Source organism: Heliconius melpomene, chromosome 11 (assembly GCF_056956725.1).
Source record: "Heliconius melpomene rosina isolate 202511_hmr_F chromosome 11, ASM5695672v1, whole genome shotgun sequence".
In the NCBI taxonomy this organism is placed as follows: domain Eukaryota; kingdom Metazoa; phylum Arthropoda; class Insecta; order Lepidoptera; family Nymphalidae; genus Heliconius; species Heliconius melpomene.
The window spans coordinates 9,047,061-9,284,958 of NC_140399.1; the positions used below are offsets into that span (position 1 = coordinate 9,047,061).

General features: G+C 31.6%; 13 protein-coding genes across 17 annotated transcripts; 7 read left to right on the forward strand and 6 right to left on the reverse strand.

Moving 5' to 3' along the window:
• Nucleotides 1-301: 301 nt before the first annotated feature.
• Nucleotides 302-15,106, reverse strand: Hen1 (Hen1 methyltransferase). Its single transcript, XM_085193349.1, has 24 exons — nucleotides 14,699-15,106; nucleotides 14,435-14,605; nucleotides 14,075-14,334; nucleotides 13,603-13,775; nucleotides 13,219-13,309; nucleotides 12,625-12,861; nucleotides 11,995-12,259; nucleotides 11,486-11,652; nucleotides 11,229-11,349; nucleotides 9,963-10,026; nucleotides 9,448-9,708; nucleotides 8,568-8,631; nucleotides 8,438-8,481; nucleotides 7,920-8,006; nucleotides 7,346-7,830; nucleotides 6,987-7,266; nucleotides 5,778-6,664; nucleotides 5,683-5,705; nucleotides 4,077-5,574; nucleotides 3,619-3,744; nucleotides 3,426-3,545; nucleotides 2,828-3,019; nucleotides 2,475-2,574; nucleotides 302-2,023 (listed from the first exon to the last, which is right to left on the reverse strand). Exons 1-24 carry the CDS (start codon nucleotides 14,957-14,959, stop codon nucleotides 1,899-1,901), a joined length of 6,102 nt encoding a protein of 2,033 aa, XP_085049475.1. The 5' UTR covers nucleotides 14,960-15,106; the 3' UTR covers nucleotides 302-1,898.
• A 7,650-nt stretch (nucleotides 15,107-22,756) lies between these two features.
• On the forward strand, nucleotides 22,757-29,492 carry LOC146534766 (protein obstructor-E-like). Its single transcript, XM_085192989.1, has 5 exons — nucleotides 22,757-22,916; nucleotides 26,234-26,428; nucleotides 27,942-28,145; nucleotides 28,885-29,098; nucleotides 29,365-29,492. The coding sequence occupies exons 1-5, from the start codon at nucleotides 22,874-22,876 to the stop codon at nucleotides 29,420-29,422; spliced, it is 714 nt and encodes a 237-aa protein (XP_085049115.1). The 5' UTR covers nucleotides 22,757-22,873; the 3' UTR covers nucleotides 29,423-29,492.
• Nucleotides 29,493-36,256: 6,764 nt separating this feature from the next.
• Nucleotides 36,257-41,684, forward strand: LOC146534767 (protein obstructor-E-like). The gene is made up of 7 exons (XM_085193538.1): nucleotides 36,257-36,416; nucleotides 38,605-38,691; nucleotides 40,335-40,448; nucleotides 40,693-40,757; nucleotides 40,853-40,991; nucleotides 41,241-41,454; nucleotides 41,564-41,684. The coding sequence occupies exons 1-7, from the start codon at nucleotides 36,377-36,379 to the stop codon at nucleotides 41,619-41,621; spliced, it is 717 nt and encodes a 238-aa protein (XP_085049664.1). The 5' UTR covers nucleotides 36,257-36,376; the 3' UTR covers nucleotides 41,622-41,684.
• A 3,650-nt stretch (nucleotides 41,685-45,334) lies between these two features.
• Nucleotides 45,335-55,983, forward strand: Peritrophin-A (Peritrophin A). The gene is made up of 5 exons (XM_085193162.1): nucleotides 45,335-45,485; nucleotides 53,567-53,625; nucleotides 53,974-54,136; nucleotides 54,649-54,843; nucleotides 55,129-55,983. Exons 1-5 carry the CDS (start codon nucleotides 45,437-45,439, stop codon nucleotides 55,347-55,349), a joined length of 687 nt encoding a protein of 228 aa, XP_085049288.1. The 5' UTR covers nucleotides 45,335-45,436; the 3' UTR covers nucleotides 55,350-55,983.
• A 1,355-nt stretch (nucleotides 55,984-57,338) lies between these two features.
• Nucleotides 57,339-64,013, reverse strand: LOC146534769 (protein obstructor-E-like). The gene is made up of 6 exons (XM_085193139.1): nucleotides 63,854-64,013; nucleotides 61,224-61,386; nucleotides 60,110-60,228; nucleotides 59,084-59,284; nucleotides 57,801-57,996; nucleotides 57,339-57,534 (listed from the first exon to the last, which is right to left on the reverse strand). The coding sequence occupies exons 1-6, from the start codon at nucleotides 63,897-63,899 to the stop codon at nucleotides 57,387-57,389; spliced, it is 873 nt and encodes a 290-aa protein (XP_085049265.1). The 5' UTR covers nucleotides 63,900-64,013; the 3' UTR covers nucleotides 57,339-57,386.
• Nucleotides 64,014-67,728: 3,715 nt separating this feature from the next.
• On the forward strand, nucleotides 67,729-74,041 carry LOC146534770 (uncharacterized). The gene is made up of 6 exons (XM_085192980.1): nucleotides 67,729-67,879; nucleotides 68,986-69,107; nucleotides 69,396-69,708; nucleotides 71,920-72,047; nucleotides 73,333-73,528; nucleotides 73,878-74,041. Exons 1-6 carry the CDS (start codon nucleotides 67,771-67,773, stop codon nucleotides 73,964-73,966), a joined length of 957 nt encoding a protein of 318 aa, XP_085049106.1. The 5' UTR covers nucleotides 67,729-67,770; the 3' UTR covers nucleotides 73,967-74,041.
• A 206-nt stretch (nucleotides 74,042-74,247) lies between these two features.
• Nucleotides 74,248-83,056, reverse strand: Gasp (Chitin binding Peritrophin-A domain-containing protein Gasp). 2 transcript variants are annotated; one of them, XM_085192806.1, is made up of 5 exons: nucleotides 82,896-83,056; nucleotides 77,889-78,098; nucleotides 77,223-77,411; nucleotides 76,908-77,118; nucleotides 74,248-74,768 (listed from the first exon to the last, which is right to left on the reverse strand). In XM_085192806.1, exons 1-5 carry the CDS (start codon nucleotides 82,939-82,941, stop codon nucleotides 74,714-74,716), a joined length of 711 nt encoding a protein of 236 aa, XP_085048932.1. In that variant the 5' UTR covers nucleotides 82,942-83,056; the 3' UTR covers nucleotides 74,248-74,713. The 2 variants fall into 2 exon arrangements, with proteins under 2 accessions (XP_085048932.1, XP_085048931.1); XM_085192805.1 differs by lacking the exon at nucleotides 74,248-74,768 and adding an exon at nucleotides 75,391-76,065.
• A 9,307-nt stretch (nucleotides 83,057-92,363) lies between these two features.
• LOC146534772 (lipase 3-like) lies at nucleotides 92,364-93,698 on the forward strand. Its single transcript, XM_085193539.1, has one exon. It carries the CDS (start codon nucleotides 92,433-92,435, stop codon nucleotides 93,678-93,680), a length of 1,248 nt encoding a protein of 415 aa, XP_085049665.1. The 5' UTR covers nucleotides 92,364-92,432; the 3' UTR covers nucleotides 93,681-93,698.
• A 24,933-nt stretch (nucleotides 93,699-118,631) lies between these two features.
• On the reverse strand, nucleotides 118,632-122,028 carry LOC146534773 (uncharacterized). The gene is made up of 6 exons (XM_085193045.1): nucleotides 121,746-122,028; nucleotides 121,263-121,418; nucleotides 120,894-121,067; nucleotides 120,344-120,542; nucleotides 119,790-119,950; nucleotides 118,632-118,919 (listed from the first exon to the last, which is right to left on the reverse strand). Exons 1-6 carry the CDS (start codon nucleotides 121,966-121,968, stop codon nucleotides 118,693-118,695), a joined length of 1,140 nt encoding a protein of 379 aa, XP_085049171.1. The 5' UTR covers nucleotides 121,969-122,028; the 3' UTR covers nucleotides 118,632-118,692.
• Nucleotides 122,029-123,904: 1,876 nt separating this feature from the next.
• Txl (Thioredoxin-like) lies at nucleotides 123,905-126,986 on the forward strand. The gene is made up of 6 exons (XM_085192526.1): nucleotides 123,905-124,089; nucleotides 124,173-124,329; nucleotides 124,732-124,842; nucleotides 124,954-125,103; nucleotides 125,818-125,951; nucleotides 126,400-126,986. Exons 1-6 carry the CDS (start codon nucleotides 123,992-123,994, stop codon nucleotides 126,608-126,610), a joined length of 861 nt encoding a protein of 286 aa, XP_085048652.1. The 5' UTR covers nucleotides 123,905-123,991; the 3' UTR covers nucleotides 126,611-126,986.
• On the reverse strand, nucleotides 126,975-131,236 carry Usp39 (ubiquitin specific protease 39). The gene is made up of 10 exons (XM_085192525.1): nucleotides 130,984-131,236; nucleotides 130,759-130,904; nucleotides 130,551-130,665; nucleotides 130,301-130,476; nucleotides 130,000-130,225; nucleotides 129,791-129,914; nucleotides 129,548-129,707; nucleotides 128,750-128,940; nucleotides 127,314-127,466; nucleotides 126,975-127,104 (listed from the first exon to the last, which is right to left on the reverse strand). The coding sequence occupies exons 1-10, from the start codon at nucleotides 131,042-131,044 to the stop codon at nucleotides 127,008-127,010; spliced, it is 1,449 nt and encodes a 482-aa protein (XP_085048651.1). The 5' UTR covers nucleotides 131,045-131,236; the 3' UTR covers nucleotides 126,975-127,007.
• A 718-nt stretch (nucleotides 131,237-131,954) lies between these two features.
• Nucleotides 131,955-179,543, forward strand: poe (E3 ubiquitin-protein ligase-like protein poe). 3 transcript variants are annotated; one of them, XM_085192412.1, is made up of 97 exons: nucleotides 131,955-132,099; nucleotides 132,195-132,292; nucleotides 132,546-132,682; nucleotides 132,899-133,019; nucleotides 133,693-133,955; nucleotides 134,375-134,538; nucleotides 135,432-135,570; nucleotides 135,795-135,917; nucleotides 136,413-136,549; nucleotides 137,045-137,252; nucleotides 137,711-137,870; nucleotides 138,492-138,658; nucleotides 138,890-139,055; nucleotides 139,673-139,824; nucleotides 140,191-140,347; nucleotides 141,062-141,165; nucleotides 141,408-141,551; nucleotides 141,692-141,916; nucleotides 142,161-142,348; nucleotides 142,723-142,903; nucleotides 143,257-143,362; nucleotides 143,740-143,893; nucleotides 144,266-144,512; nucleotides 144,890-145,123; nucleotides 145,306-145,476; nucleotides 145,888-146,033; nucleotides 146,130-146,269; nucleotides 146,424-146,628; nucleotides 147,434-147,486; nucleotides 147,832-147,967; nucleotides 148,337-148,498; nucleotides 148,876-149,024; nucleotides 149,529-149,635; nucleotides 149,907-150,121; nucleotides 150,673-150,842; nucleotides 151,240-151,452; nucleotides 151,759-151,923; nucleotides 152,077-152,271; nucleotides 152,628-152,812; nucleotides 153,004-153,165; nucleotides 153,502-153,634; nucleotides 153,785-153,981; nucleotides 154,333-154,563; nucleotides 155,135-155,285; nucleotides 155,448-155,581; nucleotides 155,789-155,944; nucleotides 156,033-156,119; nucleotides 156,238-156,477; nucleotides 156,652-156,832; nucleotides 157,094-157,317; nucleotides 158,145-158,292; nucleotides 158,581-158,742; nucleotides 159,266-159,443; nucleotides 159,789-159,934; nucleotides 160,223-160,282; nucleotides 160,488-160,654; nucleotides 161,047-161,323; nucleotides 161,646-161,843; nucleotides 162,146-162,244; nucleotides 162,620-162,779; nucleotides 163,152-163,314; nucleotides 163,535-163,762; nucleotides 164,553-164,669; nucleotides 164,756-164,859; nucleotides 165,245-165,389; nucleotides 165,748-165,939; nucleotides 166,874-167,048; nucleotides 167,277-167,411; nucleotides 167,502-167,601; nucleotides 167,899-168,118; nucleotides 168,469-168,659; nucleotides 168,795-168,901; nucleotides 169,389-169,549; nucleotides 169,744-169,884; nucleotides 170,199-170,299; nucleotides 170,424-170,533; nucleotides 170,831-170,958; nucleotides 171,280-171,486; nucleotides 171,681-171,830; nucleotides 172,155-172,236; nucleotides 172,315-172,452; nucleotides 172,731-172,928; nucleotides 173,139-173,329; nucleotides 173,434-173,622; nucleotides 173,872-174,040; nucleotides 174,178-174,413; nucleotides 174,597-174,717; nucleotides 174,815-175,089; nucleotides 175,358-175,492; nucleotides 175,935-176,093; nucleotides 176,291-176,473; nucleotides 176,862-177,010; nucleotides 177,370-177,499; nucleotides 177,888-178,063; nucleotides 178,341-178,481; nucleotides 178,618-178,807; nucleotides 179,117-179,543. In XM_085192412.1, exons 1-97 carry the CDS (start codon nucleotides 131,978-131,980, stop codon nucleotides 179,339-179,341), a joined length of 15,762 nt encoding a protein of 5,253 aa, XP_085048538.1. In that variant the 5' UTR covers nucleotides 131,955-131,977; the 3' UTR covers nucleotides 179,342-179,543. The 3 variants fall into 3 exon arrangements, with proteins under 3 accessions (XP_085048538.1, XP_085048539.1, XP_085048540.1); XM_085192413.1 differs by having other exon boundaries at nucleotides 166,886-167,048; XM_085192414.1 differs by having other exon boundaries at nucleotides 147,871-147,967.
• Nucleotides 179,544-182,171: 2,628 nt separating this feature from the next.
• Drip (aquaporin homolog protein drip) lies at nucleotides 182,172-232,227 on the reverse strand. 2 transcript variants are annotated; one of them, XM_085192689.1, is made up of 8 exons: nucleotides 232,015-232,227; nucleotides 227,772-227,846; nucleotides 211,494-211,690; nucleotides 189,370-189,513; nucleotides 187,156-187,227; nucleotides 186,481-186,618; nucleotides 186,178-186,258; nucleotides 182,172-183,084 (listed from the first exon to the last, which is right to left on the reverse strand). In XM_085192689.1, exons 1-8 carry the CDS (start codon nucleotides 232,082-232,084, stop codon nucleotides 182,980-182,982), a joined length of 882 nt encoding a protein of 293 aa, XP_085048815.1. In that variant the 5' UTR covers nucleotides 232,085-232,227; the 3' UTR covers nucleotides 182,172-182,979. The 2 variants fall into 2 exon arrangements, with proteins under 2 accessions (XP_085048815.1, XP_085048816.1); XM_085192690.1 differs by lacking the exons at nucleotides 227,772-227,846; nucleotides 232,015-232,227 and adding an exon at nucleotides 214,428-214,651.
• Between the last annotated feature and the right edge of the window lie 5,671 nt (nucleotides 232,228-237,898).

Genomic DNA, 237,898 nt, shown 5'->3' on the forward strand with positions numbered 1-237,898 from the left:
TTATTCCACTTAAGAAATTGCAAATTTGATTAACACACACGATATTATTATAATAGGAAAGTTATTTAGTAAATAATGATAATGTTATTGTTTATTTGGATCGTTAGCGCCGACGAGCGCGCCTCATGTATAAACTCTTGTTACCCCCGATCTCAGAGTCTTAGATTTCTTCTATGTAGTTTTCTCATTTAAAGTGATGACATTATATGAATATTTATATTGTTATTGTATAGATGTATGGATATTTTCGTTCTGTCATTTGTAATTGGGGTGTTAGGTTACAATACGCCGATGGACTTTCGATGACTGAATGGTATTAGAGTTGCAGAGTGCGTCCTGCTTTAGTGTTCGTGATGCCCTCTTAAATACATACGCATACGTTAAGACGTGTAAATATTGTAATATATAACGCGGCCGATGTGTAGAGGTCGTATGTGAAAATGTCTAGTGATATGAACTAGTTGATATTAATGTTAGCTAGGTAATCTCGTCCCCAACTGTCCTTGAATTTAAGTTGGGTGTTTCACTGCCTTAAAATAATAAAAAAAGTTTGGTGTAATAGGAAGGTACCCTAACTAATATAGATAAGGGCATTTCAATATTCTTATACGTTTTTTATCATTCGATAATACGTCGCTGTTGTCGAATAATCGATTTGTCTTTCGATTTTCTATAGGTATGTATGTTCATATACGTCTAAGGTTTGTTTCATTCATGTTATTCGCATATTACAGTTTACTTATAACAATCACTTTTTCTTACTGCATTATAATAATTACACTTTAATATGAATTTGTTAAATCGTTTTATTGTAAAAAAAATTGTTATCAATTGCTGTTTTAACTCATTTCGTTTTTGAGATAAAGCTAAATGAGCTAGGTCACTGCGACAAACACGTAGACCTATCTAAGTGAAAATAACTGAAAAACTTTATTCTTTTAATGCCAAATAGGCCAAAGTAAACAAATTAGAATAAGATAAAAAATAATATTTAATAGTTTGTTCGGTTCGATTGCTTATGGTATTCGCAATATATTGGAAATTTTAGCGAGACGGTTCCATTCAATTTGTACTGGCCTGTATAATGTGATATAATATAATGTAACAGATAGACCGACTAAGTTAATGCATACGTTCGTTCGCAAGTTGTCATAAGAGCTCGCGGCGTTAAACCGCAGTGGGGTTCCCCATGATACTTGTAGGTAACCAGTAAGAGAAGCCTTCAGCTTACGCGAACCGTTAGTCCGTTAGTCCGTTCTGAAAGCGAAGTGAGTTAAGCCTGGTGTCGGGACATTACGCCTGCCTTGTATCTGTGTAAACGCTTTACCAAGGTTTAACTTTTGTATTAAATCGGTAATAATAACTGTAAATCTAGCATAGAAAGTTCATCGGCAACGAGAGTGCACCATAGAAATGTTTTTTTGGTAAGAGCCAACTTTCCAGAATAGTGCATACTATTGATATTGTATTAATAAAGAACCAAAATTTAAAAATTAGTCGATAAGTAATTTATTATCCTAAAAACTAAATACTATACGCATGTTTTCACTATACCTACTGGTAAAATGGTTATGTACAATACGAAAGAGCTACTGTTTTATATATGAATTCTTGCTCGCGTGTAAAATTTTGCAGAACGGATCATATTATAAGATTGTACAATATGAATAAATGCAAAAAAGACATTTCCTCGATAATCTATGATATTTTATTTCACTTAAAAACAAATTATTTTTCAGATACATCCCATATCCTTTCTGAGAGTCTCGTTCTGGCTGTTTATAAAAAAATAAAAATAAAAAAAAAGCAAAATTCACCAATAATTTAATACAATTTGCATACAGTCACTATACAATTTAAACGAAACAAAAACTTTATATAAAATAATTAATTATCAATCAATCCGAGTCGATGTCGATAGCATCCGTGCACATAGAACTGACGTCGCCGTCAACACTACTTGTTCCTCGGGGCGGGTTATTTTGGTTCTCTACACGATTAGCCATATCACGTCCATTTGGCACTATAACATTTAAAAAAAACAAAATATTAGGACAAAAATTATATAAAATTACTAAATTTAATTTTCAGATTTAAAATATTCAGGCAATTTTAAATTGCTGAAAAACATATTAAAAAAACAATAAAATTAAATCCTTATTTGAAGCTATCGAAATTGCTTTTAAACTATTGAGCTCACGTGGCTCTGTTCAAATATAGATAAAAAAAGAAAAGTTCTGAAAAAATTAAATTGCTATATTAAATGTTGTTACCAATAGATTTAGTTTATTTTTATATTACCCATTTATCTATACATATTCAAAACAGTAAAATAATTTCACTTTCACATATTCCCGTGGGGAACGGAGTGTTAAGGTTATACTAGGTTTCCTCTACCTACCCTGCTGTGTGCGGGAAACAGCGTGAAGCTGATATAATTTAAATTTAAATTTTTAAAATAATTTCCCACATACTGTTATTTTGATCTGTACCATCAGTATCATCAGATGTGCTTATTGCCAAAGCGTTCAGGGGTGCGTATGCAGCTACAGCTGATAGGTCGATTAGTATAGCCTAAAAATATAGTTAGGTTATTAATGTTTAGGTAGGTAATCAGGTAAAACGTAAGTAATTATGGCAGACTTTCAATACAGGAAAATAAAGCATAAAAATATATAAATTTCACAATTTAACAGAAAATGATTCATGAAATTGAAAAATCTATACTAAATTTAGTATCAGTTATATCTTTACTTTTCTCACATTTTGATTATAATTATAAAAAATCGATTAGGTACTAAAATTTCAGTTTTACTCAATCTAATACCTCGTTTTCTGGTCCAGACGACGCAGTGGAACTTAAGGAAGTTCCTCTACCAGAGCTATCTTGAGAGTTATCGCTGTGGATACCCTTACCATCGCCCGCACCAGATGTTGCCCCTACGCCTGGCTCGAGCAAATTACCATTAGCGTCCAGTACTTCTCCTAATTGCTCATCTAGTGCATCTGATTCTTCATTCTGTTTTTAAATATTATCATTTGTTATCGTAAAACTGTATTATAGTGGCTAAGATCAAATTCGAGATCTATTTAAAGATAGTAAGTCATAGTTTAGAACTCTGTCTAATACACGTTAATATCTCAAAAAAAACCTAAAAAGACTAAAATTCAAATCCACCCAAAGAAACTAAATAATGTAAATAAGTTTTATTTATCATTTCCCATAATTGATAAAATATAACAGAGCCAAAGTGTATCGCTAGCTCAATGGTTCACGATGAAGTTGATTGAGAATATTGAGATGATTCATAAAAAAATTATAGTGGATACAAGGTTTTCTGCGCCAACCTATACCTACCGATGTGTAAAGATATGCAAAGAAAAAATATACGAGTATTTTAATAATATAACAAAAATGTTCTTACCGATTGTTGTTGACTCATCGCATCAAATAGCCAATTAGGTACATAGGTGTCATCGTCAAAGAAACATGACTCGTAAGTATCAGACGAACGACCGGACGCAAATAATAATTCTTCTGACGCCTATACAAATATATATATACAATATTGATTTAAAAAAAACGAATTGGTTTTAGTAATAATAAAAAAAAAATACCGTAAGTCTCGCTGAGGTAAGTGCAAGGCTGCCAATTTCGGAATCGGTCAAGTTTACATTATCGCTAAGTAATGTCTCTGCATTTATTGAGAATCCGCTAAGTGTCGCTAAAAATCCACTCGCAAGCTATAATGAAAATAAAATATTAATTTGTACTTTCTGTAAAATATTTTTTTTCTTTATCGTGTTTACTATCGTTAACTGTTAAACAGTTTATATTTCTGTAGTGGCGCAAAAGCGTGTGATTCGGTTCCTACTCAAGGAAATGAAATATACAGTGTTTTAATTTTTTTCTCTCCGCAAGCTTTTCCGTGTCAAGGAAAAGGGTAGCATTGAGTTTCGTCACTCAAAACGCAACGCCTCCAGATTTCAGCGGAAAGTGGAGAGCGGAGTCTCTTATCACCAGGCTTCTTCTGCCTACTTCGTGCGGGGTACGGCGTGAAGTTAAAAAAACTTACTGAGTTTTTATTTTCTTCTTTTGACTCAATAACCTCTTGTACTGAGTTTGCGGTTAACAAAGGATCTGCTTGTGACAATAAAGTATCAAGTTCGTTATCTGCTAAATAATAATCTGAAATTTTTGAATTAGACGTGGAAGCGACAGACATATAGGAAACCGAGTCCAACTCCAGGATAGGTGTTTTTATCCCGGTGTAGCTCCAAGGAGATTGATTTTGATTGATGTCATCAGAAGTATCCACAGCCTCCAATTCGCTTTCTAATATACTATCTTCGTTAGTTACAACCGTTTTTATGCTTGCAGGTGATAAACTGTTATTAAAACTTCTATCTGGTTCATCTTTATTTAAAATAACTGTATCAGAATTAGAAATAAGACTATCTTTCGAATTATTTTCCGTTAACTGTATTTTTTCTTGAAGTAACTTTCTAATGACTGACATTATGCTACTCGTATTATCATGAATTGATTGTTTGGGTGTTTCAGTATAATCGTTTTGAGAAGAATTTTCTTTATTTTTCTCATTATTTATCTCATTATTAAGGGGTAAATTGTCAAGCGATATTAATTCATCTACACTGTCATTTGCGTCCGATGTAGAGTTGCTGAGGTTTTCACTTTCAACATTAATATTATCTTTTAATAATATGTCTTTAGAATTGCAGCAATCAATTGTGTTCGAATCCTTTTCATTACTGTTCCGAGTATTCAAGGGCGTGAAAGATTTTTTTAATGGTCTTTTAGAAAATTTCGTAGACGAAGATTTAATTGAAACGTGTTCATTATTTTGCATAACTACATTCTTAGTTTTGCCTTTAAATATACTTTTACTTATTTTTGTGATTTTGTTCGCCTTAGTCATTATATTTTTTGACGATTGTGGAATATTTTCTTTGTTACTATGAGCCTTTGGTGTTAAGTCCAACTGTGGTTTTTTATTAAATTTGTAATGTGTTTGATATTTGTATTTTGAAGAAGTGAATTCTGATTTTAAGCCAGAATTACTTTGTTCTAATTTATTATTTTTATGATTAATTACGATTCTATTTTGCACTATAGGACGCACTGTTGCTATACTATTCGGTGATGAACAAGTAGAACTGTTCTGTGATTGTGGACTGCATTCGTATTGTAATACAGTATCTGTTTCAGATGACAAAATCAATTCTTTATCAACACTGGGCTCTACATCAACACCATTCTGAAACACTACATAGTCAACATGATGTTGCACATCATCTTGAACTTTTAATAAATTATTAGCGATATCTTGGCGCTCAGTTTTATCATTCATATTTTTCATTTTGTTATCTATGTCAGTTTTTACTTTTGCATTGTTTATCTCTATATTCATATTTTGTATTTTTCTTCTCAAATATCGTGGTAAGTAATTTTTTAATTTTTCTTTGTAAACTTCAACATCATTTTTGGCGATAATATTGTACTTTGTTGTTTTTTTATTTGCAAAAGATTTGGTACTTTTTGTTTTACGTGTCCTGTAAAATATAGTATTTTAAAATACACATTTATAAATACTAAATTTATTTATTATTTTATGATAATTCAGAGTATTTCAATGAATCAATAACTGTATAATATCTTACCTTACAGTTATTTTCGAAACAACCTAGAAAATGTTTAAGTATTAATATTTAATTTAAGTATAAAATATTTTAAATCAAATATAACCATAGCGTACCCTTGTTACGGTTTTATCAACTCGCACCGTGGTTGATATTTTGTGAATAGATTTTTTTTTCTGGTTACCAGTATTTAAAATCTTATGTACATTATTATTTATTACGTTATTCTTAAATTTCGGGAGTGATTTTTGAGGAAAACGGCTATTTTTATTTGCTATCGAGTTATTGACTGTCGTTTTATCTTTCGTGTGAATTATTTTATTTTTCGAAATCATTCTCTTTTTTGTCTTAGCAATTTCATTAGATTGTTTTTTAGCGATACCTTTTTTCCATTCACCTTGATAAATGACATCTTCAGAAACCATTTTGTCTTTGAAACTGTGGACGTGAACACCGCCATTTACTAATTCCCGCGTTATTATTTTCGTCTTCCTTAATTTCGATAGGGTATTATCTATGTAATTTCGACCTTGAGATACACTGGTATTTATTGATGAACAACCAAGCAAAGATTTTTGTAGACTACCTACACTGTCACAAAATTCGGAGACAGAATCATCATTTTTTGGTAAAATTTGCTTTAATACTTTTGTTTCAATTGTTGCGTTTTTGTCATCTATAAGATTTTCTGGCGGTTTTTCTGATTGAAGTCCCATTTTATCATGAAAATTGACATCTGAATCCTTAATTTTTATCCCTATATCTCTTGATGTATGAAAATAATTGTCAACGTTTTCCGTACACATGCCAAACTCGCAAGTTTTTTTACGGGTAAATACATTATCATATGAATCATCAATTCTAATTCCATTATTAAATAATTTTGGTGTTTTCATTAAAGAAGCTACAGGTGATAAAGCACAAGTTAAATTAAGATCAGGGCCACATTGAACATCAGCACTTAAATTACGAACACCTTTTGATGTGCTCGGTTGATTTATGTCTAAAAAATTATTATAGATTTTATATACAATCTATTGAAATAAAATTAGAGATTAATAATAAGTATCAAATGCTTATTAACTATTTGGGGTATAATTTGATGAATAAATATGATCTGTAACGAGTCTAGTTGCAGAACTACAAAAGAAGATTCAACAAATTTGAACGATAAACAGATGAGCTTCCTGGCCGTTTAATGTTTTCGCCCATTATTGTATTACATAATAATTACGCACCCGATAAATAAAACTAAGTGTATATCCAAGGCGTATTGTAATAATATTTTACATATTGAGAATCAACTAATATGTTTAATTTTTTACCCAAAATAAATATAGTTTCGACGCTGTCGTGTTTTGTTATATTAATCACTGTTTCTGAAGCCGTTTCATTATTTACATCATAGCTAACTTCCGGATCAGTACCCATATTGCGGCGTAAAGTTATAGTTTCTTCGTCGCTTTCTGTAACTATAGATATAAACAAACAGTCTTCATTATTAGATACATTATTAATAGCAGTGTTATTTAAAACATTTCGATTATTTTCCTTGAGGTCTTCCTTTACTTCCATATTACATAAATTGACTAAGCTGTCAGGAATCTGCAATTTAAAGACAAAAAAAAAATTATCTCAACGTATAAAACTTTATAACGAAAAAATCTGTTTATATAAATCGTACCGGCTTCGATAATTTTGATTGTAACTTTATATATTTTTTTGTATTTATTCTTTTATTTCCATCTTCGACATTTACACCTTTTTTAAACTTAGCAATATTTCTTAACGAGGTTTTGCTGGTAATTCTCTTATTGTGCTTATATTTGTTTGTCTTAATTGAAAAATTGCTGTTCTCATTTCTATTGATTCCTTTACCTTGAAGAATTGTTTCTTCAATAGCCATACTATTAATATTGCTTTCAATTACTTTTATTTCATCAGAATAATCTATATATACTTGTGGTATTATGCTTATAGGACTATCTGTTTCAGGTAATATATTATAATTTGCAATAATTTTCATATCGTTATTTTGTAAAGTTTTTTCTGATTGTGGATTCTCTGAATTTCTAATATTCAACGTTTCATCCGTTTGATAAATTATATCAATAGCATTTGATTTTTCTAGTAAATCATGATCATTGTTATTAATGTCAAGTTCTTGTTCTAAAATAATATTAATAAAATAAAATAATTATGGATACGTTAGATAAATACAAGAATTTCCTTAAAAAAATACATATATAAAAATATACCATTAATTTCGACACTGGTAAGGCTATCATTGTCAAATTCCATGTTCCACGTATCAATGTCTTGATAGTCTTGTAGCTCCACTTGATCTAGAGATATTTTATTATAATAAAAGTATAATATCACATATTTAAAACAAAATGAGTTCTATTTATGCTACGTTCACAAAACAGTTGATTAAATTTATATCAATTCTCAAAAATCTTTATTTACCATTAACATAAACACACTCGGGGCCAATCATGGCGCAAGGGCACAAAGTGTGACTGTAAAACCGACTGGTTGTGGGTTCGATCCCTTCTCGACACGTGAAATATTTATTTAAATGTATATTTCCATTTCTTCGCTCTGGTGTCGAGGCAAAGCACGGCGTTGAGTTGTGCCACTCAACACGCAATGTCTCCAGATTGCGGCAGAAAATAGGGAACGGAGTGTCTTAACACTAGGTTCCCTCTGCCTACCCTGCTGTGTACGAAATACTGCATGAAGCTGATTTATTTTTATTTTTATAAACACATACCTAACGGTGAGATGACATGTTGATACTTATCCATTATATCATTCCTGTTAAAATAACAAGGTGTATTATATTCGAAGTTCGAAGTGTAGGTATTTAGAACAAATACGTGGAACTGAAGCGAAATACTTACAGCGGAGTATCGGTGATTTGTTCTTGATCATCAATATCGTTTTCATATTTTTCTTCTTCTTTATCTAAAAAATATATTTTCCTATAGAAAAAGGTCTTATTTTTATTTGTATACAGTTCCATGCAGTATCAGTAAGCAGAGACAAGAGAGAGAGCACCTAGGATTCCGACACTTCGTTCTCCGCTTTCAGCTTGAATTGGAAACATTGTGAGCGACACCGAAATTTGCCTCATCAGAGCCAGAAAATAGAAATCATTATTTTTCTCAAGTAGGAATCAAACTCACGTCCTCATCGCCCCTTTTATTGTTAGTCAAAGCTAATATGATAATCTATTTTAATTATTTGAAACACAAAAGAACAAATTCAAACATTCTTACAAGTCATAGTTGAAAGTGATCTATTCCAAGATATGTAGTTTTACTTTCCTGTAACTGGACTTTTAGTTAGCAGAGATTACCTTAGTTATAGAAATAAGTAGACATTTTATGACAAATTTTCTATTAAAAAATAATTGGATGTACATATTTCAAATAGGTATCAAGCAATTCATAAGCTCTTCCCTGAAGGATAATGAAACCTATAGCGTGCAGACGAAACAGGGACAAGACAGATAGAGGAAGCTTAGAAACCTATTGTTGGGATATTCTGTTTCTATTGACACTTCTGTTCCCCACTTTCCGCCGAATTCTCCAGGCATTGATAGTTTAGTAGCGGAGCTCAACGCTGCGCTTTGCCTCCTTAGAAGAGCGAGAAAATGAAAATATTAAGCATTTAATTTCGCTTGTGCCCTCTGCGCCGCGACTTCTTCTTCTTCTCTCCTACTCGTATACTTTACTAAAATATTATAGAAAAACTTGAAATTTCAATAAATACACTCACTATATTCAATAGCTTTTAAAGCAAAGTTCTCAAAATACAGTCGTCTCCTTCTCTCTATAGCTTTCTCTGTAAGAGAGAGCAGATCGAACAACTTGTGCTGTAACCAGCTCATCGGCGGCGGCCTGAGTTGCCCTTTGGTCGCGTAAAGCGCGAGCTTCATTAAGCGACATACAATACGATCAAGCTCCGTTGTAATACTATCATCGGTTATGGATCTAAGTCTATGTATTTTCTGATCGAGGACACGATGAAGACACCGTCCTGAAAATTCTATTAGTAAATTGAAAACTCTGAAATTGGCTTAGTTAAATTACCTTCCAAGGGGAAAATTAAATTTTTAAGCTTAATAAGTAAGTCTAATTCGGTTATTTTTACGACAAACTGTTAGCAGAGATAATTTGTATTAACGTGAGCCAGTGAAATGTTATGTTTCAAATATTTTCAGTTATCATCATCAGTTATTTAAAAACAGTACGTATAGATGTTTGAGGCAGAAATATCATGTTAAAACTAACCGTAAGAATCCAGCTCAACCGTGCTACAATTTGAAACTGAGGAACGTACCACTGTTGATCCCCACTGTAATGGAAATACTGTATGTTACAACAGTAGAAAATAAAATGTCTTAAGTAAAGTAGTATCCTGTTTGCTTTTAATAATAAGCTTTTATTATATACATTTTGTTAATCTAATAATGTTGTAAAATATTACTTATACTAATGAATAGAAGCCAGTTTATAAAAAGTTATATAACCTGTACTTAAATTAAATAAATATTTTCCAATTTTACCCCAATTTTGAAAGGTTATATTAGAAAAAAAACTCCTAAATATGATGACTCATTCATTTATTACATGTTGGTTTTTACACAAATGTTTTTTAAACATATTTTTATTCAAAAACTGTCAATCTCGAACAAAGACAACACAGATAATGTAAATAAAATATTAGGGCCATTCTGGTCACTTTTTTAAATAAACAAATGACTGTTTTAAAACTTTTTTACTTATATAATAAAACTCAACTCAATTAAAACTTACAATTATTTGAATTAATAACTAAATTATAAAAAAATAATATAAACATAAGTAACAGATATATGTAGTACAAACTAGGAATTACGTAGAAAATAAAAAGCAACTACCAATGTTGCATATACAAATAACAATGTATGTTTGACATCACTAAATAAAATCGAATTATGAACCTAGTTTTTCTACTGAGAAAATTACTTATTATACAACTTTGGGTATATCAGTCTTTATACACAATTATATATACTTAAAAATCTAAATATAGTATCAGTTTTAATATGAAATCTATAAGTGAAAGTGTAAATTGAATTTAACGTCGTAAGAATTATGGTAATAATACTAAAAGTACCAAGTAAAAAAAAAATATGTTCATTGTAAGCTACATTTCTTTTTATTTTACTAAAACATTTCATCACGACAAACATAGATAATAGAATTTTGTTATTTTTAAATTAGTACGAAAAAATCTACACTATTCACTTAAGTGAACATCTCTATTTCATCAACATTTCAATAAAACATTGCATATAAATACTACTTTTACAATTTTTTTTTTTGACAATCCAATTTATTTTGACATTATAATTAGTATAACTGGATACAAAGAAGCAATCAATCTGGATCAATTTAAATTTATATATGGAAATATATAAGTGTGTATGTCTATGTTTTCGTGAAAAAAATTTGCTCTATGTGAACCAAAAATAATAAAATAAACTAAAAAGCAAATTCAAAATGACTGTTTACATCAGACAAGTTGTCTATCTCCTGCCACTCCTCGTGCACTTCTGATACATTATCTATGGCGAGACGAGAATAAATCAATACATCGTCGACTATCTCATAACCATTCCATTCTAATATGTCCCTGGAAAGAAATTTATTCTTAGGTTCACGCTGTATAACTATATAATATAGAAGAGTAGACTGAGATAGATATATGTAGAATTAATAAATATATAATTCCATGTAAGTAATATTTGATTGTATATTTCAATACTTACTTTACTTTTTCAGTGTCAGTTGTAATATGTTCAACTACTTCCATTAGATGTTCTATAGGTATTTCCAGCTTATGTGAGTCAATGTAAAATTCATTATTTTCGCTGTCTACTAGTCTGCTTATTTCTTCGGATATTGTATCTAAAATACGGCACTCCTCTGATTTAACCTGAAAGAAAATGAAAAGCACATTTCAAAATTATATAACTACTGAAAATAAAAAAATCTATATATGGACACTAAAAGGACACGCTTTGATTCGTAACAAGAGCGAAAAGCGTGAAAATAATATATACTACATGCCCTCGAGTGCGAACGTGCCCCGTTCCGTCAACACATTTATGCTCCTAAGTCACGACAGCCTCATCAAGCATAATTGCTTATGTAAAATGATCATTTTAATTCCATTTTTTGAACAATTGTAATGTTGCCGGGGGTCAGCAAGCGGGGCGCATCGGGGATGGAATACCTCACTAAAATTTATTATATAGATATCTAGTATAAAAAATACCTCAAATGGATAATTATATTCTCTTATAATTTTATAATATTGGTTCCAATATGGCGCATTCTCTCCCCAATTTATATTATACCATACATGTTCATTTTGTAATTCTTTATTTCTGTAATCTCTATTAAAATTTAGCATTTTTGTCAAATGCCTAATTTCATCTACAACTTCTCGCGTATGTGCAAAGGCATCCATTTTGTTTTTAGCTAATAAATTTTGAGTAGCCTTAGAAAATTTCTTGACTTGTAGTGTTGTACAATTTAATCTAGAAAAAATATATATCAATAAACATCATATTTATATAATTTTAATATAATAATATAACATTATTGCTATTCAGTTAAAAACAAGTAACAATAATTACTTTATATCCTAGTGTATTTACACTAAATGAACCTAATTACTTTTACAATACAAAGCAACAACAATGGTATAATGTAGAAATTACACAAAAAAAATGAAAATACTATGAAACAAAAAAACAAAAGAAAGTGGGGAACGGAAGTGTCTTAACGGGAAGGAGTGTCTTTCTCTAGGTTCCCAGGTTCTACCAGGTACCACCCTGCATTGAAATTTAAAAATATATATATATATACAAATACATATTGTTTTTATTATATTTCATCACACCTGCTTGCAACATCTTCTATCATATATACTCTATTTAATCTTTTTCTTCTTGGTATCAAAACACTATGTAAAGTTTCTTCATCAAACATTAGGAAATTCTTTCCAAATTCAAAATCCATATTACATTGTAACATTTTATCTTTATATTCCATAGTTTCCAAAGAAAAAGAGGGAGATGTGAGTATTACAGTCATATAAGACTGTTGCTTCAATATGAGTTGTGTATAAGATTCCACACTAGTAATGAGATATGTTTTTATGTATATGTATATAATTATACTTATATCAATTTTATTAACAAGTTTTACATTTCGTAGGCAAAATTGTGTCAAAGTAACCACCAAGTGTAGGGAATAATACTAAATTGAATCATAAATAGAAATATTTGAATAAATTGAAATATCACCATAAAAATACAAATTATGACTTACAGCTAAAACTAATGCTTATGCTATTCCAAAAAATGCAAATTACAATTTTTAAAAATCCCTTATGTATACTAAAAGCAATATATTATAGTTCCCTTAAATTCTATTGATAAATAAACGAATTTGTTTAGTTAATATTATTAATAATAGCAAAAAGTAAGCTTACCTATTTTCAATGCAAAGCATATTATTATCACCAATAGTATGTGGACTTTCCCAACCTTCAAAATTCATTAAATTAACTCCACTTGGCTGTTCTGAAAAATGATATACCAGACTTATAGAATACAGGTTCAGTGAATTTTGACCTGTTTTAGTGTAAACACGCATGCACAATGTGGTGAACTTAATACTAGGTTCCCTCTGCCTACCCTGCTGTGTGAGGGGTACAGCATGAAGCTAAAAAAAAAATAACTAAAGAATGGATTGGATGGATAGATTGGTGTGTTGAATGGCAGAACTCAATTCCACAATTTGTCTAACAGAAAGGTGAATTGAAAACAATTGATTTACTGCATACATTTTACAAACAATAACAAAATAAACTTACTTGCAACTAAAGCCAAACTATTTAAATTGAGGTCTGGTTGTTTTTGGTATTCCTTAGCAACAAATAGAGCAAGTTGGCTACAACAACCCAAGTGGATAGTACCAGCAGGTCCAGGGCCAATACCTTTATATGTGACAGTGTATTGTGGGTACCGAGTAACTATGTTACTAGCCCTGAAAAAAAAAAATGTGGCCCATAGTATATCTCACATTTAGCCGGGCAGACACTTTTTGAATAATTTTTGACCAATTTTTAAGACTTTACATGCTAAATGGCAAAACTCAATGCCACACTGTGTTGTCAGAGCCAGAAAATTTAAGGAATTCATATCCCTGTGTGAATTGATCCCATAACTGATGCATATACAGTCTATATGCTGTGTCAGATGATGCACAACACCTTCGACATATATAGCCTCTCATTATTTAGATTAAAAACTAAATGTGTGTAATGTACTAATAGTATTTTTTACCAATCATTAAATTGTTCTCTACTCCATTCAAAGAAATGATCCAATTTCCTAAGACCATTATTTTCTAATGATTTAAATAAAACATTGAAATCTCCATTTGGTGTTGTAATAACAGCTATTCTAGGTTTTATAAAACCAAATATAGTGTGAACAATTCTTTCTAAGTCATGTGGAAGCATATGTTCTATCATTTCAATGGCTACTACTGCATCACATCCTATTAGTCTATAGTCTGGATCAGCCGCATTCCCCTGAAATAGCTGAAATAAATGTAAATAAGTACTACAATAATAATAGTTTTTAAATGATATGACAAAATGGATACTCAAATATTAAAAGTAACTTCAGAATTGTGCTTACTGTAACTTGTAAAGGATTTTCCCGCTTTATTACATACTGGTCACATCCAAGTAGATCTGATGAGCAACGCAGTGGTATTGTTTCAAGATCAACACCAAGAATATGTTTAACACCTGGTATATCTTTTAGGTATTTTATAAAACTCATGTCATTGTATCCAAAATCTACAACCTAAAACGAGAAGTACAAGTTAATACGATAAAATTAATTTTAAGCATAAAAAAATACAGTAATTATAAATATTATTTCCAGTTGGATACAGACCTTTTCAAATTCGCCACACCATCGTTCGTCCATAAGACAGTCTGTAACCGCTGCATATCTTTGTGCGTACACTGGTGGATAAAACACAACGCCTTTCTCATCATCATAGTCTGCATAAACATGGTCTTCGGAATCAACATCGCTGATATCTTCATCTTTAAATTTAAAAGTTAATCTTTTGAAGTATGGTCTAAGAAAACGCTCTATCACAGTTAAAAGGGATTCTCGAAAGAATATCAACGTCTGTAATGCAATTATCATTATTCTGGATAGAGCAGGACATTTAAATGTAAAGATTATCTTCCAAGAAAAGCCGACGACGATATCATGATGCTCGCATGTTTATTGTAGCAGAATATTTTTGTTTTCTTTCTGTCAATTGTCAATTGCCAGACTGGTAGGAAAAAAAAACTGTCATTGTGACAGTAGTATTAGTACAGATTACAAATATTTAATCGACAATATAAATAAAGGTATGAATGTGGCAACTGACAATTTTTTCTATTAAACTCAGCATGAAAGGAATCATTTAGCTAAAGTTATAAATACAAAACTTATCTTTCTGGCAATTGAAATCTAAAGTTATATTTTAGTCGGCAGAATCTGACTTTCAGATCATTGTCTCTATTGATTCTCATCTAATTAGATAGATACCTATACATAAGTTAACAGACAAAGCTAAGTATGTCATGTTATAAAATTCACTACAAGTTACTAGTCTCTTTAAAATTTACGCTTAAAAGACAAAGATAATTCATAAACACAAAACAATTAATTATTTAATTAAATCAGCTTCACGTTTCATCCCATCCCGCTCACAGCAGGGTAGATAGAGTTAACCTAGTGTTAAAACACTTTGTTCCTCACTTTCTGCCGAATATGCCACTGCGCCACGAAGGCCTCAGAAAAATATATTTTTTTTATATTTAAGAATTAAAACAGGGTACATAATATAAATGGCTGCTACTGACATTGAGGCGGCGAGGCGGTGCTGAGTCACCTAATATGACTAACTTCACTTCGCTAGCAGCTATACATATTGAAAACCGCCGGTGGTCCATATTGTACGACTAATCCATATTTAGGGAACCTACTCTACATGTGTACTCAGTAACGACGAACACGTTAACAAACACATAGAAATAGACCTAAATCTAAAAAGTCTCAAATAAAAAGGTTTACATACATATTGTACCAATCTGCTAATAAAAGCTGTAGTATGCTAGTAAAATAAATTAGCATATTATATTTAATAATCAGTTTCACGGAGGGAACATAGTGCTAAGACACTCCGTTTCCCATTTTTTATACATATTTGCAATATTTTATAGCCCTTACGTAAGAATACGACACCCCTAATTATGGATATATATCCATCTTAATTCCAATATGTCGACATTTGCATATTTCAAATTAAGATTCATAAATTCATATTTAAAATTATAAATTCAAATTATGTAATATAGAACTGAAATTTTATTAATTATTATTATCTAATACTTTTTTTAAATTAAACGTACATGATAATGTACGTTTATAGCAACAGAGAAGTGAATGTAAGCATTCCAGACGGAATAAAAAAAAATAACTTCATATCCGCATTCGTCTACTGGAAAAAGCATTACTGACATTGAATGCGTATATTTTTTTTTACTTGAAGACTTCACTTATAATGTGATTTATTTATTTCGCTTTAACAGTTATTACTAATAATAAAATTTAATGTATATTTTTAGCTTTACGCAGTTAGCAATAGTAGAGTACGCAGACTTAACCTGGGAACCTAGCGAGGAGATAATCTGTCCCTGATTCAATCAGTTCCATTCTCCACTTTCCGCCGAATTATTGAGTCATTGTGTGTAAAGTGGCGGACTTTAACGCCGGCATGTAATTTAACATGTAATTTGCAATATATTTATGAAAACATAAATTACGACACCTAATATTATTACAACCTACGCCATTAGTAATATTAACATCTAAATTATAATGAATCTAATAACAAAGTAATTTTAGAACTCTATTATTATATATTTTTTTCAGACCATACGAAACTCTTGTTAATTTATTTCCTTTGATAAGTCAAACAGTGAAAGCGAGTATTGTTGGATTGACAGCATTGTCTAAGATATATCATTCAACTCTCTAAATAACCAGTTTTAATGCTAATCATGTAATATGTATAAGCTTTTTGTAGCGTACACGTAACGCATAATTATTACCTATGTATTTAAATATAAAAAAAAATAAGCTTAATTTTTATAACATTGGTAATTATGTCTTCAAATCAAACAAAACTATAACGAGATGGTTGTGGATTCGATTCCCGCTTTAGGGAATGAATTATTATTTATAAATATTTTCATTTCTCTGGCACCAAGGCAAAAGCTCGCTGTTGAGTTCCGCCACTCAACACACAATGCCTTATTAATCAAATTTGGGCGGAAAATGTGGAACGGAGTTTATTAACACTAGGTTCCCTGTGCCTACCCCATTTGTGTGCGGAATAGAAAGCTGAAGCTGAAAAAAGATCAAAACTTAAATAATAGATGTTATTTATTAACTATCTATATATATAAAATCGAAAGGTCACTCACTCATCACGAAATCTCAGAAACTACATGTGCTCAAATTTTGCATAGGAGTTACTTATAGGACGTAGGTGCTCGCTAAGACGGGAATTTGCAATATTCGACTTCTAAGGGGTTGTTTTTGGGGTCGAAAGTTTGTATGAAACTTCGTTACTACAACTGCTAGGAGTCTCAAATTTTGCATAGACGTCACTAAGACGTAGTCACGGAGACAGAAATTAATAATAACATAGTTCACGCGGGTGTAACCGCGAGCGGGCCGCTAGTATTGTATAAAAGATTTTTTCACAGAACATTATTCTATTCTATATTTAAGTCCTAGACCATTCTGTAACCTACATTAATTGGTTAGTCAACACTTCAGCTGCGAGTCAATGGAACAATGTCACGAGAACGGGTTTGTTTTCTGTGACTAGTAACTAGTCTGCCGCTATCGTGATATCGGCTTTTGTAGGTTGAGTGCGTGTCTTGTCTAGAACATACATACATACATACATAGGATACTTATATATAAACACTATTAAAATATGTTTTTCCAGCTCCATGCTGTATCCCCCATGAAGTATACTAATAGGCTAGAGGAAGCCTAGTGTTAAGACACTCCGCTAAACACTACACTAAATTCTGGAGGCGTTGCGTGTGGAGTGGAGAAAATCAATGCCGCGCTTTATCTTAACTTCAGAGTGAAGAAACGGAAAATATCAAATAATTCATTTCCTCGAATGGGAATCGAATCCACAACCTGTCGCGTTTACAGTTTCACACTTGTGCCCCTGCGCCACTGGCCATCATTAAAATGATGGTATCTATTAATTAATATTTTTTCAAATACCCTTAGGTATTCTTCTATAACTATATTTAAATATTAACAATGTTAAACTCGTTGTAAAAGCTCTCTCATCTCTCAAGCTCATTTTCAAATTATGAAGTATATAAATTGTTTCATGCCATTTACTGCCTAAATTACACCTGTTCGGTGCGTAAATATTATTCCCTTCATATTTTTATTTACTTTTTGTTAGTTAAATAGCGGAACCCAACGCCGCATCGAATATTACAAGTAAAACGAAATCCACAATCGAGGCTTAAGTATAGTCTGGCAAATATGTTATTGATAATGGGAAGCACGCGCGGCAAATTGCGCAGAAAGCGTATTTTGATGTCTGCACATAGACACCCCGCTCACGCCGGCCGATTCCCCGTAAGGGCTCGCGGGGAATCGTTGCGGGGTGTGACCGGGCTACGGTACAGTCGAGTGCAACGCTATCAGTTCATTACTATGAAATATGAATATAATATCATATGATAGCATCATATATACGGAATGGCGTAGTAGAGCATATTTATCTAGTAATATTATAAAAATTAGTAAAAAACACCAAAGCAACATGCAAAATGAAGATATGGTAAATTGAAAAATTAAATAAAAAACTGAATTAAATTATTATAATGAGGCCACATACAAATCTTCTCAATCCAAATTCAATAAAAAAAGTAAAATTTAAAAAGTAAATTTAATATATAAAACATGCAAACAAATACAAGATTTTAGCGTTAGGCAACATGCAAAATCAACTTATGGGTAAGTAAAAAATTTTTTAAATAATGGAAATAGAGGTCTTAACAAATAAATTATATTAATAAATTATATCTCCAAATTAAATCAAAATTTTATTAACGTTTTATTTAAAACGTTAATTAATGCATGCAAGAAAGTAAAAAATTAAAATTGATAAATAATAAAACAAATAATCAAAGCAATAATTACAATTAATTATATTCTTGTTTGAACAATATAGTGTGAGCTCGATTGTACCTATAAAGATGTGTGGGTGCGAATTTCCTGTAAGGACGTAGCGCTCACACTGACGCAAATGGCAAACTATGGCAAAGGGATACCGCACTCTCTTTTTTTGTACCTCAAAATTTATTGAAATAATTTACCCAATAATATTTTCTTTTATATAATCTTTAAGAAGTTTAAATATTGCCAGATATTTCTTTATTCATATTGCATAGTTTATAAGCTTGTATTATGCACACTGAATGTTTATGTTGTACATAAGTGTGTATATAGTATATACACATATACGTAAATATCATGTGCCATTAGTTATATAAGCAGAAGCTTAGAATTGATTAATTATTTATTGACTCAAAAATGTTATTATACTTTTCGGGCTAGTCTTGATTTTATTCTCGACAACAATGTATGGAACAGCTGATTATTTTGCGATATTTAGATATCCTCATAAAATTTTCGTTTTGTATAATTTACTACAACATAAACATGATCAGATATTTTAATTATCGTATAGGTAAATGTAATTTGCTAAGCGTGAAGTAAAACAACATAACAGGGTAACACTGATCGAACGTTCTCTGCGCATAGTATACTGCGCAGTTTACCGCGCGTGCTTCCCATTATCAATAACATATTTGCCAGACTATACGTTGTGTAGATATTTTAATATGGCTAAACACTTCTTAACTGTCTTACAATGAAGTCGTTAGTACCGTCCATTACGCCACGATAGGATTAATTAGATTTGAAAATTCAAAAGTTTCATAAATTATATTTATGTATATATTTTGTAATTTGAACTAGGTACTAGAGTGCTTTGAAATTTGAATTATATTTTAATTGATTTCTTAATTTCGTTTTCTACTGTGAATCATTATTCCATTGTCTATCAATAAGTATTTTACTAAAATCCTTTCTATACAAATTGCTTCATAGCAGTCGTCTGATAAAGACTTTGAATATTGGTTTGATATATTTTTGATTTACAACTTTAAAAAAAAAGTATTAAAGTTAATGAAAAAAATATAAATATTTTGAGGCCGTCGTGAAGCAGGGTGTGACTGTAACGCGGCGGTTGGGGGTTCGATGTTCATTCGGGGGAATCGATTATTATTTATTGATATTTTCAATTCTTCTCTCTGACGCCAAGGCAAAATTACCTGCGTTGTAGGCTGAATTGTAGGCTGTATTGTATATTCTCTCAATACATTTATATGTGCAATTTTAAGACGTATAAATTTTCGGCAAAAGATACAAATATATACAAATATTGCCGCCTCCAACTTTATTTTCGTAGACTTTGAAGTTCAAACAAGTTTTATACATACTGAGCTTATAATTACTCGTAAATAGTTAACAATTTAGAGAATAGATCTGAATAAATAGACAGATTGAAGCGAAGGTGGTGCATTGAGACAGCATAAGGTTCAATCCCTTTCGAGGGTATGAATAATTATTTCCTTGCATTGGTAGGTAGGTAAAAAATATATGTCCCACATGAGAAGTAAATAACGTTGAATTTGATTAAATACGTTTTAAAAAGTAGATTTCCTTCGACATATAAGTAACAACAAGTTATTAAGAAATTATTTCATCATTATTTTCTTTAAAATTTATTCAAGGATAAGTTTAAATTTGAAATATGTTATTGAATCATTTATCCCAGAATTTCATTTTTTTTATTTCTCATTTTGTCTAGTGCAATAGTTGCTACAATTATTGTACATAAGCTAGTAGAATCCCTCAATATGCTTACTTATTTCGTGTTCGAGCTACTACCTACCTGAACTTAGCCTTAAGGAATTTCGTTCCCATTCAGACACTTCCGTTCCCAACTTTCCACTGAATTCTCAACATATTGTGTGTTGAATTGTGGAGCTCAACGCGGCATTTTTAACTGGTTACCAGACCCATCGAATAAACAAAATATTAAAAATAATTAATAGAAATAGATACTTACTATACATGAAATATAATACATTATTAAAATTTGGAACATTAATTATAATGTAAAATAAAATGGGTCTAGCTCTTTGCTTAAATCAATTTGTTAAAAAAATATAAACGTGACATATGTAGCTCGCGCAAACACCGGCCGGTTTATTTAAAACTAAAACATGTTAAATAAGTTATGTCGGGTAGAAAAATTTGTATTATAATACGATAATATATCAGATCTCTTAGATATGCTGAAAAAAAAAACAAATATAATAAAGAGGTGTTCCTTAAAAAGCTGGATAATCAATAGGTCTGAATTTATACATAACAAATATCTAAAACATACAGTCGAATTGATAACCTTCTTCTTACAGAAGTCGGTTAAAAACAAAACTTTAAATATTTTTTTTTCCAGTCCTACCTACCTTTGCGAATTCTAGACACCGCACACCGTGTTCAGTGTCACTCAATGTCAGGCTTTGCCATGACACTGGAGCCAAAAATTTTATTTCCCCAACTGGGAATCGAATCCACAACCTGTCGTGTTTATAATAACATGACTGCGCCATGACTGGCCTCAAAGAACAAAACTTTCATTAACGTCATTAATATATGAACAATTAATTAATTATTCTAACACCTACACTCCACCTACGATACGTGGGCATCCTCCAGGGCGTCTTCGTTTCATTAATATTATGCCAATTTCTTTATCTTCGGTTCCGGCTGCGAGCATCGCAAAGGTCAGTTTGTTTGGCAATCATTATATGAATACTCGTTGAACTTTAGAAAATGTTTGTGTGAAATTTCTATGAGACATGATTTTAATTTATAACCTATAATATAATAATTTGATGAATCCAATTAAATATTTTATTTATTATCCTCTTGTATGGGGTATGAAAATATAAATCTTGTGAGTAAAAGAATTAAGTAAATGTATTATAATAACTACCCTCCCTTTTTTCCCTTTTTTACTTTTTCCCCTTTTTTACTCATAATAAAGAAAAAATATATTTTAAATACATATGCTTATACTCTAGTTGATGAGAATAGTGAGCTTTCGAATTAGATATTTAACTATTAAACTTGAGTTAGCTTATACGTACTTATTTATATACCTTCATAAAATATCTAGTGGTTCTTATGTATGTAATTATAGGTATATATATAATAGTACTAGATATAACATTATAAATCTATAAAAGAGAAAAAAATGTCCGCAAGGCACCAAACACGAATGTTGAATTTCATGAAACTTAATTTAAGAAACCTGTCAAAGTGAATGGTAGACACTGGCCGAGCACTCGGTCGACGCGCCTCTATGGAAAAAAATATTTTTCAATTGAACAAAAAGATATTATTATTCTGAACATATCGTGGACACTAAGTTTTTAGAATACGGTACAGTTATCCACATATACGTCTAAGTAGCGATATGAATACAATTTATGTCTTGCATACGGAATATTCATATAATGTTTGTATTTGTGATACTAGAGTTGCCTTTTGTATTGGTTAAACATTGTGGCTAAAACAAAAGTTGCACAAACTTTCATTACTTTCCTTGGAATGGCATTTCAACTCAAAATCATCATCTATCATCAGCTAATTATATTCCTTTGCAACCACGAAAATTTGTATTGTTTCACTAATAATTTAATTTGTTAAATCACGCCTAAGTCTTCGTACCGGTTTTAGGCGCATACGCAGGTCAGGTGAAGAAAAAGCGCGCGCGACGCTTGCATTCGTCAGTCGCACCAGGGTCGCCAGAGGGGTCGGACCGCTATCTAGTCATTGTATTTTTAAATATATTTTTAATATCTTAATCAAAAGGTCATCATGAAAGTGTTCATCGTGTTGGCAGCAGCCGCCGCCCTTGCGAGTGAGTTGATTTTTTTTTATTTTTATCGGGTAAAGGATATTTTGGATATATTTTCCTAATACAATATTTTTTGATTCTTATTAAAAACAGTAAATAAAATAATATTCATTCTTATATATTACGTTAACGAGTCGGTTTTTTGGTGCATATATCAAAATCAATTAATAAAACGTTGCATCAAAATGTAGCACATTGTGGACTTTATACAACTACCCTCATATACATTTCATATAGATATACTATTTATTTGTTTAAATGAAACTTAAATAGAATTTCAAATATTTTTTATATACTAGTATCCTTACTAGTATATAAAAATATTTTATTTGTATATAGTATTATTTGATTATTTGAATTCCTATTCAATGTAAAAATTATGAAGGTAGGTAGGTATAAAAAAAAATGTACTCGTCATACATAAAATATTTATTTCCATTTAAATTTTTATTAAATTTAAATAAAACAATATTAGACACGTACTAAAATTTTAACATTCACCTATTGCATTTGCTTCCGTTTATTTATATTCTATACGCAAAGTAATCCATTTGCCGATCCCATGTGGCTGGTATATCCGTTAAGTTACTGTGCATGCATAATAACATAATTGAGTGGTACTTTCCTATCAATTCTTAAAAGATATATCATTTTTTATTGGAAAATTTCAATTAATTTTATAAAAACATTTCAATTTGTTTTAATACAATGAAATTTTATTTAGTTTTTAATTAATTTTTATTTATCGTAAATATTTTATTTTTATTAAATGAATGTAGTCGGTCACCTTAGGTACCCGGCAACATACAAAATTAATTTCGATGTATAGAAAAAACTCGTGCGTAGGAAAAGCTACATACATAGATAGTAAGGCGCGTTCGTAGCGTAGTGGCTACGTGTCAACATTACTTTGTCAAACGAACGCGATGCATGTGGAATCTTACCCAATTTAAAAATATATAAATACTGTATTCAAATATATCTCTTTCGGTGTGAATAGGTTATAATAAAATATTATATATATTTCTAAAATATCTATATCTATATTTTAGATTTCGTTTCTAAAACTAATTAAAACTAATTTTACAAGAAAATGAATGGTGTGTAAAAATATAAGAATATAAAAAGGAAACAATAAATAATTCACTCTTGAGTGAGTTTGCAGTAATTCGACATTGACATTCGTCCAAACAGTTTTTACTGCGGGTACCTAAGTATGATAACATAAAATTTCTGCAGGTTGCGTTGGTTGCGTGTTGACACAGCTATATTAAATTTACGCAAATGTTAGATAGGCTTTTGCAACGACCAATTTACATAATCAACCGGAAATTGTGGCTCTTATATTGTGCGAGCAAAGTAGGTGGAATGTTAATATGTATATTTTTCTTTTACTTATCTAATGGGTCTATAGCTCATTTCTTTATGGTTTTCGGTTGTTCTTAGAAATGCGTAATTTTGTTAGTTAATTAAAATCCTGTAAATTCTAACTCATTAATTAATGCTTTTTATTACTTAGTTAGTGATTGCGTGATGCGTTAATTAATTAATACTTTATTTAATATCTCATTACTTAATTCAATCCAACGTGCAAAATGTTTCACGATATTTCTATAAGAAATAATACAACCTAAAATGTATATATAATTTCGTTACTTTTTTTTAGTTAACATAAGATTATATAAGAGAAATAACCTTAATTTTAGAAAACAGGATTGAAATTGTTATCACGTTAAAAACGTGTTTGAGGAAATAAATCAATGTTGACATTTATTTCTGTACGCCGGTCACCAATGAGCGAAACGTGACTCGGAAAAACTAGTTTCGATCACGATTAAAATAGATCGAAAGGACCTCTTTGAATATGTTACTATGTCGAAAACACAAAACAAAATCAAATTTCAGAAAACTTTTCACACGTTCAAGGAAAAAAATAAAAAAAAATTTTTTTTTTTTCGTCAACCATGATCGTCCTTGGTTGCCTAACTAACAATCACACACGCTGGATATAAAGTTGATAGTTCACCAGCAATACGGGTCACAGAGCGACCCGTGATGCATCCGACCGATGCACCGTGTCGCAACACCTCGCTTTCACTTCTCGATGGGTTGCGTCACCGTGCCAAGTTGCGATAGCTTGCGCGGGCGCAGAGCCTGGCATATTTATCCCACGTGTGCTCTTTGATGTATAATTAAACTAACGTTTGTGATTATAAAAATATTAATTTATGTTCATATGTGACATTTGACATTGTATATTAAAATTGAATGGTAATTAGATGAATTTTAATTAACGTTTTAGAAAAGGTTACTGAAAAAAAATATTGTTATCTATAAAGTTATTTGCATGAGTAAGTTTGCTTTGAATAACAAGTTGAACACTTAAATATTTATGAATACCTAAAGTAAAGCTAAAAACAAATAATATTTTATTTATTCCATTAATTTGCATGGAAAAATCATTTAATAATAAATTAAATCTTCGCTCACTCAACCTTGACCGACCGTGGTCTAGCATGCATAAATTAACACTAGATCGGCTATTACTTTTAAATGTCGAATGCTTACGTAGCTTAAGATGGTTACCTACTTGCTGCTAATATAATATCCGTCTCACAGATTTAAAAAAACTTTTGTACCGGTTCAGGTATTTTGATTTCAAAATGATATTTACAACTCAACGCGATATAAAATTTTAATTGCAATTAAATTTGGACTGACAAAATTCATAGTCGGTTTACCAACTCTTTTACGAAACACATTAGGTTTTAATAGTTTGCGTGGTATTACAGGCATGCAATTTCTTGCAACCGGGGTTTACTATTGTAAAGTCACCTTCGTGTTGTCCACATGGGCGCGTATCTAAAAGATATTTTCGTGGAAAAATTGTTTTCTTTTTTAATTTTTTTATTAGTAAAATTCCTGAAGTGTCCACCAGACTATTCTGGGGTGGGCACGGACCACCCATCTCCCCATATTCCTACGCTCAAGATTGTCCGTCTGTTACGTATTATCCAACTACGCATAAGAGCATGTAACTCAATATCGATTGTTGACGTTCGCTGACGATTATATAACGTTGCGTTATTTTCTTATGTAAGAAAAAAACTGACCCGTTTGGTCTTTAGAATATCGGAGCACGGCCGCTCTGATTCTTGATTTGATTGATTCCACTTTCACTATATTGTATCGTAGATGAATGACTTCTAACGCCTAGTAATGAGCCGTTTAAATTAACTCTTATATAAACATGTATAGGCTTATAGAAATAGAATTACTTTGATTTCTAGAAAATATAATGAATAACTTTTTTGTTACAGGCGCCCAATTCAAATGTCCCAACAAGGACGGCCAATACGAGGATGATAGGCAGTGCGACAAGTTCTACGAATGTTCTGATGGTGCTGCAGTCACCAAGTTGTGTCCCGATGGTCTTGTGTTTGACCCCACCATTAGAAAGATCAACAAATGCGACCAACCCTTCAATGTAGACTGCGGCAACAGAGTCGAGCTCCGTAAGTATTTTAATATATAAAATATATCCGTTTATGTACTATTAGTAGAAGATTCATAAGTACAAATAAACAACTTGAACGAGATTATAAAAAAAGAAAATGGGAAACGAAAGTGTCTTGATAGGAACGGGGAGTATTTTAATGCTATATTCTTAAGTTCCCTCTGCCAACTCTGCTATGAGCGGGATATAGCGTGCTTAAAAAAATATAACTACATTTGATTTAGTTTGATTCTTTTATAGTTGGGTATAAATAAAATCTTATAATTTTTATTTCTAATTGTTATTATCCTCAACATGACATGACACATACATTTTACGTCGAACATTTCTGCTGAAGGTCATTTAGCGCAACCATGTCAGAAATGAAAGTGTCCACCTTTGACCATCTAGGTCACACCCTGGCTTTTCTAGGCCGATTAGATACGAAAATATATTATTATAGAACTATTATAATACCATGATTAAATCTAAAAAGTCTAAAAGAATTCCTATAGTTTTTTCACTTACATTGCTCATAATTCTATTTAAAGACTAACAACATTCCTTAGTCTTTTACAGACATTTACATATATTTATTGTCAAGTACGCGTGACTAGAGACTTAAGTATGCAATTACCTTACCTTACCTTATATTTTAGTAGATACTTCGTCCTGTTCTTATTGAAATTGTATGTCTGGTAAGTATTTAATGGGTCGTGAAAGGAATTTAATACGAGACAAATTAACTTGGACCAAGGCGAATTGGTTGAGCGGAACAGAATAAAAAAAATAGCCATAATTGTACCATATATTATACCTCGTCTACATATATTATTATCTTATTTCCTATATATAATTGGTTACCTCAACTCGACCTCAACATGGCAACCAGTGCAATATCAAGGTTTACAACATACATTTTAAATATTTACTACCATTTCTAGTTCGAAAGTTATGCCGACTCCAAGATGATGCAACTTTTAAGTTTTTATTAATAATACGATTTCAAAAGTTGTTTCGATAGTTCGCCTTGGTGATTTCTTGTTATATTTTTGAATGTATAATATTTTTCGTAAATACGTGCCTTTGTGAAATCTGTAATATTATAAAAGTGGAATTTGTCGACCGTAATTTCTTAATAGCTATATTTATTATTTTATGTAAGGATTATTTTGAAATTTACGTCTATATACTAATTTTCCGATAAATTTAGAAGAATTTTTTTGCCAATTAAGATTTTACTATTTTTTTGCTTTTTGTTATCATTATAGACACAGTCATATTTACAACGCACCTGGAAAGTGAAACTAGTGTTAAATAATAACGTTGACATTTTGTTTTTTGACGAATTGATACTAAATTATTTTTAACTTTTATCTCTTATCATTTTTTTATTTGTGTTTTCTCTACTATTGTTTTCCGTTTGTCATCGCCAAATTAATAGCCATTAATTTATTTCCCTCTCCTAACCTGCTATATGAAAAGAATACATCGTGAAGTGGATTATTAAAAATATATTTCTCGTTCAACAGAACCCCCCAAGCCGAGCGCCCAATGCCCTCGTCGTAACGGTTTCTTCGCTCACCCTGACGCTTCCGTCTGCAACATCTTCTTGAACTGCATCGAAGGTGAAGCTATCGAAGTTAAGTGTACCGCTGGTCTGCACTTCGACGAGTACTCTGGTACCTGCGTGTGGCCCGATACCGCTGGAAGACAAGGATGCGCCGCTCAAGATAGTAAGATTATCCTAATTTTCTATTTACAGTGACTATTAGAATGTTAAAATTATAAGAATTATGTTCTTTACTTTAACTTCTATTTTTATATCAATTACGTTTCACTTATCTATTTCTATAAAGGCCAGTCGCGGTGCGACGTTTTGTGGGTTCAATTCCCATTCGACAAAATGAAATATTTAATACTTTAACTTTTTTTGCTCTGGAGTTGGATCGAAGTGCGGCGTTGAGTTCCGCCACTCAACACGCAATACCTCCAGAATTCAGCAGAAAGTGGGGAGCGCAGTGTCTTAACACTAGGTTCCCTCTGCCTTCCCTGCTGTGTGTGGTATACAGCGTGAAGTTATTTCTATAAGTGTGTACACTGTACATACATAAATTCACGATTCAAATAAATTAAAATCGTGTTTATTCTTGCATTGATGTATTTGAGACTCGATTACGTGACTAAGCTTGTATAGAATGTAGATGATCCTCCATTTACATTTAACCTTTAAGTTAACGTTTCATTTATTACTGTTTGAAATGTTAATACAATATTTGCCTTCGTTACATAGAAGAATTGTTAAGTAAACTCACTAAAACAGTACCTCTAGCATTATAATTATATCTTTTAAGTAATTTTATTGTCAAATTATTATTACTCGCAGATTTAAGGGGTGTTGAATTAGTAATGATCAAAATTCTCTTTTTTGTTGAAGTCTAAAATCGTATATTAATAAAAAAATAATATCATCAGAGAAAACGAAGGATGGCTTCGAGTGCCCCAAGGAGCAACAAGTCGATGCCCAAGGCCAGATCGTCGCTCACCCCAAGTTCCCCCACCCCAATGACTGCCAACGTTTCTACGTTTGCTTAAACGGTATAGAGCCCCGTGACCTTGGCTGCCAAGTTGGTGAAGTATACAATGAGGAAAGCCAGAAATGCGACGCCCCCGAGAATGTTCGTGGATGGTAAGTTTAATATTAGTATATTTTTGCTTATTACAACTATACCTAATACTGTTTCAACACAGTTAAGATTTTTATATTATTATAAATTCCTTACTAAAGCTCAAAAAGAACCATTACCGTAAAATTAAATGAAATTAAATGAAATTAATTAAAGTCATATTTAATTTAATAACTTTATTTAAATATTTATCTATATTATAAAAAAGCTTTTAGGTATTTTTGTATTTTTTATAAGTATGAAATGCTAATAATTTATTTGTTTACAGCGAGGACTGGTACAAGGACTCCGAAGACGCCGCGCCAGCCCCTAAGGCGAGGTCCTAAACTAGTGATTAAATAATATTATAGTTACTTCTAAGACTTGATAAGTTAATATATGATAAGATAAACAATATTCTTGTATTTTATTTATATTTTTCCTTATATAATTTACTAAAATATTTCAATCGGAATGAGAAAATTCCCGTTAGAATATTAGAAATATAATTCTTTGAGAAAATACCTAATCCCAATTTTATTTTACGCCAAAAAGCTCCTCAAGTCAGCAGTAGATTCAAATAGTAATTTTCCTATTGATACAAAATGTATAAATAAAATTTTCGTAAAATATCTACGAAATGTTATAAGAAATCGAGAATAAAATAAATTATTGATAGTAATGCAAGTAATTATCTGAGTTACTGTTGAAATTAGAATGAATACAAACTTAAAATATTTTAAATAAAATATTAGCGTAAATGGCGACAAGAATATTTTGCCACTAAATCTATGGAGATTTAAAGGCAAAATATAACTGACGTCCTTGAAGCTATTCGTGGCGCAGTGGCACAAGCGTGTAAACGTGACAGGTTATGGATTCGATTCCCACTCGAGTAAATAAAATATTAAATATTTTAATTTATTCGACGGAAAGCGGGGAGCGGTGTGACTTAACACTAGGTTCCCTCTGTTTACCCTGCTACATGCGGGATATAGCGTGAAGCTGAAAGAAAATTAAATATATAAAACAAAAAAAAATCATTTTTAAGCACATAAATTTATATTTATATACATTTATATACACTTTATTCACGAATGCTGTTCGTTTCCGAAAAAAAATCTTCCACAGTCTGAATATGTCAATAAAACAAGTAATAATGATAATTCATTGCCATTTTTTCTTACTTTTTAAATAACCTTTATAAATAACATACGAGTATAATTTTGCTACCATAATTATGCTAGTATCAATATAGAGATACCCGAACCAATTGAAGGTAAAATGGGTAAAGTAAAAACTAGATGCAATAAAACTTAATGTTTAAGAATACATGTTCAGTTTAAGGCTAGAAAGCACTTCTATAGTTTTATCCAAGAATACCTGTTATAAAAATATAAGAAAAAAAGATCATTTGAATTTTTGTCTCTTGACGACTATTTTATGTAGTTTTGAGAAAAACTGTTAGTATTTAGCCGTTCTTTTATAGTTTAATAGAATTTATTTAATATTTCTCGAAGCAAAACATTTCTTTCGTAATGATACGATAGTCATTATATAAAATATTATAACAATAGGTTGTACTCGCGGCTTTACGCACGTTGAAGAAGAAGAAGTGGTTGCCAATCACTATTAAAAAGTAAATGTAATAGTGAAATTCAATGTGACGTTAAAATAGTGACGTTCACATATATATGAGAAAGATGACGTTGAATTTTATAGCAGATATCAGCTACAGATAATTTCTTTATAAAAACTAGAATCACCAAAAATACCAAGTGGCCATTTCCTTTGATAATACTGAAGTATCTAAACAAATACTAGGATTCAATAGTTAATATTATTTTAAAATTAAAACTTAAAATGAGAAAAATATCAAGGTATGTATATTTTTCAATGGTTTACAACTAAACACTGGCAAGATTTAGTGCCAAAAAAGACCAAAAAGTTCAAAAATGCACACCCTGGCCCCGTTATTGTTAAATTTTAAACGGTCATTATCACAATGTTAGTTTTAACTATTTCTTTTAACTAAAACTTGCAATATGTGTATTGCAATTTCAAAATAAGTCAGTCATAGTATAAACGAGGCGTAACTATATAACGCCTATTATGCAGTAATTTTTATGTATGTATGTCAAAGACAATAAACTTTCAAAACTATCGTATAATGGCTTTTGTTTTTTTTGAAATGTATATACTGTGTTAGTTATATGGGTAACGCATTGTTACTTCTGGTAAGTATTCAAGTTTAAACGCTATAATTATAATATTTTTTGTTTTCAATTTCATTTTTACGCATTGTACGTTTGTATGTAATTGTAGGAATAAACAAAAATAGATAAAATAAAACTTTCGAATACCTTTCATTCAATCTAATACGTAAGTAGATTGAAATATTCCCGACTAAACACATAAGTCGTGCCTTCAAATCCTTTGAGGAGAAATATTTATCAATAAGTATGAAGAGGACTCAGTGATTTTTCACTACTTCCTACCTGCCTTCTGCACCAAATGTGAAACAAACTAGTATATTAAAAAAAATCATTGACACTATTTATAACAACATTATGGATAACAATTTAAAAGTTTTAAAATCCTTTATATTTGATAAACATATACATATAGGCATCTACTGATATAAAATAATATTCAACATAAAGTAATAAGTACTGACCCCATAAAGACATCAAACCTACGACCTTTGATTCACTGCCCTTATAAATGTCACGGTTAACGTTTTCATTTTGATTATTCAGAATAAAAATAAAAAATTGATTTTTTTTTTATTAATTTGTATTTTTTTATTCGTATACTTAAAGTGTAAACAATCAAAGGGAAATCATAAACACTTTTTCAACTCTTAATATATTTTACGTTTCCCGTAATATCGTGATTATACCACGCAAGGCCAGCTCCTGTATCTATACACGATTAGTTAAGCTGTTTGTATATCACGCTGACAACAATCGTACCTACTAAACAATTAAAAATTTTTAAAAAATATTAAAAAAGAGGCCAGTAGGGGCGCAGGAGCACAAAGTGTGACTATCAACGCGACTGGTTGCGAGTTCGATTTCCTCTCGAGGAAATGAAATGTTTATTTAAATGCATATTTTCATTTTTTCGCTCTAGTGTCGAAGCAAAGCGCGGCGTTGAGTTTCGCCATTCAACACGCAATTGGGGAACGGAGTCTTTTAAAATTAGGTTCCCTCTGCCTATATTGCTGTGTACGAGATACCGCGTGAAGCTGTTTTCTTTAATTTTTATTTAATCAGTATTGTAAGATCTGCATTTCGTTCATTTGGTGCAACTGATATATTTGCTCTTTTTTAACTATTGCAGGAGACGAAATCAAAGTTTGTAAGTTCTCTTTATTTCAAATGATGGCAACCTCTGCTTGCGGCAGCTATTTTCCAGGCAACCATGTCTTCTAGTCTTGAGAAAAAAAAAATATTAGATATATAATTCATTAAAAAAGCATGAGTGCAAATTATTAACATTAAGTGACCTCTTTAAACCAGGTAACCCAGGAGTTACGGCAGACTGAGTGGTGGCAACCATTGTTTTTCCACTTCCTTATGCAATTTTCTTTCAAATAGTGTTGGATTCACATAAAAAACATATGTGTGCAATTTTTCAACAAAAACACATTACCATTAAGGGACGATTCTTCTAGGCAACCCTGGTGTAATCTATTCTACTTCCATGTATCATTCTTAAAAAGAACATTTAAAAAAACAGATACCTGTAGATTTATGCACTGGGATCTTAGGTCATTACGCATATTACGCATTACGCATATATTTATCTTTTTTTTAAAACCAATACATTTCCGTAATTGTTCTACCAAATGAGTGATAAATAGTTTCGTGGAAATAGAAGGTCCATTTATTTCGTATTTTAAAATCCTTGGGTTGGCTATTTTGAATTTGATATTCCTATTTGATATGTTAGAACCTATTCTATTTCCAATTCTTTGTCCGATTTGGGTAGCTCATTCTAGCATTTTGTCTTGCCAAACCAGAGAAATAAAAATAATTAATTCCATCGAGTGGGGATTGAACCCATCACCATCATCCTGTATCCAGTATCTATATATTTTAAAACATCATATCTTTATGTTTATTCAAAATATCTTATAATATAATTTTAACGTTTCTTTATATCTTAATAATATACTTATCAATATCCACACCCCACATATCGTAACCCAGTTTATATAAGAGTATCGAGTCAACAAGTTCTCAAGGATACTCAATATACACTAAGCCTAACACTAGTTTTCGAATGGCATTCGATTACTCAAACCTAATTGTTGCAACTCGCTTAATTTCATATCAGACATTATTATCAATACATTAGTCAGCGCACATTCCTTTAAAAAATGGGCTGACATAATTTTTATAATTATCGCTCGAGTGTCAGTATAAATTGATGAAATGGGGAAAAAATAAAGAAACAAAATTTGAACCTGGAACCATCATAGAACACTTTTCATCCACTTCACTGTAGTGTCTCAAAAAGATTTATGTATAAGTTTTCCTAATGTGAAAAGTAATAATAATGAAGAGATAAATATTAAAATGAGAAGCTATTATATTTAGCTCTATATTTATAGAAATTATTTTTTAGGTTCCCGAGGGTTCCTTTCCACTTGCGGGTTAATGTGAAGTGAAAAAAATATTAAAGTTTTAAAGCACAAATTGCCCCTTACTTATTACAATCATTGTTCATATAATAAGAATACTGCGGAAGGCGTTTTTTATTTTTATGGTATGAGTGTTTACTTTTATTTTGTAGGACTTACAAGTATAAATGGTTTATATAATGCATTTTAAAATTCGCTGATGCAATAAAATCGATCGAAATTACTAATTATAATGTAACAAAATTGCAATAACCTAACCTAATTTCTGTTAGTACATAATAATTTTATTTTTTATTTCATGTCAAGTGACCTACAATTACAGTAATTAAATTTGTTATTATAATATTATATATGTTTAATTTATGCAGTATTCTCGTTACCCAATATATAAATCTAAGGTAAGAGTACACATATTTGAAATTTTTTGTTAGCTACTACAAATATTTTCTTTAATATCTTTCCACCTTGGTTTAATTTTTTTTTAATTTATTAGATCATTAATTATTTTAATTTCTATCAATTTTAAAGTAACGTAGCTTATATAATATCATCAATTATACAATATCAGATTATGAAATTATAATTAGTTAAAGACATTTTAATTAAATTATACGAAAAAAAAAATTGAGATATAACGATAGACATATTTTATTACGACATTTTTGAAAAGTTAATTTCTTTTTAAATAGAAATCATAATAGTTCTTAAGCAGTGAGACCTTTATAAAATTTTCATACTGGTACTTATAAAAATATTTTTTCGTGTAGGTACATGTAGTACACAAAAAGATGATTGTACGAAGGTTACTAGAAACGTATCGAACACATTGGAAGGTTCTTCCTCGAATGAAAAAAAAAGCAATATAAAATTGCAATAATTTAAAATAAATAAATAATAAAAATGTATTTTCATGAATTTATTTAAGATTTATTCTAGTCTAATGAATAGGAACAGTAGTTCATGATATTTAAATAGTATAATTAAGTCCATAATCATTTTTTTTGGCTTTTTTCATTCGCTGTTAATCTTTAGTTGCGCTGGCATTTGTTTGCAACATTTGAAGAAGGTATTACTGCATATTAAAAACCCCTAAGATAAATATATATGAGTGTTGGTGTCATATCATTGAATAATATCTTAAAACGGCCTTAAAAATATTTTATTTAACAGGAATTTCCTGAATAGCTAAAAATGATTAATTACAATAATTTATTCAAAATATTAATATGTTATCGGTTCATTAACGTTTTTTCTATGATTTTATAACATTTTATTTTAAAAAAAGTATGCAAAATTTAACATTTTATTCAATCTTTTAAAATAATTTTAATTTTTTTTAGCTTCACGCTGTATCCCGCATGTCAGGGTAGGCCTAGTGGTAAGACACTTTATTCCTCATTTTCCACCCAATTCTGGAGCCATTGTGTGTTGAATGGCGGAATTCAAACGGACACTCCGTTTCTAAACACTAAGTTCCCTCTACCTATCCTGCTGTGTGCGGGATACAGCGTTAAAGACTTAAATTAAAACTTTTAAATAAAAAAGAAGAAAGCATTTACTAGCAAAGAAGCATTATGACAATATCGTCTTATAAGCGCTAGTAATTGTATGTTTTAATTTTTTTTATACGAATAATATAATTTTATTAAGCATTTATATAATTTTATTGAGCATATGCTCGTGAAGCGGAATATTGAAATTATACAACGATTCCTTTCGCCATGGGATTGACCTTCAATTGTATAATTTGTGTCTACCTTTTAAACTATTGGAATATATCCGTGATCTTTCGTATAGGTATATGAGACTTATTCCTTCTATACATATAACTTGATTCTATACAATAATCCAGCAAAATTCATTCTACAAAATGTAGTGCGATACATATATAATTGTATAAGCTTTTTAGTTTTATATAAAAACATTAATTAATATTTTATATTAATTAATGACGCGATTGCAATGTAAGTAGCTTAGTATGTTATTGTGTAAATTACTGTGAGGACATTTGTAGGTTCAAATCCCACTAAGGAAAATATTTTTATATAGTTTTTACTCTGTCACGTCAAAAATTGAAAACTGAGTGTCTTAACACTAGATTATTTCTTTCCTACATACAAAAAAATTCTTCTTTCTTCTACAACAGCGTTAAAAGGGCGTTTTCCCCTAACTCTTACATCGCTGAAATAATTGATCAATTAGCTGACTCCACAAAACAAAAAAATTGCTTAAAAATAAAAAGTTAAATATTATAACATATCAAGGCTGTTGATATATATAGATAGTGCTAGTATATTCTAAATCATTTTTAAATTTTTTATTAAATATATATATCTAAAATATTTATTTATAATTATTTTTACCTGACCTCTTACTTACATGTAATAAAGATATAACATGAAAGTGACACGTGGAACAAACTTCTATTCAAATGCTCCACTTACGTTATCAATTGTCATAATCACAAAAAATTTAAACCAGTATTCGAGGAAAGCAGCCTCTTTCGTCGTACGTACTATACTAGGTGTGCGCCGGCGCCGGTCACAATGCAGTCGACGTCAATACAGATCAACCTTCGAGGGGGACCGCACGTGCCCTCGTTCCTATAATAAATATATCATTTAATTTTTAAAATCAGTTCTTTTCCAACATGAGAAGTTTAATCATCGCGTTCGCTTTTTGTGCATTAGGTAAGTCAACATTTTTATATTAATATTTAAAAAAATATTATAAATAAATTATTTTTATACAAAAGAAAAATATTATGTAAAGAATAGTTTTACTAGAGTGAAGCACATTCGTATACCTTAATATTATAATATTTAAATATAAATTAGGTAATTCAATATAGGATGATAAAAAAGTACCCGCAAAATTTAATATCTAAATACCCTTACATTATATATTCAAATTTTATAATTTTTTAACACGTTGCAAAAACACCGTTCACTACCTCCAGCTTTTAAGTTGAACGTAAAGTAAAAGCTCTGGCATGAATTGCTTAATTGTGATCACAAATGTATAAGAACATAAAGTTAGTTTTGCTGTACCTACCCTATAAATATTATATTATATTAAGAATTCCTTTTCTAGGGTTATGAAAGTAACAGTATTGTACCAAGGACGCGATGCCAATTCCACAATAATGTGGTTACTTATTTGCTTATTTCACACAAAATTAAACAGATTGCACTGAAATATAATAAAAATTGGTAAATTGTAGGTAGATTGTAAAATTGGGGGTTATATTGCAAATTGATTGCTTTCTTCCTTTCAAATTCCTATAATGACGGTTATCAATCAATGTCACCGAAGTTAGTCAAAAACTCGTTTATACAATCTATGTATATAACTGCCTCAAGCAGTTTAAGACCTATGATGAAATATCATTAGACTCAAAGCTTACTCTTAGAAAATGATAATGAGCTTTTATATCAAGATTGTTCTTTTTAAATTGTATAATTAGTTTCATGTAAATATTTAGAAAGCCGTAGATTTCTTCCTGGTTACAAACCAAATGATATTATAGGCTTCGAAATAAGATCGCGTCGACACCTTTCTCTATTATTGTGTAAAAGTTTATAAACAATAATAACAATATTAGTTATTTTAACACGTTTGCTTGGATCGTATGTATGTATGTTTATAGCGACCATTTTGAACGTAATTTTAACCGACTTTGAAATGTCGAATTTCCGATGAAAACAAAACATACAAAAAAAAAATATATAAACCGCCCACCGAGGATATAGAACATAATAAAAAAATGTAATAAAAAACTAAATAACATACTTTTGTAAAGAAAATAAATAAAATTTTATTTTTATTTTTTTAATGGAAAAAGGACAAGGCAAACGAGCGTTCGCGTCACCTAATAAAAAAAGTTTACGGTTCATAGTATCAATAGCCTTGCTTCCTTATATTATTAATTATTTTTATATAATTATTTATTAAATTAAAATAATTTTGCTATAATCAACGATCAAATTCAATAGTCATTAAACGTTAAGACAATACCAATCACCTTTCACTCGCGTCCTTAAATACTCGATACAAAGTAATTTCTTAATACATGTTTTGCAAGGGCAATTTTACTATGAACGCTGTCACGGCATATCGGATTTTCGAAACTTATAAGTTAGCTGTAATATTGTTGAATTAACTGTGTGTAACTAGCGTAAATTGGAGCGAATTCGGCAATCGTGGCTTGTTTTTTTTTTATTCTTGTACAATAAGATAATATTTTCTATAAAAAAATATATAATATTTGTAAAATTAGTTTTGATAATTACGTAAGTAATTTTTTTATTTGAGAAATTAATAAAAAAAAAATTTAAAATGGTACAGATAATTTAAAATTAAATTTAGCGCGTGCAAAAACTATTATCACGACTTTCAATATTCACATATTAAGCAATAATAAGTTATGGTAGTAATTGTAATATTTGTTTAATATACATTTGCAGCTTATAATGAGATAATAATCGCCCGACATGTTTCTCAAATTATTATATTATTATTACAACAGTACTACTAAGTACTAAGTGATGTCGTACTTTCTCTAAAGAGTCAAAGAGAAAAAACTATTTGTTACAAAAACAAGCAATAATTTAAATAGAATCTAAGCCTTAAAATATCAAGCTTCATTGAAATTTTGAAGAACTGCATTTTATATTTACTTTATTTTAATTAATTAATTAAAATTAATAATAAACAATTAATTAAAATAAAGTAAATAATAGATTTATTAATTTTTAGTTATTTAAATCAATCACTACCTCGTTTTAATATAGTACCTATATTTAGTCTTATTAAAATAGTATATTTATTAAAAAAATGGTTATTTTAATTATTAATAATAAATAACGTCTCTTTCAGCTTCAGCACAGGACTTCGATTGTCCAGAGAAGAGCGGTTTCTACGCAGACCCGTACCAATGTGACCTCTATTACAAATGCAGCAGAGGTCAGTATCGTGTGTTCAGAGGTCGTCGTGTAATATGTCGTTTAAATGTCACTTACCTTCATGCACATGGTTGCACAGGCGCGATGTCATACCTTCTCCTGTTACTTAAATACAGTACGGTTAACGAGTTTTGGCCGCCCTGAAGTCAGATGTAAATGACTGCGCAGATTTGATTTAGCGATTTTTCTTCCTTCTGATCATTTTGTTACCAAAGAACCTAACTTCAGGCGGCCACAACTCGTTGACCGTGCTGTACGTGTAAAAGATTGACAAAAAAGTTAGAGATTTAACGCTCATTGTTAAAATAACTTTTTATATTGATACAAAAACTATGGTTTCACTTGAGTGTATTTGATTCTTAATAATTTATAAAGATTATAAAATAAATTATATTTTATGTTCGTAAGTAAATTAAAAATGTATAATAATTAAAGAAAAACTCAGACTAGGCTTAGAAGTAGTAAATGTGGTGGTTTTGGCGTAAAAGCGTAACAAACAAACTTACATTTACATTTATAATATGAATATTATATGTTTTTTTTATACTGAGAGGTCAAATACCAGTCATTTCAGTAATTTAATTCACTCTTACTTGGCGAGGTTATAGATACATAAATGTTATATACATATGTACCACATACATCCTAAAAACATAATTATATTGATGACGCCTACAATCATTTCTATTTACCCTGTAACCCGCACAAAGCAGGTTATGCAGCGGGAACCTAGTGTTGGGACACTCCATTCCCCACATTCCGCCTAACTCTGGAGACATCACAGGCATTGTGTTGAGTGGCGGAACTTAACGCCGCGCTTTGCTTCGACACCAGAGCAAAGAAATGGAAAAATAAATTTAAATAAATATTTAATTTCCTCGTGTGCCCATGCGCCACGGACTGGCCTCATACTGGCAACGCCAACATGTATAATATGCAAGTTGCTTAAAATATTAGTACGTCCGGATCTTTAATTAATAGTTCTTGTAATACTACTACAATTGAATTTACTGAATACTAATGCTAGTATAATTGTTTTAATAAACAAACTGGGATTGTAGCATTTCGAAACTTAGTTCTAGGTTAGATTAAAATCCTTCATTTTAAATTCATTTCTTACTAAGAAATTTTTAGATTGTTATCCTTTCTTTTAAATAATAAAAACGTACTTGGTGTTACAACGTTCTCGCTCAAGGTCCTGTAGTGCATACTAATATGGTTATTCTCATGTACTAGAATAGTTATTTTAACCGCTTATTTGTAGTGAAAGCTCAAAATGTATAAGAATGGAATACAAATTATTTCTTTGTTACATTTAAACATAACACGTCTATATGTCAATGTAGTTGGAATTTACAAGCTTAATTTGTATATTTTAAAAGCTTGTGGGAATATATAGTACTTCTTTTACCATGATTCTCTTGCGTACTTTAAAAATATATAGCTATATTTTAGTTTAAATTAATTAGGTTGTGGACTCAAATATATTTCGTTCGTATATAGAATACATGATTGATTATGTCAATAAAATAACTATTAATCTATCAATCAATATTAATATAAAATCCTCTATAAAATGTTAAGGTTGCATATTTTTTTTTATTTTATATTCTTTTTTTAATTTTTTTTTTTTTATGTTTATAGGTAAATCAGAAGCCAAACTTTGCCCAGATGGTCTTGTATTCGCAGACGAAAACCCCCACAAGGAGCTCTGTGATATTCCCTCAAATGTAGACTGCGGTGATAGAAAGGAGCTACGTAAGTATTTTTGTATTAAATATGTATAATGAAAAACATTAATTAATTTTACTGATAACTATACTATTTAAGTTCTATATCATAAAAAAACTATGAAATATTTTAGATAAGTAGTTTAGCATGAAGCTCATTATTGCAAATACCATAAACAAGTACCTATCGACTCCTAATTATATTAACAGGTATTTTCCTATATATATTAACAGGCAATTTTCCTTTATTTTATTTTTACTTTAATTTTCAGAGGAACCCAAACCTACTAAAGGCTGCCCAAGACTGAATGGATATTTCAAGCATCCCGATCCTCAGGTAAATAAAAATAACGTAATGTAGAATATAATTAAAAATAATAATAAATACAATACTGAACTTGTAAGTAACAAATTACTTTTTTTCTGTCCTAGGCATGTGACAAATTCTACTACTGCTCAGATGGCGTTCCTAATGAATTACCTTGCCCTCCTGGTTTATACTTTAACGAAGAAAGCTCAAACTGCGACTGGAAAGAGTCAGTACAAAGACAATGTGACCAAATTACTAAAGGTAAATTTGCTTAAAAAAATACCATTATTATTACAATATTTGTTTTTATTTTTCCAATTTTCAGCATGTTATATATAAAAAACGCACTGTTACAAGTAAATTTAGACAAATAAAATAAGAATTAACTATAATAATAGTAATACTTCGTAAGTCTTCATATTTCTTATTTTAATTAATGTTAAATTTTTCTTCATCTTTTATGAAATCTCCATAATATTTTATTATATTTATCCTAATTCTACTTTACAGACACACTAGACGATGGTTTCTCGTGCCCCGATGGTGAAGTCATGGGACCTAATGGACGTGCTCTTCCTCACCCAACCTTCCCACACCCTGAGGACTGCCAGAAGTTCTACATTTGCCGTAATGGCTTCCAACCTCAAAAAGGCAGCTGTCCATCCGGCAAGGTTTATAATGAAGACACTTTTATGTGCGACGCACCAGAAAAAGTACCCGGGTGGTAAGTTCCCATTTAAATTTTACTCCAATATTCTTATATTAATTTTGTAAGGTTTTTTTAAGTATTGGGCAAATATACAAAAATACAATTAAAATATTTTTTTTTACAGTGAAAACTACTATGAAGGCCAGCCACTAGAGAAAAACAAGTTACCGAAGAAGGCGTAATAATTAGAATATATAAGAATTATTATTAGTTTTAAAATTTAAATAAATAGTGACATAGCCTTATGTTTTGTTTTATTTATACAAGAATGTAAGAAAAATATTGTAGATAAATGTAATAATAATGACATATGCTTACAAAAAAATCACCATTAAATAAAAATTAAGAAAGATGAAAGTAAATAATTTTGATTTATAGAAAATTATCTATTATCTATGTCAATTTTTTGTCAAGTTGTCAAGTCAATTTTTCCAATCTTTGGTGGAATATCGACAAATCGATGCAATATCCACAATTCTTTCATTGATTCTTTAGATTATTGACGTAGTTATATTATTAACTAGCGGACGCGCGCAGCTTCGCTTGCTTATTTAGGGGTGAATTCTAGAAAACAATGAAACACATATAAATTAAATATTTTTAAGAGTCTAAATTTCAAATTTTATAAAAATCGGTGGCGATTTAAAGATTTTTTATACAAATTTTCAACCCCTTATTTGCAGGGTGCAAGGGGAGAATTCTAGAAGACGATGAAACACGTGTTCAATTAAATACTTTTAAAAATTATAATGCGTGCCGATTTAAATGTTTTTCCATACCAACTTTCGACCCCTATTTCACCCCTTTAGGCTTAAAATTTTTCAAAATCCCTTCTTAGTGGATGTCCTGATTACGAAAGTAAACATCTGTCCAAATTTCACGTTTCTACGCACAGCGGTTTTGGCTGTGCGTGCGTCTTACCTCAGTCAGTGAGGACAAGTCCTTTTATATATATAGATAAACAATAACGCCACCATCATATCGTACAATTTTAATAAAAAACAGTAAAACGATGTTTTTTTGAAAAAAGAACCCACGACATGCAAAGTCGTATGTCAAGTGACACCTCTCCCCAATTTCCTAATTTTCAATGACAATTTACACATTAATTCCCGTTTCAAAGTTATATTTTATCAAAATATTATGTGAAAAAAGTACGAGGTTAGTTAGTGAAAAACTATAGTCTAAAAATGAATCTGAAAAGAGACAAAAATTTTTGAAACAAAACATATTTTCTAACTTAATAATAATATTTAAGATTTGCCCGCTAAATGTAGAAAATGGAAAATTAATGATAATATTTTAAACTTATTTTAAAATTCTCGACTACGAATTGTAAAGTATCCAGAACTTTTTAATTTTGCAATTTATGCAATTTTAGTGATTTTAAATACGAACTTTTATATAAATTTAATAATTACATATAGTACGTATCTAATAATAGAGGACGCTAGCATTGGGTTTCATATATGAAGATTTGTCAATCACGATAAAGCCATAAAAATGTTGTATAATCTTACTAGATGGCGCTACTAAATGTTATTAATAAATATTTTCATTCTATACTCCTGTTTATTTATATATTTAAAATAAAAAATTAATCATTGAAGCAGTGCAAAGGAATCTGAATAAATACTTAATGGTTAAAGGTTCGATTAAAATAAACAAATTGAAATTGAATTAAAATTCGACGATATTGGATTACTTACACTTGTTAAGATAAACTAGAATACACAATATATATTTTTTTTTCATACAATATGTACTGGTTATTGTCCAATTATGAATGACGAAAATGGTGCTTACATTACTATATGTGGAAAAAAGTTAAATCTAAATAGAACACGCAATGCTAGAAAAAAATCGGCGGAATGTGGAGAACGGAGTTTCTTAGCACTATGCTCCCTCTGCCTACACTGTCGTGTTGCATGAAAGCATGAAACTGATATATTTATATTTTATTTATTATCAATTTAGCTCAAGTTGGATTCGAATCTACTACTCACAAAAACCATATTCAGTAACGAATTTGCCAAATACACGACAGGATTTTGATTAATTATATTTTCATATATACGAGTAAAGACCCACCAGACAGCATGTTATGTCGCCGTACAAGTAAAGCTGGTCGACATTTCTTCAGTAACACGATTCGGCTTATTCTTACATCAATGTTTGCGTAACTGATACAATTTTAATAATATCTTTATCGACCATTAATAAATAACAAATCTTTAATTATGTATAATTTAAATATTACGTTATATAAAATCTTAAGTTAGCTTAAATAAATACTTTTTACTTTTAGACAGACAATTTTCAGATATAAAATAGCATTATATATTTTTTAAAAAGCTATAATACAAAATTTATCCATAAACTCCAATATAAATTATTTTCCTGGTGTTTATATAAACGAATGACTTAATTGACTTTTGAGTGACTAGAATACTATATGCACACTAGAATTTTAATGGCACACAAATAAGGTACATGATTATGTAGGTATGTGCATCCATTATTAAATTATATGTTTATGTTAGAGGACCTTAAGGAAGAAAATATGTATAATACAGTGCACAAATGTGCAACTATTAACTCGATAGGTCATAGATTCGATTCCCACTCGAGGTAAATGAAATATTAGATATTTTAATGTTTTTCAGACTTTGACTGAATTGAATTCGATGGAAAGTGGAAAACAGAAATGTTTTAATGGAAGTTTCTTAATACCAGCTTCCCTATGCATGCTAAGTAAGGAGTATAGGTGAAACTAAACAAAAAAAAATACAATTGGGAAAAATATATTCTTTATTTTTAATATAAAAAATCGTTGATACTTTTAATTAGTTCTTAAAATTTAGCAATAAATGAACTTTGAAAGAGCAATTTACTTTTACTTTCATTCAAGTTTTATTGCTCGAAATATTTCCGTTTTAATAAATAATTACTAGGTAAAGGTCAATGTGAACTTATTTTAATTTTAATTTTAATGTCTTAAAATTGTAACTCTTAATGTTACAATTAAAACACTTATTGTCAAAATTACTTAAAACTGATAGAAAATGTATATTAAAATCTTAGCTTAAAATCTTTGATGTGGACATATTATTAAATTATTTTTGAAATTTAATATCAAGATTTGAATTCAAATAAATTACTTTTTCAATACATAAAACTACAAGTCAATATACAAATATAAGTTACTTACTTATAAAATACTAGTTTTCCTCTCGCGGCTTTACTTCCGTGGTTTTCGATTTATCCATAAAATATATTTTCCACGCTAAAGATGCCGACGACGTCACTGTCCTTACCTAAAATTCATATTAAAGTGTTGTTTTTTTTGCTCGAATTTGACATAAACTTTTTGACAAGAAGGCTTATTATTTAAAACTGAGATTAAGTAATTAAAATCACTCCTCCAATGCAGGAAGAATCTTCAAATACCAATAAGCAATGAAAACCACAGTCTTTTAGAGTCAATCATTCCCCAGTTAAAAAAAATCTAGCAATATAAACAAAAAGCTTATCCAGTTCTTTATATCCATGTAATATTGTCACACAAAGCACGCCGCGCGAGGTATATGGCCGTTTTCGTAATAGGTAACTCGAACTCAACGACGCCTACCAAATTCATAGTATGGCTATCAATATTGTCTATGGATATTTTATATATGAAAAAACGCATGTAATTAAAAGCCAAGTTGGCAATTTATAAACATTATAAAATCACTTTATTATATTTGTTTTAATTTTAAAAAAATAATTACAAATTACTGCATAATACAATTTTTTCTTTTATTTTAAGGTTTATTTAACATACATTTTTTTATATAAAATTTCATATTACAAACATTTAAACTAAAGTTTGGAAAGAAAATAATACCCATACTATAGATAGTACGTCGACGGTGGTAGCAGCGGCCTGCGCTTGCGCACGCGCCAGTGCTGCCGGGCCGAGTTCAACGCGCGGACGTCACTATACATCGACAACATGAGGATTAGTGCACATTTTGCTATTTTGACCGTTTGCCTTGCCTATGGTAAGATATTTTATTTATTACTACAATTAATTTTAAGAATTAAAAATAATATTATTTAGAAAATATTATTTTTTCGTTATCATACATACATATATGCTTAAAAAACCAAATTTTGTAACATGTATAACATTTAACGGACATGTTTTGACCCTGAACGGAATTTATTTTACATTCTAGAAAGGCTTAACTATAATTAAATTTCGTTTACGAATGCACCATATTTAACTAAAGTACTTTTATATGTATGTATGTATAAACCTATTTATATAATAACAATTTAATTCAAAATTAAAACTTAATTTCGTATAACTTCATAGATAATTGCAGTTTATATCCGCTTATTTACTAATCTTCATAGAATATGATTGCTTCACCGGACATACTTGAGTTTTATAATATAATTGTAAATCATTTATTAACTATTTTCAAAAATATTGATAAAAATAATAACAGCTATCAATAACCTTTAAGTGTTATCAATAGATTATATCATCATTTGCAATTTAGAACCACATTAATTATATAATGTGACTATAAACACGATAAGTTGTGGGTTCGATTCCCACTCGAGGTTGATGAATGAAATATTTAATATTTTCCTTCCTTCGCTCTGGTGTCGAGGCAAAACGCGACGTTAAATTCCGCCACTCAAGACGCAATGCCTCCAGAATCGGTAAAGTGTGAAGCGGAGTGTCTTAACACTACGCTCCATCTGCCTACCCTGCTACATATAGGATGCAATGTGTAGGTGATTTTTTTTAAAAAAATAATGTTTCTAAATCTCTAGCATAGTTTCGCAGTTGTTAATTATATGATTAATATAAAACTTGTACAACAGCTTTAAAACTTGATATGTGCACTTAAAATGTTTAATTAACACAGTTCTATATATGTAAATAAAATGTTATTATATTATTATCGACATATTACAAGAAATCATGTAATATTACTTTTTAAGAAACGTTTCATTTCAATAAGATATATTTTTTAAAATTCAACAAATTTAAATATTAGAATAGATGTAACTTACGAGTAATTCTTGATTTATATAAATAATCACTGTCACGTCAGTCAATACTCAATGTCTCTAATTCGAACCGAAAATGGAGAACGGAATTTCTTGACACTATCTACCATGCTCAGGGTAAAACGTAAAGCTGAAGGTAGTGGCTTTAGGTTAAAATATCAATATATTTTGGCTCATTCCATCTCTTTTTATGGTCTCTTCTATTTCCTAAATTATCTAAAACTATATAATACTAAAAATATTTTTTTATATAGAATAACTTTCAATAATAGCGAAAACGGAAGTTAAATATTATTATAATATCTAAATATACCATCTTAACGTCGACCTATTCATTACATAAACGTTTGTGAGTTAATCGAGATGCTTTGTTTAGTAATTTTATGCATTGTAAAGAAATATTGTTTTACTTGATATTAAAAATATGGAATAATAGACTTATTCCTAAAAAATTAATACTATAAATATATAATCTAGATTATTATCTTTAATATGAATAATTCTTCATATAAGCCTCTTTTGTTATTGACTGACTGATAAGTAATACAACATATATGAAACAAGAAAGACAAGACAAGATTAGACTTAGAAAATTAAAATTTGGCATACATATAGGTTAGGAAGTGTAGGGCAGCACTAAGTAATAACGGAATAAGAAAAAAAAATTCCATTATATCTTGAACCCCATACAAGCATTGTTAAAATATCGCTCCAAAGTTAAAAGGTCAATGCGAATAGCAACTTGGCACAAATTTATAATTCTCCTTACAAAAATTTCAAAACTTTAAATATTAATTGTATTTTTCAAAGAAATGTTCAAGTTAGCTATTTCACGACTAACATTTTTCATGCGTAACGTCCTTGCTTGGATTCTTGGCCGTCTTTGCTAATATTTGTTTGGTTCTGTTTCTAATAAATTGGCATCACACAATTGTTTTACGAAAGCTTTCTTTTATTTAATAATTAATAAAATATTTTAGTAAATATTGACTATTCAGGTTTAAAATTTTTCGTATATAATTTTCTTTTTTATAAAAAAACTAAGTAATCTATGTAAATTATACTTAAAATAGAATTCTAACCTAAATTTGGTGTTAACGTGCTAAATACTTAACTAGATCACCATCTGGCCATTACAAATAGATTTAATATTATCCTTCGCCGCCCATTGCTCAACATTGGAAAGGGTTCAGAATATTTAATAACCAGTGGTGTGCTGGGCCGCAACAAACGTTTGATTGCGTGTACAAGTACGCCGCACCCGTCTTTCAAAATTAAATTTTTACAAGTACATAATTAGTGCTACATTAATAATTTCGATTGTTATATTATATATAATAATTTATAAATATATTTTTTTCTATGATTTTCGTTATAGCTGTACTCTTATCTAAACTTTACAAAAAGTTAATTATAAATGACAGTAAGTCTTCTTTTTGTAATAAGCCTATATTAGTTTTTCGCTCGTGTGGTTTTCCATACATGTAGACTAAATGAAACACGTATCTTTATTAAAATATCAAAAATATTTTAAAAAGTTGTAAAATTTTGAAAATGAAATAGTTTTGAATTGTAATATGCAAATATAATTAAATTTGTTAATGATTATTATCATTAGTTATATAAATTAATTTTATTATATTACTTTACAAAAATTCTAAAATATAATTGAGTTATTGTAAATGTAACTGGTGGCTAATGGTTTCCTTCGTTACTCAACGAATTGAAAGGGGCCGGAATTGTTTAACTCAAGGTCCACACCTGCTACATAAAAAATATTCGAACTCTGATTTATATTATTAATCATATAGAATTCCGTTATACAAAAATCTAAAACATCTAAAGATAATGATTCTTTGATAGATGAATGTATAACCCTACGTGTATAATTACGCGTTCTATAATAAAATCATTTCATATTGATTAGTGATAAGACACTAAGACAGTATTTTGAGTGCAAAAATCAATTAATTTGTCTTTTTCATAATTTGTCTTCCGCAAAAGGCATTCTGTTCTTAGTTTCTTATCGATATTGAGATAAGTACTGAAACTCAATACTGAAAAGTCTACATTCGATATGATATTTAAGTATATTTATATATTCTTCCAAATGTTATTAAATATTAAGCTCTTTCAATTATAAAGTTATATAAATATAGGTTTGCGAGTAAGTCTCTACTTCCTGCTGACTTCTTGAGGCACTGCCTGTCCTGCACTAGATAATAAAAATATTTAATGTTCCAATCCCCCGAATGGGAATCGAACCCGCGATTAACGCGTTTGCGGTAGGTGGACCATAAAATATTAAATGTATAATTCTAACTATTGTCAGATACATCCCAAATACGCCGGCCATGGCGTCATTTCATATTGTTGATTATACAAAAACATTAATAGGACGTATTCTAGTTTTTTAAAGGTCACTTGACACTTTAAACATCTAAAATAACGAAATGTCAAGACGAATCGCTCATTTGTTTCTTATTTCAACTTAAATTATATTCGGTTTTTACTTAATGACGATTACTAGTCGATTATCTTTTTTACTAGATTCTTAATAAACGAGGTATAAGTTTTATACTAAGCTATTTCAATTTTGCCTCTGGCTTAATTGCGTTAAGATTAATATCGTATAATACAATATCTTGAGTGAAAAGTAACGACTCCACAAAGTAATTAACAATATCATGCTAAATAATTTGTTGTCAAATCATTTAAATAAAATTAAATTTTTAAAAGAAAATATTATTAATATAATGAATGAAATTATTAAATCTATAAACATTCAAAAACATTAAAGAAAAAAGAAAAGAAAGGAAAATTCATTTTTGAGACATTTTGTTCTTCATTCAGAGAAGATGATATTTTTTTTTTTAGTTTACATCCTACCAAGATATTCTAATAATAATATATTATATACAAGGTGTTTTTAGTGATATAGTATGAAATAAGCTATCTATTACATGTTATATATTTATATTAACAAATTTTAAATAATATCATACTTTCACAGTAAAGTTTAAGGGCTTAGTTTTTGCCATTCACTTTGCAATTGCCTTAAGCCGAATTACGTGAATTATATCGTAACCTAGTTTACTCCGATAAAAGTTTTGCGTATTTCGAAATATTTTTTGTAATAAAATTTATTACAAAAATTGTACTGAAACAGTGAAGACAATTTGCCAGATTTAATGAGATTTTTTTATAGTTTGACTTATTTATTGTATTTTTATTTTTATACAATTCTCTTACATTTTATTATAATTGAGACGCCATATATATACTAATATAAAATATTTAAAAAAAAAATTTGTTTTAGATTTAATTACACAATATCTAATAAGCGCAGTTAAAACGGTCGGTTGTTTTACTGATGTTGGAATTTTATCATTGTCCGTACAAAAGAGTTCAACGCGTGCATTCGTTCCACATTAATCATTTCATTACAGCTGTCTACTACGCTTCAAAATATTACGTTTGTCTTAGACAATTAAATAAGATTTTATTATATATTTTTAGTATAATGATATTTTTATTGTCATTACATGAATGAATATTTACTTTTAAATTTGATTACAATATACATTTTATATATTTTTAGTATTTATCACTATATTTTTTCGATACTTACAAGTACAGTATTCTGAGGAGATATCGACCAAGAAAATATTTATTTATTTAAATGGTTAGAATGCATTATTCTAAAAGTGTCTGAAGAGAAAACTTTTACTCTAAAGATAAAATTAAAATTCACATACATTTAAATAAAACGTATGTACATGTTAAGTTACAACAATGAAATATTCAAATAATGTAACCAATTGTCATTCATACATTGGGTATATGGACAGTTCTGTAGACGTAATATGAAGCTTATCATATAATATATATCTAGTATGATTATATAAGGTTCCACTATGATATTAGTATAACGTTAGTTAAAATATTCATGAAATCAGCTTCACGCCGTATCCCGCATGTAGTAAGATAGGCAGAGGGAGTGTTAAGACACTATGCTTCCTACTTTCCATCGAATTCTGAAGGCACTGCGTGTTAGGAGCGAATCAATCAATCAATTGAAAGTATTTATCAATTATGTATATGTATATACATACACAAAAATCGATGAAATATTAAAAACTATTTTTAAATCGAGTGAAATAATACTTAAAGAGGAAAAATACCAAAAAAAAAAATTAAAATACTTAACTACAATAGGACTGTATATACAAACTCTAGTTACTATAGCTAACTACCCGTAATATAGTAATCACAATAGAAATAGCAGAGCGAGTGAATGAATAAGTAAGGATGTGCGCAGCATCTTCGTTACATAAGCCGCAAGATGTAAACAGGTTTCACCGTCTTCCGTTCTTGTGCAATGTCTTATCGAATCGTGTTAGTTTTGTACGAATTATATCACTCTTCAAATATGTGATGCTAAATTTATATTTTTAAGTATAATTTAATAATAATTTTAAAATTAATAACAATATTATACTCCATTTCATTATATTTTTATGAATCTTAATATGATAAGTGATTATTTACGTAATAATTTACAATTCTTTCCTTAATATTGTAATATTAGTTTATAACAAACATCAATTAACATTGACAAGCGTTAAAAATTAAAATGTACATAACTAAAATTTACGAGAGCAATGACACAACCTGACGGCTATGTGTTCGATTCTCACTCGAGGAAATGAAAAATGTCGTATTTTTCGTTAAAGACACTAGGTCCCCTCCACCTCTGCTGTATGAGAGCGTGATAAAAAGAATACTAACAATTTAAATTATATTAAGAGCAACATCACCAAAAAAACTATTTGAAATTTAATAGAGACAGTATACGCCATTATTTTCAAAAGACAGAAAGACAATTTCATTATATAAACTTTTAATTGATATAAAAGATCTAATAGAGTGCTCTAATCTGACAACACTACAGTTTCTTACAAGCCAAGGCTGACCACCGCGATACTACTTTCGCTCGCTAGTCCGCTCTACATGCGTTGAGCTCTAAAATAACGCTGTAATTTAATATCTAACGTATTCTTAGCCTAAATATTATTTACGTACGTATATTGTATATTAATGAATAAATTGGTTTAAAATAATTAAAAACTATGAAAAATACTTAAGAAATACTAAATAAATGTATAAATTTTGATTATTAAAAGAAAATTTTATTTTATTCAGTGTGGTTTACATAAATAGCTTAATATTAAAAATAACCTATAACAACTGTGTTCACAAAATAAATTTTCATAAGTATTAAATATAATATCTTAATTTATTGAAAAATACAATTAAAATTAATAAGCAAAATAATAAAAATGTAGATAATATATTCATGTTTTATTAAAGCAGCATTTTATATATCAATTGAATGACAAGTGAATATTACTAAGATATACAAGGTCGCGGAAATAAATCGTCACAATACTACTACTTGATACAATTTATTATTAAGACATTATTAGTCCATTCTATAGTAGTATTTATAAAGCAAATAACAACAATAAATATAACAACAACAACAATAAAAGCATTTCCTTACGCTTTTATTTCAACTTGCACAACTATTTTTTTACAATAAATGATTAAGTTATTATTAAGAATTGGTTTATTTGTGAATGCTATTCATTTACTGTGGCGAAGATCGATTAAGACCGTTTAATTTACTATTATATACGCCTATCAGAGAAAAAGCTAAGAACGAAAGTAATTTAAAAAAAACTGCGTGAATTTATTTAATAATAATTAAAATTAAATATACATTACGCACTTCAATTATAATTATGTTACATAATACTCGAAATGTGTTTATCTGAATAAGAATGAAAGTAAAAGTGAATGATGTGTCGGCTGATATACACGATATCGTGACGAAGTTCTTACGCTCACAAGAACAAACACGAACTGGACTGTCTGGTACACAAGTGTTTTTTTTTTTAATAAAATATTTTTATTATATTAATATCAACATCACTCGTTAGAACATTTTTGAAATCTAGTTTAGCCCAAACTGACAAAAAATAATTTTCCAATAATAAAAGAGTCCTATTTTCAAAGTTTTCTCTTTAATATAGAAAAATTAATGAACAACGAAATAACTTATTCTTCTTATACTGTTATTCATCCTAAAGAATTCTGTCAAATGTTTTTTTTTAAATATATATTTATTAATTTAATATTAATAATTTAAACCAAAGAATAAATAATTGTATATTTTTATAATGTCGAAGTTAACTCAATTAGTAATAATAATTAAACTTACTTCTTCATGCAAGTGTACAATGAGTTATGTTTATTTATGCCATAACTTCGTGGTAGGCTATTGAAAACGATACCAAATCTATTTTAGAACTTCAGGTTTTCAGACACATAGGAAAAAGAAAAAAAGAAGTTATTCACATGATTACGCTGTTTCACTTTCCACCGAATACTGGACGCTGTGCTTTGCCACACCAGAGCGAAAAAATTAAAATATAAAAGATTTCACTTCCTAGAGTGGGAATCGAACCTACAACGTATCGCATGCCCTTATGCCCCTGCGCCACAACTGGTCTCATATTTTTTTAAATATTTAAATATAGAAACATTACTTTATTGCTAGTCAATCACACCTGACCTCACGTCGAAGAAATCAAGCGTAGTTAATTGGCAAATATAATTAACAACAATCGACCTCACATCAGGGTTGCGCAATCGTCACGCTCCACGCTTGCTTTGCTAGTAGTTTTAACTTACAATGAAAGTCTAACCTCCAATATAATGATAGCCCTTCATGTTTCTTATCTAATTCTCTAACATATTTTAAAATCTACTTTTGAATATACAGAAGCAAACATGTAAAAAACATCGAAATTAAAGAGATATTATAAATTTAAAAATAACCATTAGCTGTCTTTAGAAAAAACTATTAACTAAAACTCTTTAAAATTGGACAGATGTTCAAGGAAATACTTTGTAAAATGTCTTAACAGTGAAGTTATTATAAAACATTGCTTATTGTCATTAAGATTTTTTTTTCTGTTTTTTCCAGCGCAGGCAGGCCTTCTGCTGCGAAACGCACCAGCTTGCCCAGAACAATATGGAGTTCAGGTATTTTGCATTATGTTTAAAAATTTTCATATTTATTTAAATTAACTTTAATTCAAAAAAGGAAATGAATTATTTTCAGTTTAACGCTTTGTTAGCAAGCGTTGAGTTCTTCTACCATTCAGAATCCAATGTCTCGAAAATTAGGCGGAAAGTACGAAACGGAGTGTCTGAACATTATTTTTTATTCCCTTTGCCTTCCCAGCTATATATAGTATACAATTATAAGACAATAAAAACTATAAAAAATATATAATAAACATTTTACTAATAGATATAATATAACTGTAACCATTACTAACAATTTAAAGTTTAATAAAGTTGTTTAATAAGACATTTTTGCTATTCTAGGCATACGCGCATCCTGAACTCTGTGACCAGTTCTTTCTGTGCACAAACGGCACGCTCACCGTAGAAACATGTGAAAATGGTCTTCTTTTCGACGGCAAGGGCGCCGTGCACAACCACTGCAACTACAACTGGGCTGTCGACTGCGGGGAGAGGAAAGCTGATTGTAAGAATACTGTTTAAATCTCTTATTAATAATTCATGAAAAATTCTATTTACATTATATTTTTTGCAAAGTAATAAGTATTAAAGTTATAAATTTATTTTGTAAGGGCTACACAAATCTTAGATTTTTGATAAGGTGAGAAAAAGAAATGATATGTACTCCAGTTTTTACTTTCTTACCAATTTTGGAGACGTTCTATTATAGCAGAATGCAACTATAATCATCGTCTTATATTTTTATTCTCTTTTATTTTTATTCTCATCTTATATTACTTATAAAAATATGAAACGTCTCAAACTGAAACGTGAGGCTTAGGTTCCAAAATATGGAACTTTCCAACGATATGCTAACTTTCTCCTAAGGTCTTTGGGTAAGGTTTTTCCTAATTCCTATTAAGATGTTAACTAAAAATGGTAGTCGCATTAAAATATGATACCTAAACGGCAGTAATCTCAACTAAACCAAACCAATTATTATATTATTCATATTATTCTTAAATTTTAAACTTACAGTGACACCATACTCTACACCTGGATGTGAATACCAGTTCGGTATCTACCCTGACAGCGCTGAGTGCTCAACCAGCTACATCAAGTGCGCGTTCGGAGTGCCACACCAGGAGCCCTGCACGCCAGGCCTCGTGTACGACGAGCGTATCCACGGATGCAACTGGCCCGATTTATTACAACCTTTCTGTAATCCTGAAGGTGTGTGAAATAATTGTCTTGATTATATTATAGTAGAATAATTATACTTTGCTTTAGTTGTTGTACCAGAGACCATTCGTGGTGCAAAGACAAAAGCGTGTGACTGTAAACGCGCTAGGTTATGGGTTTGATTCCCATTCGTGGAAATTCATTCTAAATAGGAAAGCCTGTCTTTATTTACAAACAGACTATGCCTAATATCGCTACAATGTCGTTTACTAACATAAAGACACAATATACATATCTATATAATTGTAATATTTTAATTATATTTTTTTTAATCAGCCGTCGTCGGTTTCAAATGCCCAACAAAAGTACCAGCTCACACTCAATCAGCCAAATTCTGGCCTTACCCCCGTTTCCCCGTGCCCGGTGACTGCCACCACCTGATCACCTGCGTGGAAGGCAACCCTCGTCTCATCGCCTGCGGTGAAGGCAAAGTCTTCGATGACCAAAACCTAACTTGTGAAGACCCTGAACTGGTGCCACATTGCGGACACGCGTAATTTTTAAGTCTTTTGATATTATAACAAAACGAAAACGAATATTCTAACATTCTAAATACATACATAGAAAAATACATTTTTAATAAATAATTTTCATTAAATCATCAAATTTCAACTAAAATTTACTATATTTACTAAAAATATAGTAAATTTTGATTGAAATTCGACGTAAATTGGGGAATGACGAAGATTCGTTATCATTTAGTGTTCATATTATGGATATTCTTACCCTTACTCTCCTGGTCTTTTCCGCCTGGTGATGCTGTCAGGACCAGTCCAGGTCAACAGCAATAAAGACATTGCGAAAAAAAAAAGGATATTCTTACCCTTCCTGTACCCTATGAAGCAATCTACTCTAGTTTCGTTTTCGTTTTGTCATAATCAATATTTTTTCCCGTCAAACATCTAATTTATTAAAGAAAATCTTATGTATTTAGACAATTGACTTCCTACAAATTATTAAACACATTAAGTACAGAATAGAATTGCGTGATATTAGTTACCATAGAGTTACAGCACAACAAAATCCCATTGTAATATATATATTTAAATAAACATATGTAAATAATGAACTTTAAATGAATGTAAATAGAGAAAGTACTATATATGTTAAATAATAAAATGTTAAAAAATATTAATTATATTTATTTATCCTTTTTTTAACTTTAGTATAGGTTGGAAGGTTTTTTAGTTATCATTTTTTTTTATAAATATACTAGTGGACTCGAACGCTGCTACGCCTGCTTGAACTATACGAATATTTATTAAATATATTTATGAAATTATTTTCAGTTTTCAACAGAGAGATGCGTTAAGCAAGCTCATTTTGGGTGACGTTTTCTAACAACAACATGCTTTGCAAATCGTTGCTTAGCAACGACGGTTGTTATTAATATGACAGAATAAATTGCATGTCAAATTAATAAGTATTTTAATATATTGGTATATATCGATAATATTACAAATATGAGAAAAAAAGTATCCTATGTTCATCCCGAAACCCTCAAGTATCTCTATATGAGTATTTTATGGATACGGCTTAAAGGCCAAACTAGTAGCAGCCTAAAATTTAAGCTATAAAACTTTAATAAGTAATATATTAATAATTTGTCTAAGACTGACAATATTCTAAAATATAAAATTCCGACTGCATAAAATAAAAAAAAAAAAACTTAAAAGTTCATTAGTATTGACAGTCGGAACATATATTCTTTTGAAGGAGCCCCATAAAATTTATTTGTTTAAAGCAGTTTTGGCCATCATTTACCTAACCCGAGAGGTCAAATTGGTCTGTACGAAAATCTTGTAGACCTTTCAGAGAGGCAACTGAAAGTGCAACTCGATGGTCAATTGAAGCTATTAGACTCGACTTAATTATAAAGAACATTGCCCGAAAATTGGGCGGAAAATTTGATATTATGTCGACTAGATTCTCTCTGTTGACTCTGCTAAATGCGAAATACAGAGTAAAGTTATAAAAATGTAGTTAATAATACATACTACCGTTGTACTACGTAATGTATCTTAGCAGAGAACGTGTACCGTGAAAATATTTTACAATTGTAGATGTTAGTCACAAAGTTAGGGATGTTGGTGACTAATTTCTACGAATATAAAATTCAAACTATTAATTCTCTGTTCAGTGATTCCTCAACAATTATAAATATTTCACAAATTATATTAGATAGAACAAAAAAGCTATTTCATTTCCTTTTCACTTTAAATTTTAGATAACAGATTTTAGGTTTTATGTTGTAATGTACTTTAATCGATCTAGGCCTGTTTAAAACATATAGCCACATATGGACACTGGATTAATAAACAAACATTTATTCTAACTTACTACAAATTAAACTATTGTGAAAAATAAATTAATAATATTATAGTATACGTTATTTACTCTTATTTTCTCTCTTCATTCTCTGTTTTTTTTCTCCCTCGCTTTTGTTCAAATAAAATTGATAAATTAATCTTTAAATAAAAATACAATTACTCTATAAAATTAACCTTTATTATATCTATACTAACTACGTAAAACTATTCTTCTATCTCTATTTGTTTGCCTTTGCTGGGACGTTGAGGCTTGCGACGTGATGGCGATCCGGAAGGCTTAGGCTTAGGGGTAGGTGGGTTTTCTAGAGCATCCAACTCTGCATCTGTCAGCTGTCCTTTGTACCAGTCAGCACTATAAAAAAAAGAAAAATATATTTAATCTGTTCTACCAGATATAACAGAAAGGAAAGAAATAATAGGAAAAAAGGGTTTTAAGCTTTCTTAATTAGATTTAAGTATAAATTAAATAATTTTCATTAAGAGAACTTAAAAACTTATGTTTCAATTAAAGCTGATGTTAAATTATAAATTACCAAAAAAAAACCAAAATATTAGTAGTTATTTAGCGACATGAGTAAAAATCTGAAGGAAAAATACAATAAGTACTTAAGAACTTACCATTCAGGCACTTTCCTTGCCCAATCACATCGCTTGGTGACATCGTCGAAGGCCTGTCCAAGCTTGCAGCCAGAGCGGCGAGGAGTGATTCCGTTTATGCATACATAGAAGAATTGGCAGTCATCAGGGTCGGCGTACCGTGGGTGGGTCAGACCGAATGTTTCATTTACAGCGGGGCAGTCGAATTGGAATACCTCTGATGAAATTAAATTATAGATTAATATTTTTTATTACTGTAGTTTCGAGAGAAGCTTGGGAAGCTAGTGTTAATTGTAATAGTGGGAATTGGACCCCTTGAGCCCCTGAATCAAGACTGGCCTCAAGAAAGGTCAATTAGGAGTGACATTGAGGCATATTTGGTTTAGAAAAGAGTAAAAATAGAAGAATCAGACTAGCAACATCGTAAGAAATAATTTATAAAAAATATAATATTCGAGTCTTATTTAATTTTACCTTAAGCTTTTATATCAATTTTTTTAATTTAAAAATTATATTATAACAGTTCAATGTCAACTTAATTACTCAACCGCCATGTCCATTTTACATGTAATTACTGTAATTATTCCTCTTACATATAAACTAGAACAGTAGATGTCCTTAGTAACCTAAGCATCTTGACATTGTTACAAATCATTATACTAGATCGTGTGATATGTAAAGCTGCCCTCATTGTAAACTATATTATATATAAGAACATAATATATCTAATTCACTAGTGCTATATTTAAGAACTCTAAATTGTTACAATCAATATTGTTCAAAGTCCCGACAGTTTGCAATTGGTTCCATCAAAATAATTTAAATCTGCTTCACGCTGTATCCCGCACACAACAGGGTAGGCAGAAGGAACCTAGTGTTCAGGAACGGAGTGTTTTACACTCTGTTCCCGAATCCTGGAGGCTTTACGTGTTAAGTGGAACTCAACGCCGCACTTGCCTCGACACCAGAGCGAAGAAATGATAATATAAATGTAAATAAATATTTCATTACCGACGGCCTCAATATATAAACAAAATAATTGTGTGTCTAAATAATATTGAAAATATTTATTTAAAAAAATAAAAATATATTTCCAGCATGTTTGCAAGAGAAACTTAAGTCTGAACTACATTTTACATCTAATTAGAACTTATATTTTCAAACATAAATTAGTTCTTGCATAGCATCAAGTACAAAAAAGATTGTGCAGTTTATCGCCATGGAAAAAGAATACTGTTCAGTTATCGTTCTAAAATCTCTCAGCTCACTCTACTATACCAGAAATATGTGGAACTGTTACATACCAGCAGCACCACATCCCTTCTTCTTAGCTTCATCAGGCCAAGTACAGATACCGCTCTTGTCGTTGTACACGAGGCCATCAGGGCAGGTGATCATGTTGAATTTACCATCTACACAGTAGTAGAACTTGCCGCACTCTTTTTCATCTTCGTGGGAGAAATAACCGTTTTGACGTGGACAGTGCTGGGCAGGGATAGGTGTCTCTGGAAATTGGAATATGATATAATAACTTAACTTATTTATATTAATATTTTTTTTTGGCTATTTTATACATGGATTCCGTACAAAAATATACGTCATAAGTTACATTATTACAAGTTTTGATCGAAAGTTCGTTCTATTTTTAAGAAAATTAAAGTAAAATATATATAATTTATCATTTTCCAAACGATAAATCTATAAAAACAATATATTTTTCCCTATATTAGTAAGCATGCGACAACAAAAGCAACAATTCTACAAATTCCATCTCCGCCAAGGCCACAGTTCCCTTGAGATTGGAAAGTTGTTCAGCAAAGTTAACCTTTAGCACGTATATACTGATGCCACCAACCAGTCCCGAAATGGCAAACACGTGCCACCTCCACTCACGTGTCCTGACCTTTATAACTTACGATTATTTAACAATGTTTACTCAGTTTAGTGTTATTCTATGAATTTTCTATAGGAAAATTTTAGTTAAGTAACCATTTCGTAAGTATTATAATATTGAATAACTTTAAAACGCGCCGACCATCTCAGCGCAGAACAGATATGCCTCAATGGTAGACCCGCCTATTGCAGCCACCATCACCTTCAGGCTAGTTGGAGATGCATATACGGCCTTCTTCTACCCCCTAGTCTCAAGATAACTACACCCCAAATATAGCACAAAATATTATATATTTTGGATATGATCTTTTTTTTTATAAAATTGTTAGAAGTTAAATAAATATTTTATACTCTCACTGGGATAATATATATCTGTTTACAAAAATTCAAGTTTTTGAATATTACCCCATATTATAATAAACAGTTTGTAAACTTACGTAGTTTGGGCCTTTGTGAGCAGTCGATATTGAATGGCAAGTCACATTTTTCTTCTTGAGGACTGTAATCGTTGAATACCATACCATCTGGGCACAGTTTTTCAATTATTTCACCCGCTCTGAAATTTATGAAGAAAATTCTGAAAATAGCGTTCTCACTATGGCGATTTTCATAATTGTTTATTGTAATGTAATTGACTCATGTGAAATTCATTTTTAATGCTAATATGTTAGACCAACATAAAATTTTAAACTTTAATCTAAATATTTATGATACATTTCTGGAGATTTTTCAAATTTGCTAACAAATTAAAAACTATACTTAATTGCACTATTAATCTTCGGCAAATGCTTATTACCACAAGGTATAAATATAATATGATAAGTTCTTCTCTAAAACTCGTTATAATTTTTACATATTATACTTATTAAACTTCGAAACTCTAACAATTGGCAAGTCATTCTATACAAAATCTCTTAAAATATTTATCATACAAAATTCCATTAAAATCTTTATACAAAAATGTAATAAACAATCCATCAAAATGATTTATGGTCAATAAACACTATTATTTTTTTAGCAAGATTTTACTTACTCATGCTGTTTAAATAACGCAAGACATTGCAAATACAAAGTTTTTTTAGTCAATCAATAAGTGAATAACGCTTAGGTACATCGACCGACATTTTTGCATATCATTTTGTAGTATAATAAAAAGAAAAAAAAATATTAGTTATTTAAAATTACTTGATAAAAACGTTGGTACGTTTTAATTGAATTGAATTGTTGTTGTTAGGACTAAGAAAAGATTTATATCTCGATTCGATGATTTTAACAATTGAATGATTTTTCTAAATAATACTTTTATATAAATATTGCGCGCTCAGAATTCCATAATCAAAGAATCATACTATATCTTGTACTAATATTATAAATGTGAATTTAAGTTTGTCTGTTAAGCTTTCACGCCAAAACTACTCAACCGATTGTCATGAAATTTTGTAAGCATATGCTTGGAGGTATTAGAAAGGATATAAGATATATTTTTTTAATTAAAAACAATATATATAAAAATATATATTCGGAAATTTGAAAAATATATAAGAGTATTACCTGCATTCGTAATATTTGTCGCACTGTTCGGCATCCGCAAAGAAGCCATCATCTGGACAGGAATTTGTGATTTCTGCATCTCGTTCTGCGTCAGCAGCGACGCGGGCTGGTGGGTTAGCTGGTTTCCTTTTACCACCCTTAGGCACCGCTGACGATGCTAATACTGAAAGAATAAACAAAATATTTATGTTGTATTTCTCTAGTTTTAAACTTATAAATAACTTCAAATGTTATGATGGATTTCGTTATTTGGACAAAAAGATAATTAACAAAAAAGTTTTAAGATTTTTTCGGAAGTTCGATATTCTTCTCAGAATTAAGAAACAATAAAAAAGAAGCTATTTTAATATCCTATTTTAAATATAGAGCTTCGTAACTTAATCCAAGGATCAAAAGTTACAAAAAACTCCTCAATTCTTTAATTAATGTAAAAATTATGCAAATTACTTAATAAAAATAATTTAATTGGCATCCATGACCAAAAATTGCAAATAATAGCACTATTAGAATTTTATTTTTCAATGCCAAAGTAACAGTAATTAAATATTACTTTCAAATTCCTTATCAATCACTGTTCAGTATAAATTATATTTAATATTTTAATTAAAATTACAATCACTTACAACGAGTTCGATATTGACATTGAATTAAAATGCAAGAGTGAAGAAAAAATTAACTAAATGCATAGGTAGGTTGTATTTACTATGAAATATGCTTAAGCTCCACTGGTTTACATTGAGACCGAGCCAGACTTCCTATTTGAGATAATGAAGGTCATTCAAGGTTATTTTCTCTCTTTTTAAATATAGATTAAATGATAAGTTTTCTATATTTTTTATTGATCTTGTAAAAAAATTATATTCTCTATAAGTTCTTGTTTAAACTAGTGAAGCCTTCATTTTAGCTAATTGCAAATAACTCAGCTATAAGTACATACCAAAATATTTAAACTAAAAAGTTTATATAAGGGTGAATGAAAAATGGTATTCATAATACTTTTTCGTTACGTCACATTAACTCTTAAGTGCACGTTATCATCATAAACAATCATTTTACATCACTTTAGAAAAGAAAAAGTATATAATTATATGAAATTCTTAATACATACTTTCATGGATTACAAAGTAACAACAACGCTAACATTATAATTTACTTTGGCTTTTAATTGTATTTTTTCATATCTGTAACGCGACGATTGTGGGTTCGATCCCCACTCGAGGAAGTGAAATATTTATTTACGTTTATATTTCCATTTCTTCGCTCTGTTGTCGAGGCAAAGTGCGGCGTTGAGTTCTGCCACCCAACACGCAATGCCTCCAGAATTCGGCAGAAAGTGGGGAAACGGAGTGTCTTAACACTAAGTTCCCTCTGTCTACCCTTCTGTGTGCGGGATACAGCGTGAAGCTGATTTTATGTAAAGAAAAATAATTTTCAAAATCTTCTTGAATTTTAAAGTTCGAGTTTGAGTTTAAATAACGTTAACCCGATGACCTTTCGTTGTTAACGATAAGCCGACGCCGACATCCGGTTTGATAAAATCTAACAGTTGACAAAATACAAACAAAATCGTATGAAGCAACATTACGTGCCGGTTTCTCCATTACCTAACATAACGAAAGTTGAGCCCGTGCCAAAATTCGACCACATCGATGTAAGTAAGGCTTAGTTCTGATAGACATATCTTATTTGTCATCTAAGTTCTTCTAAATAAGAAATGTAAATGTCAGATGCTGATAAGGAATGAAACTTTGCCTATGAACAATATTTTTGATAAAATTGTGAAAAAAAAAACCATTTAATAATATATAAACAAAAAATATACGTATATAATAAGTAGTGTCTGTCATAAGAATACATTATTACTAAGAAATATAAAGTATTTGTGATAGTTTTTCTCAGAAAATAGTTTTATGTATTAATATCTCGCAATACCTCACAAGTTTATTTAAATTATTTTAAATGTCAACATGTAGTCAGTTATTCGATTAAGACAGCATAAATTAAAGAAAACTACGATAGTTTATATTATAATACCGACATATTCCATTTTATTTTGGGTATATATTTGCTATATTAAAATAAACAGTCTTGCTTTTATGGAATGTAAACTTTTTATAGCTTTGCTGGCATTCGTGTGCCTCTACCCTAATATCAATATAGCCTTGATAAGATATTACCACACCTTTATATTACACCTACTTTCATTAGTAAGCAAATTAATGATCAAACTGAAACGAAGGTAATATAATATTCAAATATAACTTTTAAGTTCAATTTTAAAACTAAATTGATAAAAATTGATTCATTAAGCTCATTTACATAAAAAATACTAAATTTATTACTACGTTATTGCATAAAATATGCATATTAAACTATATCATTTAAATATTAAAATTAAGCTCGAACCAGTCTTATCAATAAATATGCCAAGGTCAACTGATAATATATCGACCAAACGTAATTTTAAAAGTAGTTTACCAATATAGAATAGAAAATGCATAAACCTAAGCTTATAAAAGTATAATAAATAAACAAAAGAAAGAAAATAACAGTACAAAAAGTAGCAAAACAATTGAAATGCAAACCATAAGTTAAACATAACGGTGTTTACATACCGACACGGAACTTACCTACAAGGCACGCCAAGAACACCACTCCTATAGACCTGAACGCCATCTCGTGACCCTTGGAACGACTTCAAAGGTCTAATTCTCCTATCCAACACTCAATATGTCAAGTTGTCGATGATGCTCTCACTACGTTCTCTAGCGCACTGACAATAACACTTTTTGTCCTCAGTTCTTACCTGCTGGTCGTTCAGCGAAAGGTTAGGCTATCCACCCGTCTCCCTCCCGCTTATATATATTTATATATATCTGCACTACTCACACATGAGCTCTGAGAATATTTGGATCCTGTTACATTACGTGTTCTGCAAGACAATTATCATTAGAACTATAATTGTATTTAACTAATCGACACTATAATCAACTTTTAATTGATTTTAGTTTTAATATTGTGAAATTTTCAAATGCCTTTCTCATGAAAACATTGATTTATAAAGTGAAGCTAATAATGCACTATAAGATTACATAACTACAGGAATGTAGGTCGCATTAACGAAGTATTAATATAATTACAAGAAATATTGGCTAACTTTATATTAGTTTTGCTTATTTTACATTTCTAAACTAAATTTGTTTTTGTATCAATTATTTTTAGAGTTTTAAACTCAAAAGCTTTGATGTTAATTTTTTACCAATGTAACGCAATATTTAAAAGTAAATATTTTTGTGAATAAGTAAAAACTTGAAATAATTATTTTCTTTGCACTGCTTAGAAGAAGGACAGTTGTGTTAAATTTACTATTATTTAACTTTCTCATTTCGTAATATCAAGAAAATCTTATCTAAAAATAGGACTTAGGAGTACCGAACACTTTTTTCACAGCATAACATTTGTAAAAGATAATCGTATTTTCTTTTGGACGAAATTGACTATATTGACGTAGTTTAGACATCAACGCGCTCAAAGCTTAAAATTAATATTGAAAAACAAGGTAATGTGGTTCACATTATAATATTTTACAGAATTCTGAATATCATCACTCACAATCTTTGTTTGTTTAAATTTCATTAATAAAATGATAAGTTTCAAGTATGTTTTTATTAAAAAAAATAAAAATATTTCATAAATTTTATGAGCATTAATAAATAAGAAACTATTAATATTCGCATAGCATATGATCTATCTGCATATAGTAGTTGAGTATAAATAGACACTACAAAGAAACACATTCTTCGATGTTTTGTATCTTAACGCTGTATCCTTCACAAGGCAGGGTAAGCAGAGGGAACCTAGTTCTAATTCCGTTCTCCATTTTCCATCGAAATTTGCGCTTTGCAATTACAGGCTTTGCGCTGAGTGGCGGAAGTTAACACAGCGTTTTGCCTCGTTACCAGAGCGAGATATGAAAATTTAAAATATTTTATTTCCACAAGTGGGAATCGAACTCACAATCTGTAACGTTCATAGTCTCTGATATTTTTAATTCTTCTGTATATTTTTTATGTAAAAAAATAAATCATTCAAAGAGTTAGTAAGAGTTAGTTAGTTTTTTTTCTCATTTCTATGCTAATTTAATATTTACTATCATTGTGTCGCGAAATCACATGAAATAAATATCACAATTATCTGTTAAACATACAAAAAGTCATGTGAAGTATGCAAATTTCGCTTTCTTAATGCACTCGTGCTAGAAAATAAATCTCGCGTAACATTCATTTCACTATATATTCATATCATGCATGTTGATGTTTGAGATCAGATCTTTTTTTTAGCTTCACGCTGCATCTCGTACATAGCTGGTTAGGCAAAGGGAACCTGGGAACCTCCGAACCAATATATTCTTATCTGTTCTACACATTCAAAATCGAATAAAGATCACATGTTCAGGCTCTTACCTCATATATATTCATAATATTATCAAGTACATATGTTGTACTGGTATTAGTTTTAAATTTAAGCAGGGTAGGCAGAGTGAACCTAGTGTTAAAACACTCCGTTCCCCACTTTCCGCCGAGGTATTGCGTATTGAGTGGCTGAACTCAAAACCAAGCTTTAGCCTTAGAGTCATGGAGCGAAGAAATAAAAATATTAATAAATTCATTTCCTCGAGGGGCGATCGAACCCATAACCGTCGGATTATAGTCACACCCTTGAGCCCTGAGCCATGATGGCATCGACAATCAGTAAACAATATATCTAAACCAAAAACAAAACAAACAATTGAACAAGACATTGTAAATAAATTAAAGGATTAATTAAAACAGTTTCGTAGGCGTCGAAGTAAGTTCAGAATGCTAAGTAATTAAGTAAACATGTCGACCCAGACTTCCACAATACCTATCTGCATATCTATTATAGGCTTGATTTAGAAAGCTTTTATTATAAAGATAAAATTACCCTTACATTACTATAAAATTTCATATTATAAAATTACTAGAAAGGTATGTATTTTTGATTAAACTCAACTATTAAAATTAAAATAGCATCAGGATAAACCCATTATGTAGAAATATGAGCATGCTTCAGGCTATAAGAGATTCTTGTATCTCCTGCAATGGAACCACCATTTACCACTTATTTTAATAGTTTACAATAAATTAAACAATTTTTAATACTCAACGTTGAGTTTGCTGTAAAACAGATATGACATTTCAAATGACAGGTGCAGAACTTTATTAGATGCTATTTAATTATTTTATTGAGGATTTTTGTAACAATTGTATAAGAACTTCGACGAAGCTTAATGAGAATGTTCAAGTTAGTTGGTGACGAGCGTTCGCACGGTTTTCTCATATATTTTCCATATACAGACAGCGATCAGTTACAAATGTATAGATACAGTTGTATAGAATATGCTATAGGGATTCACTCTTGCCGATTTCCTCGCTGTAATGGCGATAAAATAAAAAAAATGACTTAAAAAAAATTAAGAACTATTTCTATATACCATGTTATATTTTAAAATGCTATAAACATTTGTCAGTACAAAATTTAACTAGACGAACAAATACAAAATAAACGACGGTTCACTAGAAATATTTCCTTTCAAAGGATTTGATTGACATTACACGCAGTGTGTAGGGAAGCATCACATCACCGGGATCAAGAGGGGCCATTGAATAATGTACGGAACCCCAGAGATGGTATCTCCGCTGTCTGTCCGTACAGTGATGCATAGGCGCATTTAGATTGCATGATTCAAATATGCCGCTACAGCGTTGTAGGTACATGTTTTAAAGTAATAAAATTTTATTTCACAGCAATTCGTCTTGTTTTTGTTTCATATTATCGGATGGATCTAGGATTATTTTTCTTATCGGATTCTTGTTTTTAGTCGATAGGTTCTTATTGTAAATAACTTATAATGTATATTTTTGAACGTAAGATAAAAATATGTCATTTAAGTAAGTAATATTTAAATTAAATTGTTTATTTTAAATAGTTTCTTATACTGTGATAATAAATAATTGTAAAAAAATGCCACGTCAAAAGGTAACGTTAAATAACTTTATCTTAATAAATTATACAATCATAGTAAATCACTGTATGAATAATCTAGTTCCGTTCATTAAATCATTAAAGTTCCAGGAATTTCATTAATATATCATTAATAAATGACATATATTTTTTTAGTTGCAGTCAACTTATAATTTATTATTTCCCTAAACATACATACATGAAGTTAGTACAAAATTATTTACACAATCCATATAAAAATCAACTATTTGAAAAAAATAAACAATATACAAATAAATTAACCAGAAAGGTAATATCAAATAAAGATTTTAACACAACAATATATTAGGAGGCAAAAGTGAAACAAGCATACCCTTATAAGATATACCCTTTTAGGAGCTACGGCGGCGACGTATCCCACGTACATATACTTAGTAGTTGTTTTGAACAAGCGACGCTATAAAAGCTAGGATGTTCGTGTATCCCTGACATTGCCCTTATAGTCTCACTAGATACTGGAACTATGAAAATCCTATACTTAGTTGCGTTTGCTTCGGCAGTATGTAGTATAGAAGGTGTCAGTCAATTTTCAAATAAATCCAACAAAAATAATAGGCAAAAGCGACTTATTTGTAAGTATATTTCAATATTATATGTAATATATATATATATATGTATAATATATTTTATTTTTTGTGATTCCTTAAAAATTAAGACACTCCGTTCTCCACCTTCCGCTGAATTATAGAGGCATTGCTTCTTTAGAGGCGGTACTCGAAACCAGAGAGGGAAGAAATGAAAATATAAAGTGGGAAATGGGGAACGGAGTGTTTTAACACTAGGTTCCCTCTGCCTACTCTGAACTAGCGTGAAACTTAATGAAGGTTTTATTTCAATTTTAATTCTTAAAAAATATCTTCTTATTAAAAAAGCAAATATATTAATTATACTTTTTTAAAATACTGTCATACTGTCATACTGTCATGTTATCATATTAGGGTTTACAATAACATATTAATAATATTTCCCACCGCAGGCTATACGAAGCTTATAGCTCATGTAATTTGATCATTCGCAAAGTTTTAATATTTATGGTACAGCCTCCTGTGCGCTGACCGCAATGCGCCTTGTGCTAACAAAGATATATAGCACCGTAATGGACAGAGTACTGCTTTACGGTTAGGTAGTTTATTTTCAATGCTTGTGCGGTTTTTTTAAATAATTTTCCTTAATATATTTTTTATGACAGTATTAAAAATTATTTATGCATGTATATACTATAATATAATGTTTTGGTCTAACCACCGAGGACGTAAAAGACCGTGCAAAGTGGAGTAGGTTGAGTAGGAAGGTAGACCTTGGTAATAGCCGGGATTAATGCCAGGAAGAAGAAGATACTATAGTATAATGTTTTATTTATCTCCATATTTTTCCTCGTCGAGCAGAGACATCTTTGACCATATTCCATACAGGAATTTATCACCATATTTGGTTTTACTAAATTACTGGACTGGACTGTAAACACGATAGGTTGAGGGTTTGATCCGCATAGGTGTCGAGGCAAAGCGCGGCATTGAGTAAACCGCCGCGGCGCGCAAAGCCTCCAGAATTCGGCGGAAAGTGGGAAGCGTAATGATTTAACACTAGGCTCCCTCTGCCTACCCTGTCACATGCAGGATAGGGCGTGAAGCTAAAAAATTGATGAAACAGTACAATCAAATATTTAATTTTATTTTAGTATATGACAATCAAGGGCAATTGATGAAAAGCTATGGAAATATACTATACAACATTGGACCAAAAGTACAAGACGATTTGTTTCAATGGAGCTTTTTAAATACGTTTTTAAGTCCCATTTTCGTAAGTACAATTGATATAATTTTTGAACAGGAATATTCTTTTATAAATTCAATTTTTCCTAATTTTATTAATTCCAAGCAACATTTTTCAAAATAATATAAATATTTTTCTCGACGCAGCGGCAGGGGTTGGATTCGCCATTGTGGAAATACGCTCCCCGTCTTATATGCAAAATACAGCTTGAGGCTAATAGAAAAATATTAAATAACTAGAAGTTTTGACCTTAAAATATTTTTTTATTAAAAATATCATTTGACCTTTATAATTGAAAACATTATTTTATTCTAGCCAACAACTTTAGGAAAGACTTCAATCGCCTACATGATACCAGTCTCTGATGCTGTAGTCCAAGAAATAAATAGAGATCCCATATATCAGAATAAGATTCTATATCTAACACACATAGACCCCTTAGTACAGGCAAATCCACTTTGCAATGGGAAACGGACTCAAATCCCCTCTCCTACTTTATGTAACAACTACCTTAACTGCTGGGATGGATGGAGCTTTGAACAAGAGTGCCCTGCTGGACTGCTGTTCTCAAATGAAGGCTTCTGTGATTACCCTAATGCTGTCGACTGCAAGAGTAGAAAATTGAAAAGTAAGTTCTTTTTAAATGCTATCATGTTATCTAAATTAATCTATGCATTTGCTAGAATAATGGTGGTGTATCGAGATATATGCCTGTCTTTATTTTTAAGCAATTAACAAACGTTAAGATATCTAAAATAAATTTTATAAATTATATTAATTTACATCTTTTGGGCAAAATTAGTTATTTTTTTCAGTAAACCGTAACATTTAAATAAGGCCAAAACATTTTTTTCTTTAAATTTAAAGTGCTAAAAAGCACTTTCTATAGATACATTTTTCATAAATAAAAAAGGCATTTCATTTAAAAAAGTAATATTTTAATTACAAAACATAAAAAGTGATAGATGTGTGCAAAAAAAATAACGTAGCTTGATAACATTATTAAACATAATTGATACAATTACCTACATCCAGAGCACCATTTAATTGCATATACAAGGAGCGTACAAATAGGACATGGCAGGAACAGGTTGAAGCTACTTAAATCTAAATACGGAATCATCCGATAGCTTGATTGAGCTTGACTTGTAGGATATAAAACAGGAAAACTAGCTTATTTAATATAAGGGTTCTGTAGCTCAAAATGGAAAAGGAAGCCCTATAGAATCAATTTCTTGATCCCTCTATCCGTCTGTCATTAGGTCGTAATTAATATCAAATATCTAGGGTCCTTAAAAGCACGGGTTAAACTTTTTATTTAATCAAAAGATATGAGCGCTTATGCATCGTTTTTGAGGCATTTTATACGAAAATTGACGCGTAATCAAAATATGTCTACAGGGTACTTCCCCTGGACCTAACCTATAAAACTACTAGGTACTTGCACCCACAAGTATATAAATTTATTATATCATAGTAAAAATCTTAATAAACGTATATTTTTATTTATTTTCATAAAAAATTAATGGATACGCCCGCTAGCATAAGTTTGTCAATTTTTATAGGTTGTGGTTCCAGTTGACCATAAATCTTAAAATTGATCACACATGACCATTTTTTTTCCTCCAAGACCACTTTCAGGGTTCCGTACCTGCAATGGTAAAAACGGCACCTTCATATGATCCGTCCGTCTGTTAAGATCTCGAGATCGCAATAAAACCGAAATTAATATCAAATACAGAGGACCTTTTAATTTAATTTTTAATCTTTCCTTATTCTCCTCTTTTACATCATCATATTTATGGTGTTTAACTTTCTCACTAAATAATATAAAATTATAGTGTCTATAAACACTACTTTAACTCTCCATATACATTTACAAAATAGGAAATGTGTACTTATATCAAGATGATATGACGCTGTTACACTGTAAATGGATTACCAAGACCGTATATGTAATGTTATGGATATTATCATATAGTGCTTTTGTTATAGCCTTTAGCTTGCTATGGAGACGAGGTCTATACTTGAGTTAACGACCGCTTACAGCTATTTATTTAATTTTTTTTAAAAGGAAATTCCGAAAGAATGTTTTTTGGTATAAATATCAACTTCACGCTGTATCTAGCACGAAGCAGAGTACGCAGAGGGAACCTAGTGTTAGGACACTCCTTCTGAAGAAATTTCGTGTTTAATAGCGAACGAATGAAAATATAAATTTAAATAAATGTTCTGTTTCCTAGAGTAGGTATCGAACCTACAACCAGTTGCGTTTACGGTCACACGTTTGTACCTCACTGCCTCTGGTATAAAATCACTAGTACAGTTCGAAGAAAAATGGAAGATGAAGTGTCTTAGCACTAAATTTCGCTCAGCGTAAACTACTATGCAAGTGATGTCTCTGGCTCATATGAGAAAATAGATATACTATTTCTTTCTTTACCCTCCGTTCTCTTTTTTACGTTATTTTAAAATACATAGTGTGTACGCAAAATACGATATACGATACGATTGTTCACAACCACTTTATATTGCATGCAGTGTTTATCTTTAAGTGGCAGTACATTAATTGTTTTTAGTTTTTAAGTTAGATTTACTGAAATGTAACAATGTATGAGCCGTTGATAAACTTAATAAAATAAATAAAATAAATAAAATCCTTAACGACTAACCTCCTGGAACTTATCTTACTAAGAACCCACAAACCAACTCCACAAATTTAAGACAGTTTAAGGTCATCATGACGACGATATCAAATTGTCTTTTATATATTGTTAATTATATGTCTTTGATTTAAAAAAAAAGTTAATATAATAATATTATATGTTTTATAAAACAGATCCAAATCCTTTGTGCAATAAAGATTTTGAAGCTACAATGAACCCGGCAAATTGCAACGAGTTCTTCGTATGCGTCAACAGCATCCCTGTCAGATTCAAGTGCCCCGCGGAGTTGGCTTTTAGCGAGGTAATTATTTTTCTATATATTTCTTTTAAATCACGCTATAGCCCGTACATATCAGGCAAGAAAGCTGGGAACCTAGTGTTAAAACACTCTTTTCCATTAAGACACGTTTTCCACTTGCCACGTGTAACTCAACGCCACATTTTGTTCGTTACCAGAGCGACGAAAATGAAAATATGAAATATTTCAATACTTTGAGGGGGAATGAACCCACAACCTGTCGCGTTTACATTCGCACGTTTGAGCACCTGCGCCACGACTGCCCTCTATTGAACTTTTTTCTTTATGTTTTCTATTTTTAATTGTACACTCTTTTTTATTCTTATTTCCGTGTTTTTATTGAACAGAAGTAAAAATTAAGTAATCTATATATATAAAATCGAAAGGTTACTCACTCATCACGAAATCTCAGAAACTACAAGTGCTAGGAATCTCAAATTTTGCATAGGGCTTACTTATAGGACGTAGGTGCTCGCTAAGACGGGAATTTGCAATATTCGACTTCTAAGGGGTTGTTTTTGGGGTCGCAAGTTTGTATGAAACTTCGTTACTACAAATGCTAGGAGTCTCAAATTTTGCATAGACGTCACTAGGACGAAGTCATGGAGATAGAAATTAATAAAAACATAGTTCATGCGGGTGTAACCGCGAGCGGGCCGCTAGTGGTTAATAAATGAAATAAAATTATTATAAGGGTTCCTTTTTTTTCTTAAACAGTGCGGAACCCTAAAAAAGAAATCACATTCATATGTCTATGTATACAATATAAGCGTTTAAACATCTCAGTGCATAAAAAGTTCTCTTCATAATACATTACAAACAACGTGACAGCCTATACTTTGTTGAGATGTTTCATTGTCCATCACACGACGAGGTCACTCGCCTTTCTAAATCAGTCACGGATTAGTTAACTTATATTCGATTTATTTTTGTAGTTTTATAAATCAGAAATATTTTACGCTTTACGGGAATAAATTTATTTGACAGCCATACTCCTTTGTGCCAGCCATAGATAGATGGTTGCAAAAGTTCCAAGCTAACTGAATTCTGCATAACCAACTAAGAAACAGTAACCAGCTAAATGCTTGGCAAAACTTACTTTTAATTTCTTGTCCAAATACTTGAAATTACTAAAATTAATACTTAATGTATTAGATATTGTAAAGAGAAATGTATGGCACAATCAGAAAAAAATGCAATCCTATTGATATTTATATAAATCTGAATTATTATTTTTTTCACTATGTTCTCTTCATGTTTTTTATATAATTTTTTAACTTTATTTCAGAGATTGGGCGTATGTGACTTCCCGATCAGAGTAGAATGCAACAACACCGCCGACATGCCAGCCCCACTTCCTCCAGTTACACAATTATCAACACCGGCCAGTCCTGTGAACGTTCCTGTTACACCAGATGCTAATCTACAAGCATCGACTTCTAGTGGAGATAAAAAGAATTATAAAATGGAATATAATACTCAAAGTGAGTCCTTTTCTTATTATATCAATTAATAAATAAAAACTCGAGGCCTGTCATGGCACAAGAGAACACAAGCTTGTAATTGTGAATGCGATAGGTCAAGGGTTCAATTCCCACTCGTAGAAATGACATACTTCTTGAGCCGCCGCTCTCGCTCGCCAACAAGCAATGCCTACAGAATTCGGCGAAAAAAGGTGAGAGGAGTGTTTTAACACTAAGAATTTCCTCTGCCTACTTGCTTCATATATTAAAGTTTTAATATTTTTAAGCTAGGGTGCAAATTAAGGCAAACAAAGTTATTTCATAAGCAAGGACAACCAAACTTTTTAAAATTATGTAAAATTTTCCACAGCTTGGTCATCTACACATGTGGCCATTTCCCGTCAGGATGCCATCCGACAACTTAAATTTAAATCTAATGATATTACTTCTAAGAAGTGAAAAATATTTTATATTCTACGCAAGTGTGAGTAAGAAGTATTTATTATGTCCTAATAAAAGCAAATTATTATTTCATATTCGCCTTAGTATATTTTAATAAAATTTAATAAAGCAATATTTTTTTTATTTATTAATATTTAGTTTTTCCTTATTTTCTTTTTAAGTTGATATGAAATCCTACATTTTAAATGCACTAAGTCAATCTATAGTGTTTATGAAAAGGTTAATTATATCTAAAGGTTTTTAAAGTAAAATCACTTTTTTTGTATAAAAATCGAGAATCGATTACGACTTTATTTACATTTATTTATAAAAAAATATTAACTTAAATATATGGATATCCTTAAACTATTTTATGACTAAATTACTGTTTATTTCGACACAGCACCAACACGCAAGTGGTACCATGTCAAAGTAACCGAAGCGACAGCTATCATTTTTTGGCAACAATTAAAATTATCATCGACATGAACTTTAATTTTTTGACAAAAAACTTTATATAGAATTTATAATTTAGATTTTAATATGTCTCGCAAATCGCCAATGACTAAACTCGAGCGCCTCTTCAGACAGACCGAAAATTCTAAAATGTACTAAATCAGTACAAATTTCTTTTAAAAATCTTGCGTGATGTTATATTTTTATTAGAAAATATTAAAGTTAAATTAATATCTGAAGAGGCTTTTATTTTTTAAGCAAATCGAAAGGATTTAATTTTAGTCTGTCCTTGGAGCCGCTCCTTGACATTCAGAATCCCAATTTCTTGAGCGCCTTCAAATCTACATCACCGTAGTAGTCCTCGCTGTGGAACAATTTATATAATGTAACAAATATAATTTATTTTGTCATTAATTTTAAGAATTTTAATTTTTAAATAAAAAAAATAAATAAAATTAAATTTAATCAGCTTCACACTGTATCCCGCACATAGCAGGATAGGCAGAGGGAATCTAGTGTTAAGACACTCCCGTTCCCAAATTTTTGCCAAATTCTGGAGGCATTACGTGTTAAGTGGTAGAACTCAACGCCGCACTTTGCCTCGACGCCAGAGCGAAGAAATGGAAATATAAACGTAAATAAATATTTCACTTCCTCGAGCGGGGATCGAACCCACAACCGTCGCGCTACGAAGGACTCAATATTAATCTTAATAATTTTAGTAAAAAAGTAAAACACAAAACATACCTCGAAATACCAAAACGGTCTCTCTGTTTTGGTGAGACATTTGATAGGCTGGCTTTATTAGTGCTAGACTAGTACTAAACATAGATTAAGAGAATGAGAAATAACTGAAAGATAAGATAGTTATAATGTTATTAGAAAGTGTATGCAATAAAATAGGAAATAGAGTGGACGTGAAAGTAGTTACTGGGAGATATCGTGCAAACTGTGCAAATTCTATAAGAACGAAAATTATAAAACAATTTAATTTTTGTATTTTGTTTATTTTATCACTAAACATTAAAACTTAAGTTTACAGTTTCTATAACAACACTCAGTCGCGGCGATAATTTAGTATATAAAATATTATATATTTATTTACAAGGTCGTTGGCTATTGGAATTGAATTGTTTCATCGTTACGTCAAGAATTATAAACAAATGCATACCGATATTCATTTATCATTAATTTTTATAAAATCGTACATTTATAGGACGCTATCAATTTAAATAGAATATAAAATAAATATTCCTAATTTTCTAATCTGCTTTTTGAAACTGTTTAAGGCTACAACGAGAAAAGTATTTGGCAAATGGAAATGAATACAAATCAATTGGCTTCACTTTCTTAAAATACGAATTTGAACCTGGAATCGTGTTTCTCACACCAAAAGCAACGTTTGTATTGTATTTATGTTTATATGAAAATTTCCTTTTAAATTCTTATAGAATTTTCGTCAAAAATTTGCTTGTGGTGTGTGGAAACTAGATTAAGTAGTGAGTATTTAAAGGTAAGGGTGGGAAGTGAGTATTTAGTTTTCTTTTTGGGGACGTGGTTTGATCTTGGGCTGGACGGATTGGGCCGAGCTGCTGTGGAGGCCGGCGAGCAGCTCGCTCTTGCGGATGGCCTTCAGGTCCAAATCACCGTAGTAGTCCTCGCTGAAAATGTACGCCAACCTTACTACCGATTCTACTAACTAAATTACTAAGTATACCTAACTCTTACACAATATTTTATAAAAAAATGATATTAAAATTCCTAGAAACTTTTACTACTGAGAAGTTGTGACTTCGAAGTAGGTATCATTAATTGTGTAACCAGAACTCGTTCACAACATTAAAGATCGAGAATGAACTGAACTGCCTTGAAATGGCAACAAGAATACTAAAACCTAACCATTCGCTTTACTTAAGAAACTCTTTTTATTATATTAAAGAATTGGCTTGGAAAAATTCCAATATTCGACCTTCGTTTTTACTTATCTGTCCGATTAATTAACATTTGAATGTAGAAATGCAAATTTTAAAATATTGAATTTATATATAACTTACAATATTTTTATTACAAAGTTAAATATGCTAGGAATGGATGCACTAACTAACGGTGATTATCATATTCGTTACACCGAACAGAATTGTCCAAACTGTAGTTTGGACGTAGAATTTGCCTTAGTCATGTAAATTTCATATATGACCTAAATTCCTAGTGACAAGCGTAAAAGGCTTCGAGTTGCATAATTTTAACTTGGTACTTAGGGAGGCGAACTTGGGAGTCCTTACAAGAAATGCTTACTAAATTTTTTTCAAAGGAAAATAAAAACATCGAAAAGTGCAATTTTGTTAGTCACAAGGAAGACATTTAAGTTAGGGACAAAAGATGTTATTAAACAACACCAGTAGTACTAGTGAGTTTAGAAGAAGAGTTCAAGTTACTTAGTCAAGATTTTTTTACTTGAACTAGAAGAAAAGATTACTATAGTTAGTATTTTAAGTACGCTTACCATCCGGGAACATCTTCGGGGTCTTCGCAGTTGCCAGTGCCGTCAGCATCACCAATTTTGAAAACGGTACCAATTGGGCATCCGTATTCACGAGCTACTCCCTCGAGACAGATGTAGTATTTGCGGCAATCCTCAGGGTGGGCGTGACGGCTGAAGGATCCAGCGTTGGAAACCTCACCGGGGGCGGGACAAGAGAAACCGTTGGCTACTTCTGAGAATAAGAGAGAATGATTATTGATATAAATAGATATTATAGATTGTTGATATAAAATTAAGTATTAAAATCTAATTATTGTTATAAATCAATTTATTTACCCTCATTCTTGCACTCAGGAACCTGGTCAGCCCACATGCACACGCGAGCTTCTCTGTCGTAGGCAAGTCCGGGACTGCATTGGTAACGGGAAGCTTCACCGCTCCAGCAGTTCCAGAAGACGTCGCATTTAGCGCTGTCAGGGAAGATACCGTACAATCTTGCGCAGTGAGGAGTGGAGATTGGGGGTTCTATAGAAACAAATAATAGATGTCATATATTTAGAACGGTAAATTAATGGAAAAACGGAAAGAAGAATATTCACAACAAGTTCAAGGCTAGGATATTTTAGTTTACATCGTTTATTGGAATATAACATGAATGTCGACTTGCCATATCGTCATATATTCACAGCGACTGAGTGACCTTCGTCTACATCCTGGTAGGACGTGATATACGTATAATTATCATATTAATCCTTTAACCTTGACCGTTAGTTATCCAATATATTTAACATTTCTGTGGTTTGTCTTTAGCCTGGCTTCTAAGTATGAAGTTTATTTACATAATTAAATACCTCAAGAAAAGCATCAAATCGAGACACTTCCGCATATTTTCTCGGTAATCTTATTATATAATTATTGCAACGCTTATAATAGCATAAGATAGATTTCATTTTAGTATTTTTTTATTTATTAATCATATTCTAAACAATTAATGGTACTCACCAAGCTGGGTCCTCTCGCCGCACTCAACGTTATGGAGGTAATCGCAGTTTTCAGTCAAGTATTTTGAGTCTGATGCATCGAAGGCAAGTCCGTTACCGCAAGTCTTAAGTTCAGCGACTCCGTTGTCACACTTCCAATATTTGTCACAAGAGATGTGGTGAGGGTAGAAACCGAAGTCATCTGGGCATTTGAAGCTTTCTTGGGCGACCGCTAAACAAAAGAAATATAACATAAACGATATGTAAACACAAAATAATATAGTAACAAAAGATTATTAACACTATTGTCGGCTGATGAGTGCTTTTTTTCCTATGTGGTAGAAAAAAGAAAATCAAAACGGATATCCCGTTTTGAGAGGTTCTTGTCTAGATGGAAATGAGAAACAAATGTAAAACCAATACATATAAAACTGCTTTTGATATCCCAAAAAAAATCTAAAGTCGTGCTAATAAGTAAAATATTTTGCGCCATATTAAATTTTACATAAATTTACTACTATTTTGCTTAGCTATTAAAACAGGCTGTAAATTTTGCAATATACCGGTCCCTGACAGAGCTGATCTTTCTCCATGGAATGCAACGCGACAAACCGCGTTGTGCAACGCATGACTGGTTCAGCCTCTTTGTTACTCATGCTTATTGAAATTGGACACGTGGCCCAATATCGAATATTATTTGTTATTTTCGATTAAAAAAAACAAATCTACTTTTTATATTTAACCATATACAATTTAATTAAGAACAAAAATATTTTAATAGGAAAAATTTGCGTTGAAATCTACTTCCAAGAAACGTCAAGAGTTTCTTCGACCTCGTTAGGATTGCGCAGAAATATCTACATTTGTATGTAATGTTATATCATGTGTGTCACAGATTCAATACTTGTTGACATTTGCAGTTGACTATGCGTGAGTACATCCTGGTCGTATTGCAACTCTAGTTATTTAACAACATCTCAACAAGATTTTTAAGCTATTACTTATATTTTACAATTTTTTATTGTTTTGCTTCTCCTGTAATATAAATTCAAGCTTATTTTAATAACTGAATTCCATCGAAGGATTAATTAACTAATAATATCTCTGTAGGTAGCATTATGCTGGTTTTAATGATAAATAATTGGCCAGTTTCTAAAATTATCAAAGTAAGCTATTCTTATCATGAAATATCGAAAACAACTTAATTTTTTATTGTTTATATTGTAGTGAAAGCGTATCACGACCTATATAGCCAAGGCTAAATCTCATATGTGTAAATCAGCATTGAATGCGCCCATTAGAGGTTTGCGCAAGAGGTGCAGAGTGCCGGCAACCTGCGCGAGCCCTGTGGGTCGTACGTTCGCAGTATGACATAATTACATCTATACAAAACGTTGTATAATATGGCAACTTGTATTATTTGCATGTTTCCGTGACATGAATTCTTGTATCGAGGCCTGATTTATCTAATACTTCTCAGTAGATAATATAGATAGATATAATATTTTTTTCTTTTTATTTATATCTTTTTTATCAATATTACTAAATAGTATAAAATATTTCATAGTTATTATAAAAATGAGAAAGAAACTCAAGATGGCATTGTCTAAAGTAAATAAATAATAATATTACGTAAATAGTCACGCAATTATTACACAATTCAAATGACCTTTACATGTTAAGTAATACAAGTGAAAGCCCGAAATTGAATCGCTAAACCAGCTTGATGTGGAACTTTCGATTTCGTTAACATCGATGCGCTTGCGCATCTCGACACCATCACGATTAACCTTTAACCGTGCTTAAAATATCTTCATCTTTTTTTATAAAATGCCGTCTTTATATAAGATTAAAGATTAGATCAAGATTATTTAAAATTTAAATATAATGTAAATTTTTTTGGAAGAAGTTATAATTTAAAAACGTTATCTATCTTTTATTTATTTCCATTTCTTTTTAAATTAATATAAATTGGTAATAAATAAATATTATTTAATCGTATATTCTTAGTAAGGCTTTGTTTCTTACCCTACGTCCAAAGATATAATTTATCTATTAGAGAAACTACGAGCTTGTAAACGCCTTATGCAACATCTAAAATCTCATTAAATAACAAGAACTGTGAGATTATACAGTGAAAGCAAGCTGAGAGCGTTTTATGAACAACGGCCATCTACGAGTTCAGTTATAGTTGATATATATAATTCAATGGTAGAGCTGAATAATTTTAAATGTCAGAACTGACATGGTTTAATGAATGCACAAGATAAACTTTCTTTAATTAAATAATGAAATATTTACCTAATATATGTCAGCACAAATTCTATTCCATTATTGAACATTATTTAAATATAAGCGAATAAATTAGCACTTTATATTCAAATTTATCTTAAAAATTCTCCAAGAATCAAGAGTTGTTTTAAATTAGTAATCACTATTCATAGCAGTCTTTTTAACGTGTCTACGAAAGCTGTCTCGTAACACTTACATCACTTTAAATTTAATTTTTCGCACGACTACATTACAAGAACCACGCCCAAGATTTCGTATTCTTGAACATATTATTAAAAAAACAATTTAGATTTAAAAGTTGTCTTAATCATGTATATTATCAAGAAAATGAAATATTTAGTATTTCCATTTTCTTCGCTCTGGCTCCAGATATCGGCGGAAAATGGGGAATGGAGCACTAGATTCCTTCTGCCTACCCCATTGTACGCGGGATACCGATGCTAAAAAATAATAATAATGTATATTGTCTAAATCAAGTTTGTATAATTTAACATGTATGTAAACCACGTAAGGTGGATCTGAAGAATAAAAACAATACAATAAGGGCAGCGCGAGGCTATTAATAACTATCGAAGGACAGACAATCTCCTAGTCGTACGCAGAGATGTTTCGTGATTGAATATACTATTTATAAAGCGTGACATACGAACGGAATTCACTTGTTAGCTGCTAGTATTTTACATTCATAAATTATAGTCAATATTTAATCTAACATTTTAATTATCACACACACACACACACATATATATATATATATACATACGTATATATCGTTTCTTTATGTTATTATAATTTTAATTAAAATTCAATACAATATTGTATCTATAGGCAAACGCCGGATGCTCAAGCCTTATTTATTAGCACGTCGACTAAACACTAGCACCGATTTTACAGTTAACCTAAATACTGTTATGCATCGACCTAAGAATAACATGCAAGTGGGCTTATGTACGATTTTACGAGTAAAAATTTCACATACCCAACCTTCATATAAGAATAGGCTATACGTTAAGTATTGTTTTCGGCCATGAATGCTGATAAAAAGAATTTTACGTGTAAAATTATCAAACTTCCGTTCCATTGTTTTCACGAAGAGGTGTTTTAATTGTCAATCATTTCTTACAAGGATTAAATTGTTAATTTAATTAAAATAAATTAAAGAATCATTAGTAGTTAATTTTAAGCGAAAGCGTTTTACCCGACTAAATAACTAATCTAAATATATTGTTCGAATAACAGCGTCGTGCGCCTGCGCAGTCAACCAGCAGATGATTTTCACCAAGTTTTCTTTCTTCTTGAGAAATCCACGCACGCACCCCGAGACTAACCGAATACCTTCACGCAATAATAACTATATGAATATTTGATTGCAATAACTATAAAAATTTCACGATCGCGACAAAAAAAAATTGTATTGTGTGCATTTTTGTACCGTCGTAAATTGTAATATACGAAAATTCTGAGTAGGTAGTCCAATTCGACACGATCTAATTATTCCCCATACGCAATTTTTACTAGAATTATAACTTAACAAAAACTGTTACGCAAAATGCACGTAGCAAGTTCGTGAGAACCGTGTACGTGCCAGAAATGACAAGTATAGAAAAATTCTATAAACACTAAAAGGAAAGGAACAACGTCCTGTCAAGACGAGTAATATTCAAATTCTATTACCGTTTCGTAATAACAATTGTCGTATGAGGCAACTTATACCAATTTGTATGACATTTACACGAAGTGCATCTCGTCATGCATATTGCTAAATAAAATATAACCGTATCCAATTTTTTGCGAAATAAAAAACGAAAACGAAAGTATAAGTATATATAGTCGATATTTTCAAAGGTTGAATAAAGATTTTTTTTTTTCGAAATACCCTCAAAATTGTTTTACGTAAAAATTATAAATATTGTAGAAATATTTGTTACATTGTCGATGCATACGATGAATATTTATTATTAAATATATTTAATATTCTTGGAATAAGAGTAGAAGCTTAAGCATGTCTCGAAATAAAAAGAGTCGAGCTGCTCAACTAAGTGCTATAATATATTTATTTTACTAAAACCATAAACTGTCAAGATAAAATTAAAAACTTAATTTCGAGATCAAAGTTCATATTTACATGGAGCATACATAATTGCATAGATCAAAGTGTGCTCACACCCACTGCGTTATGCAATGTGGGTAAGTTAGAAAGCTATTGGGAGCGTTTGTATTAATTGCACCATTCATTAGATAATTTTTATTTTTTTATTTATTTCTATATCAAGAGCAATGTTTTTCTTTTATATTTCAAACGAAAAAGAATTATTATAAATTATTATAAAAGTAATTATTTTTTAAAAATTATATATTTTTTTGTAAATGGTAGTATAGATATAATTTAAATCAATTAAAAATCATATAGTTAAAGCAAAATGTAATTTGTTTCATATAGAAGAAAGATCTAGAAAATTGAAAAAGCCGTTACAAGATATTTTTTTCTACCCTCGAGTTACAAATTAAAATTCATGCCCGATTTGCAAAATTGTTAATTTAGAGTTTTATATCAACTCTTTCTAAAAGAAAATAATTGAAAAAAAACAAAACTAGCAAATTGCAATTTCGTTTCAGCACTTTCTACTGCAAATGCAACGTAAAGAAATTAACATAGACAAACACAGATATCAATTGCATACAACTTAGCACAAAAGCACGAGTGGCCGCACCCTAAAATATTTCAAATAGTACGTACCCACGCCGAGGGCGGCTGCTAGCACTAATAAACACCTTGAATTCATGGTTAAACTATAGTCCTTGCACGGGAGTAGTGGACACTGTAACGATCTAGCACACACTGCGGGCGGGTGAATGGGCGGTGGAGGCTTTTATATCGGGAAGCCGAACGCCGCGTACGCCGGAGAAAAGCGACGTCATCAGCTGCCGCCGGCGCCCGCGGTGCCGCGCCGCCCGCTTCCCGTAGCATCGGCACCATCTACCCTAGACATATAATTATAAATTTGATAATTTAATTCTTTTATAATTTTACAGAAATCTCTCAATAACCAATAATTTCGTCTCGCTATAATAAATTTTTCGATTTTATAATTGCTCAGCTATGTTTTAGGATTTTTACAAATAAATATATTGTAAAATTTATATTACTTCTCAAAAATGTTATTAATAACAAGATGCATCAAAGTATCTACATTGAATGCATTAGTTGATCAGTGAAGGCGAAAGTTTTTTCTTACGCGAGATAAATCATGTATGTATGTGGTAAGTACAATCATTGACCCTCAGATAATGAACCTTGATTATATTATGGCAACTTGTTCTTAAAGGAAAAAGCACTGAAAGTGGTTTATAGCAATAAATCTAAATAAGAATGTAATGTACTTTTTTTATTGAATAATGTTTGCTTATTCTAACATACAAGTATATATTAAATACATATATTATAATAAAGAGGGTAATAAAATTATTAATTTTACTCTTCTCATACAAAAGATTTCAACGAGCTTCATTTGAATCACGCAGAATAATACTGTAGTATATTTTACTTATTTGTTTTATATTTATAGTACGATATGAATATAAAATATTGAAATTATTTATATATTTTACAAATATAACAGGTAATCTTTAATTAAATGAAGATATAATAAAATATAATAAATATGGTAATTTCCAATTAGCTATATATTTTATTTTAGACAATGTGTTACTCAAACACGAAATATATTCAGATTGCTTGACACTTAGCCCGCTTAAATCGCAAAGTTCACGACCTCAATTAAAGACGCGTCTATTAAAAAGTGCAAATACATGCATGGAGATACCGCAAATACTAAGAATGTATCGAACGATGACATTCTACTATCACTTTTGCTGGCAACGTCATATTATATTCTTTTGTATTGTGTGTAAACACATTAAAGAATATTTATATTTGCAAATATTAGAACATTTTTTAATCACAGAAAGGTAGTATTGCTATTATGATGAGCGAGGGTATATCTATATATATAAAATCGAAAGGTCACTCACTCATCACGAAATCTCAGAAACTACAAGTGCTAGGAATCTGAAATTTTGCATAGGAGTTACTTATAGGACGTAGGTGCTCGCTAAGACGGGAATTTGCAATATTCGATTTTTAAGGGGTTGTTTTTGGGGTCGAAAGTTTGTATGAAACTTCGTTATTACAAATGCTATGAGTCTCAAATTTTGCATAGACGTCACTAGGACGTAGTCATGGAGATAGAAATTAATAATAACATAGTTCACGCGGGTGAAACCGCGAGCGGGCCGCTAGTTATTTTATATTTAATTATTCTGGTATTGTAATTTTTCAACTTATTTATTTTAAATGCTTGAAATATATCACTTGAAAAGTCATAGCTATAACAATACATATCAGCAAATAAAAGTTAATAGAAGATTGCTATTTTATATTATAAAAATTATACACTTATAAAAAATTTAATATATGCTAACAATCTGTTAAAAATCCATAAAAGTTGTCATGTAATTTGAAATCTGTGTCATAAAAATATTGTAGTTATGCAAACGTATGCTTAAATTCAGCCTAACAATTATGTAACCATATTTACCTTTAGAACTAGACGTTTTTATTCATATCCTATTATAATAATAATAAATTCTCACGAATTACACAATCGGAACAAAAGCCTTACAAAATACGGAAGGAGATGTTAGCTGGATAGCGGTTGTTTTGTCAAAATAGATACAAGGCTAGAAACAATAAACTATGACACGTAAGTTCCTGTAAATCTATAAAAATAAATTTAAGAAAATTCTTAATTGTTGAAGAATAATTATTAACAGCGTTTGGAGAAATCTGCAACCTCTGTTATTACTAATTAACAGGAAAAATTATTATATTGTATTATTGTAGTATTATGTATACAGTAGGCAAAAGAAGTTCTCATACCACAAGTGAATATGTGAATAGAAAATATTTCAGTCATTGTCTTCACCCAAATGTAAGTTTGTATGACGATAATAAATTATTATTTTACTTGGTTAGTTCAAAATAGATATATGCCTTACATGTGCTAACTATTTTTTATGAAAAAAGAAATATTATATAAAAAAAAATTGTGATAAAAAGATAAAAAATTTTTTTTCTTCCTTATCTAATTAATTAATGAAATTATTGGAAACCATTAATATTTCCAATAATTTCATAATTAATTAATCAGATATAGAACTAGTTAACGTTATATTAGCGGTATAGCTATAACGTGCAGTTTTGGAGAAATCTGTCACTGGGTGAATGACTTAATGTAATTAGGGTAATCACGACATTGGACAATTGGTTCGAAGAATGCGATAATTTCATAATAATACCGTAAGTGATTATTAGAAATTCTTTTGTTATAATAATATTATACACTTGCTTACTATGTCTTTTTTATACTTCACGCTGTATCCCGCATATAGCGGGATAAGCAGAGGGAACTTAGTGTTACGACAGTCTGTTCCACATTTGCTGCTGTGCTTTTCGAGGCATTACACGTTGAGGCGTAACTCAACACCGGGTTTTGCCTTGGTGCCAGAGCGAAGAAATTAAAATATTCATAAATAATAATTCATTCCCCCCAGTGGGGATCGAACCTATAAACGTCGCGTTACAGTCACACCCTTGTACCCCTGCGTCACCACGGCCTCAATGAAATTTTTCATAGGCGTATTCTTTAAGTTGCTATAGTATTGAAGTACACTAGAATTATTCTTATTTTACATACATGAGAAATAATATTTTAAGTGTATAATTTGACATGAATGGTCAGTACTGTACGTTCAAAGTAAACCGGAAAATGAAACGTCGGAATACAAATTGAAAACAATATTTGAAGTTGTTCAATTAAATTCATGCAGTGGGTGTGAGAAAAGAAGATAAATAGTTCCTAACCTTTTTTTTTATTAGAATCTATAAAGGGAAATTTAATTTTAAATAGGTGCTTTAGTAGCTGTGTAGTTTTCTCCGGTTCAAAATATAATTAAATAATTTTAATAAATAATATGTCAAATAGATTTCATAATATACGCAAAAAATGTTTTACTTTTTTATTATTCAATAAATTTAAAATAAATATCACATATTATTAACCTTGAAATACTTGTAATTAAATTATTATACAAAAAGTAGGTATGTCAAAAAAATTATAACAAAAAGGCAAACATTTGTAAATGAAAACAGAATGATTTCTTTTTTTAAATTTGACACCCTTTTCATTTCAGTTCAGCCTTTTTATCTCGGGGACATAGCTATCGTCGAAGGTACAAGATTTGGGAACCCACTTATACATAACAGTCAACGAAATCAATACTAGGGTCCTATTCCTGCTTTGCGGAAAAAGTATATGAACGGTATTATTTTGCATACATTTTTGTTAATTCTATATCTAAAATAAAGTTAAGGTTAAGAAATATTTACACTTATTAAACGAAAATTAAAATTTCTTCAACGTGAATTGAACAAAAAGTTCGTACAATTGGCTATTTTTCGAAAAAAAATAAGTTTATTCCTTTTCATTATTTAAAGTATTCTTAATAATTAAACGAAGTGATGTAAAAGCAACATTAATTGCACTATATTTTATTTGTGATGTCAATATAAGGAGAATAGTGGTTCATACTTAACGAGTACTTGAATAATATTACTCAGGTATTTGGGACAGGGTCCGAATGAATCGGAATCGTCAAACGTCCGCGCCCGGCCTGAAGGCCTGCAGGTTTCACGGCGGTGGCAAAGATTATTTATTTCACAGAGTATTTATTATTATTATTATTTGTAGGTAGAAAAACATTATTAATACCGATTTCTTATACTGAGTTTCTATTAGGAACTTTTAATTCGCAATCCTCTCTCCTTCTTCTCCCTTCTTTCTCCTACGCTCTAAAACATTTATATTTGATATTCTTTCAAATATAAATGTTTAAGAGGGTTATGTAACCTAAGCTTAGTGCGAAGTAGCTCAATTTTATATTTCTATTGTTACCTCCTTCCTCCAAATAATAGAATATAAGAATATCTCGGTTGATCTTCGAAAACACTTTTTCAAAGAATGTTACGTAAAAAGCAGGAGGACTCCCCGGAGGGCATATTTGAGGAGGTGGATGACAGGGGAAAGTTCGGAAGAGATATACAGCGTATAGCAATATAAGTGAGAACTTTTTAGGTATAATCTAAGAACAGAAAATTGGGACAATGCGATGGCTTGGCTTTGAAAAATGTTTATGAAATGTTTTTATTAAACAGATCTCCTTTACGTTTTATTAATGTGGTAGTAGGAAACTAGAGCATGGAGTTTTGTAACTGTATCTAGAACAGCAAAATTGCAAGAGCAAATGATTATTATTGATTATTAGATTTTTTTTTATCTGAGGGCGTATAAGGAAGTATTTTTTTGTTGTAAATATGTCATAAAATTTATATAAGTAATTTACAAAAACCGTGTTCGAATTTTTTAAGCTTAGTTTTTCCTTGCTTATAGAAAATATAGATAATTCGATTAATAAATATTTGCATAAATTAAACAAATATAATAAAACTTATATTAAATATTTAATTTTATATATAACTGCTATAAATATTCTTTGTAAGCTATTATCTGTCACCAGGGCGTTAGCTCACTGCGGCGGCGCTGGTATTCGCAGTATGCGGAAGGCTGCAGCTCGCAATGTTTACCATTAAATATATTTACCAATCGCCGACCTCAAGTTATGGCTTGACCCGCAGATTCTTTGTTGATACTAAAGTGAAATCTATTACTTTGCTATTCAAAAGCATACTTTTCTAAATAAAATATACGTTTTTACCACTTACTTATTGTTTAATGACATTTATTATTAAATGCTATATACATTGTCGATCCGTGAATCCGAACATGAATTTAAAAAATAGCTGGTTAATGGTTGTTCTAGTACTTATGATATTTTAATGTGCTGAACCTATAACTAAAGTTCATTTTTGAGTTCATTTTTGTCGACCCTATTTTATAAAAATGAGGCGACGAAAATTAGCTTGATACATTTTTTTTTCTTTTTATCTTTCCTATATTAGAAATCCGTCATATTCACAGAATTTATTGGTTTCTAATACAAAAATAACACAATTCAGTATATAAAGAAGACTTATTGATAGATACTACAAAAGTAAGGTCAATTCATTCATGTGTTCCGCCACTCAACACGCCTCCAGAATCCGGCAGAAAGTGGGGAACGGACGTGTTTTAATGGGAACGGAGTGCCTTAATACTAGGTTCCCAGGTTCCCTCTGCTTCCCCTTATAAGTGCTGCCTGTGCGGCACATAAATCTAGTCTTATGTTATTTATGATGAAATCTAGTCTTGCAGGAAATTATTTAAGTCTATATATATTCTTAATTAGTGGTTTGCATTGTTAAAAATATATTTTGAAACAATTTCAAGGTCCAAAGGCGCATCCTTTTAGACTGACTGATGAATGTGAAATAGAATTTTATATAGCACCGGCGCGAGACCTTGCCAAATGTATCGATAAAAATGTTTCCAGTATCAGTTATTTATAACTCTAATATAAAATATTTTACTGCTTTTTGGCAATGTTTCATAGAAATGCAATAAAAATAATAAAATTATATGTCAACTTTAACTAGTTGAATTTTATTAATAGAGAAGATCGGGGATAAAAGTTCCGATTTTTGTTTAACATCAAATATTGTTGTGAATAAATGATTTCAGTATTTAATACAATATGATCAAATTCAATATATATATATTTAGACTTGTAATTAAAATACTAATTTGGGACATTTTTTGTAAGATTTTTTTACTATCATTTTTTCATGACTGAAATCGGAAAGTAACAACTCAATCCCGACTTGGGGCAAGTTGTAAATTGTTACCATATTTGTTAAAGTACTATGTGTAAAAATAAAAAAAATAATAAATTATAAAATTAAGAAAATAAGGTAGGTCATTTATGACATTCGATTTCTTATAAGCCTTAAAGAATAACCCTTTACAAGTTATAGTATATAGTATTATTTACAGTGCTATCAACGTATTATTTCAAGGGTTATTCTTATAAAATATATAATAATTTCATCAACTGTGACCTATAAAATAACCTTTTAATGGTTTGTTTACCTTTTATCTAATAATAAATAAATGTAAGGTAAAGTGATATAGACCTCAATATGCCCACGTAAACAAGAAATAACAAATATTTGTCTTTTATGAATTAAATATTAATATATTAATATAACATCTAAAAGACAAATATATTATAATTAATATATTATTGTATAATACTAGCGGCCCGCTCGCGGTTACACCCGCGTGAAATATGTTATTATTCATTTCTGTCTCCATGACTACGTCCTAGTGACATCTATGCAAAATTTGAGACTCCTAGCATTTGTAGTAACGAAGTTTCATACAAACTTTCGACCCCAAAAACAACCCCTTAGAAGTCGAATATTGCAAATTCCCGTCTTAGCGAGCACCTACGTCCTATAAGTAACTCCTATGCAAAATTTGAGATTCCTAGCACATGTAGTTTCTGAGATTTCGTGATGAGTGAGTGACCTTTCGATTTTATATATATAGATATATTTAAAAGATTTAAATTATTTCATTTATTCTTATTATATATTAAATCATAGGATTATTTGAATCATTATTATTATAAATTCAAATATTAAGGTCATATGGGTGTTTTCAATTTAGAAACTGGGCATTTTGCATGAGGAAATACAAAAATCTTTTAGCTATATCAATGTCAATAATTTAAATCTATTCAAGCGCTTAAACGTGCACAATATGTAATAGTTCTTAGAAATATTAACTAGGCCAGTCTTGGCGCAGAGGCACAAGTGTCTGACTGTTAGCGCGGCAGGCCGTGGGTTCGATTCCCACTCGAGGAAATGAAATATTCAAAATTTTAATTTCTTCGCTCTTGTGTCGAGGTAAAGTGCGGCGTTGAGTACTGCCACTCAACACACAGTGAATTCAGAATTCGGAAGAAAATGGGGAACGGAGTGTCTTAACACTAGGTTCCCTCTGCTAACTCAACGACAAGCTGAAATATTAATTAACTTGTTTTGAACGTACTACTCGAGACCAGTGCTATGAATATTATAAGGTTTTAGTAACAACTGATATGAAACGGTACTTTTGTTTAGTATGCATGAAGACATGACGCTCGCGCACAAATTGTTATTTAGAATCGCGTCGCCTATAGGAAGTAAATACAATAAAATTGGACTAAAGTTTAATAATTTAGAAATTAATTGTATGAAATATATTAAATATAATAACTATAAAAGCGTATTCTGTTGTTAGATTTGTTAGATTAATAATCATTAATAATGAAAATGCTATAATCAGTAAGACAAAAAGCCAGATTAGATAATTTTTAACACATTATAAACGATAAAAAATATCTTGCAACAACTATTGCATAAGAAAGTCGTAATTATTTAAGAGTAATTAGTTAATTAGCTAACTGACATTTTCTGAAGATAGCAAAAGGTCGTACGACGCCACATGTGCAATGGTCACTCTGGTCGTAAAAATAAGCATTAGTTAATACAAGCAACACTGTATGTGTATTTTGTCAAATATGTCTAAAATATGTACACCATTAAAAAATATATGGGTATTAATATATATCACAAAAAACGCATATTTCGACACAATAAGGGGAACTAAAATTAATAGGGTGATTAACTTCCGGTTGAGAATTATAAAATTTATATTTTTATATGCTATCTGTACCTACTCGCGCTTGTCCGGTTTTTTTTTTCTTTTTTAATCCGGCATATACCAAGGTAGACAAAAGGACTCTGAGAACAGCCGAATTCTGGAGACATTGGGTGTTGAGTGGCAGAAATCAACGCCGCGGTTTGCCTCGACATCAGAAGAAATGGAAACATAAATAAATATTCCACTTTCTCGAATGGGGATCGAACCCAGAACCGTCGCGTTACAGTCACACCCTTCTGCCGCTGCGCCACGACGATCTCAAGTGGGGCTTAACGTGGTGTATTTTATCCAAATAAGTATAATTGAACTTGATTCAACTTGTGATCGAAATTGTATTTAGTTATCAAGTAACTCGAAGGTAGTCGAGTGCGTCAAGTAAATTCTTATAACTTATTGCGTCACCTCCATTATAGGTAGTTGAGATATTGAGATCCCTGAAACGAGGATTTTTTGTTCATTTCAGTAGGAACTTTCTGTCCATAATAATCTATGAAATAAAAATATCAAATTTGCCTTTGTAGATTTTTTAATAAAATTATCAAATTTTATAAAATTTTAAGTGAAAATAGTCTAATATAATAATCAAAAGTAATCGAGTCGGAATTGAACCCACAACCTGTCGCATTCACAGTCATACGTTTGTTCTCCTGCACTACACCTGGCCTCAAATTCTATTAATTCTAAATAATATAAAATATAGTATTAAAATAGAATAAAATAAATAACACACCTAGCCAGAGTAGACGTTTTATATGAATTAATTAATTTATTGACGTCACACAATTCCTACAATTGTTTTTAAAATATGTTTAAAAATTTTACTAAGCATATTTTTATAATATAGAAGAATTCAATTTCCATTTAATATTTTTTTATAATGAAACGTTTAATCTTTCCATAGACATGAAGGTCTTATATTGCTCATTAATTAATTTTGACATTGAAATAATTTAAAAATATTTTTATACATGAACAAAAAAATATTTACTTTTTTTATAATTACTTATATTTACCTACTTGCTTTATATACTTACACATATTAAGGACCTACTTTCACATATATTTTTTTCATTACATTTAGTAATGAAAAAAAATTAGGTTGAAAATGGGTTGACAATAAAAAAGCTTTGGGTATTTTATGGTTCATAATAAATAAACATGTGTTTACACAACACATATAAGACGATTCTTAAAAAAAGGTAAATTTTACATTTACGTAAATGTAAAACAGTAAATCTTTTATTTTTATATATAAAAAATAGTTATTATTATTATTTATTTATTTAAAGTGCAGGAAACAAAATTAAATTCCTTTTTTTAAACAATATCTAAAAAAGTTCAATTTGGTTATAAACGATTTAAGTAATATGTCATATTTTTTTTATTCTACCATGAATTCATTAAGACCTTAACACTGAGGTCATGTTCATATTATAAAACTAAGCAACAATTTACAAAAGGAAACATACATATCCTAAGCTTTATTGTGATAAGTGAGCATTTGAACTAAAATGATTAAATTTTTCATAACAATATTGTGCGTCCAACAGTTGAGTGTGTCCACACCGGCAGTACAACCGAATAGACTTATTTCATATGTGCTGCCAGATAAAAGATCTTTTAAAAAAGCTTTGGGATATATCGAGGATACGTATTTGAATTTTACAGAATTAACAAATAAATATGGATACCCAAACGAACAACACACCATAATAACAGAAGATGAATATTTGTTAACAGTCTTCAGAGTGCTTTCAAAATGTAAACAAGTGCAACAATATCCAGTGATACTAATGCATGGGTTAATTGACACCTCAGATACATGGATACTCACTGGCCCAAAAAGTGGATTAGCTTACATTTTGTCAAACAATTGCTATGACGTATGGGCCCCAAATCTCAGGGGGAACACATATTCTCGTAAGCATAAACATTTAAATCCTAACCGAGATCCAGATTATTGGGAATTCAGCTTTGATGAAAATGGATTTTACGATTTGCCTGCCATTATTGACTATGTTATTAATATGACTCGTCAGACCAAAGTGTATTACGTTGGACACTCCCAAGGGACGACTGGCTTCTTCATCATGGGATCTTTAAGACCTGAATATAATAAGAAAATTCAACTAGCAGTTAATTTAGCTCCAGTAACATTCTTGAAGAATGTAAGAAACCCTATCGCAAAAATCACAGCAGCAGCAACAAGAATTATCAAAATGATTCTCGATGATGCTGGTTTTGCTGAAATTTTTGGCAAACATGAATTTTTTCATGTAATAACAGAATTCTTATGTCAGCTGGATCCAAATGACGTATGCGGTGTGGGCTTGTCTTTGACAACAGGCTATTCACCATATACTATAACGCCTAGAAATCTAGCAGTTGCTTTTGGGCATGTTTTAGCAGGTTTGTCAGTAAAAACTTTATCACATTTTGGTCAGTTAGTGATGACTGGAAAGTTTCAACGTTACGATGAAGATAGAGAGGGAAATATCAAAAGATACGGCAAGCCTAGGCCACCTAAATATAATGTTTCTCTTGTGACATCCCCAGTCGTCCTAATTTGTGCTAAAAGCGATTGGATTTCAACTTTAGAAGATGCAAAAATTTTGAGTTCAAAACTCCCTAATTTAGTCGAAGAATATATAGTGCCAGATCCTAGATGGAGTCACAATAACTATGTATGGGGAAATAATGTCACAGATAATGTTTATGACAAAATTTTGGATTACTTTAAAATATTTAACATATTATAGAATTAATATGGCAGTTAATGAAAGATATATAGATAATATGATAGTAATTTATAATAAAAACTTTAATATTTATAAATTGAAACTATTAAAAAACTTTTAATATTTGTTAATATTTTTGGAAATATAAACAAGTAGGCTGTATAATCGCATAATGATAATAAAATTTCTTTGGTAAAAGAAACAAAGTTATATAATTATCTCATTATGTTAAAGTATAATTTGTATTTTTCTAATAAATATATTTTATACTGTGTATTTTATTTACAGCCCTAGCTACTCAAGAATAAGTGCCATATTTCGAGTAATTATTTTAAAATCCAAATTTTTCCAATTTCACAATCAAAATCCACCATTTTACGTAAGAATTGGAATATTAGGAAAATAAGTATAGAATCATTAAAGTGAAGTTAAAATATACATAAAATTTTATCTAGTTACCTACTTGTATAAAAGACTTAAAAATAAAATTGATGATACTGATAAAAACAGTTGAGCAAAAACAGGCCGGATATACATATTATATACATACGTAGAAATACTATAAATAGTCAAAATTGTTTAATTTTATTTATGTTTAGTTATAATTTATATAACATCGTAAGAGCTGCTTAAAATAGATAGAAAAAACTTTAAACGTAACTTGATTTGAATTCGCGTCTCTTGAAAGCCGTCCATCGCTTTGACCGCTAAACTGTTATACATCACTTAGATGGTTTCCAAAAAACGCGGGTTCAAATCACTCTCTCTCCCTCTCTCCCTCCCTCTCTCTCCCCCCCCCTCTCTCTTTCTCCCTCTCTCTTTCTTAATTATAAAATAATGCTTTAAATATGACTAACTTTAATGGATATTAATTAACCCATTAAAATTTATAGTTCTACATTTATATATAATATAAGATGAAACGGATATATTAAATCTAGCTTACAAACACGTAAATATTTTAGTGTAATATTTAAGATAATTGACCTTCAATATAAATTATTATAATATTATAAATAATTATACAATACTAGATAAAAAAATATAAATTATTGTAATATAAGCAATATTAATTCATTTCTAAAAAGATTAATAAAAGTTAAAAATAGTTTTTTATTTATTTAAATAAAAGTTTATTGACAAGACTAACTTCTGTTTATATTTTAAAAAACCGGACAAGCGCAAGTCGGGCTCGCCCACCAGGTTCCGTTCAAGAATTGGAGGTCTCGAACATTTTCTGAATTCTTTTCCTTTCATCTGATATCCCTCACTTGAACTATTTTACTTGTATTATTTTTTAGGCTTTAACCACAAATCTATACTTTCAGATTTTTTTCTTGAACTAGTACTACTGTAGATGCTAGCTGCTAAATTTCATAATTCTAGGTCAACTGGAAGTACCCTATTAACTTATTATCCCTTTATAGTGTCGAAATACGCGTTTTTTGCGATGTAAATGGCCATATTTTTTTCCAACAGAATTTAGAAATACGAAATTTAGAAATTCTGGAGGCACTGCGTTGAGTATCGAAACTCATCGCCGCGTTTACTTCGACACTAAGGCGAAAAAATAAAAATATTTTTCTTCCTTGAATCCGAATCGAACCCACCTGTTAAATTATTAAAATTTAATTTTTTAATTCATGGTAAGTATTCCATTAATATAGAATATTCATATAGTAAAATACTCTTTGCCTTCAACCTGCCTTTGCTATACCTAAACTCACTGTAAGTTACGATTATAACACGGAAATAAATAAAGGATTTCCAGGTATAATTATCAGTGATTCTTTAAATATATGTATATATATGTATATGTATATAATTCACATAAAATCATATTTTTAGTTTTATATAGGTACATATACTTGTATTTAGAGTTGAACATAATATAACTATTTTTTCTATTCGAATGTAGGTACTTAGTCACAGTTAATATTTTAATAGAATTTATTAACGTTCTAGTATTATGACTAATATGTTATTTTGTCGTGAGTAATTAAAAATCGCATTTTTTTTATAAATTACAGTCTTGGAATTTTAGTATGGAAAAGAAAAGCAATGCCACCAGAAGTTGTCGGAAAGTGGGGAATGGAAATATCTTAAGAGCGGAGAGTGAACACTAGTTTCTCAAGTTCCCTCTGCCTACCCCGCTATATGCGTGATACAGCGTGAACTTAAAAAAACTTTATTTTAATTGAGAGGAATAATATCGGCCACTAGGTTGTGGTCGATCCGGAATAACCACAATATTAGATCTGCAGAAACGTGACCTTCACCGGAATAAATTATACAATTAATAAATAGTATTGTATGTTATATGAGTATTGGAAGCATTTAATTGATTCAAAAGATTTAAATCTTGCATATCTTCATCATGAAAATGATTACTTAGCTGACTGTACCAATGGGAAGAAGTAAAATCAGAAGTGCATCCAATATATTTGCAGCTTATGTCCTATCCATCCATCCATCAGCTTTTCAACGTCCACTGCTGGACATAGGCCTCCTCTAATTTTCGCCACTCCGTCCGATCCTGCGCCTTTTGAATCCAGCGGATTCCCGCTGTCTTCTTAAGGTCGTCGTTCCACCTGGGTGTACTATACATTACTAAATTTAGTTATTTTTTAAAATTTTCTGATGCAAACGTTCACCATTCTATTTTATTTAAAACTTAGGCTTTGCTTGGACCTATTTATTTAAATTTATATTTTCATTTCTTCACTGCACTAAATTCCCTCTGCTTACTCTGCTATGTGCGGTACAGTGTGAAGCTAATTTAATTATTTTTGTTATATTATTATACAATTTTCTTAGATAACAATAATAAACATTGTTGTTAAATATAAACATTACCTTGAATCAGAATCGCCGCCACGATCGGCTCTGCAGAAATCCGAGATAAAGATTTAAATAAAAATGGACGTACAATAATAACAATAATCTTTATTAATGATAAGCTCGTAGCATTGTGTCTTTAGTACTTTAATATTATAATTTAGTTTATTTTATTTTTTAAATATTATTTTGATATGTTTGTATTAATTTTAAAATATTTTTTACGGAAGTTTAGCGAATATTTAATTTATTAAATTATTTTATAGATCAAGGCCAATGTCGTCTAACCTAATTAATTTATAAACATATTTTTTTCCAATATATATGACCTATAATAAATAGGTCACACTGTAAAGCTTTTATATGGTAATAAATCAAATGGCGGAAGTAATAATGAGTTATTAAAACGTCTAAAAGTAGACGCATTAAACTATTTTTTTAAGTGTACAATTTAATTCTTCTCTCGCCTTCCAGTTTCAAGATATTGCGGAACCCAACGCCGCTCTATCTCATACCATAATCATTTGTCTCAGTAGGGACCAACGATGACTGAGTACTTACTTCTTATATCAATATCAACATTCAGTGTTGTGATGCAGATGGAGTGAGGTGGAGATGGAAATCTAGTTCTAGGTTCAACGTAAATTTTTTTTTTTATATATTTATAAATAAAATTAAAATTCTTACATTTTTAAACATATACATAATTATGTTGTTATATAAACATCTACGTTACATTATAGTTTTTATATCTTTGTCGTAATATTTGCAATATTAAATGAAATAATTAATAAAAAAAAATTACGTCATCTTTTATTTTATTTTATTTATTTTAAGTTGGGAAACAAACAGCATTTTACAGTACTTTTTAGTATAATACATATCCATATTCCAACTGCCAATAAAGTTTCCACTTATACATAAAACATGGAGTGAATATGTTGCTAATTAACAATTAAAAATTAAATTTACTGTCTAAAGAGAAAAAAAAAAAAAAAAACAAAGATTTTTACGAATGAAAGGTTAAGGTTTACATTAGGTTAGGATTTACAGAATTTTGAATTTTGTCAATGATCTTACATGAAAACTGCATCAAACTACTATGAAAAATGTCAATATCACTAAAGCAATTATTGTATGCCCTACAAGATCTTAGTATAAAACAATTTTGGGCATAATTGGTTTTTCGAGCAGAAATGTAAAAGGTGTCCCTAGATCTGGCACTAAAAGTTGGACATTTTATGTGAATATTACTTAGCAGATAATTGGAATCTATAAGATTGTGTAACAATTTATACAAAAAAATTTGATCTCTATATCCTCTTCGTTTTTTTAATGATAGTATATTTAGGTTATGAGAGTTATCTAATTTAAATTTGTAAAGTAATCGCCGTATAAATTTATTTTGGACACTTTCAATTGCAAATACATATTTATCATACTGTGGGTTCCAGACTGGCGAGGCATACTCTAAGTAAGGTCTAACATATGAATTATACAAAAGCTTAAATGTATGTATGTTCTTAAAATCACTCCCCTGTCTAAATATAAAACCGAGCATTTTATATGCTTTTCCTATAATATTCGCAATATGTTTGTCGAATAAAAGACCGGCGTCCAATAATACACCAAGGTCCTTAACAATGGAGACTCTTTTTATTTTCCTGTTGCGAATCAGATAATCAAATAGAATGGGAGATTTCTTTCTACAAAAACTAATTACACAACATTTGTCAAGATTTAGAGATAATTGATTAGACGCGCAGTATTTATCAAAATTGACTAGATCCTCCTGCAGTTTAGTGCAATCCTCTTGATCTCTTATAATTTTGAAAATTTTTGCATCATCGGCATAAAGAAGTATCTTAGAATGTTCAAAAGATTGTATAATATCATTGATAAAAATGTTAAAAAGAAGAGGTCCAAGATGGGAACCCTGTGGTACACCAGAAGTAATAGGCACAAAACTAGAAGTAAAGCCCCTCACAGCAACAGCTTGAGTTCTATCTCGGAGATAAGACTCAAGCCATCTTAGAAGATCACCATGTATACCAGCTTGTTTAATTTTGTCAATTAACAAAGAATGTGAAATTTTGTCGAATGCTTTCGAAAAGTCAGTATAGATAACATCGACTTGATACCCACTATTCATAGCGTAGAGGACTTCAACTAGAAACTCACAGAGGTTAGTTTCTGTGGAGCGTTTGTTTATAAAACCATGTTGTTGCGGGATTAGTTGAGGACGTATAAGAGGAAATAGATTATCGTAAATAATTTTTTCTAATAATTTGGGAATAACAGAAAGTTTTGATATTCCACGATAATTTTTAACATTTTGCTTATCACCACTTTTATAGACTGGGACAATAATAGACCTTTTCCAAATATGAGGCAAAGACCCCGATTGTAAAGATTTTGAAAACAATATGTGTAATGGAACAGAGATTTCAGAACTGCAACATTTTAAAAATATAGGATGTAATTTATCAGGCCCAGAACCTTTAGAAAGGTCAAGTTTCAAAAGATACTTTTTTATGATCTCACGAGTAATACTGACATTATTTATAGAAAGATTATTCTCCGAAGCACAATTAGTTTCCCCAACTACAATTCTTGTATTAACTTCAAACACAGATTGGAAGTAAGAGTTGAAAGTGTTGGCAATAGCCTGGCCATCAGAGGAGATTTGATCGTTAAAAACTATGCTGTCAGGAATACAATCATTCACTCGTTTTGACTTGACAAAGGACCAAAATTGTTTTGAACTGTAACGAATATTGCTTTCAGCTTTATCAATAAACCGAACATAGCATTCCAACTCCATATGTTTTGTCTCATGCCGTAGATCAGAAAATATTTTATAGTCACTACTTCTGCCGTAAATCTTCCATTTCCTATGCAATTTAAGTTTTTTATTTACTAGTTTTATTAAACGTCTAGAGTACCAAGCTGGAAATTTGTTATTGCTGTATACAGTTTTAGTTGGAACTAATTTGTCAACAACATTATTTATTAAAAGGTAAAATCTATCACTTTCATTTTTCATTTCATTTACTAACTTCTTACCTAATTTGCATAGGATATGTGGATTATATTAAATTATAATTCATATTATAATCATAATCATTTAAGCCAGTCGTCGCACAAAGTGTCACTAAACTTGTTGCGCTTACAGTCACACGATGGGTGGTGGGTTCGATTCCCTCTCGAGGATATGAAATATTTAATATTTCCATTTTCTTCGCTCCGGTGTCGAGGCATTGCATGGCATTTAGTTCTGTCACTAATACGCAATGCCTCCAGAATTCGGTGGAAAATAGGGAAAGGAGTATCTTAACACTAGGTTCCCTTTGCCTACCCTTCTACAAACGGGATACAATGTGAAGCTAATATTAATGAGATATGAATCAAATAATAAATCAATGTAATGATAAAATCATTATATATTTATAAAATCATTATTTATATATTTTTATTTTGATTTATGACATGAAGACGCAGACAAGTTTCATTTCATAATACCAACCAGAATCGACTTCGCAACTCATTAAATGCCATCAGAATATTTCCGATGAGCTAACGGCGTCTGGCGGCACATACTGAATCGAATTACCGTCGCACCTTTGTGAAATTCAGAACGGGTTTTTGAATATTTATGTACCAGCCAAAGTCCCATATATTCGTTCTACATCGAACATTTTTATATGGAAGTGGACATTTTTGATGATACCGACATTTTTTTTTTAATTATACTGCACCTACCTTATAAGTAAAATGTAATTGAAATACGAAAAAGCTGTTAAAAAGTTTTTAAAAAGAAATAATATGAGAGTAAATACATATATACTTATTACAGAAATAACAGTAGTTATCTATATATTATAATAGCGGCCTGCTCGCGGTTTCACCCGCGTGAATTATGTGATTATTAATTTCTGTCTCCATGACTACGTCCTAGTGACGTCTATGCAAAATTTGAGACTCCTAGCATTTGTAGTAATGAAGTTTCATACAATTTTTCAACCCCTATTTCTTCCCCTTAGCAGTCGAATATTGCAAATTCCTGTCTTAGCGAGCGCCTACGTCCTATAAGTACCTCCTATACAAAATTTGAGATTCCTAGCACTCGTAGTTTCTGAGATTTCGTGATGAGTGAGTGACCTTTCGATTTTATATATATAGATTAACTGTGGCTAAAATGTCGCCTCAATTTTTTTTCGTGTAAATCACTCTAATCTCAACTTGTGAAGGCATCTCCTATTAGGCGACAGAACGCAATACTATAATTTGGCAAATTTTATTGGTAAAATAAATATTATACATAATGAAACTAAACTTTACAAAATATTCTTTCAATTGTTTATGTAAAAAAAATAATTTAAAATTATTTTTCTTTACATCATATCACTTATCTAATACATATTCGTACTAGTTAGCTCATTATTAACCTCCTTTCAAAACAGGTGAACTAACGGTCAGACCTACTAACTTATAAACACTTAATATTTAGTTACGAACTACTTTTTAATATTAGTAACAAGTGTTTGAATGTTAATGTCTAAAAAAACATATTGCCACTTTAGCCCGTAAACAGCCGAGTAGGTAGAGGAAACCTAGTGGTAAGACACTCCGTTCACCGAATTTCAGAGGCAATGTGTGTTGAGGGGCGGAAATCAACGCCGCACTTTTGCCTCGACAACAAAGCAAAGTAATGAAAATATAAATTTAAATAAATTCCTCGAGTGGGGATCGAACCCAGAACCAGTTGTATTTACAGTCACACTATGTGCCTCCGGGCCAAGACTGCCTCAAAATATTGTAATAAAATATATAACAAATAAAAAGAACATATATATATTTAAAGAACTGTTTTAAAACGTACAGATTTATGCATTTCAGTACAAAAAGTGACCTTCAAATATTTAATAACTAGCGGACGCGCGCAGCTTCGCAAGCTTATTTAGGGGTGAATTCTAATAAACCATAAAACATGTGTTCAATAAAATATTTTTAAGAGTCTAAATTTCAAATTTTATAAAAATCGGTGGCAATTTAAAGATTTTTCCATACAAAATTTCAACCCCTTATTTGCACCCTTAGGGGGTGAATTCTAGAAAACCATGAAACACATGTTCAATTAAATATTTTTAAGAGTCTAAATATCAAATTTTATAAAAATCGGTGGCGATTTAAGAATTTTCCCATACAAACTTTCAACCCCTTATTTGCACCCTTAGGGGGTGAATTCTAGAAAACGATGAAACACGTGTTCAATTAAATACTTTTAAAAATCTTAATTTCAAATTTTATTAAAATCGGTGCCGATTTAAATTTTTTTCCATACAAACTTTGAACTCCTATTTCACCCCTTTAGGGTTAAAATTTTTCAAAATCCCTTCTTAGTGGATGTCCAGAATACGAAAGTAAACATCTGTCCAAATGTCACGTTTCTACGCACAGCGGTTACGGCTGTGCGTGCGTCTTACCTCAGTCAGTGAGGACAAGTCCTTTTATATATATAGATATTAAAATTAGTATTAATATATCGCTTATTGTCCTTCCATACTTTTTTTAACCGTATTATCGTCCCACTGAATATCCCAATGGGTAAAAGTGTCATACCGTCACTCTAGTATAACGGAAGTCGGCACGTGCGCCGTCGCTAACCTGATTAAAAATAACGTCGGTAATAAAAAGGTAACCTTAGTGTAGCTAATTATTGTGAAAACAGAATATCTTACCACTAGAAATCTTTTTTTAGCTTTATTCTGTATCCCGCATATGGCAGGATAGGCAGAGGGACCCACAATTAAGACACTTCCGTTCCTCACTTTCCACCGAATGCAGGAGACATTGCGTGTTGAATGGTGGGACCAAACGCCGTTCTCTTTTACCGGAGCGAAGAAATGTGAAAACAGAGTATTTTAGCACTAGGTTCCTTTGCCAATTTATATGAAGGATGCGTAAAGCTAAAAGAATATTTAGTAAACACTAAAATTTGCATCAAATAAGACTGAAAGATAAATTAATATACATATAGTTAGAACATTGTAATACATTTCAAATTTTACACGCCTTAAGCAATAAGGCAGCTGCGCCTGATTCAGTCAATGATGAATCACAAATGTAGATAGGTATGTAGTAAGAGCTAATGTTAATTAAAATGTATCCATTTTGCTAGCCGCCTTAGTTGAATTCTATTTAATCATCCATTAAACTAATGAAGAATTATAAATTCAATTATTAGTTATTATTACCAACACAATCGTCTATCTAAACTCCTAATAAAGTAATAAATAATAAGTGACCTAATAAAAAAGATAAGATAAGATAAAATATGTTTTTGGTATATAGATTAGACGAAAATTTGTATTAAAACACTCTGTCCTCAGCTTTTCACTCGATTTTCGGCGGTTGAATCGCTTAACTCAACGCTGTGCTTTGCAATAATCATTACCCTGAGAGGGGATCAAACCCACTACCGTCTTTTTCAATTTACAGTCAGGCGATGTCTCACAACACTTCTATGACCTCAAAGTTCCACCGGGGACGATTTGATGTTTTTAAGTCAACGTATACGAAGTTACGAGCTGCAGCTCATATTAAATTAATATACTTTTTACGTATTCATGCAAAACCTGTAAAAAATGTACCTGTTCACCTAACCAAATTATGTGATCCGTGAAAAACATTTAAGTACATATCAAGAAGTTCTCAACTTCATTTAAAATTCATGTTTTAAAAAATAGTATTTTTATTAAAGCAGTTTTATTAAAATTATTACTATAATAAAATGGTTCTTTTAACAAATTTTACACGGTAAAGTTAATTTTAATACTTTCGATATAATACAAATACATGTACTTTTATTAAATAAGAGAATCAATTTTACATTTTCAAATATAAATTATTATAAAAAAATACATTTAAAAATAAAAAAAACCACTCTTCCGAGGACGGGACAAGGGTCTAAACCATCGGTGGCTAGGGCTCCAGAGAGAGGAACCTCTGCACAATACGCGCCGTCTCAAGTAAAACTGCCTTCTGTAATACATGTACTATTATTATTCGTTTAAACTTTCCACATGTCAGTCAGTAAATCGTTACTGTTAATCCATTACAATACAACTCTACCGAGAAGCGTTATCTTCTCTCGTATCATAATATGTTAAAGACGTTTCGTGAATAATAACTAACGATATATCGTGAACGAACGAGTACTTGGTAATTTCATTATACAAGGAAAATATTGACACTGTGTCAAAACTATAAGAAAGGATCCTGTATCCTGTACACAGCAGGGTAGGCAAAAGGAACCTAGTGTTAAGACACTCCGTTTACCATTTTCCACCGAATTCTGGAGGCATTGCGTGTTAAGTGACAGTGATATCAGAGCGAAGAAAGTGGAAATATTAAATATAGAATTTCCTCGAGTTGGAATCGAATCCACAACCTATTGCCTCACAATGATACGAAACCCTAAAAACTATCTTATACGAGTATATATAAAATCGAAAGGTCACTCACTCACTCATCACGAAATCTCAGAAACGACATGTTCTAGGAATCTGAAATTTTGCATAGGAGTTATTTATAGGACGCAGGTACTCGCTAAGACGGGAATTTGCAGTATTCGACTTCTAAGGAGTTTGTTTTTGGGGTTGAAAGTTTGTATGAAACTTCGTTACTACAAATGCTAGGTGTCTCAAATTGAGCATGGACGTCACTCATAGGGCGTAGGTACTCATGGAGACAGAAATTAATAATAACGTAGTTCACGCAGGCGAAGCCGCGGGCGGGCCGCTAGTTTTTTATATATAATTCAATAACCGGTTGCACCAATTGGCACATGCAAAATTATATAAGCATTTACCTCGGATTCCACAATTCGAAGAGCCACAGTTACGCAATGGGGGACGCATTGAGATTCAGGGGGGGCTCGGTCGACGTATCGAACATAACCAATGTGAACCGATAGCATCTCGCCTACGGATTGTACGAAAGTGTTTGAGAAAATCTTCTAAGACCGTCCGATACGATTGCATATATATGCTTACGACTTATAGTTGAGGCCAGCAGGCACAGGGGCGTAAAGTGTGACTGTAAATGGGACTGGTTGTGGGTTTGATCCCCACTCGAGGAAATGAAATATTTATTTTAAGTTATATTTTCATTTCTTGGCTCTGGTGTCGAGGCAAAGCGCGGCTGAGTTGCGCCATTCAACAACGCTACCTGTGTACGGGATACAGCGTAAGCCTGATATAATTATTATTACTTTTATTATATTTTTTAACTTTTTTAAGACAATTTTTTGGCGATTTAATATAATATCACCAAGATTGTAAAACCAGCATAGAAAAGCATTAGTCACTACATTGCGTCTGTACAGTGTTAAGTCAGTGGATGACGTGTATTGCCACCATGGCACAGTGAGAAAACCTTTTAACTTTAAAACTGATGTCCTTAGATTCGAGCCCTAGTGGTCGCAAGCAAAGAATAATTTTCATTTCCCTAGTCTGCTAAGATAAAGTGCAGCGTTAAAATCCGCCAGTCATCACGCAATTAGGACGGAATGCGGACATCGATCTGAGTTATTTTAACACTAGATCTCCACTACCTAATTTAATATTCAAAACAACATACAATAATTAATTATGTGTAATAATATCATAGATTACTTAGAACATTTATTTAAATCTATAATAAAAATATCGTAAAAACTAAAGAGAGCAAGAAATTGCCAAAAATAGAGTTCATCGACCGCTCAAACTATCCCCGTAACCACATTAACTTACTACTTATATAATATACTTAGGCGTATATCATGTCATTAGCTGAGTTGATGTGAATTCTTATAATATAACAATACTAGTGGACCCGAACGCGGCTACGCCCGCTTGAACTATACGAATATTTATTAAATATATTTATGAAATTATTTTCAGTTTTTAACAGAGAGATGCGTTAAGCAAGCTCATTTTGAGTGACGTTTTCTAACAAACTTTGCAAATCGTTGCTTAGCAACGGCGGTTGTTATTAACATGGCGGAATAAATTGCATGTCTAATTAATAAGTATTTTAATATATTGGTATATATCGATAATATTACAAATATGAGAAAATAAAGTATCCTATGTTCATCCCGGGACCCTCAAGTATCTCTATATGAGTATTTTATCACAATTAAATTAGCGGTTTGGCCCTGATTGCGTAAAAGACAGACAGACAGACAGAGTTACTTTCGAATTTATAATATAGTTATGGATGTTCAAAACAATTGAATTTATTTAAACGTAAGTAACTTTCTAAAAAACATGTTTTGTTTTATTTAAGAACTAATAAAAAGAAGTAGTACAATTGTATCGTTAAAAATGTTATAGAATATGAACTAGAATTTAAAAAATATTTATGTTATTACATTATAATTATGAAATCTGTGCTAAATTTTACGTGCCAATTTTGTTGTGTAGTTTGACGAGAACGTACTGCTTCGTCCCGTTAAAATTTTTATACGTTTCCTAAAAAAAAGTATTTTTTTAAAATTTTACATTTAATTATAATAAACTGTTTATCTAATTCAAAGTTACAAATAGAAATAAAGTTTATCGAATTTTATAAATAAATAGTTTATTTTACATATTAGACTACTTGCAACTTTTATCATTTTTATACTGGGGAGAGGTGAGATTTTATTATGAAATATCAAACTTAAGTTTAAAAAAACACATTCCAATTATTATTTCTTTACTAACATAACAAAAAAATAGCAAATTTCCAACAAATAAATAATAAAACACAATATTAGCATCTCAACAGTGAGCTCGAGCTGATGCAACACACATATTGCGTAAAGATATTTTAGCATGCAGGCGAAGCTTTCTCACTCCTCGTATTCGGGAAAGCACCCGCACTCATTTGGAGGCATTCTTGCAAGAGGGGGCCGTGAAATGTTTGTTTGTCACAGTAGCGTAACGCGGGTGACGAATCGAGAGAGACGTAACCGAGTTCTGATACCGTACGAGCTTGTTTCGACAACTTGTAACGGGTTTTCCTTAAAATATATGAAATAATAGTTCATATATTTAGCTTAACTGGGTCTTGTAAGTAATAGAATGAAATTTTCTTTGAAAATATATTTAAATAGTTTACTGTTATACTGAAATTTAGAGACTTTATTATTATTTACAACCTAAATCTTTTGTATATTTAATAGAACAAAATTGTTTTAACATTTCAAGTTTATAATTTATATAAAAATATTAAAACTATATAGCATTGCCTTTAAGCTACGTAATTACAATTTCTTATTATATTAAAAAAAGTTTAGAATGCTAAGAAGGTACACAAAAAATAAATAAATAAAAATAAATATATAAATCATTTATTCCAAACTAGTTCAATTTAAAAACTTACAGTTACTTATATATTTTTTTATTTATTCGTACTCAGGTAATAAAATTGTTTACTATATATATATGATGAATGTAGGTCAATGTGTTATTCATTATTTAGATTTTAAATTACACTTAACTATTATGATAAGTTGTCGTTTCGTCCGGAAGCTGTTATTGACATTGCGTAAATAAATTCCACGAGATTTCGTCCATTTCCTAAGGCGTTATTGAATATTGAAGATTGATTATATAACATTTAATACTAATAGCAAGCCCAGTTTTACTTTTTACGTAGTCATGTCTTTATATTTACATAATTTATTTACTAATGTGATCTAGATATTATGGGCTTGAGACATAATGTAAACAAAGAAAACAATTTTGCTCAAACTTTTAATTTATTTTTTTATTTCTATTTATTTTTTGTAGCCAAAGTTTCCCATATATATTTTGTAGCTGCTAGCTTTACTGTTCTTTTCTCTTTTCTAAGTGGAGAACGGAGCATCTTAACTCTCTTTGCCCACCCTGCTATATGCGGGATACAGCTGAAGCAGAAAAAAACTCCTTATATTAAATAATGTTTATAGACAGTACATAAATATAAAATAGTGATTTCTAGAAATTTTACAAAACAACACTAAAAGTCTTAATATAGATAATATATTTAAAATATTCCTATCTCACAAGTCTGACGAATCGTGAATTTCTTAGTTCTATTAACCAAGTGTTTGGCAATCACTCTAACCAAGTTGGCAACAGATGATGGCTCTGATTCCTGGTATTTAGGTGCATCATGACATCTGAAATGAAGCGGTGAATGTAATTATACCTCAGCATTCTATTATAAATCCATTTTACACGAACTCCTCAACTCAGTTGTCATTTCGTCAATCACTCAGTGTTGTCATTGTAAATTTAGTGTTAAAGTTATATATTTTTTTCTTAATTAATCATAATTTATGAGGTAGAAAACGGAGTGACTTATCACAAGATTTACTCTATTTATGAATAATACAACTATATTATTTTGCAGATTTACACTGTATTCCGTATATAGCAGGGTAGGCAGAGAAGAGTTACTTATAGGACGTAGATGCTCGCTAAGACGAGAATTTGCAATATACGACTTTTTTGTACGAAACATACAAAAAACGTATACATTGTATGAGACGTTACTACAAATGCTAGGAGTCTCAAATTTTGCATGGACGTCATAGGACGTAGGTACTCATGGAGACGCAGGCGAAGCCGCGAGCGGGCCGCTAGTATAATATATATATATACTGAATGCCCCTTTTTTAATATTTAAATTATTACAATTTCATAACTTTTGATGTTTTGACATATGATGTGGGATCAACTCTAACCTAATAGTTATTCTGTCACCGCCTAAACAGATGACTTAAGAATCCTTGGATTGGATGCAAGCCGACGCGTACATCGACACCAAAATATATAGTTCTACAATTATTTACAGTAGAATAATAGATCTTATGTGTGAACTCGTAAAGGTCTCTTTTGTATGCTACTATTATTTTATTTGCGTTCAAATATGAGATTGCATAGATGCCACCATTGTTGTTTCAAACAATGCATTTGGACACCCACGGACGAACTCAGAAAGTTAAGTGATTGCTGTGCCCTTGTGAACTTCTGCGTGATGTTGGGACTGACTAGTTTCTATTTACTATTTTCACTTTATTCTTTATTTTTTCTTTCTTTCGACTCTCTTTTCTCTGGATACATCCAAAGAAATGAGAGATTATTGTTCAATATCTCAAATTATTTACATTTATTTGTGTTTTTTTCCAGCTTCTCGTTATATCCCGTATTTAGCAGGATAGGCAGAGGAAGCGTAATGTTAAGAATCTACTCTCCTCTCATCTGCCAACTCCTAGAGACATTGCGTGTTGAGTGGCGGAATTCAACGCCGCGATACAAGAGCGGAAAAATGTACAATTAAATATTTTATTTACATATCGCGTTTACTAGATATCCTGTAATCCCAAGATTATAACTAAAATAATTCAAATTCCATTATTAAGTCATCACTTGTATGACACATACATAGGTAGGTAGGTAGGTACTATTGACGCCGTGTCGCTGTGATGCAACGTGACTAAATATCTTATAGTAATTATTGTATATACTAACTTCACAAGGACGAAATGTTGCAGTCAAATATCTCTAAAATCTTACTCTAAAGTCTTAAAAGAGAAGAGAAGAAGAAGTTTGTTTTGAATGATTATTCAATATAATAAGAAACTGATCGAGTGCGAGTCAGTTTCGCCCAACGAGAGTTCCGTATGAATTTCAAATTTCAAAAAATTGTAAGATACATGTAATACAAAACCGGTTATTTATGTATGTATGTTTGTTTATGTTTTAAATAAATAAATTGACTTGCCAATCGCACTAAACGTGATGATAACAAAGTAAAATTAATATTTGCTATATAAATTTCTTTAATTTCATTACATAGTTCGAGTTTAACCTAATAAAAGTGTATTAAAAACTGCTATAATAAATTCCTATGGCAAATATCATAATAACAGTAGAGGCTTAGAAATTAATCGACATTTCCAACATTCTTTATCAAGGCTTTTATAATCGATGTCTATCTATATTTTATTTATAAAATGTAACACTATACATATATTATATATGCCTACTACAATTTTATTTATCTTAATTGCTGCTTGGCGGAAATTAAGCTTCTTCATTTTATTTGGATATATATATTTTTTTTTCATATCACACATACCTACTCTAAGTACGAAGACAGTGGGTTCATATTCGACTCAATAAATGTTTATATATTATATATAGATTAGAATTAAATGTAAATGTTTTCCAGGCCTGATAAAACTAAATATAAGAATAAACTAAAGCTAATAGTTCCCGGAATAAATATAGAAATCATAACATTGCTTATAATGAGTCATTTTTCTTTTTTTTTAAATTTTTTATTTAATACCCTTATAACGAAGTATGTTTGCAAGAGAGAACTACTTAATAAAATTTATTCATGTGTTAAGTTTTTTCAGGTAGGCAGCGGACTTGGGTTCGATTCCCATTCAAGGGAATGACATATTCAATATTTTATCCTCACTCTAGTAAGGACGCAAAGCGCTTTCCCTCTACTTTCCCTGCTATAGCGGGATACAACGTAAACTAAAAAAAGAGCTAAAATCATTCTTAAATACTATCAATTTCTACTATCACTTTAACATATATATAACATAATTATATAAATATCTATACACACATACATGCGACAAGTATACTTAAAAGATAGTTATCGATTAGTGACACTAAATGTTTTATCGTCAAAGAGAGTCGTAAATAATTTGGTTCGAACAGGCACGTCTAGACGATGTACTGAAATCTGTGTCATTGCGGAGTCATTGCACCTGAACACTGTTGGAATACTGACAAGGCTGTTGACTATTATCATTGCTTATATTTACATAGAATCTGTGTTTATAGCTTTAATCTAATTATAAATATTTTTTAATAAACCTATTAGATATTCTTCAACTTCACGCTGTATCCCGCACACAGCAGGATAGGCAGAGGGAACCTCAGTGTTAAAACACTCCGTTCCCCACTTTTTGGTGAATTCCGGAGGCATTGCGTCTTGAATGGCGGACCCTAATGCCACAAAACAATTACTTAAAAGTAAATTTATTTCTTTCTCTTTTAGTGTTTTAATTCATTTTTCATCTACATACAAAAATATGTACATGAAATAATATTTTTTCTTTAGCAAAAAAATGTATTTTAGTTGCACTTTAGAACCAAAGTTTCTCTCATAAAATAATAATAAGGAAGTTCTGAGTGTTACTGCAACATCATTGCCTGGAACCCATCGCAAAAAATATACAGTCACGGATGTAGGTAAACGATCTCAAAGTTAATATTTATTTTAAAAGCTATTAAATATATATTTTTATTCTTAAGTGATGAAAAAAAATATGTTAATTTGATAAATATATTTTTAATTTCACGCTTTATCGCACATGTAACAAAGCAAGCTGAGCCTAGTGTTAAGACACTCCTTCCTCTGCTTACTGTACACTGCATGTTAAGTCGCAATACTCTCTGCTACATTTTAACTGGCCAGAGCGGGAAAATAAAAATAATTCCTCCGTGTGCGCCTCCATGGCCTGCCTCTCTTTATATATTACTAGTGGACCCGGACGCGGCTACGCCTGCTTCAACTATAAGAATATTTATTAAATATATTCATGAAATTATTTTCAATTCTCAATAGAATTAGTAAGAAAATATAAGCTCAAATAATCAAAAAGAATAATAAGTAGATACACATTATTAGAAAAAAATATCTGAGTTATTGAAATGAACTAACAAAAGGATTAAAAGTAACTAAAGGATAGGTATTCTTAATATTAGAAAAAGTACCTAAAGTTTTCCGTACGTGCGTACATAGATATCGACTCTACGAAATAACTAAACATTTCTCTCTATTAAGTAAGATAATTTTAGCGGGCAATATCAAATAAAATAAGAAGAGAATCAAAGTGTATTTTAAATTAATTATAAACAACAAATAAAGTTCGAAAATGTATGAAAATTTATAAAACCGTCAACGTCATCTGCCCGTTCGCGTCGGTCATACTGTGCCGCCCGCTAGGTGGCTAGGTCATTTGGAATCAGTGACATCTCCTTAATTATTTATTAGTATGTTATACAGTAAACTATAATTTCAATCTAGATGAAATGCTAAAAGTGACTTTTATATTTATTTTCATAAGGATGAATATCAAAACGTCGCGGTAGCGGTCGCGTAGCAACGACGGTTGTTATTAACATGGCAGAATAAATTGCATGTCAAATTAGAATGTACTTTAAAATATATTAGTATATATGTGTAATGTAATGTTATATAGCCTATAGCACTTCTGAAGAATGCAGCTTTCATACAAAACAAAAACAATGAAAATCGGACCAGTAGATCCAGAGATCTTAGCGTTCAAACAAACAAACAAACAAACAAACAAACAAACAAACAAACAAACAAACAAACTCTTCCGCTTTATTATATTAGTATAGATTAGTATAGATTCATGATAAAAAAATGTATAGAGAGCAATAAATAACTTAGATTCGTTGACTACTTCATGTTTAAAGAATGTGAATACATGTAAAGAGAATGTAAAGTATATGCTTATAAATACCTTTATTAAATTTCAATCAATTATTTATGGCCGTGTAAAATTATGTTTTTTATAGAACACTAGCGGCCTGCCCGCGGCTTCGCCTGCGTGAACTACGTTATTATTAATTTCTATATCCATGAGTATCTACGTCTTATAAGTGTCCATGCAAAATTTTAGACTCCCAGCATTTGTAGTAACGAAGTTTTATACTAACTTTCAATCCCAAAAATAACCCCTTAGAAGTCGAATATTGCAAATTCCCGTCTTAGCGCGCATCTACGTCCTATAAGTAACTCCAATGCAAAATTTCAGATTCCTAGCACTTGTAGTTTCTGAGATTTCGTGATGAGTGAGTGATCTTTCGATTTTATATATATTGATATAGATATATATAGCAACCGCTTCTTTTTCTGTCTTGTTTTTCGTTAAAATGAAATTTAATCAGATACACAGCAGCCAAGGTCAAACCAATCTCATTTGAGACAAAAATACAATAACCTGTAAAGGACCCCCTCGTTAGTGCGATGAAATACAAGCTTGCAACTTAATACTTCGCATCGGGTTCCCATTAAAAGGTCGACCGGTCAAAGGCGCCTGCGCGTGCGCCGTCGTGACTTATATTATCCATACATACATATTTCTTAATCATCCAGGATCTATCGTGGTGGTTTTAAAAGGATATTCGCTATTATTATAATATATTATAAACTCATATTTTAAAACATATATTTACATTCCTTCGCTCTGGGATCAAGGCTAAAATCCGGCAGGGGGTTGAGTTCCGCTACTCAACACACAAAAAAATCTCCGGAAAGTGGGGAATAGACTTAACGCTAGGTTCCCTCTGCCTACAATGCTGTATGCGAGATACAGCGCGAAATTTGAGTATATTATAAATGCTTAAAATAAACGAACACTTGTTTGTAAAACTTATATTAATTTTATATTATGATTATTTGCGTTAACGATCATCCTGTTTTTTTCTGTTCATTCATTAAGATTAGTGTAATTATATGAAGATCAATCAAAAGATAACATAGACGAAGTATATTTTTAGTTAAAATAGGAAGTTGATTTTTTGCTGAAAACAATAAAAGATGTGTTACGTACATGAGTACATTATCTAAAAATATCAATCAAGAAATAAATAAATATTAAATTATTATAAAAAAGAAACAGCTTCACTTTTCCAGAGGGTACCCAGTCCTAACACCTAAGTCCTCACTTTCCGCCAAACTATGGAAGCATGTATTTATATACATACTAGCTGCCCGCTCGCGGTTTACCCGCGTGAACTATGTTATTATTAATTTCTGTCTTTATGATTACGTCCTAGTGACGTTTATGCAAAATTTGAGACTCCTAGCATTTGTAGTAACGAAGTTTCATACAAACTTTCGACCCCAAAACCAACCCCTTAGAAATCGAACATTGCAAATTCCCGCCTTAGCGAGCACCCACGTCCTATAAATAACTCCTATGCAAAATGTCAGATTTCTAGCACTTGTAGTTTCCGAGATTTCGTGATGAGTGAGTGACCTTTCGATTTTATATATATAAGAAGATGAAATTAGACTAATACAGAGTTCAAACGTCAACTTCTAGTACAAATAATACACAGAAAGACATATCAAAGTAAATTGTAGTTTAATTAGCATTTTCTATTGGAAGTAATACAACGAAATTGGGAATGTTCAGGTCACGTCATTGTAATGGGAATATTATAATGCATAGTCGTGAGTGACTTCTATACCGTTAGCTGTAGGACAATGAGGTTCCCGCGGGACTCAGCCCGAATTTTAATTCGACTGACAAATTAGACTGTACGTGATCGAAAGTTGGACCAAATGTATTCTACTATAATAAAGTTAATTGTTTTTTTAATCTAGTTCAATTTAATTTCTTACATATTATTTTAATACATGATAATACAAGACGAATAAGATGTATACAATATCTGCATAAAATACAAATTTAAAAATATATATTTTATTTAGCTCTTTAAAATAAAAAGAAACAAAATCGACTTGTTTACATTTTGGACCATATTATAATTGTTCTGTAGAATTAGTTCTCAGATATTATGTTTGTTGAATGACAGGATCTGACAATGTACTTTGCACTTTGTTGAACTTGAAGAAAATTGGATGCATCTTTAATATAAACACCCTGAGCCCGGATTCCAAATCATAGCAGTCGTACCTGACAAAGATATGGATTTATATAGCTTTAAAGATAAAAATTTAGTAAGTTTATTAATACTAAAATTATTCATTAAATGGGTCACACTCACACTCAACTTGAAATGTAACATTTACGTAGCACGAATACTGGCCGAATACAAAGTATAAAATTTAAAACTATTGCAACTAAAGTACCACTAATATCAGTATTTATCACATAGTAAATGCACAGCATACATATATATTTTATATAATCTATAGATTAGAATCTATATATATTAAATATACATTTTTTAGTAATTGACTCGCCAACAATTTACCCAAAATTTTGATAACTTTTAATTTTACACTAAAGGCTAATTTACGCTTTTTATTCACTTTCTTGCGTACGTTCAAATGTACGAAAAAAGTAAATTGGATGCATTAATGGGCAAAATTATTTTATACTAGAATTGAAATTCACGCGAGAAAAGACACAAGCGATAAGAGCCTTAAACAAAACTCTAACAAAAGGTATAATTTTAAAATTCTGCGATCGAAATCGAAACAAGCCATTGTTTATCAATTACGTATTCTCTTAGTAAATGAAAACGGAAAACAAGTTCAAGTAAACATAAGATAACAAATAATGTTTCTATTTAAAGAAAAAACTGAATGATTTTTATTTAGTACTATGAAATCAATAATATTAAGAAACAATGTTATAAATACTTTAAAATACAAACAATAAGTACCTACATCATTTTCCATTATGGATTAGAAAACCGAGCGGGGGTTAATGAATTGATGATTAATTATTAAGAATTGAAACATTTAATGATGGATTGTAATTTTTTATTACTAAAATTATCGATGTATAATGCACAACCGCTATATAGACCGCAGTTTTTTTTTAAATAAGTTTTTTCTTTACCTACATTTCCGTTACATAATAAAAATAGTTAATTCCCTTAAAGAATCCAGTTTATATTATTTGTTGTTGTGTGTAAAATATTAAAATAATAAATATAAATGTTATAAAACAGCCAAGATTATTTTGTTTGACACGAGGTAAAAAAAATAGCCAGGTTCAATTTAGAGCTTGAATTTTATCCCAAGTAAACTCGGAACTTGGCACTCCTATAGATATCCCATTCTTTTATTGGTGAAGTTACTTAATATTTAACTTAGCTATATACACTTTGCGCGTTTCCAGCTTTTTAACTTGGCTGGCCACGCTAGCGGGTTTCTTGATAAAATATAATTACCCTATAAAATTATAATATACTAGCGGCCCGCCCGCGGCTTCGCCTGAACTACGTTATTATTAATTTCTATCTCCATAAGTACCTACGCCCTATAAGTGACGTCCATGCAAAATTTGAGACTCCTAGCATTTGTAGTAACGAAGTTTCATACAAACTTTCAACCCCAAAAGAAACCCCTTAGTCGAATATTGCTAATTCCTGTCTTAGCGAGCACCTACGTCCTATAAGTAACTCCTATGCAAAATTTCAGATTCCTAGCACATGTAGTTACTGAGATTTCATGATGAGTGAGTGACCTTTCGATTTTATATATATAGATTACAATCATAATATCTATTAAATAATCCCTTGAACAAATCAAAACAAATAGTCTATATTATATAAACTTGATACTGATAATAAATTTAATATACATTGTACCGAGAATATACATATATTATTCATTTAATAGAATTTAAGATTCATTACACAACTCAACTTTCGCGAAGTATTTGTTATTAGCAGTTAAATATGGCGAAGTGTTCCCGCTTAGAGCGGAAGCCTATCATTCTACTCCATAATAAAATTTGATTTAAATGACTTCATAAGTTCTACGTGAATGGGCGACGTTATTTAGACTCGTCAATTTGTTAACCAAACGAATTTATTTATTAAGTTATGATTATCTGATTTTATATATATTTTACATGCGACTTGATTGTGGGTTCGATTTCCACTCGATGAAAAGAAATATTTAATATTTTCAATTCTTCGCTCTGGTAACGAGGTAAAGCGTAGCATTAAATTCCACCACTCGCAATGGGTTCCGTATTATATATATTAGTAATGGAAACGGAATGTCTTAATTCTAGATTCGCATGTTCTGCTATGTGCGGGATTCAGCGTGAAGCTAAACAAAGTAATTTATATACAACACTGCTTTGATAAAATACTTGTTTTTTTTTTCTTGCCAAAAATAATTTCTCCAATAGTGCGGGCTGTGGCTGATTCCAACGCCACGCATATATTTTCGTAAGACTAAAAATTAAAAAAAACCAATATAACTTTTTACTACCCAAATAGATAATAAATAATGGAAATTTACAAGAACATAAATAATTAATCTGGTATCACCACTTCAGAAGTTGATTTAAAGACCCTCAAGCACAGGAAGTGCAAGCAGAAACTTCCGCTCGGCATTGAATTTACTCATTTATAGCGAGGCCGTCGAGACGGGTTGACACTTTCAACTCACCCTGAAGCAGGTCCGCATGAGGAACTAACATGATGTTTGTCACTGAGGTACATATGTAATTATCCTAATAACCTCTGATCTGTTTTTTCAAGTATAGAAGGTAAATTAAGTAAATGTGGCCACTGATTCAATTTAGCATTAATTAATCTATATATATAAAATCGAAAGGTCACTCACTCATCACGAAATCTCAGAAAATACATGTGCTAGGAATCTCAATTTTTGCATAGGAGTTACTTATAGGACGTAGGTGCTCGCTAAAACGGGAATTTGCAATATTTCTAAGGGGTTGTATTTGGGGTTGAGTTTGTATGAAACTTCGTTACTACAAATGCTAGGAGTGTCAAATTTTGTATGGACGTTACTTATAGGACGTAGGTACTTATGGAGACAGAAATTAATAATAACGTAGTTCACGCAGGCGAAGCCGCGGGCGGGCCGCTAGTACATTATAAAAAGCCAAAGAAGATGCTTTGAATATGCCAAGAGAGTTTTTTTTTAATTTTATTGTTGTTCTTTATTTATGGCGTTCCGAACGTGCCAATTCAGCACTAATCATTTCGCTAATGTCACGTTGAATGGGAAACACAAAGGAGAATGTACGGTAAAAGAAGAGAACTTTTTTATTTTAATTATTGCATATATGAAAAATTTATAAATATATGTAGGTACCTTGGTAAGCAGAGTGAACACAGTGTCAAGACATAAACCAACTGAAATTAAGTTAAATTCGTATATAGCAACTCACGTAGAAGTCAGCCAAAGAATTCTTATTTAAAAAAAAATCTTGCATAAATATATTCATAATTCTAAACATTTCCCGGGATAATAACATTTTAAAATAATAGTAAGTAATTTAGGGAGTTTACTTCCCTCTATTATACAAATTCTTAACTGTACTTGACTGGTTGTGTCTGTAACGTGCAAGTGGCGAACTGTAACTAATCAACTGCAATTAATAACTTGTTACGTAAGCTTTCTTTCACTTTTTTCATATTATTTTATCTTTGGGAACCTGATGTGGCACGTAAAAAGGCAGGTTTCGAAAGAAATAGCTTATTTACTTAATTATGCCTAATAGAGATTTAGAAAAGGAATTCTTCGCTATGTCCATACTAACCCCCAGGACCCCTCCTTTGCTTTCAATAGGCGCAGCCCAACGGTGGATTAGGTAAGTTAGAGGATCTCCGGTTCAGCCACCATGGCCGAAGCCATATAGACGGTCATTGATCAATTGGTGATCCTCTAGATAAATTAAGAGCTGTTTATTATGTTATGTACTGTGATGGAGATCACTTTGAAGAAGAGAGAGGTGATAGCGAGAGGCTTGCGGTTAGTTAGATCGAAATTACCCCTTTTCTTCGGGATCGGGAGCTCTTTGTGGTGGTGTGAGTGGTGGAATTCAACGGTACACTTTGCTTCGTTACCAGAGAGAAAGTGATCCCCACTCCAAGAAATGAAGTATTTATTTAAGTTTATATTTTAATTTCTTCCCTCTAGTGACGAGGGAAAGAGCCGCGTTTAGTTCCGCCACTCAACACGGAATACCTCCACAATACGGCGGAAAATGGGGAACGGGGTGTTTTAACACTTAGGTCTAGCCCCTTAGGTCCCTCTGCCTACCCTGCTGTGTGCGGGATACAGCATTAAGCTGAAGAAGAAAATCGAATATCATAATCTATTAATACTTTATAATTTTAAATTTAGTCAAATTTCTAATATAAACCCTTTTAGATTTTTTCTATCTTAATGCTAACTTAACAGTTTGCTCCTCATAAAATATAAGGCGCAGGAAAACATCGCTGTATACAATTATCAAATCGTTCAGACCACTTAATATATTTTAAAATTAAAATCAAATTAAATCAGCTTCAAATTAAAGGAAATCTTCAATAATATATTATTAAAGTTTTTATTAATTATAAGGTATTTTTGAAATAATGATACAAAAATTTCAATAATACTTTTGTACAATATATCTGACAGCTAACGAATAAGTTCCAGTAGCCAAAGCGGTTATATGGTTATTACATGTTTTATCCATCTTTTCTTTTTTAAATATTTTTGACATCTTTGAAGAAGCTTCAAGAGAAAAGCAGCCTCCATGCTGGAATCTTTGCAGTTCCTTAAGCCAGATGCGACGTAGGAATTCAGAATGGCCCTCGAAGGAACATAGCAGCACTATAATGGAAACAATACATTTATCAGTGTTATTCCACACTTAGGAAAAAAATACTTTTTTAGAAACGCTAAAATATTTGAACTAAGCGGAATTTGACCCGCGCCTCTTCGTAGCCGTTCAAGCGCTCTGACCACTAAGTTATAGTTTCTCAATTCCTCATCAAACTACGTCGAAATTTTTATACGCTTATTTATGTAGTTAAAAAGTAAAAAGTTATTTAGGATCTTTATTGAGATGTTCGTCCTAAACTTATGCATATGGTTCTAATAATCTAATTTCTTTTTTAAACGGCTTTATTTTCAGTTTCAGTCTGTATCCCGTGTGTAACATAGTAGGATGAAGGACCCTAATAAGATACTCCGTTTCCCACTTTCCCCTGAAATATCCAGGCATTGCATGTTGAGTGACTGAACTCAACGCCGCGCTTTGCGTAGTCACCAGAACGAGAAAATAAAAATATTAAATAATTCATCCTCCGAGTGGGAATCGAACCCACAACCGTCGCGTTTACAATCACAGGCTTGTGCCCTGCGCCACGACGGCTCTTCTATCATAGAAATCAAATAAAATCACATAAAACACATTTTTTCTTAGATTATTCTAATTATTGCATAATTAATGCATAAATTTTGCATAAAAAAACTAAAAACTTGTGAAACTAAGGTAAATTATGCTGACTACTTTAATTGAATTGTTTATTTTACACAAATTAATGTGAATCGGTAGCGACCACATTTGTTGCAGAACTTACCAAGAAAGAGAGAGAGAGAGAGAGAAAGAAGTGAATGACGTTCAAAACTGAAGTTTGTAACTTCTTATTTTGAATATAGTTATTTGACTTTAACTTTATTTATTACCGACATACTCACTTATTTCTAGCATGAGGTCAGCGTGTCCATAATTATTGAATGCTATATACTGTGCTTCATCGTAAGCCATCGAACACAGTTTTCTCGACAAATCCTTATCCTTCTGTTCAGAAAAAAGGCTACAACCGCGGGCATGGCGGGCCATTGTCAATAATAGTAACCTAAAATACATCACGTTTTAAGATTTCGTTAAATTAATTAATTGTAAACATACTTATTTGTTATTAAAATAAAAACATTATACATAAAATAAAATAAATTAATAGAATTACTTATTTAATTTTTATTATTATTTCTTCTAGTCAGCTTCACGCCGTATCCAGCACAAAGCAGGGTAGGTAGAGGGAACCTAATGTTAAGACACTCCGTTCCCTACTTTCCGCCAAATTCTAGAGGCATTGCGTTTTGAGTGGTAGCACTCGACGCCTTTTGTCGATTTTAAGTATTTTTTTTTTTTCATTCTTATTATTTTTTTTATAAATACCTACCGGTAATAATGATTATATTAAGTTGTCAAGGTTTTTTTTCTTACATTATTTAATATAGATATTTACCGATGAGTCAATGCATAGCCAAAATTATTTCCTTCCATCAGTATAGTATAACACGATTTTAGCAATGGGCACCATATGATATATTGAAAATAATGGATTTTATTCTTCCAAGCATGTTGACAGTCGACCGTAAGACTGCACGAAGTTAGAGATTTCTTCTTGTTTACAGGTTTTGCGGACAAAGCAGCTAAACAAATATCTACAATATTGAAATATCATATTTAAATACTTTTTTTCTCGTGATTAAAATAAAAGAAGGTAAATAAGTCATATTTAAGGCTTCATTAACTCTACTTATCTATATAAGTGCTCTATTTGTCTAAAATGTGTGTTATTATCGCAAGGCAAGACTGCACAGAACAGTTGTTGAATAAGTTATACTTTAAAAATATTATTGGATATTTTTATATGCTATATAAAAAAACTCAATTTAAAATCTATAATTAATTATCGCATTTATACCTCATTCTTCTTACACACTGTCAACGCAATTGCTACTTTCGGTAATATATACATAAGGTTGCTAACAAGTTAACAAAGGTACACGTACCGGATTGGTTGGGGCTTGGTTTCCATTCTTCAATTTTATTTACAAAATACATATATTGTTCCCAGGGCATATACGATTTTTCCAAATCATCCAGGGATGTTTTCTTTCTATGCGTATAAGTAAAGTTTTTTAAGTGCATCATCCAAATTGAAGGATTCGGAAAGAGATGAGTAACTAAAAATATAATAATTAATCCAATAAATATTGTTTTTCCATTCCATATACATATACTAACGAAAAGCACGTGGCTTCACCCATTGAAACTTATTGTTATATTAGGTATAGTCAAATTATTAAAACACTTACATAAATTTTAGCCTAATTTTCAATATTTAAAATAAAATAAGGAATTATTTGCAAAGTATTTACTTTGACGAATCCTCGAGTCTCCATTTATGCCATTCCTATCATGTGCTGCAAAACGCTGTAAGAATTGTTCATTTTCTGTAATAATATTTTTCATTCTCGTTCTTATAGTAGCGGGAATATTTCTTTCCTTTCCTTTTAGTGCACATTTGATATTCACTGAAAAAAAAATATTATTTATTGTTAAATTAAGCATATGAATTTTTTAGCTTTAGCCTGTATTACGCACTTGGCAGGGTAGGTAGAGGGAAACCTAGGAATTTAGTCTTAAGATATTTCCGTTCCCCACTTTCCGCACAATTCTGTAGGTATTGTGTGTTGAGTTGTGAAATTCAACGCCGCGCTTTGACTCGTTAACAAAGCAAGGAAAGCAAGCAAGGAAATTAAAATATTAAATATTTCATGTCCTCGAATGGAGCACAACCTGCTGTGCCCCCGCTCCACGACTGGCCTCAATAATAAGTATTTTAATTTAAACTATCTCACCAACGGTTACAAATATCCCAAAAGCCAACTGAACGTCAACATTATTATTATGTTTAGAAGAGTACTGCGACACTCTTCCAATAATTTTTAAATAATTTTCTAAATCACTTTTTATAGGAAGATCTTTGCGACCTGGAGAATAATATTTTGCACTTATGAGAAAATTATTTTGTTGATATATAATAAAATAAATTAAATAAACGATGTATTTTAAGCGTGCCATAATTATTTGACTTTTTTTATAATAGTTAGGAATAGGACCAAACGTTTGCGACAAATTATAAGTCGGCACTGGCAAATTTCTTCAGGCTACGGCAGTTTTTATAGAACGCAAAGCGGGAAAATAGTAGAATAGATAAGCTCCTGAAGATGAAGATTAAATAGGGCTTTAAATCAAGAATTACATTTAACATTGGCTGTTTAAATTTTAGTCTCTGCCCCCCGCATGTAGCAGGATAGGCAGAGCGAGCCTAGTGATAAAACGGAGTTCCCTAATTTGCGCCGAATATTGAAGGCATTACGTGTTGAGTGGTGGAACTCAACGCCGCGCTTTGCCTCGATACCAGTAATATTAAATATTTCACATTTATACATATATATATTTCATATTCCTCCAGTGGGAATCGAACCTACAACTTGTCGCGGTTATTGGCTAGCCTCATAAGTGTTCATCTAAGTATATATAAAGAAATCTTCCATTACTGAATGACTAATAGACAACATCCAAAACTACGCGGCGTAGTACGCTGAAAGCGTAGCAGCAGGATAACAGGACCAAGCATCCTTCAAGCTCGGGAAAACAACACTACTTTTAAAGAATCAATCTTTCGATTCCCACTCGATTTGATATTTTCATTTCCAGATGCGGCTCTAGATCGTGTTGCGCCCGTGTGCAATGAAACCCTGGCACCCCCTCGGCCTTCTTCGCTTTGGTATCAACGCAAAAGCGTGACGTTAAGTTTCGCCACTCCATAGGCAATACCTCGAAAATCCAGCGAAAGGTGCTCTGCCTACCCTTCTGTGTGCGACGTACCGTGTGAAGCTGATTTATATACAAAAAAACATTGGTAGATATTAATCTAAAGCAAAACATGCCCCAAATTCCAATTAAGAACAATATTGCTAATAAAAATTTAAGGCGTTGAATAAAAATAGTAAGTTGTGTCGGATAAAGCTTATATAGAAAAAAATAGATGTAATTTGCAAAGCTTACCGTAAATAATGGTGTACTTAAGCTACGCCTCAAGCGGTCGATGTTGTGATCTAATTCATTTATTTTTATTATATTTTCTATCCTTGGAATTCTTTCTCTTAAAATAGTACCTACATAGCTCCCAGATTGGTTTTTTAAAAGATAATTGAATGTCGTTTCTAAATTTATACTTTTTTCAAAGTGTATTTATTAAATTTTGAGTGAAATAACAAAAAAATAAATTAAATTAGGATAATAAGATTTTATTGTTGATCATTTTAAAACAAACACGGCGTTTAGTTTGTCGCTATACTCTTTACTATTTTTGCTGATTCTTGTAACCTCGTCATGAAATCAATTTAAACATTTTTTTACCCGTATAATTTAATTTATTTTTCTTTTTTGGTACATTTTATAATAAATAACAAATATATATAAAAAAAGATTACTTCAAAACTAAAGCCAAGGCCCCCTAAAAAATATCTCAACTTACGCCAACACTTAGTATTCAAAGCAAAGTATGTTTAGCTTGAACTGACTGTTATTAGAATATATATTGTACCTTTAAATAATTGTTTTAAATTGATTCATAAAAAATATGTGTTTTTTTTGTATCACCTACAGGTGATACTAAAAAACGGGATTCATCGAGCACACAGCAGTGTACGTAAAGGGAAACTATTGTTAGGACACTCCGTTCCCCACTTTTCGCCGAATTCTGAACTGCTGCCGGCCTCGACGCCAACAAGTCTTCGAGTGGGAATCGAACTCAAAGCTGTAGTATTTACAGTCACAAATAGTCTAATATGTGATAATTAAATAATATTTTATATATTACATTAATTTAAAATTTTAAAAATAAATACGATGCCTACAGTATCTTATCGTGTCTTACACATATGAATATGACTAATCATTTTTTACATACATCGACTATAATTTTTTTACTGGCAACTCTATCGTAATAAATCGCAGTGACAACCATTTTGAAGTATCATTGTGGATTGTCGGATTGTTGTCGTTATAGTTTGTGTTTTAAGTTGTGAAAATAATAATGGGTTTGGCTACGGTAATAGAAAATGAAGCCCATTTCCAATCAGAAATGGCTAATGCAGGTACAAAACTAGTTGTTGTGGATTTTACCGCTACTTGGTGAGTATAACCTGACGTGGTTCAAATTCAATAGTCATCATTAGGTCTGTACAAGAAAATGTAAAACACTTTATATGTTTTAGGTGTCCTCCGTGCCAAAGAATAGCTCCATTCTTTGAGCAACTGCCAGCTAAGTTTCCTAGGGCAGTTTTTCTGAAAGTGGATGTAGACAGATGCGCAGAGACAGCAAGCGCGCAAGGGATAAGTGCAATGCCTACGTTTATATTCTACAAGAACCGAGTAAGTAATATCTATATCAACATTATATTTATATATTTTACATATACTTCGAAAAATTGTTTTAATATTTTATTATTCCATATATTTAACTATAACTGATAGACTTCAAATCGTACATATTAACATGTACATAAATGTTTTATACTTCGCGACTTTGTTTTATATTTTATGTATCCACTACACATTATGCGTTCAATTCCCACTTGAAGAAATAAAATATTTAATAACAAGTCAAAGCACAACATTTAGTTCCACCATTCAATGCAGAGAATGGGTAATGGAGTTGTTTTAATGAAAATGGGATCTTAACACTGGGATCCCAGGTTCCCTTTGCCCAACCTACTATGTGCAGTATACAGTGTGAAGCTAAAAAAAATATAAAATATTTCCATACATTTGTAGACTAGGATTGACAGACTTCAAGGTGCAGACCCTTCATCATTAGAAAATAAAGTGAGGCATTATTATGGAAATGATGAATCAAGTGAAGATGACAATGCTGTTGCTGGACATGTAAGTTCTACTACATTCACAATCTAGAACAATATCAACATAATCAAGTAATAGTTATAAAATAGTTTTTTTTTTAAGGTTTATTTTCTATTATCTTTCTTTATCTTCTAGATGGACTTAGCAACTTTTATTGTAAAAAATGAATGTGAATGCCTTAATGAAGCAGATGATCATCCACTTGCTCATGCTCTCACAAGTGGAGGAGGTCACCTTGCCAGTGGCTGTGATGAACAGCTTATCATCAATATATCTTTTAATCAAGTAATAATGTCTTTTTATCTTAAACATACATCATACATATAGACATAATCATTACACTTTATCCCTAGTGGGCTAGTCAGAAATCAAAAAAAGCAAATATTGACATTTCCTCAATACATCTTTAGATTTCTCTACTTTCATCAACATTTCCTCATACACATCCTTAAAGAGATCCTCTTGGTCAGATTTGATTAGCTGAAATGACTCCACATATTATATGAAAATATAATATGTTCATATTCTTGATTTGCAAGAGTCAAGTGGTAAAAAAGGCACAGGGAGATATTGGTCGCCCTCTGAGTACACAGTATGGATGAGGGGTCCTCAAGATTCTTACTCAATAAAAAACATGATTACCCCTTAGAGGACATGTATGAAATGGTTGATGACAGTGGTCAATGAGAAAGAAAATACAGAGATTGTAGTCAGTGTCATTCTGTTCTCTCTGGCACTCCACTACTAGGGAAGTGAAAATAAAAAAAGCTTGCATGTCTATTGCACTCATCATTCAATCACCTTTCTAAACTATAATTCACTGCTGCTGGGTAATATTGCTACCAGCACAGCACTATGTACCTGAAACGCTGCTAAACTGACATTCTGCCATTCCAATAATGCTGACAAGGCCATATACTAGCGGAAGGATTTTGCACTAACAGCAATAGGTATTATAAATGTTACCGGAAATCAGACATTTTATTTTACATGTTACAGGTTGTAAAATTACATTCTCTAAAAATGAAAGCACCAAGTGACATGGGCCCTAAAGTAGTAAAGATTTTTATCAATCAACCAAGAACACTTGACTTTGATCAAGCAGCTGGTAATGCTTCAGTGCAAGAGTTGGAGTAAGTTTAATTTTATTTACGTTTTTAAATACATACTGGGAGAATTTTGCTTATTTAACTTATATTTTTTGATTTCAATTATATTTTCATATTTGTAATGAAGCAAAATCATAATATTTTTTTATAAATTTACATGTACCTTACACTGAACTGTAATGCGACGGTGTGACTGTAATGCGACGGTTGTGGGTTCGATTCCCACTCGAGAAAATGTGAAAATTTCCATTTTTTCGCTTTGGTGTCGAGTCAAAGCGCAGCGTTGAGTTCTGCCCCTCAACATGCAATGCCTCCAGAATTCGGCAGAAAGTGAGGAACGGAGTGTCTTAACAGTAGGTTCCCTCTGCCTACCCTGCTGTGTGCTGGATACAATGTGAAGCTGATTTATTTATTTTATTTTATGTGTGCCTACTATGGTTGTGTTACTTAAATTTGTAATATATATTTTCAGGTTGTCTCCTATTGACCTAGAGGGAAATCCAATTCCTTTAAAATTCGTAAAATTCCAGAGTGTTCAAAACATTCAATTGTTTATTAAGGACAATCAATCCGGTGGAGAAGTGACACAGATTGACCATCTCGCTTTCTATGGCTCACCAATCTCTACAACCAATATGGGGGAATTCAAAAGGGTTGCTGGTAAAAAGGGTGAAAGTCACTAGCCCCGACTTTTGCAGTGTTGTCAATAAAATCTTGATTTTGAAGCAAAGCAAATAATTTTTATTTAGAGAAATGAAATTTCTTTATTTTCTTAATAAAGTGGCTTCACAATCAAAGATATCAATTCACTGCAAAAGAAATTGAAAGACTACTATAGAAGTGGTAGTTTAAGTGAAATTAAGTTCATGTTTAGATCTAAACATACTCTGTAATATAACATAACTTATATTATTGTGTGAGAGCTAGCTATCCTTAATATATTGTCACATGTGTCTGTATGTATTGAAAAAATTACGTAATAACGGTGTTTAGTATAAAACATACATAACCGATTGAAAAATTTGTATATTCATTAAATAAAATATGTAGTGTCTTAAACTATTTATTTATTTATTAACATCAGTCCTGCTTCAATTCATATATTTGTATATAAGCTTCTGTAAGAGTGATCATTTGAGGCAAGATGCTTGTTACATGAAGATCTTGCATTTCATACCTAAAAAAATTTTAATAAAATATTACAAGTTATGCTATAACTAAATCGATTATGGCAAAATTAATTCATAAATCCTATATTTATATATTGTTATAATAATTATCATTGATATTGATTGATACAACAAGAATCAAAAGTGATGGTTGCAGATTTTATCCTATTAGAGGGAGGATAAAGTTTGAAGCTCAAAATAAAAATAATAATCTTACCACTGTTGTGTAGGTGTATGCAACACATGAGCTCTGTATGTCCCTTTCTCAGGTGTACCATCATGAACAATATTTCCAACTAATTCGTATGTTGTTTTACCGTTATGTTTTGCTTTCACCTCTGGTGTAAGAATATCACCAAAATCAACATTTCTGCAAATTGACAAAATTATAAAAAAATATGAATTAATACAATAGATATATATAAAGTCAATTTTTATTTAAAAAGTAGCGGCCCCCCGTCGGCTTCGCCCGCTTGAACTACATGTTTATTCATTTAATAAACTGAATTGACAGTCAAATGTGTTGATGTCAATGAATAATTTAATTAACTCATTCAAAAACATTCTTAAATGTTAAATTATTGATTGGGGTAAGAATTTATATTATTCTTTGTAAAATAATGATCGCAAATTACAAAAATCTAATCGAATAATCCAATATCGAATATTTTTGATTCAATATCGAATTGAATATTGAATCAAAAATGTTTAATTTAGAACCCCTATAATCTATACTAATATAATAAAGCGGAAGAGTTTGTTTGTTTGTTTGTTTGTTTGAACGCTAAGATCTCTGGATATACTGGTCCGATTTTCATTGTTTTTGTTTTGTATGAAAGTTGCATTCTTCAGAAGTGCTATAGGCTATATAACATTACATTACACATATATACTAATATATTTTAAAGTACTTTCTAATTTGACATGCAATTTATGCTACCATGTTAATAACAACCGTCGCGTCGCTATGCAACCGCTACCGCGACAATTTGATATTCATCCTTATGACAAAAATATAATAGTCACTATTAGCATTTCATCTAGATTGAAATTATAGTTTACTGTATAACATTCTAATAAATAATTAAGGAGATGTCACTGATTCCAAATGACCTAGCCTACGGGCGGCACAGTAAGACCGACGCGAACGGGCAGATGACGTTGACGGTTTTATAAATTTTCATACATTTTCAAACTATTGTAAATGTTTATGTAATTATTTGCTGTTTATAATTAATTTAAGCTACACTTTGGTTCTCTTCTTATTTTATTTGATATTGCCCGCTAAAATTATCCTGCTTAATAGAGAGAAATGTTTAGTTATTTCGTAGAGTCGATATCTATGTACGCACGCACGGAAAACTTTAGGTACTTTTTCTAATATTAAGAATATCTATCCTTTAGTTACTTTTAATCCTTTTGTTGGTTAATTTCAATAACTCAGATAATTTTTTCTAATAATGTGTATCTAATTATTATTCTTTTTGATTATTAAACTTATATTTTCTTACTAATTCTATTGAAAATTGAAAATAATTTCATGAATATATTTAATAAATATTGTTATAGTTGAAGCAGGCGTAGCCGCGTCCGGGTCCACTAGTATATTATAATTGTAGAAAACTTTAATAATAAGAAGTTCCTATTACTTACTTTACTGGAAAATTGACAACAGTGGGATTTTTTTCTACAAAGAAAGTGTTTTTCGTAAACCGTTTGATATACAGTATTAAATATGGTGGTAACTGAGTAATCTCAAATCTTTTCATAAAATTCTCCTTGTAAGTTTTGTATTCTTTAGAAGTTTGCCCGTTAAACTTTGATAACAGTTGATATAGGTTAACCTGAAAATAATCATAAACAAAATATCTTTAAGTCCACAGTGCAAGAATGAGCAAATACGTATATGACTGGAAAATTATATTTATTCTTTTTTTTATCACAGTGTTTCTCGTACACAGGAGGTAGAGGGAACCCAGTGTTAAGACACTCCGTTCCCCACTCTTCGCCGAATTCTGGAGGCAGTGGCGCAACTCAATGCCGCGCTTTGCCTCGACACCAGAGTGAATGAATGTAAATAAATATTATATTTCCTAGAGTGCGGAGTGGACCCACATGTCTTTGTGAGATTATGCAAAGAAATAATTATTATTGTTACTAAAACTCTAATAGTAAGCAATACATCAATATATAATTTTATTGCGCCAATCAAATACTACCTCTATTAATAAGTCGGTAAAGTTTGAGGTGGTTATTATTCAGTTTTGCTCTCATGTAAAATTTAGAAAATGTAGATATGTTCATCTGACTCTTATGCTGCGAAGTGGTCTAACTAAGCCATAATGTTCTTATTAAACTATGTCAAATTTTCGATGATGATTGCAATGTTGAGTGGCTAAACTCAATGACATGTTTTGTCAAGGGAATATGTAATACTGAAATTGAGGTTACCTGTGGAATAATATTTTCTCGAAATTCATCTGTAAATAGTGGAGTTGGTGGTAAATCACAAGTTAAATAGAGAAATGGAGACTCAGTAATCATTTCATTGTATTCTTCACTGCTTAAATCCACTTTTGCTGCATCATCTGCATCTGGGGGTGGTAATTTTCTACAAAATAAAATATAAAGTTCAGAATTTAAAGTAGACTAGAAAACAAAACAAATAATCTATTATTTTCAATTTCTACTTACCTAGTATATATCCTCATATGGCCCAAGAAAGATTTGTATATTATAGAACTATTTGGCTTTTTAGTGCCATTGAGTGCTAAGTGCAATGAATTTAAGAACCATGAAAGAAAGTCTATTGGGTCACCTGAAATGAAATTAAATTAAGCCATGAAGAAATGACTAGTGTAGTTAAATCATATAATAAAAATGGAATAAATTATTTAACTTACTTTGTTTAATAAATTGAAATCTTTTCTTGGACCACAATACAACTGCTTGAAGCATTTCATGAGGTGAAACATGAGCTTTAAAAGCTCTTGGGTTCCACAGCTTTCTTATTAACTCACCAAATCTCTGAACTAATAAGAATGATGAATCTCCTGGAGGTCGTTTAACATCCGCATAATTTTCTTCCCTCAAGAAGTAATTACGAAGTGGTCTCACTTGTGACAAACACTAAAAAGGAAATACTGAATCAGTTTAGTAATATTTCATCAACTTCACAATATTTAAAACAGTAAATTTGCTTACCTGTAATATAACATTGCAGTAGTCATTAGCTTTAATGTTGTTAAGTCCCACAATACCTGGCATGTACATTGTACCATCAATAGCTCTTGACATTTTAGTATTCTCATCTAATTGCTTTATTTGTTCTGGAGTAAAAATGGGATTCAAAACATATTTTATGTCATTTAAAGAAGAATCTGAAATTAATATTATTGAAAATTATTACAAATATGAAAAAATAAACACTAGTTAATATTCGTGTTTAACATACCAATAACTTCATAGTTGTCTGGTAAACAGTAAAATTTCAATGTGTGTAAATTAAGAAAGACATGATGACCATCAGCCACTGAGTGTGTATAGGCATGTGTATTAGTACCACGACCCTAAAACAAAAAAGGTATACATATACAAGTCCATTATTTTCTTTTATATATAATATATAATTTGTATAGAACTCAAAAAAATATACTATTTACCTGAAAGTATTTGCCACACACTAAACATGCATAAACATTGATTCTTGTCAGAGAAATTGAACATAGTTTTTCAAAATCGAAATCTAAAACATGACGATTTATGGTATCCAAGTACGGACACTGAATGAGAACTTTGGCTGCAAATTCTGTAAAGAAAAACAAATATTCTTATGTAGATTAATAATATCAAGAAAAATATAAACAGATTTAGGTTACTTCACTTACTCGAAGATTCATTTCCATTTTCTTCATTAATTTTACGTTTTCTGTTCACTTCAATACTCATTCTAAATCACAGTTTCCTAACTTATAATATTGTAAAGTAAAGCCTAAATAAATGGTTTAATAAACAAAGCCGGCGACAAGTAGTTTACGTTTATATTTAGTATATAGCCTTGGTACATAGAATGTAATGTACTATGTGATTTATATTTGTAAAACCATAGTTAATTTATATATACTAGAGACTAGAGAAAAACTAAAATATAAATTTTGACATTGTCTGTGGAGGATAAAAATCAGATGTTGTTCATGATTATAATTAAAATAATGACGAGCACGAGAAAATACCTTTCAAAAAACATAATTAGTAATTTAATTTAACTTAAAAATATCAGATTAATTAGTAAAAAAACAGTTGAAAAGATATGTTTACAACCGCGGACTTATTTCTATTACATATTATATTCTAATCTTTATGGGAAACTATGTCTAAAGTTTACAAAATTATTTCTCTTAAAACATGCATTGATAGTATATGTTAAATAATATTTAATAATAATAATATTTATATTATAAGTACTGTGAGTAATTAAAAAGAAAATAGATTCAATAATATATATCTATCTACAGAAAAATGATTATAACAATGATCTACAATAGTGGATCATTAAAAAAAAACAATGTCGTCGTGGAAAGTGAAATATTTATTTACGTTTATATTTCCATATCTTCCTCCTGGTGTCGAGGCAAAGCGCGGCGTTGAGTTCTGCCACTCAACACGCAATGCCTCCAAAGTCCAGAATTCGGCAGAAAGTGGGAAACGGAGTGTCTTAACACTAAGTTCCCTGTGCCTACCCTGCTGTGTGCGTGATACAGCGTGAAGCTGATTTAAAAAAAAAATCTATTCTATGAATCAATGTTTACAAAAAAAAAATGTCTATACTCTATACTTATAAAATTTTGACAACCTGCAATTCACGAAAGGCCATTCTCGAAAATGGCCGCTTCGGGAAGTAATATTGAATGGTCTACGACTGTTAAACCAATTTTAACTGCACTTTACGGCCCATTTTTTGACAAAAACGATGCCGTAGAAATTATACAAGCCATCATAAAAAGGTTCGTAGCCCTAACAATGCGTAATTCCAGGCCTAGACTACTACAAGTCAGCCTTTGATTAATCATCATTTATTTATTTATAATCTTTTTCCCAGTGAAAGTGAGTTCCAGAATCATGACCATGCATATGACTTATTCTACTCGTGCTTTGCCTGTCTTTCAGCACACTTTATCAGCGTAAATGCAAATAATCGTAAGTAGATACTTGATAAACAATTTTTCAAACTACCTACATTTCATCTAAAATATAAATATTGTGAAATTTTAAATTATCTTGTGATGTGTGTCTGGCAATAGCCGGGATTAATGACTATGTATAAGTAATAATGTTCATATAAACACTGTATTTTTCTTAATATGAATAATACAAGTTACAAATAAATGTAAATAAAGTATGTTTTTGTTTCTGCTTAAAACAATTTGTATTATATCTATAATTTTTATAGTACCAGTTGACCAGCTGAACACTGCTCGAGATGCATTCAGGATTATCCTACGACAAATACTTAAAAAGCTCTCTGAAGCCGGATTGAGCTATGATGAAAACACAAATGCTTCTGCCCCTAATATATCAGTGAAGCAGGTATATTTTTTTGTATTCATATTTTGTGAACTTATTTCAATAGTTAACACCTTATCAAACAAAATGTTGATATCAAAAGTACTTTACAAATACCTATAAATAGGAAAAAGTTTGCACTTGAATAGTGAAAATTGCATATAATAACTTTCTTTAGAATATTGATTTCTCATGTCTTTTTTACAAAGGATTTAATGATTTTAAATTGAATTTTTGCAGCTTCTGTTGCCTATTGTTGGATTATGTGGTATTGAAGGAGGAGGCCTTCCACAATCTGATCTTGTTATATTGACTTCACTATTAAAAAGTGCTAAGCTTCCTGCTCATGTAAATGTACCAGGTAAGCTTTTATACATTATATATTTGATTCCTTATTTATTATTATTTTTGTGTTTGATTTATTAAAAATTAAAGAGCAGATCAGTTGGCAATATCCCTAAGAATCAAATAATGTATGTGACCAAATAGTAAAGGAATGAAGTTTCATGTTCACAATGCTGTTTTTGATGATATAATGGAACAATTATTAAAAAAAAATTGATTGAACAAGAAGAATTGATAAACAGAGTGGAAGCATCAGTGCTCCTTTTTTGGGGGAAAGAAATTAATTGAAATACCTCGTTTAGACATAGGATTTTGTTTTCATTTCACAATGTTAATCTATAGCTGTATTTCGTGTGATGCAGTTCAGCAGCTTCCACTATCCCGCACAGAGCAGGGTAACGGAAGCCGCAAGGGCAGTGAACCTAGTGTTAAGATACTCCGTTCCCCACTTTTCAGTGAATTCTGGATGCATTGTGTATTGAGTGGCGGAATTCAATGCTGCGCTTAGAAATTAAAATATAAATTTAAATAAATATTTAATTTCTTCAAGTGGGGATCTAACCCACAACCAGTCGATTTTACAGTCACACCTTGTGCCTCTGCGCCACAACCGGAAACTAAAAGACATTCAAGACTAATTTATCTTTTTTAATGTAAATTGATATTGTATTATACTAATTATATTTCAGACCAACAAAATACCAAATCTTCAGTTATTCCAAGTCCAATAACTTCTCTTGCATCTCAAACTTCAAGTACAGAAAAACAGCCTCCATCTCAAGCTCAAAGGAGATCAGATGTTTTATTGGAACAACTTACTATGCCTCTTAAGAATACGGGAACTACTGTAACTCAGAGTCAGCCAGCTGTGGTCATGTCACCAGGAAGCAAAGAGAGTTTGGACAATACCAAAGATGGGAATACTTCCCAACAGCCCTCTGTAGATGTCAAGGTTTGTTGCATTTAGGTAATTAGTAGGGAATAATTTTTATAATCTGTGCCTGCTATGTATATTTATGATTTCAACAGTTGTTCCTCTTATTTAAAAATAACCTACTTATGGCTTTTCTTGTTTTGCTACCTGATATATTTTAATAGCAACTAAAATATTGTGGTGTTGAGTTCTACCAGTCAATATGCAGTGTCCCCAATTTAGATAGAAAATAGAGAATAGAATGTCTTTATCACACTTGCTTCTCACTGCCTATTTTTAGGATTAAATATCAAGGTAATATACATTGTTTATTTGGGAAGTTTAAAACTTAAGTACAGTTTATGTGGTTCAACTAACTTTTGATTTACTTAAAAAAAAGAATTATCTATACAGTTTCCACATCTCTTAAATATTTAATGTGGCATTTGTTTCAATAGAAATGGGTGGCATCAACATGTGCATCCCTATTGATGGAGCTAAGGGCAGGCGCAGTGGTACTGAAGGTGTGCTCCTCACTGCCATGTCTACAACGCTACCTAAACCGCTGGGACAATGCCAAAGAGAGTGCCTTGGCACCTCAGTTTAATGCTGATGTTTCACTGTGAGTATTTGGTTTCAGACAAAGATCTCATGGAAAAAAATCTAAATTAACTATTATATTATAGCTATATATATTACGACCACGAACGCTCTGTCAAGAGCGAAACGACAAAGAAGAAAGAAGAAGATATATATTATACTATAGCTATTATATTTTGTATTATATATGTCACCGTAAGATTATAAAAACCGTCAGTTCATAATATATCTCGCGAAATTTATCGAAAACTTGTAATATGCGTTGTGACCCCAGAGCTAAGAATCTAAAAAGGTGTCAATAAAATGGAAACTATATTTATTATGCGATATAAAGTATGGTGTATTGAGAATATTTTTTTAATATATTTGGAAATTAAAATATAAATAAAAATATATATATTTTTTAAATATTAATTAACATAATAAATTAAGAATCAAGATTATACACTGTAACTTAGGTATTTATGTACTAACACTTCCGCAGGTACACAGATTTTTAAGTGCAGATTAGGTTAGTTTAATTATTTTTTAAATTTAGAAATAACTAAGTTTCTAACCGAATCTAACCTGCATTTAAAAATCGCCTAATCTGTAGCTGCGGTAGCGTTAGTACTACTAATTGATAATTTTTACAACTTTTTATTTTTAACATATATAGAGAGAGCCCTGTAGTAGTTTTTGAACTCTATGGTGAATTTTTGCGTTTGACAATGTTGGTTTACAAGGTTTAGCGACTGCGTAAAATTATGAACTGACGGTGTTTATAATCTAACGGAACATATATAACATTACTGTATATTTTAATTGATTTTTATTTTAATTTGTCAACTAATTGTTGCTACACCAAAGTGGCTTTGTATGACTATAAAATAAGGGGTTCATTTATTTATGCAAATATTTTTATTACCTCTCTAGGCTCCATTTCTTAGTAAATGACGTACATGTGTGTCGCCTAGCACTCTCTTTACCATGTTTGGAGCCATTCACACCGGAACGTATTGCGGCGCTCAGCGACGTAGCCACATCTTGGTTACTGTGCTGCGCCACTGCTCAGGTATATTTTATTTGCTTAAATGAAATGTTATATTAATGGTGCCTCAAATAACATAATTATTTATAATTATGTGGTTAATATTAAAGTTTTAATCTAATACAATTATTTATTCCTGTAGGAATGGAAACCAAAATGTATATATATATATATATATATATATGTATATGCGTGTATATAATTATTGAATGCTAGCAAGGCTGTTAATTATGTAATTAATATTTAAGGCTTCACTCCACCCAAAAGATGAAGAGAGTGAACAGCAGACTGCAACACTAGTGGAAAGTGCGCTCAGTTTATACAATACTGTTGGAGAAACATTCAAACAATCGACGCGCGCTGGTGGTTACGTAAGTTATTTTTTTCTTTATTTATAACATGTAAATATTCTTCCATAATTTCGTTTCATACAAAATATCTAAAAAATCTGTTTTAATTTCAAGACTTTGTTTCTCTTTAAAAACAATATATTTGTGAAAATGATTATGCCAATGTATGAATCTCTGATATTAGTTTCTGAATGCTATTAAATATTATATGAAGCCAGTCGTGGCGCAAGGGCACAGAGTGTCACTGTAAACGCGACTGGTTGTGGGTTCGATCCCCATTCAATGAAATTAAATATTTATTCAAATTTATATTTCCATTTCTTCGCTCTGGTGTCCAGGCAAAGCGCGGCGTTAAGGTCCGCCAATCAAAGGCATTACGGCCTCTAAAATAATCAGCGGAAAGTGGGGAACAGAGTGTCTTAACACTACTGCCACCCTGCTGTATGCGGGATACCTCGTGAAACTGATTTAATTTTTAAAGTTTATATTAAATATTGTAAATGCATGTTTTGACAGGTATATCAAAACCACCTCATGATTGGTGCTTGGGTGCTGCTCTGCGGCTTGCATCACGCGCTTGCCGGCGCTCCCGGACCCACAGCTTCTAAGAGCCCCGCTAAAGTACCCTCGCGTCCATACAACCTTACTAAGATGTAAGTCCCTCTGATAACAAGATGCTTCATCTACAAAGGCCTGGTGTTGTGTTCCGCATCTCAATAAGCAATATCTGTAAACTTAGGTGGAAAATTGGGAAAAGTGTCTTAAAGATGTTATGAGCAAAAAAATATATATTTTTAAAAGTATTTAAAATAATGTTTAGTTTTTTTTAACATTATGTACATAAATAATTATGATATGATTTATATTTTTATTTTTTCGCTCTGGTGTCGAGGCAAAGCGCGGCTTTAAGTTCTGCCACTCAACGCGCAATGCCTCCAGAATTCGGCGGAAAGTAGGGAACGGAGTGTCTTAACACTAGATAACCTGCTGTGTGCGGGATAAAGCTGGTTATAATATTTAAAAAAAAATTATTCTGAATCTCTTATGATTTTACATAAGAATCTTGAAGTAGTGAGTTAAGGAGATTAAAAATTTACTAATAAGTAATATCTTCTCTCCATACATCTACAATCATAACAAATTTCTAGGCAACAAGGTCTAACGGCAGTGTGGGTAGCGCTCGGCGGCCGCTGCCTGGCGTGGACGGGCGCGCTGCTCTCGGATGCGCGCCTCGAGGCGCTGAGCGTAGCGAGCTCGTCCACAGCATCCGAGACGCCGGCGCCGCTGCACATACTGGCGCACCATACCGCCCACCAGAGGGAGCTGAGGCTTGTGTCCGCTGCGCCGTTGCATCAGGTATTTTAGAGTTTTATTGTATGAGTAAGTTATAATATATTAATATTACTACATTGTTTTTGAGATTATGAGATTACAAGTTATATGATTATTAAATTATATTTAAATTAATAAATGAAGTCGTCGTGGCGCGTCTTAGCACTAGGTTCCCTCTACCTCCAATTCTATACGCGGGATACAGCGTGAAGCTCAAAAAAATCAATGTATAAAAGACAAGGATTATTTTAACCTGTAATGTATACTACCAATTCCTTTTTAGTATCTATTCTTTCTTTAATATTTATCTTTATTTAGCATCTTTCTCTGAAATGGTGATATATTTTTATTCTTTTTTTTTTATTTATTTTAACTGAACACTACAGACATGTGATCCGTACTTTTTTCTCTGTTTTGATTTGATTTTTATTATATAAAATTAATGAAATTTAAACAAACAAACAAATTTCTTTCATCATCAGCTATTTGTATCGCTCGGAGTGGTATGCTACCGTAAAGCGACCAACTTGAAGCGTGCAGTAGTACAGAAGCAGCACCAGGACGCCGACGTTGATAGATCCGACTCGACTGTTTACTTCCAGGACATGATACTGTGCTCGGAGGATTCTGAGACTGATGATGGTAATGATAAAAATTGTTATATTACATAATATTTTTTAGTTACACTTCTAATTCAATAATTTTATGGTGTTTTATTAAGATCATTGTTTGAAAAAGAAAGATGCCTTTTTTAAGTTTCTTTATAAAATGTTTTAAATTTACTTACATATTTTTCACATTTACGAAAACACGTTAATATCATTTAACGTGTTTAGTTTGTAAAGCAAATTTATCCTGCACTCTGGCTTCCGGATCCCGTATCTTTGCTAGGAATTACATAGCATAAATTTGGTATATGTCTATTAAAGGCAAAGACGAAAATCAACGTTCATTAAAATATACATAAAAATAAATTATTAACATTTTCCAACATAACGATTTATATACATATTTACGTACATATACATTTTCTTGGGTTTCACTGTAGTAGCTTGTATAAAATAATTATCACGGTTGATAGTCCGGATAATCGCGAATCCATATAACTAAGAGCAGGGTAATCGAGTCTCAACTGTACAAATAAATGGCATTGGGAAGGAAAAATATTTTAAATTCTACAAGAGGTCTTTCAAATTGTATCACATTCTCTATAATAATAGGAAATTATTTCTATATTGTTTTAATATTTGATTGGTTACATAGAAGACAGCGAACCTCTCTTTGGACTCTGGTTCGAATCGACGCTCGTAGCTCCCGACGCGTTGGACAGCGGCCTCACCCGCGCCGGCGCTAACGACAACGACAACTCCAACGAAACTAATACGCGTCCACAACAAGCCTTTGTGCCCGATAAAGCTGAACCATATTCGGTAAGCATTTGTTTTGTGTTAAATTAAATAATTAGAAAATGGCTTATATTAATGATAAAAACTATATTACAAGCATGAGTTTTGTGCTGCTATATTTAAACGCAAAAAATAGATGTAAATAAACAATATACATTGTGAAACGTAGATATAAAGTTAAATTGACTAGATAATTTGGAGTGCAGGGGATATTACGATAATAATATCTTTAATTTTTATTTATTTCATTTTCAGTACATAACATTAGCAACGGAAGTCTTTAGCCTGTTGACGGAAGAAATCCTCGGCGAAGGTGTAGAGAGGCTGGGACCCAATGCGCTTCAACTACACGAAGCACACCAAGCATTGCTAGTAGCCCTTGCTAAGGATCTTGATAGAGAGACTGCTAGAACTGATACTGGTATGCATAAAGTTTTTTATGTACTATAAATGTAAAAGAGGTCATTGGTTGAGCGGCACAGAGTCTGACTGTAAATGCGACGGTTGTGGATTCGATTCTCACTCTGGGGACGCAATAATTTTCATTTTCTCGCTCTAAGGAGGAGCGTGTAAGAAGTGCAACTACCAGTTCTTCTATTTAATACGCGTTGAGGAGTCTTGAAAATTGAGCGGAAAATGAGGTGCAGAACACTAGGTTTTCTCTGCCTACCCTGCTTTATATGGCATGCAATGTGAAGCCGAAAACAAAGAAAATTAAACTACTATTAAAGCCATATACATCATTCAAAACTTATTTGTTGGTTTAGCTATATTTATTATGAGATCAGACCAAGTAAAAAAAAGACTAGGCATTTTAATTAAAATTTAATTGTTTTCCCAAAATAGGAATCGAATCTACACAATCACTTACTGTCCTCTGACTACGCCATGATTATATTAATTTTATTATTATGGGATTTTAAATTATGATTATAATTTAGTCGATAAATAAAATATGTCTACTAAATAAATCAATTTAAATATCATCAATTCTTATGCTAAAAAAATTAAGGAAATTATAATGAAATTTTATTTCAGGTACAATATCACCATGTTTTGGAACCCGTCTTGGTTCCTTATATGCAGCGTTCAGTTCAGCGCTGGTGCGTTACTTACACAACTTACAGCCTGTGTTGCAACAACAACTTGTGAGCACTGGATCCGAGAGAAATAATATGACACCGTTACACGTAAGTTTTTTTTAATCGAATTAATAAAATGTTTCGAAATTTCCTGTTCTAAAATATTAAAACAACCAAAATATTGACGTAACTTAAGTTTGTTAGAATTACTGTCGCCTAAAGCAAAAATCTTTTATCACACAAGGCAAAATTTTATTTGATTGACAGGATTACAATATTTATCTGCTTGTACACGCATCAGTTTTGGGTTCGATTACTACTTGGGGAAATATTTTTTTTCACACTCGGGTAACGTTCGCGAATTGACACGGAATGTCTTGAAAATATTCGAGACACTCCGTGTTAATTGGCGCCCAATAGGGCGGTGCGTGGAGAGTGGAGTATCGTAACACTTAATACCTTCTTATTTTACAGGTTGGTCCTCGTGTAGCTAAACTACTAGGCGGTATGGTCCTCAGCAAGGCGGCAGCGGATCGCGAAAACAGCATACTCGTTATGTGGCACAAAATTGTCAATACACTACAGGAGTGCGCACTCCAGAGTGTATCTAGTCAGGACCATGATTATGAAGGTACAGTAATATTTCGTTCATCTTTGTAAAATTATAATTCATTATTAAATTACATATATGATGAAGTTCTTTTTTTTATAATTATAGAATAAAGTAATTGATGGTTTTAAAAAATCTATTATTACTTGTATGAAAAAAATATTATCATAAATATATGTATACAGAGTGTTCTTGTCAGCACGACTTTAAATAAAACCACAGTTTTAACTACTCTATAAAAACCTAATACAATTAAAACAATTTCTTTTTTCCATAAGTGAAACAGTTTTTTTAAACAAAATAAATAATAAAATAATCGTTGTAAAATAATTGTAAGCACAAATAAACCTATTAAAGGGACACCACCGCACACGCATCATTCCAAAATCGAGTCGTAGGTATTGGCGATAAAGTTTGTTTAACCTTTAGTAGCATTTTTGTAGTAGTAAGTGTTTACGTTATTGGTATCTATGCGTAACTGCGTCACACGAAGTACAGTTATGGATAAACGTGAAATTTAAAAAAATCCTACATCTAAACTGTTGAGGTATCTTGATTAATTTCTTTAGATATGGGTTTAAATTAAAATACTTTACCCTATATGATTTTCCCGTAAAACCCTATATGCTGCTACAACTTAGTATGACAATTTAATTTCATAATTCGATCGTTTTATTCTCAATTGATTATGAGGGATATCTAAATAGAATTGATTATAAGGATTTTTTATTACAGATTTAAACGTTGAGCATGCACAACTTTTGGTATATCTATTCCATTCCCTGACATTAATGCAAAAGAAGTCTGTGCTTCTTACCACATCTAATGCAATAATTAAAGTAAGTATCTAATGTATATTTATATTGGTTTTGTTAAATATTACACCACTATACATTATGTTAAAACAGATGTGTCAATAATTATTTGTAACGGAAATATTATATATGTAGTGTTTGTTGTAATTTTTTATAATTTACAAAAATTTCAAGTATATTTATATACGTCCATTGTTCTTTTGTTATTCTTTAATCTTCTTTTGTTACAAAATAATAGCACAATATTTTTTTATCTTCACTTGCAGGTAGTTGAAACACTTGGTATAAGCGATAGGAAGCGCGCTATGAACTTAGCACCACATCAGCTTATGTTGATTACCAGACTTATGTTGCTGCTGGAATATCTCATGAAACACTTGTACGATGCTCCACAATGTTTATTACAACAGGTAAATAATATTTACAGAAACACAGTATTATTGTTGGTTTTATTTTTTTTTTTATTATTTTTTTATTATTTAAAGATTTTTTGAAATATTTTCATTGCGGACGTTAAGCAATATATATTTCTTTTTTATATTTTTTTCAGATTGAATGGAATCTGGTTATTTCACCTGGATTAGCCCAACCGTCATCAGAAGCAAATAATTCTGGCATGAAGACGACAACGGACGACGGTCTACTAAAATCCCGTATTTACTGCCAAGTGCCACTCATAGAAACATCTTACAAACCATCGCAGAGATCGTTACAGGATGACTCGTCGATGCGACCCAAGTTCTATGCACTCACTAATGCTGAAATAAATAATCAAGTAAGCAACATTTATTGAATAGTGAAAATTTTATATTTATAATAATATAAATAAAAAGAAAAATTAAGATCAGTCATAGCCTCGATCTGATAAAGCGACAAACGCGGTGTTTGGATCCGCCACACAACACAGAAAGCCTTCAGATTTCGGCGGAAAGTGTGAAACGGAAAATGTCTTAACATTAGATTTCCAGATTCCATATTATTTTATTAAAATTGTTTGCTAATACATTTGTAATCTACAGGAAAATCCCAAACTGGATGGCCTAGCATGCAATTTTGTACTGGGAACACCACACAAACTGAAATACCCACTACTATTAGATGCATTGCTCTCACTATTGAATTCAGCGTGCTTGTGCGACAATTCTCAGTATCACAATTCTTTGCCAGCGTTGGCTGCGGCCAATTATTGTTTCCAGACAGCTTGGAGGTATGACTTCATTTTAATTTCTATGTAAATATTTTTAATTAGCTTAGCATAGCTAGCATGCTCTAAAAATTATAAAAATTAAGTGGATTTTTTTATTTGTATTTGACTTGTGTTGGAAAATGTCATTAAATGAAAACACTAATTTAGACTGATTACTAGATAACTACATAATTTGTTCTTCCTATAAAAACCGCTAAAATAATTTAACCCTACCACTTAACACGCAATGTCTAGAACAATTGGCGGAACTTTAGGCTCCCTTTTAAATTATCCTCATAATATGTTCCCTTTGCCAGATCTTAGATAGTATGAAACTAAAATAAAAATTATAGTACACGATATTTAATATAATTCAATTGTATTTTCATTGTCAGGCTGGTAGTAAGCATGCCACCAGCAACACCGCACATGGACAAGTTGCAAGCGGGCACAGCGGCTGACCTGCCGTCCCCGCTGCCTCTTCACGCCATCGTGTGGGCGCCGAGAGCCGACGGCAAAAAGCTTTTTAATTCCTGGCTTAAAGACGCTCTTGTAAAACAAGGAATGTATACTCAGGTTGGTTTGTGATTTATGTCTAATATTGTACCTTTTAGGTTTTATTTCTATTTATATTCTATAGATAGGATAGGATTGAGCTTAGCTAGTGACACTTCTTCTCGAAGAGTAGAGAACTCAGGGTCGGGACACTTTTCATTTCACTTTCTGCAATTCACGCTTTGTATTAGCACTGCGGAGGGAATGAAAATAATTCAAATATGATTTTTTTATTTATCATTTTATATATGTGTAATGTAACCATATTACAATAAAAAAAAATGTACAATGTATTTTTTGTTAAAATATCACAAGTAATAAATTATATAACAATATTAATTATTACTAGATATCTTGACGGTTTTTTTTTGCAGTATGCCGAAAACTTGCTGGCGGGCGTGAGTGCGTCCTGTGACAATATCAAGTACACAGCTTGGCTTGCATCCGAAACTATTAAACATCTTAAACAGAATATGGGATGTAAGTTGATTTAAAAGTTTATTATACGTATTAAGTGTGCGAATAATGTTGTTCGTTGATATATTAGCATCACTGTGTATCGCGCACACATCATGGTTCCCACTTTTCGCTGATTCTGGAGGCTTCGCGTGGCCACTCAACAGAGTGGTGAGTCTTAACGCTTTGTCACGCCACCAGAGCGAAGCCATGTAGCCAAATATTAAATATTTCATTTCTTAGAGACGGAATCGAACCTTGAATTCAATCAATTGTAAAAAATGTTTTTCTTATGCTTAATGATCGCAAACAGCGAGGAATTGCTGCATTTGCAATTTTGCAATGCAATTTTTTTTTTAAATAGCTTTATGATTTGAAGTTTTATATATTTTTTGTTTTAGCAAACGGTCTACCAAGCCTTCTCGATGTTATATCGTGCGACGCAGCTCTTATGAGATTGAAAGTTTGTCTTGTAGACTCTGCTTCAACATCTGAAGCACATCAGTTCATGCCTGATTTACTGGATCTCTTAGAAACTATATTAGAATGTTGCCGGTAAGTTAGTTAATAACAATTAATGTAGTATATGCTTACATATAATCAATTTCTTAAAAATATGTTTAATGTTGATTTCTTAAAACTCGAACAAGTAGCTAATTATAATAATAACTAATTAAAATTATAATGACTTTGAAAAGAGCAACTGTTGAGTTTCTTGCCGGCTCTTCTCAACAGAACTGCCTTCCGAACCGGTGGTAGCTTTTTGTTTATATGTTCATTCGACGATTCAAAAGTGCTTATAATAAGTTTATTTGAATAAAGAATATTTTGAATTTGAATAAAAAAAGTTTAGTTAAATTTCAATTTAATTAAAATTTATAAAAACATGTTATTTAGTTATTTCAATATGAATTCAAACTAAAACAGGCTAAGCGCCAGCATGGAAATAGACGCACTACGAGAAACCGAAACCGACACGACCAACGCGTCTCGCGGCGCCGACGACGACGCAGTATGGGCGGCGCGCATGCGCGTCAGCGGCGTCGCGGGCGTGGAGCGCGTGGCCGGCGTCAGCGCGCCCGCGCTCGGCACCTGGCTGAAGGTGCAGTTGACGCACAATGTGGCTGCCGCGCTGGACGCCTGTGGTGTGGCACCGTCGGTGATTGTTGATACGGTTCGTGTGGTTTTGCTTTGAAGTGAATTAATATGTTAAATAGAGTCCTAGATGGTGGAAGTAAAAATTTTTCAGTACTTTGCTGAACGCTCTCCTGTCTAGAACTACGATCAGATCATGGCTAACTTTATTTTTTCTATTGATTATTTTGACAAAGTACACTAAAAAGGTCTTTTTGTAATAAACTATAAAAAATAGACTTCTTGCTGTTAATTGTGTAATAAATATAAACATTACGTAATAAATGTAAACATTAACGTTTTTATTATTAAAAACTACAAAACCGTTATTAATAATATTACTTTTTAATTGCGCATATATTAGTCCAGTGCTTAAAAAATTATAAAACGCTAAACATAAATAATTTTATCATACAGTCTGCTTACGAGTCCCATGTGATTCCATCCGAGACAGCAGTTCTCAAACTGGTGTCCTACCACACTACGCTAATGAGCGACAAGGATTATAACGACAGAGAAAAATACTCAATCAGAGCGTCTCTTACTGCTCTAGCGTACTCGGCGGCGCAACTACTAGAAATTGGTTCTGGCAAACTTGCTGATAATGCAGCGTTGACTAAGAAAACTTTGGACCTTATTGTGCCAGCTTTGGTAGGTATTTGTAACTTGTACTTGTGTACTTTTTATCTTTAATTTTCGTTTATCCTTGATAATTCAGCTTGGGTTAGTTGAATTATCAAATTTTAGTCTTTATATGCTTTATTCCTGGAATGTAAATTATTTCAATAGTTCTTAGAAAATAAACATTTTTTCATTAAATTTACATTGTGCAGACGGATGCCCGACTACAATTTCTATTGGAGCCGTTGGCGGCGACTTTGAATGCACTTGTTCCGCAAACTAATAGGGCAGAACAATTGTTATTAGAGCATATGTTGAAAACAACTTACCCTGTGTTAGTGGATCATTTGCAACCGTCTACAGAAAAGACTCTAGGACTTATGGTAAGCTGTAAAATACTATAAATATTTAAATCATAGATCAGCTTCACGCTGTATCCCGCCCCCAGCAGGATAGGCAGAGGTAACCTAGTGTTAAGAACATCCGTGCCCCACTTTCCGCCGAATTTTGAAGGCATTGCGTGTTGAGTGCTTTGAGTCTCAACGACGCGCTTCGCTTCGACACCAGACTGAAGAAATAGAAGTATAAATTTAAATAAATATTTTATTTCCTCGAGTGCGGATCGAACCCACAACCAGTCGCGTTTAGTCACGTTTTGTGCCCCTGGCTCCACGACTGGCTTAGTATTTAAATAAGTAAGACATCATAGTGTAGTAAATAATCTGAAGTTATACTTCTGTTTTGCCGTTTTATAAAGACCACTGATGAAAACAGTTTAATTGTTATGTTTGCAGGTTATATATTGGGAAGTAATACTAAATAGACCAGCGGGTCGTGTGGCCTACGAAAATGTATTCGCTGACAACTCAGAATATGTGCTTGGCAAAATTTTACTATCGGCGCCCCATGCCCGTAGTGTTTACACCGAAGGAGTTATAAAGTAATAATTATTTTCTTACAGATTTCTTACATTCGTTTGTTGATTTCAAATTTAAATCGTATTATTTGTTGTATTAATTTATTTTTTTACTTACAGGCTTTTTATCAGAATATTTAATGGTTGTGAAAGTTCAGAACTAAATAGTGCTCTTTGTATATCAGTTTGTAAGTTCATTGGAATAGCAGACCAACAGAATCTTCTCAACCTTCTTTCTCACATCTGCCTATCTACACCAGGTAATTACCATCTTATTTTTGTGAGACTTTCGGATTTATTTCTAGTAAATTAATTCCTGTTTCAATGACTATCACTTTAAAGACAACATCTTTATATGGAAAACTAAAGTTTTAACTAAAGTTTATTATAGAATTCAAAAAAATATTCTTACAGCCTCCCCAACAAACGGTAACCCAGCCTCAGCCGCCGGTTCTCCAACAGAGGCTGAACTGCCAACACCCACCTCCTCCGCTCCTGAAGGCAATCCCGCCTCGTTGGCTCTAAGGAACGCACTACGTTCCGTCTTCCGTACAGACGATGCGGCAAGGAATGACAACGGCAATAGAAGTGATCAGGATTTGCCTGTGTTTGATACTCCGTGAGTGTTAAAAATCTATTTAATACAATTATTTTTATAATTAAGTATATGTATGTATTGTAGGGCTCAGTGGAACAGTGATTGATGATGGTTATGGGTTTGATTCCCACTCCCGGAAAAATTTTATTGGAGTTGTTTTAATTCCTCCACTATCAAAGACAAAGCTAGCATTGAGTTCCACCATTCAACATGCAACATCTTGAAAATTTCTTAAAAAATAAAGATTTATTTAAATAAAAATTTATTTCTTTTAATCTTCAAGCTTACTATGCTGTAAGCTTGAAGATTAAAAGAAATAAAAAATATATATTTTAAAAGATACTATTGAAATAATTTAATATCCCTATAACAGAAACATACATAAATAGTTGTGGCCTAAGATCCCTTTGCTAAAATTTGCAAGGATCTGTTTTTTTAATGAAACTTATATTTAGGAATGATACATGATTCGTAGAATAGATTACACTAGGGTTGCCTAGAAGAATCCTGCCGCAATCGTTTTTAATAAAAAAAATTCGTAATGCGTTTTTGGAGAAAATTGCACTCATGTTTTTTACGTGCGCATTTGAAAGAAAATCACATAAGGAATTGGAAAATCAATGGTTGCCAGTCTCAGTCTGCCGCAAGCCCAGGGTTGCCTGGTTTAATGAATGTTACTTAATGTTAATAATTTGCACTCATGTGTTTTTGTAATAAATTATTTATCTACTTATTTACGATTTTCTGAAACTGCATTACACTCAGATTTTATATTGATAATTTTACATGTATTAGTTAATGTGTGATTTATTGTTAATTTGTATAGATCTCCAGCCCCCAGAGCTCAGTGTGAAACAGCACAACAATCTGCTAATTCCGGTATGTTCATCAAAATTACTTAACGACGTACGATTAGAATAAATATTGGTCCATCTTATTATTTAAAGTTATAAAATATTTCGTTAAAGAACAATTCATTCAATATTACAAGATATTTTTTTTAATTTTCATAAATTGTATCTTGAATGGCTCTTTGTAAAATTTAAGTAGAACTTGTGAAATTGTAATAGCACTACAAAGTAATGTATGTATGTAGTATGTATTTATGAAATGTTATTTAATGATTGTAAAATATTTTCAGAAAATATATAAAAATAATGTAGATGGACACGAATCCACGTTTTCTATTATATTAAGACTTTAGAATATTAAAAATATGCACAGAAAGTGGTAGCTGGTCCGATGGCAAAGAAAATGTTACAGCTGCCGCCGCCCCAGACGTGGTCATGCTGCTGTCGAGCTCCTCCAACGATAACGCTACGCTGCTGTCGTTGCTCTGCAAACATATTGTACACCACGGGTAAATAGAATTATTTGATATTAAATTATAAATTCGCAAATTTTGTAAGCTTTTGTAACTGAAAAGTGTATTTCATAATATATAAAACATGTAAATGAAAATATCTTAATAAAATTCACACTGTAAATGCTTAAAATTACAGAGCTCTTAATGAATACATTTGCATACTATATTTTATATATTTTTTAATTTCGTGCTGTATCTCTTATAAAGCAGGGTAGCCTGAGGTAGCAAATTCCCAACTTTCCGTCCAATGCATTGTTGAATGGCAGGACTTTGCCTTGTTACCGTTACGTTTCGCCGGCCGCCTATTATTCTTTATTTCTTATAGTTTCGTATTCCATATGATCATTTTAATATCTTCCTCAGTGGTGAGAAGGTGAGCGAGCGCATGGTGGGCGCCCTCATCAGCGTGAGCGGCGGCACGTGCACGCCTCTGCTGCTACGCGAGCTCTGCCGCCTCGCGGATGCGCACGCCGGTGGCGACCACCGGCACCTGTTCCCGGCGGCGTTGGCTTGGTTGTCTGCTTGGTAAGTAATTATATTGTTATAATTATTTATGTTTAATGTTGATTTAATATGGTGAACAAACTTATTTAAAATATATGTGCAACTGACAGTGTAAAGGAGAACCAAGAGGTGATTTTGCAACCGACGACTAGTCTATACCTAAGTTAGTTAAATTATAGTTTCGTTAATTTCTTTTTCTTTTTAATCAAGCTGTATCCCGTACACAACAGGGTAGGAAGAGGGTTAAATATTTCATGTCCTCGAGTGGGGATCGAACCCACAACCATGGCGTTACAGTCACACTCTTGTGCCGCTGCCTCACGACGGCCTCAATTAATTTTAATGTTATATAAGTTTAAGTTAAGAAACCTACAATATTTAATTTTATATGATTGTAGTGTTGACAACCTCAGTAGTCCAGATGTATTGGAGAAATTAGAGGAAGGGCAACTAGATGCAACTCTTACTTCGCAAATCGAGTCCGCATGTGTTTTGCTTTCCTACCTTGCAGATGCATTGCACGCGATTGGAACCGCACAGCCACACAGTGAGTAAATTTTTAAGATATATCAAAACAATATACGCAAATAATTTATGAGAAAATAAATAAATTATGAACTATTTATTTTGTTATTTTCTCTAGCTTCACGCCTTATCCCACACATGACAGGCAGAAGGAACCTGAGAACCTAGTGTTAAGACACTCCTTCCCTATTAGGACTCTACCATTCAGCAGTTTCCGTAGAATTTTGTAGGCACTGCGTAGTGAATGGTGAAACTCAACGCCGCGCTTTACACTGTTACCAGAATGAGGAAATGAAAATATTAAATATATTATTTCCTCGAGCAGGAATCGTACACACAACATGTGGCGTTTACCATCGCTCCCTTGTGCCCTTGCGCCACAACTGGCCTTTATTAATTTTAATACTTATTATTCTATAGATTCCCTAGACCCACTATTTTTGGGAAGACTTTTACAAAATATATAAGCACTCATTACAATGGTTATTAATATTAAATTTGTAATATATAATTTGCTTTAAAATAGCTTGGCGCTCGGTCAGTCCAACTTGGGATTCGCCATCAGACCTCGGTTTTGACTTGGATTACACAGATGAACAACAAGACGACGACGATACCAGTGCAGATGATTCTGTAAGTGATGAATATTATAATATAATAATATTGCTGTGATGTAATTGAAATGTTCTTCAGATCTTCCTAATAAAGAAACAAGGATATGCAATTTGCTTATTCCTTTGTCTAATATGGCTAAATGTGTGACGTTTAAAATAAAAGGATAATTTTCGATTAAATATACTCGTGTATAAAAAAGTATTTATGAATATATTGTTTGATTCGTAATGGGACATAATAATTATATAGTATACAAGTTTTCGTATAAAGTTAATAAACATATTTTTAGGACGAAGACGCGATGCTTCAATACAAGCTATGTACTTTCACGGTGACCCAACGCGAGTTCATGAACCAGCACTGGTATCACTGCCACACGTGCAAGATGGTGGACGGCGTGGGCGTGTGCACGGTGTGCGCGCGCGTGTGCCACCGCGGACATGATGTGTCCTACGCTAAATTTGGAAACTTTTTTTGTGATTGTGGAGCTAAATCTGATTCTAGGTATATTTGTTATTCTTTTTTTAATCTATGTTTTTTTTATCTGCACATCTCATCTTTAGAACTTACTTACTCCACTTATTTCCTTAATGCTTAAAATGACTCCTTAGAATTATGGGCATGTGCTCTGCGTTTTATAGAAGTATTTCTGAGGCACAGTCGTGGCGCAAGGGCTCAAAGAGTGCTGCGAAATCGACTGGTTGTGAGTTCGATCCCCACTCGAGGAAAGGAAATATTTATTTAAGTTTATATTATAATTTCTTCGCTTTGCCGTCGAGGCAAAGTGCGGCGTTGAATTGAGTGAGAGCCACCACTCAACATGCAATGCCTCCAGAATTCGGCGGAAATTGGGAAACGGAGTGTCTTAACACATGGTTCCCTCTGCCTACTCTGCTGTGTACGGGATACAGCGTGAAGCTGATCTCTGAATTATTACTTACATCTAAGTTTACTTTTGTTATCCAACTAACTAAATTAATTTTATCTTAATGATATTTCACATTATTTATACATACTGGAGGGAATAATGCAATCTTCTATATTTATATTTGTAGTTGTCAAGCTCTTGTAAAAAGATCTGTAACGCTGGGCGGTGCCCGCGGGGCCAGCGGTGGGAATGATGAGACACCTCCCGCACCATCCATTAGACGTCGTCCGTCGAGTCCCACTCCTCCTGCTATTTATGCACCACCACGGAGACCAGTACTTGCTCATAATATACAAGGTAAATATGTGTAATGTAATGTAATGCTATTTTCATTATAGATTTATGATGTAGGTATAGAAAACATTTTTAAAAGTTCATCATTTATGTTTAGCCATTGATATTTACTTGTGAAATATTTAAACAGACAACTATTTAGGTTTTTTACATAAATGTATTAAGGACATAAAAACGTATATTTTTTCAGTCGCTATTAATCTACACATCATCATCTCCGTCATCATTATCGGCTTACGTCCACCTGCTGGTCATAGAACTCTTCACTGAGCTGAAGCTACAGCTCTTCCCCTCGACCCATTGTTAGCCACTTTGCGTGTGTCGTCATCACCTAGTTAGACAGCGTTCGACACTGTGCTTACCGATGCCATTCTAAAAAAATATTTCTATATCCCCATAGGCTGCCGCTCATTTCTACTATCGTACAGTGGTTGGTCTGGTTGCCTGGAGCGCGTGCGACGGTTGTTAGGCGCCCTCGCAGGGCCGGTGCGCGCGGCTTGCGAGCGCGGCGCCGCGGTGGGCGCACACGGACGTGCCCAACGTGCCCTCGCCCAACTACACTTGGGAGAGAAACGGTTCACGCATACTGATACGCTCATGATGCCAACTTTAGGTGAGATTTTTGTTAAATTACTCCATATGACCTCAAAGTAGTTCAGTCATATTGGGTTAATAGACGAATCTTGTTTCATACTAGAGAGCATTGTCACTATACTACAAAAATTATAATTGATTTTTTTATTTCAATTATAATTTTGGTAGTATAATTAAAAAAATATTTTTTTCTAAATCGTTTCTTATTATAATAAAAGATCTACTTATTTTTTTTTCTTACTGCGTTTCACGTAAATTTTGAGAAGTTTATATTGAAGTTCACAACAGGTAATTATAAGTTTACTGTAATATATAAATATTATAGGTTCCCAAGAAGGTGCATTCGAGAATGTACGAATGTCGTATACTGGCGAGAATGGACAGACTATCCGCCAGCTAATGTCGGCGCACAAGCTACGCCGCGTGGCGATGTGCTGCCTCGCCTCCCCGCACGGACGTCGGCAACACCTTGCTGTTTCACATGAGAAAGGTTTGTTTGGTTTTCACGATATTTTTATTTTTTTTTTCGTCAATAACAATAAAATATGAAAATTTTTATTGTTACATGTATTTTTTATGGTTTATAGTTCCATCGCAATTTTTGATCTTTATACATTAACATATTTTATATTAATGCTCACAGGAAAAATTACGGTCTTGCAACTATCAGCGTTACTCAAACAAGCGGACTCTTCAAAACACAAATTGACCCTCACCAGACTTTCGTCTGCGCCCATACCATTCACTGTACTGAGTTTAAGTGGAAACCCTTGGAATGAAGATCTTTTAGCTGTGTGTGGTTTGAGGGAATGCCATGTTCTTACTTTCAATAGTGGTGGTAAGTTAAAATTTCAAAAATATTTGTATATATATAAATTTTCATAGCTAAATAGGAAATAAGTGGTATTTATATAATTGACAATTATAATTATGATAAAATATCTTGTAGATTATGTTTTTTATACATGGTTAAATCATGCCTAACATTGAGATAAGGCTTATCACTTATAAAGAAATCATCATCTGTGTTTACCTAGTGTATATGTACACTATACATTAATCATATATCAAAACATACAGATTTTACCACAGAGAAAAATCTTTGTGTTTTAACTGTGACTGTGTGCTTAAATACTAAATAATTATAAAAAAGCACTATTGATTTTGATATTTCTATGTTATATTCCTCTCCAGGTGCTGTAGCAGACCATTTAGTACTAAACACAGGCTTGGATGCTAACAATTACGTGATTAAGGCGATTTGGCTTCCTGGATCTCAGACGCAACTTGCTTTGGTCACCTCTGACTTTGTCAAGATATTTGATCTTAGCAAAGATTTAAACAATCCTACGCATCACTTCCTTGTGCCTAGTGGAAAGGTATATATAAAATTTATTTTATATTTTTATTTAATATTTTATATTATACAGATTATAAAATATTGATTGATTGATTTATAATATTTGAGGGTTGAGAGAGTTTGAATATTGACTGATTAAAATAATTGAGGGTTGAAATTATGGCCAAATTAATGAATCAATTAATTTAATGTTACTTAATTTTTTTCTAGGTCCGAGATGTAACATTTGTTAACCAAGAGGATGTTATGCACATGTTGTGTATGAGTTCCGCTGGACACATATACTGGCAGCCCATGAGCGAGGAATCGCGGGCTATATTAGGCACATTCTATGTTACCAATACACTTGAAGTGCTTCACCCAGAGATTCAGGTATAGAGAATAAGCTTTCAATATATATAGAATATACTTTGAACATAAATTGTTTTTAATGTTGAAATTATTTTTATTATTTATAGTTCTAATTAAGAACATAAGTGTAAATAAATATTGCGCTGTCACTGTCACATAAGCTGTTGACATTTTTTCACTGTATGTTGTAGGTTTTTGATCTGTTATTGTAATATATTTGTAATCATCGAAAACTAAACGAAAACAAATTAAATTATTTTCTGTGCAAAGTCTGAAAAAGGTTTAAGCGTTTCTTCTTCTTATCTGTTACACTTTATTCTATTGTAAACATAAAATTGTGAATATTTTATTATGTAGGATGTGGCTAGCTTAGTAGGAGGCGGAGGAGTGTCGATATACTACTCTCACACACTTAGAATACTTTTCTTCTCATATGCTCAAGGAAAGAGCTTCCTTGCACCTTTGAATACAGTTGAAGATAGCGTCAAAGGTAAAGTATTGAATAATATAATATTATATTTTAACATTATCACAAATAAATCTAAAAAGGTAAATCTTTTATTTCAAAATATAGTTAATATAGTCTTTTATTTCAAATTATATAGTTATAGAATAATATACTTAAAATCTTTTCATCCAGGAACCGCCATGATAACACTATCGTCAGCGGCAATACAAAAAGAAGGCGGACGTGGCAAGCAAGGCGGCGTGCAGTCGCTATGCCAATGGGCTGAAGTGCCAGGACATCCCGGTCTTGTGACAGCCGTCATGCAGGCTTCTAACAATCCTGTAGTGTTGATGCTAACATCTAATAACATATTTGTGCAAGAGATTAAGGTAAATACGTAAATTATTTGATTTATCATTTAATCTTTTAAGTTAAAGTTAAAGTATGTTTTCAAATTTTCTTTTTATTTTCATGCAATTTTATATAAAAAAAAACGTTACCAAACAAATTGACTGCAACACGATTTAACGTCTTTTTTATTATTATTATTAACTAAAACACAACATGGACATTGGTGGTCCGCGGCCTTTTCTGCTCTTTTTTCCTTCTGTTTTTTTTATTTTTTTACATTTTTTTTTCTTTTTTTGATTTATGTTTATTGAAACAGGAGTATATTGATACTCCTTTATACAACAGAACACTTGAAGATTTAATTTAACAAACAAAACGATTTGTATTAGGTTGTACCAGCCAAGGCGAAGATAACAGACATGGTGGCCGTCCGCCACTGGTGCGGCGGCGGCGGAGAGCAGAAGAGCACTCTAATACTACTATGCGAGGACGGCAGCTTGCGCATGTACGCGGCCAGCCAGGACCACACCGGCTACTGGCTGTCGCCCGCTATACAGCCGGTGCACGCTCCGAGACGCCGGCCGAGGCTGCTCACTCATGCTAAGGGTAAAGCTCAACAGGTATGGAATTGTCTATTTTGGGTTTTTTTATCATCTTCACACTGTATCCGCACACAGCAGGGTAGGCAGAAGGAACCTAATGTGAAGAAGTAATGTTTCCGCCGAATTCTGGAGGCATTGGGTGTTGAGTGGCGGAACTCGACGCCGCGCTTTGCCTTGTTGCCAGAGTAAAGATATGAAAATATAAATTTAAATAAATATTTCATTTCGTTGAATGGGGATCGCGTCCGCAAACAAGTCGCGTTTACAGTCACACTTTCTGCTCTTGCGCCACGACTGGCCTATGCATTTATTTTGTTGTTTGTTTTTATTTTGAAACATTAAATCTTCACGCAATAGTAATACGTAAACGCAATGGTTGTGGGTTCTGCCTGCGCTGTAAGCGGACCGCTCTCGTCGTCATAGCATCGTCTTAATTTCGTACAAAAAGTGAGTGATACAGGAACGAAGCTGAAAAAACTATAATTTTTTAAATACTATTTGTAGTTTTTGAAATATTTTGAAATTTATGCTTTTTGCTTTACCTAAAGTGGCTCTTATATAAATTTTCATATTGGTTATTATTTTGCAGACGGTGACAAAGTCCAACTCTAATGGAACACCACAATTCCCGATTGACTTTTTCGAACATTGCGTTGCCATGATTGATATTGAATTTGGAGGAAATGATCTCCTTCAAGTGTACAACACTGGACAGATCAAACATCGTCTCAATACTACTGGTATGTAATGTGTTACTTTAATTTGATCTGAATAATATAAGACGAATTATTTCATAATTGCATATTTACTATCTCCTTGAAAAAAGTTTAATTTAAGTTGAATAGCCGATTTTATTATATTTGTTTCGTACAAAATATCATAAAAAGCTTTGTTCCATTCAGGTTTGTATGTGGTGTCTACAAAAATGAGCGGGTTTTCCATGGAAGTGACTAACTCTGACCCCAATATGGTCATTTGCGGAATTCGAGTATTGCTCGGAAGTCAGGATGTCGCAAGGGCTCCTACTTATGTTGAGGTATAATAATATTTTTAAGAAATAGTTTATAAGCGTTTGATAGATTTCTATGAGGTGCGATTTTAACTGTTATCTATTTGTGTTTCTATATATTTATTAATATTTTTCTTTCCATACTGTATAAATAACACTTAAAAAAATATATGATAATAAATACTTATATCAACTCCGTTTTGGTTACATTTATAACTTTTTTAACGTTTTTAGGTTTATGGAAGGTCTATTCCAACTATAGTTGTCAGGAATCGTTGGTTCGACATTCCTTTGACACGTGAAGAATCATTGCAGTCAGATAAGAAGCTTGTTATTAATTTCGGCCCGTCTCAAGATCCTGATGGTGTGACTATGGTCGAGTCTGTCAAGGTAAAATATATCTTACATTATTTATTTTTCCATTTAAAGATACAACATGTTCTTCTATTTTAAATACTTTGTTTCATTGTTTTGATAGATTTATGGCAAGAATAAAGAACAATTTGGTTGGCCAGAAGAAAATGAAGATCCTTCTGCTTGCCCATCGTCCAGTAAAGTGGCTCAGGTATTTTGCTTTTGTTTGTTATATTAAATAATGAATATTGCCCAGTAGAAGTGGGAAGGATATATACAATATAGAAATTTATTTTCTATTCTATAATAACATAAAATTTATCAAAAAGGAATCAGAAAACAACAATGGTGCTTGGAAGCCAAGTTCGCTTGAGCGTCTTGCATGCGCGGCACTCGAAGCGCTGGAGCTAGGAGCCAGCGCGCCGTCCAGCACAGGCGCGGCGGCGGGCGCCGAGGCGGGCACGGAAGCGGCGCGCAAGTTGCTCTGCGCGCCCGCGTCTGCCCACCTCAATGCGCGCGCGCAGTGCTTGTTGAGAGCCGTGTATCAAGGACAGTATCATCAGTTCAAGGTTGGTTCATATCTATTTCTCATTTTTGTCAGTAAAACTATAAGGTTTATTAAACTAAGGTTTATAGTTTGTTTTCATAAAGTATAAGATTTATTGTAAAATAAAAAAATATATATCTCAATTTACCATTGTGTTAATTACATAGCCAAATAATTATTTTTATCTGTATAACAGGATCAAGCCATCCTAAAATACGTGTCAACATCACTCTGTGAGTTACGTGACACCACCGACGCTCGCAACATCGATCCCGAGGCGTACTTCCGTCTAGTGTTGCTCGCGCGCGGCGTAGCGGTTGCGCGACCACATCATCTCGTCAAGTTTAGTGCGCCCACGCCGCCTAAGCCGATTGATGGTAAAAATATGTTAGCATATTAAGTAAATTGACATCTTTTATTTTAACTACTTTTATGATTATTTTAACGGAAACTATTAGTATGGCTATTTGAATTAAAGTTTGGTTTAGACAACAATTAGAGGGTAAGAATACTAGCCGCCACTGCCGAATCATTAATTTCCATGAATAGTTCTAAAATACAATTTATATCTCGAATATTACATATCAAAAACTTTATTACTTTTCACATTAAATAATAAATACACTTATTTTACACAGGCAACTGGTCATCACTATGGAAGAGTGGCTACAAAGAGGAAAATGACGGAGAGCCCCATCTCTGCGCGTTGTTAAGCAGCGTTCTATGGAAATTGGCTGAGTGTCGGAATCAAACCGCGGGCCCTCCTGGCATATTATCGTATGGACTTCGGCATGCGGAGCATACCCTGCATGCGTTAGCTGATACTATACATGCGTTCCAGTTGCACGGTGACGCTGATTGTGTGAGTTTTTTGTTGATATTTTTAATGATTTGTTTAAATATAGTCACGCTGTATCCCACAATCAGCAGGGTAAGCAAACGGAACCTAGTGTTAAGACACTCCATTCTCCATTTGTCGTCGAATTGTGGTGGCAACCACAAATTTGACGAATTGTGTGTGGTCGAATTGTGGTGGACCTCAAAGCAGAGCAAGTTTAAAAAAGCAGGCGCAGTTCGCGATAAAGATGATTGGAAATGAGTTGCTCAATTTTAAGTTAAAATTGTTAATTGTAATTTGTAACAAATATTGGCAGTTAAAAAAGTTTGCCTGGATCTTCTCATGAGCTCAACTATTTGAACGGGCTTATTTCAAGTCAAAATTGCACTTTTTTTGGTTATTTTGTTTTTAATTTTTTTTTACTTTTTTGACATGTCCAAGTAAATGTTAAGCATTTTTATGGAATAAAGATATTTTGACTTTGACTTTGCCTCGACGCCAGAGCGAAGGCCACCAGAGGAACTATAAATTTTAACAAATATTAAGTAAAATATAATAAAATTTATTCATTAATAAAGTTTTCCCAACTAGCATCGGTCCAATGATTTACAACTCATTAATTAGTCCATGTTGACTCATTAGTCCACTTTAAATATTGTCAAATACAGAGTGACAGTGAAATAAGGGAGGACATCTTTTGAAAAAAATATATTTAAATACTTGCATAAACATTATCTTTTCGGTATTGCATTTAACTTGGTAATTTATACAATTTATATAAGTTTTTTTTAACTATCAATTTTATTTAAAAGGATGATACGAAAACTTTAAGAATAATTTTGTTGCTTTAGATTGACTTCGGCAATCAAATTTACTTATCACTTCTACTGGCTGAAGACCAAAGTATAAGCTTTGGAGCCAAAGCGGCACTAATGCGTGTACTAAGACCAAGAGTTAAAAGACGTCGTGTATACATACCTTCCCCACCTAATACTCCAGGTAAGATAATAAAAAATGATTTATAATATTTAACTATTGATATTGATAAAAAATATTAAAAGTAGCACAATTGAAACATATCTGAAATAATTATATTTTTCTTTGGTCTTATTTTTGAAAAGGCTATAACAATATATAATTTTATCCCCAAATAGGCTAAGCTTATTTGTTCAAAATGTGAAAAATATTATTTCTGCATAACATTCTTACTTCATGTGTGATCCGCGTGACACAAAGCATGGTTAATAGTACAGATTAACCATTATTTGTTTAAATTTATTAACATAGGTGCCGTATCATCAACGACAACAGCGCAACCCACAAGCTCAATCACAGAAGCAGTGGTGTCCGAGTCAGAATTAAACGCAAACCGCGAGGAGCAACAAGAGAACCAGTATATGGATGTGGATGATTCGTTGGAACCAATGGTGCTGCTAGCTCCTGATGGCGGTGAGCTATGTTACTTATATTGTATAAGTGTATAAGTTATTTCTGTGAGGTGTTTGTTTAATAAGCAATTTCTTATTGAAATTATATAAAACAATAGTAACACAACAATGAAGAAATTTAATTATTTTAAAAACAAAAAGTAAAGAGTATTAGTTAGTATTGTTAAAAGATTTTTAACAATACTAACTAAGATAGCTTCACTAAGTTAGCTTAGATAATTAAGATAGCTTCACGATGAATCCCGTGCGGTAGGTAGAGGGTACCTGGGAACCTAGTGGTAAGACAGTCCATTTAATTTAAAAAATCCGTTCCTATTTAAATTATTAAAAAATATTAAATATTTCATTCTCTGGATTGAATCCACAACCATCGCATATACAGCCCGCTTGGGGCACGGAACAAGTATTTTACCATACATGTGCCAACGTGTAATGTCCGATTTGACTGCAAAAATAAAGTTCAATTTTAATAGAGTCGTAGAGCCAGTCAGTAATCTACATCTCATACAATCCCCCCACCGCAGGTCTCGAGGCGCTGCTAGACATACCGGCTGACGCGGACGACGAGACGATGGTGGAGCTCGCTATCGCTCTCTCCCTGCAGGAGCAGGAGAGACGCGCGCAGCCCCCCGCGCCCTCACAGCCCGCCGCGCCGCCCGCTCAACCCGCCGCCTATAGCGATGCCACTGCTTCACCTAATGGGTGAGAGATGCGTTTGTTTTTGATTTTTTTTATTGTTTTGTGTAAATTGAGCTTTTTTATATATAGTTTCGCAATTTATCCCGCATATAGTACGGTAGGAAGAGGGAATCTAGTGTTAAGACATTCCACGCATTACCCGTTTATTGTATAAATAATAACGAACTTTTTTTTTTTTTTTATTTAATTTCACGGTGTATCTTGTATTATCCTGCTGTTTGTGGCATGCATACAGCAGAAGCAGAGCCTGGTGTTTAGACACTATTCACCATTTTCCGTCAATTTATTGAGATTCGCCATTACAGGTGGAAGTCAGTTCAATTATTGCATTTTTAATATTTTACGCAGATCTGACGACGAAGGTAGCACAGCAGCGACTGATGGTAGCACGCTACGCACGTCCCCGGCTGAAGCGGGTGGTTCAGCGGCCTCCGACAGCGGCGGCTCTGCTGCTGATAGCATTGGAGGAGTCTCTGGACGAAGCAGTGCTTATGGTAACATTTTTTTAATAGAAAACCAAGTGTTAAGACATTTCGTACTCGAATTCTAGATACTGCATTTTGAGCGGCTGAATTTAACGCCACGGTTTGTCGACTTAGCGGGTAAATGAAAATAATTCATTTCCTGCGTTTGGATCAACTTGTGGGTTCAATCCTATAATATCGTTTATAGTTAGACTCCTCCAGCCTCACTGAATAGATAAATGGATTTAATATTACTAATAATATCATTTTGCATATTTTTTTTTAAATCTTATTTATAATAGAATATTTTATTACTAGGAGAAATGTCTGCACCAGTACAACCGTCTACTACTGTGGAGGTCCCGGCTGTAATCGCAGGTAAATATTTTAAACTATTTATTATGTGGTGTGTTAATACATACAGAAATTAAATTTCATTTTTGAAATTAAAATATTAGTTATAAAATTATTTTCACAATCCATGGAACAATGCAAATTTGTAAATTAATCTTAAGGTTAAAACTGGTACTGATTTGAATTGAAATTTTTTTTACGTTATTTTAATTTTACATTTTAACAACAGGTCCATCGAGTTCCTCGCAACCATTAGCGTCGACGTCTCGCGCGGTTGAAGTGGAGAACGAGACGCGTAAATTGCACGCGCTGCGGCTTTCTTTGCTGTCTGCCGCGTTGAACGCTCTCCCCACGCTGAGGACCTTGCCTGGTGTTCGTGCTATACCGTTTGTGCAGGTACGATTTGTCTATATAAATAGATATTAAAGCTTAGGATTTTTTAGCTTCACGTTGTATCCCGCGTGTTGCTACGAATGGATAGGCAGAGGGAACTTAGTGTTAAGATACTCCGCTTCTCATTTTCCGCCGAATTCTGGAGGTATTACGTGTAGCATGGCGGAACTCAACGATTTCCCCGAGTGCGAATCAAACCCACAACCTCTAGCGTTTACTGTAACACGCTTGTATCGCCCTTGCGTCATTACTGGCCTCAATTCATACATTCAAAATTAAATAGATTTAAAAAAATGTAGGTTTTCTATTTTTATCATAACTCATTGATATCATAATGTAACGTTTTTGTAGTGACAGAATATATTAATAATATTATAATTTAAAAAAATTTTTAGGTCATCCTCATGCTCGCCGGAGACCTGGATTCTAGCGTTGAAGGCGATCGTGTGGTCCTAGAACGATTACTTGATGTGTTAGTCCACGAATTGGATATACAACCAGAGGAGCCCACCAATGGGGAGGATTCTAATGAAAAACGTGAAGTGCACCTTGTCATACTGAAACTGGAGTTACTCGTGTCTGAATTAGACACGCAAACGGAATTGCATGACCCGCCTGTACATGTGCGCACCAATAGACGGGAGTTGCAGCTAGTTATTATGAGATTACTTAGTGAGTGGTTTGATTGATTATTTTTGCTTCGGCATAAGTATGTTGTTTTATTGGAAATAGCATTATGATTATTGTTTATTTTTTCTTTATGAATTCGAATATATTCAGAAACATTTATATCGATGGTTTCTATTGTTGAAAAAGGCCGAGAACTGAGCGACGCCAGGTTTATTTGGGATGTTTAAGGACAAGAACTCAAAATAGTCTTTAAGAAAAGGCTGCCAATTCATTTGCTGCTTCTGTATATGATTAGGTCCTAGACAGAGCGTATAGCCTATCCATTTCTATATACAAATCTTTGTGTACGTATGATTAATTCCAGGTGTTCTCATGGCCCGCTGGAAGACCTGCGGTACTAGCGGTACAAGTAGTACGGTCTCGCGCGGCGAGGTGTCGGGCGCGGCGTGCGCCGCCCACGTTTCGAGGCTGGCGGCCGCCGCTTTGGTGCGAGCGGGGGCTCCTAAACATTGCTATAACGTGTTAGTGTCTCTGTTGCCGTATTGGAGGGAGAAGAGTAATAGTAAGTGATTTTATGTTTCTTGCTGGGTTACTCTCGTTGAGTGGCGGAACTTAACGCCGCGCTTTGCCACCAAGATATGAAAATATAAATTTTACATAAACATTTCCTTTCCCTCGAGTGGGGATCGAACCCACAAGGACACTTTGTCACTAGTCGTGACGTAGGGGCCTATGTCACGACTGTCCTCTGTATATTAAAAAGATAGAAAATATGAACAATATGAAGAAGACCATTAAAAAGTTGAAACTTGTTTGTAATAAATATCAAATTCAAAAATATTACTTAAAATTATTTTATTACAGATACAGGCTCTACCACTACTGCTCAGCAACTACTTAAGCCACAGCCACCACAGCCTCTACCCGATATGCAACCATTCTTTGTCAAGGAGTATGTAAAGAGTGAGTATCCGCATTATATAAGCTTAAAATTAATGGTATAAATACTAAAAATATCAAATAAAGGCCATCATGGCGCAGCGGTACAAGTATGTGACTTCGATCCAGATTCGAGGAAGAGAATTATTATTTACGTTTATATTTCTATTTCTTTGCTCTGGTGTCGAGGCAAAGCGCGGCGTTGAGTTCTGCCACTCAGCACGCAATGCCTCCAGAATTCGGCAGAAAGTGGAGAACGGAGTATTTTACACTAGGTTCCCTCTGCCTACCCTGCTGTGTGCGGGATACAGCGTGAAGCTGATTTTATTTAATATAAAAACTATATATCTTATAAATATTAAAATCGTAAACTTTACATGAATTATGATTTTTATTCAGGTCACGCCCTCGATGTATTCGACAACTACCCACAACTAGTAATGGAGATGGCTCTGAGGCTGCCATGTCAAATACACAAACACTGCGATAATAAACATTTTGATGCACGCTGGCGTACATTACTATGCGAGTATATGATGAATCAGCAAACACCACTCAGGTATTGAAAAGTTCTAATAATATATACTTTTGTATAACTTTTATAAATAGATTTTTTATCCCATACATAGCAAAATAGGCTGAAAGAACCCAGGTTAATACCTAGCGTTAATACACTTCAATTTTCCACTTTCCGTCAAAATCTAGAGGCATTGCGTGTTGAATGGCAGAACAGGGTTTTTGCTTTGCCCCGTTATCTTTTATTCAAGGTATAAATAGAACATATTTTTACTCCATTTCATTTATTTACTTTACACTAAGTAATTTATATTAAGTAGTTTATTTACACTAAGTAGTTTATATAGATTTTTTATTTTTATTGATTCAATATTTAATTTTGTTTTTATAAGTAATAAAAATAATTTTAAATTAGAAAACAAGTACGCAAGCTTCTCTTACTGCTGTGCGGAACTCGTGAGCGCTACAGACAGCTCCGCGACGTGCACGCACTCGACACGCACCTGAGGGCCGCGCGCGTGTTGCTCGCCACCGACCCCGCTTACGATAAACTCGTACGGCTTATGGATCACTTGAAGGTATATTTTATTGTAAATTATAGATTGTGGTCAATTAAAAATATTATTTTAATAATAATAATGACAAAAATTCAAATTTATATGTTATATTGTTATGAGAATATCAGAGAAGAAATAAATTTGGACTTTATAATTTTAATGTAGTTCTGTTTTATAATTATTTCTAATATTCTAATGACAAAGTATTTCAATATTGTAAAGACAAAATAAAATCCACCAGGCGTGCGCAGAAATAGTATCAGCGCGCACCGGCAACTGGCAGCACACGTGCGTGACGGAGCGCCGCGAGACGTTGGGCTGGTTGGTGCGTGTGGCACGCCAACTGCACCCGCACGTGGCGCCCACCGTGCTGCAGCTGCTGCAGGCCGCACTGTGCGCGCCGCCCGCGCCCGCACCCGCCACGCCCGCCTCTACGCCGCCGGTCGCCGTGCAGCGCGCGCAGGACAAGGTTAGACCTAGCGCCCGCGCCCGCCACACCCCAATAGAAAAAATATATTCTTACTCCACAGTAAGGAGACGAATTTTTTTGATTGAGTTTCTCTACACTTGGTAGATTGTTTTTTTATGTGGAAAGTTCCTCCTCGTTAAATTAAGCGGGGTTCCTGGTAAAGATTTAATTATTTGAATAATTACTTATAGGTCCCGACTGTTAGTTAATCCTAATAAACTAATGGGCTTGTTTTTTTTTCCTATTTAGTGTTTTAGTCGTTATAGTATAGTCGGGGTTTTTGATTTTATATATTTTTTTATTTTTGTACTTTTTGGTTAGTATTAATTAGGATTATTTGGGCATGGAGTATTCGGTCCCTTTTTCGCTTTCCAGGTCGTGTTGCATATGAACTTTACCGGTTTCAGAAAGTAAAAGAGCAAAGTCTATATTTATCAACTTTCTCATGGTATTATTTTTATTAGTATTACAGTAACTAGAATCATGATATAACTATTTGAAATCCTCGCACTGAGCTCTGAATTTGATACCCAATAGAAAGTATTCGAAAAAAAATTTTTTTCACTAAGTCCAATGGCGTCCTACAGGTGCCACGATTATTTTTTTTAACGTCACCTATGTACACTTGGGAAGAATCCTCAATTATGTAAATCCGTTCAGTGGTGCTGGAGATACGAGATAATAAAAAAAATTACGTACATACATACATATTATATACCAGTCGGGAATTATTAATGTTTATATATATCTTGTATTTAAATTGTAATGTTAAATACTTTATCAATTAAAGAATACTGCTGAATGGTCAGAACGGGAGAGAAGCGCCGAAAGTGATGCGTTTGTATCTGACGGATCCAAGTTCCAGGAACATAGAGTCCCACCACTGGTACAGCAAATATGGAAACAGGTGACAACATTTTGTACCTTACTACACATATACTCATTTCTTCTTTATTTTAATTATGTGAACTTACAACCAAAATCGTGTTTTAGGTGACCCAGGAAGAACTTAAATTATTTGTAAAGGCTTTCTTATTGGAGACTAATTCAACAGCAGTGCGTTGGCAAGCGCATGCGTTACTTCTAGCTATTTACAAGTAAGAAAATATTGTTTTATTTAAATGTCAAATCGTAAAAATGAAATTGTAGTCGCCCTGAAGTTAGGCTTTTAGAACTTTACACCCGGATAATAATCATAAGTAAAAAAAATCTTAGTATCTCTATGCAGCCATCTACAAATAACTTCAACGCGGCCAGGACTCCTTGACCGTTTTGTACCATTCGCGTTTACTGCTAAAATAACATTATTAGACTCAATGACTTGCATCCACCTTTATATTAAAAACCTATACCTCCCTTTACATCGTTAGTTAATGTTGGTAAACTTTAAGCATACTAACAAATTGTTAAAATAGAATATTAGTTATAAAATTATATATAATAAAATATGCTGACATATATTTATATAAATGTATGTTTCAGAAACTGTTCCCAAGTAGAGCAAGAGTCGTTGGTGTCATTGCTGTGGGGATTGTGGCCTACGTTGCCGCAATACGGACGCAAAGCGGCTCAATTTGTTGACCTTCTGGGATATTTCACTCTCAAAACACCAAATATTGAATCTGAGGTGAGTTCACTTTTACTTTTATAATAATTGCTATCAAATAATGAATGTCATAAAATATATGTAGTCTGTTGTAGGCCAGTGGAACAGCTTCTCATTTTGAGTTTTATTCCCACTCAGGATATTCATTATATTTAATATTATTTTAATTTCTCCTCTATAATACACAAAACGCGGTGTTGAATTCCGCAATTTAACACTAAAATTGGATAGAAAGTAAGAAATGGAGTGTTTATACCTGTTATTCTACACCTATATTGCTATGCTACAAAAGGCCTTTCATGTGTAGTAAATTAAACAAAATCTTTCACACTACGAAAAATTTACATTTCATTATACATTTATAAAAATGATTCAACAGAATTACATAAGCAGTGCAGTGGAACTGCTTCGCAACCAAAATCAGCTGTTATCGTCTCACGGTAACGCGGCGTTGTACGCCGCTCTCGGCGCCTACGTTGAATTAGATGGATACTATCTGGAGTCTGAGCCTTGTCTCGTCTGCAACAACCCCGAAGTACCGATGGCGACCATCAAACTACCTACTATCAAGGTTTGAGAATTAATAAAATTGCTATTCACTATAGTTAGGGTCATTTATGGGGAATGCTGTGTTAATGGCTTCAATGGCGTTTAAAATTGGGGGTAAATAAAACGATTGAAACTAATTTACATCAAAATTTTTGTAAATTTTTGTTGACAATAACAGGTAATTTTTTTTGTATATCAAAGCTTGCAAATAGCATGCTGTGGTATTTAGATATGCATTTTTTTTAATTTAATAAAATTTCATCAAAATATTATATTTTTGTTGTAATAAATATATTATGTGTATAAATGAATTAGAAGTGTTTATATTTTGTATAGAATAAAAAAGGTGGTAGTTAGCCATGTGTAGTTAGACAGCATGTAGATGTGTAGTAGTTTGCATCAGGGATGTTACGGATGTATTTTAGATCTCTAGTAGGATATGAGAAAAATACTATCATTCTATCATTGTGACAAATAATTAAATATGAATTTGTATAAAATTGATTTTAAAAAATAAGTCTCGCTGTGTTTCTTGCATTTGTCTGTTCTTCTCAGGTCTGAGGCATTAACTTTAGTGAATTGGTGATGATAAATTATTTGACGTTCAAAAAATGAAGCATGTAACTTATTATTTTGAATAAAAATATTTGAATTTGATTATATCTGTTTCGGTTATGAATATAAAATTATTTTGTTTCGAATATTACAGAAATTAATTTTTAAAAACTTATTATTGGCAGCTGTTTTTTACATTCTTCTAATGATGTTCAACTGCATCGTATTGAGATGTAAGTATCAGAGGCCAGGCAAAATAAACCTCATTTCGAATCTGTTCGTATCCGAAATCATCGATACGTTTACGTATAGCTCCATAACATCCCTGGTCTACATAACTAACGCTGCGCGTGCCACCGTGCACCGACCAAATAAGGGCTAATCGCGTATAACGGTCACAGATCGACTCGAAGTTCACGACCACCACGCAGATTGTGAAGCTGGTGAACAGCCACATGATCAGCCGCATCAGCCTGCGTATCGGTGATATCAAGAGGAGCAAGATGGTGCGCACTATCAATTTCTATTACAACAATAGAACTGTCCAAGCTGTGCAGGAACTCAAGAATAAGCCGAGTGAGTGTGTTTTTCATAATATTTACTACTTTTCAGTCTCGTACGTCTATTTAGTAATGATTTAGTTTAGTTAGTATTTAATTATGATTTTTTTAAAGATTAATAACATATTATAAAAATATTTTTCGTTAATACAAAACCTGTGATTATTGTTTATATTTTTTATCTTTGTTAAAATAGGAATTTTAAAGTCTACATTACTTTTAATAAAAAATAAAATATTTACAGGCATGTGGCATAAAGCCAAGCGAGTACAACTTCAGTCCGGACAGTCAGAGGTCCGCGTTGATTTCCCGCTGCCTATTGTCGCCTGTAATCTTATGATGGAGTATGCTGACTTCTATGAAAACCAACAAGCCACAGGTTTTATAAACTATTTTAAAATTTTAAAGTTTTGGTCATAATGTGGAAGTATATTAAGAAATTTAAATATGCTGTATTATATTTTAATAGGTGAATCTCTTCAATGCCCTCGCTGTTCTCAATCTGTACCAGCGAATCCTGGAGTTTGTGCCAATTGCGGCGAGAACGTATTCCAGTGTCACAAGTGTCGGTTAGTAAAATATTTCTAAGCTGTACTTCAAGTTTAATAATAGTTTGAGTTTAACATGATATTATTATATTGTAATGTAGTTTGCTCTATAATAATGTCTAACTATAAAACATAGCCGTAGAATACATAATAATAATATATAGATATAAATATATTTAAAAAATAAAAAAGATACTATATAATTATCCTTTAGGTTCTAGAGAAATGAAAATACAATATAAATTAAAATAAAGATTACTACTCACTATTATAGTTACACATATAGACAGACTTATAAATATTTTCGTATTAATCTAGCGCCATAAACTACGACGAGAAAGATCCTTTCCTCTGTCACGCGTGCGGTTTCTGCAAGTACGCGAAGTTCGATTACACGCTGACCGCGCGGCCGTGCTGCGCCGTCGACACCATAGAGAATGACGAGGAGCGCAAGAAGATGGTGCAGACCATTGGTATTCTGCTGGACAAGGCCGATCGGGTTTACCGTCAGCTTATTGCTAATAAACCCGTTTTGGAGGTAGGTTATATTTACTTCTTATACATTTTTCTCTCTATATGATTCTAAGAAATGAGGGAGAATCAAAGAGTCATGTGATGGTACTCTACACCGGATTTTTTTTGATCAGACTGGAAATATTTCATACATTATTGTACTTTATATGAATGGATCTATATACATCATATCATACTTCATATAGTTAAGAGCAGAGAAACGAAAATATTTCAACTCTTGCTTAGGAACCTTAACCCTTTCCACTTCCTATACCCTTGTGTGTCACTTCTCAACTGATTATTTTTAATTTTAAAATGCTATTTCATTGTGAATTATGGGTACAAATCATAATAATAATATTTTGTCAATTTCAGTCGTTAGTACACAAAATAAGCGAGCATCGAGTCGAGGCTCGTGCGGATGAGAACAGCAACGGTGCTGGCGGCGCTTTCGGCGGTGCGCAGATAAACCGTGTTATACAGACACTCGCCCACAAGTATTGTGTCGAAAGTAAGGGACATTTTGAAGACCTATCCAAGATTATACAGAAGGTGCTCGCTTGCAGGTATGTTATAAAACTGGTCTGTTTACTTTATTTTTTGTTTTTGATATTTTAATGAAATATTTCTTAATGTTTATTTAATTATTACTCTCATTAAAAAAATAATTTATTGTATTGTATACTATGTTTTATTTACAGAAAGGAATTAGTGGCTTACGATAGATCGCAGAGTGAACAACAAAACGGAGACACGCTTCCAGTTTATGCTGGTCTGCTGCAAAATTATGATGGTGATGTTACTAAAGGTACCTAGGATCTTTTTTTGATTTTAATGTGGCCATACACTTTTTTTTCCAGGCCAGGAAAGGCCAGGTTTCTCCGGGTTTTAGGTCTAACATGTTGAGTACCAGAATCTGTATTTTTTTCTTCCAATAAAGATTTTTTTAAGTTAACAAACATCTTAAAGCATACGTTGTATAATTATTCACTCTTGAATAAGTTAATTATGGTATCAGTGCTGCATCACTACATTTAAATTTTTTAAATACATATTGGAAGTGGTTGTGGTGCAGTGTCTAACTGTTAACGTAAAGGTTGCGTGTTCTATACCTACTTGGGGTAACTAATTTTGTTTTCATTGCCTCCCTCTGATAACACAACAACGCAGCGCGAGAAAATAGGCCGAAACGTGAGGAACGAAGTGCCCTAACGCTAAGTTAGTTCCCTCTGTCCTGCTTTATGCGAGATGCAGTGTAAAGCAGGAACTAAAAAAATTGTTATTAAATCATATAGAATCAGGCGGTGGTTGTTACGGCTGTTCATTGGCTTGTGCCGAGCAGTGTTTAACGCTGCTGCGCGCGCTCGCCTCGCAGCGAGAACACCGGTCACGGCTATGTCGCTTTGGACTCGTGCACGAGCTGGTACATCATAGTTTGCATCGTGGAACACCTCAGGTGAATATGGAAAATTAGAGGAAAATAATTTATAAAATTCTATTAAATATTTAAAATAATGTTTAGTAACTCAATAAATTTTGTTTATAAATTTTGAATGCAGTAAATTATTTATATTATTAATTCACACTTTATAATCTCTTTTTTTATAATAACAAGGAAAAATATATTTAATTTTTATTTTTTTACATTAGTGCCAAGAAGAAGTCCGTGCTCTCATCTGCCTAGTAACGCGCGATAACTTGCCGGCAACAGAGCATCTGTGCAATTTACTATCACAAAGAATTACATTGTCTCTAATGGGCCACGCTGCCTCTCAAGATCACAATAACTCTGTAAGTAATACTCATATAAATAAACATATGTTTTTAAATTTTTAAATACATATATTATAAGGCTGTCGCGGTACATTGGTATATCGTCTGATTGGAAACGCGATGATTACGTGTTCAATACCTATTCAGTGGAATGATTTATTTTCATGTTTTTACTTTGGTAACAAGACGAAACGTTGCGATGAGTTTGGGTGGAGAATGGGGAACAGAGTGTCTCAAAACTAGCTACCCTCTGGCCTGTTCTGCTATTTTTAGGAAACAGTGTCAAACTAAAAAAATACATCATTTACTTATATATTTCCTTGTAATTTTAGGTAAGGCCTCTAGTTTTGTTGCTTGGCTCCCTAGTGAAGGTTCAAGATTCTATTGAATGCTGGGAAGTAAGACTCCGTTGTATTGTCAAACTATGGGTTTGGTAAGTTGAGGAACTCTGAATATAAAATAGCTGCATCTTATTTGGTTTTTAAGTCTATGAAACTCTATGAAAGTCTACTTTTATTTTATTAACTATATTTTCAATACTGTAATATTTTTTTAAGGTGTTGCCCACAACTTACGGAAGTAGTTGGGATACCACCTGCTGCCAGCGTTATTTTAAAACCTGAAGCTTTGGCTGGAATACCTGGTATAAATACGTCATCGCCTAATTGTAAGTAACAGAGATATAAAATATAGCTTTTAAGAAAACAAAATTCCTAAATAACGAAGCGACTGTGCGTCGTAGTATTGTTTGACTATATTCAACAATTGTAAGTTCAAACCCCATTCGGGCAAAGAAATGTTTTCATCTCCTCACTCTGGTAACAAAACAAAACGTGATGTTCCTCTCCAAATTGCGGCGCTGCGAAGAAAACGAAGAGACTTAACATTAAGTTCTCTTTGTCTCCTACACTACATATAGGATATATATGAAGTTGAATAAAATAATATCATAAAATATATTTAGCTCATCAGTTCGCTCTACAACAAGTAGCTTTGCCCTGTCTCCGCTACATGCAAGAACTAATGGCTCCCGCCACACCCGCCGCTGCGCCTGCGCCTCCGCCCGCTGAAGAACAAGGAAAAGAAAATAAGGTAAACTTGATATTGTTTTTTTTTTACCCAAGAGAATTTACAAAGTATAAATTTGTTATTGTAAAATATTAAAATATCTTTAGACGTTCATCTTTTGTATAGATTGACATTATACCGTATTCACATTCTAATTAAGTGACTTTTTTTGACCGTTGATATAAAAACTAAACAAACATTTTATCTTTACTCAATGTGTATTATTATAATATCTTCACTCCAGCCTCTGCCTACCCTGCTGCGTGCGGGATACAGCGTGAAGCTGATGTGTATTATGTATGATGGGGTAGAATTTTAAGTGTATCATATTTGAATTTTCATTAGGAATTAACACAACAAGCAGCGCCCACGGTTCTCCCAGCTACGACAGGCAACATGGTCGTCGACCTATCAGCTTGGCTGGCTGGACGTGTACCACACAAACAATGGCGGAAGCTAGTAGCAACTAATGATATACCACCACCCGATACAACGCTACCACCACGGGATCTACATTTGGCTCATAAATATTTGGGCAAGTGGAAGGAAAAGGTGATTTGAATGTACTTTTTAAGTATTATATCATTAATTTTTATCTTTTTGAAAAACAATTGTTTATGTTTTAATTTACTCACCAAAGTCACTTGTTATCATTAATTATAATATCATCAAGTAAATTTGAAAAGTTCTTGTCCAAATTTTTATTTTATTCCTGTTGTATTTAAAACTTGTTTGCCTTTTTCCAGATGCTTCTTTCGAACGGCATGCGCCAGCTAGCCCTAGACGAGGGCGGTTGGCTCCGTCCCGTCATGTTCGACCCGAGCTCACGCATTGCGCGCGACACCGCCTGTCAGATGGTGAAGTCGTTGTGCGACTCGTATGAGAGGACTAGAGCGGTATGTTGGAAATTGTATTTTATGTGTTTTTAGATTTATTCTGTATCTTACTTATGGTAGGATAGGCAGAGGGAACAGTGTTAAGGCACTTAGTTCTCCATGTATCCCCCAAACTTCAAAATTCATCAAAGTAAGAAAATGAAAATATGTAATTTATTTCCCCTGAATGGGAATCAAATCCGCAATCTTCTCATTTACAGTCAGACGCTGAGCCGTATCGTCACGCCCACCTCAATTGTGAAAAGTGAATTTTAAGTTGAGACACTCTAAATATATGACTGCTTGCTATATATGCTTATGATAATATTTTATATGTTTTTACAGGTCTTAATTTTGTTAACCAGCTTTTTACCAGAAGTTGGCTCGGCGGGAGAAGCAAGTGAACAATTTTTACAATTATATCAAAGTAAGTTTTATTTTTTAAACCCTTTAGTCTTATTAATTTGTGAAAATGTATAAATTAATAACATTTTCATTTTGTTAGCTCTAGCATCTGAAGCTCCATGGAAACAATTCCTGGCCTTACGTGGCGTACTACAACAAATCGCGGATTTGATGACAAAAGAAATTGATAACTTGCACCGTCTTGAAGAAACTACACTGACTTCGGATCTTGCTCAAGGTTTGTACGAAATTTGAATAATTCTAAAAATTTTAACCTACAACATCATTAAGAATAATTTATCAAATGAAAGTGTAGAAGATTCTACAGACACTTTAATAGCAGGGATATTGACATTTAGCAGTAGATATAAATGATGACATGATGTAAAAAGTATATATTTTGGATAGGAAGGAAGGAAAAGGGCACTCCTAACTCCTAAATATGAACGTATCGGCACTCAATCACGTGACTCTTGGGACTCGGCTTCCTATATAACAATTAAAATTATTTTACAGGCTATGCTCTAAAACGTCTAACGGAGTTGCTAGCAATGTTCCTAGAAGAGCCGGGCGCTAGACGCACGTACAAGGGACGTTTGGTTGGCGCGGTCCTCGGCGGGTATTTGTCGTTGCGTCGTTTAGTTGTGCAACGAACGCGGCTCACTGATGACACTCAAGAGAAGTTGTTGGAACTGCTCGAGGAGATGACTACAGGTAATAAAGTGGTGTAATTAGTTAGAATTGTGTTTATTTAGCACTTTCCACACTGGATTGATTAAAGATGTAAGATTTGATTGAAAACAGATTGTTGTATTTAAATAATATTGGCATGTAGTAGTTAATTTTATCAACTAAGACAAATTTACTATTTGAAATATTATCAGTTTCTAAGTTCAAACATCAAACATTTTTTTATATGTATAGGCACTGAAACAGAAACAGCAGAATTTATGGCAGTTTGCATTGAGACGGTACAAAAGTATCCATTGCAAGATTACCGCACGCCTGTTTTCATTTTCGAACGTCTCTGCTCTATTATATATCCGGAAGAAAACGACGTTGGCGAGTTCTTCCTTACGCTTGAGAAAGATCCACAGCAGGAGGACTTCTTGCAGGTACTTTTTTAGCATTATTTTTAAAAATTTGCAATTTTTGTTATGTGCTGCATTAGCTATTTGCATGCCACGGCGGTATATTTTAAATTTCTTTATTGTTATAGGGTCGAATGTTGGGTAACCCCTACTCGTGTGTGGAGCCAGGCATGGGTCCACTAATGCGAGACGTGAAGAACAAGATATGTACCGACTGCGAACTAGTGGCCCTCCTCGAAGACGACAATGGAATGGAACTGCTTGTATGCAATAAGATCATGTCCCTTGATCTGCCTGTTAAGGAGGTTTATAAAAAGGTAAATATTTTGGAAATTCTGTTATTTAATTTTACGTACAATATGGATGTAGCTATTAAATATATATGTTTGTGTTCTTTGTTTCGTTTAATAAAGTGCGGAAGTGTTGCGGCGTTGAGTTCGCCACTTAAAATACAATACCATAAAAATAATAATAATAGAAAATGGAGTGTCTTAAGACTAATATGTGGGATAAAAGTTTTTTAAAATTGTAAAGCATTATAGTGAAAATGAATAAAAACTTTTCAGGTTTGGTGTACATCTGGCGAAGCAGTTGATGCGATGAGAGTTGTATATCGTATGCGTGGTTTACTCGGGGATGCCACCGAGGAGTTTGTGGAGACCCTCAGCCAGACCAATGCGGAGACTGTGGACGACGAGCAAGTGTATCGTATGGCGAATGTGTTGGCTGATTGTGGTAAGGAATATGCCGTTATTGTATCTAATTAATAATACTTAGCTATTAATAATACTTTTGTTTTTAAATAGATCTATTTTGCAACTATATGTATTTATACTATAAAGAATGAAAATATCATACTATCATCAACACAGGTGGTCTAGAAGTGATGCTGCAACGTCTCGCAGCGATCGGTCGCGTAGGTTGCGCGCGCTCACTGGTCGCCACCCTCCTGCGTCTGCTCGCGCTGTGCGCGCGTGTTCGCCGCTGCGTGCGCGTGCTGACGCGGCCCGAGGCACGCGCCCTGCCGGTGCTGCTCCACGCGCTCAGTCTGGCTGCGGCGGATGAGAGGGAGATGCAGAGAGCACCGCTTGTGTATCAGTTGTTGGAGGTGAGTAGGGTTCTTTGTAAAGAATCTTTTAATTAAACATGTTTTTTAAAAATATATATATTATATTGGTCACTTTAAATTTATTGGCCATGTGTAGTTTTGATATAAAATGATATTACTGAAAGTTATTAATTAATCGACAGGTGTATTTAGTTTATGTCATTTGATTTTATTTTGTTTCAGATAATGGAACGTATTTTATCTGTCGCTGCCAGTGAGAGTCTCGAGTCTTTCCTACAATTCTCATTAACATTTGGCGGACCGGAACACGTACAAGCCTTACTAAACTGCACTGAGTGTCCAGGTTTGTTGTTATTAATTATAAATACTTTAGAAAATATATTGACATTAGTACTTGACTTCTTTTTTACATTATATTTATATTATAATATGTTTTACAGGGATCCGTAATAACTCTGTGGCTCTAGGTCATTTGACACGTGTACTGGCGGCTCTCGTATACGGCAATGACTTAAAGATGGCAATGCTAGTCGACCATTTCAAACCAGTATTAGATTTCGTTTTACTCGATTCCGAACAATGGGGTGAAGAGGAGTTCTGTATGGAATTATTCTGTGTACTATGTGCGAATATAGAGAGGAATTCTATTGGTGGGACATTGAAGGACTATTTAATATCACTGGGTGTAGTTCGTGACGCTCTGGATTATATCGTGGTAAGCTATATGTTGTATAAATTGATATTCTTTTAATTTGTTTATTTTTTTCATTTATTTATGTACCACAAAAAAAAGTATAGGAAACATATAATAATAGGAATAATATGTAAAACGGATAACTTATTTCTAATAGAGATTTCTACCAGAAATTCTTGAATGTAAAAGAAAACAAATTTTAATATTATGGATTTTTTATAGGCTTAAATATTCATAGTAACTATAGTGAGGTAATTTATTCTATTTAGTATGATCAAATATTTTTTAGAAAAACGCGCCGTGTGTGAAACCAACCCTAGTATGTACGGACTCGGATGAGCTGAAGGAGTTCATCAGCCGTCCCGCTCTCAAATATATCCTGCGCTTCCTTACCGGACTTGCTACTGATCATGAGCTTACACAAGTAAGATAGTTTCTATAATTCCATTAAAGTTATACTTATTGTGAAATGAAACGATTTATACATTAGAATTTTGTATAGAGTTTTCTTTATTACTATATGAGATTTTTAATGTAAACAGCATTGTCTTGTAAGTTTGGTCTTTGCTGTAACATCTTATTACTACAGTATGATACTTTTTCAAAAACGTTTTAAAATTTTAACGTAGCTTGATTTGAACCCGCGCTGCTTTGAAATCGTCCAACCGCTCTGACCCCCAAGCCATACGTTATTATCGAGCTACGTCGAAATTCTTATAAACTTGTTAGTTAGCATTTGTGTAGGGAGATTTTTATAAATTTCCGCTACGCAATGATAATTACTTAATAAATGTAATGTAATATTTAAAAAGAAACTAAAGTATAACATTTATTTTGTATAATATATTATAATCTTTTCCGTACAGATGCTAGTATGCGAGAAAGTAATACCGATCGTCCACCGTCTGGAGCAAGTGTCGTCCGGCGAACACGTGGGCTCGCTCGCCGAGAACTTGCTAGAGGCGCTGCGATCTCAGCCTCAGTGCGCCACCAAGGTGCAGCAAGTACGAGAGTTTACGCGACAGGTGGGATATTTGTTAAATTATTATTATTACTTATATTTTTTGTTTGCGTGTATGAGATAATTTTATGAAGAATCAATAAAATGTAAATTATTAAAGATGATAATAATATGCGACAATGATATTATATAATTAACTACATACAACGGACATATTGTATGTTTTCAATTTCATTTCTAAATAAATATACGACACGACAGGAAAAGAAACGTCTAGCAATGGCGGTCCGCGAGCGTCAGCTAGGCGCGTTAGGAATGCGCAGCAACGAGCGCGGCCAAGTGACGGCGCAGTGCAGCCTCACGCAGCAAGTAGCGGACCTGGCCGAGGAGGCCGGCGCCGTATGCTGCATATGCAGGGAGGGATACAAATATCAGCCTACTAAGGTAATTATGTTTACGTTGTATGGAAATCAAGTGTCAGTTAAGCGCGCTAAGTATGTTTAGTACAAACGTGGTCAAGTACCGGCAACAAGGCAAGTCAAGAAAGATGTCTCTTCTTAGCAGAATTGCCTTTCGAGTCGGTGGTAGCTTTCTGTAAGGCTGACTTTACTGACATTTCTGTGTAACTTGATTCAAAAATGGCCTAATTGAATAAAGAATATTTTTATTTAGATTTAGCGGATCTAGTTAGGAAGCGTGGTCAGGAATTATTATAGATTCTTTTTAGTTATAAACTACCGACTGATTATTATTTAATTATTACTTTTTTAAATAAATATAAAATTTACTTAAAAAACTATTTGTATTTATTAACCATTAATTTTATACATAGGTGTTAGGTATCTACACGTTCACTAAACGCTGTCCCGTAGAGGAATTCGAGGTGCGCGCGCGCAAGACGCTGGGCTACACTACGGTGTCGCACTACAATATAGTGCACGTTGAGTGTCACATGGCTGCCGTTAGACTTGCGCGTGCCAGGTCAGTTATATTATTTTTTTGTTTTTGCCATAAATTAATTATTTACATACATATGTATTTGATTATATGTCATGTGAAAATAAAAAAATAAATCAGCTTCGGTACGCAAAGGGAAACTAGTGTTAAGACCCTCCGTCCCCAATTTCCGCTGAATTTTTTGAGGACAGTCACACCCTTGTTCCCCTGCGCCAAGACGGCCTCAATGTCATATGATGTAGTAAAAATAATTTGTTAAACCAAATTCACATAGAAAACTAAGAAGAAAAGAGAAATAATATAACATTGTTTTTATTAATTATAAATAAAATGATAAAAAAACTAAAATATGTATATACATTAGTAATTTTATTATATTGTAGAGATGAATGGGAGAGTGCAGCACTTCAAAATGCATCAACACGTTGCAATGGGCTTCTACCGCTGTGGGGACCCCACGTGCCTGAATCTGCGTTTGCTTCTTGTCTTGCACGACACACTACTTATTTACAGGTTAATGAAATTATATTTTTTTAACTATACAATAAATGACGTTAAGTTACATATATATATATATATATATATATTGTGAGTACTATTTAAAAAGAACTATGGATAAGACTTATTTTAATAAATCTTTATTTAATAAATCAATGTTTCTTGAAGCTTTAAGCTTGATTTTATTAAATAATTTTTGAATGAGAATATTGATGAATATTGAATTGATTTGAGAATTGCATACTTTATTTAGATTTCATTTTTATATGAATAAAATCTAAATTAATTTCGAAACTATAATACGTTGACTGAAGTTATCAATTCAAAACAAAATAGCTTTATATGAAAATTAAAAATTACTTCCTAACTTTTAACTTATCTTACTTAACCTTACAAACTCCAGGAATGCACCGGTCACCGCGACATTGGACACACGTGCACCGTCCACGACTTGAAGCTGCTACTAGTGCGCTTCGCCCGCGGCCGCACCTTCCACGACGACACCGGTGGCGGCGGGCCGCTCTCCAATATGCAGCTCGTGCCCGCGTTGGCGCATATGGCGTTATATGTTATTAACACGTATGTTGATATTACATTTGTGTGTATTCGATGTATGTGTGTTTTTGTTTTTCGTTGGTTAAGATATGGCGGTTATATAAATTAAGCGGAAGCAAATTTCAATAACGGTAAACATCTTCCATATTTTCTAAAAAAAATTATAAAAAATAATGGCACAGAGCTAGCTATCTATTTAAATTAGTAATAATAATTAATAGTGATGATTGTCGTCAAAGTTCTCTTGTATTCGTTAATTTATTGTTGTTTAAAATAGATTTTAATATTGTTTGTTTGACAGGACCCGTGTTGCCGGGCGAGAAGTGACCGGTTTGGAGACTAGTCTGTCGTGGCTGCCGGCAAAGGTCCTGGAGTCTGCGCACGACGCTGACGGACCGCTGTATTACCTTACGCTTATGCTTTTACTGTATCCGCATTCTAAGTAAGTTGCTATGTATTATATAAATATTTTATAAAAAAAAAACAGCTTCACGCTGTATGTATGTTAGGACACTCCATTTCCCACTTTAATCAAATTAAAAGATAATTACAAACATATGTTATAATTATCTCAACAGATGGCGCCTCCTCCGCGTGGACATGCTCAAGCGTCTCCTCCTGGCGGGTCACGTGCGCGCCGTGGCACCGGGCGGGCCCGCACTGCGCGCCCTGACGGCGGACCAGCGCACGCCGCGCGCTTGGCCCGACTACAAGCCGTATGCTATGTTTGTTGCGCTCATACAACAGCTGTATAGTGTTATGTTTAAGGTGAGTTGCTTTATACAGATAAACTAATCATTTTATAAAACCCCTTTATTGTTAGATGACTTTGACAATATGTTTCTTTCTGTGTTATTGAAATATTAAATAAAATTTTTAACATAGTAAAATTGGAACTTATGCCGCGTGGATGTCATCCTAGTTTATAAAATTATTAATTTTATGACTTAAGAATAATTATGAGTTAATATTAAAAAACCTTTTTTCTCATAAATAAGTTTTTTTTTTACTTAATTTACGTAAACCCAGTAGTTTATATCTACTAATATATACTTATACATATTTAAATGTCCTCAGAACGTAAACGCTACAACAGTCGAACAGTGGCCAATTAAACTAGCCGAGTACATCCGCCACAACGACGAATCTAACGCCAAAGCAGCAGAACGCATAGTTACTACTCTAACCGATGAGCTTCTACCTTGCGCTTCCTTCTCTGAATTCTGTGATGCTGCAGGCTTCCTAGAAGATATCCCAGACCCTGATGCCTTCCTCCAGGCACTCCTCGACGAGCAGCCGTGAGGAAGGGCCTTTGCGCCCTATTGCCTCAGCTATAACGGGTGCATGGCCTGTTGATATGGTGCCGTTAAACAAATTCAATAGTGTTTTTTTTTACAATATTTCCAATTGCAATACTCGAGTACTTTTCTGTGTCTTAGTATATCTTTCTGTATCTTGCACTTCATGTATCCAGGTTGGCTTCAATAAATGGCTTTTGCTTCTACTTTGGTGTTTTATTTTATTTTTATTATTGTTTACGTAGACAGATATATTTTTTAGGAAATAACTGTATAAATATATTGTTTATATTATATTAAAAGTACATGGGATTGATCTAGTAAAAAGAAATATTCTTCTATTAAAAATTATACTGATATTTTAGTAAAATATATAATAAAATATTTTTTTATAAAATATATTGAATAGCAAATATATACTTTTTGTTGTGAAGGAATTTAAAGTGTTATTCCAGGAAAGAAAAATATTTTCTTCTATCTTGCCTGCTTAATTTCGTCGTGGATTTTATATTTATACCTACATGATTTAACTGTTAGTCCCTAATGGAAATATTCTGATCGGGTTCTATATTTCACAACAATGAGATTGACATAGTCGTTTGAGTGGAAACTCGTGGGTCCAAATATAAACAGTTGAAATAATTAGTGTTCAGTAGTGGTTTGAATATGGGGATAATTATTCTGTTTCTGTTCTATTTATTTAATACGAATGAATATCGCTTACACAAACTGTTTCTTTATAAATGTTTTGAGTTACTGTCAAATGAGCAACTTTTATATGTTGAGTTTTCATATGTTTTTCATATAAGAATTTTTCAGCTTAGCTGATCCGAGCTTTGGACGGTTTCCAAGAGGCGCGGGTTCAAATTCTGCTAAGTATGTCTTATTTAATTTACACGTTCTTACCAAATACTTTTCTGCTGGTCCTAAGCCTAGTAAAGCATGGAGGAAAATCTTCTTACTTACAAATATGTATATTTTTAAATGATATTAAATTATCATATAACTATAACGTGTTTGTACTGGGTGAGTTACTTCATATTCATAATATTTATGAAGGCTGACGCGTTGAAATTGATGGTAGATTATTTGACGTTCAAAGAATGAAGCATGTCGCTTCTTATTTATTCTTCCCCCAGAAAATATTTCTAGATACGATAATGCATATATTATCTTCAAAAACAAGTTTGATTAAAAAAAACAAATACGTGCAGATTCAAGCAATGGGATCTCATACTATTCCTTCTAATCCAATCTAATTTATTTAATTGCAGGATTAAACTCCTATGACATTTAAAAGCAACCTACAACTAAACTATAAACAATACTGAACCTGACCTTGACACGCGTGACACATTTTTAATAAGATCAGAGTTGCGTACAACCAGATATGTCATAGACGATTAGAGTGCCGCACTCACGACTCTTGCGCAAGCTGTGAAGATTGTGAGACGTCGTGATGAGAGATAATGTTCAATAACTATTCTTATATTAAATAATGAATTGGGTCTAGGTGATGCTGTACTGGTTTGTCTTGTTCTGGTTTTTTGAATGGTGTTGTCGTGGCAACACGCTGGGTTCTATTGTTTGGTGTTTGAAGATTTATGTCGGCTTTAAAGATATCTTTTGGCTCGTCTAGATAGGTCTCGTGTTAACCTTTCAATATTTTGAGACGTTCTCATAAACAATAACAGCTCGTTATCAATGGTTTTATTTCTTTTTAATCAGACCAGGATTACAAGCGTGTGACTGTAGACAGGACAGATTGTGGGTTCGATTCCCATTCGAGGAAATTATATTTCATATTTTCATTTCTCTCTGGTGTCAAAGCAAAGTGCGACGTAGAGTTCTGCCACTAACACGCCATGGCTCCAGAATTTAGCAGAAAGTGGGGAACAGAGCGTCTACGTAACACTAGATTCCCAGGCTCACTCTGCTAGAAGCTAAAAAAAGGTATGAAACGGGCTAGAATACATGAACAAACTTAAAATAAGGATATTTTAATGGCGCTTGCCATATACCAACAATTCGTATTGCAAAATAATTAATATCATTGTGTGCCTCTGCCCCAACACAATATAAAGCCTCCATATTGTTATATGTACGTTGCATCAAACACATTACACTTGTAAATGAGACATTCGCATTAATTACGAATCATCTAGGTTAGCGCTGTATGTGGGTAGATTATGACAGCTAGCACTACATTCATATCTAGATGTGATTTTAATAATATCTATTAAATATACAAAGTTTAGAGAAATTTTGGAATTGTGAACTGATATTTTTTTAAATTTACGTTGCAGGGTACCTGAAGACCTAGAGTTACACACTTTTTTTTCTTAGTAGACACTTCCTTCCCGATGGCATTACGTGTAAAGTGGTGGAATTCAATGGCGAATTTACTTTTACACCAAAGCGGAGAAATGTACATATTAAATATTTCGTTTCTTCAAGAGATGATCGAACCCATCATGTGTCGCTTTTACAGTCACACTGGCCTAAATCATCGTCTCCATTATAGCAATTTTACTTTAAAAATTCTATTTTAAAATTTGAAAAGGTTAAGCTATGTTCAATTTATATTTTAAGTTTGCTATCTTAAGTTATTTACTTTTACTCTACACAGGAGAGTACAAACTTTCAACCCCTATTGCACCTCTTTAGGGTTAAAATTTTTTAAAATCTCTTCTTAGTGGATGTCCAGATTACGAAAGTAAACATCTGTCCAAATTTAACGTTTCTACACACAGCGGTTATGGCTGTGCGTGCGTCTTACCTCAGTCAGTGAGGACAAGTCTTTTTATATATATAGATTAAAATAAAAATTCCAATTTCAGCGATAGCGTATATTTCGCAAACATTTAGTGAGTTGTGTCCGTACATCATCACGTTTACACAAACCATAGGCATTTGAGTACAAACATAGATAATTGTACTACACTTACAAATTAACTTATTATATTATTCACATAAAACAGTATAAATAAACTTAATACTTTTGTAGTTTCATCTTAAATTATTCTAAAATATAATAATTTATCTTACATGCGACCGTCGTAATCTTTGTGGCGTTTCGTATTTCGTTATAAAACCAATAAATTAAGCATAGATTCTATGAAAGTAAGTGTGTAAAATATATTAAAAATATTTTTTACGGCAACGTATAAAAATTTGCACGTATCGGGATTTGAACCCGGGCCTCTTGGAAACCGTCCAAGCGCTCTGACCACTAAGCCGTTGGTTGCTTACAACTTATGTTGTCATAATATTTTATTTGAATTGGTATTCAAAATTTTGCCTATTGATAATATCTATTGTAGATATTATAAATAACTATTTTTATGTATTTTATTAATATGTAGTTTATATCAATTTCATTTTGGATATTTTAACGAAAAGAAAAGCTTAATAAATACAAACTCATTATAAGCCCATCAACAAATCTTATAAGAAGATACTAGGATTATATATAACAATGTTTTAATAAGGTTTGATCAATGAGCTTATATATTAGTATCTATCTTATGTAACCTTTCCAATTAAATATACATTAATAATTTTGAATTTAAATTTGAATGTAAAATAATAATTGGAATTTTCGGATTACACAAGAGAGTTAAGGCACTTGGTGTTAGTGACTTATAAATCGTATGAGCCACTGTCTCCGCTCTTTCCGATGCGCAGTACATATTTGTAGATGAGACCGGCGACCACGCCGCCCACGATGGGACCCACCCAGTATACCTGAAAGTTAATGTTTCTATTATATGTGAAAATTTATGTTTTTATTAGTTTTAAGGCCAGTTGTGGCACACGACGACTGGTTGTAGGTTCGATTTCCACTCTAGGAAATAATTTAATATTTTTATTTCTTCGCTCTGGTGTGCAGTTCCAGAATTTGGGCTAAAGTAGGGTATAGAGTGTCTTAACTTAACTAGGTTCTCTCTGCCTACCCTGCTGTGTGCGGGATACAGCGTGAAGTTAAATAAAGAATGTGAAAACCAGCAAAAGCATTATTTCGCGACGCCAACGTGCCGTGTGAATAACTCTATAGCAGTGCAGCGTTGCTATAGTTGTTTTATAATCATCGTAGCTTAGGTTCAAATCTAGATTGAAATGTTTATATCTTTAATATTTGATTTCTAGTTAGTCTTATATATTATACGTTTGTAAATAAAAAAAATACCTATAACTAAAGAGACGACAATCATAAACCATTAAGTAAATTTAATTATTTAATATGTTATTTTCTTTGAAAATTATAAGCACGTGAATTGTTTTTCGGCAAAGTCAATATTTAACTCTCGCGGAGAAAAAATTGTAACATATATAAAGTACGCTAACAAATACGACCTTCTAAATTATTTGCTAACAAACCAAACCTAATGGAATAAACTAATATTTAATGCGTTGTATAATATTTATTCTGAAGAAAAATCTTGTCCTCGCACTAATTTACACTATATAATCTTAGCGTAGTGTTTGCTGAAGAAACAAAAGACTATCTATAGGTATGGTGAGGCCAGTGGTGGCCCAGTGGAACAAACTGTATGACTGTGAACGCGACAGGTCGTGGATTCGATTCCCATTCGAGGAAATGAAATATTTCAAATGGTGTCGAGGCAAAGCGGGTCGTGGAATCCCGCCCCTCAAAACGTAATGCCTCCAAAATTTGGTAGAAAATGGGAAGCGCAGTGTCTTAACAGTAGGTTCCCTCTGCCTTCCCTGAGTGTGGGATACAATGTGAAGCAAAAAAATATAAGTATGTGGGGAGTAAAGTTCTACGTAATCTGTCGTTTGCGTTATAAAGTAGAAATATTCACATAAAAATAATATAAAAAAACTTTAAATGCCTAAACGATTGACTATTTCTAACCAGTAAATAAACAAAAAATCTTTAGTTACATCATTATTATACAACTTTTTTTAAAAACTACATAATTGACCATATTAGGTGATGTTTCAAAAGCAATTTCAAGAAAGGTCACAAGTGTTTTTCTGGTACGTATCTTAAGATGTGAAACGAATTATATATAACTATTTCCGGATATTTATATGTTTGGAATGATATATTATATCCATAACTATATTATAAATTCGAAAGTAACTCTGTCTGTCTGTCTGTCTGTCTTTTACGTAATCAGGGCCAAACCGCTAATTTAATTGTGATAAAATACTCATAAAGAGATACTTGAGGGTCTCGGGATGAACATAGGATACTTTTTTTTCTCATATTTGTAATATTTTCGATATATACAAATATATTAAAGTACTTATTAATTTGACATGCAATTTATTCCGCCATATTAATAACAATCGTCGCTAAGCAACGATTTGCAAAGTTTATTATTAGAAAACGTCACCCAAAATGAGCTTGCTTAACGCATCTCTCTATTGAAAAATGAAAATAATTTCATAAATGTATTTAATAAATATTCGTATAGTTCAAGCGGGCGTAGCCGCGTTCGGGTCCACTAGTATCTAATATAACTTTACCAGTGAAAGGTAAAGAGATTAAAATGATATAACAAATTATATTATAGAAGCCAGCTTATAGAGACATATACCTAATATGTTTCTATATCTTTACATTCTGGTCATTTTATCACGTGAGGTGAAAGTAATGGGCTAAGCATTAGATAAGCTAGATTTGTTTTATAGTACATCTTTGTACATCGAGCTCACGTAACTACGGCTACTGCATACAAATGTTGTTTGATATTATCATATTAATATGTATTTTTCATATTAATTGCCGTAAATATGATTGCAGTTTTAAATTTTTTTATACTTAATGGTCTCAGCCTGTATTCTGCACGCAGCTGGGTAGGCAGAGGGTACCTAGTTTTAAGTCATTTCGCCTCGGTACCATAGCAAAGAAATGAAAATATTTAAATTCCTGGAGTGGGATTCGAACCCACGACCTGTCGCATTTACAATCAAATATTTGTGCTTCACAACTGGTATCAAAATTTTATTTTGGTTTTAAATTAAATACTTAATTTTTGTGTAGTCTCTATCTTTTTTTTTTAAAAATGGTAATAATAGAAAACACTTGTATGGCAATGAACTATATTCATATTAGATCCGTTATCTTATAGTTCATTGGCAATCTAGGATAGGAAATTCTAATTGGCAAGTAGCCAGTTGAGAACTACGCTTTCTACGTCGCCTATATACCTACAGACGGAAACGAGGGAAAGGCGTAATGAAGTGCGGTCGCAATATATAATTTATCAGCTCATTGGTTTACTTAAAAAAGTTTTTTTTTTAAGTTTTTTCTGTACCACAAAAAGTTGTAGTTAATTTCACAAAAAAATGAGTGCATACATCCTCAAACTTAAGTCCGTCAATTTTTATAAATTATACTTTCTGTTGACATCCCTCGAAATGCGAGACCGACTCGCATTTGGCCGGTATTTTTTATATATTAATTGCTTATAAAATATAATCAATTATTTATCAATGAAAGATTTTTCTTTAAGAATAAACTTAACGATGTATATATTAGTTGGCTGGTTACTTTGTTGGCTTTGTAAGGCAAAATAAGCAAAAATATTTTTAAATAACAAATAAACATTTCTACAAGACTCTCCTTTTCGAACTCAAAATTGTCATGTCACAGATATTAACTATATTTTACATTCTAACATAATTTAAGCAACCATATAGCTATAACCAAAATACATTTTAATAGCAGAAAGTAAACGTTTGAGAACAAAACAAAGCATTACATTTTAGTTCGTAGAGCGTAAAGTATGTTTGTAATGTAAATATTCCATTTTCACGCTTTTAAGACCATTTAACAATATAATATGAGTGGTAAGAGTATATTACCCAGTGCGCGGTCCAGACGCCCATGACGAGGGCGGGGCCGAAAGAACGCGCGGGGTTCATGCTGGAACCCGAGAACGGTATCTGTGGACAAATTATTATATTAAAATTAAGATATATACATAAAATCAAACAATAGCCAAACTGAGATGGCATTTACCCATGAAAATAATAATTACTAAATAATTTATATGATAAAACCTCAATTTCAAGTTATAGGAATAATTTACAATAGTATATGAAAAAAAAGTTGCCTAAAAAGTCTATTTATATAAAGAATATCTTCAATTTGAATTTAATACTTACGCAGGCAGCATGGCAGGCGGTGATGCTGAGGCCGATGGCCAACGGCGCGGACCCTTTGATGTCGTTGCGGCGAGCGTCGCACACACCCTGAACCACTATCACTAGCACGAACGTGATCAGTGCCTCTATTAGCAGTGCCTGGATATTGAAGGGAAATCAGCATTTATATTTCTTTTTTTTTCCTCATCCGCTTTATCTCGCATGCAACGGGGTAGGCAGAGGCAGCTTAGTGTTAAGACCACCACTTTCCTCCCACTTTTCCCCCACCACTTTCCTACCAATTCTCGAAATATTGCTTTCTGAAGGGTGGAACTTAACTTATGCCTTTTTTATATTTTAAATTTCAAAAAAATATATGTTATAGCTACTTATATAGATATATAAATTGTGTTATTCATTTACACACATCAATAATGGTAATATTTAATTCTACGTATTTTCATTCGGTGTTATAAAGGATTTTGATATTATTCTAAATCAAATTGAAAATTAATGATGGATATTTAATGAAAGTATCTTAAAATAAGTAAATAAGGATTTTTTTTTTAATTGTTTTACTGCAAAATGAACTTATAATTTTCTCTTTTATTTAGATAGTTTAAAAACTCCAATACAAATTGAAATCACTAATTTATATTTATTTATATATACATAATTAATATGTAATCCACATACCTGTGGTTCGGTGACATTAGATGCAGGTAGAGTCATTCCGAAGGACATAACTCTGTCTTCAGGTACAGCCAACTGCAAAAATAATAAATATGAAATACTATTACAGTATAATTTCACAAAAAAAATCTAGATATTTTGAGAATAGAGAGGAAAAGAGAAAAAAACAGCTTTACGGTGTATTTGGCTTATAGCAGAATAAACAGATGGAACTTAGTGTTAAAGCATTCCATTCCCCATTTTCCCCTATTAAATAAAAATCAACAAATAAAAATAGAGACCAAATATAATAATCAATAATCGAAAAAGATAAACAGAAAGTTATTATAGTATTATTTATATATTTATTAAACAAAAAATCGTGTAATTTAATAGAACATTAGACATAATTATTGGTATATCGATAAATGTAAATACAAAACTAACTTAATGTATAAGATTAATCAAATAACAAACAAATCGTGATGTATAAAGCGGATGGTCTTTACTTGCTCTTTTGTGAGTAAAATGTCGCATCTACGACATCTCACGAGGTCGCGCGCTAATATTATTAATTGCCTTCTTATAATTAACCTAACATTGAAATATGAAAATTAAATAAATACCTACGTGATATTTAATCTGTTACTTTAAATTAGACCCGTCGTTCAGGCACAACGGGTGGTACAAACAAAGGTGTTGTGTTGTGAGTTCGATTCCCAATGGAAGACATGAAATATTGAATATTTTCATTTCTTCGTTCTGGTATTGAAGAGAAAAGCGGTGTTGAATTCCGCACAACACAATGTCTCTAGAATTCGGTGGAAAGTGAGGAAGGGAATTGTCTTAACACTGGTTTGAGAGCTCCCTCCTACTCTGCTACATACAAGCGAGATGGAAAAAAAGAGAGAAGAAAAAGAAAAAAAACCTTAATTTAACATTTAATTGACAACCAGTAATCTATATGCGGGATCAAGCGAGAAACAAACAAAAAAGAGAGAAAGAAAAGAAAAAACTTTTATTTATTTAAGTAATTGTTAATGTTCATTATTAACTATTCATTTTTTAAGTCGTTAATGAATGCTGCTTGCGAAATATAATTATAAAATTCATCAAAAAACGCGTTGCCGAGCTTAATGAGCGAGTAACATCTTATTATATGTAATTAAAAAATTTCAATCCATCAACTTCAAATTTAAATGTAGCTAAATATATTTATTGAATACTTAATTTTTATGTAAAGGTCTGTCTGTCTATCAGAAGTTAGCTAACATTAAATAGACTGATATTTAATAGAGTAGATGTTCGCAGCGTTGAATTCCGCTACCAACATCCAATACTTCCTGCCTTAGGCGAAAAGTGGGGAACGGACGTGTCTTAATGGGAACGGATTGACTTAACACAAGGTTCCCAGGTTCTCTCTGCCTACCTTGCTATATACACGATACAGCGTAAATCTAAAAAAAATATTAGTAGTAGAGAAGGATAATTCCATTCCATTTTTATTATCTTTCTAATTGCTTCATTTACGTAACAGTTTACAACTTCACACGCATTATTTAGATTCAACTATTCCAATTGTCAAGCCTCGATTTAAATCAGTTGATTGCACATCTTTTAATACTTGCCCCGCATCACATTGTTAGAATCAGGTTCCTGAAGGTTGCTCTACTTATTGCATTATTATTTGATCTTAGAATCGTATAGCATCAGTGTCATGGCTAGCAACACCTTTTCGTACTAACATATTCGACTCATACCATATAAGGGCATATAAAGTCGTACTTATGCCCTATTTGGCTAGTACTTGTTAATTATGTTACATTAACTTGAATTGCTCGTTTGTTTATTTCAATAAAAAAACATGTTTTATGGTTCACGTCTTATACTGTTATCTCCATAGTATTTATTAGGCATATTGATAAAGATAAAAATTTAACTGTGAATTGTAAATTAAATTAATGTTAAAAATGAATCACTGTTTGTGAATCACCAAATGGATTGAATTATCAAAATTATTGATTGTATACATATATCTTGCCGATAATATAGCTTTTAATATTTTTTTAAAATATTTCAGCTTTACGCTGTATCCCACACATCAGGGTAGGTAGAGGGAACCTAGTGTTAAGAAACTGTTCCCCATTTTCCGCGAGAGGGAAACTAGTGTGTAAGCCACCCTGCTATGCGGGATACAGAGTGAAGCTGAAAAATAAAAAAAAAATAGTAAACACTTACCCTGATGAACGCTGCCCCAGCTATAGCTCCCAAGCATTGTACCACGATGTAGAATATGGCCTTTAGCAGCTTCACGTCGCCAGCCGCGAACAGTCCGCATGTAACAGCTGGATTTATATGTCCGCCGGACACGTGGCCTATAGCCTAAAAGAAATAAAATTACTATTATTATTATTATATATTTATATTAATTAGTTTTTAGTATGAATATATATATTAGATTTTTTGATTTATTGAGTAATTTAAATTTTCATTTATTTTCTAGGATACGTATGGTGCATCATTTAAATGGAATAATATATTATTATCTATATTATAATATATTATTAAATATATACTGTATTATTTATTTTTCGGCATTTATTGTAAAAATCGAAATCACAACAACACTGTACAATCAAAAACCTCTCAGCTACTTCAGTATTAATATAATTGTCGACCTATTTATTAAGAGGTAGAGTTGGCTATTCGTTTCTATGAAAATGTAAATGCAATACATTTCAAAATAAAATATAATCGTAATAAATTAATCGTGTAATTAATTGTAAATAATTAACTAAGAATAATTAATTGTAAATAGGTGATTTTATTATATAAATATATAAAATGTATCTGTGAATATAATAATATTAATCTAGTCTTAACTATAATCCAAACGTTAATTTTTGTTCTCGTTGCATACAAATTCATTAAACTGTCAGTTATCTCATTCGTGTACCAGTATACGAGTAGGTTGCGGTGTAAACACCTTTGACCCATTATTGTAAGCGAATCATAGGTTATGCCACAATAGAATGCTAACAAGACCTATTAAATGAAGTTGTTCATTGTATTTTGACTGTAAATATTGGTTCTGAGTTCGATTCCTTCTCGGGGGAAATAAGTATTATTTATTAATTTTGTCATTTTTTCACTCTGATAGCAAGGCAATGCCTCAAAATTTCGGCGGAAAGTGAGGAACGGAGAGTTTTAATATCAGGTTCCCTCTGACTATCCTTCTATATGCGTTACATCGTGAAGTTGTAGGTACAGTATGTTTAAAAACACAAACATAGTCATTTGTAGAGTTTCAAAGTTAAATTTTCCACGTGGTTGTTTATATTTCGTTAAAATCTATGAAAAAACAATATTGTAATTGTCGTGTTTTGTAGAATTTCTCGAGAGAATTTTCCATTTTCCGCTTCTACAGCGTGTTAAATTTGGAAATTTATTTTGGCGCACCTATCAGGCAATGCAAGCTTGTATATTTAAATATTATCATTGGAACAGGTGGATTATAATATATTTTAATGATGAAACAACATAACTGCGTTTCAAATATATTTATTATTTATTTATATTGAAAAGAAAAATAGTTTTACAAGAATATAATTTATTAAAAATATAAGTATTTTACATTTATAGTTTTTATTAATAAAAATTATATTATTTGGCATTAAGTGATCGTTACACTTCTCAATATGAGTATCGGAAATCATTAAAAAACATAAATTAATTCGCGAAATATCGCTCTAGCATTGACATGCCAAAGATGCAATACAGATGTAATTAAAAAATGTATTAAATTAGAAATATTGTAAAGGTAACTTAATATTTTGGATTTTATCAAATATTTAATATTTTTATTTCTTCGGTCTGGTAGGCAAGGCAAAACAAACTCGCGGCGTTGAACACCGTCAGTCAACACGTAAACGTGTCTCAAAAATTGGCGAAAAGTGGAGAACAGAGTGTCTTAGCATTAGGTTCCTTTTGCCTACCCTACTAACCTACATTAAAAAAAAACAATAATTAAATTTAAATCATTCCATATAACTGTATACAATTTACATTGAAAGCAATAACGTAATTACTTTACGTGAATATATTAAAGATCAATGACACCGTGGAGGTGAGCGTTAGAGCGGCCGTGACACTGGAATTAACATTATATAATTTTTTTTAAAATTAATTAACCATAAAATTAATTTATATGGCAATTGAATATAAGAAAAAAACCTTCGGTTAATTAAATTTCCTTTTTTTATTAAACTTATACGGCTAAGTAATTAGATCATTATTATAATTAGCTTAAGGTTAGTCAGTAGGACTAGCTCTCCTCGACTTTAACTTATGGCTTTTTTAGCTTCACGCTGCATCCCGCATACAGCAGGGTAAGCATAAGGAACTTAGGGTTAAATCTCTCCGTTCCTCATTTTCTGCCAAATTTGCTAGAACGAGGAAATGAACATTTTAAATATTTAATTTTCTCGAATGGGAATCGGACCCCCGACCGATCTCTTATTATAAAGGAAGTATATATAAGGTTTAATTAATTAGAACATCCTCCTATAAATAATTCGTTAAAACTATTTCTGTAGCTTATTTATCATAAATTTATTTAAAAACCTATAGAATTTGAAACATATTTAATATCTCACGACCAGCAAGTATCTATCTATTATTTATCTAATATTATAGATAACATTTATAAGCAATATTAAAATTCATATAATCGTGCAAGCGTTAAATCATAATAATCAAATGTAATAGGTTGTGTCGATATCGTAAGGCTCCCATGTGGTGCCATGCGTGCTGGTGCCCCGCCCGCGCCGCGGTCACCGTACGATCAAGGGCGCCTACAATCCCTGAGGTGACTGTGGTCTAAGATACACGAATATATGGTGATTTTGAAATAATGTATGCGGTTGTAACGCGGTGCTTGTGGGTCCAATTTCCACTCGGGAGAATTAATTGTTTGTTGAAATTTCCATTTCTTCGCTTTGGTATCAGGGCAAAAGGCGCTTTTCTGATATATGCGGTGTACATCAATTACAGCTAGGATTTTACTTCGAAAATGTGTTGATTTTTTGATTATCAAAAAAAAAATTTTTCTTGCTCAACTGAAAGATAAAGTCTAAGACTAGTCGTTTCAATTTTATACATGAATTCAATTCAATGAGAACAATTGTAGAGAAAAAAAGAGATTCTAAATACTTAATTATTTTCAATCATTAACATACCCAAAAAAGAAAAATATATATTTTTTAAATCGCCATCCACTACTAACTTGGTACTGAGTAATAAGGTAACACACATTACACACTCAATTCGGCACAACGTCCAACTGCACCGGATATATTTATCAGATTCCTGTAATCTAACAACTATTTGATTCTTATGTGTATTGATTTACGGTAATTAAGTGATTGTGGTTTGCTGGGACTTTAATTTATTATTTTTATATATAGAAAAAAATAGTCATTTGATTTGATGATGCCAGTCTTGGCGCAGTGGCTTACGAGTGCGACTATAAGCGAGACAGATCGTGGGTTCGATTCCTTCAGGACCAGGAGGAAATGAAATATTGATTAACTTTCGCTTCATCGCACTGGTGAAGGCGACGCGTGACGGTACTCAACATGCAATTCCTCTAGAATCCGATGTAAAGTGGTAAATGAAAGGGTTCCTCTGCCTACCCTTCAATGAGCGGGATACAGCGCGAAGCTTATAAAAAAAAAATGTTAAATGAATTATCGTAACTAAAAATATGACTTTTATCATTTTATTCACTTATTGTTTTCTAATTTTTTTAATTTTTCTTAGAATTTTTTCCGCTACGATATAACATCATAAATTTTTATGAATCTCTTAATTTATGAACGCATTATAACAATAAATTTTTATTTATCATAGACTAATTATGACAGCCATTATGTGCTTATCTTAGAGACATAAAATTGTATTAGACATTATTGCATAACCATTTGATTTATCCAGATTAGCTTAATATCTATATAAGGAAACGTAGTTGTAGAACAAATACAAATTATGCTGTCAGTTTACATATGTACCAGAGCTGCGGCCTGCGGGTCATAGACCTAAGTGTTGCTAAACACAATTATTGGCTATGTAGGTACTATCTTATTGCCAAACCTATGCCAAAATGCCATAAGCTTAAAATATTAAATATATATATATATATACTAGTGGGCCCGGACGCGGCTACGCCCGCGAAAATATATCTAAGCCTAAATAATTAAAATAAGTTAAAAAATAATAATAAGTGGAGATTTATTATTAGAAAAAATATCTGAGTAACCGAAATGAACAAACAAAAGAAGTAAAAGTAACTAAAGGAAATTCTTAATATTAGAAAAAGTACCTAAAGTTGGCCGTGCGCGCGTACTAAACATTTTTCTATATTTAATAATTATTAATTTTTGCGAACAATATTAAATTAAATCCCAAATGATTAAAATTACGATATTTTAAGTGTATAACATCGGTATAGATAACCGAACTGAGATAAATTAATTACAAGCATATATATTCTTTAGCAATATCGCATTAATTTATGCATAAAATCTAAAGAAATATCTAGTTGGAAAGTGTTTAATTATATAAAAGCTATTTTACTAGCATTACTTACTTTACTACACACATCTGCATATATACTTTAAGTGTATTCGATAAGTAATAATAAAAGTAATAACCGGAACAATTTTATAATTTATAGATTGATTAAATTAAAGCTATAAACATTTTATTTGGCATGTAAAGTGGAAAGCCTCCTCTGGAGGCACTGAAACAATACTAATAAAAAAAATTGTACTAACAAAAAAATATATGGAAAAAAAATTTGAAATAATTTTTATTATTTATTTCTTATTTTGAAGAATATAAATACAGTGTGAAACTAACAAAATCTTTCCCTTTTTTATATAAAAAACCTGCATTTATAAAATACCAATCTATCACGTTTATCTTCTTATAAAGATGAATAATCGATTTTAAACGGCCATGTTTCTTACTTAAACAGTCTGCATTAGTAATCTATGCTATAAATTATATGCAATTACCGCCTTTAAAGTTTGTGCCCTTTGACATAAGCTCTTAGCTGTCAACGTGGAATCTTTAGTATCGATATAAATTAAATAATAGTTCAATTTAATCGATTTTATATTGTATGTATATTAGGTTAACACCTCGGAGACGAATGTTTATTTCTATTAATAAATATGTTTAGTTTGTTAATATTATTGATTAGAAAGAAAAAAAATTAAAACTTTTATAATTTGAAATAAAATTAGAAAGGATTAGTGAGCGGGGAAATTTATTTTACGAAGCCGTGAGAAGCAGGTAACTTGACCTAATCTAGTTTCAATATGGAGGAAATAAGACATAAATAATTTGGTCAGCTAAAAAATGCTACGAAAATGTAAAAAATCTTTTATTATCTTTGAATTTTGTGAAATTAAAATCTAATGTACGTAAAATTATTTATTGAATTATGTTTTTTTTGAGGCCAGTAGTGGCTCAGGGGCATGTGACTGTAAAATCGACTGGTTGTGGGTTTGATTCCCACATGAGAAAATTAAATATTTAATATTTTAATTTCTTTGCTCTGGTATCGAAGAAAAGAGAAAAAAGTTCCACCAGTTTTTTTATTGAAGACAAACTTTTGAGACAAATTAAGAAGACTTTTCTTTTATTCATACAATTATAGTAATAAAGTTAACAAAAACTATAAGCACCAAAAAAGATAAACCTTCATCAGATCTATTTTGTTTTGTATGTTAAAGATAAATAAAAATTTAACACTCTGTTCTCTACTTTTCCTCGATTTAGATATCTTAAATTTAGGACTTGTTTTCCTTCTACAAAATTAAAAAACACTACATCATCGTTACACACTTAACTCTTAAAATTTTATCAGCTTTCTAGAATTTTTCTTCTCGTAATAGCAATAAAACGCATAGTTAAGATAAGTGGACATTAAATATCTCGTATTTTGGATTTAGAGATAATCTTTAAATAAAGATGACTATAAAAGTCATTGACGCAGTAAGCTTATCATTTCTAGAAGCATTTACGTACGATGTCAATGTGCTTATAAAAATATCTCATAATATTTATAAAGATCTTATAACCTGTAAACTTTCTCTCTAATGATGTCTAAGTATCAATAATACTGATTTATTCAAGCGTTATATTTTATGCTAGTCTAATTTCGTTTCGAGAAATCCTTTTGATGTCAGAGATTAGTTATATAAATACTAAACACTATTAAAGAGACTAAGATTAAAAAAGTTTTTGTTGTACCTGAAAAATCAAATCCCATTTGAGTGTCAATTTTAAAACTTTTTAAAGTGTATTTTGTCGATTTGTCTGTCTGTCATTAAAATAGATCCAAAGAGAATGATGCGCCCAATTTAGCTTATTTATCAATAACGTTAAAATAAGAGAAATGTAGTTTGTCCTTAGTAAATATAAATAAATAATAATTCATTCCTCCGAGTGGGGATCGAACCAACAAACGTCGCGCTACAGTTACACGCTAGTGCACCTGCGCCACTACGACTTCATTTTTTGATAATTTCAATCAATTTACGCTAACTAGTTACTACGATATGAATTTCTTTTAAAAACTTTATATAAAAACTTGACTTACTTGTTGAAAATATAAGATAAACAGTAAAAAATCGATTGATTGCAGCATTTAAATATGAGTAGGAATCCTCAGCCGGCTTGACGCCTTCGAAGCTAAAGCATTGTGCAATATTGTGTATGGTATAATTATAATGTATGAAAACTACTCTCATGATGAATATCATAAATCGATTTTTATTCATTGTCGAATGTCGAGGCAAAGCGCGGCGTTGAGTTTCGCCACTTAGCAACGCCTCCATAATTCCGCGGAAACTATTGAACGCAGAGTCTCAACACTAGGCTCTCTTTGCCTTTAAAAAACTCTCTCACAGACCTATACCTCAAAGATAGAGGTAAAACGTAAACAGTCGATATATGTTGATTTGTTCTTAAATTATTTTTCCTCCTAATTTTTATTATAATTATGTCCTCAAATTCTTTCGTCCATTTTAAACCTTTTATTTTATTTATATCAGAGTTGAAAGGTGCTCTAACGGTACAAGCGGTGCAGGTTGGGTACCAATGAGTGTTGTACGTAAACCGGTATTACTGTACTAAGTATCACATTGACACACTAAATTACTCGATCGCAATACGATTTGTAGATGTTATCGATTTAATCGATATTTGTTTTTTCCGTTACACCGAATATCATTTGAAATATTTTTTATGATATTTTTATTTTTCATTTTAATTATAAAACTCTTGTACAACCAGAGAACAGTCAGTATTTATTTACAGTTATCGATTTTAATTATAAATAGTAATATAAAGTAATTATTTGAAGTTTAAAGTATGTTTCTTAATATTATTCGATTAACGTGATCGAGCACAAGAGTGATCCATCTTCGTGTGTCAGCCACTCGCAACCACTTACTATAATATACACCAGACGACTAAATCTAAATGGCTAAGGCACAGAAATCATTTAAAATTCTGAGTACTTACACTCATTTATCATTTAAAATCATATATCATCATAGCCAGTCGTAGCGCAGAGGCACAAAGTGTGACTGTAAACGTGACTGGTTGTGGGTTCGATTCCCACATGAGAAAATTAAATATTTAATATTTTAATTTCTTTGCTCTGGTATCGAAGAAAAGAGAAAAAAGTTCCACCACTCAACACGCACTCCGTGCCGCCAGAATTCCTTTCCAACCCTGAAATTTCATTTCATTCCTTGAAAACCCTGATATGTACGTGATACAGCGTGATGCTGCTAAAAAAAACCATATATCATCATAGCAATACCAAATAATGTCATTGACTTATAATAACAACATGAATTACAATTTAGGAGGTGTATAAATCGACCTTCGCATTCCAGACCAAACAAATGACAGGCGAATGACAGACGAGATACAATAAAAACTGAGAACCGTGTTTGAATCACAGAACAATGGCCAACGCGAGCTATTACCAATTAATAATATTTACAAATTTATCAAACGGTGAATGTGAAATGTACACTAGATTCTTTGTATTGGAATTTTACTACCTCGTTAATGATTTAGATGTGAGAATTCTTTTTTAGGGTTCCGTACCGCAAAAGGAAAATAAACGGAACCCTTATTAAAATCACTTTGTTTTCCATCTGTCAAGATAATTTATCTCGAAATCTGGAGGAGGCGTCATGTTTCCTCGTTAAACTACAATCCTGAAATTGGTACAGAACCCTAGGTGGGCGAGTCCAATTCGCACTGGACCGGTTTTTTCTTTTAATGACAAAAACGAGTGATGAAAATACAGCGCCAAACTTACAATTTTTTATAAATATTTTTTCTTCCATTATGACTTTGATTGTTGACTATTCAGCACTTTACATCTACTATTATTTTATAATCGATTGAATCGAAAGTGAATTTAGTGTCACTTTCTATAAGATAAAAATAAAAGAAAATTTTACAGACTAGCAGTTTTGAGAGTGGCAGTTTAGACAGAGAAAGCACAACACTACAATTAATACTTTCACTCTAATAAAAGTTAAAAGTGGCGAGCTTTTTCTACGGATAGTATAAAAAGTATAATCGATTGATGTTTTTAATTTTTAATAGGAAGAGTTTCCGTTCAGATGCGAATGAACCGGTAAAATGTAGGTCAAGTGTAGTCGGTAGGCGTTACGTCACTAGTTCTCAACTTCGAGTTAATATACTTTTTAAATAGAATAATTAATGCATAGAACCTTCTTATAAACAGCCTGAGGCTATTGTTTTTATAAATATAATAAACTTATATATATATTCTTTATTGCACATAAAAAAAAAAACACATTTGAAGATTTTTCTTGTAAGTAATATGTATATTGAGGATTGAGGTCGTAGCACAAAAGCACACGTTTGGCATGTGAGTGTGAATGCGACAGGTTGTGGGTTTGATTCCCGCTCGAGGAAAGGAAATATTTAATATGTTTATTTTCTTTTTATTTTTTATGCCTCTAGAATTCGGCGGAAAATGAGGAACGGAGTGCCTTAACACTAGTTTCCTTGTGCCTACCTTGCTGTGAGCGGGATTTAACTAAGTCCCGATTATTTTACTAAGAAAATAGTAAAGCGAAGATTGATATTTATTTTCAGTAGTTAAGCTAAACTATTACAGAACGGGCCTCGAGGGTAAGTGAAGCATTTAACAAGAAATGTTTTTTTTTTATTAAAATAAAGATTCGTAACAAGGTCAAAAATAGACAACGATTGTTAATTTAGTATAAATTGGATTGAATGGACGTTTGAAATGGAGAGAATTGACCGACAACCCAAATAGTTCTTAAATTAAGCTTTTTATTCCGTGAAAATGACAATTACTATTTTTATATACCATATATATTTTTTTGTTTTGGTAGCAACCTGTTTTATAGACTAGTAATTAGGAATATATTTCATATATTTCTTTGGTATTAACTTGGTAATATAAGAATTGCAATTATAATATGAAGACGCACAAAGTTCATAATGGATAGAATAAATATTTAACAAAAATATATATCATAATCTCATTATCGACTGTATTTATATTAAAATCTTGAATAAAAAAAATAATAATAGGCAAATGAACGAATGATTAAGACAAAGAATCTACTCGAATATTTTTTTATAGGTATTAAAGACCTATAAAAAAATATTAATACAATTCTTAAATTACATTATCATTAGATTCACTTTTAATGACATAGATTTATTTGTAGTTTGCGTTGTAATAATAAAAAAAATGTGTAAAAATAAAAAAATTAAGCTTTTTAATTTCAAAATGCTTATTATCCTTAGAATTGTTTACTAATTTTAAAAAACGAGTTCCAAACAACAATTCTCTCAAATTTTGCCCTATAAAGGAAATGTCCTCTCTATTATCCAGATGAGGCAAATTGAAAGTCACAAACAGACCGACACGCGCATAAAAGATGTCAGTAATTAGCTATAGAGAGCCAGCAGAGCATATAACGTTGATTGATAGCACTTTTCGGCATAAACATCTTGCTGTTATATAAAGGTTGTGGCATATTTAGCTTGAGGGTATGATTTTCAAGGATTGCTTCTGTTTAGAAGTGAGGTCATATTTTAATATCATAATATATATAAGTAGATTGGTTTGTCTTGACATTAAGCGTTTATATGATAAATAAATATAATTTCCATAGGCAGATGAAGATTTTTTATATTGTGAAAAAAAAATGATGAGGGAAACCTCGTAATAGTAATGGAAAGTATTAAGAAAGCAGTTAAAATCTTTAAATTAAATCCTACGTCTGTACAATGTAAGTACTACGCTTAAATATGGACAACTACGAGTAAATTGAGTAAAACTAAGATGGATGATTCAGAGCCTATATAAAGTCTATTTTTATAGATTTTTTATTTATTTTTTATTAATAACGAAACGAGACCCTTTCTAAGCCTATTAGTCTAATAAAAACATGCATAATTTTAGTTGATACGTTACATATGCCCTTGCCGTGCAATTTGGTTAATTAATAATGTATTATGAGACAAATACATCGATAAGTCACGTAAATTATCTTTAAAATGTAAAAAAAATAATGAATTAAACTACTTATGTATTTTTATAGCACTCCTAGTTTAACTATAAAAACTGGTATCGAGATAATTTTTAATTTTTTTTATTTATAAGCTTCACACTTCACGCTGTATCTGTAGGCAGAGGGAACCTTGTGCTAAAACACTCGGTTCCTCACTTTCTTCCGAATTTTTCGAGGCATTGCGTGTTGAGTCGCGAAACTCAACGCCGGGCTTTTGTACCGGAGAGGATAAATGAAAGTATTAATAAATAATCATTCATTCCCACGAGTGGGGATCGAACCCGTGACCGTCGCGTTACAGTCACACCCTTGTGCGCCTGCGCTACAACGGCGTCATCTACTCGTATGACACTTTAATTAAGTCAGATACATTTTACATGCAATCATAAAAAAATAAGTGTTTTTTTATGAGTAAACTTAAGTATCGTAGTTATATAATCAAAATACCTATTTATCGATATATATTGTAAATATCACTAGGTTAATGTATTAATCTTATGTTATACTAGCGGCCCGCTCGCGGTTTCACCCGCGTGAACTATGTTATTATTAATTTCTGTCTCCATGACTACGTCCTAGTGACGCTATGCAAAATTTGTGACTCCTAGCATTTGTAGTAACGAAGTTTCATACAAACTTTCGACCCCAAAAACAAACCCTTAGAAGTCGAATATTGCAAATTCCCGTCTTAGCGAGCACCTACGTCCTATAAGTAACTCCTATGCAAAATTTGAGATTCCTAGCACTTGTAGTTTCTGAGATTTCGTGATGAGTGAGTGACCTTTCGATTTTATATATATACTAGCGGCCCGCGCGCGGCTTCGCCTGCGTAAACTACGTTATTATTAATTTCTGTCTCCATGAGTACCTACGTCCCATAAGTGACATCCATGCAAAATTTGAGACTCCTAGCATTTGTAGTAATGGAGTTTCATACAAACTTTCAACCCCAAAAACAACCCCTTAGAAATCGAATATTGCAAATTCCCGTCTTAGCGAGCACCTACGTCCTATAAATAACTCTTATGCCAAATTTGAGATTCCTAGCACATGTAGTTTCTGAGACTTCGTGATGAGTGAGTGACCTTTCGATTTTATATCTATAGATGAGCGACAAGAATTTTCAAAGGATATTTGGTTTTATTTTTAAGTTTGCGTGTAATATAATTAGTAAGCTTAATTTTTACAATTATTTAAAAGTCGTTAATTTTTTTTTATGAACTCTTACGAGATCTTTCAAAGTTTAATTTAATGTTAAAAAAAATAAAAATAAATATTATTATATATGCCTACGCAAACTACCTACATTACATGTCCAATTAAAAAAGTAAAACAACAACAAACAAGTCGACAAGAGTGAAATAGATAGGTGTTTGAATCTGGGTAACCCGCTTACTTTTGATGTTCTCTATAATCAACAGTATTATGATTGGCTGATAATAAAAAAACAATATAATTAATATTATTAAATATATTAGGTACATCGTAAGTTAAATTTAAATATATATATATTATATATATATATATATATATATATATATATATAATCTTTTTTTATTATATTCTTGGAAACTTTTCTCCCTTTAGATTTAATAACTTCCAATCGACCTACAAGCCAATCCAATAGAACGAAAATAAGCTCGTGCATGTATTTTATGACTCTTGGAATGACAAATTAAGACATTATCTACAGCAAATGCAGGAGTGTAAATTCTGTATTTATGGTCCACTGTTATATTAATGAAAGTAATTTATCGTTAAATCCAATTATATCGATTAACTTACTTTAATTAATTGGGCAGGGACCTACTTGGGCAATATCCAAAAGCTTTAATATCTCATATACTATACGCCTCATATCATTAAATTATTTACACAAAAATAAAAATATTTATATATTTATCATTAAAATAATTAAAAAAATAATATTCCTTTTGATAATATGAAAATCATTTTTGTTGATTTTTAGGTAGAGTGATGTCGAAAACTTTGATATATTGAACTAAAGATACCTATAAAAAAGGTACCATATAAGTATATACATATATATGTGCGTATGTCGGTAAATAACACAGGGCCTGATTTGCAAGTGCAATCATTAAAATTTAAAAGTGACGAAATCGGAGCGTTATAGGGTTTTTTAATAATAACAGATTTTATAAGAGTTACAAGTTTTCGAAGGAATCTTGCGAAAGGTAGGTAGGAAAAATGTCATGGCCGGGTATCAAAATTCTGTGCAAAAGGGCATTTCAGCACATACTGCAGTCATATTTATGTTAAATATTCTTATCTCGGTTGTTACATGGCAGATTTATTATGAAAGCACCTAGTATAGTTATTAAAATGCTGTATACTTGTAGTTGACTGTCTCAATAAATATTAAAAATATGTAATTACATATATTTACATATTTTATGTGATATAACATGTATTTTTAATTTTATTCTGTGTTTTTTACAATTTTTTTTATGAATTTTATCAACTTGGTAGTAGCCCTTTTGGCCATATATGAAATACAACTTTATATTTTTTAAACTAGAGATGCACCTCAAACCATTGAGGTTAATCCGATAAATGCCAACTTAGCTTAACAAGATAATAATCGATTATTGTTTAATCATTCGATAATATAGATTTTTTTAATCATATATCTTTTTTTTTATATTTGTTAACAGACAACAATTTCGCAGTTCATTTTTTTTTATAGAAGCTTCATTACAATGGTTTTTTTTCTATATTATTTCTACACAATACAAAGTAATGAGCAAAATATTTAATAAGAAGTATCGTGAATAAGAATCAATAAGGGTTTAATTGTATATCTTAAATATATTGTATATCTTATATATATTGTATATCTTTTATATAGCTTAATTGAATATTATACATATAGTTTTTGTCTATCACAAGTACATGACCTCAGTTTTTTTCTCACATTTATTTGAGTACAGTACAGTTACTTGGCAAGTTCTTGTCACGGCGCGGCGTAGGCGTAAAAAATATTAAGCTCTGTTTGAACATTATAACTTGACACTTATCTAATTTAAGCATTTTTTTATCTATTATACTTTTATAGATAAGAGGGCAAAGAACTCTTTTTTTATATATTATAACTGTATGTAATAAAAAAAGCGGTTGCTTTTGAAATTAAAAAAGAAATGAGGCAAAGAAATAATGTATACAAATACAAAAAATATATTTTATAATTATTTAGCAGAAGGTTATTAAAATTTAGCTATTCAACATTACATATGTATGTGCATGTTAATATTTGAGTAAAAATGTAATTAAACGCTATACGAGAAAAAAATACACTTCCGTTTAAAATCTGAGATAAGAAAATAAATTAGAAAGTGGAATATATGAGTTTGTAAAATTATGAAATCCTAGCATGTTATTGAAAATACTATAAATGAATTAATTGGCCTAAACAACTTATACAACGTAAATACTTGAGGTCACACATGAGCAGATAAATATAAATAAGCATCCGATTGCAAAATTAAATATATTAATTGACTTTTAATTTTGCACATTTTGCGAAATATATTGAGAGCGAAACATATTTCGTTATATACAAATTAAAAACTATATAAGAAACTTGTATGTTTAGGGATTAACGATGTTAACAATCTTATATACATGAAATAATTAGGTTTTGATGGAAAGTGGAGAACGGAAGTATCCTAATGGGAACGGAGTACCTTAACACTTAGGTTCCCAGGCACTATCTGCCTACCTGCCTATGTGTTCAATGTATCTAAATATATCGAGGAAGAGGAGATAATTAATTACACCGCAAAAAAAAAATCTTTATCAACTTTTATTCGTAGCCATAACTACGATATAAATTTCGTTTTACGTTCATTTTATTAAATTATACCTAATCTAACATAACATATAAAAATATTGATTTTACAATTTTCATAAATAAAAGCTATCTATACTATACTTAATATAATAAAGCGGAAGAGTTTGTTTGTTTGTTTGTTTGTTTGAACGCTAAGATCTCTGGATCTACTGGTCCGATTTACTATGTTTTTGTTTTATATGAAAGCTGCATTCTTCAGAAGTGCTATAGGCTATATAACATTACATTACACATATATACTAATAAATTAAAGTACTTTCTAATTTGACATGCAATTTATTCTGCCATGTTAATAACAACCGTCGCGTCGCTACGCAACCGTTACCGCGACATTTTGATATTCATCCTTATGAAAATAAATATAATAGTCACTTTTAGCATTTCATCTAGATTGAAATTATATTTCTATAGAAATTATATTCTTATATTTCAAGCAGGCGTAGCCGCGTCCGGGTCCGCTAGTTCCTAATACAATTACTATGTAACACAATGCATGTGACATTGGCTGCGTTCGTAGGTATCATTGTGATGTTAATGTTTGATTGACAGATTATGTAATGGCGCTGAAGCAATACGATTCGTCTCGGAAACTGAAGCAAATTGAAAATCATCACGAAGGTTTCATGATATGCGTATTTCCTTATTTATTTATTTTTCTTCAGCTTTACGCTATATCTTATATGTAGCAGAGTAGGCTGATGGAACCTGGTGACCTAGTATTAAAAATAGTAAATAATTCACCTTGTCGAGTGGGAATCAAACCCGCAACCTGTAGCGTTTACTGTCACACGCTTGTGCCCCTGTACCTCGACTGTCCTAAAGTTGTTAACGTTACTTAATACTTTACATACAAATTTGTCATATATTTACGACTTTTATATGTAGATCCAAGAGAGTGTGTATAACGTTGAAATAGTCAACGAAATTCGAATAAATCTATAAACTATTATACCATATAAAAATCTAATTAAAATATTAAACATATATTCAACACAGTATTTGAAAGTAATGTCGTGTAATCACAGAATCAAATATACCACGCTTATCCGATCTAATTAAAAACTTTATACCATTCGAGGCTTGTCAATCCGTCAATCACATCCGTCAATCCGTCAATCAATGCCTAGAATCGTTATAATGAAGCAATCAGTGTTATTAATTATCAAACAAATACAATGTGACAATCAATATCTCACTATTATCGGCATCTCTCGGTGTATACTAGACTTCATTATTTATCGTTGGGATCTTTTTGTTATCTCTTATCAGACACCGTTTGTATAGCTTAATTGATGAAACAGCTGTGCTACTTTTTAGGAAAGTGGCAATTAGATTAAATTCTCATTTAAAATGTCTTTATAAATATTATTTATTAAATTAATAGAAAATAAAGTATAAAAATGAATAACGTATTTACAAAGAAATGCCAAAATATTTAAAAAAAAAAAATAATTTGAAATAGCTTGAATAGCTCAAGCTATTTCAAATTATTTATTTTTTTAAAAAAAATAATTTGAAATAGCTTGAATAGCTCAAGCTATTTCAAATTATTTATTTTTTTTCTAACCGAGTCTAACATATACAGAATCATTATAATTAAGTTATACCATTTTTTATTATTAATAGAAAATTGTTTTAATTTTGCAAAACTATGCTTATATTGTTAGAGCCGTTTCTATTTTCTAGGCTATGCCATATAATGAATCACGGGCGGGCTTTAATTTGTAAATTGTTTAACTGTTGTTTTATTTTCGCATAATAGCTTTAAACATTGACTTTTGATCGACGTGAAATTAATAATAAAGATAATATATTTAAAATTCCTTTTTTTATACGCTATCAATAACTAATTAATGATATTTATATTCCTTTCTGTTAATTTTAACGTGTCAGTAATTTTGAGAATGATTGAACCTACAACTCAAAGAAAAAAAAAATACAATTATATAATTAAGTAAAAATATCAAATACTAAGAGGATTTTATGGAAATTTAAACTAGCAACCACCTCGTTGAATTTCAATAGTTCATATTAGGCTATGTTATAATTGCAAAATTTACCTGTATAATATTTTATTATAAGCCTTATTTAACTATATTATAAACGTGGCAGTTTGTGAGTTTGATTTTCAGTGGATATTTAATATTTTCATTTCCTCGTTCTGATGTCGAGGCAAAGCGCGGCGTTGAGTTCCGCCACTCAATACACAATACCTCTAATAAATTAATTTTTAACAAAAACAAAAACCGACTTCTAACAACGAACTAAAAAGTGAAAAATAATTATATAAAGATTTTATAATTTTGAAGTCGGTGCCAAGTAAAACAAACAGGCTTAGTAATTAGATAGATATAAAGGTGTTGTAGCATTAGTTTGACACCGACTTCAAAATTATAAAATCTTTATATAATTATTTTTCACTTTTTAGTTCGTTGTTAGAAGTCGGTTTTTGTTTTTGTTAAAAATTAATTTATTTTACGATTTTTAGTGATGTGTAGATCTTAAAATGATGCTTCTTGAACGAGTGGTGATGGTGGTGGTAGTGGTTGTCAACGAGTGGTTGTGATTGTTCTATGTAAAACTTCATTTAATTAGCTATTATTTTTGTGCAAAGTTACATTTTGGTATATTGACAAGAACAAACATAAAAAGTATTCGGGTGAATTCGGAATCTCCCTTTTTTGAAGTTGGTTGAAAATGAGAACATCCTCTTTTTTGAGATTGGTTAAAAAGAAATGCAACGATCAGGAATCTCACTTCTGACATCAATTTAAAAAGTTTTTGCTTGTAACTATTACTGTATAATTAATTTTTGACGAAAAAAAACAAACTTTCTCAATTTTCTCCGGATTCCATAATCGAAACCTAACCAAACTTTCACCAAATTTTCCTTGAAGTGTATCCTTTCAAATAAAAAAAGAATCATCAAAATCGGTTGGCGCGACATTGAGTTATTCGGCTATTAGTCGCGCACATGCATAATGCAAATTTCAGACTTATGTGATTTTCTCATGGATACCATTGTCAGACATGGACCAAAAAAAAATGGGACCATTCGGGAAGCTATACCTTTCAAATAAAAAAAAATTATCAAAATCGGTCCACCCAGTTAAAAGTTATGAGGTAACAAACATAAAAAAAAAAATAAAAAAAAAAATAAAAAATAAAAAAAAAATACAGTCGAATTGATAACCTCCTTTTCTTACAGAAGTCGGTTAAAAATCGGCGGAATAGTTTTTTTTTAATAATAATTTATCAATTATGTAAGTCGACCTTACGACCATACGAAGATTGTTTATATTGAAACGAATGTTGATATATCGAAAAATATTTATCAATCTATCAATGGTTTATAAATCGTCACCAGACCCTTCATTATAAAAGCTCTTGGCCCAGATAAGTACTCAGGTTAGGAAAGTACGCTCGGCGAGGTCAATTAGATTTGAGTACCTCGCAGGTCACGAAAATAGCCAAAAAATATAATGTATGTTTTTAATATATACATAGATGTTAATATGTAAAAGTGTTTAAAGTAACTAAATTAATTTTAAAATTAATAATAAAAGATTTTATGAAGAAGTAGAATTTATGTAAAAGCCAACATTTTTTTTTTAAATTGGCGCTGATATATACACCCAGAACTTAATTTATCGAAACATCGAATGATGGAGAATGAAATAATTAATTATGAAGTAAACGTGAAAAATATAAACTGAAATATATTTCAATAATCAATTAAAACATACCAACAAAATTTAACAGGAAAATTTAAACTAAAATATAAATTATTTAACAGTTTCAAACATTTCTTAGAATAAGATGATTTTAAGCCTATTCTGCTTAAGATATTAGACGTCAAAACCCCGCAAGCTGATCTTCAATATGATTTATGTCCATCGTATGCTCTAACCAAGTGACGAGTGCAGTATAATTTTCACAGGTAAGAATTATGCTTATAGTCACGCCTTAACGTTTATTAGTTTGTCCTCGATTATATTTTTTATTATTTAATTGATATTAGTTTTTAATATTTAATTAATTAATTATAGTCTCTAGTTGTTGAATTCGGAACTTGTTGTATCCATATTATTTAGGTAGTAGGTTCAATTCCTACAAATCGTTTGTGTTAACGAAATGGTCAAGATAAATTAAGTAAGCGAATCCAAAAATATATTACAAGTACGTATGTTAAGTTCTAGCTTCTAAGTAGGTATATATAATCTTTAATATTGTTATTTTTACAAAATTAACATAATTTTAATTTTAAATAACATATTTTAAATTTAAGCTTCAATTTCATAATAAAACTAACCACGCAAAGTGTATTCACTTGTTATTTTACGATATTTACTTCCCTTGACTTTTAAAATATAAAATACTAACAACAAAACATTGAAGTGGAACATGGTGACGCCTTATATTGCAAAATCGAATATCAAACTAAATAATATTAATAATAGTTTGCATATGCTATTACATTGTTGTCCATCCGTGTATTTACGAGTACTTTTACTTGTATTTACTGTAATTCAGGGTCAATGATAAAGAGAACATAAATATCATAACATTCCTCATGGGGAACGGAGTGTCTAAACACTACGTTCTCTCTGCCCACCCCGCTGAGTGCGAGAAACAAAAGACATTTCCGTTTTGACGGAAAACCCGAAGAAATTATTCGACGCGTATATTATTTGATACATACTCGTAAATACATAATGTATTTAATATTGCTAACTATCATTTAGTTTTTTAATCTATTTAGTCGAGAGTAAGAGATGTTCTACAAAGTTCGTATAAATAAATATATAACATTTTTTTTATTATGTTTTGAAAAATAACTAAAAGAAGCACACATAATTAAAAATAACACACACACATTTCAAAATGTTGGCACAAACAAAAACAATTTATATTTGAATGGCAATATTCTGACATATATAATTACAATGTCAATAAACTGTTACCATGTCTGTCGATTATATCTACCTCCATTAGTGAAAAGTGGTATAGTACTATGATCGTATGTCAAGGCTTTGAGGCCAGTCGTGGCGTTGGGGCACTGGGTGTAGGTTCGATCCCCACTCGTGGAAATGAAATAATTATTAGAATGTATAATTTCATTTCTTCGTTCTGGTGTCGGGGCAAAGCGAGGCATTGTCCCACTCAACAGGCAGGTCCAGAATTCTTCAGAAAACGGAGAACGGAGTGTCTTAACTTAACACTAGGTTCCCTTTACCTTTCCTGCTGTGTGCGGGATAGAGCGTGAAGTCGATTTATATTTTTTAATCGTATGTCAAGGCTTACTAATTCATCTATTTTGCATATTGGCCTTATAACGATATTGAACGGAACATGTGTAATACATTTAACACACGAGTGATTACAGGTCCGCGACCGCGTGGGAAAGGCCGGACGTCGATTAAAATGTCTTATTCTATGATATTGATGGATTCGTTTTGTGGCTGATAATTTAGTTTGTTTTTATCAGCTTAATGTTTTATCCTGTATGTAGCAGAGTAGGCAGAGGAAGCCTAGTGTTAATTTGTACCGCTCGCCACTTTCCGTCGAATTTCGCGGGGTATTTAATGAAATTACATGTTGAGTAGCGGCACTCAACGCCGCGGATGACAGCAATGAAAATATTAAATATTTTAATTCCTCGAGTGGGAATCGAACCCACAGCCTGTCGCGTTTACAGTCACGCTTGTGCTTCTGCACCACAATTGACCGCATTCATTCAAAATTGTAGATTTAATCTAAAATAGAGTTTTGAAACAATCACCTTTGCTGAATCCATTTCTTATTTCATTTAAAAACATTTACTTACTTTTTAGTTTGAACAAAAATATATCATTACACTGAGATGGTAAAAGAAAATGAAGAAAATTACTATTAAATACTAATAACCAGTAATATTTGCGTAAATAAGTGTAAAACAAGGTAAATACAACAAGAAATAACAATAGATGATAAATATATCAGAACAACAATACCATCGTGAGCGTGTCAGTTAGAAAGGCCCTTCACGCTGGATCGCACAAGTCAAAACACAATACATACGTTGATTCCTTTGTAATAGCTAATTAAAAAAATTTTTTTTTTAGTTCACGCTGTATCCGTGGTAGGGTAGACAGAGGGAACCTGAGAACCTTGTGTTACCTGAGAATAGGAGTCATTCCGTTCCCAATAGGACACATCCGTTCTCCACTCTCCATCGAATTCTCGAGGCCTTGCGTGTTGAGTAGCGAAACTCAACGCCGAGATATTTATATTTATTAAAAAAATAATAATATATATTTAACTGTTTACTCATTAGTAATTAAGTAAAAAATTATACTGTCTACTACCATATTAATATATTTTAATCGATTAATAAGTAACCTTATCAATATTAATACAAAAGTACCGTTAAATGTATGTATAAAACCAGGTGCATGCATTTTACTTCATACTATAGTTTTCTGTCTCCATACAAACATATTTAGACGTGAATTTACTAAGTAAAGCGTGTAAACGGCCACCACATCGCATCGACTTCTTTGCGTTAAATGAATTATTTATAAAGAACAGAATAAAAGACAGTTAGAAGCCAATTGAATATTTTCCCAGAGAATTCGGTCAATTCAATATAAATAAATGTTTTTAAATAAGACTAGTAACATTACGTTAGCAAAGAAACTGTTGTTGCGGTATTTATAAGTCATTAAGATATAGTAGGTATATGTAAGATTTATATGGCTACATTATTCTTGTCACTATAGTTATTTTTTGTTAAGGTTTTTGTTAGCTTCACGCTGTATCCTGCACAGCAGGATAAGCAGAGGGAATGTGAGAAGTGTTGAGATATTCCGGTCTCATTAAGACACTTCCGTTCCCCACTTTCCGGTGAGTCCTGGAGGCCTTCCGTGTTGATGAGTGTCTCAACACAATGTCGCGCTGCCTCTTTCCCAGAGCGAGAAAATTAAAATATTAAATATTTAGTTTCATAGAAATAACAATAAATGAAACGTTTACTAGCTACTCTGGCAGGAACGCTGTGAAAAATGTCACTAAAACCTAAAATTTGATCTGTATATTTAGAATTAAAAATTATGTTTAATAATAATTTATCTGTAGACCGGATGTCACTTATGTTGTAATTCATTAATTAACATAATTTTATCTATGATCATGGTAAGCTTTGGTGACAGCGAGCTTAATTAGTTATTTTGTGTAAATATATTGAATTATTTGACAGAACTAAAACGAATAACATAATTTTTAATAAAATAAACGTGAAATTTTTCAACAATTTTTCATTATGAACAAAATAAAAAATATTTCTTCAAGTAACTTAAATGAACAGTTGCAATACTCATATGAACAGGATTTGTCGCAACACGTGTATCCTGACTGTTATAATATAGTAAAAGAATCTATTGTCAACTCTATTACCGTTTTTGTGGGAGGTTTTAAATTAATTCGTAATTTAAATTGTGAAGGTGTCACTATAATGACATATCATTATTATCTACAGCCACCTTGATTGCATAATACCTAAACTAATACAAATTAAGATTATAGAGCATTTAAAAAATCAAAATTGTTATAATTTGTAAAATTGATATGAATAATGTAAATATGTTAAGTATATTTTTCAAAACTTATCATCATACTAATATTGTAAATGTAAATTTGTCTGTTACACTTTCACGCCAAAACTACTCAACCGATTGTCATGAAACTTTGAAAACATATTCTTAGAAGTATTAAAAAGAATATAGGATACTTTTTAGCTTTTAGAGTCTCTAGTCTCTTTCTATAAGTAAACAACATACCTGCACGATAGAAGCAACAAGAAGACCGAAGCATAACGCGATACTAGCCACGTGTGGTACGGCCGCATCAGATATGGCAATACACGAAGCAACACCGATGGAGGTGAGCAGGAACGTTCCGATCAGCTCCGCCGTCAGCTGCCTCCAGATCAGCTTGTTGTCTGTTACATCGGCCAAACCGATTATGGAGCTCGTCCCTGTAGACAAAATATATATATTAGTAATAGTATTGCTCTATTTTATTTCGGAGTTATTCCAATAAATGTATTGGATAGATTTTTTTTTAATTTTTATAGTTATGAGAATTATCACTTGTTTTCGTCTTATCGTCGAGTCCTGGGACACCCTGTATATTCCATCCGTATACATATAGTTAGTACTATTCCCACCCTACTCACTATTTATTTATTTTTTGCAATTTCCAACGCCGAGCGATTTTCAGCTATAAGGTCGTCTATTGAACCATATTCTTTTATTTGTATTCTTCTATTTCTTTTTTGGGTGTACAATAAAGAGTTTTATTATTATTACATGTCATTTAAAGTTTTTATCTAATTTAAAAACCAATTTTTCAGTAATTTATATATACATACATATATAAAATTTAATTTATATGAATCATACAAGTATGTTTCTACGTATATCTACATATGCCTATTTATTTTCCAATATAAAGACCTTGCCGATTTATTTTTATTAAATGGTAAGTGTTTGTTTAAGTGTTCAAATATGATACGATTATACATACATACATAAAAAACAATGTCAAGAATATTGTTTGAATAATAGAAATGTGGTGTAATTTGCAACGGTGTGATAAACAATGATAGCAAATATTCAATAATTTACCGAATGAAATATATTTTTTTATTCTTTTAAAAAATTCACGTTTTTTTTCAGGCACGACGGTTGTAGGTTCGATCCTTACTCGAAGAAATAAAATATTTATTTAAATTTATATTTTCATTTCTTCGCTCTGGTGTCGAGGCAAAGCGCGGCGTTCAATTCCGCCACTCAACACGCAATGCCTTAAGAATTTGTCGGATAGTGGGGAACCAAGTGTCTTAGCATTAGGTTCCATCTGCCTACTACTTTTCAGTGCGGGATACAGCGTGGAGCTGATTTATTTTATTCACGTTTTTCCCGCTGCTAGCAGGGTAAATAAAGGGGACCTGATGTTAAGGCACTCAAGGTCCCAATTTTTGTGATATTGAATATTGAGTGGAAGTAAACGCTACCCTATGTCGACCAGAGCGAGAAAATGGAAATAATCGTTTCTGCGAGTGGGAATAGAGCCAACAACCGACTTACAGACAGACATTATTAGTACATGTCGTCTTTAATATACATATTTTATATATATTTATACTCTTTAATTTAATTTTAACACGAATTAATTAATTATAGGCCGTAGTGACGCAGGGGAACGAGAACGTGACTGTAAACGTGGCAGTTGTGGGTTCGATGCCCACTCTGGGGAATAAAATTAATTAACTTTCCGTATAAAAAATAGTAACGAAGTAGGTAGGTAACATTATTAACTAAAGTTGATAAGATATTTTTGATCTACAATTATTATTAATCCATTTGTAAGAACTATACACAAGAGAAAAAACACGAAACAGATTCTTCTAGAAGACTTGTTATGTAATAAAATTGCTTTTAAATAGAATAGATTAAATACCAATCATTGTTATCAAATAACATTATACGGAAAAAAAAATATTTCTATCTAATAATATAAATCGATTCAAATATTTTTTCTTGTTAAACATTTTCCTTGTGCTTTTTTAATTGATTTTTTTTCTGAACGCATTTTTCTAAGAAAATATATACTTTACAAAGTAAGCAAAGTATTGATACAGCTCTTTTGATTTTGCTGTATAAAATAATAAATGTAGACTAACCTCATAATTTTTTCCCGCACTTATCTCGGTAAGCAAGAGGAACCTAGTGTTAAGATGGTATGAGGTTCACCACTTTCCGCCAATTCTGGAGGCAATGCGTGTTGAGAGGCGTAATTCAACGCCGCGCGCTGCCTCGTTATCAAATCAAGAAAATGAATATATTAAATATTTAATTTCATCTCGCGGGAATCGCGCTCATGACCTGTCGAGTTTAGTTTTACGTCTGTGCCCCTACGCCACGACTAGTCTCCCTTTTTTGTGACCTCATAAATATATAATTATTTGTTTATAAAAGTTTGCCTAATCTTTAACGTAAACCTATCCAATGTAATATAAAAAATATAAAGTGTTATTGTTTTTGTATTATTTCCCATCTGATTCTCCTATATAAATCTTATATAATAACAAAATAGCAGAAATTGGTGAAGATAATAAATTTAAAAAAATGGTAAAAAATACGAAGCATACATACTTACTACCAAATTATAGCAAAATTTTTTGCAAAACTACGAATTGTAAAAAACCATGTAACTGCTTCTACTTCCTTAATTATAAATATACTATTATATAACGTATGTATGTATGCATAATTTGCAAAATCTCAGAAATTGCAATCTTTGAAACATTAAAATGGAAAAAGAAATTTGTCCGACATTAAAAAATACAATATTTTAGACGTAAATATTAAATTTTACTACGTTCTGTTATAGATGATAAACATAATAATTTATTGTTATAATTCTCATTTAAACTGCATAACACTATTTATAATCATTTGCATAGAATATTTAAATAAATGTGCATAATTATAATAATTTTAAATAAAAGTAGCTAATAACTGTTCTAAATGAACAAAATAGTTTATTTATTATAAAATCTACCAAAACTATTGCGATACTGAATATAATTTTTTTCGCAAATATTTCTAATTGCATATTTATTGCAAACACGTGAAAAAATCTCTCATTAATTTAACTAAATTAATTGCAATCATTTACAATTGTACCGGCGTTATCAAATAACTTACTCTTATGCATCTCATCCATTGGATAATCCGTCTTCATTTTCACACTTTTCCGTTCCGTTCCGTTCCGTTCAACACCGTACACCGCACGATTGCGACAGATATTTACTAATACAACCGCAACTTATTTAATTTATAATTGAAAATTCCTTTTGAATTCTGCTCGGTGGGGTCTGTTCGTTGTGAGCGCGCACTACCTTTCTGTAAGGCTTCATACACCTGAATGTGCGAAGTGCGGATGACAACGGACAAGCAGAATGCAACGACTTTTTATTTCTACTAGGTTTTGTACTGTTTATAAATTAATAGCTAATTTGATATTCATCCAACGCTATCTCTATATGCGCGTACGCAGACGGCAAGTATATAAATGGATTCAGTTTGACAATTTTAAATGTAGTTTAGTAATTTACGTAAACACGGAATTACCTAGTACGTTAAAAAAATAAAACTAAAAACTTACAACGATAAATTATATCAGTACTACTTGAAATACAATAAATTGTGACGAAAATATTTTACTTTCTAAATATATATTTCTTTTAAGAAAGAAAAATAATTTAGAAGAAGAATAATTAATAAACACTCGTTTGATAATATTGAAACTGGTCTTCTATTATACTGGAATCAATTTTTCTTTAATACTTAATAAAATTCTCAAGCAAACAAACCTGTTGGATCTAAAAATAATATTATCCCTTAGCTGAGGTAACGAGAATCGATGTAGGTTCGTTTTTATTATAGTACAAGTTTTTTCTTCTATTCTGGAAATGCCCTAGCTGTTTTTACTTCTTTCTTTAACATTTGTAAGCATAACTATAATCAATCAGTTATTATTATAATTATACTGACAACATAATAGCAGCATCTCTAGTAATTTATTTTAAATTAATGTAATTTTTATATGTAACAATGCTATGGAAAAGTACTATGGAAGTTGGATTAGAAAATTACTTTTATTTTATTGAAATAATAAAATGAACATATAGAGCCTGTGATGGCGCAAGGGCGCCAACGTGCTGCTGTAAACGCGTACGTAGTGGGTTCGATTCCCTTTTAATATTGCAATTGTACTTATACAAAAATAATATATGTATTTTTTTCTAGCTTCATCCGGTATTAGCAAAATGAGTGGAGAGAATTAAATAATTCATTCAAGGAAATGGAAATCGAACCCATAACACATGATAGTCTGTGTATTTTTTTATTAAAATAGCTTTTTATTTTATTCTTACCTACACTTTTTCAGTTTTAATATCTATCTTTAAAGATAGAACAACAAAAAATAAAATAACAACGAAGTTTGAATAGAATAATTTTATTCTGAGAAAGGTAAAAGATTAACCTCATTGGCATAGAGTCAAACTTTTCTCATCCACTCGTTTTCCGGTATCAAACCTCAATAACAACAACGAGAATGATGCGAGTAGAATTTTAATGTTATGCTTGCTTTATTCCTTTTATTTTTACGTCTTCTTCTGGAAGGCAAAGAGTATCTCAACTAGGAGGAACCACACCAGGAATGACTAAGTTCTCAGTTCTCCCTGATGTTTGTACTTAGTTCACATTCGATATAGGGGTATATTATTTATATTAAATAGTATATTTATTTTAATATGTCAAAAATGTACCATATTTCTCTATGAAAAAAAATCAAAGAATCGAAATTGTAAAACCAAATTATATGAGGCCAGTCGTGGCGCAAAGTGTGACTGTAAACGCGACTGGTTGTGGGTTTGATGCCCATTCGAGGAAATGAAATATATATTTCTGGTTTCGATGCAAAGCGCGGTGTTGAGCTCCGCCACTCAACAAGCAATTCAGAATTCAGCGGAAAGTAGGTAACGAAGTGTCTTAACACTAGGTTCCCTCTACCTACCCTGATGTGTGCGGGAGACAGCATGAAGCAGATTTTAAATTAATTTTAAATTTAACTTCTTTAACATATTCGTGATCTGCGTCGAGTTATATCACAATTAAATGTTATATAAATGAACCTAATAAATTATATTAATTGCATTTTATAAACAGATACTCTAGCAACTAGCTGACGCTATTTCGATTACTAACAAAGTAAACGTATGCATCTATAAATATGACTAAACTATGAAGGTTTTATGCATAATTTACGAGAGTGTGTAAACCACCATTTATTTAATACTGTTATCGGTTGTAAAAATTCAGTAGTGTGTTCGTAAGATAAGCCCCGGTATTGTTTCAACCTCGAGCTTATGTTTATTCGGCATACTTGCAAGTTGCTTAGCTGAGATGAGCCTTAAACAAGTAGAGATTTGGATTTTTGAATTTTAAGTTAGAATTTAGCAATTATTTTACATTTAAAAATATTAGGAAATATTTAAGAAATAAATCAATAAATTAGGTAAAATCAAAAAAATAAATAAGTCAACTTCACGCTGTATCACGCTTACAGCAGGGTAGGTAGCAGAGAAAACATAGTGTTAAGACATTTCATTCCCCAGTTTCAGTTGAATTTTTCGAGGCATTGCGTGTTGAGTAGCGGTACACAACGCCGGGCTTTTGTATTTGAACCTAAGAAATGAAAATGTTAAGAACTAATAATTCATTTCCTGGAATAAGGATCGAACCCTCTGTTCCCCTGCGCCATAACAGTTTTCAATTAATACTAAATAATAAATTAAGTAATTATATTAATAAGTAATTACGTTAGTAAGTTAGTCATTTTAGAACTGTATGCACGAATGTATAAAATAATGCATTAATATTTAAAAGTGTTCTATTAGTAATACCTATGTAATATCTTATTCAAATTATATGCCTAACAGGATTTATTAAATAATTATCATCAAAGAAGTCTCAATATATTTATATTAAAAGTAGATATCATCTATTCTATGAAGAATTTTTAATATAGAATCAATTGCATGATCATGGTTTAATTGGAATAAAAAGAGAGAGAGAGAGAGATTATTATAAATTCAAATCATATAGTTGTATTAAACATATATGCTTAAAAGAAATGTGAAATTGAAATTCGTTCCTGTACATGCAATGTAGATAAATAGATGGAGAGTTAACTCTACTCTCTGTGCCAACCAATAGGTTCTTTGACGATATGAACCAAGGTGTCCAGTTTGTCCAAGAGGCGCGGGTTCAAATCCCGGTACATTCAAATATTTATATGTTTTCTTGAAAAAAGTACAAATAATAAATAACAATGTCTAAAGCAATCCTGATGCGGAGTAACAGTAAGGAAACAGGTTTCGGAGCGGCCGCGAACGTGCTCTCAACTAACTACCCATCCCAATTACTTTCTTGTTACTAGTTTGTTATTATAGTATCGTTGCTTTTGTTGCGAAAATATTTACTTTCGAATATGTTCTATTGCTTTTTGTATGGTATTCTTGAAAGTATTGGAATTGCTATAATTTTAAACTCTGTAGAAACTGTTATTTATATATTGCATTTCTCAATATAAATTATTGGAGAGTCCGTAGTGACGCAGCGGTACAAACGTGATGGATGTGTGTTCGATTCCCATTCGGGGGAATGGAATATTTAATGGTTTCATTAACTCGCAATGCCTCAAACTTCTGGTGGAAAGTGGGAAACGTAAGTGTCTTAGCTAAGAACGGAGTGTCTTGACAATAACTCCTAGGTTTCCTCTGTATACCTTCCTATATGCTTATTTATTTTACGACGTCCTTAAGATCTGGAAGCGAAGAGCAACTGGTATTTAAAAAACTATTGAATGAAGTTAATCGTGGTGATTTGATCTTTTCCCGAATAAAATATAGTTTTTCACGTAGTCCAAAAACGTATAAGCTATTGTTTTTCTTTCTCACGGTACTTGATTATAGGCAATTTAAATTGTAAAATACTTAGATTCAATTAAAATGTTTTATCTTAAACTTCCTTGCAATGGTTTCATGCATTTTTATTACTTTGCTTCCTTATCAGACCATACCTAATTATTGCTTTTAACTACTGTAGTATCAAATAATACATATTAAATTTACAATGTTATTGAAAAAATTGAATAAAATGCGTATTTATTTAAAAAAACAATATCAGTAAAAAAATAAAAGTATATTGAGGCCGGCGCTAAGTTCCGCCACTCAACACGGAATGCCTCCAGAATTCGGTGGAAATTAGGAAACGAACTGTCTTAATACTAGGATACCTCTGCTTACCCTGCTTTATGCGGGATACAGCGTCATTTTTTTATTTAACACCCAATTCCTCCAGAATTCGATAGAATTGTGAATAAAAATCAGGATTTCCACAACTATCTAATGGATTCTTATCATTAAACAAGCCTTATCACCAAAAATAAACTACCAAAATCTCGTACGCCTTATCAAAACTAAAAGGCTGATAGTGATAACGGGATCAATTGGCTACCGTACTCGTTAACCGCACTTTGTGGGGAAACAAGTGTGTCAAGTTTATCAAAATTCTATACAAGTTTAAAATCTATTTAGATTTTAACCTACATCATTTTCCCAACATTTTAAAAATGAGGCTAATGTCTTTAAATATTACTTGTAAATGAATATAAACATTTGCTAATTTGATATTTTTTCTTAAGGTTTAATATTGATATATAAATAGAGTTGACTCGGTTATAAATCAGTTATAAATTTCATCATCAATGACTGCATAATGGATATAAATAAATAGAATTCTTTCTATATATATATATATATATATATATATATATATAATATCTTCTATTCCTGTCTAGCCAAAATAATGAATATAACTTAAATATTTATTTTTCCCCATTGCCAATTCAACAATCATTGTGTAGAGTTTTTAGCTTCACGGTGTATCCCGCAAATAGCAACGTAGGCAGAGGGAACCTGGGAACTTAGTGTTAAGATACCGTTCCTATTAAGAATAATTAATGGAAGATGGGCAACGGACGCCCACTTTCGCCGAATTCGCCGTGCGTTGCTCGAGCGAGATCATTTCCTGAGGTGGGAATCGTACCCCCAACCTGTCTCGACTGGTCTCTGTGTCTGTCAGTCATTTCATTTAATCTCAAACTAAAATTAAATACCCAAGAATAAATTGTAAGCATATTGTATGAAACCTTAACCTGACATTGTACCTTGGCCGTGGAGGTAGAGGTAATAACAAATTGCTACCTTATAAGCAAAGTACGTCATTCGATTGTTTATATGAGAAAATTAGACGCTACTCTACCGCGATTTCGTCTTTATTGCAAGAAATTATATGCCTCTGTCATACTTTATACCTACAATTGTTTGTATTACTTTAATGAATGTAGCTATAAATAATTGAATTCAAAATGAATAATGTAGAATGGCTCGTTTTATATATATTATTCATGTTAGTGGGGTTTCCAATTAAATGTAAAACGAATTTTGCAAGAGAATTGAGAGGTTTTTTTTTGTTATAAGTAAAGTAAGATAAAAAAACTATATTGAAGTCAGTCGTAGTGGAAGGGTCCAGGTGTGTATCTGAACTGTAGCAGATTCTGGGTTCGATATCTACTCGAGGCAATGAAATATTTATTAAATTTTATATTTTCATTTGTTAGCTCTGGCTCTAGTTCCGCCACTCAACATGCAAGGCCCAAAAAATTCCGTGGAAAAGGAGAACGGGACTGTTATAACACTAGGTTCCTTCTGCCTACCTGCGTATCTGCGTGAAGCTGATTATTATTTACTGCAAAAGAACTAAAATTACTTTTCCATTACATAATAAAAAAATGCTAAATCATGATAAGAAAATGATATACTGTGAAAGAATTCTAAAACAAACTTCAAATATTTGGCTGAAAAGTGGTATGTGTAAAGTGTTTAAGCAAACAATAAGTACGTAGCAAAATTATCACCGGCCGTGACAATGGCGTCGCGGACGATCGCTAAACTATTAAAAACATCTCGTGAATTGTTAGTCGCCATTATTGTATGGGTAATAATTTGTGATATCATGTAGTTATTTTATTATTTTACTTTTATTTGTTACTAGCGGCCTGCTCGCGGTTTCACCCGCATGAACTATGTTATTATTAATTTCTGTCTCCATGACTACGTCCTAGTCACGTCTATGCAAAATTTGAGACTCCATGCATTTGTAGTAACGAAGTTTCATACAAACTTTCGACCCCAAAAACACCCCTTAGGAGTCGAATATTGCAAATTCCCGTCTTAGCGAGCATCTACGCAACTCCTACGCAAAATTTGAGATTCCTAGCACTTGTTCCTCCTAGTTTCTGAGATATTTCGATTTTATATATATAGATTAGATCTTCAACGAGAATAATATAACTGGAAACGCCAGCTGTGGGTTCGATTCCCACTCGAGGAAATGAAATATTTTGAGATAGGAGAGCCTTAACACTAGGTTCCTTCTGCGTACCCTGCTATCTATTAAAACACCGTTCATATCTTAGATATTTGCAAAATTTTGTACTTTCAATTAATACTATTAATGAAGTAAAACTAAAATATGATTTGTGTTTGACATTTTTAGTTGTTTAAAATATATACAAATTAATTATTTAAACATTAGTAGTAAATGTCTATTTAATAAACCATATATCTTTAGGAAATATACGGAAGCACGTGGCTCTCGTTTATTTCTTATAGCTGTTTAAATATATTTAAATACAATATTTTTTGTTTCCCTTTAACTTTTTTTATTGTTTGGTATGTCATATACCAGACCTCACAAATAAAATTGTACATGTCGGACATACCACGGACATACCATATGTCCGTCACAGCGTGATGAGTGACAATGACGATACAATACGCGTAGAGAATCGCACGAATGTCACGGCATTCATATTTCTATTAAGAATTACTATTTAAATTTAAGAAGTATCTATTCTATAATAATATGGAATAATTTGCAGTCGAGGCCACAAGCGTACAAGCGGTTGACTGTAAAGGCGATAGGTTGTAGGTTCGATTTTGACACTGACATTCGATGAATTTTGGAATATTTAGTATTTTCACTTTCTCGCTCTAGTAATGAGGCAAAGCACTATGAGTTCCACCACTCAACACACAGTGACTCCTGAATTCGGCGGAAAGTTGTGAACGGCAGCAGAGTGTCTTAACACTACGTTCCCAGGTTCCCTCTGTCCTGCTATGTTTGGGTGACAGCGTGAAATACAGATATTTACAGACAAACAAAGCTGTAAGTTTACGACACAAAATATCTATTATTTTATATATACGAGTATATTTAAAAAATAAAGCACGTTTTTCACATATATTTTTATATCAGTGGCTATTACATACGATCGCCATTCGAGATAGGTACCGCGAACAATGGAACATCTTTAAAGTGAAATAAAACAATGACGAGTTTAACCAGTTTGTAATTATTTAGAGGAACTGTGTTTTAATAGAGATGTAGCCATTTTATCATATCAGTTGGAAGCTATTAAAAATCTTAATGTAGTTATTACTCTAGTATTTAATAGATGCTTATAACATTAATAAGTTTTATTTTCAGTGTCAATTTGTATCCTGCATGTAGCTGGGTAGGTAGTAGGAGCTTAGTGTTAAAACACTCCGTTCTCCATTGTCTGCCAAATTCTGGAGGCATTGCGTGTTGAGTGCCTCGAGACCAGAGCGAAAAAATTAAAATATTCAATACATCATTTCATCCAGTGGGAATCGAATCCATAACCTGTCGCATATACAGTTACGCGGTTGTACCCCTGTGTCACTACCGGCCTCAACAGTTTGAATAGAACTTTAATAAGGAAAAATGTATATTATGACTAAGATTTACTTTTATTTATAACCTTGATTTAAAGTTGAACTATTTAATCATTTTCTATATAAAAGTCACGTATAATATTAGTATTTTTTAGCGGAAAACAGTACAATCTCTAGTAATTCCGAGTAGAGACAGATATTTGATATACAGATTAAAAAAAGCCCGACAAATTGACATATGTATGTAGTGTTGTCATCGGACTGAGCTTCCAAGAAAGCGTTTAACAGTTTATATTTAATTTAATAGTTCTGCTCTCATTAGTTGATACTTATTACGTTAGAAATAAAGTCTGTTTCACAGTTGAAATTCATTATTATATTAAGAAATTTCCATATTCCTCAATACATAGATAATAAGATAAAAAAAACTTGGCACGATGTGATGTTGGTACGTTTAGTTGTGCGTCATGGGTACTGCCCTATGGAGTGGAAAGTTTTATTCAAAGGAAAAAGATATAGAATAAAGATATAAATTATTCTCACATTCCTAAAAACTAAAATAAAAAAAAAATATGACGTATGCCAAAATATTTTTTTAAAAAAAAGTTTAAATTATAAATTTAAAATTATAAAAAACAATTATTAACTAAATCATAACTATTTAATAAATAATACAATTATTCGTTGCAAATTAACAAATGTATGTAAAATTATTGTTTTAATTACTATAAAATAAACCACTTTTTCTAACATAATAATGTTACCTGCGAACCCTAGCTTGCTCTACAATTATTTCACAACACGAACAAGACAATAGGCTGTTAAGATAAACTTTAAAATGATCATCCATCAATATTACGTATTCGACACGTAATCTAACTTGGCTACCAATAACAATCGACCATCAATCTTTATAGAGCCCCTAATGTGTTTAATTATAGATACAACTATAATTTCCGCAATTTCTATATGAAAATATTCATTACTTTTTATAACAAGGAAAACTGTATAATAGGTACTTTATATTTTACATTCAGTAACTAACATATATGAGGCCAGTCGTGGCGTAAGGGCACAAACGTATGGGTTCAATCCCCGCTGTGGGAAACAAGTTTTTAAATTTTCATTTCTTCGCTCATTGGTTCACAGGCACAGGCACAGCTCAGCAGTGAGTTCGGCCACAACATGCAATGCTTCCAGAATTGGGCGGAAAGTGGAGAACGGAGTGTTTCAACATAAGGCTGCATGTGCACGAAGCTAAACAAATTCCAATTTTAACTTAAATATTATTATTTAAACTAAATATATATTATATGTATGTATACTTTATTTAGAATAGTCCTGTCTTTCAAGAGTTATACCAAATATAAATCACCGTTAAGCACGTGCATCAATTACATATATGACTAAAATATCAATCTCAGAATATTCTCGACGGTAATAAATAGAAACGAACTAAAGGATTTCTCGAACAGCTTTTCAATGGGATACAATCGTCCCACAAGAGGGCATTGGCACGGTTTTTGCGGAGCAACTCGTGAGTGCTTTTACAACTAACCCATCATTAAGTGAATGATACAAATAAATTGATATTTGAGGTTATTGACTTTCAGTATTTCATTATGCAATTCACAATAATGTTATATAAATTATTTATTATGAATAATATTGATGTTCTACGTGTTTCATCATAACAAGAATACTGGTCGATCACGTTTAATGTATAATATTATTAAAATTTCTTATAATTTAATTTGAATTTATTTTCGTTTCGTTATTGTATTATACAGCAGTAGATTAAAATATCTTTAAATCTAAAAAAAAAGTCTCGTCGTCCTATGGAATAAGCTTTTCGAAAATTGTTTAAATAAAATAATGTCATCAACTAATAAATCTTACAATAAGTTAAACACAATTGGTTAAAATTGTTCGTAACTCGCGTGGGCCCGCTGTCCACCATTTCCTCTATTTCGAGAGACGTGACCTAACAAGACAATTTGACTGATAGCTGGACCGAAATAGCCGGCTATTTTCATGACAACTGAAGATAAACGGATTAATACCAATTTAGTATGTGATCCTTTAATCTGGTAAATCATTGTATGAAGCGTTGTTTGTCCAACCAACCAAGTTTTCCATGACGTTTGGGTTCTATAAAGTTTTATTGTCTACCATCTCCATCTACTTTCTTAAATGTGCTACTAATTAATCTTTATTGTATATAAGTACATTATAAAATATAAATATTTAATAGAGTCTTTAGCTTTTCGAGTTTCCTGAACAAAGAAAGGATAGATAATATGGAAATATTTAATAGTTCTAGACTGGCATGCCTTTTTGTATTTTATATGAAATATAATATAACATACCTACCAAAAAAATCCTGAAAACATAAAAAATTAAACAGGATTTAAATATATATTATATTTTTTTGTCTTTTCAATGACCAAAACATAGCGTTATTACATTACAGATTCTATATATAATTAAAATTATCAACCACTTAGGGATTTCCGCTGTTTTGTAGTTTAATTTAATAACTATAATATAGAAGTTAATTGGAGACTTGGATCACTTTGTTGTGAATAACAATGTGGGATTTCATTATTCACATACTAAATATTAAGCTGTAATTAAAATAATTATTATTTCTGGTGGGGGGCATGGTGGTTTTTGGTATATTAATATTTTATCAGTAATAATTATCTAGGTTTCGCGTTTGGCAATGTTAGTTTAATGTTATGTTAGAAAATTAGTTAAAAATCAAATAAGATATTGTATGTGTAGGGGAAATCATAAATCTAACGTTTCTAAATTAAGAAATTATATTTAAATATTTCAAGATACTAACATGTATTAATTACTTTTAGTTATCAACTATCTATCTGGGTAGAAAATATATTTTGATAACAATTTATTATTATAACTAGCGACCCTCTTGCGGCTTCGCCCGCTTTAGCTACTGGATTATTCATGTAATGTATGTTTGCAAAGCACTTAAGATAATGTGAAAATTAATTAAACCCTAATGCAACCCGCATTTTCGTAGTTTCAATAAGGATTTTCCAATTGTTTTACACAGCAAGGATTTTTTAGTAGGTACCGTAATTTTAAATCTGTGCTACTAATCTTTTCAAGTACTTATTAAAATATATTTAAATGACTTTTTTTAGATAGTTAAATGACTATTTTTAAACGGAAGAAATTATAAACAAAAACCTACCTACTAATAACTACTACAAAAAATGTGAAACCAAATATATCGCGCTGAAATAATACATTCAACTCCAATTATTCAATACGTGCAAACGCATCTAACTAAATCTTCGTTGCTATAGAGGCAGCTGGGTTTTTTTTTTTCGAGCTTGTGGTTAATGCTGAAGGGGGTATTCTGTCCCTGATGAAAAGCAAGCACGACGTGGCTGCCTGTGAGAGTGAAAATTAAATAGAATGCATGGGCCGGGAATCGAACTCGGGCCGCCCGCGTGGCAGGCGAGCATTCTACCACTGAACCACCGATGCGTATAAGGCAGGCGGACGCGGATGGCGAGTGGCGAGCCGTTTCGCAGCAAGGATTTTTTTGATATTTTAACAACTTCTAAAGTACTTATTAAAATGAAAAACAGTAAAAGACAGTTTTGGTCTACATTAAATGGCCAACGTAACTAATGTACTTATTTATATGCTGAGAGTAAGGGATAAGTGAAACTTGAGTAACATACAGCTGATGTGTCAATGGCGGGATGTGTCAACAATTAAATGCGTTTTTCTGTAAAACTATTCGCAATTTCGAAATATTGTAAAAAGCAAATTTTATCTTCGTTTAACGTAGAAATTTAATAAAGTATTTTAAAGGATAAGGATTAATATCATTATGGAAAAATATCCCTCACAATAAAAAATATATTGAAATTATAATTTTTAGACAGAAAAATGATCACTACACGTTATTCTTAAAAGATACGAATATGCTCTCGCGGACTTTTTTGTAGATCTTATTAAGAGGAACAATACTCCAGTACATTCTTTTCATGTAGTACTTACCATTAGAGCAGCGCATGCGCAAAAGTGTCTCAACGGGTAGGACTTTATACACATTTATCGTATTTATGTTAATTTACATAAGAATGTACAAATAATAAACTATATATAAACCTTCTACGAAAAACACCCGACTTAATGGTGAAGACCGCATCAAAATCCGTTGGGTGGTTTAGAAGAAGAAGAGTTAGAAACAACAGACAGACACGAAAAGCGACTTTGTTTTATAAGATATAGGATAAGTGATATACTTAATTTTTAATTTATCAACTATGTAAACATATATGACGTCACGGTATTTAAAAAACTGGGTAAGCCACAGGTACCATTAGAATAAAGAATTAGTAAATCTGTTCCTGAAGACCTTGTCTCTAACCACGTACATACATAATTGATTGATTCTCCACATATTATCATAATTCAATGTAAATCCCCCTATTTGTAAAACATATGGAGACGTTCAATAATTGATGACATGTTAGTAAAGTCTTTTGATAATTATTTATAGTAAGGAGTTTTAGATTTTATTAATATTGAATTTCTATATAAAAACTTTCTAGAGCAAAAGTGGCTATTATAACATCATGGGTGTAGGGATAGAGAAGGCCAGGTGGTCCGTGCCCACCCCAGATTTATACAAACAAAAAATTAAGCCTGAAAACTAAACACAATCCCCCTGGAAAATATCTATATATTGACATGCATAACATACCATAAGCAAAGTAAAATAGAAATAAAGCATATAATTATATAGTCATACTATTTCATAAGCTAATTTCATATAGTAAATTAATAATTAATTGCAGTATTAATTAATAATATAATAATAATTTATACCTATTGATAAAAAGTTGTTGTTTTTAGCCTTAAGGATATAATAACAGGATAATTAAACATACGAGTACATGTATTTCACGGCATACTTACGCTTTGCTATTACGATTGTAATACAAATCTCCCATAATCTTAAATTCTACTATATATTTTAAAATTTTATATAGTTTTTTTTGAGGCCGTCCTGGCGCAGCGGCACTTGGTTATGTATGACTAACGCGACGGTTGTGGGTTCAATCCCCACTCGAGGAAGTGAAATATTTATTTGCGGTTATATATCCATTTCTTCGCACGCAACACGCACACACACTTAACACGCAATACCTCCAGAAAGTGGAAAACGGAGTGTCTTAACACTAAGTTCCCTCTGCCTATACAGCGTCACGCTGATTTGATATTTTTTTTCGAATAATGTCTAAAGTGACTAAAAAAACCCATGGACAAAACAACCAAAAAATATTTATAGAACCAAAACCACACTCACCCATAAAAATAATAAAATCCCTTTTATTATATGTAAAGTAATACTATAACTGTGTTTGAATAATGAATAAATAGTGCGTCGACATCATTCCATATGAGTCGTATATTTTAGAATGAAAAAGAATATTAATTACGAGTATATATTTCAAATACTCGTAAGTAACAAGTTTAGAACCCAAGACATAAACGAAGGCAAATTTACATTTCCCCAAAAATGCAATAATATTAAAAATATGGTGAAATATGTCAGGCATTTTGTGCATAGTATATAGGACATAACATTCCCTTCATGCAGCCTTACCAAGAGGTAGGCGCGAGGCCCTAGTAGGCGGGGCTTGGGCTTGGGGCTCCGCGTTGGGATTGCCGCTTTCTAGATCTGCAACCATATTCATAAATTTTTCAATATATATGTATCATATATTATAGAAAATGTTTTGGTCCTTTCAATGAAATTCCTATATAAAATGAAATTTACAAAATGTCTGTCTTTTTATGTCCGGTGAAGCTAGAAATTTCGATAAAAAAAGTATTTTTTTTGCTTTTTCTATGTTCCGAATTACTGATTTAGGATACAGTCCAAGCTTCAGTTGATTAAATTATACATTGCAAATTTCTAATTTTTCTAAAGGTATTTTAACACAAAATTTTTATACAATAGGTTTTTGTTATTATACAATAGAATAACAAGTTGCGTAATATCTGTTTCCTTAATGATGGACTAATCAAATATAAAAACGATTCTTCCAATCAAATACTCACTTAGACTGGGTCACTATCAATAATAATAATAATAGAGAATTTAAAACTAATATAACCTTTATAATTTATTTTTCGTATACTATCGATTAAAAAAAAGAACAAATAGTCTAAAAATTAATATTGTTTTAATTATATTCCATTAAAAGCAATAAACAAGTGCTATACAGCCAAAGTGTTGTTATAATCGATTTAATAATATATTTTTATTTATAATCGATTAAATACAAAGAAAATATAATAAAAATATATACAAACAAGATTTTACGGCGTCTGTACGCGTCCGGTAAGACATGCGCAGTTTGGACAAATCACCCGGATTTAATCGGCATACAGATGAGCCTATACGTTTACTTTATTCATATCATGCATTATTTAGAATTACGTTCTATATATTTACATTTTAATTATACATTTGCATATATTTAGTTCGATCATTGTATGTCTTCTAGAAAATACTATATTTATTGAATGGATTAGGTACTAAAAGTACAATACAAATGTACGAGTATATTTAATTAAACGCCATCGTGGAACATGGGCACTAGCATGTGACTGTAATGCGGTGGTAGTGGGATCAATCCCATTAGGGAAAATAAATGATTATTTATTAATATTTTAATGTTTTCAGTACAAAATAAAAGCGCGCGTTAATTTCCGCCATTCAACACACAATACCTCGAAAATTCAGCAGAAATAAATACAGCGTAGAGGAAGTACAAAAAAAAATTAAGAATATTACATAACGCATAATCGATTGTAGAAGAAGAATATAGATATGGGATGATACATTATTCGTATTTATTATCTATTTTTTTTTTTTTTATAATAATACATAAATATTTTAAATAAAATTAACAGTATTCCCGATATAATTAATTAAAATATTTTAAACAGTCTTATCATTCGAATATTGGACCAAGTGTTCATGGCTCTTTAACATATAATTACGATAAAACTACATTGGAATGTCAAAATGAAGCCAAATTGGTGCATTGCCCTCGTTTATTTAGTACCTAAAGCAAATTTACACGAATTTTCATTATTTATTTTCAGAAACAAATTAATTTATTTGTGTTAAATGTATAACAGTCGCACTCAAAACCGTCTATTAGTCCCTAACTAATGTTAAATCTCCCATATTATTCCTTCACAAATGTTAAAAGAATAAAACGTTATATACACACTAGTGCCCCTGCGCCATGACTGGCTCCAAGAATAAAGATAGCTAATTCATTGTTATTAAAGACAATTTTATTGCAATATTAAAAAGCTTTCAATTTTTTTAATTTTCAAAATATATCTTTTTATAAGTCTATTTTAAATAAAAACTTCAATAAACTTAACACAATATTGATTGAATTTGTTTTTTGTAGTTTTGTTTTGCATTATTTTTAATTCTATTGTTTTAGCAACCGTGAAGAACTAGCTCTAAGTCAATGTACCTACATTTGTATTACATGTTGTATTTATAGGCGCGATAAAAGTTCATTCGTAAATTGGCGTTCGATTATACTCACATACTACAGTTTTGTAATTAAATTATTATTTCTTTTACCATATATTAGTGCAATTGAACGTAGTTTTATTGAATGGAATCGAATATACGACCTTTTACTTAGTAAATACCTATATTATATACTTTTTTGATATTAGAGATAGAGATTATTGATCTACAATTTCGCTGCTTACATTACATTAATTTAATATATTTTTTTTATGTTTGTAAAAACGTAAAGTCTAGCTCTACTAGACTTTAGTTAAAACCTTATTCTTAAATTAGTACTTCTTGTTGACTTACAATCCTGAAATTAGAAGTTAAAAGTTTTATTATTTTACCTCGAAGCTCTAACAATAACTCAATATTGAGAGATTAAGTAAAAATAAACGAGAGGAAACAAGAAGGACACCGTTTTAATTAACCATAAAAATGGGATAAAACTTTACAAATATGTATAATTTGTTAATTCATTATAAATTATCATATTAATAAAACTAAATGAGGCATGTTATAACTGCATCATGAAATTATTTAAGTAAGCCATATATATATATTTTTATCCTACAATCTCTACATGTTATCAAAATCAAAAATAATAAATTAAAATCCAATTATCTGTAATTATAATTTATTATCACTAACAAAACATATACATAATTGAAGATTAGAACAGTTGAACATGATAAGGTCAATATCTTCTTTTAAATATAAACACTATTTATGTATAGGCATAAGGAGCGTAGTGTCAAACTCTCCGTTCTCCGAATTCGACTCGAATTTGAAATGTAGGAATCGAACGCACAGCCATTGCATTTACAGTCAGACGCCATCCCATCGTCATTCATACGATCATTAGTGAACATACGAAAAACAATAAGAACAATTTTGATTTTAAAAAGTAAAACAAAATATATCTATACTATAATAAAACAGTAAAGTAAATAATTTAGGATAATATAAAAAAATAACTATAGCTACACGAATTAAACGAATCTATGACTTCAAAAAATTGTCTGTGTGTGTCATCTTCTAAACTGCTAAACTAATTGTTTTGCTTGTTGTTTAAAAAAATAATTGAAAAAATAGTCCGTCCTAGCGTTTAGTGTAGCGTAACAGCTTTTAAATTACGATGGCTATGAATTGATATCTACTCAAAGAAGTCATTTTACGTAAATTATTTTTATCTCCCCGCTCACACAAGCCAATATATAATATTTCCATAACTATACATACATGCAAATTCCATATAATGTCTTAATATTAGCACCTAATTGGGAGATGTCATTTGTTTAAGTCTTATCATTTAGGGCTTAGCAATATTGAGCGTGAAGAATAAAAATAAAGCAATATCTATTAAATCCATTAGGAATATCATTAATCAGTAATTTATTGGGTATCTAATCTAAATCCTATCTCACTGTAAGCCTAAGAAGATAATGAAGGCAAATGAAAATGACTTGAAAGTCGAAACTGCAAATTCTTTTGTATAAAGTTTACTCGTATATTATGATAATAGTTAGCCATGGTGTTTGATAATAACGTTTGTTTTAGATTTACTCTTAGCAATTACCTTAAATATTGAATTTGTATGATGTTATAGTGTTTTCCTATTATTATGTTTTTTTTTTAGTTTTTAAACTTATTAAGATTTCGCTATACTGAAATCTAAATATTATGTGGTTATCTAATGTGCAAAGTAAAAGTATAATTTCAATGCAAAGTATATTTCCCAAAATATACATATTTAAAATTAATTTTAGTTATAGTTTATTTTTTTTTTAATTTTAGTTTCAAATGTTTACTTACTTATTAGTTCCATTATAATTCACATAAATATAATTTATTTGTACATTTACACGTTTATAAAATTTAAAATATTTCTATGTCATTTCTATTCTATTATTTTTTTTTCAATGAATAATAATTATTATTATTATTTGAAGTTATGCATGTTATGAATTAGTCTTTACACCAAACACTTGATAACGTTAAAAGTAGATATAAGAACATATTTTATTGTCGTAATAATTCATATTAATCCTTAATTAAAATAGAGAAATGCGTGTGCGCATTAAAAAAAATATTTATAAATGTACTTTAACTCAACTTAATGTCACAATCTTTATTAGAAAAAAATCTGATCTTAACGTCTAAAAAAATTCTAAAAATTCTGTAATTTTTGTAACATAAAAAGAAAATTAATTAATTAAATTTATGTAATCAGCAACAAAAAGAATAAATTTAATAAAAAAACTATAAACTATCAAATAAATTTTTAAAAACTTACTTTGCACGTTCTTGGTAGACATTGCCGGAGTATTCTTTAAAAAGTTGGTTTGAAAACAAGACGCACTCATGCGCACGCACCTCGTAGACGGCCGCTACGGCGTTGTGCTACGAAACTATTATTAGCTGAATATAGCTAATGACACTAAAAATAATGCTATATATTATTATAGCACGTCCGGAGCGGGCAATGTTCTAACTAAGAATGACAATCCGCCCTGTTTCGCTTGCCTCTTGATAAAGTGCTAAATTATAGTATAAATAATCGTGAACTCCTCTTGCTTATTGGTTGGGAGAGCATTATATGTCATTTTTATTTATATATCCTATATATTTGTAGGAAAAAATGTTTGTCTGTTTATTTTGGAAACTTGAAAATTTTATATTTATATTGAATTGGTTTTTAACCCTAAAACAGAGGTGAGAACCGCAATATATTAATTTTGAACTGATTATAATATAAGTAAAAATATTGAAAATTCTAATGATATCCTTGAAACGGGGATAGTAAAGTAAAAATATAAATATAAACACATACAAAACCTAGAAAGTTAGTTACTTTACAGGCAAAGTCGTTTTGCGGACGATCGTTTTACGTGATAACGTTATAAGAAAACATTGTTGAAAAATTGCATACTTATGTAAATTAAATTGAGTTATTGTCACTGAATTATCATTATTTTGTTTATAATGAAGGAGTTAATTCAAAATTACAATTTTTTTGATAAATTAACATTTATGTGGACTCGTTAATTCAAATATTTTACTTAAATTATACAGAATAATTATAAGTAACAATGTGCTATAAAAATTAATTTACAACTTATATATATTTGTGATACACGAGACAGAGAGAGAGAGAAGTAGAGAAGCCGAACGTTTTCTTAAGCCGATCGTTGCACTCTATCGCTTTTTCCATGCTCTCGCTTGCACACTCGTCTCCAGCGGAACGTGACATTGAGTCATCCTTTTTCGTGCGTCCATCGATTTATCAGACGGTATCATGTTAAAAAATAATTTAGTGGCAATATTGTGTAGCTTATAATAATTTTTTAACTAAAATCTGTCTCTCTCTCTCTCTCTCTGTGTGTAAAAATTGTCTAAAACTTTGTTTAATATACTATTGCATATTTTTTACTAAACGCCATTGCCCGAGCAAGGTCAGTACGAAATAAAGGACGGAAACTGTAATTAGTAATTACAGAATAGCTGTGTTAAAAACATCATAATAATTAAGTGTTTTAAGTACATATATTCTAGACTCTAGAGCTATGATATATTATAAAGACCTAATATTACAAAATGACTGATGAAAGTTTAATAAGATCCACTTGTAACTTACGCTATAATTTAATCATTTTAAAAAGTGTAACTGCACTAACATATTTTATAATTAAACTATTATTTTTTTTTATGTGAATGTTTATTTTAATTAAATGGATGTATAACAATGCTGATGTGAAAATAAAAATGTTAGGCCCTTTTTAAGCCCATTTTTATAAACCGCTCTCAGACATGAGATTGATCTTCAGATACCGTTTCGTAATTATATATCTTTGAAAGAAAATCCCATCTCAAGATCAATCTCAGACTTGAGAGCGGTGTATAAACACGGTCCTTATAGTATATTTCTGAATAGTATTTTTATGTATTACTAGTGGACCCGGACGCGGCTACGCCTGCTTGAACTATAAGAATATTTATTAAATATTATATAATATATTTATTTTTATAAGGATGAATATCAAAATATAAGTTCATTTTGGGTGACGTTTTCTTAAAACAACCAAGAAACTTTGCAAACCGTTGCTTAACAACGACGGTTGTTATTAACATGGCAGAATAAATTGCATGTCAAATTAGAAAATATTTTAATTTATTGGTATATATGTGTAATGTAATGTTATATAGCCTATAGCACTTCTGAAGAATGCAGCTTTCATACAAAACAAAAACAAAGTAAATGGGACCAGTAGATCCAGAGATCTTAGCGTTCAAACAAACAAACAAACAAACAAAGAAACTCTTCCGTTTTATTATATTAGTATAGATATAAAAAATAATATGGAGAAATCTTTTTACATTTGAAAATAAATTGCATATAGTAAAAATGTAATTAGTAGCTAAGTTAAATAGTACATAATTAATGAAGGGCAACGTTTTCAAGTTATCTACGCCACCGGAGCGTTGTAGAACAGGCTATTGTTTGTATTACAACAACTGATAATGTTAATTTCACTAAATATGTGTATTACAATACAAACATGATATTTTACTACTTAAACAATGTGCTATCTATATATATTATCATGAAATTTTCTGATATATAAAAAAATTAAGATTAAGAAATATCAAATTATAAATTCTTTTAGATATATAAATTTTATTTCAATATCTTTAAAATGTGTGATAATCTAATTAGATTATTAAAATCATTTTTATAGCATAACGGTTTAGTTTAGTTCGAGAGTCAGAGCACGGAGAGCGGAGAGCACACGTCCTATTCTCCAGGTGTTATACATGTTCTCCAGAGAAGTACTCACACGATACTCATCCGATGTTTATTAGGAATATACATTTTTTTTTTTAATATAATTTCGCATTTTTTATTATTCCATAGTATGTCATATAAACATATGTACTATAATATCAAAATCGTGATGTATTATTAAGATTTGTATTCCTTTTACTTTTCATACTGGACCTCAAAAACAAAATGGGGGGCGAAATTACCACCCTATATTATTTTACTTAATTTGTTACCATCATTGCTGAACTAATCTAGTTTTATATTTACATACCTAATTTCATTGTTTAAGTTAGTTAAGCGTTATTATAATACATATTTACACACTACTAGATTATTTGTACAAAAACTAAAGACTGGTAGCAAAATAATTGTAAAAATTATAAGTCATTAATTGTTTACAATTTATCTGCTTAAATAAACAGATAAGTAGACAGAAACTAAAGATACTTCCAGATACTTTCCATTTCCATTTTTTGACCAGGCCATGAAATGACCAGGTTTTTCTTATCTAAAATTAGTCGATCGATCGTAGTTGTAGATCGTAGTTCGATCGTAGTCGATATACGAAGAATATGGTAATAAAATTTGATTATTATGTGCGACTGTGCGTTAAGCTGAATCATTGCTTGTATCGTGAATGGAATATTTATAATGTTCATACTTTTCTTTTATAGAATAGAAAAAATATTTTTAAAATAATCAACTTTACGCCATATCTCGCATCCTGCAGGGTAGACAAAGGGAACCTAGAGTTAAGACACTCCGTTATTCACTTTTTTCCGAATTCGAGCCTTCACCTTGGTTCTAGAGCGAAGAAATAAGCATACTATTTTTATTATTTTAATTTATATTCAGCTTTAAAAAGGTCAAAAATGCATCGCTGGTGGTCGCTAATTCAATTTTGTAAGATTGAGATTGAAACGTAGGAGTGCTACGAGTGCTTGCATCCGTATAGCAATGTATTATACACCTACATAATAAATTATATAATTACAAAATACATAATTTATTATTTATTTATTTATTTTATTTAGTGTAGAATTCGTCTTTGATACCATAGTGACGGATTTAGGGCGTCTTTTACTAAACATGGTGGGTGTGGGTTCAAATTCATCTGTGGTATATATGTACTTATATTTATTAAATATTTCTGTTGAATAGTCTTGTAACGTTTAAACCTCCGTCTTGACCTGCCAACCTTAAAAAGGTAAGTACTGTCAGGTACTGTCTTTTTGCTTTACAGACACCCCATGTCTTGCTGTCGACTCAGAAAAACGCACTTCTACTACAAAAAGAAAAAAATAATCTTTTATAAAAACAAATCTTATCTATATTAAAAAAATGTACAATATATAAAGAAATACATTACTATATAAGTAGAAAAAAATACGTATTAAATATTTATATAATGGAAGACCCCCAGCAGTTAAAGGTACAGGAAACAGATAAAGTGTTGCCATACGCAAGAAGCACTATTAGTCTTAAATAATGTCTATTATCTAATAAAAATTTATATGCCTGTAAAGATGATGGACCAAAGTGCTTACGTCACTATAGTTTTTACGACAGCTAAAGTGCTTAATCTACGTTTATCTTATAGTAAATTGTGCTAGACTTTTTTATGAATCACTTTTTTTAATTTTACGTATATATAGAATGTAGGCAGGAGAGTAGCCAAAGGAAACCTGGTAACCTAGTGTTGAGACACTCCTTTCCCATCAAGACAACATATTCTAAATTTCCGCCGAATCCAGGTGTGTTGAGTTGCGGAACTCAACGCCCCAAATCGAAGAAAAGAAAGAATTAAATATTTAATTTCGAGCGGGACACGGTCCATCGCGTTCACAGTCGCATGTTTGTGCCCTACGCCACAACAGGCTTCTGATTATATTATATCATCATCATCATCATCATCAGCAGCAGCCATCTTTTGTCTACTGCTAGAAATAGGCCTTCCCTAATTCTCGCCACTACACTCGATCCTCAGCTCCTCGATGGGCGGGGCATATCTGTCGTAGAGCTGACGGCCGCTTGGGCAGACGTGTCTTAGAGTGGAGACCCCGTACAAAACGACCGGTGGGACCCCTGCCAGATGGACCGACGACATAAAGAGGTTGGCGGGAAGCTGATGGGTTCGAAGAGCTGTATTATATACCAACATAAATTTAATAATAAACTGTTACCAAAATCTTATCGCGATTTATATGAGCACATTATAAATAACGTCCATCTTAAATCAATTAGTTTATCATAAAAATAACATTGTGCTTATATCCTATCATCTCTATTATCAGAAACTGAGGAGTGGGTGAAAGTGATAAGGCCGCCGTGATATACTCCGATAAGGCGGTGCTATTGTAGATGTTATCTTGTATGGTGTAAATATTTTTCTTGGCGCTGGCTCAAGGTCATATCTTTAGCGGTTTTGGTTGCTATGTTTGACCAAATTTTGGTGATTTGTTTGTTATGTAAGAGATTAGTCATTAAATGTTAGAATTAACGTGGAAAGCGCAGTGTCTTAACACTACGCGCGGCACGCTCCCTCTGCGTAACCTGTTACATGCGGGATTTATTTTATAAACATTATTTGCGTTTAATTTTAGTAGATACATTTTTTGCAAATTTAATATAATTATGATTTAAGTTATCATCAAGATATATTTTTATATTATTTTAAAATATATCATAAACATAATATTGTCCAATGATTATATTTTAAACGCGTTTTGTTATTATCTATATATATAAAAGGACTTGTCCTCACTGACTGACTGACTGAATTCATTACAAATACAAATTCACCCCCTAAGGGTGCAAATAAGGGGTTGAAAGTTTGTATGGAAAAATCTTTAAATCGCCACCGATTTTTATAAAATTTTAAATTTAGACTCTTAGAAATATTTCATTGAACACATGTTTCGTGGTTTATTACAGTTCACCCCTAAATAAGCAAGCGAAGCTGCGCGCGTCCGCTAGTTTAAATATAAAGGTAAATAAATATTTCATTTCCTCGAGTGGGGATCGAACCTACAACCGTCACGTTGACACACCCTTGTGCCGCTGCGCCACCACGGCCTCTTTTATTTACCTGTTTTATTGATATCCTTATTTGTATTATATAAATGTCTTCATAATATCATTAAATACAATTTTAATGCGTAATGGGCATAAATGATGTAGTCATAGGCCACTATTAGATTTAAAAAAAAAATAAAGTCTTAGAATTCTAAGCCTCTGATCACCATCTGTGGTCAGTGGTTAAAATAAAGCTATACACATTCTTATATGGTTTTCCTCATAATTCCAGGAATAATGAAGGAGAAAAACAACAATATAATCCATTCTCAGTTAACGT

Bases quoted from the DNA above. Each gene is read 5' to 3' on its own strand.
- Hen1 (XM_085193349.1), bottom strand. From the start codon at position 14,959: ATGATAATTGCATTACAGACGTTGATATTCTTTCGAGAATCCCTTTTA. The intron at 13,776-14,074 runs GTAAAAAATACT...TTTTTTTTTCAG, and splicing joins AGAGAACAATTTAATGATTG to GGCTAGTAACATAGTTACTC. The intron at 3,020-3,425 runs GTAAGAACATTT...ATTTAAAAACAG, and splicing joins CGATGAGTCAACAACAATCG to AATGAAGAATCAGATGCACT.
- LOC146534766 (XM_085192989.1), top strand. From the start codon at position 22,874: ATGAAAGTGTTCATCGTGTTGGCAGCAGCCGCCGCCCTTGCGA. The intron at 28,146-28,884 runs GTAAGATTATCC...TAATATCATCAG, and splicing joins AGGATGCGCCGCTCAAGATA to AGAAAACGAAGGATGGCTTC. The intron at 29,099-29,364 runs GTAAGTTTAATA...ATTTGTTTACAG, and splicing joins CCCGAGAATGTTCGTGGATG to CGAGGACTGGTACAAGGACT.
- LOC146534767 (XM_085193538.1), top strand. From the start codon at position 36,377: ATGAGAAGTTTAATCATCGCGTTCGCTTTTTGTGCATTAG. The intron at 36,417-38,604 runs GTAAGTCAACAT...CGTCTCTTTCAG, and splicing joins GTTCGCTTTTTGTGCATTAG to CTTCAGCACAGGACTTCGAT. The intron at 40,758-40,852 runs GTAAATAAAAAT...TTTCTGTCCTAG, and splicing joins TCAAGCATCCCGATCCTCAG to GCATGTGACAAATTCTACTA.
- Peritrophin-A (XM_085193162.1), top strand. From the start codon at position 45,437: ATGAGGATTAGTGCACATTTTGCTATTTTGACCGTTTGCCTTGCCTAT. The intron at 53,626-53,973 runs GTATTTTGCATT...TTGCTATTCTAG, and splicing joins CAGAACAATATGGAGTTCAG to GCATACGCGCATCCTGAACT. The intron at 54,844-55,128 runs GTGTGTGAAATA...TTTTTTAATCAG, and splicing joins ACCTTTCTGTAATCCTGAAG to CCGTCGTCGGTTTCAAATGC.
- LOC146534769 (XM_085193139.1), bottom strand. From the start codon at position 63,899: ATGGCGTTCAGGTCTATAGGAGTGGTGTTCTTGGCGTGCCTTGTAG. The intron at 61,387-63,853 runs GTAAGTTCCGTG...TTATTCTTTCAG, and splicing joins GTTCTTGGCGTGCCTTGTAG to TATTAGCATCGTCAGCGGTG. The intron at 57,535-57,800 runs GTAAGTTCTTAA...TTTTTTTTATAG, and splicing joins GCAAGGAAAGTGCCTGAATG to TGCTGACTGGTACAAAGGAC.
- LOC146534770 (XM_085192980.1), top strand. From the start codon at position 67,771: ATGAAAATCCTATACTTAGTTGCGTTTGCTTCGGCAGTATGTAGTATA. The intron at 69,709-71,919 runs GTAAGTTCTTTT...TTTATAAAACAG, and splicing joins CAAGAGTAGAAAATTGAAAA to ATCCAAATCCTTTGTGCAAT. The intron at 73,529-73,877 runs GTGAGTCCTTTT...AATTTTCCACAG, and splicing joins AATGGAATATAATACTCAAA to CTTGGTCATCTACACATGTG.
- Gasp (XM_085192805.1), bottom strand. From the start codon at position 82,941: ATGAATTCAAGGTGTTTATTAGTGCTAGCAGCCGCCCTCGGCGTGG. The intron at 77,412-77,888 runs GTGAGTACCATT...TTGTTTCTATAG, and splicing joins CGGCGAGAGGACCCAGCTTG to AACCCCCAATCTCCACTCCT. The intron at 76,066-76,907 runs GTAAGCGTACTT...GTACATTTTCAG, and splicing joins CCCGAAGATGTTCCCGGATG to CGAGGACTACTACGGTGATT.
- LOC146534772 (XM_085193539.1), top strand. From the start codon at position 92,433: ATGATTAAATTTTTCATAACAATATTGTGCGTCCAACAGTTGAGTGTG.
- LOC146534773 (XM_085193045.1), bottom strand. From the start codon at position 121,968: ATGGCACGCTTAAAATACATCGTTTATTTAATTTATTTTATTATATAT. The intron at 121,419-121,745 runs GTGAGATAGTTT...TTTTTTTTTCAG, and splicing joins TGGGATATTTGTAACCGTTG to TGAATATCAAATGTGCACTA. The intron at 120,543-120,893 runs GTACGTGTACCT...TCAATATTGTAG, and splicing joins ACCAAGCCCCAACCAATCCG to ATATTTGTTTAGCTGCTTTG.
- Txl (XM_085192526.1), top strand. From the start codon at position 123,992: ATGGGTTTGGCTACGGTAATAGAAAATGAAGCCCATTTCCAATCAGAA. The intron at 124,330-124,731 runs GTAAGTAATATC...ATACATTTGTAG, and splicing joins TTATATTCTACAAGAACCGA to ACTAGGATTGACAGACTTCA. The intron at 125,952-126,399 runs GTAAGTTTAATT...ATATATTTTCAG, and splicing joins GCTTCAGTGCAAGAGTTGGA to GTTGTCTCCTATTGACCTAG.
- Usp39 (XM_085192525.1), bottom strand. From the start codon at position 131,044: ATGAGTATTGAAGTGAACAGAAAACGTAAAATTAATGAAGAAAATGGA. The intron at 128,941-129,547 runs GTAACCTCAATT...GATTATTTTCAG, and splicing joins GAGAAAATATTATTCCACAG to GTTAACCTATATCAACTGTT. The intron at 127,105-127,313 runs GTAAGATTATTA...AAATTTTTTTAG, and splicing joins CATACACCTACACAACAGTG to GTATGAAATGCAAGATCTTC.
- poe (XM_085192412.1), top strand. From the start codon at position 131,978: ATGGCCGCTTCGGGAAGTAATATTGAATGGTCTACGACTGTTAAACCA. The intron at 141,552-141,691 runs GTAAATAATATT...TATTTTTTTCAG, and splicing joins CACAATGTTTATTACAACAG to ATTGAATGGAATCTGGTTAT. The intron at 154,564-155,134 runs GTATGGAATTGT...ATTATTTTGCAG, and splicing joins CTAAGGGTAAAGCTCAACAG to ACGGTGACAAAGTCCAACTC.
- Drip (XM_085192689.1), bottom strand. From the start codon at position 232,084: ATGAGTGCGTCTTGTTTTCAAACCAACTTTTTAAAGAATACTCCGGCA. The intron at 211,691-227,771 runs GTAAGGCTGCAT...TTTTGTCTACAG, and splicing joins GGCCTCGCGCCTACCTCTTG to GGACGAGCTCCATAATCGGT. The intron at 186,259-186,480 runs GTAAGTATTAAA...ATTTGTCCACAG, and splicing joins CCGCCTGCCATGCTGCCTGC to ATACCGTTCTCGGGTTCCAG.